At 42.7% G+C, this 247,317-nt stretch overlaps 9 protein-coding genes, 2 long non-coding RNA genes and 2 pseudogenes across 36 annotated transcripts in view; 10 read left to right on the forward strand and 3 right to left on the reverse strand.

Annotated features, from left to right (window-relative positions):
• klhl13 (kelch-like family member 13) overlaps positions 1–7,736 on the forward strand; it is a 59,276-nt gene extending 51,540 nt beyond the window's left edge. For all 7 annotated transcript variants that reach the window (XM_028983450.1, XM_028983454.1, XM_028983452.1 and 4 more), the window contains 2 exons: positions 1,363–1,476; positions 6,453–7,736. In XM_028983450.1, coding sequence (XP_028839283.1) covers positions 1,363–1,476; positions 6,453–6,943 — 605 coding nt within the window. In that variant the 3' untranslated portion in view covers positions 6,944–7,736. The remainder of the gene's footprint in view (positions 1–1,362; positions 1,477–6,452) is intronic.
• Positions 7,737–35,152: 27,416 nt separating this feature from the next.
• LOC114792842 (uncharacterized) lies at positions 35,153–38,299 on the forward strand. The gene is made up of 2 exons (XM_028984318.1): positions 35,153–35,293; positions 36,608–38,299. Exon 2 carries the CDS (start codon positions 36,613–36,615, stop codon positions 37,297–37,299), a length of 687 nt encoding a protein of 228 aa, XP_028840151.1. The 5' UTR covers positions 35,153–35,293; positions 36,608–36,612; the 3' UTR covers positions 37,300–38,299.
• A 2,242-nt stretch (positions 38,300–40,541) lies between these two features.
• On the forward strand, positions 40,542–44,611 carry LOC114792658 (zinc finger protein 497). The gene is made up of 2 exons (XM_028983987.1): positions 40,542–41,378; positions 41,773–44,611. The coding sequence occupies exons 1-2, from the start codon at positions 40,718–40,720 to the stop codon at positions 42,807–42,809; spliced, it is 1,698 nt and encodes a 565-aa protein (XP_028839820.1). The 5' UTR covers positions 40,542–40,717; the 3' UTR covers positions 42,810–44,611.
• Positions 44,612–46,254: 1,643 nt separating this feature from the next.
• LOC114793227 (uncharacterized) lies at positions 46,255–46,407 on the forward strand (annotated as a pseudogene).
• A 4,112-nt stretch (positions 46,408–50,519) lies between these two features.
• ltbp3 (latent transforming growth factor beta binding protein 3) lies at positions 50,520–92,197 on the forward strand. Of its 5 annotated transcripts, none has more exons than XM_028984157.1 (29): positions 50,520–51,089; positions 72,496–72,777; positions 72,879–73,039; positions 73,410–73,512; positions 75,558–75,644; positions 77,389–77,505; positions 78,017–78,169; positions 79,068–79,166; positions 79,262–79,275; positions 80,082–80,145; positions 80,246–80,326; positions 80,658–80,777; positions 81,506–81,637; positions 82,176–82,304; positions 82,425–82,544; positions 83,380–83,502; positions 83,662–83,784; positions 83,965–84,081; positions 84,785–84,913; positions 85,215–85,385; positions 85,574–85,657; positions 85,783–85,911; positions 85,995–86,132; positions 86,342–86,482; positions 87,472–87,630; positions 89,218–89,379; positions 90,101–90,190; positions 90,294–90,422; positions 90,522–92,197. In XM_028984157.1, exons 1-29 carry the CDS (start codon positions 50,843–50,845, stop codon positions 90,671–90,673), a joined length of 3,756 nt encoding a protein of 1,251 aa, XP_028839990.1. In that variant the 5' UTR covers positions 50,520–50,842; the 3' UTR covers positions 90,674–92,197. The 5 variants fall into 5 exon arrangements, with proteins under 5 accessions (XP_028839990.1, XP_028839992.1, XP_028839991.1 ...); XM_028984159.1 differs by having other exon boundaries at positions 87,502–87,630; XM_028984158.1 differs by having other exon boundaries at positions 50,522–51,089; positions 87,502–87,630; positions 90,291–90,422.
• Positions 92,198–94,083: 1,886 nt separating this feature from the next.
• On the reverse strand, positions 94,084–100,001 carry LOC114793067 (uncharacterized). Of its 2 annotated transcripts, none has more exons than XR_003750191.1 (5): positions 99,732–100,001; positions 98,762–98,862; positions 98,339–98,551; positions 94,687–94,715; positions 94,084–94,111 (listed from the first exon to the last, which is right to left on the reverse strand). It is a non-coding gene; the product is annotated as an uncharacterized LOC114793067 (long non-coding RNA). The 2 variants fall into 2 exon arrangements; XR_003750190.1 differs by lacking the exon at positions 99,732–100,001 and adding an exon at positions 99,680–99,722.
• Positions 100,002–100,073: 72 nt separating this feature from the next.
• LOC114793065 (spectrin beta chain, non-erythrocytic 1-like) lies at positions 100,074–161,616 on the forward strand. 11 transcript variants are annotated; one of them, XM_028984689.1, is made up of 43 exons: positions 100,074–100,418; positions 120,104–120,286; positions 138,644–138,795; positions 139,525–139,698; positions 140,914–141,005; positions 141,379–141,459; positions 142,450–142,565; positions 142,739–142,851; positions 143,170–143,357; positions 143,440–143,557; positions 144,439–144,597; positions 145,450–145,752; positions 146,008–146,161; positions 146,463–146,857; positions 147,078–147,182; positions 147,412–147,570; positions 148,248–148,459; positions 148,562–148,699; positions 148,813–149,032; positions 149,313–149,849; positions 150,049–150,251; positions 150,561–150,651; positions 150,818–150,964; positions 151,128–151,391; positions 151,509–151,733; positions 151,932–152,021; positions 152,149–152,442; positions 152,523–152,653; positions 152,857–153,061; positions 153,157–153,531; positions 153,670–153,914; positions 153,999–154,137; positions 154,220–154,304; positions 154,394–154,590; positions 154,695–154,822; positions 154,917–154,992; positions 155,338–155,424; positions 155,618–155,659; positions 156,935–156,976; positions 157,189–157,370; positions 157,478–157,651; positions 157,969–158,011; positions 158,158–161,616. In XM_028984689.1, exons 2-43 carry the CDS (start codon positions 120,130–120,132, stop codon positions 158,371–158,373), a joined length of 7,254 nt encoding a protein of 2,417 aa, XP_028840522.1. In that variant the 5' UTR covers positions 100,074–100,418; positions 120,104–120,129; the 3' UTR covers positions 158,374–161,616. The 11 variants fall into 11 exon arrangements, with proteins under 11 accessions (XP_028840522.1, XP_028840523.1, XP_028840524.1 ...); XM_028984690.1 differs by lacking the exon at positions 100,074–100,418 and adding an exon at positions 100,509–100,641; XM_028984691.1 differs by lacking the exon at positions 100,074–100,418 and adding an exon at positions 113,263–113,317.
• Positions 161,617–166,755: 5,139 nt separating this feature from the next.
• Positions 166,756–174,755, forward strand: LOC114793066 (cdc42 effector protein 2-like). Of its 3 annotated transcripts, none has more exons than XM_028984701.1 (2): positions 166,756–167,091; positions 171,610–174,755. In XM_028984701.1, exon 2 carries the CDS (start codon positions 171,930–171,932, stop codon positions 172,683–172,685), a length of 756 nt encoding a protein of 251 aa, XP_028840534.1. In that variant the 5' UTR covers positions 166,756–167,091; positions 171,610–171,929; the 3' UTR covers positions 172,686–174,755. The 3 variants fall into 3 exon arrangements, with proteins under 3 accessions (XP_028840534.1, XP_028840536.1, XP_028840535.1); XM_028984703.1 differs by lacking the exon at positions 166,756–167,091 and adding an exon at positions 167,706–167,980; XM_028984702.1 differs by lacking the exon at positions 166,756–167,091 and adding an exon at positions 168,015–170,003.
• A 2,451-nt stretch (positions 174,756–177,206) lies between these two features.
• LOC114792726 (zinc finger protein ubi-d4-like) lies at positions 177,207–188,946 on the forward strand. Its single transcript, XM_028984090.1, is given in 13 exon segments — positions 177,207–177,264; positions 179,045–179,205; positions 181,287–181,397; positions 181,484–181,665; positions 181,894–181,929; positions 181,931–181,987; positions 182,424–182,505; positions 183,153–183,194; positions 185,632–185,769; positions 186,069–186,200; positions 186,307–186,419; positions 186,684–186,765; positions 186,939–188,946. Coding segments are annotated over 13 exon segments (1,251 nt in total). The 5' UTR covers positions 177,207–177,232; the 3' UTR covers positions 187,022–188,946.
• A 1,252-nt stretch (positions 188,947–190,198) lies between these two features.
• On the reverse strand, positions 190,199–191,688 carry LOC114792725 (muscarinic acetylcholine receptor M1-like; annotated as a pseudogene).
• Positions 191,689–200,320: 8,632 nt separating this feature from the next.
• Positions 200,321–231,060, forward strand: LOC114792620 (unconventional myosin-Ic-like). 3 transcript variants are annotated; one of them, XM_028983934.1, is made up of 32 exons: positions 200,321–200,446; positions 213,030–213,188; positions 213,464–213,579; positions 214,145–214,343; positions 215,237–215,317; positions 215,723–215,902; positions 216,251–216,349; positions 216,458–216,571; positions 216,681–216,752; positions 218,267–218,386; positions 219,049–219,131; positions 219,226–219,331; positions 219,641–219,721; positions 219,978–220,069; positions 220,403–220,497; positions 220,683–220,729; positions 220,915–220,995; positions 221,099–221,204; positions 221,451–221,568; positions 222,649–222,762; positions 224,658–224,734; positions 225,276–225,344; positions 225,614–225,698; positions 225,799–225,958; positions 226,481–226,564; positions 226,725–226,818; positions 226,902–226,957; positions 228,296–228,431; positions 228,741–228,811; positions 228,894–228,991; positions 229,460–229,559; positions 230,337–231,060. In XM_028983934.1, the coding sequence occupies exons 2-32, from the start codon at positions 213,063–213,065 to the stop codon at positions 230,364–230,366; spliced, it is 3,090 nt and encodes a 1,029-aa protein (XP_028839767.1). In that variant the 5' UTR covers positions 200,321–200,446; positions 213,030–213,062; the 3' UTR covers positions 230,367–231,060. The 3 variants fall into 3 exon arrangements, with proteins under 3 accessions (XP_028839767.1, XP_028839765.1, XP_028839764.1); XM_028983932.1 differs by lacking the exon at positions 200,321–200,446 and adding an exon at positions 201,376–201,394; XM_028983931.1 differs by lacking the exon at positions 200,321–200,446 and adding an exon at positions 206,007–206,436.
• A 1,363-nt stretch (positions 231,061–232,423) lies between these two features.
• On the reverse strand, positions 232,424–233,330 carry LOC114793194 (uncharacterized). Its single transcript, XR_003750212.1, has 3 exons — positions 233,280–233,330; positions 232,919–233,107; positions 232,424–232,793 (listed from the first exon to the last, which is right to left on the reverse strand). It is a non-coding gene; the product is annotated as an uncharacterized LOC114793194 (long non-coding RNA).
• Positions 233,331–243,746: 10,416 nt separating this feature from the next.
• On the forward strand, positions 243,747–245,737 carry epd (ependymin). The gene is made up of 6 exons (XM_028984325.1): positions 243,747–243,843; positions 243,952–243,986; positions 244,132–244,257; positions 244,372–244,558; positions 244,683–244,770; positions 245,465–245,737. The coding sequence occupies exons 1-6, from the start codon at positions 243,765–243,767 to the stop codon at positions 245,586–245,588; spliced, it is 639 nt and encodes a 212-aa protein (XP_028840158.1). The 5' UTR covers positions 243,747–243,764; the 3' UTR covers positions 245,589–245,737.
• The last annotated feature ends 1,580 nt before the right edge of the window (positions 245,738–247,317 follow it).

Genomic DNA, 247,317 nt, shown 5'->3' on the forward strand with positions numbered 1-247,317 from the left:
ATGGAGGAGTTACTTCCTCCATGTTGAATGGAGCATGTGATATTGATAAGCTGTTTATTACTGAAAATATCATTTTTTTGTGTGTGTAATTTTTTGAACTTGTTTCTCCGCAGCAAGAGCTTTGCATGACCAGTGTTTTATAGTTATATAGAGTTGTGGTTGCGCAGCGTCGGGCTGGCAGTGTAGTCACATGGGCTCATACTGCAGAATTGGTTTGTGGGAAGAGGGAAACGGGAAAGAGTGCTGACGACGACAACAAAAAGAAACCACGTGAAGTACAGCACGATTTCACCGTGTGATCTCCAGAAGACAGAGACAAAAAAGCTCGACTGCGTTGTCTTTTGACATTTTCATATAATTGAAGTAGCCTGGAAAGATGAGTGCTGAAATGCGTTCGGCCCCGCAGCTCTCAGGCAGCTTTTGGTCAGCGGGCTGAAAATTGAACACCTGCAACTACACCTGCCCTCATCTTCTGAGGCAACGGAGCTGCGGTCACACGACACCGCATCACGACAGCGCTGCCGCTTTACGTATCTGGTGTAAATCCTATTTTAATTCACGGTTTACCTGCTGCCCCGTTTATACATGTTACTGGCCATTCTCACACACACACACACACACACACACACACACGAAACCCCCCAGCTGTCCCTGCTGAATAATACATGTGCGAGAGTGTGCTTGTGTTCCTGCTCCGAGTTTATGTATTAATTTTGAGCCAGACACAGATGAGTCAGAAGATGTCTGCATCTTAAATGAAGACAGAATTCTTTAGATTCTTTAAGTGTGTTTGATGACTTTGAGTTGCTCTCTTTTGATTTTGTTGTTGCTAATGCCTAATTAGTGGTGTGTAACCCTCTCTGTGCTGAGAGGAAGTCAGTCTTCATTACGCCGTCCATCACTTTAATGTCTGGTCTGGCCCTGATTTTTTTGTGTGTTCTGTATAGTAAACTCACGTTATTCGCAGCTTCTTATCTTATATGTTTCATGGCACCAATAATGACCATTCTTTCCCGACACATTGACCTTCACTTTCAGAGTGTGTGTGAGAAGAAGAGGCAGATGAATGTGTAATGCAGGAAGCAAACACGGGCATCGTTTATGTCAACATGGCATGCTGACATAAGTGCATCAGCTTGCGCAAACCAATGCAGAATTCAAATTTCACAACCGTGTGTGTGTGTGTGTGTGTGTGTGTGTGTGAGATCATGCACATACTCCAGAAGAAGCTGCATGTCTGTAGAAGTCAAGTTGGCTTTCAACTGACTTTCATTCAGCTTTCATCACCTCATTGGCTTCTTGTGCAGAGGTTCAGAATTTATAATGGTGATTTTTTTTTTCTCTTTCTCTCTTTCTGTACAGCCACGGTGGAGTGTTACAACCCCAGGACGAACGAGTGGACTTATGTGGCCAAAATGAACGAACCTCATTATGGCCATGCAGGCACAGTCTACGGAGGCTTCATGTACATTTCAGGTGTGTTCCTGGGTCTGTGTGAGTGAAAAGAGGCAGACAGCAAACTGAAGTTCCCCACACTGCAAATCAAATTAAAAGTTAAAGTGAGTGGGTTGAGTGTAGGTGGTGTTGCTGTCTATAGGAACAACCTGGATCGGTGTGAAAACCTGCCAGTTTCTGTAATGGAAGTGAAGTGAGAACATGTTATACTGCGTTATATCTGCGCCAGTGAAAGTGTGTTAATTATTGAGTTTGTGTGCACATGCATGTGTGTGCGAGCACGCCCATCTTTTCACCAGTGTGAATCTGTTTTTGTGAAAGTGCTCGGTCTTCCAAATATAGACTGAATGCATCACTTCCTCAAACTGTGTGTGTGTGTGTGTGTGTGTGTGTGTGTGTGTGTGTGTGTGTGCGCAGTAGCTTAGGGGGGTTTACATGACTAAAATGCCTCAGACATATGACGAAATCTGTGAGAAATATTGAAGTGTGTCTGACATCCTTAACAGCATATCGTGAAATATACAGAAGTGCAGATGGGTTTACATACGTGTTGAGTATGTACAGGGTTCATTGTGAACAGGGAGGTGATATTGTTTTATTCTCCAGTCTCACTACTCTCACTCCACCAGCCTCACTCCTCTAACGCCCTGATTAACTGTCTTCTCTCTGTCCAGCTCACTCCCACTCCTTCTGCTCACCCCTCTCTCTTACTCACCCCATCTCTCTTACTCGCCCCTCTCTCTTACTCACCCCATCTCTCTTACTCACCCCATCTCTCTTACTCACCCCTCTCTCTTACTCACCCCATCTCTCTTACTCACCCATCTCTCTTACTCACCCCTCTCTCTTACTCACCCCTCTCTCTTACTCACCCCTCTCTCTTACTCACCCATCTCTCTTACTCACCCCATCTCTCTTACTCGCCCCTCTCTCTTACTCACCCCATCTCTCTTCTCACCCATCTCTCTTACTCACCCCTCTCTCTTACTCACCCCTCTCTCTTACTCACCCCTCTCTCTTACTCACCCCATCTCTCTTACTCGCCCCATCTCTCTTACTCGCCCCTCTCTCTTACTCACCCCATCTCTCTTACTCACCCCTCTCTCTTACTCACCCCTCTCTCTTACTCACCCCTCTCTCTTACTCACCCCCTCTCTCTTACTCACCCCCTCTCTCTTACTCACCCCCTCTCTCTTACTCACCCCATCTCTCTTACTCGCCCCATCTCTCTTACTCGCCCCATCTCTCTTACTCGCCCCTCTCTCTTACTCGCCCCTCTCTCTTACTCACCCCATCTCTCTTGCTCACCCATCTCTCTTGCTCACCCCTTCTCTCTTGCTCACCCCTTCTCTCTTGCTCACCCCTTCTCTCTTGCTCACCCCTTTTTCACCTTTTACTCATCCATCTCTCTTACTCACCTCTTACTCACCTTTTACTCACCCCTCTCTCTTACTCGCCTCCCTCTTACTCACTCTCATCCACCCTCATTCACCCTTCATAATTTCTTTACTATCTCACCCTCTTTCACTCGATCGCTCTCTTCACTCGTGTGGGTGCAGATACAGTAATCCTCTACGTCTGATTCCAGTCACTTGTTCACGTTGCAGGATTGCAAGTGAAATCCTGCTTTTTGGAGATGAGTCTTCGCTCTCGCTCAATGTGACTAATGGGGACAGAGAGAGAGAGGGAGAGAAGAAGGGAGAGGAAAAGAGCGGGTGGAGGAATTAACAGGGTGGAAAAGGCGATTGTGTGAGGTGAGGTGTGTAGAGGGCAAAACAGAAAAAGAAAGGTACTTTTATTTCCAGTCTTACAGGGAAAGAATAAAAGATTAATAATCTTGAACATGCATGCACCTCTAAATGATACCCACATTTAGATTAATTAATGCCATTCTGTTGTTCCTATGGTAACAGAGTGGCTTTTAATATTAGTTCATTTCCATTCAGATTTTTCATGATGTCGTTTAGTATAAAATGGGTTTCATTCATAGTTGGTGAACTGTAGAAAGATATGTTTTTGTAACTAATCCCTAGCAACCATGGTCTGGGTCATATTTGAAGAGAATGTCATGTTCTAGAAAATTAATATAAAACTTTTTAATACATTTTCACTTTATAGCTAATGGTTTATATAGACCTTGTCCTTCAAGTAGTCTTTAGCCTAATCCCTCCATCTGCATCAGAATAGTTTTAATATTTGATTACTTCTTGTCTGAACCTTTTCTCTCTGTTTGCCTAATGGCCAAGTTCCCCATTATGCAGCTGATCCAAAGAATTTCTTATTCTTATTGTGTCAAAGAAATTCTTATTGTGTGTAGATTTAAGAACTATTAGTTGGTATTCTCCAGCATATGTAGTAGTGCATTACTTTCCTTCTGTGTGCAGAATAAAACATCAAGCACATGTCTCCAAAGACAGGCTTTCCTGCCACCTGCTCAGTGCTAGTGATGAACTAGAATAGCATCAGAATTGTTCCACTGAGATCTTAATCTTATAAGCCCCAAAATTTATTTGAAAGTAATTCTTTGTTCTGTTATATTAATGAATTGATATGTTTTAATGTTTGGTGCCCCTGACTGTGTGTTCAGATGTCACACTTTGATTGGCTGTCTGGTCTTGAAATATCAAAAAAGAATTATAGAAATAAGGCAAGAGGTTGGGGCCGTTTTTTTTTTTTTTTTTTTTAATTATTATTATTATTATTAAATGGAGAGGCCCCTTTTGTGTAAACCAGCCGCATTCAATGCCATCAAAAGCCTAAAACTGATCCTGGATCTGTCTCCAAAATCCCTTCTTTTGGATTTGGGATCAGAGTATACAGCTGTCCTGATTCATGAACCACTTTTAGATTTGTAGTTCTAGTTTTGGATTAGTTGGGGACTAAGTTTTGGAGCATATAACACTTTCTGCGGCAACTCTGCACTCAGAATGCAATCTGTCCCCGTCCTGTCCGGCCGCCGAATGAGATTTTTCCTTTTAGCGAACCTCCAGCGGCTGCAGCCCTGCTAATTGAACAGAAGCGTACTCTGGACTCCCTGGTTCCTTGCACATTCCAGCCCTTGTTTTTTGTGCTTTTGCACACCCCTACGTGTGTGTTTATCATACACACCTTCAGAGGTGACTTTGGTCTCCCCCAATCCACACACACACACACACACACACACACACACACACACCTGGCTGACTCTGGCTGCTGAGTATTTTTGGAACTTGCTGACCCTCTAGTTTTCATCTGAGGCCTTGTTCTCCCACCCTCCTCCCTGGCAAGTTTTTCCGTTTGCTCTCTTTTTATCCCTTCCACTGGTCTATCCTTGTTTTTCTTCGATTTTTTTTCTTTTCTCCTCTCTTCTCTGTTCTGAAGCTGCTCTAGCCTGTAAAATGACTTATGTGCCTTTTCCTTTTTTGTAAAATTGATGTAAAACTTCCAGATTCCCCCCTTTCCTGCCTCTGAGCTGTTATCAAGCCTATGGTCTCTCTCGCTTTCACAGTGCATTACTCAACATGCAGTAAGCACTGAATAATGTAGAAGAATCAATGTCTAGACACACACGCAGGACAGAACCGCATGTCTGTTCAGCCATCTTTTTATTTCTGTTTTTAATATAATATGTGTTACATACACTAGACACTGCTCTCCTTCCTCATTAAGTACATGATGAGTTGAGCGGTTGTGGACAGAGTAATCCTTTACAGAGGGATCAAGAGCAATAAAGAAAAAATGACAGGAACTGGCGGGGAGGATCTCCGCTTCTGTTACCCCTGTCACCTGAGAGGTCCGGGTGCATGTTCTCCCAGTGTTTGCTCTCTGGGCTCTCTGGCCTTCTCTTGTCACCAAGTGTCAGTGGATGTTGCGCCAGACTGCCTGTCATACACCCCCGATTCTTTTATTCCTCCGCATGTATTCTTACTTTTTTATTCATTCATGTCTCACCTTTCTCTTGTAGAGTTATATTATATATTGCTTATATATTATAACAGCCTTTCTTCTGAAAATATATTTTCTTCTGAAGTTTCTTGCGAATGGTGTGTGTGCCCTGTGGTGGCCCGGCACCCAATATCCTGGGATGGTTTCTGGCATCTGGGACCCTGCTTTGAATTCAGCAATTAGTGAAAGTGAAATGATTGTCATTGTGAAGCACAGCAAGCCCAGTACACAGTGACACAATGAATCGTGTCCTCTGCTTTTAACCATCACCCTTGTTGGGGACGGTGCTTTGCTCAGTAGCACCTTGCCGATTCCGGTTTTGTTTCCGTAACCACTAGGCCCGGTAGGAATTCTTTCACTGGTCATATCAGAGGTAAAACTGTGTCGACTGGCTTGGTTAACTGTTAGATTTGTGTAGCGCCTTTCATTGGACCATTGTTGAAATGATCCAGTTCAGGCTCTGGTAACTGGTGTGAAAACACTATCTGTGTTCACCAAACTGACACTCTTCACACACTGCCTCTCAGCAAGGGGAGCACAGAGAAGGGGGGAGTGTCTGGCTCTCACCCAGATGCATGCTGGGATTGTGCTCCTCTGTATTTTCAGCCCTCCCAGTAGACATGTCCTGTTTTATTTTTTCCTCTCCCTTCCCTCTTTGCCTCTCAAATCAGTCCTTTCTCACTGAGCATCATAAAAGTTATTATGATTTTTTTTTTTTTTTTACTTTATTCTTTCAAGTGATCCACTGTGGCTCTGTGCATTTGTGTGCAGCTATGAGACACAGTGGGGGATGGGAAGCTATGGTAACATGAATATGAACACATCTGTGTGCCTGCAGTGTGTGTGATTACACACACACAAATCTGAGCTAATCATTCAGGGGCTATGTGCGCAGCCTTTACCTAATTTTTAATACAGATGGAGAGAAACCTGTGTCTGCTGGGGCCTTAATGGTTAATGCTTTTGATTTGTTGTTCTGTGCTCATGTGTTCATGCCAGAGAGTTTTTGGGTGGGTGGTTGTCCGTACGTGCACGCTAATTCTTTTTTTTTTTGTATCTTCTTGGTGTTCTAGGTGGCATCACTCATGACACTTTCCAGAAGGAGCTGATGTGTTTTGATCCAGACTCAGACAAGTGGACGCAGAAGGCTCCCATGACGACGGTGCGTGGGCTGCACTGCATGTGCACGGTGGCGGATCGGCTCTATGTCATCGGCGGTAACCACTTCCGTGGCACGAGCGACTACGACGATGTGCTGAGCTGCGAGTACTATAGCCCCGCCCTGGACCTGTGGACTCCAATCGCAGCTATGTTACGTGGCCAGAGCGATGTGGGCGTGGCCGTCTTTGAGAACAAGATCTATGTGGTGGGTGGGTACTCATGGAACAACCGCTGCATGGTGGAGATTGTGCAAAAGTACGACCCTGAAAAGGACGAGTGGCAAAAGGTGTTTGATCTGCCTGAATCACTGGGGGGCATCAGGGCCTGCACCCTTACTGTCTTCCCCCCAGAGGACCTGTCTGTCGGCTCACCCACGCGGGAGTCGCCCCTGTCTGCGCCTTGAGGATGGAGGGAGGGGGGTGGAGAGAGCGAGAGAGTTAGCCTACAGACTGCGGATTGGGTGGATGACCAGTTGGACAGACGGACTGATGGGACTGTTTCAGTTTCCTTCCTTTGACACCCAGCCCCCTCCCCTCAAGCCCTCAGGCAGCGGCATTGCACCAACACACACACTCCCATGCACACACACACTCTCACAGTCTAGTTTTAAGCCTTGTTTGCACTCCCCTGTGATGGAATGACTTGACGTGATGCGTCTGCCATGACGTCCCCCTCCCGACCCCAAAAATGCTTAATAGCTGTGCAGAAGATTTTCCCCTTTTAGCAATGGAAGCATTTCTTTTGGTTTGGTTTTGTTTTGGGGGGGTCCACCTTAATGCTATTATTGTTTTAAAGGTTTTAATTTCCCCCTTCAATCTCTTTGTGGCAGGAAATACACACACTGACTTGAAAAAGAAAAAAACCAGTGACTCCACAATTCAACTTTTCTACCTGATGTCTGAGTTTTGTTACCATGATGAATATGATGTCATCACCTTTTTCTGAAGGCGTTTTTGTGTATGAGAGGGACAGGCGCCACGCCCCTCCTCTTGTCCCGTGTACCTGCAGCAGGTGAGGTGGAGGGGTGGAGGTTTGAAACTCAGGGTTTGGCCTGCACCCCTCTGCTGCTCACCCCACCCTCAATTTCCTTGGTTTCTGTCAGTTCTTCTTCCTGTTATTGTTACGAACTGTTGAGAGGAATATTGTGTTTTCTAAATTTAATAAACCAGGTTTTGAAGAAAACAAATCAAATAACACTGCTGTCTCCTCTCTGAATTTTGTGACCCGTTAAGCTATCTGTCGAAAACATGATGCAATACATTTTATTTACATTTTTATTGTTTCCATCTCTGATTCTCTTGTCTTTTGCTTTCGCTCTCTTTTTGAGTGTCCTCCTCCTCTGTCTCCCCTTCATGTCCTCCTGTCCCAGAAACAGAATCATCACTAAGGTGACCTCCCTGCCTCCCGTGTGTGAGGGTGTGAGAGGACAGAGGGACCCTGCAGCAGTTCACTGCAACCATATGGTCGGGGCTCTGTGTTAATCTACCTCATGCCTGGTCCAGAGTGTGAGCAGCTGCCCCAGTCACACACCTTCTGTCTGTGTCTGCTGGAGTGGGAAGGAGACCAGGAGGCCTATTGAGTGGCTGTCTGTAGGAAAGCAACTCTCATTGTGTCTTTAATCAGGTGAAATCAGATCACAGTGGGCAGCAAAGTTTATACCAGTAGTCTAAAAAAACATGTTTTTGGCCTCCGTAAAGTAGCGTTCGCGAACCTGAACTTCACAAATTCCCACATCTTTGTGAAGTTCAGGTGCACTATTTCTTGTGTGATAACCTGGAGGGTTTTTTAATTGAGCAGGAGAAAGTAGAGTCGTGGCCAGAGTTTTTTTTAGAATGACACAAATACTGGTTTTCACAAAATTTGCTGCTTTTCTCCGAGCCACTTAGTTCTCACTTTTGCCTTATCATCATGGAAAAGACATTGTTCTTCACCAAACTGTTCTTGGATGGTTAGAAGAAGTTGCTGTTGGAAGATGTTTTGGTATCATTCTGTATTCGTGGCTGTGTTCTTAGGCAAAATTGTGAGTGAGCCCACTATCTTGGATGAGAAGCAGCCTGGCGTTCACCTTTTCTTCTCTGGACAATCATTTTTTCAGATGCCACAAACAATCAGAAAAGGGGCTTAATCAGAGAATATGACTTTATCCCAGTCCTCAGTGGTCCAATCCTTGTAATTTTTGCAGAATATCAGTGTGTCCTTGATGTTTTTCTTGGAGAGAAGTGGCTTCTTTGCTGCCCTTCTAGACACCAGGCCATCCTCCAAAAGTCTTCACCTCACTGTGCGTGCAGATGCCCTCACACCTGCTCTGCACTGGTGGCACCCCGATTCTTCAGATGAATCATCTTTAGGAGAAGGTCCTGGCGCTTGCTAGACTTTCTTGGGCACCCTGAAGCCTTCTTCACAACACTTGAACCTCTGTCTTTGAAGTTTTGGATTTTCTGATAAATGGTTGATTTTGGGACAATCTTAGTAGCAGCAATATCCGTGCCTGTGAAGCCCTTTTTATGCAACACGATGATGACTGCATGTGTTTCTTTGCAGGTAACCATGGTTAACAGAGGAAGAACAAAGATTTCACGCATCACCCTCCTTTTAAAGCATCCAGTCTGTGCTCCTCAACACTCTCTCTTGTGTTAATGAGAGGATCACTGAAATGATCTCAGCAGGTTCTTTTGTGGCAGGGCTGAAATGTTATTTTTGGGATTATGTTCATTTTCATGTCAAAGTGGGACTTTGCAATTCATCTGATCATTCTGGATGCAAACTAATAAAACTGCCATAATAAAAAAAAAAAAAAAAAACTAACTTTGTAAAAATCAGCATTTGTGTGTTTGTGCATATGAGTTGTTGTTTTAAACTCACCATTTAAAGTTTTAAATTCATGGATTTAAAAAAAAAAAAAAAAAGGACTTAGTCTAGGACTAGGCTTAATCCATGAATGGAAAACTGGCCCTAGAAATGTAGAAAAACATTTGTTTGTCTTCTGGTTGACCAGATGGGCTTGGTGGGTAGTTAGTTCCTCCTCTACAAGATACAGATGACTTGCAGTCCAAGTGTTGCATTTACTGAGGAAGAAACCATGCCATTAGCATAGAAAAGGCAACCAGCCTTGGTAAGTGCAGTGCTCTTTACTGAGTATGTGGGGTATACGTCCTCTGTTGTCCCCTTCAGCTGATGGTCAGTGATGTAACCTGTACCAAGCATGGAAAGTGGCAAACAGCAGTCATTACGGAGTTACACAACATTAATCAATATAGACCTCCAAGGCCTGTCCTTAAAAGTCCTCATTCAAAGAGACCTCTAATTTGGACCCTGGACATCAAAACAAATGTTCAGATGCTTTAAGGGCATTTTTATTATTTCTGTAAACTAAATATTACAAGCCTTGTCACTTAAGGCAGTTCTCATTCAAACCTTAAGGGTCCTATAAACTAAAATATATTAATTTCTTAATGTGTATAGTTGATGATCCAGGTGACTTTAAACACACCCAAGGAACATTTCATGCCTTTTCATATTATTCTTGTAAAAGGTAGGTCCGTGCTGTGTCAAGCTGTAAAAGCAATAAACACTCCCTGTTCATATTCAGCAGGCCCTGGTGATATAGGGATATATGGCTGACACCAAAACAAAGCAAGCTGGGAAAGGGTTCTGTTGGTGTAAGGCAAATTCACTCCACCGTGTTAGAAAGCGAGCTCTGCATTCACAAATTTGGCCTGAAGCGAACACCAGTCTTTCTGGTGGGTTTCAGAATAGATTTTTTAACTAAATCTTCCACCCACCAGTACTGATTGTTAGGCCGTCAATATATGAATGTAAGCAAGAGGGCATAATCCAAAATGCTCTGTAATCATCACAGGCGTGGTCTCGTTGAAGGCACCTTAGATGACTGGACAAAACCCCCGTGAGAAGTTTTCTCATTCCAACCCAGGAACCTGTTTACAACCTGCCACACCGATTATTAGGCTGTTAAACATCTAAGTCTCATTAAGGGCTGGTCAGGCAGAAACCTTTCTGGCCGAGGCTCCTCTAGGACCAGGATTGAGAACCACAGAAACTCAATCAGCCAATAGGGCACTTTGGCTAGTCCACCCCCTCCCATTCCACTAAAAAGAGCCTAATTATCATTAATGCTCGACGGTCTTGAGTTATTATTTTCTTTCTAATGTCGGGCCCGGTCCCCAGTAGGATGAAGACTATTTAAAGCCTGGGTCCGCCGCTGTCAGCGCCGGTGGGTTGTTATCCTCACAGAGAGGGAAGTTTGGCAGTGAGCCTTTGTTTCCCTTGATGCCCCTGATCTCGCCTGTTTTTAATTCATGCGTGTGCCTCTAGTGTTAAATCGGGCCAAGGTGACTGAGCCCAGAGCAGTGGCTCGTGAAAGGCATTAGTATTCCTAATGGGCGGTGTGCTGGTATGCAATTGATTATTACTGTCTGTGCTCGAGTGAGGGAGGGGCACACGTTGCGTCTTTAAATAATAGTATTTACAAACAAATGCGTTGAGTTGTTTGATTCATTTAGTTTGACTCTTTGAATCATTGATTTTCTTCAATCACACAGTAAATCCCTGTGTGCATTAAATGCTGCCCTGTAACAGAAATATTTTTCCTGCTCGTCTAACTCTTCAGATTCCTGTACTTATCGCTGACCTTCATCCATGACTGTTTCTTATCAACACTAAAAGCTTGTTTGTGTGTGTGTGTTCATTCTGCCAAAGGAGGGTTACGTAGAATGCAAATACCCCATGACCCAAATATGCCTTCAACAAATAGCCTTCAACTCTGCATTCTTTTTTTCAAAATGATTTGTGCGTGTGTGCGTGCATGCATGAGTGCGGCTGTGTGTGAAATAAAGAGCCATGTCCATGACTTTGTGTGTGTATTGAGGTGTACTGTCCTCAGGAACCCAGTGATATCTACTGAAATAACCCTGGATCAGCCCCAGCTGTGAGCTGAGCAAATACAGCAGCATTACACACACTCATTATTTTACAGCACGTTCAGCGCATACCTGGGTGTTTCAAAAACCAACTTTCGCTCTGTCTCTCTGAAGTGTGTTTGATTAGAGTGTCTGAGTGTGTGTGTGTGTGTGTGTGTGTGTGTTCAGGTTGGGTATTGGTTTTATTTTTAATGAGTTGCTCTCTGCCTTTGCAGCAGGAAAGGGAGACATGTAATACCAAAGCTTTGTTCATCTCTCTCTCTCTCACACACACACACAGTCTCGTTGTTCAGACATAGAGAAATAGAGGAATAAAGAGACGTTCAAACTCACTCTCAGACACCTCTCTCAAAGGTACTAGTACTAGTCTTAAGTAGCAGGTGGAATTTAGTTTAATGAACACACACTATGTCCAGTTGTGGTTCAGTCTAACAGCAGGATACTTCCAGGCCACACTTATGTCATTATTGTGTAATATAATTAATAATTATTCAGTAATTATTATAATAATTCTGTAATTAACACAATTATTACAATAATATAAAAATAATTATTATAATAATTACACTGTAATTATTCTTCACCCATCCTATACTTTTTATGTTTTTTTTTGTGTGACTTTAATCACCTTAGTGGGCAGACATGAAAGGTGCCCAGGGAGCAGTTTGCTCAGTGACACCTTGGTGGTTCTGGACTCGAACGGGTAACCTTCTGATTACAAGTCCGCTTCCTTACCCGCTAGGCCACCACTGCCCCTTACGAATAAAGTAGTTGAGGATTTGGGTAATGAAGGCCTCTGAAACTCCGGTGTCCGTCCGGTGACTGTCTCCACCCATCAGACAGCTTGTTTAGTCTGAGTGGGTAACGGTGGCTTATTGTTTTTTTTTTTGTTTTTTTTTCCCCAAGTTCATTATTCATTGCTCTTTTCACATGACACACTTTAATATCATTTTTCATTCTTGTAGTACAGGAAACGAGGACCTTGCGCTTTATGATTGTCCAATCAGAATGATCATATCAGTGTTAAGCAAATAATGTTTTAATTCATGAGAAAGTGAGCATGCTCACAGTTAAATTTCATTAATGGAAAATATGTAAATTCTGTTGACAGAATTAAAGAGCAATCATACGGTCCCCTCAGTCATGGCATTAGTTATTGCACACTCCTATTGATCTGTAATTGGCTCATTTCTAAAATACACATTCATTAGGTGTTTATTGTGTGCTTCATGCACACAACTTAATTATCACAACTAATTAACTGTTGCTACTAATTCATGCATTTAATCACAGTGCATAAGGGCACCTCCACTCACTCGCCTTTTGAAGCTTTTGTTAATTACTGAGGCATTCAAAATCACTTTGACAGTGTCACAATCTAGACCAGTACCTCAAGCCCTCAGACACAAACTTGACCTTTAGTTTAACCTAAATACATAATTTCCTGTTTGCTGTGTGTGTACGTGTGTACCCACAAACCTCACTAACCCATAATGAGGAGGGGGTGAAATCAAAAATGGGAAGAAAAAAAAAAAGAGCCACCGTCACCCACTCAGACTAAACACGCTGGCTGATGGGTGGAGAACCGTCACCAGACTGATACCGGAGATTCAGAGGCCTTCATTACCCAGGTTTCATTGCCCAAATCCTCTGTCTCTTAAAGCCTGTTCCTCTGGGTTCTTCTCCATTCCCGTTCCCATTCCCCACAGACCACAGATGTTAATCCACAGATAAAACAGCACAGCACACCAACTCCACTCTGTGTCTGTATCTATGTGCACCATAGTCTCAAAAAAGGCTTTGTGTTCAGTTTGCTATTTTATAAAATTGTCCAATGTTATTTTGTGCAACTGTAAATGTTCTCCCAAGACAACAATTAGTAGACAGAAATGAACAAAGGCAACATGCAGAAGGAGACTAGGCCAGTGCATGCTCCACAACTGTGCAAGATCTGCAAGACAAGTAGAACACGGCTCATTACACAGATAAACAACCCGGCTCGCTTAATGGTACATTTTGAATAGTATGAATGGGATTTGTTCGCTCTCTAGATTTCAATATATTTTTCACTGCTCTCCTGTGCGTGACAAGAGCGTGTGCAGAGTTCAGCCTCCACCCCCGGGCATTGGTAAGATGGCACAGTCCACTGCACTCTCCCTTTTTAATGCAGCACAAAGCCTGCGGGCCGGTCGGGCTACAACAGAGGATGGATAATAACGAGGGGAGGGGGGGAGATGACACATCCGCATGCACTTTAATGCACTGATGCTGCAATGGCATAGGTTGGTGGTGTCAGACTAACTTGCTGTGTTTATCTGCAAGTGGATTCTTTGTCAGGAAATAATTTTATTATGATAATTCACTGTATTGTTGAGTATTATTTTAACTTATTATTATCAACATTATTATTTGGAGTGTTGAAGGCACCTGATGTAAAGCAGGAAGAAAATAGGAATAATCCAGTAGGCATGTTCTGTTTGACCCCACCACTTTAGCGGCATGTAGCTGCTGGTAAGAACCTGTGCTTGAGAAAGATGTGAGGTTTTAAACTTGACAAACCCTGTCTCTGGTGTTAATGCACTTCTCTTGTTCCAGGGCAGGAGCAGTGGAGCGGCAGGTTGTTAAGAGAACGCCTCCTGAGGCAGGAAGAAAAAGGAATGGATGTCAAATTGAATATTTCTGGATCTGTAGTGAAGTGTGTCCAACAGTGGACCTGTTTCAATAGGATCAAGTAAATAATATTGAAATGCATAGAGCTAATTATTGACTGCTTAAATCAAATAAATGATTTACAATTAATATACACATCCGTAACTTAATGATCATTGAGGTGAAATGAAGAATCACGATGATAATCTTCAAACGGGGCACCTGGCAGTCGGGTGGGATATATTGGAATGTACGCAGCAAGGGAACATTTCGTCTTTGAGGTTTATGTGTGATGGCATGGCGGTTGAGACATAGCACCTCCCAAACGCTACAACTCTTTCTGGTCTGCAAAAAAGGTGAAGCTGGGTTACTGTCAGACCTCAGCTTCTTCATGGGTCAAAAGCAGCTGTGCTGTTTCACAATGACAAATAAGAAATCAGGTTTTCACATGATCAGGCTACGTGAGCATCCATCTTTCAGTTAGATGTAATGCCTTAATGTGCAGTGTAGTTAATATTAGTAATGTTCTAGTCTTACAGTTCAAGAATTTTTTTTTTATTTAGAAATAGGAAATTGATAAATTAAACCATCTTCTTAAGCCCCTCAACATTTTTAATCACTTGCTGCTTCTCTGATAATGACAGGTCAACATTCTATTCTAATCACTTGATCAGTGTTCCATGATATGAACAGCCTAAATAAATAAATATTAAACTGGTCCGGTTTGGAAACTTCAAAAATATTCTTAAGTGAAGTGTGACTGTCACCTCTGTGGAAAAAGTTGCCACCGGCAGGAGTTTAATTTTAATTAAATTTTTTGTTTATGAATGCATTAGATCTTCATGGCTCCTTGCTAGCCTACTATCTATAATGAGACCTGGATTTGGACCTGTTTTCATTTGAATGAAAACCTTAATTCCGAGTCAGTGACTGTCGGTCCTCCTCCCCATTTAATGATGCATTTTTGGATGAAAATGTATTTATTTATTTGTTTTATATCCCACCTGCCTATAATTTAATATGTAAAGTAAAATGTTTCTGACTGACATGTTATTCTTAAAACCATTTGGCACTGGCCAGAATTACGCCACAAACCATAACATATGATGTGACATTGTCAGGATACAGCAAACCTACATCAGTGACTAATCTGGCTCTCTGTCACTCGTTTGAGGGGCGTTAAGATAACCTCGCTGTCATCTTGCACTGAGAGCCGTATGTCATTGAACGGTAGGCTTGCTTTTGATGCAGGCAGCCATTAACAGCGGTGACGACTGTCTCTTGATGGCTTCTCACAGCTCAATGGTTTATGACCACCGTTGTGGATGAAAAGATAATACCGGAGCCAGATGTCATGAAAGTACACCTCCAAGCTGTCATATCACCATCGGCACTTTATTCTCCAAACCCAGCTGCATAGACGTCTGTACAGCTAGGGCTGTCAATTGATGGAAAAATTATTCACACAAGATTAAAATGAATTGTGATTTAATTCTTAAGACTAAAAGGGAGTGACAGGCAGAAGACCTGGTCGATCATTTTTTAAGAAAAAATTCCCTGCACTCAATTTAAAATTTCCCACCTAAGGGCTGATTCAAATAATGCAGCCAAAAAAATGTGAACCAATGCATTTTATTGCCAAGTGTTTCCATGTGAAAATGATTCTTGAATACTGAATCGGCTGCTCATTCCCTAGACAATTCTCGAATCTCTCCTTCTGTCACTGAGGTAACGAAGGACAATTCCCTCTCTTACTCACTCACATTTCCAATCTCTCTTGCTCATGTTGCTCCTACTCTACAACATTAGGTCATCTACAAATGAAACTACTTTAACTCACTCCTGTAACTTGAAAGCACAAATGCCTTAAATGTAAATGTAAACTGCTGGCCAGCTGTCCTCTTAGTGCTACTCAACCTCTCCAGCTAATCCAGAACGCTGCAGCATGACTTGTTTTCAACCCTCTCAAATTCTTAAAATCTTGATGCTTGCCTACAAAGCCAAAGGTCAGACCCCCATACCTGCAGCTCGATCTCTCCAATCCTCCAGCACTGCTCGACTGGTACCACCATCTCTTAAGGTACTAGGTAAGCATTCATCTAAACTCTTCTGTCTTGTCTTATGGACGGTGGAATGAACTTCCACTAGATGTTCAAACAGCCGAGTTATTAAAGATCTTCAAACACAAGTTAAAAACCTTAGTTTTTAAGAGCTTAATAGAAACAAAAAAAGGTGGTTGAGTTCTGAGTTGTTAGGCGAGTGGTTTGTAAAAACTGGGTCCTTCTGAAACAAAGGAGGGATTTTAATGACTGATACTTTAAAGCAATTATGTAAGTTGGATAAGAGCGTCTGCCAAATACTGTAAATGTAAATGTCTAAAAGTCCTTCACAGTCGATCCCCAACTTGTTTCTGGCTAGGTTGAATTTCACATTCAATGTCAGACCCCATATCACAGCAATTAACGTGATAATTATGACAGTGGTATTATAAATATTAAATGCAATGTCTGCACTATTACTGCGCAATTAATGCACATTAACTCCATGCAAAGCATTTTATGCTCTGCTGACCCAAACACTTTCCCCCCCTTCCAAACAGATTTGTGCTCTGCAATTTGCATCAACTTAAAATGTGCCATCAGAAGAGCAGAGTGATTGGCGTAAGGAGTGGGGCTAAGCATATCTATAACCATATTTCTGGCAGTCCAGCGAGACTGAGCACGATAGATTGGCAGCAGTAAGAAGACAATACTCCGTACTCGAAGGCTTTGTGTCTGGGTGCCTAATCTGTCTGGAAGATTCCCCTTCTATCAAGCCCATCTGCCTCCATCTCTCAATCGCTGACTTTTCTGTGCCGGTTCCTGGTGCTTGATTCCATAGTTAACCTTGAAATCTCACCATATCATTTTATCTCTCTTCATCTCTCTCTAACAGACACACCACTCTCCGATTCTCTTTCATCTGTGTCTTTTGCTTCTCCTCTCACTTTCAGCTGGTCTTTCTCCTGCTCTTTCTTCTTTTCCTTTGCCAACAGTATTAAATCAGCCCATTCAGTGGCACCGAAGTACATACAGGTGGAGATTTACGGCATCGGTACCATGGAGGTCAGCAGCTAGAAAGTGGAGCTTTCAACAAAAGCCTTTTACCCTGTCTGCCACCCAGTCCTTATGTTGGGTGGCAGATCAGATACAACATTAAATTCCCCTGTCTAATCCCCTGCGTACGTCTTCCTCATCCTGACCGCAAATCAATCCTTACCACTCAAGGCATGGACTGTGAAATGGGACAACCATGGGTTTGGGGGTACAATGTCCTGATGAAAGAGGCTGCAGCATTGTCCCAGGGATCTACATTGTCAGCAGCCAGGCAGAACATCACAACAGGCTTGCTTTCTTCCCACCGTGCATCCTAATGCCATTTCTGAGAGAAATGAGCTCTTCTGTGTGTTTTAATAAAGGTTTTAATAAAAGCCGTGCAAAGTCGTTACTCATGCACATTATTCCTGCTTCAAGAACAGCTTCAAAAACGTCAGAAACTGACAGTTCCCTGACTGTTCTTACCCCTTGACAGGTGCGATTGTGTCATAAAAATGATAAAAGTTGTTTCCTTCACCTGTCAGTGGTTTTCATGCTGTGGCTGATTGGTTCACATGTAAATATATGATAATATATGCACAGCATCAGATTTATTACAATCTGTTCTGGTATTTACCCCACCCATGAGTTCTGTTATTTCAGTTCTTCAAAAACAGGCCATGTGGCAACACCCCACCGTTTCCAAAATGAGGTTCCCGGTGAGGTTAATATTAAACAGTAATTGCCTAAATAAATAATTGAAAATTACTCTGATATATGACATCAATATGTCTGTCTACATTTGAGTGGAGCAGACGGGAGACCACTTCTGTCAGATAGAGGAAAAGAAACATGCAAAAGCAGACAGATGTGTGAAGGCAGTCATTGAGTGTTATTTCACCCTGAACTGCTATATGCGCATAAAAAATACACAAGATTAAAAACAAGGCTTTGTACATTCAGAGATCCCCTATCCACACAATATTTGTTGTATATTCTTAAAGTCGTTCATTATTTTGGCTACACATCAGAATAAATTCATATACTGGCCCAGATACATGAGTAGACAAACAGCTATGTTCATCTTGAGGCATATGTTACATATATTTCTTCTTTATTTGATCACACTGGCCACAATTTTAGACCCAGCACTAAGAGAAACTAACTACCCCTTTTTTGATATGTAATTATTTCTTTAATGTTGGAGGAGCCTCTCATACATGCTACTTCTTCTTTCTAGCTTATTTAATCTCATCACATGCTTTTTTCTTCTTGTTTTACCTATTTACTTCTGTAAATCATGAGGATTCGTTTGACTTTATATAAGTGCATAGCAATGCACTGAGCCACAGGTTGAAAGTAGTGCCCACTATCTTGGTTTTAAGGTTAAAAAGCTGATTATTTTGAATATTTTAATATTCCACATTACTAGACAGCTGCACCACGCAGCCATATTCATGGGAATCTAATGTGATGTTGACCTCTCATGCAGCAGGAGATCTGGAGAAATTCCATCCAATCAGATCATAGCAAAGGATCATAATCAACTTTTGGTTTAATTTCATTTCATTCCAGCTTTAATGGAATTGCCCAGTGAAAGCCAGCATCGTTATTGTTGTGGGGCTGGTGCACTGCGGTGCTTGGGTAAAAAAAGTCCTAATGGGCAATTTTCCCTCCTGTGGTTCGGAGGGCCTGCAGCTGATGATGTCATAATTATTCAGCTTGCAGCTCAGTTGAGATTTGGAAGGCTGCACTCGCTCTTTCCGTAAACACACTGAGGCGCTGTGGACTTACTGTCTTTGTAATATGCTAAAACAATGTCATATATGAGAAAAAATACCCCTTATATTTGCTGTTGCGAAGAGCTCAGTAAGTGAGAGATGTCAATCATCAAGGGTCCTTGCATTTTAAACATTTAGAAAAGCATCATCTTCTGGTTGTCAGAAATAATTACTCACCGACACAGAATCGAGCCGCACAGGTACTTCCTCCACACTAAGATTATATGTATTGAAAAACAAAAGTACCAAACATGTAAAAGTAATATATTTTATATAAATTTATAACATGACAATTGCTGTAAGTGTGTACATGTTGTGTTTTCATTATGTTACGTTCTATGGCTGTCTTGGTATTATTGTTATTACCCTCCTCAGCATTATACTTAAAGCATCTGGAACTGGGACAGCTCCTCTGATTGGCCGAAAGACCCGTTGTCATGGCACCTGCCACAAGCCTAATAGTCTGATGAGATGGTGGCAGCTGCCACTTGCCTTCACCCCTCATCACAAAACTGTGCTTAATTTATGGGATGGCTGACTACACCGGGGTGGAATACGTTTAGCGAAAAAAAAACCATCTGTGTCCATTTACAGACAAACTCTTGACACACTTAATACCTAAAGAAAGTAAACAGAGGAAACTGAAGGCAATTATTACCAGAGAGCAAAATATGCCCAGATATGTGATAAAGTGGAATGTCTTCTGTCTTATTGTATCAGACACAACTGTCCTGCAATGTCAAATCAACAGTATTGTGATTTCATCTTAATCGTGGATAACATATCACATATCAAACTGTGTGTTATACTGCTCAACCTTCATATGTCTCTCCAACCAGTATACGATAGAATGTTCTGCTAATTCAAGAACGACCAGCTTGCCTTGTAACAAATTAAAGGTCCCTTGACATTAACGTGGTTTTGTTTTATATAGGTCTCAGTGGTCCTCTAATACCGTATATGAAGTCTCTCCGAAAGCCAGTCCCACAATGATATTTCCCCATGACGCACCATTTCGGCGTGTGTAGCTTTAAATGCTAATGAGGAGGAGAGAGGCGGGATGATGAGGAAAGGGGCCTATAGTGAAGTGAAAGTGAAGTGATTGTCATTGTGAAACACTGCAGCACAGCACACGGTGACACAATGAAATGTGTCCTCTGCTTTTAACCATCACCCTTGGGGAGCAGTGGGCAGCCATGACAGGCTCTCGGGGAGCAGTGTGTGGGCATTCGTGGTGAGCGGGCATTAGTGGAAATGACGCCATTGACCAAACACATTGTATGGCGCAGACGTGATGTCGTGTAACATTACTCCTTATGAGGACATAAGGGGAGAAATCTGTCTGTCTGAGCTGCAGCTCTGTAAAAAAGCCAAAGCACGCTTTACACATTTCTAGCTGCTGCAGGACCACAAACAGTCTAGGGGAACCAGTATTAATGTTACATAATCTCACAAAGTGAAATTTTCAGTTCAGGGAACCTATACTGAATGTAAAGACTGTAACGGCTTTTGTATATATATGTTTTTAATGTACAGCTGGATTTTGTATGTCACTCATGGTAGTAAAACCACATTTTGAATCCACTGATTTGTTTGTGTGGAATCAATCGGGTCCAGTTTCAACTGACAGCCTCTTCACCATAGCTGACCATGGCTTTATGTCCCGCCTCAACAGGAAACACATGTAGCGGCCAGAAATGCGAATTATAAGAAATGTACAATTCTGCATTTTACAACAGATTACATTTGACACATTTTACATATTTTTCTGCCAGCAATCACAGACATGATGCTCCTGGCCCACCTAGGTGGCACTAGCTCACAGTTGGGTGCTACAGATCACCCACAAGTGTTTTGAATCACAGGGACTGGATCCGATAAATGCTGGTGTACTCCCCTGTCGTTTGTTGACCTAATGAATACCAAATTCTGAGATTTTTCAGTTTTCAGCCCACAAGCCATGTTTACTTTTGTTTATTAAATAGCCACTTCGCACCATGCTTTTTTTTAAATTCCCCCGCTTGTCAGTAACACAATTGACACATAAAAGTGTGCTGTGCGCTCATCATTCTTGGCCTTTTTTTCTTCTTAATTAATTGTAATATTTTAATTTTTATTATTGAACTTGCTACCGTCATGACAGACATAACCAGGGGACAGAGGAAAAGAGAGAGAAGGCAGGGGGGAAGTGGGGCTGTTGGTTGGTGAAGGATAGAAAAAATGAACACAGAGCATCTGCTTCTGTTCCTGCTTAAACAGACAAAAAAGAAACAGCAACATGCAACTTCTGTATAAATCACATTAAATAATGAATGTTAAACATTATTTATCAGCGCATAGTACCAATGGTTTGGGCTGAAAGCTACAGGAAGGAAACTCAGGGTGCTTGCCGGGTCCGGAAGAAAAAAATGGAGCAGTGGTGGCCAAGCAGTTAAGGAAGTGGCCCTGTAATCAGAAGGTTGCTGGTTCTAATCCCGATCCGCCAAGGTGCCACTGAGCCATAGCACCGTCCCCACACACTGCTCCCCGGGCGCCTGTCATGGCTGCACACTGCTCTCTAAGGGTGATGGGTTAAATGCAGAGGTCACATTTCACTGTGTGCACCATGTGCTGTGCTGCTGTGTTTATCACAATAAAAATCACTTCACTTTAAATAATACAAGACATGCTAAGTGAGTATGTGTTTGTGGGCCTGTGTGTGAATGTGTCCACATGAAAGTGGTTAACAGTGTTTGTATGGAGCCACAGTCCTGCTCAGGACATGAGGCAAACATGTAGGAGGCCCAAGCCATAGACATCCTGAGATCCCCACAGGACATGAGAGGCCCAAGGAACCACAGGAGCAATTGCGGCCCCCACCTAGAAAAGGGCAGAGGAGAACCCTGGAGGTGGAAGCTACAATACTGAAGCCCCACAGGGCCGCGGCAGCCGGACGCACCCGGGTAGACCAGGTAATGGGCCCAGAGATCCACCCCCTACCAGGGACCAAACAGAACCAAGAGGACCAGGACCCTCCAAGCAGTCCCCCGGAGTGAGCCAGACTACCACTTGGTAGCCGGCCCCAGATGCTGGGAACCACCAATGCACTAGCAGTCAGGGGCATCATCCACCGGCAGGAAGTGTTGAGGGAGGGGAATTGTCTCCCACCACAGGTGGAGTCCAGGACCTGCCACATAGTCATAGACAAGCAGGCACCCACAAACATAACGCTCCCACCCTCATACCCACATATGCAGATACTCACATGGAGACACACAAATATAAACTCTGTATAAACATTCACACTCCCAGCAGCAGCAACGAAGCCCACCTGCACCTTAAGGTCCTATGTGTTTCTTGGTATGACTGAGGGGGAGTGGGAGGAATTTAGGTATTAGCTTAGGCCTATCTAAACTGGGGGCGCTACCACTAGGCCCCGCTGGGCCCAACCACAGGGGGAAAAACTACACCCACCCCAAAATTCAGCCAACTCCCAGACTACATAACAACACCCAGGTAGGGTCCATCCTCCATTTTGCAGATGTTGTGCACATGTGCCTCATGTACTGCCTCAGGAAGACCTTTTACCAACATTCTCCTATGCATTATCCTGACTCCTCCAAAGCTACTGCTATTTTGTGCAGATAATCCACATTCCACATCACAAACATCCATGTATTTGCATTTTTGAAGATTTATTTTGATGTTACACTGTTAAATGTTAATTGTTACATTGAAACAAGAATTTAATTGTATCTTGTACACTACTGTGTACATATGACAATAAAGTTTTGAACATGGGCAACTAGTTAACATCCCACAAAGTAATTCATGTGGTATAAATACAGAGCAAACAGGTAAAGTCTGTTTTACTTCTTTACTTCTGTTTTTTTTTTTTTCGAGAGATCTGCTGAGATGTTTGATTGTTGATTTTTCCTTTTGTGTCGACACAAATGCATATTTTACAAAAGTAAAGGTTGGGGTGAGCGTGAGAACCTGCAGCGATGGTTCTTTTTTCCACCTCAAATGGGATGGAAGATGATTAGGTGGCAGATGTCATCTTAAAAAAAAGGCACGTAATTGTGAACCCAACTGGCGAAGAGCTCTTCAGCTGGAGGGTATTTCTGTACCTGCTGACTCTGTGGGACTTTAGTGATGGAATAAAGTGCACGGCAGCACTTTGCAGGACACCAGTGCTCCCCTCATCAGCAGCAGTGATTAAGGGCCAGCCGTTGCTTTAACCTTTAGATCATGAGATAAGCTCTGAAGGGCACTGGATGCACACCTTTGCTTTATTGTTCACAAGGGAGAAAAACTGTTTATGTGTGTGTTGGGTATTTATATCCTTCTGAGGACAGGAAATGTGATCAAATGGGGACATTTTACTGTCCACACACAGATTTGTTTGTCATTGTTGTTTGCTATGACAATATCATAATAAACTATTTGCCTATGTTACTGAGGTAAAACCTATTGATTCTGTATCATATAATGTAATGTGGTCTGAACACAGACTCTCTCTCACATTACAGTTTACAAGGCTGTATTTAGAATTCTGCTACTAAAATATTGTATTATAAAAGTACAGAATGAATACATTTATGCCATTGATTTCAGTATAAGACTTTGAATGAATGAATGAATGAATGAATGAATGGACTGTTGGAAAAATCCTCAAGACACAAATAGGAGTGGAGTGATTTATATTTATTTCCTAACATTGGTCCCACTACATAATCACAATGTAGGCTAGGTCTGGAGTTGCCATGGCTACGGAAGTCCTCGATTAATAGGGGAAAAGGGAAACCTTATTCTTTCTCCTGTTTTATCATCTTTTTATTGCTCTGTTCGATTCACTTTTTCATGTCTCGTCATTTTTTTCCTCATCTCTCATTACTAACTTACCTGACTGAATTATCAGAAGGTGATGAGAAGGAGCATGACCTATCGCATGTCCTGCACTGGGCGAGATATGAATATATCATCATGAGACTAGACATATACTTGATTACAGTCAGGAGTAAAAAGTAGTAATTTATCATAAACTATTTGTCATAAAAACATTATATATAAATATCTTATGAAGGGACATTGAATTACTTCTGAACTGGTGAGCATAAAACAATAATGCTTAAAAAATTCATATGTATTACATACTTGTATATGTATCACATTCTACATCTCTGAAACAAAATGATGCACTTAACTACTAAGCCAGTCCTCCACACTCCAACATTCAACCCAAGTCCTTGAATCAGAATGTGGAGATGACCTCTGTCCCTGAAGCATGGATAATATGTGAGTCAATCGCTTGTCTGATTTGACTATTTTATTTTTTTGGCAGGCAACTCCATATGTCATTCACATGTGCATTTTTTCCCTTCAAACATTCTATAAGATTGCTGCAGGATTTCAACAAAAAAAAGGTGCACATTTTAGACTAGTGTGCTATTTATATTATAGTACTATTTATAAGCAATTCTTGAATGTGTATTAAAATCATCATGCATCATATAAGGAACAATTCATTAGTATTGCTTATAGGTTGACCTTCAGAAGCTATTTCCAGTAGAAGTGGAAGAATGCTCAACTGGCAAAAGTACAGGCTTTACCCGCCTCAGCCTGTCTTTTATTTCTGTTACGGTGCCCTCCAGTGGTTTTTGCTCTTCATGCAGGCTGTCACATTCTTCAAAAGTTTTAAAATCCTTTTTTTTTTTAACCAAACCATAACACGGTCTGTTAAATTGTCTGGAGGAATTGAAACCCGAGTCTGTGTTACTATTTGACTGCAAATTTTAAGACCTCTGAAGGGATCATGGTCTACAGTCCTGAGTCGCTAAACACAAAAAATCTATATTGGTGCACTGAATTGAGTAGCATACATGAAACTATCACCATTTCAATAAAATCCTGATACATTTTTCAAAGTCATCCTCTGCCATGAATGCAGTGAGAAGCTCCAGCTGACCTCTACCTTCACCTGCAGACGTGTGGCAGAGCGCTGTGCAGGAGTGGTGATAACGGTGATAATGATTCTGGGCTCCTTGATTAATTATAGGCCTACTATCAGTCGAAGTAAATGTAACTTGGGCCCAACTTATCAGATGACTTTACCAGGTCCAGGACAAGTCTGGTTTAGGTACATATATATAAAAACTTGGAACACTTTTGCTTTTGTTTTCTTGAATTCTTTAAAGGTGTGGACATTGTTGGCTTTTTATCCATTTTTAAAGCTGCCTGTGTCCAAAGGGCCTCTGACGACACGGATCCTCTGATGTGAAGTTGATTAATGTGGTCGTAAAAAAGCAGACTTCCTCCCACTCATCCCGTCTCCATGGCAACGTGAGCAGAGAGTGGCCAGCTTTGGTGATTGGAAGCTCAAACACCTTTGGTTTCTCTGATTTCCAGAAAGGTTGTCATCACCAGCCAAAAAAGCATGAAGCATTCATGGAGCACCAATGGAGATGATAAAGGTTTTTTTTATAGAAAAATCAACAAATCTGTACACATACATGTCAGTCTGTGATGGCTTTATTCACACCTTTCTCTGTTCCCAGTAACTGCTGCCAGTCAGAAAACCTACCCGCTAATGACCAAACATAGCATCATAATTCACATAGCATCATAAGACCCATTAACAATGTATGACCATGTATGATTGTAAAATGTTCAGTGACCGCTAATAAATGTCAGCGGCATAAAATAAACCAGAGTAAACAAGTAGATAAAGCCCTATCACATATTCATATAAGGAAGCACCGCTAGATGGAGCCTGTCTGATGGTGAATGTGCAAATAAGGGCACTGCATTAAGTGAAAGAAACTAGCAAGCATTAATTGTATCTAAATTGTCTTAATGTAGCACAATAATGAATGTTAAAACATGTTCAAAAAACTGTATAGGTCTAAGATGACCCTGGTCCTAATTCCTAAGTCCAAATTCTATTTATGGTAGGTTGTGGGTTATGAATTAGGCCACTACCATTGTGTCCCTACATGACACAGAGTACATGAAATACAACTAATAGGTTACATTATTGAATACAACCATTTACTTACAACCATTAACAGCTCAACGGTTTCTAGTTTAAAATAACTTGCATTTCAGTTGATTTAATTTCCATTCAACATAGCCTGGAGATTTAACATTGTGGTTTAAATGTAAACCTTAATTAACCCAATATTGGGTATTTCTCTTTCAGAATTTGTTTCATTGTCTTATATTTGATTGGATGTAAAACACGCAAAGCAGGTAAGCAAGCATATATGCGGCTTTTAGGAAACAGAGGAAGATGTTGGTAATGTGACATTTATACGTTCATCCAGTGGGACTGGTGAAAGTGTCACAGAAAAATGTCACATCACAGAGAGTGTGTGCGCACAAATCGAATCTTTTCCCCAAAGTCCTCTTCGTTCCCTTTGCGTGGCTTTGATGTGTGTATTTCTAGAGTACTCATAATTAGTTGAGCTAATAACTAATTAACCACTGAGGGTTTTTTCATCCGTACATTTCATTAGAGAATGGGGGGTTTTTAGAGCCCCCTGCTGGACATCTCACCTCGTCTTACTGCACATGAACATTGCGTGAATATTTTTGGAGTCTGACCTTCACAAAACAAAAACTCTTCACAAAAAGACTAATTAATTAAACTTCTGTCTGAAACTTTTCCACGAGGATCTGGACACTAATGTCTGACATCTCGGATCAGTATGGGCAGTATGGGTTTTCCATCTCATGTCTGACCCTTAACTCAAATATCCTTAGACACGGTCAGTGTAAAAGGACTACGGTCTAGTTTCACACATAAATTTAAATAGGATTAAATATCAGCAATGATGATATACAACAACAGTAAAAAATATATTTTTGTTTATTTAATGCTAGCTATACTGTTGGGTTTCAGTTTTGCTGTCGCTCTGACATCCTGTGGCTCTCTGATGTCCAATGCAAGGTGATGGCAGCTGCTGAGAACGTACCCTGGAGTTCGCTGTCAAGGACCTGACTAGACATTAAGACGCTAGCGCTGCAGTTTCTGCAGGCCAGTGCAAGTCAGGAGTCACTGAGAATACATCCCTGAGCGGAAATGTTGTCATTCAAGCCAGACAGTTGTTCCTGTGACACAATAACATCTGCCGTCTGCCCCAAGTTTACCAAAAATGGAGACAAATATGTCTCATCACACAGCTCCGTGGTGATACTTGTCACATCCCAGGTTTTTACGAAAGCACTCTGCTGCGTCACTGTCAGTCATTCAACTTGTTCTGCTTTCAGAGGACAATGTCAAATGGCAGGGAGGATGGGGATGACATCAGACAAGCTGGACATCAGCATTAAACGTCAGCAGTCACTCACTCCATGTCGATCTGTCAGACACATAATGTCACCTCAGTAACTGACCTTTGCCCCATGATGGCTAAAGGGCGAGACTTGATCCTTGGACCATTGCCCATTTTCATAATTATTATAATTAATCATAATATTATGATTTAACATTATTTGTTATTGTAAAAGGGCTAATGTGTCAGCAATAAAAAAAAACATGGGTCCTTTGTTATAAGATTCATTCTGTATTTCTCATCATTATTACCAAAACATGAATTTCTTCATCGTTGTATATAAAGAATTTCACTGCAATGAGATGCTACTGTTCCTGAAACCCCGGCCACTTCATCCTCCTGTACCTGCCACAGCCTGACAAAAAAGAAAATATAAAGGGATCCGAACTAGAAATGCTCTCCATGACTGAGGTGACACTCTCAGAAGCACATGAACAGAAATAGGCTTTTTACGAGACAAGTATGCAGAAGCATTTCAGTTACTACATTTTTTTTTATCATGTAAGAGATTGAGATAATAGAAATAATAATATGAACCAATCCCACTTACTACCATTGTGTCCCTGAGCATGACACTTAACCCTAAGTTGCTCCAGGGGGGGACTGTCCCTGTAACTACTGATTGTAAGTCGCTCTGGATAAGCCCGCCTGATAAATGTCAAAAAAGTAAATGCAGAAAAAATCTTGAAGAGGTCAGGATGTAGACTAGCACTGGCCTTATCTATTCTACCTAAATAATTATTATCAATGATAATAATAATTACACAGTCCTGTCCAACTGACATTTTAGGCTATTTGTATTTCTAGCTTTGCTCCTAATGAAACAGTAGAAGAATGTTTTCACTGACAAATTTAAAAACACTTCTGTTAGTTGATCTGGAATGGGTGTCTGCCAAATGCAGTAAATGTAAATGGACAACCATGTAGGCCTCTTCAAAACAAGATAAAAAAGACTCGCATGTCTCCTCTGACTGATATTCAGACACCAAAAAGAATTCTTTAGTACTCTTCAGTGTTCTTCAAGCCAATTGTAAGCATCACACAGCTAAGAGGGAGAGGGATGGACAGCAGATACAAAGATTTCAACTTTTTGAGGATCATTATGATTGAGGATCAGTCATTAGTGTTATGCAAATAATTTTGGTCCAACCCGAACCAATAACTTTATTATAAATGTACTTTTCACAAAAACGTATTCACAAAAAAAGTGTATTGGTAATAATTTAATCAAACTCAATATGTTTGTTTTTCATTTTGAAATCCTGAGCAAAAAAAAGACAAAAAAAGTCCAAAACTGAATAGAGATTCCAAGATAAGCATCAGCGTAGGGACATCAGATCCACCAGCATGCCATTCCTGATTCCAAATCTCCCCTGAATGACAACATCCCTCATTTCCGGAATCACGTGCTGATGAGCACACTGAGTCTCATTCCTGCTGACCCTCACCCAGGGTCAATTGTTTGCTCAGACTGAGCCCGGGTTGAGCTGTCAAAGAACGACACCACATCTACCCTTCAGGTGGTGTAGAAACCGGAGGATTTCGTTACTCATTTTGCTTCCCGGTGGGGTGTGTGAAGCTCTTCCCTGAGCCCTGACTCAGCGGGCGCCTGTGACGAGAGATCAGGGACTGAGTAATTCAGGCTGACTGAACTGGGACAAGCCGGACAGGAACTTGTCTGCACATCCACCTTCGCACCGCTCGAAAATGCCGCAGCTCCCCAACGCCCTCTGACCCGCCGCGGTGTCCGCCGCTGAGCTGTTCTGACACACGACTGTCTAAATGACTGTCACACCACAGCCCCATGTCACCTGCTAATAATACTGTCCAGCGAAACCCACCCGAGGTCACAACTGGAGTTCATTTCCGTGTGATGATGCCTGTTTCCCCTGTCCCTTTATGAATACTAGTATTTAACCTGGTAACCTGTTTATTATGGGGCATAAACTGCAGGACAGTTTTCACTACTTAGACAAAATTGGACCATTTGTAATTAAAATAAATATAAATACAGAATATGAGAATAATTTGTTATATGTTTATAAATGGATGTAACTAATTGTTGACATTTAATTAAAAAAATTAGTAGTGTCATTGTGATACACAGCAAGCACAGCACATGGTGACACAACAAAATGTGTCCTCTGCTTTTACCCTTGGTGAGCCGTGAGCAGCCATGACAGGAGCACGGGATTTGAACCGGCAACTTTTGGTTACGAATCCGCTGCATTACACTCCAAGACACCACTGCCCCACATTGTGGAATTGTCACGCCTCCTGGTCCGACGCGGACCAGCCGGCATCTTGATTCCTCGCTCAGCCTTCACCGTGAACACACGACCCTGTTACTGCCTGGCTACTTCTGTGGGTTTGCCCTTGTCTGCCTGGCGTTACCAAACTCTGGCCCGCCTGCTGACTCCGCCTCTGCTCAATCGCTCTGTACCTCTGACCTCGCCGTTACCAACACTTGCCTGGAGATGCCTCCCTCGCCCCCGTCTCCAATGTACAGACACGATAAAGAGTGATTTAATTATTCCACCGTGAGATCCTCCAGCGTCCTGCCCCCCTTACGCCAATCCAAGCGCCCTCGTCCCATATCTCCTAGTCCTCTTCAGACATGTCTTCGAATTAACCCCCAACTGACCCCCAATTGACTCAACATGTCAATTATGAACTTTTTATGAAACCTGTGCTTTTTATGCGTATGTGTCACGGTTCTGGCGCTGGCAAAGGACACATTCGCACGACTTGTTCATAAAGTGGAATTTATTATAAAACATAGAACACAACACGCATTATAACAAATGACAAGACATACCGCATTCAACGACCTGACAATGACGTGATGCAAACAGTGCAGTTTAATACAAGCGGTGAAGATAGTCTCCTGTACGTGGATCCGGAGTACCCCGCAAGGTCCATCCATGACAGTATATCTTCCTCTTTTCATGTTTTAGTCTTCTGATTTGGTTCTGGATTCTTCTTTAGTCATTTATTTAGTGCTTTGTAAGTTTCTTGATTATTATTACCCATGTTCTAATTGCACATTGTAATGACGTTTCCGTGCAGCTGTCCCACCCAGAGCACCAAACTCCACTTTAACAGATGGGTTTATTGCTCTTCATCCATTTTAGGAGATCAGCATAAACATTAATTAATCCAGCTTTATAAACACATTGAGGCAGATGCTCATGGTGATTCTCAGACATACACAAACTCAGATACACACATAAACAAAACGCCTGCGGACGCAAATCCGGCAAAACCGAAAATCACTTGCAGACGTAGACATGGACTCTTGCAGATCTAGACAGTTTATAGTGATTCAAGTGTGGCAGTAATGAGAGTTACATCGATATATATATACACCCAGACTAACACACACACACACACACACACACACACACACACAAATAGAGAGGTTTCTGACAGGAAGGCATTGCTGCTTCCAACAAAATGCACTCATAGTCACATGACTCCCATCCAAAAACACGCCACACCCTGCACATACGCAGAGGCTGAAACACGTGGACTCCTCCGCGGCAGCTGCCCTATAACCACGAATCTAACAGCTACCAGATGTGCAGATGCCCTGGGGGTGAGGAGGAGGGGCGGAGATGGGGAGAGGAAAGCCAGATGAGGAAAAGGAAGGAAGGAGTCTGCGAGAGACAGATAGAAGAGGTGAAACAGGAGACAGGCGGCGGGGATGGACGGACGGGTAGATGGCTGAAGAACGTCCATGCAGATGGAATAACAAGGTTTGAAACAAAGATGGGACCACGGAGAGTGCGAGTGGTGGTAGCAAAAACAAAAATTGGCAGGAGGGGAATTTGTTCTGACATATTTTTTCCATCCCGTTCCTATAAACCCAAGTGCCACCCACAAAACAACCCTAATGGCCCCAGAGACCCAGTCTGTAAAAAGATTAAAATATCTTGCCGACTTCTGTTGTTCTGTACTGTGAGCGGAGATCGTTCAAGAAATCAAGATTCATACAGCAGCAGCAGTATTCCTGAAATTCTTGTACTTTTCTGGCTTTTAATAGATGAACCATCTTCACAGGGGAATCGTTTCTGTGGGAGAAAGTGGAGCATATGGGCACCAGGGGACAACAGATGGGACCGGGAGATTTCTGCAGGGCTTCAAATGTTGTCTAAAACACAAACCAAAAAAATGGAAAGCACCAAAAATTCATTCTTCATCCTGGTTTTATTTTCACAATACGAAGTCTGCTAAAATTAATTAAATGGTTCACTAATGTCACATCAAGAGAACACACTGCAAAAATCTTAACAATCCAAAAAAAATCTATTTTTTGTCCAATTGAGGTTTTCATGTTCACATAAATAATCAGATGTTATGGGTGAGATGGCTTTGATTTGCATGCATTATAGTTCCATGTTATTCAATTTATCTGGTGCTCATAAGCAGGAAATAAAAATGAACATAACTGTAACTGTTAGTAGCCTAGTGGGTAACTCACTCACCTATGAACCAGAAGACCACAAAGTCCAAGGTTCAAACCCCACTTACTACCATTGTGTCCCTGAGCAAGACACTTGTCTCCAGGGGGACTGTCCCTGTAACTACTGATTGTAAATCACTCTGGATAAGGGTGTCTGATAAATGCTGTAAATGTGATCAGACAAGTATTAATTTCCAGTAATACAGAATATGGCTCAGTGCTCACTTGACATGATGGTATGGTAAGAGTTATGTGCAATAATAATTCCACAGAATTGTAGTGCAGATGTGGTCAGAGGAGAGCAAGTTAGAGTGGGTGACGAGTGAGTCACAGAAAAAAAATGATCAGATATGCAGTTATGTTTAATGAGCCCAAAACACAAATACAACAAAACTTCTCATCCACATTTATCATCATACAAAATTCACATGAAAATAAATCAATCAAAGTAGGCAACCAGACAAGAGGGACAATGCACCACCCGACTCAAAAAGAGTATTTATAAATATTTATCTCCAAGTCGGGGTTGTAGGGAAGCTGAAGCTCATTTCTCTTTCCAGGCTCAAGAGATGAACACCAGTACATCACACAGTACAACACAAAAGGGGCAATTTACCCTCAAACAACTCACAAAGAATGGCAATAAAAAACTCATAAGTTAACCTCATGAGGATTCTTTCACAATCTCAAGGTTCTTCAGTCACAGACATGCATTTAGGAGGAAATATTGACTGGACACCACAGACTGAGAGGCCAGAGGACAAAAAGACATGATACATATATAAGACATCGTAGTCTTGGAATGGAGAAAAAATGACCAGAAGACCTGAGGGTATGTGAAGGAATGTGGGGGCTTAGAAGAGGGGATCCGGAAATCCAGCAGGAGTCCTGAGGCCTGTAGGAGTCCAGGACAGAAAACAACATTAGTTTATTTTGCCACCATGATACTACATGATGTAGAAAAAAAAAAGTCATAAACCTTTAAAGGTCTGGCACCCCTGCTGGCTTATAAAATGCACAGCCGTGATGACAGCTTCGTCTCTGCGCTCTGCCTTCATGCAGGCTTCTGATGAGAATATAATTAATTGTTATATATTGTCCTCATATCACATAGTTGCAGTTTTGATACATCATGAAAGTATGATTTAGCAGAAAGACCGCAAATTAATAATGCTACATATAATACATATACATACATATACATTGTATTCAACTTATTGTGAGACAGAGTGATACACAAGGACATGCCAGAAAAATGTGGTGACATTTAGATGTAATGTAGAGGTGGTGAAACGTTGAAGTTTGCTGATGTTTTCTCCCAAGACTGATAGAAAGAAGGGGTCAATGGTAGGAAGGGTTGGGTCCTAGCAGAGCTTAGCTGAACCTTCAACACCGGACATTTTCGGACAGGCACATCCTGGCCACCTGCCCAGGCCTGCCTCAGCATGACCCAGCTACGATAAACACGCCGAGCGCACCAACTGTACTTCACCTTTTGCATTTGCCCTCATGCATTTGCGAAATATGATGGGTGTTTTTTCCATACCCCCCGTATGACCCGTATGGGTGTGTAGTCCATTTGAAAACGTGAAACTGTGCTTTTAAAACATTTATTGACAAATTTGCCTTTGCTTCAGAAAGGTCTTGAATTGTTCTTTTACCTATCTTTGTCCTATCTTGTCATCTTTGGACAACTTTGCCTCAGTAATTTAATATGACCAAACACAAAACAAGTGGTGGAGAGTGCGTATATTATTGTTCTACTGTGTGGTTTTGGGGGCTTTGTACTTTCCTTGTATGCTGTGACTGAATGCATTTACTCTACCACTCAAACGTTTGGACACATCTTGCCTTTTTTACATTGTAGAACAAATCTGAAGACACTGGACACTATGCAACAACACACGCAAGGTCATGTAGTCAACAAAAAATAGCAAATCGGGCAAAAAGTTGAACATTTAACTTACGTAAGACAATGAGGATGGTTGTCCTGAAGGTTTATGATGAACACTTTTTATCATTCAATCATGCGAATGAGCATCTCATGAAGCAACTTTTAATGATGACAACAGTAAACAACAATAGAAAGCAGACATGAAGGTTAAAAGAGGCGACTCTGAATAAACTGATTCATCAAACATACTTCACCTTCTTCTGCTCCAAAATAGTATATATCTTTCTTGCATTGGATTCTTCAAACTTGCTCCATCTTAGTCTCCATAACCGCCACAGATTAGGTAACTCTGTTAATATATATTTACTTCTATTTAAAAATCCACTTTTATTTCTGGTAGCTAATTAACAATAATGTTTCATGCATTATGTTCGCCCTGTAATGGGCTGGCCTAATATCTCAGGATGGGCACCAAAAGCTATGGATCCAATCAAATGAGTTCTCATGACCACCACTTAATTTGTGTATGTAGTCAGTGACCATATTGGCCTCGCCCTTCTCAGGCTCTAAACTGAACATTTATGAGGCCTCAACTTTCTTCATGATTGCGGGTATTGCCTTATATGGCCATCACCTCTACCACACCTAGAGGGTAAACAGGCCAGGCAAGGTGCCCTGTGGAATGAGCACAGATGGGGTTCCTACATATCCCACCAAGGTGAGGATATCACCACCATCCTTATTCTGACAACACAGGCTGAGCAGAGTAAGTCCATGCCTGTCAATTTAGGCCGACTTTTCCGGCGTAGTGCCTGTCGTGTTCCTCCATTAACAAATGGGTTTTCTACAGGTCTGCACTACCCAGTCTAATATGATTGGGAGGAAAGTGGGATTGACCCAAATACCAGGAACACAAGGTATGGGAATGATGCCAGAAGCAAACACACAACACAATTCCCAGCGGTCATTTGTGAAGTTGTTTTATACCTGAATATGATAATACTATTCCTAATTACTTAGTGTCAGGATTATTGTTCAGCACAAGGTCAAATATTGTGCTTCCTGTCTATACATTCATGTTGGAAAATGGCAAATTTGTTGGTGTAATGGAATTCAGGGTTATTTCACTGTGGAGGTAAGAGAATTGACAAGTTAACATTTCTTTAGCTGATAAGAGTTACAAAACCCAAATCTACAACTGTACGTGTGTATGTGCAAGTATGAGTATGATTTTATGAGGTTTGCACTTTCGGCCAGACACACTCATGCACGCTCTCCTTTCAGCAGCAGAAGCAGGTTGCTATGGGGGTGTAAACCCATGTGCACACATGCGCGCACACACACACACACACACACACACACACACAGGCTGAGTTATTGAGTACTGAAAGGTGGAGCAGAGCGTGAAAGAGAGCGTCAGAAGGGGAAAAAGAATAGTGCAAAACACAGGGGGTGGGAGAGCAGGAGGGAGTTTTGGGGGAGGGTTAGAAGAAGGAGGTGATTGTTTGGGATTTGGGGGAGAGTTTATAAAAGAAAGAGGACGAGAGAGAACGCATGAGAGAAAACCGGAGAGAAACAAGGATCCGAAAAGGGGGAATATCGAGAGGAAGATTCCAAGGCAGTGCCATCGAAACTCAGGTAAAATAGGACTCGCGTACCTTCACAGATTGGAATGAAGATTTTATTTCACATCACATGAGAGATTTTTTTTGGTGAGACACACAAAAGAGCCTTTGTGGTTCCATTCCGGGCCAAGTTCTGCTGACACTGAGTCACTGAGCTCGACCGCATTAGCTGACAGGACATTCGGATTGAAGCTGAAGCTTCATCACTGGCTGTGACACTAGATTTTTAATTCCATGAAAAACTTGTTTATGTGGGACATCTGCTCTGTTAGTACTTACTGAGTCCAGCGAGGAGAACTGGGGTAGAACAGAGTAGCTGAGGGCACACACACACACACACACACACACACACACAAAATCCCACAAAGAGGCTCATATGAATGCGAACGCTTTTTGCTGTTGCGCAACCCAGACTGGGGTTTAGACTTCTGCTTTTGCCTGTAATGAGAATCCTATTCTGCTAAAAAGCCACAGAAATGTGTGTGTATTGAAACTTGAAGTTTTACTGGCTTATTACGCGAATTAGAGGAGCAGTAACGGCATGCGCCTCTTCACAGATAAGATTATCTCAGGATTGTTGGCACAAAAGTTGAATTTTTAATCCAAGTATGAGTTTTCACACACACACACACACACACACACACACACACACACACACACACACACACAAATATTTGTTTAAATACATTCTAGGGTACATATAATAATAAAATGAATGACCATGTCCATCCATCGATTCCACCCGCATCACCTTTAATAGTTACCGATCCGTAGAATAAGGACATGATGATTACGGGCAATGACGAAGCACGATTTGGCACTGGTAACCAGTTACATATGAAATCTTCTCTTGTGCACTGCCCATGAAATGGGAATCCACCTGAATACAGTGGGGTGTCACTTTTAAAAAGTGCAACCCAGCAGCGTCTATCATGCAGCAACATTACACCACTTTCCAGTGGAGAAGAAAAATCACTCGGAGCTTTGAGTTCCATTTAACAAAACTTCATTTTGTTTATTTATATGACTGTTAAAAAAAATATTTGTAACAAAATACTTTGTTCTGTTTCGAGGATATTAATAATTGCTTGTTATGGTTTAATACGTAAGTGAAAATTATTAACATTATTAACAAATGTTAAATATTGGATTCATTTTTTAGATATTAAAGATCACTTTTTTATGTTTTAACTGAGGTTTTTATTTGTTTTAGCCATATGTAGTACGATAGTATATCGTTTTATTTCAAATTAGATTACTCTGTTATGATTTTAGGTTGAAATAAAAAAGAACATCTGTTGATCTTCACATTGTTTGGTCTCCACAGGACAAATGCGAGCGTGCAGGCTGTACATGAGGCTCGGCTTCCTTCTCTTTCTACTCGTCTTCGGCTCCAAGTCGTCAAGTGCAATGAGCTCTGAGGACCTGGGCCCCACTGAAGACTACTCCAACCTGTTCGACACCACCACCGCACGCTCAACCTCAAACCCACAGCTCACCGCAGAGACGGCGCCGCCCAAGCGGTGCTACCAGGACATCTGCCAGGACCTTCCGGGGCCTTGCGCTCAACTGGCCCACTCGACCGGCTGCCTCTGTCCGGGGATTGTGCTGGGTGATCGGCCGGACGCCCCGCAGTTGAGAAAGCTGTGGACAAAGGGGTCGTGGGTGGAAGTGCAGTGGTGTGCAGGCCACTCTACAGCCACACAATATCGGGTGCTGGTGGACGGCACAGAGGTCAGCTTGGTGGGGGAACTGAAGAGGATGACATTGGTCCAGGGTGTCCAGGAGGGACAGAAGGTGTGCGTCCAGGCTGTGAATGGGGCAGGGGCCAGTGCCTTGGAGGAGGGAGCTTGCAGGGTATACCAATCCCAGGAGGGGGACTCTGGCCTCGCCTTGAAGGCTGGACTTATTGGTGGGGCGGTGGGCTTCCTGCTGCTGCTCTGCCTCCTTATACTCCTGTGGTGGCGCCACGTCCGAAAGAAGTCATCGTCAAGGCGGACCACTGGGAGCCCCCTTTAAAAAGCACGAGGGAGGAAACTGACTGGTCTATGATAGCAAGGACAAATCAGAGGAACAATTCAAACTGATGCCGGAAGACACTAGACCTAAAAATATTGTGAGTTGTGTCAGTACACGGATTGTACATGTTTTTATAGTGTGTGTGTGTGTTTACGAGTGCAGCGATGCCCCAACAATTATGCCGAATAGAGAGCACTTTATTACTCGGTAAACAATTTTTTGTGTACGTCAGTGTGTTTTTTTTTTTTTCATTTTAAGAAATACCTACCCGTGTGGAGGCAATTACGGGTGAAATTTAATTTCAACAGCGGACTTCCTCTCATACTAAAATGGCCCTGAATGCGATGCATACTACACAAACAAAAGTGTTGTTGAATGGCGACTGAATTGAAAGGATGAAAGGATGAATGAATGAATGGAGGAACACCTTTAGAAATGGTTAACGAGGGTGGTAATTGGGGAGCTTGTGTCTCAGAGTCTGAGAATGTGATTTGGCAAGGTTTCTCAGGCAAACTTACTTACTTCCAGGCAGCACTTTACTCAGAAAGGGCTGAGTAAAGGGTCGTTACGATAATGCGCAGCACTGCATGGTGCTGAATGACTGATGGAAACATCTGGTGTGTGTGTAAGGCTCGCAAGTCCCATCCCACCCCACCACCCCTTCATTTTTAAAAAAAATGATGTGCTGACTGGGTTTGGGAAGTGTTTGCAAATGTGAAACATTTCAGCAGAAGCATTGTGAAATAACATTCCTTCCGAGCTCTGTTAACATTTCAGTGGTGCGCTTGCATGTTAGTCATGCATGACATCTACTTAATTTTACACATCACGCCTCTTTAAAGCTGACTTTGCTAATGATTGACATACAGAGAAAAATGAATTGTCACCTCTATATTTCTTACTTTTTTTGTCACATTTAAATGTTTCAGGGGATCAATCACTTTGTCACACAGAACCATGTAGGTTTATCCCTTAATAATAAAAATATATATGCTGTTTACTTGTGTTGTCTTTGACGAATATTTATTTAAAGAGGGGTCAAACACGTTTTCCCACCACTGTATTACGCATCTGTAATTGAAGGGTATGGGCAGCGTTGCTACATACCTGTTCATTTCAGGGAACATTTTCATGCAAAAACATTCAAACTAAATCTGGGATCCTCGATCAATTTTTCCCCAAAATATCACAAGCAAAACCACCAAACTTGGCAACACTACACATGGCCTATGACAACAACATAGTACATGGATTTAACGCAATTGAGAGACATTCATGAACATATTCAAGCTGCATTGGTTCATCACTCTGAAGTTTAATGCAGAACATAAGGAAATATTTTTACTTTTATCATTAAAACAAACCTTTAGCTCCCATTGAAAAATTTGTCATACATTTGTTCATGCCCTGCCTTTGATTTATACTCAATTTGTCATCAGATATATCAAAGGAAATCTAATCCTAGTTCAGCACCAGAATCTCCTGACATGCTTATTTTAGCGCCACCCTGTGGTCGCTGGTGGGACTGATCTTTTATACAGCGTGCCCTGTCCACCCAATCCTACATGTTCTTCAAACTCTGACATCTGTTGATTGTTATAACCCATACAATTGAGCAGTATACAATACTGTTTCAAAAGCTTAGGATAATTTAGAAATGTCCTCGTTTTTTATTGAATTAACTGTTTTGACCATTATACTAACATCAATTTGCTAGAAAAAATGGTGGTTAATTATGGAATATCTGCATACATGTAGAAAGGAAACGCTAACTTCACTAATGTAAGTCAATCGCTTGACTGATTATTCGAGATTATAGCAATGAAACTGACCTATTTCTGACCAGTTGAGTTTCTGGTGCATCAGCAAATGAGGGTTTCACATTATTAATTCAACTAATTTTATCAATGACTATTCCTTAATAAATTTGTAATTTTTACAATTCAATTTCATGGAAAACTTGTGAAGTGATTGTCATTGTGAAACACTGCAGCACAGCACACGGCGACACAACAAAATGTGTCCTCTGCTTTTAACCATCACCCTTAGTGAGCAGTGGCCAGCCATGACAGGCGCCTGGGGAGCAGTGTGTACCAGTGGCACCTTGGTGACTCAAGATTCGAACCGGCAACCTTCTGATTACGGGGCCACTTCCGTACCTGCTAGGCCACCACTTAATAATTAAATCATTCTTAAAATTATAAAATTCAAATGTAATATAAAAATCTCCATTTTATATCCTGCTTGTTTTATTGTGATTACAACGACTCAGTGAACTTTGACCTTACTTTTCACTTTCAACAGGCGTTATCTGTGTAGGAGAGACCCTTCTGCTGGGAGTGAGAGGATGCAGAGGATCTTTCTTGGCTTCACATGCCATTACATGATTTAATTCCCAGCAATTTATGTTTAAGTCCAGAATGAGTTCAGGGGAGGATGCGGTGAAATGAGGGATAAGGCACATGCTGACATGCTGAGTGGGTGTCATTTTCACCATAAAATGTGGAAAGTGTGAACACCATTAAAATAAAGTCCCTGTGTGCATCTGTGTCGGGTGTTGCTCTTGGTTTGAAAAACTTCCTGCAAAGTCCCTGTTTTTGGACATAGCAGTTACCATAGTCACACTGATGGAATACACTCTTTTACTGTTACTGAAAATGAACAGGTATTTCAGAAATGAAATGGGTCAAGAGACACAACAAAGCAACAGATGTACAAGCTCACATTATGCTTTAATGTTGTATGTTTAACAACCATAAAACAAACAGCTTATAAATATAACATCATCAGTAGGTATATACTTTAAAATGCACTAATTTTCAATAACTGAAAATAATTGCTAAACAGTAGGTTGCCGGTTCGAATCCCGATCCACCAAGGTGCCACTGAGGTGCCACTGAGCAAAGCTCCGTCCCCACACACTGCTCCCCGGGCGCCTGTCATGGTGCCCACTGCTCACTCAGGGTGATGGGATAAATGCAGAGGACAAATTTCACTGTGTGCACCGTGTGCTGTGCTGCTGTGACAATCACTTCACTTTATCACTTATCACTTAATTTAATTTGGTGGTCTATAATCTGTCATTTGTTATAAATCTGGAGTATGAGAATGATCAAAAACAAAAGTGGGGTAAAGTAACGCTAAAGACTACTTGCACTTTATAATTTTATACGAAGCTTCTTTCTCTTCTTTTCTGGTTCTAAAGAGGAACTTTGTAACGTCACTTTGCGCCCGGTGACGTCACAAAAGCGCGCCGCGCTTCAGCCCAACTAAAAGTCCGGACTTGGGGCGTCGTGCCCGCTCCCAGGTAGGGAATGTCGTTTTAAATGGAGATTCGGCCGCGGCCCGACGGGAATGAGCGCTCTTGTTCCTGCCTGGGCCGCAGACAAGTGAAATAAAGCGGCCTGTCTGGGTGAAAATGACCACAAAGCGGATCAGCTGCGATTCGGCGTCGCCGTCCAACCCCCCGAGCACGGCGCACTCCGGCATGCAGACCCACGACGGCCTCTTCTTCGAGCCGAAGGGCGAGAAGCCGACGTGCGACGCCGGCCTGTCCGTCTCGTCCCTCAAGTCCCGCCTGGCCCCGACCATCCGGACCGCGCTGGCCGCCGCGGTGGACGCCCTGCTGGGCGAGATGGCGCTGGTGCTGTCGGAGACGCAGCAGGAGCTGCTGAGCAAGGAGCAGGAGAACCAGAGTCTGAAGCTGCGGCTCCAGATGTCGGAGCGGGAGACCAAGACGCTGCAGGACTGCCTGTGCAGCGCGCAGAAGCTGATCGACCAGCTCCAGGGACCCTTCGCCGCCGCCACCGCCGGCTTCGGCCAGCAGTTCTTCGCCGCCGGCCCCGCGGCCAGCCCGGGCGTGGAGCGCCTGCGGCTCGCCCACCGCGGCCCGCACGGGGCCGACGGCAGGTGCTTCGCGGGGGTCGATCCGGAGTTCGCCGGGCCGCTCGGCGACGCGCCGCTGGGCTACGATCCCCGCGACGAGTTCAAGAGCTGCCACCTCTCCATCCAGGCCGACGGCACCGTCACCAACCACCTGTACGAGCCCGTCCAGGTCGGCACGGAGCTCCACAGGCCAGGTACTAACATCGATCATCCATAATAAATCTTCTAACGTTCCAGCTCATCATTAATGGATCATTTTCATTGTTTTCATACGTGTACACAAAGATTATCAATCAAAAGAGCAAAAATTCTGATTTTACATTTACAACATTTATCAGACGCCCTTATCCAGAGTGACTTACAATCAGTAGTTACAGGGACAGTCCCCCCCCTGGAGACACTCAGGGTTAAATGTCTTGCTCAGGGACACAATGGTAGTAAGTGGGGTTTGAACCTGGGTCTTCTGGTTCATAGGCGAGTGTGTTACCCACTAGGCTACTACCGCCCCTACACAGCATACGTACCACACAGGCTACTGGGTGGGGCATTTTTTTATTCTGTTTTGAAATGAAAAATAATGTTTCTTAGATGTCTGCGCTGACGGTCGGAGAGCGCCGGACGGCCGCTGTTTGGGACTGCCGGCTCAGGCGGGGCAGAGGACGGCCGCGAAAGACGTGCAAGGCGGGCGGACGGGCCTGCAGTGCCGCCGAGACCTACGAGAGGCAGTGGGAGGCGGTGCTGGAGGACGACGGGGCGCGCCTGAAAACGAGCAGTCCGCTCAGGACGTCGGCGAACTCGGCTGCATCCACGTCGTGGAAGAAGAAGGCGGCCGGTCTGTCCAGCCGAGCCCGTCTCCCGGCCACGCCCTGCCCCCGGGCGCTCACAACGGCTCCTCCGGCAGCCCCGCCCCGCAGGGACCCTCTGCGCTCGGCGCGCCCGGGAAGACGCCGCCTGACGCGACCTCGGGCCCCGGCCCGCCCGACCAGCCGGAGGAGTCCAGGCGGCCCCCGCCCGACCTGCCCGGGGAGCGTCCCCACCTCTGCCTGGAGTGCGGCAAGACCTTCCGCCTGATCTCCAGCCTGAAGAAGCACGTGCGCATCCACACCGGCGAGAAGCCGTACCCCTGCGGCGTGTGCGGCCGCCGCTTCCGCGAGTCGGGCGCGCTCAAGACGCACCTGCGCATCCACACCGGCGAGAAGCCCTACGCCTGCTCCGAGTGCGGCACGCGCTTCCGCCACCTGGACAGCCTGCGCAAGCACCGGCACACGCACACCGGCGAGAAGCCCTACGTCTGCGCCGTCTGCGGCAAGCGCCTCAGCCGCCTGCAGCACCTGAAGCACCACCAGCGCATCCACACCGGCGAGAGGCCGTGCGTCTGCCCCTGCTGCCACTGCAGCTACAAGGACCCCGCCAGCCTGCGCAAGCACCTCCGCGCCAGCCACCCCGGGGACCCCGCCGCGCTCGCCGGCGCCTTCAAGGACAACCCCGGCACCCCGGAGGAGGAGGAGGAGGAGGAGGAGACCTCGGCGTCCCCTGCGGCCGCCATCAGGTTCGGCATGTGGGGAGGCGGCGAGGACGAGGGGGACGAGGGGGAACAGGAGCAGGCGGCGGCCAACTGCGTGTAACGTCACGCCGCCTGTCTGTATTTATCCTGCAAAGAGCACCTTCGTTTACCGACTTTACCGACGTCCACGTTTAGCTCCGTCACGGACGTTCAGGCACTAAACCATTCTAATTAACAGAGGCTCGTTTTCCGTATCCTGGTAGACGAGCAGCTCTCCACCCATCCAGCCCCGCCCGTTATTCCTGCCCGTCAGGCCGCCTCAAGATCGGTTAACGCTTCACTCGCGGGACTTTTGGCCATGACGGCCGCCGTCGTGTACAGTAACTTTCCAAAACCGGCTGTACGTGGATCTACAGAGGCAAATCGGGATGATCCGGTTTATGGCACAGCAGTTCATGACTGTTTTATTTGCATTAAAACACCTGCTTTGGATGTTTCTGCTCGCCGTGGACCTCCTAGTTCGCGCGAGTTAAACTCTGTGGGGGGGGGACTGACCTTCCACAAAAACTATTGGACCGGGGACTGTTCCACGAATGGACTGATGCTCTGAAAGATTCATTTCTGAGATCTCTCATGTACACCTGGCTCTGAAAGTTGAACATTTTTTTATTTATCCCACCATCCGTAACATTAGTTATGAGCATTTCTCTCTTGTTAATTGTGTTTGGAGAAAGTGTACATGCCTTAAATACACACAGGGCACTATTTTCAAACCGGCAATAAGTGTGTGGCGCTTGTTCACTAGCGTAAGGTCGAAGGGGGCCTCCCAGGATTTGCCAGAAAGAGAAGATATTATCTAACCTTTTTGTTTGTGTTTGCAGTACTGCGCTTGACGTCATCTTGAATATAGTGCCCACTAAAACACGTTGGGCCAAGTGCTGGTTTACGGATTAAGCCTATTCCTATGCAAAAAGAGAAGGTCAATGAAGTTTGCCTTTATGAAGCACTTCTTGCAGGGCTACGCTTAATCTGTAGATGGGAATCTGACTCATTAATGGCAATATTAGACAGAATCTCTCTGTGTGGGTTTTAATCTTGCTAATATCCATCGAAACCCAGGTACTAGTTGATCTCAAATGTCAAAAGGAGAATTTGGTCACAAGTTAGACTATCTGTGTTCTAAAATCCCCCGTGGTGTTTTACATGGTTTTATAGTGACATGTATTTTATATATTTTTACATTCTCTATGAATGGTCTGTCAGGTTTCAAATGTTTTTCCATTGTTGACATGCAACATTAGGCCACGTGTGTGTGATTGTATATAATCACACATTCTTTTTTTGAGTTGTAACTAAAGTGTTTGAATGAAATCATATGAATTCTCCCGAAATCAAATGTAATATTAATTAAACAAAATGAAGGGGAGTGAACTGCCATTTAATTTCCTGGCTTGAATGGAGAATTGAAAATAATGTACACGTTGGAAACATATCTATAAAAGTGCCCTCTGATTGCTTTTGTTCTTATCCAAATGTGTTCTTGTCCTCAAAGTTGGGAAGGATCCACCTGGAGAACAGATTTTATTTTTTCCTGCTCTCTATGTAGCAAAATGTTGTACAGGGTAAGTCAACAGACCAAACGTGTTCTTCATGAGTCCATATTCGATCATGGTTAGTTATAGCTGTACATGCTAGTTCAGAGCTGCTTTGTGTGTGTGTGTGTGTGTGTGTGTGTGTGTGTGAGCGTCGCTGCATGAAACGGGGAAATATGAGCTTGATGTTGGTTTCTCTGGTATCCTGGTTTTGTTGGCTTTTAGGAGCTTAATGTTTACTATGTGGGAAGATTTTGTACATTTCAGAATGCCTTTTGTTTAATGTACATACATTTATGCACTAACATTAAAAAGGCCAAAGTTGGACTTATCCATAAGATGTTTTTTTTTTTTTTTTTTTTTTTTCTGTATACAGAATCAAACATAAAAATGATGACAGGCAGAAGCTTTGGATACAGCAGAAGAAAATCACCTTGTAGACCATGTAATGATTTCATTGTTAATACTCTTTATTAGGGCTGCACAATTAATCTAATTTTAATCACGATCTGTTGTGGCTGCCACGATTAAATTAAGATGGTCGTCGGCGATACTAACATTTGAATTGCGGGCTCTGCTGCTTATCGAATCGTTAAGGAGGCGGCCCCATAATCAGAAGGTTGCTGGATCGAATCCCGAAAGCAGAGGACACATTTCATTGTGTCACCGTGTACTGTGCTGCAGTGTATCACAATGACAATCACTTCACTTTCACTTTCTCAATCCATAGTCAGCCAACCACCAGGGGGCAAACAATGGCGAAGACTGAAGGTATGTGCGGATCGATCCTAAATATCAATACTGGTATCAGGTTTGTATCAGTATTGGACCGATACTAACACAATGGTATTGATTAGGGGTGTGTATTGGCAAGGATCTCACGATATGTGAGATATGTCACACAGGTCACGATGTGATTATATCATAATATATTGTGATACTGTCGCGATATTCTATAGTTTACTGAACATGTAAAAAAAAAAAAGCTGAAATACAAGATGCTGTGCTCGGTCTATCGTGCTTTGTGATTTCACTCTGCCTGTAATGCCAAGCAGTAATTCAAAGTACCCAGCTGTACAGCGCCATCTACAGGAGTGAAGGTTGTAGTCTCACACTGATTCTCATCTCTGCTGACTATACGCTATAAAGATATTGATATTTAATGTCTGCATTGATTCAATATCACCATGTGAAATTTCGCAATATTGGTATTGATAGTTTCGCCCTCTTCGCTCCACGTTCTAACAAAGTAAATGTGCCGGTAGAACACATTTACGACTTGGTGACGTCACAGAAAGGGTAGTGGCCTGTATCCAGCCACTCCTTAGTCTCAGACCATGGCAAACTAAATTCTCTGGCCTGATGAGACAAAGATTGAACTCTTGGTGTGAATACCAGGCATCATGTTTGGAGAAAACCAGCCACCGCTCATCACCAGGCCTATACCATCCCCACAGTGAAGCATGGTGGTGGCACGGTTCATCTTTCAGCACGACAACGAATGTAAGCACACAGCCAAGATATCAAAGGAGTGGTTTCAGGACAATACTGTGAATGTCTTTGAGTGGCCCAGCCAGAGCCCAGACTTGAATCCGATTGAATGTCTCTGGAGGGACCTTAAAATGGCTGTGCACCGATGCTTCTCATCCAACCTCATGGAGCTTGAGTGGTGCTGCAAAGAGGAATGGACAAATCTGGCCATGGATAGGTGTTCCAAGTTGTGGCATCATATTCAAAAGAACTTAGGCTGTGAATAGTGATGTACATGTGAATTCTGAGGGAAAATTATTTTAATTCATTTTGAAATGAGGCTATAACAGCAAAATGTGGAAAAAAGTGATGTGCTGTGAATACTCTCTGGATGCACTTTATGGGGCATGTTCACTGACTACATTTATGGCTTCTTGATTTAGATGAAGAGAAAGGAAGATGAGGGTCTGGGCCACCCAGTAGCATATGGTCAAAAGACATTCAATAGCTTCTCTACCTTTTTGCTAAGATCAAGTGTAGCATCTGTTCTTAACAGTTTAAAATCTCATACACCCCACTGGGGCTCCAAATGTAGCGAGGGGGCTTGATTCTTCTTCTTGTGGGTTCAAATCCCAAACATTGAGCAAGGTACCGTCCCCACACACTGCTCCCCGGGCGCCTCTCATGGGTGCCCACTGCTCACCAGGGGTGATGGTTAAAAGCAGAGGATACATTTTGTTGTGTCTCCTTGTGCTGTGTATCACAATGACACTGGCATTGTCATCTTTAGGACATGCCCAAAGTCACCTCGGCTGTCTGGTACACATAATATACTAATCAGATCCATATGAATTAATACAGGATTTATACAGAAATGGTGGAGACGAAATAACGGCCACCACTAGGTGGCAGAAAAGTTTCATTTTACTGTTTTTAAAACGATCGCACCAGATATTTCTGGACAAACACTGGTTTACATTATGAAGTGGTTATAACACACCAAGATGTTGATATAAGTTAGTATAAAGTTACAAATGGATTCACTTCTGCATGAAATATTATTATGGTATATGACATTGTTTTTATAGTGTAGAATGGTCAACAAACTGTTAAAAGACTGCGTTAAGTTGGCCTGTTTGCAGTTCGCAGCCCATGTTACCGGTCAGCAGACATTCGCACACATTTACAGAGACAACTGAACGGCTGCCTGGACGCATCCTGTGAGATTCACACACTCAGCTGGAAGCCCATGTATTCATTATGGACTGACGGCACAGAGAGGTTTTCGGAGAGGTGAGACTGCCTGTGAGTCACAGGAAGTGACATCAGAGACTGCTTCCCTCATGGCCCTCACCAGCACTATGGAAAAACAAAGCAAAGACGGTGGCAGTCAGAAGTTAAAGAAATAAAGAAATCAAAAAGACCACAAAACCAGAGACAGACAGACACACTCATACACAAACACTTCTCTTGGCCTCCCTGCTCAGACGCTTCACCCGCTCCAGCCCTTCCCTGAGACGACTGTGCCCACATATCCAGCCAGGCCTAATTACAGAGTGGGTGACGTCAGCCATGGCTCCTACACATCTCCGCCCTAACCCCCATGCCAAATCGCACGCTGTTCTTCCACCTTTCCTATTGAATCAGCATTCAAAACGAACTTTTCTGCTGCCGGCTGTCTTCGGTTAGTGGTCCACACGTCCGCTGTTGTTTAAAGGGCTTCTGAATCCCTCAGCAAGTAAGATGCGACCCAGCACCGTGGCCCGAAGTTCTGTCTGTACTGGCTACTGCACGTTAGAAGTCTAGAAGATCAGAACTGCAACGAAGACTGATGTTCCTGCAGTTTACATTGAATTACATTAAATACAGGGTCACCATCTGTCTAGTACCACTGTTATCCTGACATAATATCCAGTTTTCTCTCACGGTGGTTAAGGTTGAGGAGTAGTCCAGCTTTCCTCTACGTGAAACTTCTGTGGCCAAGCAAAATCGGTGGGAGAGTTGAAAACCACATCTGCATTTGGATTTAAGGTCCAGCGTTGATAAAACACTGTTCTAGCTATTAAGAAGAGGGTAGTGTTTCATAGGTATCATCAATCCGGATTTAAAACCCAGTTGGTTCCACGGAGCTGGTACTTAGTCTTGGCAGCACATGCAGCAGGTCCTACTGAGATCCTGTTATTGGATCATCTTCGCGCAAACATGCAAAATTCAGACGTCCTCTCAATGTTTGAATTGAGGCTTCAGCGTTTACTTTTGGTTACATAAAACTGTTTCCATGCATCTTCTGTCATCTTTCTGCTGTTGCCCTTCATGTCACAGGCACACTGTCTGAATCTCACAGCATGGAGCAGAATCAGTACGTTATAGTCCTGTTTTCAAATGCTTTAATAGATGTTTAATGAGTGTTGGCTAAGACAGTGTGTCCTATGTCCTCATCCTTGAGGATCCGACCAATCTAGGAATGCTGAGCACAAGGCCCCGTCCCCTTCCTTCCATTTCAATGTTTTTCTTGATTTATAATAGATCTTAACCATGGTGCCATCAGCAGACAGACAGTTCAACCTCTGTTATCAACATCTTGACACCACGTCCAGTACCAAATGAGACATGCAGATGGATTATCATTGACCCAGACACTGCGGATGCATGGTCCCGAGCCCACGTAAATGTGAGCGACCAGGAGGATGAAGACATAATCATAGAGCGTCCTTGTACGGTCCGTACATGTGGGCGTGAGCGTTGATGTTTTCTGCCAATGCTGTCTTCAGCGGCCCCTCACACACAAACGCACTCATACACTACGCCGAGGCCTTCAGAACAGGGAACGTATTGAACGCAGCAAACCAGTGGGACTGTGGGCAGATATCTGTGTGTGTGTGTGATTGTTTTTGCACGCATAAGTTCGCTTGCATTTTCTGTGTGTGCATTTGTGTGAAAATGTGTTTATAACAGTATTTAATGTGTTTATAACAGATTTTTACAGCTTGTATGTGTGGACATTTGTTGAACTGAGGAAATCATTTTCTGCTCTGCTTTTTTTAATGGTACCTCTGTGTTCTCCATATCTTTCTCTATTCCTTTCTCCTTTCTTTTTTGGGGTTTTTCTGTAACATTGGCACCTTTTTCACATACAATATTTACATGTAACTGCAATAGTAATCTACTGGTATTAATAAATTAGAAACAGTTCATTCTTTTAACCTCTTTCTGCCAGGTAACATCAGATGGGGATGAGCTTTGTGCAGAGTTTTATTTCTTTTACAACAGTGTCTTCTTCAGTGTCACTTATTAATGCTATAATATATTTATGTTGTGCTCAGTGAGTGTGCTGCGCATATTTTGTATTTTGGTGTAAATTGAATGGTTGTGTATTTGAGCATATGACATATAGCATAACTCTCTTTCAGTGTGAGCCTTAATGAACATTGAGATGATTGTGTGTTTGTGTATGTTGGACAAACAGCGAACAAACATTAGCTTCCTAGAAGTGAAGGTATGTGTGTGTGAATCTTTTTGCTGGCACGGGATAGTACCATGATGTAGAAATGTGAGTTGTCTGTGAATTCTTGCTCATGCAGGTATTTCTCAGAGCAAACATTCCCCCCCTTTCATGTAGAAAGTCCCTCTTTTCTTACCCGCTAGGCAGTGGTGAAAGTGGCCCCGTAATCAGAAGGTTCCCGTTTTGAATCCTGAACCACCAAGGTGCCACTGAGCAAAGCACCGTCCCCCCACGCTGCTCCCTGGGCGCCTGTCATGGCTGCCCACTGCTCACCAAGGGTGATGGTTAAAAGAGGACACATTTTCAGTGGGGCAGTGGTGGCCTAGTGGTTAAGGAAGCAGCCCCGTAATTACTTCACTTTCACATCTTTACTCCCTAGCTATAAAACACTCTGCACAACTTACATCTATACAATCTACATTGTGGTCTACATAGGTGAGAGTGCTACCTGCTAGGCTACTGCCACCAAGTCCAGGCGTCTTCTGGTATTCGGTGTTGCTTGTTTCGATCGGTTGCGTACGCAGTCACACACGTGCAATCCAAGCACATTACTGTACTGGAAGATGGTGAGATGCCTCCATGATGCCTCCTAACAACCACCAAGTGATTGATGAAAATAAAGACCAATACTTTTGCAAGTTTAAATAAACGTATGTATCCACTAAGTAACATTAATGAACAAACTCTTCCTGCTATGCATGGTTGCATACTCCTGACCAGTGGATCTGAAAATCTTGACCCCCCCCCCTCAAGTGAAATATTGTTACTGGCATTAAGAATGGTAATTTAATGCTATTTATCTAGTTTTCACAGAAAGCATTTTTAATCCTAGTATGAATATGTCAAAGTGATTCACAACAAGCACAGCACATGGTGAATGTGTCCTCATTACCCATTCCGGGAAGCAGTCTGTGGGGACGGACCTGCGGGATTTGAACCCAAAACCCTCCGCTTCCTTACCACCACTGCCCATGTAAAAATAAACTTTATTACTGACTGTCAATACTACAGGCAAACGTGCAGAAAGTAAGAACGAGGGTGTCAAGAATCATGGATTCACCGCACACCGATAACAAGAAAACCAGAGAACCACCAGGGGGAGCCCGAGCACCACAGTTTGAGAACCACGGCACATGGCAGAAAGTGCTTCAGGGACTCCATCACCACGAACTCGCCTGTAATTTAGCCCTGAAATCGCTCAGAATCCACGCAGTGTGCGTTTTCAGGCAGGATTCAGTCGTGTTTGGTCTGGGACTGGAAAACAACGAGGCCGCTTTCAGGCCGCCTCGCCTCGCCTCGCCTCGGCTCCGCGCTGGGTGGCGCACCGCCAGCTCCCCCCGGTCCTCCTCCTCCTCTTCCTCCTCCTCCCTCCTTTCCCAAACTGCGATACGCACTCGTCCGAGCCGAGCCGAGCGGAGGGGAGGAACAGACACCGAGCGGCTCCCCGACCTCTCCAAAATGCGCCGCGTGCTTTCCTTCTGGATTATCCAGTTTTCTCCCGCGTAATCTTCTCCTGCGCACTTTGATGCGACGCAGCCGGACGCGCGTCTCGGGCGCTCCGTTCGCGTGACCCGCCCGCGGGATGCCAGCATGGCCCCGCTGATCCTCCCCCGGCTGCTCGTCGCCTGGATCGCGCTCCACAGACTGGCGCCGCTGGGCGCGGAGCGCGCGTCCGCGGCGCGGGAGCGCTTCAAGGTCGTGATCGCGCCGCTCATCTGCAAGCGCACGTGCGTGAAGGGACAGTGCCAGGACACCTGCGAGCAGGGCAACAACACCACGCTGATCGGCGAGAACGGCCAGGCCGCCGACACCCTCACCGGGCCGGGCTTCAGAGTGGGTCAGTGCGCCCGGCGACGGTAGTGGATCGGGGTGACTCCGGGTTCCACACTCTCTGGCTCGGGGACCTTTAAGGTCCTTCATGAAAAACTGTGCCTATAAGTCATGTGCACATTCATTATCTGGAATAATCAGACAACATCCAACACACAGTATCTAGTATGTTTAGAGACAATGTGCAGTCAATTCTCTCCAGATGCACGTAAGATGTCATTTTGAACGCTTGAAAGGTCTCGATGGTGGAACATTTCATCACTTACTGACTTCTGAAAAGGGTGTCGACCTCCTAAAGAGATAGAGTTGTGAATTCGGGGTTAGGATGGTGGCACTAATGGCGGTGCACATACACAGTAAGTGGAAAGTTTGGACGCCCCAACTCTCTGGTGGTTATGGAGACTAAAATGGGGCCATTTTGAAGAACGCAAGAAACATTTCATATTTTGTGTAGCAGGGGAAAGTGAAGTGTGTTTGATGACTCTGTTTTTGCTTCCTGAATGTTTAGTTCAGTATTGTCATCGTGAAACGTCGCTCCGTGAGATGCTCATCAAGACGAGTGAATAGTAAGATCAGCATCAGGACCTTTGGAAACTTGAGAAAATGGCGAATGAGTTAAACAGAAGTGTGAAGAGTGTACAGATCAGGGAAAGAAGTGAATAGTGCTGGGCTGTGGCCCCGCAGAGTTTGAGCTTGACACCCCGTAATTGCAGTAATCATATTTTAACAAGGTGCTTCAATGAGCTGCCATGGTTTCTAGCTCGAGCCCAGGCAGTAGGGTTTTTTTTTTTTTTTTCAAAACTACATCAACGCTGTCAGATTGTGATTTGGGGTGATTTAAAGGCTGTGCCATTTATCTCAGCCAATTTGAACGCGCAGCTCTGCCCCACACACCCTCCCTGCCAAAGAAAGTTTTCATTAGTCACAATGGTGGGGATTCCAGTCGCTTGGTTATTTTTGTGCCTCCTATCCGCAGCCCTGCCTGTGTCATCCCTGATTCATGGTGTGTGGCAGCCAGGTTCTGGGGGGTCAGGCTCTGCTGTATCAGGTTGGTTGTGGGAATGTATGGTGCCACGCAGTCTGCTAGGGGGGGGGTCTCAGTGCAGAGCAGTATTACACTCTTACTTCCTCTCTCTAATGCCCACACACACACACACACACGCTTTTATTTAAACACGTTCAGTCCATCTTGGTTAAACAGTCAGACGAACACACAATCACATTGCTCATTATATATCAAACACACATGAATATACACACTCGTGTAATGGGTTGTGAAGGATACTGGGCTCATGTAAAGTGTAAATGGCGAAGGACGGCTGCTTGCATCACCCCGAGGGTTGTGGCAGATGGAGCGGTTGCAGGTTTCATTAGCCATGCACACATAAACTTCACACGTGTTCAAGGGGAGCCCAATTTTGGTTTGTCGTTTTGCCACCATTTATTCCTCCTCTCTCCATCCCCCCCTCTCTCTGTCGCGTCCTTCATAAAAGCCCCTAATTATGTTGCGTGGGCGAAGATTTGCTTTTGACTATGAACCAGACCCAAAAATAATTGCCAGTGGATAAAAATAAATCAGGAAACTAAATCAGCGGCTGTGAAAGCTACTTTTATGGCGATGCGTGCACCGCCGGGCCTCGAGGACTTTGGGCTGGGGGGCCAGACTGGCGCTGCCACGAGCGCCCCTCCCTCCTGTTTTATTCCAAACAACTTGTCATTCGGCCGGAATCCATGTTTCAGATGAGTTTCAAGTAGTTCCAAAGGAACACAGAGGAGTTCACATTGACATCTATTGGCATTTATCAGACGCCCTCATCCGGGGCGACTTCCAGTCGGTAGGTACAGGGACAGTCCCCCCCCCTTGGAGACACTCAGGGTTTAGTGTCTTGCTCAGGGGCACAATGGTAGTAAGTTAGGATGGAACCTGTGACTGTGGGGTTTTCCGAATGTGTTACCCACAAGGCTATTGCGTGGTGTTCGCACTCTTTGTGTCTACATTTCTGATGGTAGCCCAGAACCAAACACTGACGGGCCTTTACTTAAACCTTCTACATTCCATGTCCAAGCGACCTTAAATAGTAAAGGTCGCTTGGACCTTTAAATAGTAAATACATGTAAATGATAGTAAATACATGTAAATACATGTAAATAGTTAATACATGTAAGTGATGTATGCCATGAGAAAATAAACTGGCCAAATACACCATTGAGCTTTCTAATATACAATATTTTAATGTACAGGGTGGGCCATTTGTATGGATACACCTTAATAAAATGGGAATGGTTGGTGATATTAACGTCCTGTTCGTGGCACATTAGTATATGGGAGGGGGCAAACTTTTCAAGATGGGTGGTGACCATAGTGGCCATTTTGAAGTCGGCCATCTTGGATCCAACTTTAGTTTTTTCAATAGGAAGAGGGTCACATCGGATTTATTGGTAATTTCACTAGAAAAACAATGGTGTGCTCGGTTTTAACGTAACTTTATTCTTTCATGAGTTATTTACAAGTTTCTGACCACTCATAAAATGTGTTCAATGTCACCAACCATTCCCATTTTATTAAGGTGTATCCATATAAATGACCCACCCTGTACTAAACACAAAAAACATACTTCGGAAAACCACTCAAAGTCTTCCCCATCTACCCATGAAACCCGTCAAGTGCAGACATGCATACACCAAACGTACTGATCGGTGTTGATCTTTTGTACTGTTTAAATCCCGTCCAGACGGCTTTTGTGAGGAGTCTGGTGTGAACAGTATACTCTCCCCACCCGTTCAGCACTGAGCCATCTTGGAAAATATTCGGAAGGGCGTCAGTTCTGCTAGATGCGTTTTTCTCTGCCTGCTATCGTAGCTCCGCTCGGTGTCATGTTTAAACAGGCCGTTGTCCAGTTCTGTGGGTTTGCTTGGCAGCAGCTCCACGTTGCGGTATGAGCCAGGATTCGACTCTGGCAGGCTACACATCTGTGTGTGTGTCATTGTGCGTGAGTCTGAGTCAGTTTGTGTGACGGCGTCCATATCCGTTTGTGATTGACAGAGAGATCTTCTTGGAACGGTGATGGGAAAATTCTAATAGCAACCAGATCTAACGTCCTAGATCAGAGCATAGCAAATGTTGAGGGTTTCCTTGAGACTTTTCCTTCAGCCCAAACGTCATGTGTCATTATTATTAATTATTCTGTTAACAAAAATAGAAATAAAACTGTTGAGGAGAATGTGGGGGAGGAATCTGGGTCTTAAAGTAAATTAGACTGGGCACTTGTCACACGTCCATATACGAGGCAGGGTTATATACGTCAGGAAGCAGGCGTTTTCTGCCGTTTGTGGCATCAGGTGAGCACGGAGTGAACGTCGACCATACGGGCATTCAGTGTTCGGATGGCATCAAATAAACGCTGCATGGAACATTTTCCTGGTGTCAATTTCAAAATCCCAGCGAACATGAGGAAACCGTCGCTTTTGCGTTTACGTGCTGTTTACAAGCATTTGGATGACGTCCTCCAGGACCAAATATGTCCCATGGTTTTATACGGAAAGTACCTCATGGTGTGAAAACCCCAACCCTGCAGAACTGTATCAGGGGGATTTTTAAAGCAACACTGTAGATTGTGCGTTTTAAGAAAGAATAGCGATCCATGTTTCCAATTCAAACCAAGATGATCCATGTTATCAGAAGGTTGCCGGTTCGAATCCCGAGGCGCCAAGGTGCCACTAAGGTGCCACTGAGCAAATCACCGTCCCCACACACTGCTCCCCGGGCGTCTAATCTGCAAGGACAATGCAAGAAGCAGGTGATCACAATCAGAGTCAAAATGTTCATGGTGCGGGAGATCCAGCCCAACAGGGCGTGTCCAGGCTGCCTAGCCATGTGGCTGGAACTCCCATCAGGATTGGGTGTGACACATCGTGTATGTGTATTTCTTGTAGGTCATGTGCTTGGGTTTTCAACTTCAAGCTCACTAGCCCTGGCTATTTCATAGAGAACCAAGGACGTATACTTTATAGATGTCAAAAATCAAACAAAGAGACTTGAGACAGAAAGATAGGATAAGACGATCCTTTATTAAAAAAGGGAGAAAGTGAGTGAGGCGATTGAGCTCTCGGGCAGCTCGGGGTCAGGATCTTGGAAGCATGTTTTTCTTGTTTTTTTTCTCACTCTCCGCTGGCAGACCGCTGCACTCTCGGAGCCTGTGGAATTTTTCTTCCATTTCCACGCAGGTTAAACTGGCCATATCTCCTGGCCTGCCAAAGCAGTTTTCCGGGTTGGTGCCAGTGTGGCGCTGAGGAAGGAACAGACATTAAACAGGCCGCCGCATCACTTTGTTCTTACCTAAATAATCGGCTAGTCTTCAAAGAGAAAAGTCTGTGATTCAGAAGCCATTACAGCTTAACTGACTATTGGCATTGGTACATGTTCAGCCTCATTTAGGCTTATTCAGCCTCCTCTGTACTCCAGTTGTATCTCTAAACCATTTAGCATTATTTTGCTTACCTTCATCTGTCTTGTCATTAGTCCTCCCTCACTAAAAAGATATGCAAGTTGGTGAACTGGAGGCCTGATATTGTCCTGGTGTATATGTTTGTTGTGTGTTTACTGTGTGATGGATCTTGTGTAGCACTGGAATTACAGACAGGCTACATTCTATGAACATGAGTTAATGAATGAATGAATGAAACGAGTTCTGTGCAAGAAACCTCGTTTCTGAGTCGGTTTGGGCCTGAGCAGACATATCAGCACACATGTATATACGGCTGCTTATGAAGGTTGTCCAGAGGCATCTATCTCTGATTAAAAGATCCCATTTATAACTGGGATCTGACTTCAGCTGTCAGGTTGCCAGGAATTCCTCTCTGTCTCCTGGGACTTTTGTGTCTGTTCCCACACTGTTTTTACTCTCTCAGTGAGATGTGCCACTGTGTCAGTATGTGGATAATGTTGACCCACAGAGCAGAAATATGATATGCGGCCCTGTGGTATTGATGGTAATGGGACTGAATTATTTTCTCAGAATGGTGATGAGAGAGCTGGTTGTATGCAGAGAGAGGTGCTTTAAAGAGACTGTGTAGACATGTCCATAGGGGATGTCTTAGATTTCATTCAGGACTCTAGTGTCACAATTTTTGAGGAAAACCTGAGCTTTTCAGAGCTAAGCATGCTCCTGTGTGGGATATTAGGCTGTACAATGTGACTTTACGCTTTCATGTGCCGTACTTCCTCATTCAGCACAGCAGTGGGCCAGTGGTGGCCTAGCGGGTACCGAAGCGGACGAGTAATCGAAAGGTTGCCAGTTCCAATCCTGTGCTGGCATGGTGCCACCGAGGTGCCGCTCCCCGGGCGTCTGTCATGGCTGCCTACTGCTCACCAAGGGGGATGGGTTAAATGCAGAGACCAGATTTCACTGTGCTCCTTTTTTCTAGCCAGTCATCCAACAATATGGCAAAATACACAAAAAAAATGTAGGGCCCTATGAAATCTGTTAGATTTTTTCCTTAATTCCATTTTAATTCTTCTGAATTATATGTTTTCCGATATAAACAAATTTATTCACCTAAAAACTATATGATTATGAAGTGGGTGGGGAAAAAATAACCTGCAATATTACAAATCACATTTAATCACATTTAATCAATGCTTGGGCATTTACTATTTGATTTTGTAAACCATTTACATGTAAATTATATGTGCATTTCATGCAAATAACTATTTCACAATATTATGCATTCTTCCTTTTGTAAAATAAAAGTGTTTCACGTTTGACCTCAACATCAAAAACGTGTCAAATAGATAAACATTATGTAGACTTGGAATGCAAAAAAAGTTGAGCCCACTTGCATAATGAACTGGAACCATGATAATAAAATCAGATTTTGAATCAGCTGATTTGTTGCATTTCTAATATGAGTTATTGACTGTAAGTGCTCATCACATAAAATCCGCTCTAAACTTTGCACTAAGAGTCAAATTCTGAAATTTTTGTATACGTTTCTTATGCAACCGATCGGACAAGTGGTCCGGATTCGGCACTGACATTGTTATTTGTTGGATTCCGCATCGCAGAATTCGTACGGCCCTATATAACTCGAAAACTTTAAATATAACTGGAAAATTTAAATAAGATGTGGGTTCCTCAATGCCTGTTCTCGACAACCAAATGTTAAAAAAATATCCAATTCAAAACCAATCAATCTGGCAACACTCAGGGCAGCGTCCTGTCTCCCTCCTCCACTGTTTACCTCCCGCTCCTGTCCTCGTAATGAAACTGTCCACTGTCAGCAGACATCACACCCACAGTCTCGGCTCTTTTTACATCTGACATCGCTGAACACATCCAGCATGCTACAGCTTCCAAAACATGTTAGCCGCCATTTTTAAATGTACATGCAAGAGAAGAAAGAGAACAAGATAGATGCTGTCGGTATAGATTAAAAGGAAGAGTGGTGGTGAGAAAGGCCATGAATGCTCCTGCCAGGCCTGACTTAGTGGGAAGATAAAGCGACATCCTGCACGATCCCACGAAAGTATTCACATTGCACAGCTGGGTCTGTGGGGATTGGCCTGGAGTCACTGACCTGATTCTCAGACCCACAGGGTTTCACTCACTCACAGACAATGACCCGGTGTTAGTTACACATGGACCTTCCGGCTTTAAGATGGAAACTTATTACAGAGGCAAATTAATATATTATTTATACAATGGATTCATAACAAATAGTATAATATAATAAAATGTTATAAATGTTAACAAAATGTAAATCGCAAATGAAGAAGAAAATAATTGTTTGTATTTTTTAATGTGAACTTGATAGAATGCTTGATTATTATGCCTTTAGTGCTGTACAAAATGTTTGCCAGAATAATATTTGTCTTTTCATTCTGGTCCATTGCTGTTTTAAACCTACAGCCTGATTATTTGCATTCCCTGAACGCTTGCAGATTTAATATCAGTGGGTTTCTCTAGATTGTTATACTTGTGACCAATGTAGTTATCTGCACTGTCATCAGTAAATGACCATGTGTGACTGCAGCCACTAAATGGACGTATTCAGAAATTCCGGCTGTAGAAGATGTACATAAATCAGGGCCATAAACCTTGCTGCCAAGTCCATAAAAGGTGCTTAAATAACAAAAGTGGCTTTGTAACTGGATTGGGCAAATTGGAATCTTGAGATTGCCACAGGAGAGGTGTGCTGCATTTGTCCGTGTGAGGTTAGCATTGTAAAAAAGTTGTATAGTATTAATTATTAATAGAATGTATCCAAAACATAATTCTCAAAATTTGATCTCATAAAAGGTAATTATGTCTCATTGAAGCCGATAAGCCCAATGTTTTGATGCAGTAAGGCATGTAGGTGGGTGCGAGATGGAAAAGATTGTGGGGGTAATTGCGGGGTTATGAAAATACACCAGGCTCTGGCCTCAGGGTGGATTTTGGTGGTGCCCCCCCACCCCCCGACAAAGCGTCTATTTTCCTTCTCCTCTTCTCCTCCTCCTCCAGCTTCCTCCCACCCTGCCAAGTCATGGGCATTGCGGTTGTGCTCGGGCAACCTGAAAAACCGGATGCCACTCCGGAGTAGGCCACAGTTGTGGCAGTGTCCAGAAGCGTGCCAGCTCGGCCGGTTTACGCTTCCCCGTGCTCCCAGAACTGACCCCAGGTGTTCGGGTGCCGTATCTGTACCATGCACTTTTTTTACATTTTATAGGCTTTTAGAATTAGCTTTATTCTCAGATCATACCATGCTTATGCCTTTAAAATGCCAGCACCATGTTTGCATGGTGGCTTGGGCTGTTTACTCCAGAAGGAGTCCCATTTGCAGACAGCAGGACCAAAGTTTGAGTGCAATTTTGCCGTTTAATGGGCCTGTGTTGGACCTGAATAGCCCCTTTTCCACGTGGCTATAATAGACATAGTGCATGTGAAGTGTTCATTATTGTCCCATCAAGTACGTCTTCAGGACTGGCAGTAATCAGAATCAGAATCGTGCTTATTGACCAAGCATGTGAACACATACAGGGAATTTGATTTCGGACGACGGTGCCTCTCAAGCACAATGGCATAAAGTCCCCCCTGGAACAACTCAGGGTTGAGTGTCTCGCTCAGGGACACAATGGTAGTAAGTGGGGTTTGAACCTGTGACTTTGTGGTCTTCTGGTTCATAGGCGAGTGTGTTGTCTGTTTAATATGTACATATTAATATGTACATTGTGTTTTTTTGTATGAAGAGTTTTTGTGGATTTAGGCAGTGTATAGGTTTGTATGTGTATATACATGTTTACGTTTGTGTGTGTGTGTGTGTGTGTGTGTGTGTGTGTGTGTGTGTGTGCAGCGTCTGCTGCAGTCTGTGTTTAGGCTTTTATGATCTCTAACTGGCTCTTTGCCGTTGAGATTTTATCATTGACTTTCTTATCGAGAGCCTGAACCCAAACCAGGGTTAATTCAGGTCACACTACCCTCCTTCCTCAGCCCTTCCCTCTCACCCTTTCTTTTTTCTGTACTTTACTGTGACTCTCCACTCGTCTGTTTTTCTCTGTTTTTCCCCCTCTCTGCCTCTCTTACCCTCCTTCTTGTCTGCCGCAGTATGGGATCTGTGTTTTTTTGATCTCCCTCTGGGCTTTTAACTGCAGCAGAAGACATTGTGGTCGTGCACATATAAAACCTTTCCTGGCTGGGATGAATTCCTGCTCCTGCGTCGCAGGTTCACGCCTGCGTGTGTGTGGGTGTGGGATAAGTGTCGTCCGGATTGTTCCTGGCAACCCGAGCCTTGAAAAACAAAAGGCAATTAGAGGCCTTTGAAAGGCATGTGGAAACTCTTTAGAAAAAAAAAGGGGGTAATACTGCGACTCGCACTCCAACAAACAGCCTCGTTTGCTCAGACGAAAGCCCTTTTTGGCCAGAGGTGGGAGTGCAGGAGCGAGGGAGGGAGGTAGAGAGAGGGAAGAAAGAGAAGTTATTTAAAGCCGGGTGGAGGAATGTGTTTGCTGCCCTCTGAGTGGCTGTATGGAGGCGCGATTAACTGCGGCTAAATGCTAAAAAACAATACGGCTGATCGGGTCCTGAAGGCCTCGCGGCCCCGCCCAGTCATACCATCGAAACGTGTGCCCAGCAGCATCCAAAAAATAGAGCTCCACTCTTTCTTTATTGATGGTTTATTGATTTGGCAAAACCCTGGTGGTCATAGAAAAACATGAAGACATTTTAATATAGTGCTACAATTTTACTAAACATTGTAATAAGACCCCCACACGGACAAGAAAATTATTTATTAAATTCCAAGGGAGATTCTTTTGTGTTTTTGTGTAAACAGTATAGAAAAACTACAGATTTCTGAAATTGGCCTAGTCATTTATTCATCCTAACATTTAATATAACTAAACCTAAATTGTAGTTTTTCATCTCTTATTGAAAAGTAATTGAACGACACATTCAGATGTGACTTTTCTGCAGAAATGGAAATCTCTGGAGAAATCTTAGCCAAATGGAAATCATGGCATGAAGAAACTTGGTTGGAGAAGACAACAGCACCTGACCTGGTTCTATCTGACCTAGCACACATATGAATATTTTCTATTATAATAAAATAGGACCTTCTGATCCTGGTGATTGAAATAGACCAGTTGTTACTGTGCTCAAACGTTCCTGTGGGGGAAAAAGTTCTTAAGGCTGTCACAGACATTGAAGTTTATTGCCACATAAAGGTTCTGGGTATACTGTGAACTGGTTTGTGTTTCATTAAAAGACATAGATCTTATACTGTACCTCGGTAAAGCCATCAATATGTTCAATTTCTTGGAGGAAACATCAGACGTTGACAGCAAAGCAGGTGTACAAGTTGCTTTATCATTTTTGGCATCTTAAAAGCTATTAATCTTCAACCCCAACTTGCATTAGCTTGGTGTTTTGTGAGCTCTGTGTGGGAATTCATCCCGCCAGGGCACTTAATGAGCTAGAAAGGAAAGTGGGTGCTTTGACGGGGCCAACGTTTTTGCTGACTTTGCAGTCATGCCAGCTGCCCCATAACAGCTTTCCAGTGTGGAATCTGAGGCCGGCATTCTGTTTGTTCCCTATGCCAGCAGGTGACATTCGCAAAGATGCAGCATAAACTCAGCAAGAGTGTGTTGCATCCATTCATCCAGTTCCTACAGAAACTTTACCACCTCAGGCTCATGGGTGGAGGGGTATTGCAATAGTTTAACCTCAACATCCATTTTAATTAATAGCTTTAACTATATCCCAAATTATAAACAGTTTATGGTGACGTACTGAGCCTAGATCAATCTCTGTATGCATTATGGGGTCTCATACCACCATAGATTTCTACAATAGAAATACATTTATGCATCGCCTTATATATAAGTATGTAATATAAGTATGTCATGATATATTAGATTGTAGCCCTTGTATCTTGGTATGTATTGTGCACATACCTGAACTAAAGAGGTCTCACATTAAATATCTTTTCAATTAGCATACACCGTTCTAATGTGTGAAATGCAAAAGGGAATGTATTTTCAAATAATAGTGATACAAATGTAATGAGGAGTGGTTTGGGGAGAGGAGGTGCTTTGATGGTGGTTGATCATCCCACCACCATGGTACACTGCTACCTTAGCTTTTAGATGCTTCGTTGTTTTTTTCGAAAGTGACGTCACTTTTTGTGCATAGCTGTGAAATGTCCCTTGAATGCACTACTATATGCATTTGTGTCATCAAAGTGTTGCATGTTAGGAATGCCTGTCCTCATAGGCCATATATCTTGTCCACTGGAAATCCTTTTCCTCAAGAAAAATATGCAAAAATCTAAACAGTAAGCGTCTGCTGTACATGTGCAGTTATTGAGGATCATCTCAGGTTTAGCACATTCGGGACATTGTCACGGGTCGGGGGTGCTCCTTTTCCCCGAGGTACTGACATCACAATGCACATGGCGGCCAACATTCCGGCTCCCGCTGCCAGAAATCCTTCATATGTCTGCAACACCAGGCTGTGAAGTGTTATGGGTGCCAGGGTTACGACGTGTCTGGGCCCACCGATAGGCAAAGACGACAAATGAGTAAGATGGGGAAGTGTGATGGTGTCACGGTCTCACAATGCAAGTAATTGCCAGTAGTTTTTTTCTTTTAATCGTCTGGGAGACGAGTAGCGACGGTTGCCGGGGATGGGCTCTGTCGTCAGGGCAGTGCAGCATTGGTTGTTTTGAAGACTTTAGAATGATTTCTCTTCTGTCTGTAATCTTCATAAAAGCTCAAGTTTTACAGTGTTTTGCCTTAGGCCATATAGTGACTGCATATTTATTCTGGGAATGTGTGTGTGTGTGTGTTTGGTGAGTCAGTGTGACAGAGAAAAAGAGATTTTTGGAACAGACTCTGTTTGTACAGCTTTGGTCCACACTTGGTTTCTTAACAGTTTCCGTTGGTTCGGGGAGATTTCGAGGGCATCCATGCCCAGTGGGAAGTGTGTATATTTGTATTAGGATGTTCTGTGTAGGCCCAGGAGCATGTTTGCATAATTTGTATTTCTCTGCGTGCTTGTGTCTGTTTAATACTCACTAGTAGGTGCAGCAAACTCTTACAACTCATGGCACTGTCCTGCTTGATCTCCATACAGCTGAGGCTTGAGGCGTAACAGTGAGGGAGTAAAGGATTGTGGGAAGGAACATGCCACGTCATTAACCTGCAACAGGAACCTGTGCTTATTACCCTATGGGGTTTAGAACAACATTGAGACAAGAATTTCATGGTCGTTGTGTTTTATGTGCTTGATAAGGTTTAGCATCAGTAGTGTCATTAGCAGAGTTGACATATTAATTAATATATGTATAAAGATAAACAATTAATCAGATGGATCTGATAGAACTCTGATAAGTCATGAGCATAATTTTGTGGGTACTTTTCGTCCCCTGTCTCTGACTGGATCATTAGAGACACATCTGTGTTGTTCCCTGCAGCCAAAATGAATCAAAATGTTCTCGCCTTCGATGCAAGGATAATTGACACTGTCATTTTCAATCTGTAGCCCTACCCCATCCCACGTGGGGTACTGTATGCATAGTTTGCTAATGTTGGTGCTGACCCTGATGACATAATTTGCAAAAAAAAGGTTAATTGGGTCAATGTGCCTTTGAATTTATTCTTGGATGTGACTCGACCATTTGGTTCGCTCAGGAAAAAGCCTTGAATGAATTTTCAGAACAAGTGGCTTCATAACACCCACACCATGCAGCAGGATATTAATTTTAGGATCCCTTTAAGGCTTATCAGGTTACCAGAGCCCTTGGCAGAGCTTAAATACCAAAAGCTGATCTTCAAGGTTTAAGTGGAGGCAACACACATCAGCACAGTATGAGAACAACCAAGCAATGTGTTAAAAAGACATACACACAAAAAAAACTAACCCTGTAGATGTACAGTGGGGCAAAAAAGTATTTAGGAGCTACCAATTGAGCAAGTTTGTCCCACTTAAAAAGATGAAAGAGGTCTGTAATTTTCATCATACACTTCAACTGTGTCAGATAACCTGTGTGAGGCACAGATTCTCAGTTGGATTGAGGTCTGGAGACTGGCCAGACCAGTACAGAATCTTGTAATATTTTTACGTAGCCACTTATTCGTTGTCCGGGCGGTGTGTTTGGGATCATTGTCATGCTGAAGATTTTTTGCCCAAAATCTTACAATATATGGCCCCATTTATCCTTTCCTAAATGCGGATCAGTCGTCTTGTCTCCTTTGCAGAAAAGTAGCGCCAAACCTCACCAAGCTGCTTGCCTATTGTAGATTGTACAGCTCCACAATGCTGGGTTTAGCCAATCTTGTGAAAGTGAGGTGATTGTCATTGTGAAACACTGCAGCACAGCACATGGTAACACAAAGAAACGTGTCCTCTGCATTTATCCATCACCCTTGGTGAGCAGTGGGCAGCTATGACAGGCGCCCAGGGACCAGTGTGTGGGGGTGGTGCTTTGCCCAGTGACACCTTGGCAGCTCGGGATATGAACCAGCAAATTTACAATTACGGGTTCACTACCTTACTCGCTAGGCTGCTGCTGCCTTTGTCACATTAAATCAAGTAATGAGAAGAAGTAACAGGTCTGCAAGGGCCATAATTTCTCTTGTTTGTAGGTGCTAAATACTTACTTTAAAGAAATAAATTATTTCCTGGATTTTTTTACATTCTGTCTCACACAGTTGAAGTGTACCTTTTTAAGTGGGACAACTTGCAAAAACTTTCTTTGCTCCACTGCATGTATGAGAGGAAACAGTGAGAAATGAGCGAAAGAACATAAGAGAACCCCAAGGATGCAGGATTCATGATGCTGTCTGTCAAAGGAAACACACTTGTGGGGCAGCGATGGCCTAGCGGGTAAGGAAGCGGACCCATTATCAGAAAGTTGCCGGTTTGAATCGCCAAGGTGCCACTGAGGTCCTCTTAATCAAGGTACTGTCCCACACACTGCTCCCCAGGGGCCTGTCATGGCTGCCCACTGCTCACTAAGGGTGTTGGTTAAAAGAAGAGGACACATTTCATTGTGTCATCATGTGCTGTGCTGTGTTTGACAGTGACAATAAAAAAAAAAAATAATAACTTTGCATAATGCTTAACAAACGCTATGAAAGTGTGAGGCATTATTGTCTTGTGGCATCTGTGAGTTCACACCAAACTGACCAATATACATTACAGACTGGATTTTGTTCAAAATTGCCACAAATGAAAGACCATGTGGTGTTGCTGCGGTTAGTGTCTGGCTTTGAGTTTGCATGGACTCCCACCATACAAAGGCATGCACACTAGTTATGTGTGTGTGTGTGTCCCGTGGTGACCCCGCCCATCCCGGGCCCTTCGACGTGAACTCTGTCTCTGTGGCTGACGTGCACCATATTGAGTTTCTGTCCTGCACCCAATGTCACAGGATTGGCTCTGGCACATTCGACTAAGTGGTTATGAAGAACCATGAATGACAGTTAAATGACACCTCTTTGTCGAAAATCTGGGGTGTAAAGCTTCTCAGTAGCAATCTGAAGTCCAAAGAGTTCAAAGGTGCCCCTGGCTGGCAGGGGAGTGTGGACAGGGAGTAAGCAGAGTCATGGCTGAGGAGGCAAGGCTTTGAAGATTCTTTGCCAGGTGCTACAGCTGAGCAGCTTCAGTGGAATAGTTAGGAAAAATACTTGGGCAAGATATGATAAAAAGATCCTCTGGTTCAACACTGAGAAACCAATATAGTTAGTGTGTGGGATGTAACCCCCAGTTATCCAACATGGGGAAAGGCCAAAAAGTTAAGGTCCTCGGGTACTGAACCCTGGGTGTTAGTTTTTTTGGGTCTAGTTGTAGGGCACTGACAGTAGAGAAGTCTAGAGAAGGACTCTCCCTCACTCATTATCCACAGGGATTCGGCTATGGTGGGGCCCACCACATGGTGCGGTTAAGGAAGTGGCCCCTTAATCAGAAGCTTGCCTGTTTGAATCCTGGTCCGCCAAGGTGCCACTGAGATGCCACTGAGCAAAGCACTGTCCCAACACACTGCTCCCAGAGTGCCTGTCATGGCTGCCCACTGCTCACCAAGGGTGATGGTTAAAAGCAGGGATGAGCCAATCTGGACACATTTCGTTGTGGCACCGTGTGCTGTGCTGCAGTGTTTCACAATGACAATCACTTCACTTTCTTCTCACACCATACAATCGCAAAAAAACTAGTCTGCATGCCTTTGGGTCTCCATGATGGTGTCTGTAGATAATGTAAATGTAAATGTGCTCAGAGACACAATGGTAGTAAGTGGGGTCTGAACCTTTGATCTTCTGTTTCATAGGCGAGTGTTTTATTCACTAGGTTACAACCACCCTGGTAGATTCAAATTAAATTAAAGCCTTCTCTAGTGAGCATGAATGGAAGGTGCCATTACAAGAGATGGAAAGTAAGAGAAACGAGAGAAAGGATCTATCTGGTGTCATTACTGTAACGCTTTATTTAATTTTCTTTTGTCCGTCCCTCTCTGTCTCAGACACATTTTTCCCCACTCTCCTCTAGATCAGGAATCCAGTGGCTATTAAAGCAACCTGGCAGCACTTTGAGTGCACACATACATTCACATAGAGTCTGAAAGACACACACACAAAACACAAATCCATATGGTACAGTCATGATCACCAAAAGACTAAATAACATTATAAATACCCATACACCGATCAACCTCGCCTTCTACACTCTACAGGTTCTTAGAGATCTGCCCGCAGACATTCTTTATGGCGCTACACTACTGTGTGCGTCTTTGTACACACGTGGGCTTGTAAACACGGTTATTACAGGAATAGTTGTTATGTCCCTGCTGCAGTCAAAATCAGATACCTGCAGTGAGTCTGAGTATGTGTGTCTGTGCAAGTGAGCACATTAACACTGCGAGCATCTTTCTCTGTGCTTTTTACACTGTGAGACAGATAGCTGTAAAAGAATGTATGTGTTTGTGTGTGTGTGTGTGTGTGTGTGTGTGTGTGTGTGTGTGTGTGAATGAGCCTCTTCTTGCTGACACAGCAGATGAGGAATGAGAAGTATGTGTAAGTTTTGTGTTTGTGTGTGTGTGTGTGTGTTTGCATATGGGAAGCACTAACACCTTCCAGGCCCTCTGACAGATTTAAGGCCTCTCATTGGGCTCTTCCACTCGGTTTCATCTCCTGCAGAGATGTCCTCTCTGCTCTCCTCTCCTCCTCCACTCCTCCCTCAGCGCCGCTCTCTTTCATTCCTGCCTGAACTAAATCATCCCTGTGTGAGAGAGAGCACACCCTCTTCGTCCACATGAAAAACTGGTCTCAGACACACACGTCTTTCTTTCTTTCATTCTTTGGTCTCATTTTACCTCTCTTCTCCTTTGCGTTTCTTCTGAAAAAGAGATTAGACAGGCTCAGAGTTTTGGGATACCTTTTCCTGCTGATACTGGAGTTGAATTCAGTTTCAAAAGGAGCATCATTAAAATAATGGTCCGGTGTCAGGCGCAACCCGGGGTGCGACCCTAAACTTGTTTCCAGATGAACGTTTTATTTTGGGCTCAGATCGCCCCCGCATGAAGGACACGTGCAGTTATGATATTTACATGTGCTGGACGGGCACCGTAACAAAAAAACTTCATTTGCTCCTGAACACGCACACTTATATAGCTTCACACAGTAAAACCGATGCTCATACATACACACAGACAAAGATAGTCTGCAAAATCCATCAACACAGACTGAGCGTAGAGACTGTCACGTCTCGCCAGAGATGGAGTCAGATTCGCTTGCACCTCTTGACTCCATATTTCTATAAATATATTTGTTATTTTATTTGAATATGTCTCTCTGTACATGACTGGAAGATAATGATAACAGTAAATTATTGTTTTACAAAATATTACTGATGAAAATGATGAATCTCACTGTTATCATGAAGTTGCTTCATATGTTACTATATAATGATAAATTGCGAATCTGTGCTAAAATCCTGATATGAGAAGAAACAAACAAATATTCCAAAAAGATCTGATAAGTAATCATTTACCCTGACTCAAAATGGTTCCTTAATACATGTTTCCTGTACCTCCTCCATATATCCTGTGTATCCTTCCTTTTCTTTACTCACCATGAAACTTGTTTTTGGCACCATCAGTGGACATCGCAAGCTCTGTTATAGTCATCTTGTGTCCACTACCAGCCCAAGCAGGGAATCTTACATTTACGAACGTCCCCAATGCGCCTCACATTGTTGTTTTGCCTTGAGCATTAAGATGGTAAGTCAGGGCCGTGGACGGTCACATGACTGGCAGAGCCAAAGAAACGTGATTAGCCAGAATCCTCTGGAACTCTCTCTGGCACAAGCCCTCCACTCACTGGTCTTCGGCTGCCTTGTTCCTTCAGACTGCTGACGTTGGACCGACATAAAAGAGCTCCGCAGAGCGCTTCTCTGTTGGCGCCGCCTGCATTAGCTTTCCCAGTTCTGCTTGACGGTGCCCCTTTCCATTAAAATTTGATGTATTTGTGTGTTTATTCAGAGCCAATGAGTGTTCCTGGACCAAATGGGGATATCAGTGTAATAGCAGTATGTGTGTTTTATTTATATAAATGCAAATCAAATTTTATCTAAAAACATATTAGGCAATGATGAAATATTTAGGTGAATCTCTTATTATTATTATTATTAATATTATTATGTGTATTCTCTGTTGTATGTGTCTCCCTCTCTCTCACTCACACAGGATACACAGCCACTTACCTGAATCTTTTCCATAGACACAGTCTGGTATGTGGTGAGATAGTTTCAAGCTGAACATATAATTTTGGAACCTCTAGTTCCTTGAGGGAGTTTTTTTTTGTAATAAGAGGCTGCTCAACTGGTACACACAAACACAAAATACAGTACTGTAACTTGCAAATACAGTGCACATTTTACTGTACATTATATACACACACCTTCTTTTCCAGTTTATGGATGGTTTTGTAAGGATTTTGTTCTTTCTGTGTTTTTTTTATTTTTATTTTGTCTGTCTGTCGATTCTTTTGCTTTCATTTCTCCTTCTTTCTGTGATATTTATCTTTTTCCCATGACTTCCATTCCCCCTCTCTATTGTTATCCCTCCCTCTCTTTTTCCCATCCATCCCTCAATCTATCCTCTCTCTCTCGCTGCGCTTTCTCAGCATGTCCTCTGTTTCCAGTGCAAATACTCCACGGTGAGGAGCACCACCCAGCTGGGAGACAGTTCTGGCGGCCTGTATGCGTGTGTGTGTGTGAGAGAGAGAGAGAGAGAGAGAGAGATCTCTTCACCGTATGTCACATGTCTGTAATATGTGTCTTTAAGCTTACCGTAATTGGCCGGGCTTTGCACTGGTGAGTGCTCCATGACGGCCATCCTGTCAGGCCCACTTGGTCTGCGATGCTGTCAGATGCGGTGACATCACTGTTGCGGAATGCCGGCTGGGCTGGAGCTCAGTCCAGACCTGCTGTGTTCTCATGTCAACATTAGCGACTTGATTCACTCGGGCCATTTTGCTACCAGATGCTGTTGATCTGTGATGTCTGTGGCCAGGGTTGAATCGAGCCTGAGACCCACTACCTCCAGTTCACTCATACAGTACCAGAGAAAACGGTACAGCTCTGCCGTTCCAGCCCTCAGGGTCAGAGTTGTAATTTGGAGTAAACTACTCTTACATCAGCCCCAGACAGCTGCTCAACTCCACTTTCCTGTCTTTCCTGTGAGGGAAAACCAAATTATACATGACCTCCGCTCTGGTGCAGGATTTCTTAAAAATTATTCTTTATTGTCTCTTCCACCCTGTCTCTCGCTCTTTGATGCTGTGTTTCAGCACTGCTTTCCATTGTAGGTGACCCACATTATGACGCAGGGTCGTGCAGTCAGGCCAGCAGTAATTGTTTCCGTGTGTCCTCCTCGCAGGGCTCAGCGCTGAGGCTCCTTCTGTGGCCGTAGCCACTGGGTGGATCGCTGGAACTGGGAGCTCTCCCATTTTCCTGCTTTCCATTGTCACTGTAATCAAACTGCTTGACAGAGTACGTAGGGTAGAACCGAAAACCGCTATGTCTAAAAACTACAACTATAGAACCATCCAACTGTCTGCATTTTTATGGAAAACAACAGAATGGAGAACACACTGTACTCATGCATGTTATTATTTTTACAAACTATATGTAATAAAGGACCTATAAATCGACACAAATTTGAACCATGCAGGATGATGTCTTTAAACATCAAAGCATAAACTAATCTGCATAATATTTATAGTTGTCTTTTATTGCCAGTTTGGAATGAAACCAGCCCAATCTGGCAACAACTGTGAACTAGACCATTCAGATGGAGATAGGCCTGCTCTGCATGCGCTTAATCAGGCAACACAGCCGACTACCCGAACACCTTAAGCTTCAGGCCAGTTTCACCTACAGCCCACATTCTCGCAAGCTACCTGGATAAGTTCAAAATATTTGGGCTAGAAGAACGCTTCTAGTCCAGCCAAGTGTGTGTAGTGTGTAGTAACAAACCACCCTTTATGGTTGGATCAGCAATGTCAAATTATACTTCAGCATGAGTTTACTCATAAAATGAATCATGAAAAGCATAAAATGAATAAGCCCTGGGATTTGTGTCAACTTCTTCTGTACTGCAGGATTCTAATCACAGAGGCCTTTCCTTAGGAAACAGAGGAAAGGAACAAAGTGATGATTTTTTGGCAAGAATAGGACCATGTGTGTTGTCATGGGGTGCTTAAATCAATTTGATTTAAACTCTGCAAAGTTGCATCAGTAGTGATAAGGACCAGACATTAAATTTGTACAAAAGTGCATTTACATCTTTGTTTTTCTAACATGTTATGTGTGAAATCGATCTTGGCGGCAAAATCAAAGATTCCCGACTGGAGCAAACAGGCTCAGTAAAACAGTGTTATTAGTCGCCACTCTGCTTTATTACGGCATTATCCCCATTAAACATGCAGTATCCTGCCAGGGAACCTGTCTGTCGTCAGCGCCTGCCCAATTCCTGTGACGTATCTGTGACTCCAATCCCTTCCAAACCACAGTGTTATGTTCTCTGGTGTACTAACACAGTTATATTGTACTTGCTTATTACTGAACTTGTTTATTAAAATATTTCCAAAACAACAAAATTATATGTATCACAACTCATCTGAATAGCTACGCTATGGTTCTAGGCATGATAGGGGCTAAAAATAACAGAACCGCAGAATTATTGTAAAAGACTGTAGTGCAAAGTAACTGAGCAGAACAGCCGGAACGTTGTTTTTCTGTTTCCAGTTCGGGCACCATTTCCAATCTGCCGCTGAGCGCAGTTATACACTAGTAAATGGTCTCAGGATTTAAAAAATTAAATAAGAATGAAACACAATATTTAATGTTGCTTGTGCGTGTGATATACGGACAGTCGTGGTTTAAAATGATTCAGAATGAGGAAGTCTAGAGCTGCATGAGAAGTGTCAATCTACAGGCTCCATTAATGCTTTAAACATCATTTAATATTGTGCTTTGGGTGAGAAAAAAAGTGACACCTCGACAAAAACCAACTGGTTCTTTCTTGTTTTGTGTGAATCCTGGGGATGCTTCAAAAGGGAAGTGATTGTGATACACAGCACACAGAGTGAAATGTGTGCTCTACATTTAAACATCACCCTTGGTGAGCAGTGGGCAGCCATGAAAGGCGTTTGGGGAGCAGCGTGTGGGGACGGTGCTTTGCGCAGTGGCACCTTGGCGGATCGGGATTTGAACCGCCAACCTTCTGATTACGGGGCCGCTTCCTTAACCGCTAGGCCACCACTGCCCCGCTAGCGAATTGAAAACACTGCTCTTTGTGTTTCAGAATAAACCTAATCTTTTTTGACTGACTCAGTGCTAGGAAAATACCTGAATTAGTAAAGGCCTTGGTTTGCCCTGGGTGTGGCAGCCTGTGTAACTGACCTTAACCAGACAGTGGAAAAACGTCACGCGCATGATGGCGAAAGTCGCATGTTGCCACATCTCATGCTTTTTAGCTACATTTTTGTTCATTAGACTGTGGCCGCAGTTGGGCCACTTGTCTTTTTTGGGGTGGGGAGACTGCAGGGTGAAGTCTAAAATCATCGGTGAGGTTTTTTTGCAAACAGGACAGACTGGATCTGGTGTCGCTTCATTTGCCCAGTTTTTTTTTCCTGGCGCCATGGCTGTTAGTTGGTGGTTGGTTTGAGGCTGGCGTAAACTGAAACTGATGGCTGAATCTTGTGAGTCGAGACAGGACTGGGCTTTTTTACACCCCCTCAGTGAGAATGACTTGAGAAAATGGTTTCACTAACTCCATCATTACACTTCTTACCTTTAAATAGTCCAAAGTATAGTTCAGAGTATCGGAAAATTACTGATGGGCCTAAACTCCAATCCCTTCCAAACCACAGTGCTGTACTAACACAGTTATATTGTACTTGCTTATTACTTATAACTTGTTTGTTAAAATAGTTCTAAAATAACAAAATTATATTTATTACAATAAGTACTCCTAGTGTTAAATTTTGTATTAAAATCTTTTTAATGGCTTAAATCACTGTACATTGTTTAATATCAACTATGCCATGAAACTAAAAAGTCACTCCTCAGCACCTTTTCACTTTTCACGCACAAAGTAGCATATCCTCAAAATTCATATTGTCATCGGTTTTAATACTGTAGTATAATATAGAAAAAGACTACAGTGGCACTTGGACTATTACAATATGTTTGATGCTGTTCCTTGTTTAGATCTTATGCATGTTGAGTTAGTTTATAGTTTGCCTGTTGCATGTTCCTGATATCTTATTAACTGATAGATCTGTTGTTCTGCTCCATGAACAGTTTATGACAGACGGGCAAAATAAATAAAAAGACTAATTCATATTTTAAAACTGAAACGCCTTTCTCATTTTGCAGTGGTGTGCCCACTGACATGTATGAACGGGGGAATGTGCGGTTCTCGGACGCACTGCCAGTGCCCACCAGGCTTCACTGGTCGGCTATGTCAGTACCCCATTCGGAACATGCCAGAAGCACAGTCGGCCCGAGGCAACCAGCAGCCAGCTGTTTATCTGCCCGTAGGCCAGGATGGGCAGGCGTTGGCAGAGCAGGTGGGTGCCGGGCACCAGCATATGGCACAGACCCACTCAGTCTTCACGCTGCCGCTGTCACAGGGCAACGGTCACCACTCATCTGAAGGTAAACCAGCATAGATAGATGGATAAATCCTCTGCCCACTCATCTATTGCACAGCAGCAGTCTCTCTGTCTGTGTCTCTCTCTCAATCTGTCTCTTTTCAGTGCAGGTGAATGTGCGAGTCCACCACCCGTCCGATACGTCGGTCATCATCCAGCCTCTGGACCAGTCGGATGGTAAACCTCCCAAAGCGGTGACCCGCCTTCCCCCACAGACGCACAAACCCAGGGGACGGTGTTTCCAGGAGACCACACCCAAACAAGCTGTAAGTCACCATCTGATCTCCATGTTATCAGAGCATTAACACCTACCTATGATCAGCCTTCTTGCTTGTAACAGTAATCAAAATATATCTGAGATTATATCTGGTGGCCTAGCGGTTGGACACATTTCGTTGTTCACTTCACTTTCACTTAAACTTAACTTGTGTTTCCATCCCACATCCCAGTATAATAATGTTCAAAAACAATGATGTATATAATATAAATATGAAGTTTGTAAGGATCAGATTTGTAGCTGTCGCTGGCTCAATGGGGTTATGGGGTTAACTGAAACTGAACAAAACTAATTAGTTATAATTCCTATGCAAATGAACGTGATTACATCCCATCTTACATCTGCACTGCTTCCTCCAGTGTAGCAGTAACCCCCTGCCTGTGTTGACCAATCAAGAGGACTGCTGCGGCAGCGTGGGTAACTCGTGGGGACAGAACAAATGCTACCAGTGCCCTAAACTATGTAAGTACACACCTGCAGCTGGAGTAGAAACTCAGCTGGGATTCCAGGGCTTTCCAGGGATTTGAAAGCACATTGTTTGTCAAGCAGGTGATATGTTATCTGTATGTTGTTGTTATGTTTTTGTGGATAATGTTGTTGTTATGTGGATTATGGCAATATTGTATTCCTTATGGGGATGTACAACTGGGTTTAGTTGTATATATAAGTATATATTTAAAATATAAATGACACTGGCTTTGTTGCACATGGCTGCTTTGATTAGTACAATTAGTGTCATGCTAGGAGCCTATGCTATAGGCCTAAGAACCAATATAACCAATTATATAAAAAAATGTTTGATTTCATGGCAAAATTTAGATTTTTGCCATGATCGTGGCATGAGGAGGATTTGCAAAAAGATACAAACTAAACAAAATCACAAATCCTTCACAGGTGAAGATAGACCAAGGTAGAAAAATAACCGAGAAAAGGCAGGCATCACAAGGCAGGTGTACATACACGCAAACACAGGTAAATTATGCTAATCGGCGAGGACAGAAACAAGCAATATGTGATGAGAGTCGGGTAAGCAATCAAGACACATGGGTCAAAATGTCATGGGGCAGGAGTAGCAGACTCCCCAGTGGCTTGGCTGGAGCACCCACCAGTCTTGGGCATGACAGTTATTAGTGTATAGGTATACACTGATAGGAATACAACTATAACAATTTAGGATGGGTGTTCGTTTTAATTAAGACAATTCACGCACCCATTAACAATGGCAGATGATATTTCAAATGAAGCATTTAAGAGAAAAAAATGGGAATAATTGAAATTCATGTTTTGTTGCTGGCATACTGATCCTCTGTTGATAATGCATCAGTAACCCCTTTTTAAAATAACGTGTACATATTTCACATGGATCACACTTTCAGATAATGATTAGATAAGCTCTTAAAATCCGTGAATATGTAGATATTCTAATTTCACCCATTCCTAACGCTTTTCCTCTGTTCAGGTTTAGTCAGTGAGATTCCATGTGTGTTTCAGTGCTTTCCGGGTTTTTTTTACTAGCCGGTCATTTTTCCGCCCAGCTCCTCCGCAGTTTTTCCAATGTCTTGTAAGTTTCTCTCAGCAATGAAACTGGCAGCTGAATTGCACTGCAGCTCCACAGATCGAATTTCAGGCTGAAGGGAAAATCTTTCTACCCTCCTTCCATTTTTCTCCTCGCCAATCCTTCCTTCAAAGGTCTAAAAACAATAGCATCACTGTTAGACGACTAATGTATATGAGCATTAACACTGTATATAAAGATGTATTTATGCATATATATATACACACACACACACACACACACACACACACATATATATATATATATATATATATGTTTGTCTCATGGCAACGTCATTGTTTTTGGATGACACACCCACTCCCCGCAGGAGAAGAGAATGGAAAAATGTTCTTTTTGGCAAAGCAGTCTGGAAATGCATTTAGAAGGGTGAACATTCACAAATGTGGTGTCCAGCATTTGGTTCCAAACCCAATCTATTTCTCATGAATGTTCTGCATTCTTAATGTTTAGCATGAATTATTATTATTATTTTAAATTTTTAGTTTTGTCTCTAAAATATTAGTTTTTTCTCTGGAACTATGGCCAATTGTGAGAATCTTGACCTCTGTTTTTCTGTCTGTTTTGTTTTTTGTCACCACATACTCAAACTCTTTGAGACAGGGTGGAGTTTGGCTCCTTTTTCATATCTCTCGTGTTTTTTTGTTCCTTTTCCAGTCGCCTTTCCTCTTTGGCCGAACTGGAAGGTTCTGTCATGATCTATGTACTCAGCCACCAGGCTCCAAAATGCCGCTGTCTGAACGTTCCGCTCACGTTTGTTCTAGCATGTGCTCCATTATGTAACACCAGAAATAGTACAAATTCTCTTTTTTTCCCCTGAGAACAGTTTCCTGCTGCCATAAACAGTTATATGATAATTTTAGTATGTTTTTCATGTGCTTCATTTCCCTAACCATCCATCCCTCTTCTTGTTTTTTTTTTTTTTTTGTGTCAGACCCTGGACTCAAACTCCAGTCCATCATAGAAGAATATGGCTCCTGCCCACAGGGTTATAAAAGACTCAACAGCACACACTGTCAAGGTAATAATGGGTATTTACTGGAAAGTTAGCAGCACTAATGTGAGAAGAAAGTTTGAAAATTTCAGATGACTAATTATATATGGGTATAAATAGTTCAAGGGAATATTTCATTTCTTCTTGTGAGTTTGTGTTAATTTCCAGAATCATCTTTGAACAGACTTTTTTTCAGGGATTTTTTGCAATGTGTAGTGAACATTCCTGGATGCTGTTTAACAACAATTAAATGACATCAGGGCTCAGGACAAAAAAAAACAACGAATGAATTAACTTACGATGAATGAAAGCCACAAGGTAGCTTTCCAATCCGGGCGATAGGAGACCTACACCCCCACCCCATCAATTTTTATTACTAAAGGAAATAGGAGTTAACACTGACTCACCGATCTGCAGGAAAGCTCATCAGCAGAGCGTCGGCTGCCAACGCCAGTCCATAAATCTCCAAATCACCGACTAAAACCATTCCAGACATTTTCTCACAAGATTACCGATGTCTGTTTTAACCTGTTTCTCTGTTATGTCCTTCATGTTCCTTCCCTCAAAAATGTCTGAATGTTGTAATTGTTTTTTTTACAGACTGGCCTGAGGTGTAAGAACAGCAGAACATTTTTAGAATCTACTTTTATTAGTTAAGCAGATGTGTTTGTGAGATGATGTAGAAGTACAGCGAGCATCTGAGCAGGACTGATGCCATAAGCTGTAAAATGATGTGTAGAAGAAGGCCAGAATTGAGTATTTTGTGGGTGAGGGATAAGCGCCAGAAGTCATATTTTTACGGATTTTCCCTGAAATCGGTAATTAAGTGTAATGACACTTTAAGTTGCGAGGGTGAATCACTGACGTGTGGGACCAGAGGAGTGCCGCTCTCAGAAGGCCGGGTCTTACCGAGGATTTTGTTTGTTTGCTGAGCTGTCTAGACCCAGCCCTGCTAACCACCTCTGGGTTGTCATTAGAACATACCTTCAGAACCACACGTTATGATTGTGCATGTGTTTGAATGGTGGCGAGCTGATCTCCAGCCTTTTTACATATCGCTCTCTACCCCACCCTAAAGGTAAAAAAAAAGGTACTTTATATATTATCAATATACACAGCATCAGTACAGCACATAATAAAACTGCCCTTGGAAATTTCACCCAAAATGTAAAACTTCTCTCTGTTTGAACTCTATTATTACTGAAATACCTTTTTACTTAATGCAGAGGAAGTTTTTGGTTTAACTTTCGTAAACCTGGCCTCTGTGGCCAAAAAGACTTATTTGTTCATTTAAATTTGTTCTCTATTGGTGGAAGTGGCACAGTGGGTACACTGTGGCATCCCACCTCTAATCTGGGTCTTTTTCATGCTCTCCCCATGTTGGCATGAGCATTAGATAGGCACCCCAATTTCTTCCCTCCATTTGAAGGCATTCACATCAGGTGAATGAACGTTGTTTAGATTGTTAGAGTGAATGTAAAGTCAGCGAGTCGTGAAAAAAAACAGTTATAGACGGGAAATTTTATAGCACAGGAGGGTATAAAGTGACATGATCCCTCACCATGTCACTTTATACCCTCCTGTGCTATAAAGTGTTGAGGGACGTCTCCTAAAGTCATCTCACTGTCATCTCTACAGTCTTCAGCTACAGTCGTCAGCGTGTTCAGCTCCAGGTTGTGTCAGAGATTACCCTTTTTTCTGCAGCAGACACTCATACTTCTCTCCATCATATTTCCTTTGCGTCTCTTTGTTTCTCCTGTTCTCTCTGCAGACATAAATGAGTGCACCATGCAGGGCGTGTGTCAGAACGGCGAATGCCTGAACACTCAGGGCTCTTTCCGCTGCACCTGCAAAGCTGGATACAAGCTGGAGCGAACGCGCTGTGTCGGTGAGTGGAGAACGTTCCTTCTAATGTTCCTCCTCTAAACTGGCTGTGAAAGTTGCCATTTCGAATCCTGAACCACCAAGGTGCCATATACATGGCTGCCTACTGCTCACTAAGGTCAGGGGTGAAAAGCAGAGAACACATTTGTGTGCACAGCGTGTGCTGTGCTGCAGTGTTTCACACTGACAATCACTTCACTTTCACTTTAAATTAATAAGTATGATTGAGGGAGTGTGTGTAGGGAGTAGTGATTGTATGTGTTCCGGAGGTTTAGCACTAGTGAGCAATTTAGTGCTTTGAACTCACAGATTCAGCATGTGTGTAATTACTATGGATTAGGGTTATCTCTAAATTAGTAAGAACATGTTATGCATGTATGTTTTTTTTATGCGTCTTCCATCTTAATGACCTGCCGTGTTTATCTCATCCTTTTTGTTTTTGTTTCATCCCCTCTTACCCCTCGCCTCTTTCTCTTGGTTTCGCTGAACTCCATCTCCATCTTTCTCTCTCTCAGAGGTGGTGGAGCAGGGCCTGTGTTTCCGCGTGGTGACCGAGTCGGGGAAGTGTGAACACGCTCTCTCCAAGCGTCTGTCACAGGAGATCTGCTGCTGCACTGTGGGTAAGGCCTGGGGCAGCAGCTGCCAGAGGTGCCCTCAGGTTGGAACAGGTGAGTTTGTTTGTGTGTGTGTGTGTGTGTGTGTATGTGTTCTTTTTCACTAGTGAAAGTGAAGTGATTGTCATTGTGATACACAACACAGCTCACAGTGACACAACCAAATGTGACCTCTGCTTTTAACCCATCACCCTTGGTGAGCAGTGGGCAGCCATGACAGGTGCCCAGGGAGCAGTGAGTGGGGACGGTGCTTTGCTCAGTGGCACCTCAGTGGCACTTTGGCAGATCGGGATTCGAACCGGCAACCTTCTGATTACGGGGCCACGCTGGGCCACCACTGCCCCAAAAGAAGACCAGTGAAGACCAAAATTCCTTACAAAACATTTAATTTGAAAATTGAGGAAATAGTTCTCTGGTGCATAGATACAAAATATTACAATGGTTAGTGATGTGACCTCACACCTCCAAAAAGCTCTGGCTTTTAATGTTGTTCGTGAGGTTTGCTCCTCCTGTGTTGGCACGTGTTTCCTCTGCATGCACACTGGGTGAACTGCCAACTTAACATTGTCCGTTGGGTGAGTGTGTGAGTGAACCAGCCACGTCCCTGCTTAGAAATAAGGATAGTGAGTGAGCGAGTAATACTTGAGATTCATTCATTCATTTATTAGATTCTTTTTATTCAATTCTGAACCACAGAGGTGCCACTTAGGTGCCACTGAGCAAAGGAAAGTCCCCACACAATGCTCCCGCCAGTCATGGCTGCCCACTGCTCACCAAGGGTGATGGGTTAAAAGCAGAGGACACATGTTGTGTGCACCATGTGCTGTGCTGCAGTGTTTCACAATGACAATCACTTCACTTTTCAGTTTCAGGTGTGTGTGTGTGAGTTTCATTATGGGTGATGGTTGTTTAATGATGAGAAGTAACTCCATGTCTCCGTCTGACTCTTAAGCCTCCTTCAATAAGATATGCCCAGCTGGTAAAGGCATGTCTTATGTCACCAATCAGGACACAGTGGTGTTTCCACCCCACTTTACCCTTGAACACCCAGGTGTGTATACACACACTCACACTTACAACAGAAAATACATATAATTCTCACACTGACATTAAACATGTGCTCTTTCTGTTTCTGTCTCGTTTCAGAAATGATTGTTCCTGTAAGTGTGTGATATTCTTTTTTTTGTTTATGTGTGTATGTATAAATGTATGTTGCGTTAAATGTGTGTGTAGTGTAGCGTGTGCAGAAATCTCTCATTAGAATTCTAGATATTGTAAATAAACATGCTATTCTCAAAATACACCATTAAAAATATAATATTTTGTCTCTTCTTTTAAAACTGGATTGACTGAAATATGGTGCATATTTGGAAATGTATTTACTTTTTTCTCATATAGCTTATTAGCTTCCTTATGGTGGAAGACATGACATTCATATTTGTCTACAATGAGAGTTTCACACAAATGTCATATTAGCAATAGAAATCTCTTACAGAGGTAGCTACACAGTTGTGAAGGTGAAGTGATTGTCATTGTGATACACTGCAGCACAGCACACGAGGACCCATCAAAATGTGTCCTCTGCTTTTAACTATCACCTTGGTGAACAGAGGGCAGCCATGACAGACGCCTGAGGAGCAGTGTGTGGGGACGGTGAAACCTTCTGATTATGGGGCCGCTTCCTTTTTTTTACCCTAGATTATAGCAAAGTGCAAAGCAATCAACTGTGTATGTGTCTGAGTTTATCTTGAGTGTGTGGCCTAGTGGTTAAGACACTCGCCTATGAACCAGAAGACCCAGGTTCAAATCCCACTTGCTACCATTGTGTCCCTGAGCAAGACACTTAACCCTAAGTTGCTCCAGGGGGGGACTGTCCCTGTAACTACTGATTGTAAGTTGCTCTGGATAAGGGTGTCTGGTAAATGCTGTAAATGTAAATGTAACTCACCCCTGGGTGTTTTCACAGGAGTCTCCTATTCAGATGACTGTGCCCATGCAGCCAGTCAGCACCCATGTCCCTAGGGTCCCCGGTAAGACATCCCACCGTTCACTACACTCCACACTGCATTCACCCTCTCTGTTTCACTGATTAGTTCATCCCCCTTTTCGTAAATGTGTTATCTTTTGCAGTCAGCAAGCCCACGCTACCCTCCATCGTAAAGGTGAATCCGGACAGTGACTCCCTTGAAGTGGCTCATACGCAAGTCTCACGTGAGTTTCACAGCCAGAGTTGCGTAACTGCTTCTGTGATCTTGTTGTGGCGACGGCCGCGCGTTTCGGAACGGCTCTTGTGATGCCTCGGTGCTGGTGTTTGTGGGCTGTGTGTTTGGGTTGGCGGTATACAAGTTATTTACATATGCATGCTAACTTGGAAAAATGAGACTGCTGGCAAACTCACACACACGTGCAAACACACACACATAGTGGCATTGCCATGAGTAATGGAGTTGTTGACTTTCAGTGCTTCATATGTACTTACCCTAGTACATAATTGACTTGTGTGTGTGTGTGTGTGTGTGTGTGTTTTTTATGTGTGGTACAGAGATGGATATGTGTAGGCTCATGAGAAATATCTGTGGGCATGGAGACTGTATACCGTTGGGTAACGACTTTGTGTGCCAGTGCCACGCTGGCTTCCAACCGCATAGGAAGAGCTGCGTGGGTAAGGACATGCACACGCATGCACACACTAGAGTTACACACAGGCACACACAGATTCTTTAGCAGCAGTGTTACTCGCACACCTCATTGTGAGATCCCTGAGAAATATCTGAATAGCAGTCAGGTTGATGGATGAGAGAATGGGACACAGTGGATTAGATACAGATGAAAAAACCTTTCCCCCCATGATTCATCATATGCATAGCTGGACTGTAACTCCTCCTCTTCAGTGAAACACTGGCCTCAAAAATACCTTTTTAGACCCAAACCACAATTTTACGAAAAGTAATCTCTACAGTTCTATTCAATTCTATTATACTCATAGAGATTAAACAGGTTAAAGTAATATAGCAATCATAACCATATATAATAGTGAAAAATAAGAGGTAATACATTGTTAAATACTTTATTTTAGTAAATAGAATTTTTGTGAGCCAAAAGGCCTTGCTGAAAGTGACCAGTTTAAATTATAAGCGCCCTATGTGGCTTTTGGCCAAAGTGATGCTACAAAAAGAAACTGGAATGGAATCTGCTTTTGGAATAGCTTTTTCATAAAAAGGTCTTTTGAGGAGAGTCATGAATTTAGAATGAATTGAATATCAGTTGAGCATAAATTTAAAAAAAAAAACTGAAGTAGAACTGAGTTTCTCAGCTGGAATTTCATCCATCACTTCCATATATACCGAGTCAACCATATTTTCCCCTTATTGCTCTCTCTTCCCCTCTCAGATGTGAATGAGTGTGATTCTGACCCCTGTGGTCACAACAGAGGGACATGCATCAACACTATTGGCTCATACCGTTGTCGCTGTCTGCCAGGCTACAATCACATGGTGCATCAAGGGAAACTCAGATGTGTAGGTGAGCATCCTGCCAGTGTGATGCTTGGGTTAAATGCATAGGCCACATTTCGTCATGTGTGCACTGTGCTCTGTATCCAAATATGACAAATAATTACCTACACTGTCACTTTGTAATGTAACTTACTGTAACTCTACTTAACGTCTGATGCTGGGCTTTCTGGTTCTGAATACTTGTGCTGCTGCCTAGCTGTATTTATGTCAGTGGTTTAAAAGTCGATCCTTTTATAGCTCAGCTAGTAGAGCGAAGGACTGTAGTTATACTGCTGGTAATCCTTAGGTTGCTGGTTCAATTCCGTCTCGAAAGACTTATTTTCTATGTTAAAGTTTCTATGTAAAATTTTCTATGTCCCTGAGCAAGACACTTAGGAGGGACTGTCCCTGTAACAACTGATTGTAAGTCGCTCTGGATAATGGCATCTTGTAAATGCTGTAAATGTAAAAAGTGAATTACCAGTAGGACCAGTAGGAGGAGTCCTTTCTACTTTCAACAGGGCCTCATCATTAAGTTCAAATGTGTTTCATGTTTGTTTCTGCAGATATTAATGAGTGCTCTAAGCAGGACATTTGCGGCTTCGGGGGTCAGTGTGTAAACCTGCAGGGATCATATAAGTGCGAGTGCCTTCCAGGCTTCACCTTAAAGAGCCGTCGGCAGCCCATATGTGAAGGTGAGCAAACTGTGTATGTGCACCAGATGTGGGTGGATGATTGCATGTATTTGTGTACATGTATTAAGTGTGTGTTTTGCCAATATGAATATAATTGAGTGTGGCTGTCTCTGCTTGTAGACATTAATGAGTGTCTGGACCCCAGCACCTGTCCAAATGAGCAGTGTGAGAACACAGTAGGGTCATACGAATGTGTGCCCTGTCAGCCAGGACACCAGGTCCAGGGAGGAGTCTGCCAAGGTACACACACACCATATTCAAAATATATTTGTGAGTGTAAGGGACTGAACCTGTAATATATGAATGGAATCGGCCTGAATAAGGGTCTCAGCTAAACTAACAGAGATTATTGTGAATGTAAAGTGGTCTTTGCTGGTACCTGTAGTGATTTGCTGCCCTCTAGTGGGATTAATGGAGACTGCAGAATCCAAACAGGAATGCATTGCATATTGAGAGATGACAGAGGGGTGTGACATGAAGCCTCCAATTCATCCAAAATGATAATTGTCTGGTGAGAATAGTGTCACTGCCTTTTAGCTCAGGAAAGGCAACTGAGCAGTTGAGAATAATTGCCATATAAAGCTACAAGTCACTATTGGTGGAAGAAAATCATTAAAAATGACAATTTGGAGTGAACAAACAAGCCATTTTGATAGCAGCATGACTACATGCCGTAAAATCCAGAATCTTGCCCTGTGTTAGTATAGGCAAAGCTGAAAATGAAAAGCATTTGGCCTGGAATTTTCAGGTACCTGGACTGAATCAGTTCAGCTCCATAAATCACTCATATCGCCATGTCCACATACACACACACACACACACACACACACACACACACACACACACACACACACCTCCAACTTGAAATAAAATGAGTGAAGGAGCTGAAGCAAATAAACTAAGAAAATAATTCAAGTAGAAAGCAAACACATTTCACAAGTACATACATTTCTCATATTGTACTTACTTTAAGTTTTTCATTACTTCATTAACTTCATGTAACCACTGCTTCCTCCCACTGTTATGTATAAGCTAAATTTATCTTTTACACACAAATTCACTCTGACACCCTTAGATGTGAATGAGTGCCAGAGGAGGGGTGTGTGTTTGAACGGACGTTGTGAGAACCTTCAGGGAACGTATCGTTGCTTCTGTAACGAGGGCTTCCTACCCGAAGCTGACAGCAAGAGCTGCCGTGGTGAGCATCGCATCTCTCACACCCACACAGGCCTCTCTTTTTACACATTCCGTATGTCCCCATGAGGAAAAAAGAAATCCTATCAAACAAAGTCTATCAAGCTTTTATGCATCAGTGAAAAAAAAGCATCTGAAGCATGGATGGATTGTGTGTCTTCAGACATAAACGAGTGTGAAGACAGCCGACTCTGTGCAAACGGGCGCTGTGAGAACACAGACGGATCCTTCCAGTGCCAGTGTTACCCAGGATTCCAGCCTACCCAGGAGGGCAGTCATTGTGAGGGTGAGCATTAACACCAGAAACTCACCAGAATTATTCACGGTGGTTCGTTTCCTGCATGTTCCAGGGATTAGTCTAATTAGTCTAATTCAAATCTTCTTTTTCCGGCTTCCTTGTGTTCCCAAGGAGAGCATGTGGTGAGGCTGTCTGCACGTCATATTTAACTTTGTTGTCTCATGTCAGATGTAAATGAATGTGAGAGGCCTGCAAATTGCCAGAGAGGGAGCTGCATCAACACCATGGGATCTTTCCGCTGCGAATGTGAGAAGGGCTTCATGCTTCGCGGGCGCAGATGTGAAGGTCAGCGGTGCCACGGTTACATACCGGTGCCCAGTTCATTCATTCAATTAGTTCAAACACATGGAAGACTCCATCAAACAATTAAAGGATACTGACACAGTGAATGGATTTAATGGGTAATATGGTAACTGATATATGGTATGGGTAATATGGTACACTGGTTTTAGAATGTATTCTACTGCAATACTGTCACGACTGCGAGCTGACGGGGGAGGGAAGCGTGGAGGCGGGACATATTGGGAACAAGGATTTATTAATAAACACAAATAAACAAGGCACAATGGCCAAAAAGGGAAATAAAGGGGAACAACGTAAACTAGCCCGCAGGTGTGTGGCGAGTGCCAGAACTCAAAAGACTAACACAAAGTTGCCAGGTCCAGTTCACAACAGAGTTCACTAAAATGTTGGAGCACCCGAGGGGCGGCATTCACTGGCTTTTTAAAATATGTCCTGATTGGCCACACCTGGCAACATCAGCTGTGGCCAATCCTGACACATACATTCAGTAATTACTTAAATAGAGCAATAAAGTTTGTGATTGGCCACCCATGTCATGGATGTTTGTGTCATCCGTGAATAAATGTTTTTCCTGATTGTATTCGTCAACTCGTCAACTTCATCTCCAATAATCTTTCTGCACCCAGTTTTCACTCAGCTTTTTTCTGACCTTATTATTGCACTTTTTTCCTTCATCTGGTCTCAGACATAAATGAGTGCGAAACAGACAGGAACCTGTGCCAGCCCTTTGGCGCGTGTGAGAACAGGCCGGGGAGCTACGTGTGCGTGTGCAACGAGGGCTACATGCTGTCCGAGGACAAACACAGCTGTGAAGGTATGTAACACTCTGTACTGTACCGTACTGTACTGTACCCCTGAGTATTCTGAATACTGACCTTACGGTTCTCTGTTGTTCTCTCCCATCCCGTGCGCTTGTACACTCGGCGCTCTGCTGGGATCTGTTTAACATGCTGCGCTGCGCTAAGCTCCGCCAAGCTGCAGAATACACAACCCCACCCACCCAGTTCCACATGTACATTATTGCATTATGTGTATTATTCACGAGTAGAGTGGCTTGCTGTGATATTCGAGCTGAATGTTAAGAACGGAGGAGGAGATAACTGTTCCCTGTGCAGCGGTCGCAGTGAGTCTGAACAACAAGAAGGAGTGTTACCTGAACCTGGACGACACCGTGTTCTGCGACAGCGTCCTCGCTACCAACGTCACCAAGCAGGAATGCTGCTGCTCCATTGGAGTGGGCTGGGGGGACCACTGTGAGATCTACCCCTGCCCCGTCTACCACTCAGGTAAAAGAAACGAACTATTGTAACTAATGTAAAACATTTAGAATTTAGACGTTATCCCCTAAATACAACTCTAGTAAAATCAAATATTTCTCCCGATTACTTGCTGGGGCCCACCAAACACACATATCGGACACAGCCCTGTTCTCACAGCCCTGTTCTCACTATATGGCTGTATTTCCCCGTCTCAGCTGAGTTCCACTCTCTGTGTCCTGTGGGTCGAGGCTTCTACCACGAGGAAGGCATGACCGAGTACGGCCTGGCTATGCACCGGGGTACGAGACACTAATGAGCACAACCACACAACATCTACATCTGTTACCTCCTGGCTGCTGCTTTGAGTGAATTATTAGGCACAAACTCAATGACTTACAACCAGGAATTGCCATTTTGCCTGCAGATATAGATGAGTGTGTGCTGTTTGCCAATGAGATCTGTAAGGAGGGGCGCTGCATGAACACTCAGCCTGGTTATGAGTGCTACTGTCAGCAGGGCTACTATTATGACAGCAACCTGCTGGAGTGCATCGGTAACGTGTGCACATACACACAGACACACATAAGCTTGCTGTGATATTCGAGCTGATGTTCTTGGTTTCCCTCCTTGCCTCAGACGTGGACGAGTGTCATGATGAGTCTCTTTGTGCAAATGGACAGTGTGTGAACACCCGCGGCTCATTTTACTGCATCTGTCATGCACCCTGGGCTCCTGATGTCACCAAAAAGAAGTGTGTTATTCCCACTGTGACAGGTGAGTGTGTTATTTTATTTTTTTTTACTTATTTCTTTTCGTTCCTGCCCTTTCTATTGCTAAAATTGGATTGTGTATATTATAGCTTGATGAGTCTTGTGTCAAATAGGCTGACTTCAGTTCGGGGTGTTTCGACTCCACTTGATCCGCCTGTTTCTGCCAAAGTTTCTCAGAGTAAACCGTTAAATTCTCATTCTCACATTCGCCAGGTGTGGACGAGTGCCAGGACCCCAACAACTGTAAGAATGGACAGTGTGTGGACACACAGGAATCGTACTACTGCATCTGCACCCCACCCTGGATCCTCGCCACTGACCGCAACAGCTGCGTCACACCAGAGGAGCAGGCGGGTGAGTGGGGTGAGAGAGAGAGAGAGAGAGAGAGAGAGAGAGAGAGAGAGAAATGAGGCTCAGGAAAAAGAAAAGCATCTGTGAAAAGCATCAAATATTTGTTATAGCCTTGTTTAAGCTTCACCATTCAAACAGTTTCATTTCTTAAGTATACCATACTGGCCTGAATATAAGGCACTTTCTATAAAATATTATATTTGGCGCAATCTACCGTTTTTTTGGCTGGGTAAAAAACTTTTATTTTCAGGCCAATGTGGGATCCGTAAAACCTTTATCTCAAGTAAAGCAGTTTGAAATCCACAAAAGCCAGTACATTTAACTGGTCAGTTGGCTTCCCATCTGTGTGTTATATTCTAAACATAAATAGCTACAGCATCAGTTCAATTTATTTTCATAGTGAATTTTATTAGAGCTTAGTGTAGTAGATCATCAGAATACATTATAAGTGAAACCTAGCCACTGTGATTAACAGAAATCATGAATTTACATCTTATAAATACATATCTTGGCTGCTTGGTTGGACTTTATTTGGCCATTAAAGGTGAAAAGTTGAACATTCCCACGTTCATTTTCTTTTCCCAAGTCAATCAGTCTCTAAATTAATCCTATTTGTTGTTTTTTCCACAAAAATAAACGTGAAAATTATGAGGCCTTAACTCTAATGCTGAGGTTTAACAGTAAGGAAGGAAGTTTTTATTCTTTTTTCATCTCAAGTATGGATCGGAACAATACATTTAGAAATGTCGTTACATAATATATTTTTTTCCTAATGTCTGGTGAAGTGATGCTGTTGCTATCAGCACAGAGATGGGAAACAGAACAGAAAAGAAAGAAACCGTGTCCATTATGCTTTATTATGAAGATGCTTTTAACCTGACTAGCTGAGGTGACAGATGTGACTGCCATGCTTTAAAACATGCTTCTGAAATGAATCCCTGGGCTTGCGTCTCTGATTGCCCTCTCTCTCTGTATCCGATTCCTCACTTTAGTAATGGGTGTGTCTGTGGTGCCCATTGCAGATGTGAACGAATGCCAGGACCCCTCATACTGCAAAAACGGAAAGTGTGTGAACACACCCGGCTCCTTTCACTGCATTTGCAGTCAGCCTCTCACCTTCAGTGCTGCACTCAGACAGTGTGTCTATGACGGTGGGTATCTGCACCTCACCGCGCTGTCATTGGCTAAGGTGCTTGGTCGATTTTCTTTATGTCTCTGCCTGCTGCAGTGCTATGTTTGGGTTAATCTAAAATCTCAACTAAAGATTTATTCTGCTGGCAACAGCAAAGCAATAGCGTGACCTCTGACCTTAGAAAGAGGATTATGTTTTATGAGCTTGTTAGCTCATTAAAATTGTCTGGCCAAAATTTGGACAGTCGCATCAATGTGTTTGTATGCAAGAGAATGTTTCTGCAAGTTTGGGCAAATTATTTATGGGATTAATTAAAACAGATTTCTTCTCCTACATCTCGTAATCCTTTAGTTAAGTTTATCCCTTACAGTAACATAACCAGTACTCACCCCCCCTGAAAAAAACAAATACCCCCCCCCATTCCATCCCATGTGCTTCTGTTTATCAGTGAATGCACAGGTCTATCGAGTAAATTACAGTGACGCAGCACGAAAAAAAAAAACATTGACCTGAGTAAGCAGCATAGCAGGTGACGGCAGGGTCATCCGTGGCATAGACAATATAGGCAAACACTAAGGGTGCCATCCATCCAGGCGGTATCACAAACGTAGGAAGATAAAAAGTGTTTCTAAAAACTTGTTTGTATTAATGTGTCTTAACAAATAGAACAAGCCTATTAACTAGTAGTAATAATAATAGGTTCCTATACATTTCCTATGAGACCACAACAACGCCCCCTCCCCATTCCCCCTCCACTACAGCAAGCAAACAGGGCCAAGAATTGGCAGGTTCGAGACACATTTTTCAATTTAAGTATCACGTAACATCCACACCATGCATGTTGTTATTGGATAGTAGAATATATTCATTATATTGTCGCTTAAGCAACAATAAAGATGGTACACAGTTGGTCTCCCACCATGTGCACTGTCATCAGCACAAAATGAGTCTGATAAACACAAAAATTCACCATCTGCCCTGATTTGTTTTTACAACTCGACTACTGAACATAACCCATCTTAGGCTTGGTGTGGGGTAAATAAATATACTGATGGCTAAATCAGAGCTCACACAGGCGTGAAATAAACTGAACAATCAGTTGCGCCTCACTGTCTCAGGAGTCATAACAGCAGCCATTATTGCTAATGGGAAAAAGCATGTGCACACACACACACACACACACAGAGTCACAGTCATTTGTTGGTGATGGTTTGTGTGTGTGCCCACTTGAAGCACTATTAATACCAACTGAAAGGAATAATTACTCCTCTGAGCACTTCATCTAAATGACAGGTTCCAGTTTAATAGCTGTGGTTTGGCCTTATTGCACAGTTGCCTCTGGAAACGAAATCACGACACGGTTGGGCTTTTGTTTTAGACAGGAGTTATCCATGCAAAGCTTTTCTTGCACTTAATTTTGCACTTCATTCTCCTGGTTTAGCTCTGCCTGTGGCCTTTTCTTTGCAATCTCGCCAGGGCCACTCAGTTGAAATTCTGTGCCCCTTTTTCTCTTTTGTTCTCTCTTTTGTCCAGTGATGCTTGTTTCTCACGATTAATTGACTGATCCCTCCTCATTTTCTCTGTTTATCTTTCTCTCCACCCCCAGATCGTACAGCAGCACATAAGGACGTGTGTTTCCAGGAAGTGGACGAGGGTTTAATCTGCAGTATGCCCCGCAATGTTCATGTGGTCACCTATTCTGAATGTTGCTGTCACTACGGTCGTGGCTGGGGCCCTGAGTGCCGTACATGTCCTCAAAGGAACTCAGGTCAGAGGTCAAAAGAGGGGTTGCCTTTTTTTTTTATTCTCAGGGAACAGTATATAGCACCATAAATATTCATATTCTCACATGAGAGGTTACAGGATCACATACATTTCATGGTTTTTGTGAAAAATATGTTTTAAAAAATATGCTAAAAATCTTGTTAAGTATTAACAAGATGTGGTCTCACACCTCTAAGGTTGCGGGACCTTGTGTACTTGCTGTCCCAGTGTATGCGTGGGTTTCCTCCGGGATCCTCCTGACATTAAAAGGGATGCACGCTACGTGAATTGGCAACTCTAAATTGAGCGTATGTGTAAGTGTGTGAGTGGGCCCTGTGATGGGTTGCCGTCCCACCCTGCATGAATTCCTGCTGTGTGCTTGAATTTTATTTCCATTTTATTAACTGACTAAATCTGCTGGGTGTTTTAGTTATAAATTTATCACATCCTCTCCCCTTCACTCCCTGCTTGAGCCTCTTTCCAGCATTAAATATTCACTATATCAAGCTCTAGTTTGAACCATGAACCAAGATTAAGGCATGATAAATGACACCTGTAATCACTATATGAGTATGATGTACTACATTACACTACTACACACTTTATAAAATATTTAACTAATATGCTGTGTATTATTGAACTAATATGTATTACGTTTTGAAAAAGATGCAAGTGCATTGCAGACAGTAAATCACATTCTGCATCATTGTCTCTTCCTTCCACAGTTCTCTTTAATCGACTGTGTGAGATGCATTTGGAGACAGACTCGGACGGGGAGTTTGAGTTCCAGGCCGTGTTTTCTAACTACAACCCAGGTACTTTTTGTGAAAGACACTCCATAATAATTTATTTATCCTCCTTGTATCATTTTCATTGTAATATGTGTCTTCTGCTCTCTGTCCGTCTGTGGCTCAGAAGGGGACAGCTCAGAAGAAGACTCAGATGAATGCAGTTGTGCTAACGGTCGTTGCGTTCCCTCCTACCTGGGCACCATGTGTGAGTGTAACCCTGGCTTTCAACTGGACCATTCTCGCACACGCTGCACTGGTATGTTATTTTTCTCTAACATGCACCTGCACAGAAACACATTCCTGTTTCTTGTTTCCTCTTTTTAATCTACTCTTTATCCACCCCCTCCGCCCATAGATACTGACGAATGTGCAGAGCGAGGTTTGCGCCTGAGTCCCTGTAAGAACGCCCGCTGCGTCAACACTACAGGCTCCTTCAAGTGCTATTGCAAACACGGCTTTGTTCCCGCACGCAGGCCCAATGTGTGTGTGCGGCCGAGGGCTCTATAACAGCACCTTGCACTCACTCGCACACACACACACACACACACACACACACACACTTATACATTACCACCTGTAAACAGAGACACAAACAGTGGGAGTTCACATGAACACACACACATACACACAGCCTCAGTACAGGCTGTCTCTGTGGTCTTAATCAGTTTTTTTTTTCCCTTTTTAACTGTATTTCTATATTGTTCCTTTTTTTACGTTTTATAAGATTTACAGCAATAATATATTACTGCATTTCCCAGCCTCAAGGACATTTGCACATGGAAGGAAATGTAAAATAATATCACAGAATGATCCATTGCAAAGAAATTTATTGTGATTTGTCTTGTTTCATGTTCATGTGTGTTGGTAAGGTTGTCATGATGCTAGAAGTACAAACCCAATACAGCTGCCAGGAAAATGCTCAGTACTCAATGCCATTTTTGATAGCAAAGGTGGAAAAAAATATGTTGAAGATGGCTGCTTAGCTCACATATTAATATTAGTATTTTATAATAAGCCATAAAATAAATGAATGTCCAATTTGCCTCCACACCTTACAGGTGCAGCCTGTTCTCATTGTGTTACACGCCAACAAAAGGGAATTAGTTTCTCAACTTGAAGATTTAGATAAATACCAAGCAGCTCTTTCTTGTTTTATAACATTTGTGTAAATCCTGAGTGTGGCGTATTGTCACAATGACAACATGGCCCATCAGAATTTTGAAATGAAAGCACTGATCATCTATCTGCATCTTTTGTTCTGTAGTGGCCATAACTGGGACCCTGGTCCAGTATTTGAGTTCAGATCAGGACATCACTAAACCAAATAGTTTAATATTCAGGTACAACCATACTTTGTACTTCTAACCAGATCGGTATCAGTTTGGAGTTTAGTATCGATCTTGGTTGTTGTGTTGTGTGTGTGTGTTTGTGTGAGAGTAACTTACCTATATCTTGACACAAAAGATTCTCATGATTGCCCAACACTATTTTTTCTTTAAAACCTTATCATTTTTAATTAGTATTACAAACGTGTGAAGGTTTTGAAGCAGTCAAAACTATTTCATTATATTTTTGTAATTAATTTTTTTAATGTATTGATTGTTTTTGTTCATCCCTGTAATTTTTGTTCCTGATTAGATATTTTTCTACAATGGTGTCACATTCACCAGACAACTTGTTCCCTTGATATTGCTGGAGCTCACTGTAAATATTTCGGTAATCAAAATTTCACTTATTTTAGGAAATGTAATCACTGACCTGGTTTGAGTCAATTTAATCTGTCACTCCTTTCCAGCCTGCGTGGATAATGTGGGATGTTTTTATTCTATCCATGCATTTTAAGGCTTAAAAGACTCTTAATGCAGCACTTCTATTCTGTTCACTGGGTCGATGCTCATCTTATGTGCCTTATGAATAGAGAGAACAGCTACAAATCCAGGCCAGTAAATTGTGGCTATATGAAAAAAATGCCCCTGTGTTGAGAAGAAAGAAAAAATAAAAATGAAATGAAGTAAAAGAATCTCTAACTGCTGTTTTTCTTTTCATTGTTTTTTTTATGCTCTAAAATATAATTGCATACAGTGTAATTAATGGCCTGACGTTGGGTCCGATACTTCCTGCAGGTTCTTTCCCCTTGAAAGGGAAATATACCCTTGGCTGAAATTGCCTTTGATTGCACAGTCGAGGGTTCTAAATCAATATCCTTCTGTCTGCTCTCATGCATTTACTTTGAATCTCTGGCCAGATCCAGGTCGGATGTTTTGAATGCAATAACATGCATCATCCATTGTGGGGCCAAACATCAGCAATGATGACTGAAACACAGCAGGAAAGCAGATTCCAGTGATGGAAAAAGAGAAACGGAGCAGAGACAGATGTATTTTTTCTATTGTACCAACATAGTTATGCATCTAACAAGTTATTTTTCTCACAACATGGTAAAATGATAGGGGCTGCTGTCAGTGATTCAGCTGCCTGTGTTATAAAACTGAGTTGATATGTAGGAGTTTGTTCGCTAGAGGGCGCTGTCTTATCTGCCAACCAGTAGTGAAACAAAGAGTTTCTAAAACTCTCCAGTTAACGAGAGAAGATTATTCTGTTGTGTTGAATTGAAAGCAACTTGCATAGAGAAAAACCCGGCACAGTACGATGATCACATGGGGACTGGTTGATACAACAGATTTTACAGGCATCCTTGTCCAAATTGCACCGAATTAAAGTAATCCGTGGACATAAGTGTGATGAGCAGATTCAAACAGAATGCTAGAACAGAATGCAAATTTTCGCCATGATGACAGAGCCATGGTTATATTGTAGAAGATGACTCACCAAGGGGCAGATAACAATAATCTGTTTCATGAGCATTTTTTTGATGTTTCCAACAAAAGGCATCCACAAATGGATGCCACAAATGAAATAAAATAAACCATGACTGATACTAATAAATGTTCAGCATAGGAATTTGTGCTTTCTTTAAATTCTGTGCTGCCAGGATGTATGTTTCTGAAAAAAATATCATATTTGAAGGACTCAAGTTTACTTTTGGATCAGCTCCCTTGGTTTGTGGCTTGTAATTAGACTGTTTATGCCCCCTTTTTCATGTCAATTAGTTAAGATGTAAAGCATCCCCTTCACTGGACGTGTTACACAAACCTAAAACACAAATGCTCCATGCAGTTGCATAGCAACAAGATCCATGTCATCTTCAACCAGGCCGAGCTGGTTCTCATTCAGACAGCAGAGACAGAAATAATGAGAGAAAGAAAGCGGGTGGGTGGAGGCAGGGGGGCGAAGAGAGAATATTTCAATGAGCTGAAAATAAATCAGCTGGTGTTTTGTTAGCAAGTTGTCTTGTCTTACAGTTTTCCTGCGCTTATTAGATGACTAAAGGTATGGAGGGAGCGGATTTTTTGCTTCTTGAAATTCAGTAGGTTCCCACAGGCTCAGCACCTCGTTATGGTATAATTAGCAAGCCAAGCTAACAAGGTGGAAGGCCAGTTCCCAGCCGACTGGCCCAGAGGTGCCAGTGATGTGGAGCAGTGCTGCAACTCGCCAGCTATTAATCAACACACAGAAACTATTTGCAGACACGTATGCATATACACACATGCATATATGGACACATACAATACAGACACCTATGGACAGCCAAGTTCGCCAAATTCAAGACGAGACACCACAAAGGGAAATTGATTGTTTATTTGACATCACACAGTGCACATAAAGATATATGTTCTCTGCATTTAACCCATCACTCTTAGTAGGCAGTAGGCAGCCATAAAAAAAAAACACAACAAAATGTACTTTTAACCCAACACCCTTGGTGAGCAGTGGACAGCCATGACAAGCGACTGGGGAGCAGTGTGTGAGGACATTGCTTTGCTCAGTGGCACCTCAGAGCTTGGTGGGTCCCTGTTACCAGTAATCTCCATCTTTTGGCTGCTCCTGTTGAGATGACAAAAGCTTTAAAATGTCAATTCTCTTTTAGCCAGGCCTGGACCACCACACAGAAATACATTTTCACATGCATCCTCAGTGACTATTTCATTTTATTTATATTTAATAGAAATTAATATACTAATAGGTACCAAAGAATCATAGTAAATCTGTGGTGGTACATATAACATTGCAGTGGATACTGTATACTGAACTCTAACCCAGTCACCAAAAACAACCGCTTTTAATGTCAGCAGAACAAAATTATATCCCTGAGATTAGTGTTGACAAGCACTCCAGACAGGTCATACCCAATGATGATGATAACTGTGTCACCACCTTGAGGTCTGAAACCCAGCATCTCTCAGCTCTTAAAACTCCAGTATGCTGCTAGGATTCCTGGGGGCTTACACAGCATAAACTGTTTTGGGGACGATGGTCTTATTTATGTCAAGAGGGTGTCCTGGTTCAGGGGACTATTTTAGGAACATGATTGATGACTACCTTTCATGGCCAAATTTTGAGGGTAGAAACATTTGTCTCGGGACATCTGGAGTGTTTCATAAAAAAAAAAAAACGCTCACCTTTTACCTCCTTGTGCCCCTCTTGACATCTGAAATAGCATGTGGGGAAAATAACAAATGTCTTCTATGTCACATATACAGTAATTTATCAGCAAAGACATGTTTGCAGTATGAATGTTGCTTTTTGGTTCTGGCCTGGAGCCTAATATAGGTAACAGGTAATGGAAGACATGAGGAATGCAATAGATATACATGCTAATTTTGCAAGTTCTTTCTCAAAACTGTATCCATCAATTCATAACCTCTTTTGCAATAGTGTAATTCCAGAAAGTCTGAGTTATAATTGCATTAATATACATTAAATTTGAGCCATTTGGCAACTAAGACTGACCACATGAAACAGTGTCAAGAAGAGCTGAATTTTCAAGCAATTTGTCAAACAAAAATTCTTTGTCCAGTGCTCAAGAATTAGTTTCCACTAAAGTTTCCAGGCATTTAGATTTAGATTGCACATATAGCTTTATATGTTGACAGAAAATGATTTGCCAGACACTGAAAATAATTCTCCTAAAACAATTACTTTAGCAAATGGAGAGACAAAATCAGATAATATAGATAGATAATGTACTTTAAAGTCTATATTTAGTGATACTTGTTTCTATGTCTTATATTGTCAGAGAAAAGGTATGACATCCAATCTCAGATGTTCCCAAACAATACAGAGGAGAAAACTTTCAAACAGAAAAGGCCACATTCCTCCATTTAACCGTGAAACTGGGCCTGAAGAAAATCATCTGACCCTAATAAAGGCTATTAAATGTGCAACATTTGGGTAGCATCACGTGTGAGAATGTGGTGTAATGCAAGTGGTCTTGCCCTTCTGCTGCTTCATCCTGCACGTTCTGCCATCAAGGCGAAATCAGGGCGTCGCCTGAAATCGATTAATAATTCACTGCAGATGGCTGCATGAGTACCTGACTCCAGCATGAGTTTCTACTAGATCTACTAGTGTACTATTTACTAATATATATATATTGGCAATATAGCTAACAGGTAATGGAAGTGAACACACACACACACACTCACATACACACACTCACGTTTGAGGTATGAATGTATTTTGCATATTATATAGGTATAATGTATATGATAGACTCTCACAAGATCAATTTTTGGGAGTCTAAACAAATAGGTGACTTGCTTGCAAATCACATACTAAATCTGCACCAGTTATTTCAAGTGTAATTTCAGATATGTGGCATAAGGAACTTTAATAGTAAGGAAGTTTGCATGTTCTCCAAATGTTGGCACAGGTTCTTCAGTTTCCTTCCGCTCCCCAAAAGGATTATGGATAGCAGTTATTGATAGTGAGTGGTGTCACCTACTAGTGGGTAAGGAAACAGACCCATAACAGGAAGGTTGCTGGTTCGAATCCCAAATCCCGAACAAAGTAAATTCCCCACACACTGCTCCGCGGGCACATTTCATTGCTGCACACTGCTTTCATTCAGGAGTGTTTCTTGCATTATGCCTCTTTGGACAGACAATGCTTTGATTTAATCTGTGATTTCAGCATAGCACCCATGTCTCTTTTTCTCCGGGTTTACCTCGAGCATGCTGCAAGTGAAATCTCGTCGCTCTGCTTTTGAAGTGAGTGATGTAGTCTGCAGCGCCAGAGCTTTAATGTTCTCCAGGCCAAATCATCCTTCTGCAGTATGTCAGTGTTAACATCAACAGCCATGGATCCAGTGATGAAAACAAAATATCCCGACTAACATCAGAAGGACAGGGAGTTGGGACGGGATGCACAGATGCAAAGGAGAAGGAAGTGACCTATTTATGTGTTTTCAAACACAGTCGTTTTAGAAACATTATGGTAATACTGGCAAATGATTTGAAGCATTAGTGTTGCAGATTCCCCAAAAATGTCTTGTAATATGTCTGAGTCATGTTGCCTTGTGACCCTTGCTTTTTCCTCCTTCATTCCCCCTTTAGTTCCTTTCTCCACGTCTCCTTCTGTTTCTGTCCCTCTCCACTGTCCTGATTTCCCTTGATCTAATTATTCTAAAGTTCAAATTGGAACAGGAAGATGACCTTCATAAACTTGTTAGGGGATGGAATGAGCAGCAGTGGGTGTAGGTGAGGTGGAGAAAAGGAGATGGTGAGAAAGAGAAAGAAGCCAGTACATACAAGACACCAGAAATAGGCCGGTATTCCTGCGAGACAACTCAAAACGGGGCTGTAGGAGGAATATAAATATCTTTTAGTAGGTCGTATCGACCAGAAAGGAATAACCCACTGGACCTGCACTGTCAGGTTGATTGAGAACGTGGAACATTAGAACTTAGCAATGCTAAGAACGGTGGCGTTCAGTCAGTAAGTCAGACCATGTGTTATGCAACATCAGTGCAACACTGAGGAAACGTTCTACTGCAGCAAAACCAGGCCAGTTAGAAGCAAGCGGTGTGAACCTATTGCACTGAAAGTCTATTACCCCAGTGAATTAGCATGATAAATGCTACATCAAAGTAGATCCCACCATTTACTCTTCTCAGCGTGAAGAATATCTCATTCATATCCATCCCATTCCCAGTTGCAACATAATCAGCACAATACGTTTTTGAAAATAGAAGAATTTCCTGATCCTTAAAGTGTTTTTTTTAGAAGGTTAGGAAGTATAGCTAGTGTTTGTGTGTGTGTGTGTGTGTGTGTGTGTGTGTGTGTAAATGTGCATGACCCCCAAAGAAACTGTTGAATTTATCTTCTTGTTGTTCTCTTCTAGCACTATTAGTAAAAGTGAAGTGATTGTCCTTGTGAAACACAGCAGCACAGCACACGGTGACACAACGAAATGTGTCCTCTGCTTTTAACATCACCCTTAGTGAGCAGTGGGCAGCCATGACAGGCGCCCGGGGAGCAGTGTGTGGGGACATTCCCTTCATCAAGGGGACTTTCATCGGGATTTGAACCTGCAACTTTCTGATTACGGGTCCGTTTCCTTAACCGCTAGACCACCACTGGCCCCTGTTCTCTCTTATCAAAGTAACTTAAATATGAATACATATTTTCGAAATGTTAAAACACTTTGATGATGTTGAAACATTGGATGATGTTCACCTGTATTTTAAAATGTCATATTTCAAAATGTAATTTCTTGCAAAAGGACATACAGTGTCATGAACCTGAAAATGTGAAAAAAAAAATTCACAATTTGAGGATTCATGGAAATGTATGTATGTAACAAAGCTACTGACCTTCTTGCTGAGAATACTGGTTATATAACACAAAATATAACATTTTACATTTCTGACGTGAAGATAAATTTAGATGTCTACATACAAAAATTATACCCTACGATCAAGAAATGGATAATTCATCCCATTTTAGATTTTATCTACCCCCCCATTTGACTGGCACTGGCCACACACAGACACTCACACTCTAAGCCCCATGTGCATCGCTTCACTTCACTAATCTCATTGGAAACCTGACTGTTGCCAGTGCTTTTAGTTGGCTAATCAGCGTGGGTGCCTGTCAGTGTTGGGTCACGGGTCTGAGAATTTCTATCAATGTCCTGGTGACCGCTCTCTTCTTTTTCTGTGATGGAGAGGTGGGCATCAGCAATTTAGTCACATGTGACAAGCACGTGTGCTCATGACAGGTATCCCTGGCCCTCATTTCAGGCAGTAGTTCCTCATCTCTCGCAACTTACCTGTCCGGTTTGTGATGTCCCTGACTCTGGCATTGGACCCCAAACCAAGCCCCCTCTTGTACGTGGACAGAGGGGGGTTTAGGCCAAACTGCTGCAGTGTGCAGAATGCACTCCTGTGTAAGCACTGATGCGGCCAGCGCTGGCCTGCCAGGGCCGCCTCATATCCCGCGTTCAGCTCTTTTCCTTTGTCAGGCAGGATTCTGTCTGGCCACCCTTTAAAAAAATAGAGGAGAGGGGGACCGCGATGGGGTGGGAATTGGGGACACAGGGGGGACAAAGGGATGGGGAATGGCGCGAGGGACAAAGCTTTATTGATCAGGATTTTGTAAACCAACCAATACGTCTGCCAGTGTAGAAGACCGGGTTTCTGTTTTTGTGTTCGCTCTAAGAAGCATGTGCATGTGTGTGAGTGTGAGTGCGTACCAAGTGTTGGTGTGATCCGAGAAGCCGTCTTGATCACACTCTCGGTCCACACTGCCCTGCCGAAGGGTGGACGTGTGATGTGATGTCATTAAGATGCCACTCTGTGGGGACGGACAGATGGTCACCATCGCTCCCTGGGGCAGGACAACACTCTTCCTGCTACCCTGTCCTCCCTGCCCTCTCGCTTAATCCTGTCCATGTTTCAGGAGACTTTAATAGCTGTAGCTACATCATAGCTGTAAACAGCGTTAAAAAAGGAAGTAGTAAAGAGCTGAACGTATAAACATACGCAAATCCTGAAATCATCATAACAATACATGAAGGTTTGACATCAAAAGCTCCTAAAACTTTCATTATTTAGCATTTTATTATGCACCCATTATTGAATTGCTGTGTGAATCGTGTCACTGTATATTGACATATTTACATGCAATAATTTTATCACATAATTGGAGAATTTCATTCCGTCACACCCTCCCACAGACACTCAGACGATCCCCCCCCCGTTTTAACCATCGCTCATCCCCTAATCAGCCACGTCTGCGACCTTAAGAAGCCTTAAGAATTAGCCGTGGGGGCGGGGATGAGGGTGTGCCAGCGGCAGAGTGTCCAATGTGACCAGCAGCGTTAATCAGGCCACATGCTTATCCAGTTACTGAAGCCCCATACCGGAAGGATTCAATAAACTGGACAGGCCATGACTACTGCTCTACCGTGACGGAACGTAGCACCTGCACGGTGGCCTCCGAAAACTTTGAAGCCAAGGATGGTGTCTCCATCTGTGAACCCTTATGAGTTATATCCATTTTAAATAGTCAAACGTGAACAACAACTAAAAAAATGTGGCAGCAACGTTTAGCGGCACATTCCATGCATCTTCCTCTAGCTGCATAAAGGCAGGATGGAGAAGAAGTCCACCTGTCAGAGCAGGCCTTAGACAGAACAGACGTCTACAGGCATGTTGACTCACAACTTTCCACCGAGAATCGTTTTATCCAACCTTTGCACACAGACAGAAGCACCAATTATAACGTTTTCAGATAAAAAAAAAAAAACAATAATCCAAGACTGCCGAGGTGCCTGTGGAATTCACTTCGCTGCATTACGTGACTCGAACAAAAAAAAAGCGTTTTTTAAAATTCTGGTGGAATTACGCAGCAGGTCCAACCAAACGTGCGCCCGAGGACGGGAAATCGGTTCGATCGCATCGTGGTACGAAGAGTGATGCCGTGCAGCCAGATTCCCCGCCGGCTGACAGAGAGGGTGTGTGTGTGTGTGTGTGTGTGTGTGTGCGTGTGGGGGGGGAACTACACAACCCACCCCTCCTCCCCCCCGCCATCAGTCATCCTTTCTTCCTCCCTTTCTGCCGTTCTTTCTGCGTGGCGGCCGGACGCGCGTCGGATCGGAGCCGGTTCGGTGCGGGTCCACCTGTTTTAACCCGGCAGGGCCGCTCCGTGTTTCGTGACGCGCCGCGCTGCGCTGCGCCGGCGGCGGCGTGGAAGGAGGACGGCGGCGAGGATGCGGACCTAGCCGGCGCCGTCGGGATTTTACACGAACACGCGCTTTTATTTCTTTTCCGAACCGGCCATTTTATAAGGACGCGGGTTGTTTTTGTTTTTATTCCGAGGAGAAAAGACGAGGCTCGATCTGAGGGGGGGTGAGTCGTTTTTCTTTTCTTCTTCTTCTCTGGTTAATAAATCGCCGGTGGGTCGTGTGGGCGAACCGCCACGCCATTATCCTGGAAGATGAGGATGGTGGCGGCGGGGGTCCGAACGCCACACCGGGCGCTCGGGATTACGGGGCTCTGGTGTCCCCCACCGCCACGCTGCTGCCTTTGTCTCCGCCAGCGCTGCCCTCCTGACGTCTGTGCCCCGATCGCGGCGCGTAATTCCTCCTCTTATTAATATTATTATTATTATTTTAAAATGCCCGATGATCGGAGGAAATGTGTGCGATTTATCTGGAATTGTGTGGGTTTTTTTTTTTGTAGCAGCAGGCAAGTTGCGCGCTGTGGCCCGGTGTTGCGCCCCGTCGAGCTGTTGCTCCGTCTGGACCGATGCGCGCAGGTTCATGGCTTAATGTCTGGCTCATTCGCGTTTAATTTCACATCCGTCAGTGTGTCTGGTCGGGGGCGAGGTTGAGGGGTGTTCGGGGTGGGGTGTCTCCCCCAGTCCCGTCTGTGGTGCCGCACGCCTGCTGATGCGGATCCACATGCGGAACCCCCCCCCGTACCAGCAATACCAGCAATACGCAATGGTCTTGTGGACCACGTGACACAGATTTTTCGCTCATGAACACTTTCATATAATAGTTGAGGCGGGTCTGTATGGTTTGGGGTTTGTTTGCATCTTTATAAGTTTCTGGTTCCCTTCTGGGGTGCGTTTGGTTGCCTGTTGTACTGCTATAACTATGCATGGTGACAAACAAAAATCTGTTCGAGGACGGTAATCCACCAGCCTGGAGGATACTGGACCATAAAGATTAATTTGTGGATTAAAACGATCATGTTGAGGGTTGGTGTAACCCCCCCCGCCCGGATTTTTTGCAGTCTGAGCTCCATTGAAACGTTTCTGTCGCTAACGGAGAGGGCCTGGAGGGCCTGGTGGGGAGATGGACACGGTGGAATGTGGACGTGGGCACCCCGTGGTGCTGACGCTCTTAATCTGACCCCGTCTCCCCAAAACAACACGCAGAGCCTAGAAGGATGTCAATGGACCGTGGCATTACCACAGATGTGGACAGAGTGTGTGTGTGTGTGTGTGTGTGTGTGTGTTTGAGAAGACAAGTGTGAAAAATGAGAAAAGAGCAGTAATTGCTGTCAAAATTTCAAACGTTATATCCCAACACACTTAATTTGACATTTACAGCATTTATCAGACGCCCTTATCCAGAGCGACTTACAATCAGTAGTTACAGGGACAATCCCCCTCCAGGAGACACTTAGGGTTAAGTGTCTTGCTCAGGGACACAATGGTAGTAAGTGGTATTTGAACCTGGGTCTTCTGTTACCCACTAGGCTACTACCACCCTGCGTTATCATGCATTATCATTGCACATATGCAACGTAAATGTGCATTTTGCTGATGTTTATAATATTAAAAAGTGTCCGTCACGGGTCAGCATGGCTCTCTGGTGATGAGTGGTCAGAAAAAGTCTCTAGATTCCTGTCTCCCTCCCCTCCCCCAGGTTGACGTGAACCATGTTAGTGTGGGCTTCGGCAACTGCATGTGTCCCCATGGCAACAGTCAAGGTTTTTTTTTGATTTTGGTGAATGTCCCATACTGGCTGACATTAATTTGCTCGTGTTCTGTATATTTAGCTGAGGCCACATCTGTGCTGGCTGTTATCAGCCTTCCTCTTGCCACCTACAGGAACGTGTTTTGATCCGTTGCTGCTTAGATACGCCGGATGCCAAAATTCTCCATCTTTTATTCTGCATTTACTTTACGGCATTTATCAGACGCCCTTATCCAGAGCGACTTACAATCAGTAGTTAGAGGGACAGTCCCCCCTGGAGACACTCTGGGTTAAGTGTCTTGCTCTGGGATTGGGGTTTGAATCTGTGGTCTTCTGGCTACGACCAGCTCACGTTCTCTATGTCAGCTTTTTTTTGTTTTTTTTTTGTGAGTAAAATACAGCATAGTTTGGTTTGAGAGGTTCGTGGGTGGTTCTGATGCATGCTTAGTGTGGGCTACTCTTAACCGGCTGACCGTTCTCTGTCACACGCTCAATCCTCGCACATATTACCATTTGGCACTTGAGCAAGACGCCCAGCCTACAGTTTGAATCACTCTGTACTGGAGTGTATGTGGTATAAATGTATGTATGTGAAGGTGTTCTGCTTTGACTGTGTGTCGTGTGAAGAGGAGACTTCTTGGCCCCTGAGATGGGAGTGTGTGTGTGTGTGTGTGTGTGTGTGTGTGTGTGTGTGTGTGTGTGTTTTTCGCACATGGATGTGAATGAGTGCGGGCGGGTTGGGTCGATGCCCAGTTTGTGTGTGCAGATACATCTGTGTTCTGTGTGTGAGTGGGTGGGTGCGTGTGTTTACTGTGTAATTGGTGGGAAGTCCTAATTAGTGTGTAAAGAGGGTGGTGCAATGGAAGCCCCACTGCTGTGAATTTTAGGGCCATGCCTGGGCTCAGTAGTTCTTTGAGAGATGATGCCGCCACGCTGGTGCTTTCTTTAGGACCATAGAATCAGAATTTGTATTTGTATTTGTATTGATTCTCCTATTTTTGGAAACATCGTGATTGGTTCTTTTTGTGCATGGTTGGGGCAACTGGCCGAAAAAACATTTTAAAAGCTCTTGATACCTTTCTGTCCTGATGAATTTATCCAGTTAATAATTTACTACAAAAACAGTCACGAAAGTTCATGTTCCGCATTCATTCTGGTAGATTGCTCCTGTTCCTGCTCATTGGGAATTCGTCTCTCAAATTCTTTCTTGTGTAGTGGTCGAAACTCAACTTTTTTTTTTTTTTTTTTTTTTACCTTGAAGAGCAACAAAAGAGCGTTTCTCCTGACATCCGTCATCCTCCTCAGTGTATTGGATGAGAAGAGGCAGATATTAGAGGTGCCTTTTCCCCATCTTGAACTTTTCTGATCCAATCTTATGCTTTATAACAAAGTGAATGCTATATTGCCAGACCTCTCTGAAACCCAGGGTGTGGTTATGGAATTGGTTAAATGAGTGAAAATGGAAATGGAAAGCTAGACTCCTTTAACCCCTGTCGACAGGGTGGCTGAACTTCACCAACACTGAATGAACCATGCAGAAAGTGAAGAAAGTGAAGTGATTGTCACTTGTGATACACAGCAGCACAGCACACAGTGAAATTTGTCCTCTGCATTTAAAGCATCACCCTGAGTGAGCAGTGGGCAGCCATGACAGGCGCCCGGGGAGCAGTGTGTGTTGACTGTGCTTTGCTCAATGGCACCTCAGTGGCACCTTGGCAGATCGGGATTCGAACTGGCAACCTTCTGGGGCCGCTTCCTTAACCACTAGGCCACCACTGCAGGACCGTGTGCTCACATGAGATTACTTGTCGGGCATGCATGTACGTTACAAAATACCGCTCAAAATGAATATTAGGAACATTTCAGAAAACTCAAATACCAACTGGCAACAATGACAACAATATTTTTTTGGTTGTCTAGCGGTTGTCTACATGTAATCAGAAGGTTGCCAGTTCAAATCCCGAGTCGCCAACGTGCCACTGAGCAAAGCACCGTCCCCACACACTGCTCCCCGGGCGCCTGTCATGGCTGCCCACTGCTCACTCAGGGTGATGGTTAAAAGCAGAGGACACATTTCGTTGTGTCACCACGTGCTGTTCTGCAGTGTTTCACAATGACAATCACTTCACTTCACTTGAATAAAAAAAAAGTCAGGTTTCTGGGGTCAGGGATCCGGTGAAACTTTTGTTAGCCTGTTAATTTAACATACTCTATTAAGATTATAGATGAGCGGAAGAGATAACATTTGCTGCCTCACTTCTCTACATTAACATCATTTCTTTAGTAGCCGTAGATAACTTAACACAGTTCTCCCCAACTACCGGGGGAAAAAAAAGAGAAAATCTGTGTGAGCCTCACTTGTCTCTGTCACAGTTTTGATGCCAAAGCTAACACAAGCCACAAGCTAACCTGAGCTGAAGCCGATCGTGGTGTTTATGGTGAGATATGGAAACTTAGCAATTGCTAATAGCTAAGTGGCTAATGTTATCGAGTGTGCTAGTCAGGCTGGTTTTAAAAATGTCATGTTGAAACAGGAGCTTTACTGTCAACTAGTGTTCACATCAAATAGCATCTCTGTGTTCAGCTTCTATTAAAAGTTATTAAAAATTTATCACAATACGGAATTTAATGAAATAAAATGACCTCTTCATTTCCTAGTCATTTGTTATTTTTCTATATATCTGTATTGCAGTCATTCCATCGTGATAAGCGTGATTGCTACTGTGGAGGTATATTTATCCGTGTTTCTGTGTCTAGGATTTTTGCAGAAGTTCAGTCAGTGTTGGCCACAGTTTTGTTTGCATTGAGTCCAAATGGGAAATGCCGTGTGAAAATAGAAACGTCGGTCTTCGGGAGGTGCTCTCCGAACGGCACTATGCAGTTTTGTTGTGCAGTTAGGTGAGACTTCTAAGTTAGGGGAATGGGGTCACAGTGTGTGTGTGTGTGTGTGTGTGTGTAAATTGAGGGAATTTAGCCTGGTAGACTAATCCTATAAACACAGGTCTGGCTGGATGAAGAGATTTAAGTGTTTTATGCAGACAGTGGATCCTGACCAAACTAATTTGCTTCTGTCGTGGAAAATAAAGATTCCAATGACCAACTCGGTGAGAAAAGTGTTCACCGAGAGCCTCTGCTGTGCATCAGGAAAACTCTTGTGTGACTAAGGCACACACGCGTGTATTTATATTTCACCCCCGACCCTCCTTCTGTGGCCAGCTTGCAGAGCTGGGACGAAGCCCCGATAAGCATGTTCTTCCATCCTGTTGGAAGATTAAGATGACCTTCCAAAAGAACAAACTGATTCCTGCCAATACTGAGTCAAAACACACCGCTGTACGTGCGTAGAAGAAACGCAGAAAAATAATGCAATTTGTTGTTATGCTCTAATAAAATCCTGCAAGCATAGTTGGCAGTGGTGGCCTAGCGGTTAAGGAAGCGGCCCCGTAATCAGAAGGTTGCCGGTTCGAGTCCTGATCTGCCAAGGTGCCACTGAGCAAAGCACCGTCCCCACACACTTCGACCCGGGCACCTGTCATGGCTGCCCACTGCTCACCAAGGGTGATGGTTAAACATTTTGTTGTGTCACCGTGTGCTGTGCTGCAGTGTTTCACAATGACAATCTCATCACTTTCATCATTATAATTTACACTAAAGCGACTCGTGAGATTAAGCACGAGAAAGCACCCATTAGCATTAACACATTATGACTCTGCCATTGTGGACACACATCAACAACCACACACAACGCCACGTCCTAAGACTCTAATCGGAGTCTCCTCTGTAGGAGATGCATGGTGGGGGGGTTGATTTTTATCGATTCAATCGATTCGTTGTTGCAGCCCTACTCATTTCTTTGTGTCACTGTGTGCTGTGCTGCAGTGTATCATGACGACATCACTTTTACTAAATCCTTACATGGTCGAGCCATGTCCTACATTACCAAGTTACTTTAATTCCTCTTTCCTTCTAGTTTACTGCGTTTGGAAGTTCTTAGATCAAGACAGATTTCTGAGGCCCGTCCACACAAAAATGTTTTTCTCTAAAACAGGTTTTAGGTTTCTAAAAACTGCGTCCACGCAGAGATGCAGAGAACGGCCTGAATTCTGTTGTATGTAATGACCAGCCATCGTTGTACATAATGACCAGTTCAGGGTTATAGGTCAGGTTGTAGGTTGGGCTGATATGATGCGGAAATAAAGCCACTTTCAGACCGAACATGGCAGGCACTTTGTTGATGTTGATGTGAACTTGATGACTGAGCGCCGCATCTTCGGCTGGTGCTGGTTTAAAGTTTCCGCCTTCCCAGGGCGTCCATACATGACACTAATACGTCAGTGTCTTCCCATAAAAAGCCTCTCTGCCGTCCACACTGAGACGGAGGAAGGAGAAATTCACTCTGGAACTCCTCAGAAAGTGGCTTATGGCGGCCGCCGAAACGGCGTCTTTGTGTCAACGCAAGTCCAGATTTGTCAGGAAAGTTCTCGTGGGCGGGGCCTGAGATGAGCCCCTAGGCTACTATTATTAACACAACTGTTTACTGTTTATTTTAATAATTTTTTTTATTAATAAAATAATTTAAACGTAGCTTTTAATTACACCAAGGCTGCTGGATACTGTCTTCTGGTTGATTCAAGTGCGTCTTTCGGTTGCACTTTGAGGTGCTTGTCGAGTGTCTCCGTTCCAGTTTGGAGCTGAGCGACAGAACTCTTGTTGCGCGAATGTTACTGGCTGCCGATCAGAATTATCGATTTTTCTGTTGTCTCATTCACCGGGTTTCCAGAATCTGTTATGTAACAACAGGCGCTTCACACTGAACCACAAGTGAACCTCTGGCGCTTGTTAATAATATGCAGCATGTGGGGCGTATGGACTGATGCTGTGGGTGAGTGTGGTTCTTGATGGGTGGGCACGTGGGTGTTACGTACTTGAACACGGTAGTAGGCACATGATTCCTGTTCCACCAGCGCTTCACACAGGTCACTGACTCCGCAGAGGGCCCTCCATACGTGACGGTACATCGTGTGGCTGCGGGTGTGATTTATCTGAATTCCTTGCTTTGCAGTTTTGGACCCGACAACCAAACCAGTTTCTGGCATCAGCAATCCATATTCGCATAACCAGCATTCCTTTAAATTTCACTTTGTAGGAGCAGAGAGCAGTTGCACACACAACTTGTGTCTGGGTTGTTGCATTGCCATGTTTAACAGAGGTTAGAAACAGAGGTTAAAATTGTGTGTTTAGCTTGTGTTTCATGCACAGACTGGCAAGATGTATAATTACTTTTTAGAACAAAGGCAGAGAGTGATGGTCATTAGATATGTTTACTATGAGAAATAACAAAATGGATGTGTGCTAAGAGTTTAACTTAAAATATGGGGAAAACCAGAGGTTTGTCGTGTAGTCCTGTGATTTCACGAACAGGTTTTGAAGAAGAGATGCATGTTGTATAGCACAGGTCGATTTATGCCTGTACTGTAATTGTCATCTTCTCTGTCCAACAGTGTCGGGTCATTTGTGGAATATCAAATAAGATCACTTGTCAGTAATACACAGGCACAGTGTATTTGTGTGTTAAGTCCCTCATGCAATAGCAGTATAACAAAGGACGTGGCTTCTAATGGATGGAGAGAAATTAATGATCCTGAACTGGCATGGCCTTCTGCGGGTCATGATCGTTATTACTGAGGAGGTTCCAGACTACTTCAGTCTGACCTATACAGACGGATGGATGGATGGATGGATAGAACGTTGAACTAAACATATTAAAAATGCATCACACAGGGTCAACTAAGCTTGCACAACAAATTATTACAATCACCTCTTCTTCTGTTGTGTAGGCTTTATACCAACTGCCTTGTTCTCCTTATGCGGATGAAGAATGAGGCGACTGAATTGTTATATTACCGTAAAATGGCTGCCTGAATAGGCTTCTTAGCAGCTTAGGTTGTGTGGAATCATTCTAAAGCAAGGACTATTCTGAAGAACTCTGGACCTGGAGCTTAGCTGTGCAGGATGAGGAGAGCTCTTCTTATGATTTTAATGACTATCAATTTTTCATTTGTAGTACCGTACAATAGCTCTTCAGAGGGTATCGACTGGAGATGTTGACTCAGGTCTGAGAGCAAGTAAAGATGCTGAATCCCCTTGAAAAACACAAGCAAGCATCTTTTGTTTAATATTCACTCCTCATTATATCAAAGAGTAATTATAAGCTAAATCATATTTCATATTTAATCACAAAATATGAAATAAGATTTTTTTTTACTGGATTCTGAAACATATTACAAGAAAAAATGCATTGAAATACTTATTTACTATAACGCTGATATTTTTGATTTGGAGAGTAAGGGTATGAATGAGGACCATCCCAGGGGTGCAGGTAGTATTATGTACATGTGTGTTGTCGTGGGGGTTGTGTGTGTCTGTTTAGTAGTGATGATCTCCCAGGCACACAATTATTCCTGGAGAAATTGCCTGGGGCAGCTGGCACTACTGGTCTTTGTTATAAACACACACACTAGCTTCTGCTACACATATATTGAAAGGCTGGGATCAGATGTGGACTTAACACACACGTATTTGTCTCCGGCCTGATTAACTGGTGTAGTAAAAAATGAGACGGGCCAGACAAGAGGAAATCGGGTCAGAGAGGGAGAACGGAGAAAAGGTGCAGATGCCACAGTTCCCGTGTCCTCCTGCTTTTTCCTCCTGATATAACCACCTGAATTTCTGAACAAAGACCACCTTTGTTTGTGAAGGAGTCATGTGAACATGTCAGCGGATGTGAGTTAACTAGATCATGTATGTATCACTTTTATATGAAGTGGAAAGCACGTTCATGTGACGTGACAGTGAATGCACGCCCCTCATAAGCATCCCTCATACCCATCTAAAGTGCATGTTTGGGTATTATTTTAAATAGTTATATATGCTATAGTATAGTTAAAATAGTCACAATAGTTATATGTGCATTTTGTCAGTTCATTCTGTTAGCCTTTTCAAGGCCAGATATAAAATCTATAGTTTACCTCGCTAACCCGACAGCTTATTTGCCTTTTCAAAACCAGCCAACTCCATCTAGAGGTGCTTCCTTAGAGAGTAGTTTGAAACTGGGATAACATATGAATAGATTATCTCAATAACGCTGTTGCGTAGATAAAACTGGAACCAATTTGATTAGGGAATGACAAGTATGACATGCTGCTGACATTTTATCTTTTCTGTGTTACTGCATTCCGGTTGGGATGGGACTTTAGATGAGATTCTTTTTCAAGAATTAGGACACTTCACGTGTGTGTGTGTGTGTGTGTGTGTGTGTGTGTGTGTTAAGCAGTATGTTAACAGGGACATGGCCTACATTGGGGTTGGACAGTCTTATCCCTGGAGGGTCTGTGTGTGTGTGTGTGTGTGTGTTTAGCTTCTACATGTGAGAGGACTAAATCAGTACGGTGAAGTAGGTGTCTGTAACCCGGCTGAACTTTCTGCTTCAAGGCTTCTGCAGACTTCTTAATAAACAACATCAATAGAAACGCTCCTGTTTGTGTAAAGTGCATCTGATGTAATCTTGGTGTTGGTCTTCTTCTCAAAGTCTAAAAATCTAGTGAAGTGCATTTGAGCCAAGACTTGGATTTGGATGACTACATTTATTGATTAACATTTTATTTTTGAAGTTTGACATTTTGAGATACACTGATCACACATACTCTCTCTCTCTCTCTCTCTCACACACACACACACACACACACACACACACACACACACACAGTAAATACATCTATAAAGCTAAAATAGTGTTGAGAACTCTCTGGTGCATGCTGTAAATTGGGTTTGACATGTAAGGTTACATTTGTACTGTGTGTGTGTGTGTGTGTGTGTGTGTGTGTGTGTTTGAGAGAGATACAGAGTGTCTGTCCACTTGATTCCATTCAGACGGCTGTGTGGATCAATCGCTGCCCTCTAATGGAGTCAGGAGAGCCAGGCGTTACCTCAGGCACACACACACACACACACACACACACACACACAGCATTTAATCAGCCAAACTAAAACATATTACCAGTTAAAGAAGAAAACTCCTGTTTATTAAATTAGGCAGACTAGCACAGCACACACATACCCACATAGAGCCAGTCTCAGGACTTTAATCTGTCTCGTCGTAACACCTTTTCAGAGGAGAGGGACCAGAATAATTAACAAATCCTCCCATTAGGCCGGAGAGCTGTAGACAGGCCGTGTCGGCCGGCATGTGTTTTGCCTTGTGTGTGATCGGATTTGTGTGGTTTTTGGCCTTCTACAGTTGTATAGTGTGTATTATGAGTGATTTGTGTGTATTGTAATATATGAGATACAAGTTGCCTTGTGGCTCATTAATTTTGTGGAATGCTGATTTTTTATTTTTTTTTTCATTCTCTCCTTTTCTCATTCTCAATGTTCCTCCCTGTTTCACTTTTCTACTTCCGATTTTCTGTTTTTCTTTTACGTAAGATTGGTAGTCCTAGTAATACACGCACACACAAAGAAAAATCCGTGCTTTTGTCCTCAGATGTCAGCATTTATTCAGAGGACATCTGAAGGAGAAATATGGGTGTCATTGGTTGTGCTTCTTTTTTGGGGCTGAGGGTTTTGGCTGTAATTATCATTGTTTAGTGAGATCTCCTGGGAGGGGCGCTGTCAGGTTTTGGGGGGAGGATTCCCATCTGGGTCCTGGCCCCATGTGTTAAGTTATCATAGTCAAGAATAAAAGGGGAAGACTTGACACAATCATATGCAATTGCCCACACCCACAACCATTCACGCATCCCCCAGTGTGCCTCTGGGGACAGGAAGTCATTGTCACCATGGCTACCTCCTCCAGCCTTTTGAGCACCCTTAGCTTCCTTAAGCATCCAGGCCACGCCATCTTTGTCCCACTGACACAAAGGCATAGAAAACCATCAACCAATCTGGGTTTTAGGCTCTTCCATTACTGATGAAATGATGCCCTCCGGACAACCCGTTCAGTACAATGCAGTCCATCAAGTTGGACTCCATTTGGATTACATGGAACGCTTTTGCAAAGGACGCTCATCCATCTGTGTATTTTCCATTGTCTAATTCCTACATTGTGTTTTCTGCATCCTGAGAGCGTTTTGACTTCATAGTATTGATCGTGTTTTTCTAAGATTTTTGGTTTGAGTAATAACTCCACATGACATTGTGCAAGTGTGCTTTAGTGTGCCTTTCAGTGACTGGAAATGTGACCATTCCAATTCTAAAGCTGTCACAACAACAACAACAGTCTTTTAAGAAATGTCTACTTCAGTTCTTACTCTGGCATGCTTTACTCCTGAAAGCTGTTGGCATTCTAAATGTGTGAATCTTTTTCATTTCCATGTCTCATTGTCTTTTACCATTACAACTGGTAATGTGGTGTTAGTGGACTTTAAATGATCAATTGAACAATTGTCAAAAATTAATGAATAGTGTGGGTACTAGTTGTACTAGTTGTGTTCATTTTAAAACCAGTGATCTCTTTGTGTCATGCTCTCCTGATGCCCTGAGAAAGTTGTTGCATTAATGCATATCACATAGGTTTGTTAAATTTTTTTTTTTCAAGAGTATAAGTATTGAAAATAAATACAAGGGGAATAGCATCATTATAGACCATTGCAGCTATTTCTTCCCTGAAATTTACATTTCAAATTCCAAATTTACAGCATATATCAGACGCCCTTATTCAGAGCGACTTACAATCAGTAGTTACAGGGACAGTCCCCCCTGGAGCAACTTAGGGTCAAGTGTCTTGCTTAGGTCTTACCACACAATGGTAGTAAGTGGGTCTTCTGGTTCATAAGTGAGTGTGTTACGCACTAGGCTACTACCACCCTCTATACTGCATATTGCAAGACACCATCCCTTGACTTCATTCTGACAAATGTAATTCCTTTAGCCACTGGGTTGCTGTGTGGATAATGAATATTGATAAGTGAACACTGATTTATATGCCTAGTGGGTCCTCAGGGTTTCTCTATATGATCCATTAGGTTTAATTTAGGCTTAACTGGTCACCATTTTTTCTCTGTATTTTATGATTGCTGTGGAGAGCTGAGAAAATCTTTCTGCCCTTAGCCATATTTGTTATCTGCTTTTCATTTAAATATGATCAATTCTAACTAACCAATTTAAAATGCCTCAATGTACATACTGTATGAATGTATGTAAGTGAATGTATGTACTCAGATGTCTCAATTCTCTAAACCCTAAAACTGATGTGACTGGACATTCTGTTGACAGAATGGTGTAAGTATAGCTTATTTATTATTAAAATATCTCAAATATTATTCTAAGGTTACACCAAACTTTTTTGGGGTAATTTGCGGTTTATGAACACAAACAAGCTACTGTCTTAGATGCTATCATTTGAGACGAACCTTTTGCTCAGCTTTTGTCTATCGTATGCTGCACCTATTTTTAATATGAATTAATTAATTTTAAAAATCTGTGAATTAAATTGTCAGTATTCAGGTGGCTCCCCCACAAAATGGCCAAACATACACACTTGCTGTGAGACTTGACATTATTGGGAACTGAAACAGACCCACATCTGTATCTTGGTGTTTTAACCCCTCTGTTGGTGAAAGGGGGTGGTGCGACTGCATCTGCGTCTGTTCGTGTTGCCGTTCAGAAAGTGAGACCCCACCCGCCTGGTATTAATCCCAGTATGGCAGCCACAGCCATGCTCTTCCCGTCCCATTCCTTATCCCACTCTAATGGGATTGCGATTGCTCTTTCTCTGAGATTTGTTTATGGCATTTATCAGATGCTCTTATCCAGAGCGACTTACAATCAGTAGTTACAGGGACAGTCCCCCATGGAGCAATTTAGGGTTAAGTGTCTTGCTCAGGGACACGATGGTAGGAAGTGGGATTTGATCCTGTGACTCTGTAGTCTTCTTTTTCATAGGCAAGTGTGTTACCCACTAGGCTACTACCATCCCGATGTTAAACACGATTTTATTGGGTGGGTTTTTTTTTGTGTTTCTGTTCCATGCGAGTTGGTAGGGGTAGGATTTTTGGGCCAAGAAACAGTCCTACACAACACACGTACACTCTAGATCAGTGATTATTATGTGTAATTTTGCTTTACTCACACACGCTGATTTACAAATAAACAGCACGTCACAGGATTACATGCATTATGGCAGAATTAATCTTCCTTCAGCGTGACTCATAGCTTCTTTGTTCAGTTGTTTTTCAGCCGCGCGTGTGCGTGCGTGAGTGTGTGTGAAGATTCCTGTGCTCTGTGACCTCATGTCCACAGCAATGGAGAGTGAACACGCAGGTAAATGCTGTGGTATCCTTGGCAACATATTGGGAAAATGTGGAAGATTGCTCAGGCTGGTGTATAAATAGGAGTTCGGACCCTCCTTGTGCTGTTGTGGGTGTTTTTAAAATCAGCTGCAAACTTCATTACGCTCCTGCGTACGATGCTGTCTGATGCAAGCTTGTTTACGGTGTTATTCTTGGAACCACAGATGTCTTTTCTGTAATGTCCGAATTATGGTGGAAACTGAAAGCAGAGAGGGGACTCAGGGGAGAGAGACAGAAATAGACTAAGAGATTTGCATAAATTAAAGATGCTGCTGCTGTTAGAGGTAGGAGAAGTGAAGATGTGATCGAGGATTCCCTCATCTCTTTCTATGACTGATTTAAGGGACCTGTCCTATATAATATATACAATAAAAGTGTGTGCTTGTGTGTCCAATCAGCCATAACATAGTACTTCATAGTAGAGCTTAGACTAACAGTAAATCCTCCTCGAAGTAGAGGTCTGTACAGGAACGACTATGTGTAGAAATGGTAATGGAGTTAAAATTAACCCCATGGTAACAGCGGAGATGATCTTTACATTTACAGCATTTATCAGATGCCCTTATACAGAGTGACTTACAATAAGTAGTTAGAGGGACAGTTCCCCCCCTGTAGACACTTAGGGTTAAGTGTCTTGCTCAGGGACACAATGGTAGTAAGTGGGATTTGAACCTGGGTCTTCTGGTTCATAGGCGAGTGTGTTACCCACTAGGCTACTACCACCCTTTACGGTATTCCAACTGTGTTTTATTGATACTTTTTTGAGACACTATCAATAATGAGTACACCACTTACATTTTTGTAAAGATTTTATCGTATATTTTTGTTGGACAAAACTGTTTGTTTTTTTGTTTGATTCAATGTGACGTAGTCAGTGTACAGCTTGTATATCACTTTAAATGTACTGTCCCTTCCAAATAGCACACACAGCAATTAATGTCTCAACGGCTGGCAACGAAAGTAAGCACATTGCTAAGTGAAAATGTCAAAATTATATAGAGCACATGGTTGCCAAGCTTCCTTTTATCTGCATTCTGCTAGTGGGAGAGCCTCTGGTTAAAATGGTCTAGTTAGCGATCATTGCTGACTAAATTTCTTATTCTCCTTCAGCCACAGGTTCTCAGTTCTTCTCTCTGCCGTTTCTGCCCCTTCCGTTTCTTGTGTTTACATTTATATTTTTCTACATGGCAAGTCACTGCAGAAAACACAATCAGATGTTACAGGACAGTCCCCCTGGAGAAATGTCTTGTTAATGGTAATAAGTGGGGTTTGAGTTTGAGTTTGTGGTCTTCTGGGTTAGTGTTGCCTACTAGGCTACTACGACACTGGACCCTGTTGGTCGGCCTGTTTATATGCTCTGTTTGTTCATCCTGGTCACTGTGCTTATTGGCATGTTTCTTACAGGAGACTTCAATAACATCATAGGATTAAGAAGTTGTCTGTTTGTTTAGTAGATTACGGTCTAATTCGTTCAAATTCATTTGTTTGGTGTATATTCAGAGGTAAACTAAGCTTTACACATTTCATTTTTATTATGTTTGTGTTTTTTTTGTGTTTCATAGTGCATAACAACAGAAAGTGTGGTCACCATGAGTATAAATACATTGATGTTTTTCATTTATCCAAAAAATCCTCAAAATTTCTCAATTATTGTTTCCACAATTTAGGATATACTAAGTTTGTAAAAAAAAAACAACCACTGGAGGGGTGGAGATACACTAGACCAGGCCAATCACTATGACATGTGCATGTATATTTGGTTCTGTCATGCTTTGCTGCTTTGTTTACATTTATTAAATTAGCTTTTTAAAGTTAAAAAGTTAATTTAATAATTATATTTAGCTTACCTTTCTTGCTCACTATTGAACAATTCATTATTGAACTAATTTAACAATTCTTTATTTATTCATATTCCTCCCATTATTTGAATAAAAATGTTTTTCATTTGTTGCTGATTGAATTTTTCTGGAAAAGTTAAAATAATGTTATTTTCAACTGCAATCTTAATGTTATTTCTAACATGCTTAAAAGCAAGGACTGGGCAGACACTGGGTCATTTACCCTTCAGTCTTATGATTTTATTTTTTTTTTTTTTAACCCAAATGAAAACCCTGACATTTTGCTGAAATAGTAATCTAAATAGGGAACTTTGAAATATGTTTTATTCACCTAAAACTGTATGATTGGGCAGTGGGAGGGGAAAACAACAATTGCAATATGACAAATCACATTTAATCACTGTTCAAAAAAGTGCTTAGGCATGTACTCTTTTCTTTTGTAATCCATTTACAACCACAAATCAGAAAAAAAATGCTTTTTCTTGTCAACATCATTTGATTTGTAAATAAATATCCATTCTTGCAACACATTCCAAAAGTTGGAACAGTACAGCATTTTCCACTTAATACAGTTCCCCTGTCTGTTAACAACGCTTAAAAGACGTTTAGGCATTAAAGAAATCAGGTGTCCCTTTTTTCCTAAAACAATGTTATAGGTGCGCAACAATACGTTGACTCATTTTTCATTTCAAAATGCGACAAACATTCTCTATAGGAGACAAACCCGGCCTGGAGGCGGGCCAGTCAAGCATCCACACCCTCTTCTTTGGCATAGTCTTGTTGAAATTAGCATGGGCGTCCATGGAAAAGACGTCGTCTTGAAGGCAGCATTTGTTTGTCCAAAACTGAGACACTTCTCAGCATTGATCGCAGAAATGCAAGTTACCGTTTCCAAAGGCACTGACACCCTGGCTTTTGGACTTGTATCTGGTAACAGTCTGGATGGTCCGCAGCACACGGCGTCCATTTCTTCCAAAAAAGCTCATTCGTTTGACCACAATACACATTTCCACTGCACAATGGACCATCCCAGATGTCTTTGAGCCCGGAGAAGTTGACGGCACTTCTAGACTAATTTATATAGGGCTTCCTTTTGGCACAGTACAGTTTTATATGCCATTTCCTAATGTAACTTCATTCTAGAGTGACTTCCTGAAGTAGTCCTAAGCCCACACAGTTAAATCACTTATTGATGATCATGGCCTTTCAGTTTAGGCTTCTGCCCTTGGCCTTTGCCCACACGGTAATTTCTCCAGATTCCCTGATTCTTTTCACTATGTTATGCACTGTAGAGGGAGGAATTCCCAGATCTCTTCCTATCTTTCTTTGAGAAACAGTTTCTTCATTTCAAAGATTTTTGCCCACACTTGGTGGCAAATTGGTGATCCTCTGCCCATCTTTGCTCATAAAGGAGTAGACCTTTCCTCGATGCTGCTTTTGTACCGAATCATCATTGCAATCACCTGGTGGGGCAGTGGAGGTCTAGCGGTTAAGGAAGTGGCCGGTTCAAATCCCGGTCAGCCAAGGTGCCACTGAGCAAAGCACCGTCCCCACACACTGCTCCCCGGGCGCCTGTCATGGCTGCCCACTGCTCACTCAGGGTGATGGGTTAAATGCAGAGGACAAATTTCACTGTGTGCATCGTGTGCTGTGCTGCTGATTGTCAGCATGCGATGTATCACATGTGACAATCATCACTTTACACTTTTGTTAGCATCACCAGTTTCAAATCACATCATTATTTAGTTATTATACCTCATTACTACCCCTGAATTGCCCCCAACCCAACTTTTTTTGGAATGTGTTCCTTGCCTGAATGGCAAGAATGGATATTTACAAATCAAATGATGTTGACCAAAAAAACATGAATTTTCTTGTGTTCATACTGTCGCCAATGAAATATATTTGTGAATTACTGCTTTATTTTTTTATTTACATTTTCCACCCTGTCCCAACTTTTTCTGATTTGGGGTTGTACATGTAAATAATGTCCATTTCACGCGAAGAACCATTTCACAATATTACACATTCTTCCTTTTGTAAAATTTGACCAACATAAAATTCATCAAATAAATTGGGGAGACCTAGAAGACAAAAAAAAAGGTTTTGCCCACTTGCATAATGAATGGAACCATGATAATAAAATTGCATTTTGAGTCAGCTGATCAGTTTGCATGAACAAGCGTTTGCTGAACTTTGTGGAGTTTGCAAAGTTTGCCAAGTTTGCACGGAACTGATAGGGTAAGGGATATGGATTTGACATGGTCAGGCTCTTCACCACAGCTGACCACGCGTATAAATTGTATTGGTGTGTGCGAACGTCCCGCCTCAACAGGAAACCTGTGTAGTGTAGTGGGCGGCAGTGGCCAGAAACACGAATTATTTGCAATTCGTGCAACGAATACGTAGAACGGATTGCATTTTATTTCTTGAACTCTGTGATTCAGTCCGCATTTTCCACGTCGTGGAAATCATAGGACCCTATCTAAATTCTTAATGACAAGCAATTGATACACCTTAGATTTTTTTTTTTTTTATTAGAAGAACTTTTTCTTTTTTTTCCTTTCATGCTTAAAAAGTCCTCACAGTAAGTTCATACATACATAAATGCATTTGAGCCATAGTCTGAGGATGCTCAGCTCAGGGTGATGGTCCCATTCAAGTTAGATTTCTGTTTCTTTTGTTGAGATCTGCAGAAACACATTTTGTAAGGGGGGTAAAGTCTGAAATATCACAGTTATCCAAAATAAAGATGTAATTGTGTTTTGCTTTGTGTTTCCGCCTCATTTAGAATTGAGTTCAGACAATTCTTAGGCCTCCAAACATGCAATCCTTGCTTAAAATAGTGTTGCCTGCTTAATCTCTCATGGCCTTGTTTACACTTTATTTACTCTGCCTTTAGGCAGATTAGTGGATTTACAGTACATTTAGTTTAGGAGACTCTCACATCCACAGCAGCACCCAGTCACTAATTGCAGCCTGCACAACATAGGGTTAAGTATCTTGCAGAGGAACACAATGGCAGCCGATGACATTTTAATCTTGTGATCTTGCTGGCTGAGGTTGCGGTCCACTAGATAGGCGCATGCCCTATCTGGTCAGTGGTTTGAGCATTTGGGTTGTTGTAGCCTAGTAGGTAACACACGTGCCCATGAACCAGAAGACGACAGAGTCACAGGTTCAAACCCCACTTACTACCATTGTGAGTTGCTCCACGGTGACTGTAACTCCTGTAATGACTGTTCATGTTGCTGTGGACAAGGGCATCTGCTAAATGCAGTAAATGTGAATATTTGTGTGCATGACCTGAGCACCAATCTTTACTTGCTGAGGACTCACAAAAAACTGAGCAATATATTTATGTGAATGTTTCTTACACACCCATGAAACCATCTTTAGTTGAAATATCAGTCGAAGTTGCAGTAGACATACCCATTAACACTGAGTGCCATAAACTGGTGCTAATTAATCATTTAACTATTAATGGAACTGAACGACAAATATGCTCAATGAAATGTCATGAATTAGATGTTATATGGAATGGAAATTAGATTGTTGAGTGTTGAAGTGTTTTTCAGGGAGCAACAAGCATTCATTATTAAGGGTGGTTGTAGCCAAGTGGGTAACACACTCGCATATTAACCAGAAAACCCAGGTTCAAATCCCACTTACTATCATTGTGTGATAGTAAATTGCTCCGGGGGGGGACTGTCCCTGTAACTACTGATTGTAAGTCGCTCTGGATAAGGGCATCTGAAAGAAAGTGAAGTGATTGTCATTGTGATACACAGCACAGCACATGGTGACACAACAAAATGTGTCCTCTGCATTTAACCCATCAGTATGTAGGGACGGTGCTTTTGCTCAGTGGCACCTTGGCTTGACTGACTATCCAAAAGGGATTCGAACCGGCAATCTTCTGATTACGGGGCTTCTTCCTTAACTGTTACACCACCACTGCCACGAATAATAAAAGCCCTGTATGATAAATGCTGTAAATGTAAACATTACGTCACTTACTTAATGCTGACCAATATGTGGTGCAATTTTGTATAAATATTTTTTTTTTTTTTTTTTGGAAAGTCAGGTTTTTTTTTGCTGATTTATGTCCTCTGACTTCCCAAGTTGGAATACGTTGCTAGTTTGGTAAAACATTTTACTAAATGTGTGGTTCCAGGCACACTTGCATTTTGTTTTGTAAGGAAAAAATGTGACACAATTGGTTCCAACTTTTGCATTATAATGTCTACATCATCTCATGTAGACTTTATGTATCCAAAATATCTATCTGTAGGGCATAGTTCTAAATTGTGTTTCCTTTAACTGGGTTTGATCATGTCTGCTGGTCTCAGGTCAGTTGGTCACTGAAGCATCGACTGAGCAAGCTGTTAAATTAGTCTAGCCACAGAGAGTCCATTGGCAGTCTGAATAAACATGGCATTTTAGGTTTGACCTCAACCTAAAATGTAAAATTATAATAGTGTAAAATATTACATACTACATCATAAATAACTTAAAATGTCATTAGTCGATTTTTTTCCCGCAGAGAGCATTTGGATTGTTTGGTTCGTGTGAATTAATTATTTATTTTCTTTCTACTTTCTACCTGTTTACTTGCAAAAAAATCTTACATTTTATACATAATGTGTTTTTTTTATGTGTTTAAAACTTTTTGAATTTCTTTTGTTGAGATCTGCAGAAACACATTTTGTAAGGGGGGTATTGCCTGAAATATCACTGTTATCAAAATAAAGATGTAATTGTAAAATAGTCTAATGCTGTTTTTAAAGCTTCATTATTTCTCTATTTTCTATTTTAGGACCTTTGACCTGGGGGCCTGAACAAAAAAACTAATCTTTAGCTGAGAGGTTCTGAAATGCTTCCTAATTGTCTGTCTCTCCTGCTCATTGCCATTACAGGTTGACCACTCGTTGCTGCGGTAACCATGAGCACCATCTCTCCCACCGACTTTGACAGCCTGGAGATCCAGCAGCAGTACAATGACATCAACAACCGCTGGGACCTGGCATCCGAGACAGACTGGGACAACGAGAACAGTTCGGCCAGACTCTTTGAGCGCTCACGCATCAAAGCCCTTGCTGGTATGGTGTGTGTGTGGTACAAGAAGCATTAACTGAACTCACCAGTATGCATTGTGTGTGAATGTGTGGTGTGTGTAATATCAGTCATTAACTATATAGCAACTGCCTAAGAAGCGGTTCTCTTTAACAGGCTGCAGTTTTATTACTTGCCAGCAGGGGGAACTAGGTGGCAGTACTGTATAGACACCCACCATAGTTTATTTCATAGTACCTACAGGCGTGTGGGCACAAGAAAGATCCCACTTTAGAGAATCAGTTTACATTATGAATACCCATTTGATGGAGAAAATGAAATAAAAAAATACACAAGTTTTTTCAAAAATACACAAATAAATGTTAGGGTGTTCACAAATGTATACGGTGGTTTGTAAATGCAGATTTATCAGTCTGTGAATAAATGTAACTCCACTGACATTTGTGCTTCGCGTAAGTTTTTTTGAGTCGAGAAATGCATTTGTGAATGGTGTTAGGTTCATTAATGCATTTGTGAATCTTGTTACAATTTTGAAATGAAACTATCTTCATAGGGGTTTGAGTGTGTAACTTAATATGCTCTAATCTAGATGCTTCTTTTTGTGGTTATAGTTTTGCATAACTGTAAAGTTAGTGTGTGTGTGTGTGTGTGTGTGAGAGACATGCAGCTCATGCTGGCGAGCAGGGACCTGGTGTACATTCTTTAACACGCTGCAGCAGGTAGACCCCCCCACCACCACCACCACCACCACCACCCCTGCTTTCTGCCTCCTTTTACTCTTCCCACTTGTGCAACGTCTGTTTCCCTGTGTCAGCAGGAGACTCTCACACTTATTCCCTCACCCTTCCTTTCACTCGTTTATGCTTTCTCTCTTTTACATTTAGCCACTCCCTCTATCTCAATTCAGTCCGCTCTATCAACACGATTGCTTAACATGCAACGTTGCCAAAAAAGTTGATCAAATAAGTGTATATACACAAAACTGCATTAACACTAGAAATCATTTAATAAAGTAAATACATGAAAAATTAATTATTGGACTAAATTTTTGAGTTATTTAAAATAGTTTCCCCCGCTCTCATTTCCTGTCATCATGACAAGAAGTTAAGTTAAAGTTACTTAGTTACATTTGTGCTTCACGTGAATTTTTAATTTTTTTTTTGGCAGTTCGGTGCTTGACTTGTCAATTCAAAACGTATGTGTTGCCAAAGCAACTGCCACCACGGATAATACAATAACATTACAGAAAATAGAAGAAGACAACTTATTTCATCACTTCTCTCTCATTTCTCTCTGTTAACCTTTGTGTTCATACTTGACTGGTTGACAGATCAAGAAATCTTTCCTCCTCTTCTGCAGTTTCTCATTAGTTGCTAGATGCACCGCGCGCACTAGTATTTATTATTCGGGCACGTTTTTGTGATCATTGTGTCTCTTAGTGTCACATGTCTTCTTGCTTTTCATCGTGTAGCGATATCACATCCTTTTGTGTGCTGATTTGGACAGTTGGGTCCTGTTATGCTAAACCACACTTGGTGTGTGTGTGAGGGGGGGAGCGTTTGTCTTATGTAATTTCCATGTCTTATTCCCGTATAATCCCATGCCATACTGCAATTTTCAGATATGTCTGTGTGAAATTGTGCCTGGTGGTTCAAAGAAGGAAAAAAGGGTAACCTCATCAGAACCATATTCCCAGAGTTACTCGTGGATCTCCTAGTGTTGAACTCTGACAGGCATTCCTAAAGGCTGTGTGTGTGTGTGTGTGTGTGTGTGTGTGTGTGTGTGTGTGTGTGTGTGTGTGTGTACGTGAGGCCTGGGGGAGGAATTCTACTTTGGGAGTGGTGTGGGTCAGTAAAATCCTCAAAATGTTTGCAAGGAATGTGGAACCCTGCAAACTTGTGTAAAAGTTCATTGGTCAGTCGTTGTCATTGTTGTTATTGGTATCAGTGATATCAGGTTCTCTGTCTGTCCTGCTGCTGAAGTCACCGTAGGGAAGCCCATTCCTCTGAGGCCAGGAAATGACTGATATTTGTTCTGAGATTTTCAAAGAATCTCTGTGTCTGATTACCTTTTAAAGCGCAGCAGGCTGGCATGTGGTCTCTACACAAGGTCTTCATTTATCAACGTGTCAGGATGCAAGCATAGAACAGGGCTGAAGAATCCTGGTTTCCTGTGGTACTAATTCATTTTTATGACCACGTCAATACAAAATATATGTCCAAAATATAGTCCTGCTAATTGATTATCTTAAATATTATCTTACACTTTTAGTAAAGCTTTATATTTATTATGCGTTTAGGGTGTCTTTCCCCTGGATGTTCATGAATAGGAGCACAATTAAGTGTGGAAGAGGACCTATTAGAGGACCTTTTTCTCTGTTGATCATATTTGGAAGGATCTTTTACCTTAAAAGGAGTTATTCATCATGACCTGGTCGTTGTCATGGGGGCGACCAGGGGATGCATTTGCAGACATGTCTTTTGGTGCTGGAGCAGCTGGGAGAGCACATGGGCTGCAGGAGGCGGTACACTGGCGCTTGGGGGCTCGTGTAGAGACGAGGAGCGGCGCGGGGGAGATAGACGGCAGCCCGGTAGTGTACGAAAGTCTTTACCGTGGCTGGGCCAAACAGGAAGCGGGCTGGCGTGAGAATAGTCATAGGCGTAATTTCGGCAACAGAAAGGGTCAAGTCAGATGAGGGGCAGCAACAGAGGAATAAACCCACAACTGAAGAGCGAGAAATCCGGAAGAAGACCGGATGTTTATAGTGGAGATCGTCTTCATGCTGGCGCGCCGGCGTGCTGTGTGCCATGACAGTCATCTTAATCTGGCTTCTAGGATTTTGTGCAATCTGTGAATTATGTTTTATTATACAACATTTTGTTTTTGACCAGGCATTTTGATTTCATTTTCTGCAATGCAATCTCCAACCGAATTACACATCTTAGAACAATGAGAACATTTCCGCTTTTTAAATTGTTAAATCGTTCACAGAAAGGCTCTCATTGCCTTTATTGTTGCTACTGTCACTTCAGGATGACGTTTTAAGGGGTAAACTGTTTATTTACTATGAAGGTGGTGTTGTAGCAAGGCCAATATGTCAGGGTACAGCCCCACCCCAAGTGTATCGTTGCTTAATTCTTTTAATATGATTTGCAAAATGCAGCTTGGAGTCATTCGAAATGTGTTTGTTCTAAAACATCAGACCTTATTCTAATCGGCAGAGGGTGTTGCCGTGCTCTATTTGGCAAAAATGGTGGTAAAATGGTGAAGGGCGTGTGTAACAGTGTCATTTTTTCCCCTCTGACTTCTATCTTTCTCAATTCTACTGCTTGCTGTCTTCATGGCCCTCGCAGAACTTTTGACCTTCCTCTTTGTAACAAGCTGCCTCCTGCGAATGGACCTTCTTTCTAGGGAGCGTGTGTTGGTGAGACTATAAGCAAAACCGACAAAGGTTCCCTGCCATTGTTTCCCTTCATTCCTCTATCCAGAGATGTTCTAGCCAGTGAGTATTTTCCGTGTGCTTTCCTGCTGTTAAGATGCACAGCATGGAGTAACAGGGTGGTAGGAGCCTAGTGTGTAACACACTCACCTATGAACTGGTAGACCACAAAGTCACAGGTTGAAGCCCCACTTACTACCATCGTGTCCTTGTGTAAGACACTTAACCCTGAGTGTCTCCTGTCCCTGTAACTACTGATTGTAAGTCGCTCTGGATAAGAATGTCTTCTAAATTCCATAGATAGATGAATAACTGTTTACACTTCCTCTGCTGCAAACACACTCACACAGACATACATACATTTAAAAAAAATGTTTTTTTTTTACTTCCTTAACTAGTTTTTCTCTTTGCCCTTCGGTGTCTGCTCCTTCCGGGACACTGTTCCCATCTGCATTTCCGTAGTCACCCCACTGTGATGAGTACCCCACTGACAGTTGCCTCGGGCGGCAGGCAGCAGGAGGTGTGTGTGTCTTCTGTGCTTCATTAGTCCACTTCCCCTAATAAAACCTGAAACATGCGCTCCCTGTAGCCGCTGTCTCTTTCTGCTGGTCACCCTCTGACCCCATCTCTAATGTGAGTGAGTGGGCCTGAGATCTCACACACATACACAGACACACACAGTTTAAATAAATAAAAGTTTAACGTATACAAATGTATTGCAACTTGTGGAACTGTAAGACTTAAAAAGATCTGAGATATATTTTTCCAAAATTTTTCCTCCGTTTATCTGTATGTCTAGCAAAATGTCAACACTAGTACTTGCCCCTTATCCACACTCACACACACACACACACACACACACACACACTGCCTACCATGTACTAATGTAATCCTTAAATAAGATTAAAAAGGTTTGCAGCCGTACAGCTTGGGCGAAGTATTTACTTTCACACGAGAACCCTCCCAACACACTCACCGTCCCCATCTGTCACCTACAGACACACAAGGTTCCTCAGTTCCACCATTGCTAAATCAAGTAGGTTGGATGAGGCAAAGACGGTTGAAACCCACCCAGCACACGGAATAAAAAAAAAAAAAGCTGCTGCATCTTTCTCAAGTACTTCCTTCCTGACCTAACGCCTCTCTTCACTCGCATCTCTCCCACTCTCTCCTGTCTCTTTCTTGGCTTGTCTCCAACCTTTACTTAACACTAAAGATAGTAATGTCAGTTTTGACAAAGCAAGTTTATAATAGCCCAGTATTAATTAATAGCAGATAACTAAAATACTACTAAACTGGTACTAGCTATAAATAGTCTGTTCTCGCTGTTCCTCACCCTTTAATGCGGCTAGATTGGTTTGATCCCCTGCTGTCTGCCGTTGCACCTTGGCAAATGGTTCATCCCGGCCCCACCCCCCCGTCCTCCGTCTCTTTCTCGCTCTGCTGCCTGGCTCCGCCCACCTCCACCCCTCCCCATACACACCTTATGCAAATGCTCCCCACTCAGAGAGCAGAGGGAGAGCAGCAGGCCGTGTTTACTAAGCCGTCTGACCGGGACCTCTTTAGCCGCACAACTCAAACAAGGTGTGTGGGGGTGTGCACTAACACACACACACACACACACACGCACGCACACACACCACAGGAACGGTTCAGCCTCTGTGTGCGTGGGATCGAGGGAGCGGCAGGACACGCGCTTCCACTTCCCCGTGGAGACCTGGGAGAACGAGTGAAGGAAGAAGAGGTCCGAATCAAGATTTAACAAGAAAAAAGAAAAAGAGAGGGAAAAAGTGCTGAGAAGAAAGAAGACTTTTTTTTTTTTTTTTTTTTTTTCCCTCGTTTTTTGTCTTTTCATCAACTTCTGACTGCCTTTTTTGGCTGAGAAGAACAAGAGAGAGGAGCTGCTACGTGGAGCTACTGGGGCTAAAAAAAAAAAAAAAAAAAAGGAGGGAGTTTGGTTTTGCCTTAGGTGTAGGAGAGGACATCATGACTGGAGTCGGTGAATGCTGAAGAAAGGAGGGAGTCGGGATTTGGAAGAACTTCTTTTACCTCTCTGCCTTTTCCCCCCACCTCCGTGAGCGAGCCTGCGTTTCAAGCATCGTCCCTCTGACTGAACGCTGTGGTGGGGGGGCGCGGGTGTGTGTGAATGAGCGGGTTTCCTGGCCCACCTCAACGTTGGTTTTTTGCGTTGGGACCCGTAGAGCTTGAAGGATGGACTTCGAGCAGAGGGTGGGCGAGCCCTGCCTCTCCCCCGCCGCCTTCGTCAACCAGGTGCAATACTCCAACATACTGGAGGGCCGCTTCAAACAGCTGCAAGGTGAGACACACACACACACACACACACACACATACATAACCTCAGGGGCTTTCGTCATTCCTTTGTAAAAAGGGCAGTGTGGTGAAAGTACGCCACCCAGCACTCCACCAAAGAGAAAGAGAAACTCCCTCCACCTGTGTCAGTGCTCCACAGCGCCATGCGCTCGGAACTGGCAACGCCCGGCGAGGGTCCCGGGCCGCGGCCGTACTTTCCGGGCACCAGCCTCGGCGGCCCAGTTTGCCAGACACCTGCACGCCGCCACCACGCTTCAGGGAGTAGCGCAGGCAGACGGCGCTCCGCCAGCGTCTTCACTCTCTTCCCCTCGCTGCAGCTCTGCTCGCTCTCTCTGGGCGGAAGGAAAGGAGGCCTAGAACAATTTATTTTTACTCGTCCTGGAGTGTGTGTGTGTGTGTGTGTGTGTGTGTGTCACCTTTTAGCGCTCTCCTGGAGAGTGGCCCCGATTCAGCTCTGTGTATTTTGGCTTTAGGAGCATCTGCAGCAGGGCCTGTGCCCCAGATCTCAGAATGGAGGGAGGGTTTGTCTGTGGTTTTGCCGTGCAGGGGCAGACCGTCAGCGTGGCAGCTGATGACAGGATTATATCTAGTTACCTACCCCCCACCTCACACGTGCGCGCACACACACACACACACACACACATACACACACACACACACACGGCTTCTTATACACAGGTCAAACACACAATGTACGCACATGCTCATATCTAGCATACACTCACTGAGGAGGATATACAATTGTTTAGCATAGCATGCAGTGCATTCTCTCTAACACACACACACACACACACACACACACACACTCACAAGAGAGCATCAATACAGGTGCTCTTCTTTCATCCTGTTCGCAAATAGACAATGTCTTCATGCTGTTTGATGTTTAGCAGCTTTTAGATAAATAGGAATAAGTGCAGATTAAGTCGATGAGTCAAGATTCCTTTTGTGTGTGTGTATGTGTGTGTGTGTGTGTGTGTGTTTTACTCTCTTCCTGTCTTCCAGGCTAGGCTTCAGTTATGATTACTCAAGCGCACATTGTGCGATCTTCGCTGTACTTGCTGTAAGTACGCGTATCTGGTGTTTATCTGCTCTTCTGAGGGAGGAGTCACGCCGCAGATCTTCACACCCCTGCATGTTTTACATTCTTCAGCGAACAAACTATGTGCCACAAAAACTTGCAGATTGAGCAATTCTGTTACTTCATGGAAAAATGTGTGTGTGCAGGTAGATAGATAAAATAGATAGATAGAATAGGCCTTTTTGAACAGGGTATGTGTGTTTGTGTTTAAATCCTCCATTTTGTCTGTAGCCCTTGTGGCACCACGCCCTTACAACAATGTTGGTGTTAATATGACAAACCTCCTGTGTGGGTGGGTGGGTGTGAAAGATCTGCAGTGCTCACATCAGCATCGTTCCTGTTTCATCTTCAGCCAGCTGCTCTTATATAATACATGAAATCATATATTGCTTTAATGCTACCAGAAAAAAATGTCATTGTTTTAGATGTCACGACCTGCGGTATTTCAACTTGTACGGCTTTAACCCATGCCAGGTTGAAAAAGGGTTTTACCTTTGTCCTTTTAAAAAAACAAAACCAAAAAAAAAACACGACTTTAACTGATTGCGGCAAATGTGACGTTCGAAAGGCAGCTCCTCAGATCCAGCCATTAGTTTGTTGTCCTTCAGGCTAGATGGTGCAAGGCTAACTGATAAGACAGTTCTGACTGTCTCTAACTCATGGACACACTCACTTTTTCACCTCTGTGTTGAACAAAACTCAGTGTTCCCAGACAGAATAACTTACATTCCACTCATGACCTGCAACACGACACGTAACGCGTTCACACCGCGCTGGTGTTTCTCATACACAAGTTTACATACGTGCACACACACAAACACACTGTGAGCACATCTCATCAGCTCATCTGACCTATATCTCACTGAAATAATCTCATGCGGGGATTGTATGTCACACACCCATACACACCCATTCGTATATCTTTCCCCTTTGCGTGAACTGAGACTTCTGGACTCTTCACTTCCTTTCCCCTCCCTAACACACACACACACACACACACACACTGGAAAGTCTGGTCAGGCTGCCTTGCAGGCTACTTTTTTGTCTCTTTTCAAAGGTGCAAAGTGGTGTATTCCAGCTCTCTGTGTGCACATGCCATTAACCATTAGCATGTTTGAATTTTTTTTTTAAAAAATGCTTTCTAGTACCCTCCCACGTCATGCTGATTGAAGCCTCGCTGATGACACGAGCTGAGCATGCTAACTACGGCAATTCCTTAAAAAATGGTTGCTAGTTTCAAGCACAGCTTCCTGAACCGAGGCAGTTTGATTTAAGGCCTTTGAGTGAGCGGGACAGAGAAAGTGAGGTGAAAAAAAAAACCACAACACAAATCTGCCTTATCACTATTAGAGAGACTAGAGCCAGGTTAGTGAGCTGCTTGTAACTGCTGCCTGTTGGAAAAATCCCTGTTGTCCACAATAGGATGTTTTAAGTGTGTTAAGTTGAAATAGAGCTGAAGTCATTGTGTGAGACCACAAGTCTCAGATCTTGGATTCTAATTCTGTTGATGACTGTCGAAAATACTTACAAAGTTTCAGACAGGATGCACGTCACAGTGACACTTTCCACAGAGAGACGGTTTTCACTATAGGCTCCATCACTGGCGGCAGTGCATGGTATTCCCAGTACTGTACAGTACCATCTAGCCAGTACCGCTGACATGGCAGCTTTCGTGTTGTCTGTAGCCTTTTCATGCAGTTGCAAGCTAAATACACAGTATTTGCCCTTCCTTCCACCATGTTAACGCTGGCCGATGAAGACTATCTTGAGGCTAGTTAATGTCACAGGATGGACTCGAGGATTATACAAGTCTAGTTCATGTAATTGCAGGAGAATGAGGTTTCTCCAGAAATATGAGGCCTATAACAAGACAAGAGCACAGGCCTATTTAAAGTTTATGTTGGAGGAAGGAAAGCAACGCAAGACTAGTTAATGCTAATACTGTAGGCTTTTGACACACTCGCAGACTGACTACACATAAATGCTTAATCCCAATCAGGAGTGGTGGCTGTCGTCACGGGGTCAGGGGTCAGGGAGCACATACCATTCACTTGCACTCCCACACCTATAGCCAATTTCGAGTCACCGGCCGCCTTCTGTTCATGACTTTGGGCAGTGGGAGGAAACAAGGCCGGAGCACTGATTTCAGACTCTCGACCTTGGAGATATGAGGCCTCAACACAAACTGCCCTTGCATTGGACCTAGTTTATCAAAATTCTGCTAGAATGTATGTTAGGACTAGTTAATGTTGAGATTTAGGACGAGGACTAGTTTAGAACTCCCCCAATCCTCTCTAGTTCAACTGAATGCAAGTTTTCACCTATGAATCTCGAATGTCGCTGAAGGAATGTAAGACGTCAGAGCAATCTCTGGTTCCCACAACTTCACCTGAGACTCTAAAGAAATGATTTGGATAACCCCCTCCCCCCCGGGGCTCCTATACACTCAGGACACAAGACAGTTATTCTCCTACAGGATCCCACAGAGAACCAGCTGCAATTTTCTCTTACGTAGCTGAGAGCTGTACGAGAGATGAGCTACACCAAACTCACTCTCCAACAAGGATCTGCACCCTGCAACTTATCAACCTTTCTTATTCGTGATGAGTAGGAAACTGTGAAACAGGAGTTTAATGCAAATATTAGATATAAACCAACAAGGCCTCCAATGTTCATACTGCTCCGTGGTAAACCATACTTATTTGTGAAGGTGTGTGAGGTCAGTTCAAAATGACTCCTAAAGAAGAATGTCAAATTAGGTAGGCAGGAATGGGAAAAGTGGTTTATGACCTTGATCTAAATGGGAGTGAATGGGAGTGAAGTACATTAGCCAAACACACATACATACGCAGGCAGTTTTTTAGCTTTAAGATGACCGTCTGTGATTTCTTCCACCTGGTAGAAATCGGCTGGTTGCTGATTGGCTGACAGGCTCAGTAATTTGTGCACATTCTCCCTCCTGTTTGATCGCATTGCTCTAATTCTCTACATTAGTTTCTGTATCTGTGTAAATTTGGCTGGATTGTGAGGATGTCAGTCATGCTCACTCTCCCAGACATACTGTTTATGCATGAAATCTTCATCATGGAGCACAAGGTGTTGACATTTTTTCAGATTTATTCGCAGTCCGGGTTCACACCCCCCATCTCTGTACAGATATGTGTGTGTGATCTGGCCTTGAAGCCCTGTGGTCATCCTGCCTGGTATAATTTCTGGGGTATAATTTCTTGGGAGGCCTCCAGCTCTCTGTAAAGGGATGAGTGTGGTGCGGTGCTGAGCTCTAGCTGGGAACACCACCCATGGTATCCAATCCCTTTTTGTATTCAGTTTCTGACAAAAGCAGGTCAGGTAGGTCACAAATCCGTATGGGCTGGAAAAAAGTAAACCAAACAAGTGGCTGAAAGACAAAAGTGGCTGGTGTTGAAAATATCTCTTCACATCTGTTGCCGGGATATCTGGTGTCTTTAATGATTTCTCAGTACAGTGAGAAATAATTGTAGTCTTGGCATAGAACATGACTACTTTTGCAGCTGCTGTCTTTGGAACTTATTGGAAAAGTTAACAGAATGGTCAAACTCCTTCTGAATGTAAAAGTACAAAACCTGACTTCCCTACTTTAAAAATGCTTAGAATTATTGGAGTATGCTGTCATAGGTCTGAAAGTGTGTGTTGTGTAAGGAAACCTGGCGGCAGTATTGCAGACAGACCCCACTGGATGGTATGTTTGTCACGAACTGTAAAAAATAAATGGGGGGAGAAAAACAGCTGTCTGGACAGAATGAATGATCGAGCGACTTATGGTATATTTTTATTTCAGGTGCGTGTGACGCACGTGATAAATAAATAAATAATAAATTTTGTTTTCCGTTATCGTCTCCTTTTTATTTATTAATTTTACATGCCATGTGAGGTCGCACACGCACAGTGCGAACCTTGTTACCCGCCTTATTCGACATGATGTTTACCATGGTATTTAATAACGTTGAAATTTAAAATATTGGGCCCTTGGTTTACGTAGAAAACTGTGGACCCAACTAAAGAATTTTGTGTTTATTGCACACCCCTCTTCCTCCCAGTAGCCGGCTGCCATACTTGTCTCTACGTGGTGCTCAGTGGTGTTATCAGTCAGCCTCAGCGAGTTCTTCTGGGCGAGTCTGTTTCAGGGCCGCTCAGCATTCCTGACCTGCTCCGCTGCGTAATATGGGTCCGGGCGCCGAACAATAACAGTACTTACTGTGCAGGAAGGCCGTCATCACCGTGAAGTCACGCGCACAGATGACAGGCTGCAAGGGTTTCCGTTTCAGGTGGCATTCTTCTTATAGCACAGACCAAGACGTTGCGTGTCTGTAGCAAGTTGTCATCATTCCATTACTTTTGATTTAGTAATGCTACAAAGTATGTGCCGTGGTCTGTATTTGTCTTCATATTTTCTACGTGTTTGCGTGTGTGTGTTTGTGAGTCCCATGGGGCATGCATGTGGGAATTGTCATCCGTGTGTGTGTGTGTGTGTGTGTGTGTGTGTGATTACTAACCTGGCTCTCTCAGGCTGGTTGAAGTTTCATCCTGGCTGCAGAGTTCACACGCTCACGTGGTTGTTCAACCATTGATTTTGGAATTGCATCCAAACACAAACATACAGACACACCTTAATCTTTTCATTTTAAAGCAATTTCAGAGATTTCAATATATTATTATTGGATGATTATTAAATGGTCCTCATGAGCAAGAGCCGAAAAACATTCGAGTGGGGGGAGACGCATAGGTCCATATCTGGTTTATTTCTATTTATTCACGACCGGGCAAGACCATTAGAAGAGAATAGCTGCTCTTTTAGCAATCATCGTGTCAGACATTCCTGTGCTCCAAAGAGAAAGCTTGATGGTTTGTTTACCCCATTCAAAATACTGTAGTAAATATGAATGTTCATGAATATAGATGAGGCCCAGTGGTAATTGCTGTACCATTTTCAGGAAGGGTGTCGTTTGGAAAGCGCTGATATAATGATATGCAAGTGGTCTAATTAGTACAAAAATAAACTGAAACATCAGTGTCATCATTTGGTTTTGCCTTTTTAGCCTCAGCTCCTGTGATCTTTTATTATGTTGGTGGTCTGTGGTTACCGTGGTGATAGTTATTGGCTTTGTTTCAGTTTTTGAAACATAGAGAGAAGAAAACGGCAGATTCTTTAAAAAGGAGGAAGATTGAGGCTTCCAGGTGGAGGAGGTGGGTGTTCCGGGAGAGGAACGGGTTAAATTAGACGTCAGGAGCGAGAGATGAAAGAGGGGAATGTCCAGCTCCATCTCCACGGAAGGGAGTAATTAAAATCCTCCAGTGGCCAGATGCCTCGCTTCAGCCCTGACAGTGGGGTGTGTGGGTGTGTGTGTGTGTGTGTGTGTGTGTGTGTGTGTGTGTGTGTGTGTGTGTGTGTGTGTGTGATGGAGTCCAAAGAGGGTAAAAGAATCAGGATAAGGTGGAAGAATGTGTCTGTGTAAGTGATCTGTGTTATCGGCTTATTTATGAGATGCTGACTGCTCTGTGGGTGTGCAGCCTTTACATGCGCATGCTAAACAGGTGCTACACTTCAGACACACACACACACACAAAAAAAAAATACCCCCCCGTTTTAGCAAAGTCTTAAATTAGGATTGAAAAACAGAAGCGAGACTTAGCTTGACAGCAACTTCTCTAAAGTGAGTGTAAATCCTGAGAAGAACACACATCCTCCTTCAGACCACCACCACAGTACACACTCCCCCACTAGTGCATCAGTTACACTGTCACTGCGGACTAGAGTTGCACAATGCTGCCAGGATACACTTTTATCATGTGTGTGCGTGTCTTCCTACTTGAAGAGCAACAATAAAGCGTAAAACCAACATGTAAATAATGAAAATATAATTAAGTAAACCTATTATTACATTTAATTGCAATGCTTATAAAATGTCTGATTTAATGTGCATGTGGTGAAAGTCAGATTGGATTCTGGCTGCAGTTTAAAGAAATGAACTTGTCGGCAATAAGAGGTGACCGCATATTTCAGAATACAAAACACACACACACAGATACGTATTAAGATGTTTTTAATATAACACACATACCTATTATCTGTGGATTTATATTGCATACAGCCACACACACACACACACACACACACACAAAGCAGGATTAGAGTTAGCTGACGTGCTTGTGCTGATTACAGTACTGATGCATCAACATCACACTCGTCTTTGTGCAGACAGATATTGATGCTATCAGCGTTTTGATCCTTTTTAAGCCGGCAGCTATGTGGCTTTTGAACGTCTGTCTCTGCTTTTATTTATTTTATTTTTTTTTCCATGACTTGTTTTTCCATATACACGTGTATGCCTTTCCATTGAGATTAAACACGCCTGTTTTGGAGACACAGGTTTACTGAAGTGGGTTTAAATTGGGGACCCCAGGGGAAAAAAAACCCAGAATACACATTTGGAGTGTTACCCTTTATCAATGATGTGCACGCATACACACATTGTAATTGTGTTCGCACTACTTTCTAAGACTGACATTCTCGATGGCTGCTGTATGGCACGCTAAAATGACATTGCCATACTATGTTAGTTTTCTTGTCCTTGTGTGTGTGTATTGGTAGTAAATGAGGTAGAACATTTGGCATAGAGAATCTAGAGCCTGTTTTCCTGCCTGCTGTTCAAGAGTTCTGTACAGTAGCAGAGAGTTTAGAGACACATGAAGCATGAAGGTCACGAGGCGCACAAGCACAAATGTTTGGTTTTATGTATTTGTGGGTCCTTATGATGAGAAGTATGAAACACACGTATTATAAATGTCATCTGTGAACCTTATCTACTCCCCATTTTCACCCCAGTAACACTTAAGGACATATATTTATGTCCTGACCCCCCCGAATACTAGTTTTTCTGGTTTAAGACATGGATATGTCCTCACTTAGATATAAGATCAAGTAAACTCATAAACAGCATGTTTCTTCATTCTAATAATCTGGAATGTAGAAGGTCTTCTTTCACCCTGTCTTAAACACACGCAAACACACACACATTATGCTGTTTCCTTTTTTTCCCCCTCCATGTTTCTCTCTTTCATTAGTCCTTCTGTTGCTCTTTTAGTTTGTCCTGCCCTTGGATAAGTATTCTGTCTCATTTATTAATCTTTTTAAGGTCGCTCTTAACTTTTGGGTGTGGTCCACCTCTACCAGTAGTGTAGTGTGTTTATGACCTTGCTGCTAAGCCATGGGTGAGCTGGGATCATTTCTACTGGTCACTGTTGACCAGTAGAAACCATGAACTGGTCTGCCTATTTTACCGGGACTGGGTTTTAAGCTTTGGTCAATCAGGAATCTGCATTGGCGGAGGATCGTAAAACTCGACCTTCAGGCTGCAAATAAACAAGCAGGCTGAGACATGACACCTTAACCACATGACCTCCTCAGTACCTGGCAATTCAGGATCCTCTGCGCATCATGTGACTGATTAAACAAAGGAGGCACCGTCTCTCGCTCGCCAAAACACAACAGACGCACTCTGCTGCACGCTCGCATATTAACACAAAATGTACATCACACACCGTTGATTGCGCAGAAGCTAGCACACACACATTGTCGTGTGTGGTTTATTTTGTACCCTCCTAATATGATGCTCTTTTATGCATTTGAGGAGGAGAATTGGTATAGCGTGTGTGTGTGTGTGTGTGTGTGTGTGTGTGTGTGTGTGTATATATATATATCTCCTATGGGCGAAGTCTGGCTGGCCAACTTTATTACACATTTATTAATTTTATTTAAATATTCACAGATCTCTGATCGGTTGCAATAGCACAAACCTTTCTTGTTTGAGGTTGGGCAGTCAGAGGCTGTGGTGTGTGTGTGTGTGTGCGTGTGTGCGTGTGTTTCCTAATCTCACAGCTGTTTGTCTTTTCAGGTTAATCTCTAATTGGCAGGATTAAGGATTCCAGATCAGTTTTCCTCAGTCACAGGGAAACCTGTCATTATTCACACACATACACACACGCAAACACACACTCACACACTGTTGCTTCTGCCCTCTTTTTAATAAGTATTATTAATCTACCTCCTCAGCAGTAAGGGCAGCAGCCAAATTGATATAAGTTCTTAAAAGTCCATTTAAAAGTGCAATTCATAAGATTTTTTAGTTTTGAAAATGTTACGTTGTGTTGAGAATATATTTGCTGATGTTTGCATGCTTGACAGCTTGATGTGGCCAATCCTTAATACCACTGTGTACCTCAAGATGAGTTATTAAGATGAGTGTATTTATTTATTATTTATTATATCTTATTTTTGTTTGATGTCTTGGATCAGAATAAAGCACATCATTGATTTATTCTAAATTCTAACAATAGAATATTTGTGATATCTTGACCAAGTCTAAGAAAATTAGATAAAACACACATTTTAGGTATTAAACTATAGATTAAAAACAGTTCAATGACCAAATCAAAAACTAATTTTGGGAGAAATATGCCCCTTATTCATTTAAAATAATGGTTAATAAGTGGTAATTAAATGAACTTTTTTTTTAATCCCAGCATTACTCACCACCCTATCAGATGTGTAATTCTCAGTGACGTGTTGGTGTTAGAGGTTGGATTTGTGTTTTAGAAACGTAGAGGATTGTTTCAGCCCCTGTGTTAATGTGTTATCGGGGTGCCTAACTTGTGGACTTCAACCCTTTTGGCTTTGAGAAATTTGCATTGTAAAGCACTTTAGTTTCACTGCTGATATGAAGTGTGTGTGCATGTGTGTAACCCTTTAACTGTGTGTGCATGTCTATTTGATGCCGTTTTTCCTAAATAAATCTTTAGTGCAAGTTTCTTGCACTTATGTTCAGATTTCGTGCGACTAGGGGTCCGAGTCTGTGTGCGTATTCCTGTCTTTGCAGGGTGGTGACATTTTGCTGATGCCCACATTTACTCCTAAAAATATTTTAAAAGGTTCAGTAATTACGATCCTATAGAGGTAACACATGCATGGTGGGTATGTTTGGTATTATCCTTATCTCCCTAAGTAAGGAATGCTCAAGGCCTCTCACCTCCAAACACAGAGCAAGGGGAGGTGTATGGGATGGTTGCACACACACTTACACAGACAGAAACACACACAACACACAGAATATATAACTAGTGAAAACTTTTCAGATTCTATACACTACCAAAGGTGGATGCCTACACTGACATACAGTGATAACCTGCATGTGTATACCTATGTTTAAGAACTTGATCATCCTACCAAACCACCAGCATGTTAAAATGGTATTTCTACAAAGCCTCTGTCCTCCAGTCAGTGCGTATAACCCAAAAAATCACACAGTGACTGCAAACTGTCTAGATGTACTGTTTGTAGTGTTTGTGTGCGTCTCATCGACATTGATATGACAGGAAACTGAATGCCTTTGTCATTATCTGCGCCCGTGGGGCATAAAAGCCACACAAAACGGCAGAATGTGGTTTTGTGGGCACATTGTGTAGCGGCTTCCTCCCAACCTGCAGGCTGGATGAGGGCTGTGCAGTTTCTTTCAGTGACATGAGCTGATGTGGCTGCCCCGCCGGCCCCCCTGGACTTTGTCACATTTTGATTGGCTCGCTCTTTGTCTGGCATCATGGAGACATTCATCAGCTGGTGCCAGTAGGTGAGGATCTAGATGGTATTAGACTGGTGGAGATTTTATATGCTAGACTGTGTTGCGCCGTTGAATTAAAGGAGTACAGATATTGTTTGCCTTGTCAGGTTGGGATTTATGAAGGCTGCGAATCTAGGTTATTGCACCTTTGGGATAAGGTGCAGATCCTTAAGTTACTGTGGTCCAGTGCTAAGGCCATAAAGAGTCTTAAAGTTCAATTAATGTTACATTTATTTATTTATTTTATAAAATTTGGGTTTCACCTTAAAATAACTATGTTTATTCCCTTGATTCTGATTATTTGTGTTCCTTTTTAATAATTTTTCTTATTAGAAGGCTAATTGAGGCTAGATAAGACAATACATAAAATCTGTGAACATTCACCTGAAAGAAGTTAATGTGCCGGGCCTGTGGAGGGTAGGTGGGAGAGGATGCAGGGGATAGATTGGGAGGAAGCTTCTCTCCTCTTCCTCTACAGAAGGGTCCTCCTCCATAAACCTTCTAAAGTGCCTCTTAATCCCGCTGTCCCAACCGGAGATCACATCAGGATTACTGCCATTCTGCTATCCAGCATACCAGATGCCGCTCCCTCTTTTTGCCTTCGTGTGTGTTTTGGATTTTAGTTTTGTATTCCAATTTTCATTTTGGCTCCTGGACTTTGTGCCAACTTTGAAATATTCATGTAGCCATTTTCTCTGTGAACCCTTCCTTTTATTTACTTCTAGGAACCGATCATGACATTTCATGACGTTATGTATGTATAAAGTATTACAGAATTATTGACCCTCACAAAGATCTGTGTGTGTGTGTGTGTGTGTGTGTGTGTGTGTGTGTGTGTGTGTGTTAAAGTGACTCTAGAAGTCAAGCCTTTACGTTGTACGGAGAAAGCACACGAACACAAGCTTTGATCTGGAGTCGTTGGAGCTCGTAGGCAAAGCCCAGACTTCATGATGGGATTGTGTTGATCTTCTTATCGGAAATTCAATTAGCTCAGTCAGTTCCGTATCGCTCCGTCAGAACACCATTTCCATAATGATGGCACAGTGTTCCTGAAATGTTTTTAATGTCTGTCTGAGTGACACCACCGTAATGAACCGGCTCAGATTTTTCCATTTTTGTGGTATCGCCTGAACACTTTGCTACTGGGGGGGAGACGGATGGAGACACGTCCTGTTCTGGCCACCTATCATCTTGCACCTCAGTCTATAATAGCTGATCATGTAATAGCTGTTTTCATGGATGGTCTTGAGAGATTAATATTATAATATTTTTCATTCTCATTCTTTTTATTTCCTACATGTTCTTTAAGCCTCCCTGTCTCACTCTGTCAGTTGTAATTCTTGACACTCTTCTTGCAAACCTGATTAAGCAAAAAAAAAGTACATTATTTCAGTTCTGCATGTACTGGATTTCCCCTGCTGTCACTTCTTCATGTCATCGGATCAGCCAGTGGATGTGCATCATCCAGCGACTGCACAAGCTCTTACACACAGTTGTCCAGTCCTTCAGCTGGACTCCCACTTGGAAAACTGCACAGAATCCTTTGGCTGGACTACAGAGCTCTGCTCTGGGGGAAAGGGGCGTCGATGTTGTAATGAGGTGGCTGGCAGGTAGTTGCGGGCTGCTAATGTGTTGCTGTGTTCCTGGTGTGTTTGCAGTGTTCTCGTGATGTTAGCAGAGTGTTTGTCTAATAATGAATGCTAGGGGGTAGCTGTACATTAGGGGATGAGTGTTTGGACTCCATACCTCCTCCCTGCTGCTCTGAGGACAGGAAGTTTGTGACGCTGCCAGAAGTTTACAGAAGATTTTTATTGTATTTATTTTTTGTGCGCTTTTGCACAGTCAAGAATTATTTGTCTAATGTTGTCCATATGTTTTGTTGTAGACGAGCGAGAGGCAGTGCAAAAGAAGACCTTCACTAAATGGGTGAACTCTCATTTGGGCCGCGTGACCTGCCGCATCGGCGACCTCTACACTGACCTGCGTGATGGACGCATGCTCATCCGCCTGCTGGAGGTCCTGTCCGGGGAGCAGCTGGTCCGTAAAACCTCTTTCTTTCTTTCCTCCTCGCTTCCTTGTGTTTTTCTCGCTTACTTGCTTAATGAACAGAGACCATGTGGCCTGGAGATATTTCTTCCTGAGTCAGGCCTTGGTGAGCCAGGCAAAAGTAATAGAATATGCTGTTCTGGTCAGGGTTATGGTGGAGGCGAGGAAATTTTGCCATTTAATCAAGAAATGTGAAAGTTTGAGGAGAGTCCCCATTAACTGTTTGGTCAAGCTTGTGCTTCGTTGGTGACGTGAGCTTTTCTTTTTCTGACAAGTTAGGCCTTATCAGGGCTCTTAGATTTGTAAACTCAAAATCTATAGAAACCGAATGAGAACTGCTGGTGTCTTCCTCTTGTAAGTCGCTTTGGATAAAAGCGTCTGCTAAGTAAAGTAAAATAAAGTAAAATGACTTGTTTTTTTTTTTTGTCTTTCATACATGCCATGTGAGATTTTGCCCGCTTTTCCTCTTTTCCTTCCCTTATACCTTCTGATCCATCTGTTGCAAAGTAAACTTTCATCCCCACTTTCTCTTTCATCAAACTGTTTCATCCCTCACAACAGAACTTCTTTCTTACTGTACCTCACATTTTTTCCATCTGACATTGCTTTGCTTACATTTATGTTTTTCTTTCTTGTCCTCTCACTCTTCCACTTTTTCCTTCCAAGTAGATGCACAGTTTTAATAGCATTTCTGATATAGTCATTTTAATTTCCCATCAGCCCAAACCCACGAAGGGCCGCATGCGGATTCACTGCCTGGAGAACGTGGATAAAGCTCTGCAGTTCCTGAAGGAGCAGAAGGTCCATCTAGAGAACATGGGCTCTCACGACATAGTTGACGGCAATCACCGCCTGACACTGGGCCTCATCTGGACCATTATTCTCCGATTCCAGGTACCAGGGAATTTTTTTGCCTGTTTTGTCAGGTTGTTTAAAGAGATTTGCTTTGTAAAATGTATTTGTTTGTCTGCAGTTCCTGTACTTGTTGTACCATTTGATGTATAATGCATTAAAACACCTTTACTTTTGGCACCACCAGTGATGATGAAATACCTTCCCCCATCAAACCAATTTCTGATTCTGTGACATCTGTCAAAGAAATGTGGATGCTCATGTGGAATTCATAAATCTCCTCCCCTACTGTTAACTCACTCACACTTTAAATTTTGCTTTATTAATGGCCCTGTCTGCACTGTCTGTGATCACTGTCTGTGACTAGTTTTAGGATTATATGTTATGGATTATTGCCACTCAGTCCAGATTACATGAAGTAGCGGTTTCGCCTTGTCCCTGTAGTTTGCTTTTTTTTTTAATGTTTTGCTCCACATCACCACAGATACAGCAGGGATTTTGCTGCATGGCTTCACTGTCAGGGATCCCAGTTATCTCTGCATTTCCCCTAAAGTGGAGAAAGATCTAATTATAGTGATGTGCGATATTGTGTGATTGTGTTTATGTTGATATTACATGAACATTGAGATTAGAATTGCCTTTTGCAATTTTGTCATCTTATCGCGAGGGACGTAATTACAGTTTGTGTTAGAGATGGCCTGCTTTTGACTTTGCTCAAAAGTCAAATTTGATTGCAAATAGCTTGGATATTATAATCACAATGAGAAGAAAGGAATGTAATTTTGGGTGAATGACTGTAGTGTTGAGGGCATGTTTTATCAAAAATCATTAAGTATTATTCTCATGTTATATTTTGTGACATCTGCTGTCATGTTGACAGGTACTATTGGAGATTAATCCTAGCATGGCAATTTCAGTGGAAGGTTTGGAAAGTGTAATATTATTGGAAAGTATTGAGTGTTATATCATATAGTAGGTGTAATATAAAACAATCTCATATGCCTGCGTAAAAAAAATCAAAATCTCCAAATCCAATTGTTTTGTTCTCCCTCTGGGTGAATTGAAGTGATGGAGATGGAAAAGAAGGTGGTAGGATAGGAGCAATGCCAGGACCTTTAAAACACCACCTGTGTATAGAGTGGATCAGTGTGGTTCTTGTGTTGACCTATTCATGATATTAGAGGAGTGACTGTAGGGCATGTTATGATTCAAGCCTCCTCTCTGGGTGGTTAATAGTCCTGCCGGTGTTCTCCTCAGATCCAGGACATCAGTGTGGAGACAGAGGACAACAAGGAGAAGAAGTCAGCCAAAGATGCCCTGCTGCTTTGGTGTCAGATGAAGACTGCTGGGTAGTTTTTTTTTAATAATGAATGAATTAAGAATATATATGATCGTTTTTGAACCCAGATTACCTCTGCACATTCCTATTGAGGACATTTGGTGTTTCCTATAGACACACACACCATTTTAAATTAATACCTGCTCTTTAATATTAGCCTTCTTTCAAGAATCGTCTATGGCAAAAACCAATTATACTCAAAAACAAAACAAAGGCCTATATATCTCTTTTATATAATAAAGTAAAATATCCTTATTTTTGTAATTAAGACCAGAAAGATGTCCTCTTATTCATTGAAAATCTCTTTTTTTTGTGGATATTTGATATTTGAACAAGGACACACATTCTGAGTTAATGGTTAATCGCCTGACTTGTTCCTGCAGATATCAGAATGTCAATGTGCACAATTTCACCACAAGCTGGAGGGATGGCCTAGCGTTCAACGCCATCGTGCACAAACACAGGTAAAGCGATCAATACCACAGGCACGCAGACACACACACACATTGAGCTACCTTACTGGTTTGTACTGCACCAAACAAGGAAATATCTAGTTATCACTTCAGGCCAGAGACTGAAGTGTCACAAACACACATACATACACTCCTGGGACCTACACACACACACACACACACACACACACACACACACACACACACACACCTACTTAAGCACCCATTTGCTGGCATGTTAATACATGTGCACACACACACACACACACACACACACTTGTGGACGCATAGAGCCAAAGGGGCTCTCAGAAAGCAGGTGTGTGTCATAAAACCCAAAATTATCAGGGCCTTTAAACTATAGGAAACACAGTTTGTAGACACATTGTTATTCCAAGCCATAACAATTATTTCGAGCTGCTTGAGATTTTGGTTCATTTTGAGCTAGTGGCCAGGAAAAGTCCTTCATTTTTGGCTATAATTGGTCTATACATGTTGTGTGCAGCATTCTCACACCCCTCTCTTATCTCATTCTTTTCTCCATTCAATCTCAATGCAGTCCTACCCTAAATGGATAAAAAAAGGCAAAAAAAAATAGGTTGACCTACATAGAATAGTATCACACCCCCCCCCTCCTCATAGTCACACACTTTCTCTCTGCAGTCAGCTTAGTATTGACTTACTGCCCTCTGGTGTTCGACCTTGAGTTCACCATTTAGGATCCAGCATAGAAGAACCATAATTTCCTTTAGTTGACAGCAGAGGGAAACACTGAAAGGGAGTCAAAATTCTGAATCTTTACTTAGTGTTAACAGCAGTTTTGGGTCCTAAAACATACTGCCTGTGGCATGACTGAGCCACATTATTCTTGCCTTGCTTCGAACAGCATTACATTTAATGAAAAAACAGTGACAGTACTTTTTATGTGTACATTCTGGTTCTTATTGTTTCTAATGTGTATTAAATGCTCTGTGTACTCCCTCCCCCTCTCTCCATCTCCTTCAGGCCAGACGTGATAGAGTTTGACAATCTGAAACGCTCCAATGCTCACTATAACCTGCAAAACGCTTTCAATGTGGCAGAAAAGGAACTAGGACTCACCAAACTGCTCGACCCAGAAGGTGGGCCTACAGACCTAGCTAGAGCACATAAATTGGACCTAATCTTGTGACTAGTGGCCTATTTTTCACTTTTAAATCAATTGCAGGTATATGTAGGCCTGTGTGCATGGTTTGAGGTGTCTAGTGTGTGTGTGTCAGTTTGGTGTGTTAATGTCTGTTCTCCTTCTGTGCAGATGTTAATGTGGACCAGCCTGATGAGAAATCAATCATCACATATGTGGCTACATACTACCACTACTTCTCCAAGATGAAGGCTCTGGCTGTAGAGGGCAAGAGGATTGGCAAGGTGTGTGTGATTGATTGTGTGTATGTGTGTGTATATGGTATGGCCCTTTCAGTCCTCCTGTGACTCACAGATAACTGGTTAAATTAACAGTCATTCCAGATCATTCAAGAGGTCTACAAGACTTCGACAGATATTTTAATATGACTGGTGGCAAAACAAAATGCAAGACCCAGTGAAAGAAAATTTAAGGCCATTAGAATTTACAATGACAGATCCTTTATGTGATGAACTGATAAAGGAAACAGGAACCCAGTCTTACTCTGAATTCTTACTTTCCTGGTAATAAACCGTCATAATCAGGCAATTTTCCTCCTGTAGGTGTTGGACTATGCCATTGAGGCAGACCAGCTTATAGAGAAATACGAGACCCTGGCGTCAGAGCTGCTGCATTGGATTGAACAGACCATTGTTACGCTGAATGACCGGCAGTTGGCCAACTCCCTCAGCGCTGTGCAAAACCAGCTGCAGGCCTTCAACACCTACCGCACAGTGGAGAAACCCCCCAAGTGAGTGCTATAGACACACAAAATATGAATAAAAATAGCATGGTATTTGTGTGATTTATTCAACTTGCGTTTTGCATTGCAGGTTCACAGAGAAAGGCAACTTGGAGGTTCTGCTTTTCACCATTCAGAGCAAGATGAGGGCCAACAACCAGAAGGTGTACATGCCCAGAGAGGGAAAACTAATCTCTGACATCAACAAGGTACGATGAAGAGAACACACCACACATGCAAAAACACACACACTTTTAAACATATGCAAAAACATGCAAATGGAGATTCTCCACTGCCCCAACCCTGGTTGTGACATTTTTCACCATTGTCCATATATTTCCCCATATGCAGAGACAGCCTATGGAATATTGATTTGTCACACTCTCCAGTGACTGCCACAGGAATCCTGACAAATCGATAGAACAGGCGGTCGTACATACTGTAACAGCACCATCAGAATAAAAAGACATGCTGAGGTTTTCTTAAAGTGTGGTCCTTTCGTTTTTAATCTTTCTGTTTCCTTTGGGTTATTCTTACCATGTACGTTTCATGCTTCAAAAGGGAAAAGGTCAAATTCTATGTCAAATTCGTATTTTTCTATGTAACGCTAATATCATAAGATTTTTTCATTGGCTAATGCCCACACGTTCTCTGCCTTTTGCAAACATGCAAAGCAATTGCTGGGCATGCAAGATCCACTTAGACAAAGCATTTACATTTACAGCATTTGTCAGACGCCCTTATCCAGAGCAACTTACAATCAGTAGTTACAGGGACAGTCTCCCTGGAGCAATTTAGGGTTAAGTGTCTTGCTCAGGGACACAATGGTAGTAAGTGGGATTCGAACCCGGGTCTTCTGGTTCATAGGCGAGTGTGTTACCCACTAGGCTACTACCACCCAAGCAGTCAAGTCTGAAGACTAAATAACTTGAGTGCTCTTCATATTCCTCTGTGGTTTTATGACCCGTCTGGCCCAACGGCAATCCCTGTCATCCTAAGTGTGTTCATCTCATCAGCTGCAGAGCATGACCGGTTGTTATTCTTGGATTTCATTTGGATTTGCTTCTCTGTGCTGTGATTGGCTGAGCAGGCATGGGAGCGGCTGGAGAAGGCGGAGCATGAGCGTGAGCTGGCCCTGAGGAATGAGCTCATTCGCCAGGAGAAGCTTGAGATGCTGGCAGCGAGGTTCGACCGCAAAGCTGCCATGAGAGAGACATGGCTGAGTGAGAACCAGCGCCTTGTCTCCCAGGTAACGCACCCAGCTGCCACTGTGAATGCAATGAATATTTCTGGTTATGAAAATTTTAACAAATATACAAAAAAAGGCTATCCTTGTTGATTTCTTAATTTTTTTCAGCCATCTTAAATTAGACAATGGTGATTGGTCTTGAAAGAAATCCTGTGTTTGAGCACTGTTCAGGTGCCTGTTCGGGTGCCTTTTTTGAAGCTGTTGAATCAGTAGAAGCTGTTTATTCTATTTGGATTAGATTCTTAAAATTTTCATTCATCACACACTCCATAGCCTACATAGATTATTAGTCTCCATAATAATAACAACAACACTGAAGGTCATTTTGAGGATTTATATGTTCATTGACTGACCTTCAGTTTTCACTGTCGCAAAGTCTCATCGTGTATCTTGCATTTAAGCAGTGTGATAGAAAGATTAAAACCCAGCAGCCATCTGTATATACAGCATCAATATTCATTCATGCCCATCATGGTGTCCCCTCTAGTGCTGATGCCGAGTAATATCAAAAACCAGACACCGACGTGACAAAAACATAAAGCCTGTCTCCAAATGAACACTGTCTTACCGCCATTAGTCATGTAATTGTCAGTGCTGGCAGGTTCACAGGAGGTTAGAAGTGAAGGGAACACATTTACCTGTGTTTACAACACCGTTGTTCATCTCTGTTTCAGTTTAAAGGCATTTATATTGCGATTGAACTGGAAGATTGAACTGACTTGAATAACACTTTGCCCAAAATAATATATGAATGTGATAATTAGCAGGTCTGTTACACGGTAAACAGTTTGTTCAAGCTCCTTTGCCAGAAGTCCATGATCTGCTGAACCCTGTTTTCCCTCTTACTCTCAGGACAACTTTGGCCTGGACCTAGGAGCAGTGGAGGCAGCAACTCGTAAGCACGAGGCCATTGAAACGGACATCGTGGCGTATGGCGGACGAGTGACAGCCGTTGAAGCTGTGGCGCGGGAGTTGGAGGCAGAGAGTTACCACGACGTCAGGCGCGTTCTGGCTAGACGGGACAACGTCCTCAGACTCTGGGAGTATCTGAAGGAGCTGCTGGCTGCCCGCAGGGAGAGGCTTCAGGCCCACAGAGATCTGCAGAGGCTGCTCCAGGAAATGCGATACATCATGGACTGGATGGGAGACATGAAGGTAACAGTTATAAACAGGTGTTTTCATGTCTGTATTTTAATTTTAAGATTTCTTCTGCCATTGAAGTAGTGTTGACTGTTGCGTTGTTACCGAGTTGAGAGGTCAGTAGTTTCATCCCATTTTGTTCACTCTGTTCTGTGATTGAAAAATGTGTTTGTGTGTGTGTGCCCTGCCCTGCAAGTGTTCCTAGGATGCGACCCTGAGTGGTAGAAGGAAACTGTTGTTCGGAGAATAAGTATGCCTGTCCCCCTGCAGGGCCGACTGCAGTCTCAGGACAGTGGGAAACACCTGCATGACGTGGAGGACCTGTTGCAGACACACACTCTGGTGGAGGCTGACATCTCAGCCCAGGCAGAAAGAGTGAGGGCCGTACAAGCTTCTGCTCAGCGCTTCACCTCTGAGGATCAGCGTGAGTTTGCTCGCTCACACACACTCTCACACTTCAAGTGCCATAACACACAACTTTACATTTAACATAATATCTAACTTTGTGAAGTGTTGGCCCAGAATTAAGCTTTGCTTTTTATGTGAAAGAATTTTAAGGTAGAAGTTGTTAATAATAATTGCATGCAAGATATCGCCATCTGCTGTTAAAGCATTATTTTTACCCAAATAAAGTGAGTAAACATAAATAACAGAAAATAATTTATGAACACTTTCACTTTTTTTTTTTTCTCCAAACCATTTATCAATGTCTCCTTCCTCTGTAGCATATAAACCATGTGAGCCGGCTCTGGTAAATGAGAAGGTATCGTTGCTTGGCCATGCATACGAGGAACTGGGACGCCTGGCTTCATCACGACGCGTCCGTCTGGAGGACTCGCGGCGGCTCTGGCAGTTCCTCTGGGAGATGGGGGAGGAGTCTGCGTGGATTCGGGAGCAAGAGCAGATCCTGGCCAATGCCGACTGTGGTCGTGACCTGTCGTCTGCCCTGCACCTCCTCAGTAAGCACGAGGCATTCCGTGATGAAATGGCAGCCCGCTATGGTCCACTTGGAAACAGCATCGCCGCTGGCGAGCAGCTTGTTAATGAGGGACATTTTGGAACGCAAGAAGTGACGGAGAGGATCACTGACGTCCGATCACAGTGGTCTCACCTGGAGGAGGTGAGGATGGTGGGATATGCTGAATGGGTGAAAATTTTATTAAAGAAGGAAGGGACAGGAAGGCAGATAAAGAAATGATGCCTTCATAATTGAAATTAGGAATCATGTTGGATTCGGAAGAAGTGGAGGATGAGAAAGGACTGGATTGGTTAGGAATTGGCCTATGTTGGTAAAGCCTGTGCTTTAAAATCTGGCACGGTTTCTCTTTATTCACCTCCAGGCATCCAAACTTCGAGAGCAGCACCTGAAGGAGTCTGTTGCCTTACATCAGTTTCAGACAGACGCCAACGACATGGAGGCCTGGATACTGGAGACTCTCAGACAGGTAAAACTACAGCAATCATGGTGTTCAGTTTTTCAGAACAACAAACAACACTGTCCTTAAAATTAAAGGACAGAAATAAAGTGCCATCCTGTGCCAGCATTATAGTCTATACATGTATATAGTCTGTATATGATTTTGAAAAGAAAAATGTTCATACCTGACATTGTTATAACCGACAGCTCTGAAATGGTGTGTGTTGTTTTGTGTGTGTGTCTGTGTGTGGCTACAGGTGTCAAGTCAAGAGGTCGGTCATGATGAGTTCTCTACTCAGACACTGGCACGTAAGCAGAGGGAAGTTGAAGAGGAAATCCAGAGTCATCGATCGCTCATCGACTCCCTTCATGAACAGGCCCTGACTCTGCCTGAGGCCTACACACATTCCCCACAGGTACACACACTTACACACATCGTCAGGCTCATGCATAATTACACTCTTGTCACTGACACATGCAGATGTATATGTTCCTATTAGGACTTTAACTTAAATTTTTTCAGATAGACTTTATTGATAAGTCGAAATCCCAGTCATAAACTTTGCATTTGACATCTGTCATTTTCTGTCCCTTCAAAAATATATGTATAAAAACAATGCTGTATGTTAATGCTGTAACATACACACTGGCAGTAGTAGTACACACTGTGTGTCATTGTTATTACCCCAGGAGACCATACTCCAGTCATGCTTACTGAAACACGTTATAATACTATGAAGTACACCAGTGTCTCTGTCGTTTCCTTCTATTTAGTCCCCTCTGGTAGAAATAATACAAGCTGGGCAGATCCCTGTAGCAGACTGAGGAAATGGAAGAAGTGTTTACCCTCCGTACTCCCCGTATTATCCACCATTTCCTTCTCCCAGCGCACCTCACATGGTTAATAATGATCCTGAATGACAAAGAGCGGCATGCGTCATATTCGGTTCCATGCGGGACAGGGTTTAGCTGCGCATTCCACTGGGAGGGGTTTTCACACTGCTACATCTTTAGGTGTTTAGCAAGATGTCCGACCACCTTCCGTCGTGGAGCCAAGAAGAAAAAAAATGCTAACACATGACCTCTGTCTCAGGTGGAGGGTCGTCTGCCTGCGATAGAGCAGCGTTATGAAGAGCTGGAGTCTTTGTCTTCGACACGCAGACAGGCGCTAGAAGGAGCTCTGGCCCTGTACCGCATGTACAGTGAGGCCGGGGCCTGCCAGCTGTGGGTGGAGGAGAAGGAGCAGTGGCTCCATGGTATGGAGATCCCCACCAAACTGGAGGACCTGGAGGTGGTGCAGCAGAGGTGAGGGAAGGATGGATGGTGTGACAAGTTCATGCCGAGGAAAGAAAAAAAGTCCTGGTCCTTTGCCACTTGGTTGGTGTTTCAAGTTCTTGTTTTCTCCAGGTTTGAGACTCTAGAGCCTGAGATGAACAATTTGGCCACTCGCGTCTCAGACGTCAACCAGGTGGCTGAGCAGCTTCTATCTTCGGACAACCGCAACAAAGAGCAGATCAATGAGACGCAGAATCAGCTTAATAACAGGTCTGTGTACCCACATACTCACCAAATAATATGTCATATACTCTTAGAAAAACTATGCACTCTGCCCCCACAATACTGCTACTACTGCTCTGATACCACCCACATCTTTTCAGGTGGGTGGAGTTCCAGCAACTGGCTGGCCAGAAGAAGCAGGCCCTGGAGTCGGCCCTCAACATCCAGAACTACCACCTGGAATGCAATGAGATCCAGACATGGATGAAGGAGAAGACGAAAGTGATAGAGTCCACACAGGGCCTGGGCAATGACTTGGCTGGGGTGATGGCACTACAACGGAAACTGACTGGCATGGAGAGAGACCTGGAGGCCATACAGGTACTAGGCATGCACTTAGACTTGGATGCAATGGATAATTTACAAAAATGCACAAAAAAGGATAAACAGTGGATGGAAATGCCAGGATGAAAATTCATATTTGACAAAGCTAGTAAATAAACAGGGCATAGAACTGAAGAGTTTAAAGTGAGTTTATGGTTTTTGTACTGGCCACATGCCACTTAAACATTAGAATGTGCCGACTTTATATTTTCCATTGTCTGGTTTCTGTTAACTGTGACAGAAATGTGTCACTGCTAACGCCTTGAACTTTTTACAGGGTAAGCTGGATGACCTGAAGAAAGAGGCTAAGAAGCTGGCAGAGGAGCACCCTGACCAGGCACAAGAGATCCAGGCTCGCCTTGGGGAGATCCAGGAGGTCTGGGAGGAGCTCTATGCTACCATGAAGAAGCGTGAGGAGTCTTTGGGAGAGGCATCAAAACTGCAGGGCTTCCTGCGAGACCTTGACGATTTCCAGTCCTGGTTGTCACGCACACAGACAGCAGTTGCATCAGAGGATATCCCAACATCACTGGCGGAGGCAGAGCGGCTGCTTACCCAGCATGAAGGTATCAAGAACGAGGTGGACAACTACCGCGAGGATTACGAGAAGATGAGGGCCACTGGTGCAGAGGTCACCCAGGGCCAGACCGATGCCCAACACATGTTCCTTGCCCAGAGGCTTCAGGCATTGGACACAGGCTGGCATGAACTGCGTCGTATGTGGGAGAACCGCCACAGCCTGCTGGCCCAGGCATTTGACTTCCAGACGTTCCTCAGAGATGCCAAGCAGGCTGAGGGCTTCCTCAACAGCCAGGTAAGGGGCTGGAAGAGAGCCATAGATAAAAGCACAGAAATAGTTCTATGTTTGTCTGGGATATTTTATTTGATCCTTTATTTTCTCAAAAATATTTTTACTGTACCTTTCTCTCTATATTTTATCATTACTCACTTTATTCATTACCTTTATGCATTTATTCTTTTCTGAACAGCTATTTGTTGTGTTCTCTCTGTAGGAGTATGTACTCTCCCATACTGAAATGCCATCCAGTCTGCAGGGAGCAGTGGAGGCCATCAAAAAACATGAGGACTTCATGACTACCATGGAGGCCAGTGAGGAGAAGATCAGTGGTGTGGTGGAAGCAGGGCGACGCCTTGTTTCAGATGGAAATGCCAATGCTGACAAGATCCTGGAGAAGGCTGACTCCATTCAGGAGAGGTGAGGAGCCAATGATTTATTGAAAAAGTGGAAATTGCTCCCCAGTCTTAAGTAAATTAGAAAAACAATAGCAACACTCTCTGACTCCATCACTTGCCATAATCACTTAGTCCTATAACTCTGTGTCATGGCTACTGGAGCCCACCCCAGGACACTGGGTGCAGTTTACCCAGGGTTGGGTTAAAAAAACATTAGACTAATTGTCATAATTGATTAACTTAGTAGAAATATTGGTAAATTGTTCTTACATTGTTGACATATGGTCCTATTAGTACTGCAGGGTTTAAACCCGGGCTCTTTGTTTTTTAGGCATCAGAAAAATAAGGAGACGGCCAGTGAGCTCTTATCCAAACTGAAGGACAACAGAGAGCTCCAGCACTTCCTGCAGGATGGCCAGGAGGTAAGACATTATATGCAGATATGGAGATTAGAACACAGCATAACATCCCAGATGATCTAGCACTGTGTTGATATTGAGACAATTACATGTTATGACATTATTTGTACAGTAAACTACATAATAATTTCTGTCTTAATTTTTTTGCCCTGCTCCTCTTTCTTGACAGCTTACTCTATGGATCAATGAAAAGATGTTGACAGCCCAAGACATGTCTTATGATGAGGCCAGGAACCTGCATAGCAAGTGGCAGAAGCACCAAGCCTTCATGGCTGAGCTGGGCTCCAACAAGGACTGGCTGGACAAGATTGATAAGGTACCTTATGCCTCACTGTAGGATCTTTTGAGAGGAGTGAGTTTTTTAAGCATTTGTGAATGCAATTAGCATGCATATTATCATAAGTCTTTTGCCATATTTTTTGTGAATTTAAACCAGTTTCTTCTAACTCAATCCTTCAATGTGACTTTATCTTTCTCAGGAGGGACAGGCACTGGTGAGTGAGAAACCGGAACTGGAGCCAGTTGTGAAACAGACACGGGAAGGTCTGCAGAAACAGTGGGAAGAGTTAGAGAACACCACGCGTACCAAGGCCCAGTGCTTGTTTGATGCCAACCGGGCTGAGCTCTTCACCCAGAGCTGCTCTGCCCTCGACACCTGGCTCCAGAACCTCTCCTCCCAGCTCCAGAGTGATGACTTTGGCAAGGACCTCACAAGTGTCAATATACTACTGAAGAAGCACCAGGTGTGTGAATTTAGTAGACCACAGTGGAGTTGGACAAAGTGGAATCATAATATGATGTGCCCTTCTTTTTCTCACTTCTTAATTATCTAAAATGTCTGGTTTTCATGCATATTGCAGTTGCTTGAGCACCAAATGGACGTACGTGAGAAGGAGGTCCAGTCATTGCAGTCACAGGCACTGGCCCTGTCCCAGGAAGATGCTGGGATTATGGAGGTAGATGGGCAGCAGCAACGTGTATCAGAGAGTTTCTCTCAGCTCCAGGAACCCCTGCGCCTGAGGCGGCAACAGCTGCTTGCATCAAAAGAGGCACACCAATTTAACAGAGACTTGGAGGATGAAATCGTGAGTTTCTGTTCTGATGTGCTAATTTATCACTTTAAACAAGTCATTTCTTGTTAAATGCCATTTTTGTCATTTCAATGCCATTTGAAATATAAGAGTTTATATAATTCTTATTTTATTATTCTTTTGCAAATTGAGATCACTTGAAATTCATTGTCTGAAATAGTCTTTTTTTGGTATTTTCTGTTTCTCTGTCAGTTGTGGGTGAAAGAAAGAATGCCTTTGGCTACTTCTACAGACCATGGCAAAGACCTACCTTGTGTGCAGCTTCTCATTAAGAAGAACCAGGTAAAGGAGAAGCTGCCAGAAGAGAACCTTCCCTTTTAAGGACTTGATTCCTTCTTCTGTCCTGTTCCCTTGTACTTTCCGTTTGCTTTTTTCATCCTTGACATCCTTTTCCTCTCTTTCTCATCAGACTCTGCAGAAGGAGATCCAGGGCCACCAGCCTCGCATTGATGATATTCAGGCCCATGGGCAGAGCATGGCTCCCAGTCAGGAAGGGGAGGTTGATGGGGAGAGGTCTGCTGCACTAGACGGACGCTTAGCAGAACTCAGGGAGCTCTGGGCGCAGCTGATCTCTGAGACGGACCAGCGGCATACGCGATTGGCCGAAGCACACCGTGCACAGCAGTTTTATGCAGATGCAGCAGAGGCTGAAGCCTGGATGGGTGAACAGGAGTTACACATGATGTCAGAAGAAAAAGCCAAGGTGTGTTTTCGAAAGTTTAAGAAGTTCCAACTATCCATTATGAATAAGAATAATTTTGTGTGCCTGTTTGTCCGCTTCAGGATGAGCAAAGCGCAGTGGTGATGGTGAAGAAGCACCAGATCCTAGAACAGGCGCTTGAGGACTACGCCCAGACTGTCTACCAACTTGCCAACAGCAGCCGTCTAATGGTTACCAGTGAGCACCCAGAGAGGTAAGAGCTACAACTACAAAATATCTACCTCCATCTGCAGCATCATGTATGGTTCTCACAATTGTCCCAGTAGAAGTTGGACAATCGATGACTACAAACTCATTGTTACTGACACCCATTGCATGTGTTTACTCTGTCGTTACTACATGAATAATATGCAGTTACTCCATAATAAAAATGACCTCTGCACCGCTCTCTTTTAGTGAGAGGATAACCCTGAGGCAGGCACAAGTGGATAAGCTATACGCAGGGCTGAAAGACCTAGCTGAGGAGAGGAGAGGACGGCTGCAGGAGCGGCTCAGACTTACTCAGCTAAAGAGGGAGGTGGATGACCTGGAACAGTGGATTGCGGAGCGGGAGGTGGTGGCGGGGTCTCACGAGCTCGGACAGGACTATGAACACGTCACTGTACGTTGTCTACAAAGCGTCTATATTTTGCAAGTGAAAATCAAATATGTGTGTGTATATATTATAAAAACATTACTTTCCACTGAATATTCCAGATGTTAAGGGATAAATTTAGAGAATTTGCCCGCGACACAAGCACCATCGGGCAGGAACGTGTGGATGCAGTGAATGGCCAAGCTGATGACCTGATCGAGTCAGGCCACCCAGAGAACGCCAGCGTGGCAGAATGGAAGGACGGGCTGAATGAGGCATGGGCAGACCTGCTGGAGCTGATCGACACCCGCACACAGATGCTGGCAGCATCATACGAACTTCACCGGTTCCACCAGGATGCAAGGGAGGCGCTGGGTCGTGTACGCGAGAAACGCGAAGCGCTCAGCTCTGACCTCGGCCGTGACCTGAATACTGTCCAGCACCTACACCGGCAGCACAACACCTATGAGCATGACATTCAAGCACTCAGTGGACAGGTGAGGGGTTTCAGACGGATATGATATTTGTTCAGTGTTCTATGTGGGAATTTGTTTCAGTATTCTATTCAAAGCTATACTAAATCAGTAATATTCTTCTGAAAAGGTATTTGCACTTTTCTCTCTCTGTCATCTCAGGTGACACAGGTGCAGGACGATGCGGCACGCCTTCAGAAAGCATATGCCGGTGAGAAGGCCGACGACATCCATCGACACGAGCGGGCCGTCACCGAGGCCTGGGAGGAGCTTCTGGCGGCAGGCCAATCCAGGCGGCTCCTGCTGCTGGACACGGTGGAGAAGTTCCGCTTCTTCAACATGGTCCGTGACCTCATGCTGTGGATGGATGGGGTCAACCTGCAAATCCAGTCACACGACAGCCCCAGGTGAGGGGAAAATACAGATTTGCCATGAGCCTGACAAAATTATTCAGAGGTTCACTGTAACACTCGTGTCTGTTTTCATCGCAGGGACGTGTCTTCAGCTGGCTTGGTCATTGCCAATCATCAGGACATCAAGTCAGAAATTGAAGCCAGAGCAGACAGCTTCAATGTCTGTACTGAGATGGGCAATACCTTGATAAAGAACAACCACTATGCTGCAGATGAGGTATTTTAATTTCCTTATGGTTTTTTCCTTGATTTCACGCTCAATTTGTTTTCTAAGGAAGGTTCTTGTTTTTCCTTTGTAGATCAGAGAAAAACTGGATCAGCTGCAGGCCAAGAGGGATGAGATCAATCAGAAATGGCAGGACAAAATGGACCACTTACAGATCGGTAAGAGTGTATATATTTATTCTTTTTGCGGTTGCTTTTGCTGCCTGAGCATGTGTAACCGTGCACGTCTGCCCCCTGGTTTCTCTCAGTATTGGAGGTGCTGCAGTTCGGCAGGGATGCGTCCGTGGCGGAGTCCTGGCTTGCGGGCCAGGAGCCGCTGGTCCGAGCAGCTGAGCTTGGCGCCAACGTTGACGAGGTGGAAAGCCTCATCAAACGTCACGAGGCCTTCGAGAAACTCGCTGCCGGATGGGAGGAGCGCTTCGTACAGCTGGAGAAGCTCACCACGGTGAGGCGCAACACACAAGCGACATGAAGAGATTGTGTTCCTGTGATTGACTTATCTGTTGTTTATACACATTTTGCTTAACACCAGTCTTTCCCTGCTCTCAGCTGGAGGCACAGGAGATCCAGAGGAGGAGGGAGGAGGAGGAGAGAGCGCGACGACCCCCAACACCTCCACCTGCAGAGTTGATGGAGGAGTCAGAGCGTGAAAGCATGGTTAATGAATCTGCTGCCAGGTAATCTCCCACAGACTATACCTCACATTGCCAGAGCTTTATTGCCTTCAGTATATTCCTTCAAATTATTTACTCCCTTGCTGTCATTTCACAGAACAAGTTTGGACCAAACTACACTGAACCAGTCAGTGTCTGTAAACGGAGTTCACAGCGATCAGGACACATCACAGGTGAGATACATAAAGATGCTTCTTTCAACAAACACAAGAAGGGATCAGAGACCTTTCTATCTTGAAGTGTTTCATGGTAGAAATGTTTTAATTTCTTGTTCTTCTATATGTTGTCTTTGGTCTGTTCAGTCAATGAGTAATGTGTCCAAACTAAATGGTCCCTGGTTATAAAAATATTTTCATGTTGTAATCGCATTGTGTGTGTGTATGTGTATGGCTGACAATATCCGTCTTCTAGTTGTCAAAATCAGTAATTTTGTATAACACTTTGAAAGCTAACGTCACATGTGCACACACTGACGCGCCAATTAACAAACTCTTGTTGCATTTCTGCTCCCCCCCCAGTCATTATCAGTGTCAGTATCAGAGCCCAAGAAGCCTGATCCTAAACCAGTTTCTAAGCCTGTGTCTAAACCTGTGGCACAGGAGCGTGTGAGTACCTTAGCCTGAGCGTTTAGCATTAGTGTAGCACCCATCGCTGCCTGTGCTTAGCAACCTGTGGGCTGCAGTACCCTCCCTGGCCTGCCAAAGGATGCCAGTCTGTCCCGGTCAGCTTTTGTTACACCATTGCTTGTCACTGTATTGTTTTTTTGAATGGCTTTAAATGAGTCTGTGTGGTTTTTAGCTGACTGTGGATCGCCGCATCACAGCCGCCATGCCAGCGCTGGTGAGTGCTGGTTAGCTGGTTTCAGTGGTGATGTGTCTAAAGTGTAAATAACAAAAATGAATGCTTGAGGAGAGTGAAATTTGACATGTTGTCAGATGAACAATGTTCGTTATTGGTAATAGATTAGTAAAGACTGCATGTTTGTATAATATTTGGCTGTGCAGATAGTAGGGGAGTAGTGTTTTTGTCAAGAAAGACCCCTGACGAAAAACAAAGAGCTTGCAAATAAATGAATAATGGGATGTGGCCTGATGTTGTCCAGCCCAATAAATGTAAAAATGGCACTTTATATAAAAAATATTGTTCACTATTTAACAAGGTGAAAAGCGGGACTGGGATCAACTTATGTTAATTATCACTTGTGATCATTTAAAAGCATCCTATTCCTCCTTGCAGCAAATTGCTTGTCATCCTTCTTTTCAGAGATCTTTTTCATTCATGGGTCTTTGATGGTGGAATGTTTTGTCAGTTTTGTCCATTAGTGATTGATTGGTGTTTAGGAACTCAGTTTAAACTTGTGTTTGTCGATTCTTTTATGGTTGGTTCTTTGTATATGTGTTATTTGTAAATTTTATATTCAAAAAAGGTGAAATAGTGTTGCTGCATATGTCAAAAATGTCAAACTGATCTGGCTACACTGATACTGCATACATATTACTTTATGTATGCAAACACCCTACTTTAAATCGCCTTTTATTAATCATTATTTGTTTTACTGTAGTTCTCTGTAATGAAAATGTAAATGATCATATCCACCAGCATATGTATTTAAAGCAAAGATGAGTGTGACCATTGTTGTGTTGGTGAGTGAGTGTGTTGTATTTGAGCTATTGTTTTTAGTAGATTGGTAAAATAGTCCATCGGTCCAAAGGCTTTTAGGGGTGTGAGAAATCTCAACTTCAGAATTTTTGACCTACCATCATTACCTGAAATGCAATATTGATCTCTTCTGTGGGGGCGCTTTGTAATTCTGCTGAAATTCCATGCGTATCCCGGTTTCTGTATCTGTCCCTGTGTTATCTGTGTGTGTTTCTATCTCATGTCTGTCTTATCCTCCATGTATTCCATGTCTGTCCCAGTATACCACGGCTGTCTTGCATCTTTGCTTATGTATTCCATAACACTCCCTGTTTTTTTGGTATGCCACCCACTTACACCTGCAAGGAGGTTATTGTGTGTATCTGTGTTGGTGTATGTTTTCTTGTCTGTGATTTTTTTTTTTTTTTTCTGAGCATTTTATGCTTAAGTCTCTTTGTCTTTCACCAATCCGGACAGTCTCACCAAATTAACGCAACTCTTCGGAATAAGTTGCACCGGGTAATTATCACTTATTTTGTTTTGGTGCTCTGCTTTCAGAGACCAACAGCGAAGTGTGTCTGTGTGTCTGAAGACCTAGCCAAATGTTGGTCAATTATTTAAGCAATTCATTGGTTTAAACTATCTACAGGCTTGCATTAGACTTTGGTGTTAGTTCCTTTTGAGGGCTTGGTGTGTGTGTGACGATGTCTGTTGGCCATTTTCCTGGGCAGGGTTCGGAGTCGGAGTCTGTGAACGGGCCAGGCAGAGATAGCGGACTGCCATCATCATCTCGACAGGATCCATCAGCCACATTGCCTATGAAAATAGGACAAGAGGGTGGCACTGATGCCACGGAGGGCCTGCTGTATCGCAAGCAGGAGATGGAGTCACACAACAAGAAGGCTGCCAGCAGGTGAGAGGGGACAGAGAGTGGGGAAAAAATATTTTATGAACATTAAATATACCTGATTTGTGTGGTAAAAAACTAAAAAAAACCTTTGTGTGTATGTGTGTGTGTAGATCTTGGCAGAATGTGTACTGTGTCCTTCGAAAGGGCAGTCTGGGCTTCTACAAGGACCAAAAGAGCGCCAGCAACGGCATACCCTATCATGGAGAAGTTCCCATCAGCCTCAGCGAGGCTGTCTGTGAGGTTGCCCACGATTACAAGAAGAGGAAACACGTTTTTAAGCTTCGGTAGGTGCAGGGCTGGAGCATGGAAATGATTGTGAAGGACGTGAAAAAAGAGACAAGAAGTGCAATTCTATTTCTGTGGCCGCAATTGCATGTATACTCCATGTATACTATTTGTTAGTTGAATTTCAACATACGTTCTTCAACACGAGCTGCTTAGATGATCACCTCAACCAACTTTTACCAAACAGGATTTAGTACCACTGCTGTTAACTTAACCTTCCTATTTGACTGTTAGTCTTATTATCGCATTGTTCAGCAGTTGAAATGTTTGTGTTTAGTTATAGATTTTTTAAATTCTTATACTGCTCTTTTCCCAGCCTTGGAGATGGGAAGGAGTATCTGTTCCAATCCAAGGATGAGGTGAGTAAAACTGGCCGGCTAACTCAACAGTTGGAAATGTAGTATAATATTTTTTACTTTGTGCTCCTGATAAGTGGGTGTGGCTTTAGGAGAGGTGAGAAACATGGTCTCTGTACTTATTTCCTGTGGTCATCTCTGTTTCTCAGGCTGAGATGAGCTCGTGGATTCGGGCCATCCACATCTCCATGCCGTCAAGCGGGCCTGCTGAAGGCTCCTCCCCTGCCCGTGGGCTGAGCCGGGCAATGACCATGCCTCCGATCTCACCCAGCTCAGCTGAGGGCGGCGGCGTCACAATGCGCAACAAAGATGGCAAGGAAAAGGACCGCGAGAAACGTTTCAGCTTCTTCGGCAAGAAGAAGTAAACAAGCCACGCCCTTAACAGCAACAGTGATCTACTACCGTTACTGGATGAAGAATAAACCAACTATTTGCAAATATGTGTCAATTCTTGCCACAAACTAGAATAAACAGCCCAGGGGGAGAAATGCACACTCTTGTGATGGTTCAGTGCATTCACTCTTTTTCTTTTTCTCTTTATTAGTCCTGGTCATATAGTGTATTTGAAGTGTGTGATTTTCAGATGATCTTTCTCTCAGCTTCTCTTCATTTTTTCCCTTTTCTTTTGAAACACAATGGCTGCAGCGGCATTCTAGGGCCAAACAGAGAGGACAGTTCTATCTAGTCATGCTGTTGGGTGGTTCGAGGAGGGCTCACAGCAAGTGAGAAGAGCGCAGACGTGTGTTTATTTTGCCCTGCAGGGGTTGTATTGGTTCACTACTGCTGTCAGCTACTAAAATACACCTGCATGAAAGGTGCTAATCCCATCAGTATCTCATTCTAATCTTTCCTTTCACCCATCCTTTACTCATGGTGAAGGACCATATTCAGCATTTTTGTTTTGTTAATTTCTTTTTGGTTTTGGTGTTTTTTATGAATTATAACTGTTATTATTTATCTTTATTTTTTTGCTGTTGCAGTTTTTTTTTATTAAAACATATTTAATGAAATTGTAAGTATAGATAGTACTGTTATATATATATAGACAAAAAGCAACAGTGGAGCCATGTTGGCCACAGTTTCTCTTGTTTTCTGTTTGTATTTTTCCCCCTATAGATTTAAGCAAGAGGTGTTTTTAACAAGGGAAATAAACACAGTTTTGTTTTGCAGTGAGCTTTGGGTAAATCCTTTATATTTAAAATGGTTTTATCATTTGATTTTTTTTAAATCTCATTATTTCTTTACTGTAGTGTTTTTTTTTTTTTTTTGGTGTTTTCCCTGATTTGAAGCAGAGGAGAGATTTGGTTGTGAGGGCGAGATGTGATGCTGTGGTTTGTGCTCTTATTTTGCTTGAATAGCAACAGCCATCAATGCTAAAGCTCTCAACACACATATGTGACATGTGAGAGAGTTGTGTGCTTAATGGTTATATTGTCTTTTTTCAGATATATTTTGGTTGGATATATAGTTGATGCCTGAGTTTCTAATTAAACATTCCTCTTAGCTTTTAGACTGGTTTACTATTCACTCACACACATGCTTTGCTTTCCCCTCCTGCTCATTCTTTTTCACTCTCTCTCTCTCTCTCTCCCGTATTTTATTTTCCATCTGAACCTGCAGAAGTTTTTGAAGATGGTGGCAGGGGCTGGTCTGGGTGTAAAGAGTGGCCTGCCTGAGAGATGGCACTAATAAACTTAATTTTTAAGCAGCAGGGAGGGTCTGATGATATATATGAGACTCCCATCCCTCATCCCCATACTTTGGTTTTAAAAGTATTTTGGGGGTTGTAAGTGCAAACCCCAAACTGTTATAATTTGTAGGTAAATTCAGCACCTATGGGACAAGGTGTCGTAAACCAATATTCACAGGAAGTGGCATCCAAGGTTGGGTGGCAGTCCAAAACCGGAAGAGGCGTGGCCAGTGCGGAATGAGAAAAGGAATGTTTTTGTAGAGGAGCATGCTGTTAGTTTCTACTGTATCAGGTGTGGCATGTTATAGTATTTTTGTAGGCTGATGTGAATTAATATATTTTTGCTCTTGTATTTGATGCTCTTAGGTGGGGTGGGAGGGTTGTAAGCCCTTGTACAGTGAAACCCCTTTTTCAGGAGGGAGTGGAGTATGGGACCGAGCCCCTGGTTGTTTAGTGCAAGTCACAGGATTCTCCTTTGCTTAAGTGAACAACAACTGGTAATACGAATGATACATTTATGTCCCCTTACATGAAGGTTATTCTCTATGTAGAATTCTCTATTATCTCTGGGCAATGGTCCAGATTATCTATTGCTCCAGACATCACTTCACAAAACAGAAGAAGAAGGGCCATGGTGTCTCGCAATTACCTTTGCTGACCTCGCTGATTGTACGGAGTCGTTCCCCTGCAGCATTTACATTCTATCATCTTGAGCTCAGACTGCAGAAAAACCGGGTTGGTTTGGTATCCTTCCCACCACTGCCAGACAGCAACAGTGAACAGCTCAAGGAACTTAACGTGGTGTGTCTAGCCTTGGACTATATTCATCCACACATTCACCTCTGGTAGTTTGAGGGATGGCTGCTAAGGGGGCATTTGCTGCCCCCTGCCGGTGGGTCCTGAACATTTTCCCGTTTTGTTAGGCCCAGTGAAACAAAGATTTGGCGAATGGGGAAAAAAATGGTATGAATCTGTGTGGCAATAGACAGAATCCTAGTTAAGGTTCATCAGTTGGATGAAGTCACTGACCAGCCAATCATCAGTGCTCCCCATTTCCTTCCTGTTCTTTTCTTTTCTGTTGAGCTCTTTGTGTGTTTCTCACCATCTTGTCTGTGCTCCTCTGTCTCTTTTGTATGTGACCCACCTGCCACATGCGAACGCATCTACATTTTGTCTACACAGAAGAGTGATATCGCATAATGGTGTCCCAGTCTGGGTTTGTTCATCTAGCTTTTGCAGATGAGGGGGTAAAGGAACAGGGCCAGACTGTTTTTACTCATGAAGGACACACAGTTAAAGACTGAAAGCAGTGTGTGTGTGTATGTGTGTGTCATGAGTGAGTGAGTATATATTTTTGAATGTACACATTCATTTAGGGCACCCAGGAAAAAAAAAAAAAAGACATCAAGAACATAGTTTTTTTTAATGCAATACAATTTTGGATAAGACATGGACATTATGCATACAATAAATATAGATGGACAAAAAGAAAGAAAACAATGTAGCTTCCTATTTTGAGTGTTGGACAGATATGGTAAGCTGTCTCGTGGGGACTATTTTCTCATTTTTGAAGCATTTGGTCAGGCTTTGGGCCCACCCAACTCATACTGCATTATTTTTAAAGAATGTCACTTCCTTCTTCTGTGGCCAAACTAATTCAGAGTTGTTAATGCCACTACTATAACTAATTATTATGATTATTATTGCTACTGTTATTAATACTACTGTTATTACTGCTACTTATTACTACAAACTATTACTGCTGTCCATTTTCAGGTACTTGTCTGTAATACCAGGCCTCTCCACACGAGGTCAGTGTGCAGTGTAACATTTTCATGACTGAGTCAGAACAGAAATTGTTTGTTGACTTGTGTATCTACATCTAATATTAGGAATAATAAAACATGGTTTAAAATCATTTTTACACTGTCAAACTGTTTTTATTATTATTATTTACTCTTTATAAAACATCCTTTGTACACAGAGGGTATTGGAAGGGCTGTGGGTGCTTTAGGTCACAGACCTTGACCCTGCAGATGCATGGGACTGGGAACTGCCTTGACTGATCAATCTTGTCCAATGAATGGGCTCCATTTTTTTTTATCTAATCCCTAATCTCAGCGCCTCCCCACTAAACCCCTCTGCTCTTAATCCAATAGGGAGACCTGGATGCAAATGATGCATATTAATGGCTCTGTCCGTTAAATTGGTCTGTCTGGCTGTCTGGGGCTTTGTCCTACTTTGCATATTGAATTTAGGGTACAGAGCCTTTTTATCTGTTAAATTGTTTCTCTGTTTGTCTTTTATTTCTCTGCTTTTTTTAACCTTGCTGGCTGTGTGATTTCCTTTTTGTTCTGGGGAAAGGTCCAAAACAACCAATAAAACAGGTTTAGTTACAGGTCATTGTCTAGGTCAACAAAGCCTGACTCTGCACCTTCTGCAGGGGCATCAGTTTAAACCACAACAATTCTCAATGATCTGTTTTATTATTGTTATTAGTTTAATTACATTGTATTAAATCAGTTTTTTTATTAATGTAATGACATGTATGGGTACTTAATGCCTCTGCCTAATAAACTTTGTGCTTTCAAATAATAATAGAAATATAACCCATGTGAAAAACTAACGGTCGACGTTTACCTCTTTATTCCACCTCTTTATAAATGTCAATAGCGCGTTCACGGCTGTAATGAAACCCGTTCATCAAGAGGCCCGTATCTTGGCAACCCGGGGCTGTAATACACTGCGGTGATTCCGAGACCCCCGAGCTCTGCTTTATTCCCCCCAACAAAGGCGCGGTTACCCGGCGACCGTTAAAACCCGCACCCACCAGCTCCGGCAGGACATCAGCCAGGACATGAGAAGGCTGGAGGTCAACATCTGAGCGGTGAGTTTTTAAACACATCCCTGGAAAACACGAATGTAGTTCAGCTGAACCTTACAATACTTATTTAAAATGTTTTACATTTTAAAATGTACATTTACAGCATTTATGGCATTATGGGTGATTATTATGACACACACACACACACACATAGACCATTTATCAGATGCCCTTATCCAGAGTGACTTACAATCAGTAGTTATAGGGACAGTCCCCCTGGAGCAACTCGGGGTTAAGTGTCTTGCTCAGGGACACAATGGTAGTGAGTGGGATTTGAACCTGGGGCTTCTGATTCATAGGCGCGTGTGTTACCCACTAGGCTACACACACACAATGATTTATTCACAGCCGAAGTTCCAACAATGACGTACTGTAATTGTATTTATTGTAAATTATTTGGTAGCTACAGTGTAGCCGGTGGGTTCATGTGGGGGGTTCATCGTGTCAAAGTGGGCGTGTTCACTTCCATTCTGAGCTGTTTCTGGTTTCCTCCCGTTTTGGTGTCAGTATTGAGAATGCAGAGTTAATAGAACAGAACAGCCTCACAATATTTCCGACACCTATTTCACTGTATTTCATTTTCCAGGGGTCATGGTGCAGATCAATGAGACCCGAGTCTAATTAATTCAGTGTTGTGAGGTATTTATCGCGCTTTGTGTAAAGTTGCGCTTTTGTGTTTAGTAGTTACTTCTAAATGCCCACTAAGACTATTTCTCCTTTTTGTGGGTTTCATGGGTTGTAATGGATGTAGTGCCTGGGGCGCCATCAGGATATACGGAAACAAAGAGCTACGAACAAGAAAGGTTTGCTTACTCGTTATGTTTGTCTTAGTGACAGAGACCTAATTACCCACCAAAATCTAGTTTTTGCTGTGTCATTATTTCAGGCACGAAAACACTTAAAAGTACAATCAATACGTATTCTCTGCAAGCAAATCTTCTCCAAACTTGAAACAGTCCAATCTGGCGACAAGGAGCGCAAGCTCCTAATCCTTTCTGCCCTTCCTGCGGTGTTCCCTTCATTCTTTTTTACCCGTAATACAAACGTAATCACTGTTATACTCATGCCGGGACCTTGTCCCCTACCAAACTGAACATGAAAGATAGATTATATCATCACTTATATTCAGAGAGTCTGACTGGTGAATAGCTGCAATGAAAGTATCCTTCAAAACTTGTACATGTTTACCCTTAAAGGTACAAACAGACACCATTGCCAAAAATCCAAGAATTTGCGGAACAATACCCTTATTTCTGAGAGTTTATATTGTTCACTTCTCCACTGAGGGGGGGTGGTGGCCTAGTGGGTAAGGAAGTGGATTTGTAATGGAAGGGTTGTGGGTTCGAATACCAAACCGCCAAGGTGCCCCACACACTGCTCCCCGGGTGCCTGTCATGGCTCCCCACTGCTCACCAAGGGTGATGGTTAAAAAGCAGAGGACACGTTTTGTTGCAGTGTTTCACAATGACAATCACTTCACAACGACAAAAACAATTACTTATTAATTTTTTTAACTGGGTCATGTGACTCATTGAATAAAATGAATAGTGTCCCAGCCTCAGTCACTGAATAGGACAAATGAAATAGATTTTGTGACAATGTTTACTATATTGTATCTATTTATTGTCCAAAAAGGCCATTTCAGGCCGTGTTGATGAGTGTTTTTCTCCTACATTAGAGTGCAGATCATTTTAAACTGTCACAGACATCTGGAATGTTTGTGGAGGGGGAAGGAAGAGGTAAAAACTACAATAACAGTTGGCGACAGTCCCAAGCGGCCCCTCCTAAAACAGACTCTCACACACACATCCCTGACTTCAACCAAATATGTACACACACACTGAACTGCAGGTCTCTTTCCATTGATCCTGGATTATTTGAGTGTTAATTGAATCTCTGGCTGGACGTCCTTTAAAGGGAGAGCAGCTCAGCATTTTCGGAATCTCTTTTTTTTTTTTTTTTTTTTAGCAGAACAACTCTGCGCTCCAGGTGTTGCGGATCGTGCGCCCGAACGACGAAGCGCTCCTTCATAAACCTCCTGGACATAGAGCGAGCTTTCACAATGGCCGGTCAATGTTGCTTGCCTGTGGCCCTTTGGCGACCTGCCGTGGAACAGTCCTGCCTCTGCTCTAGGTGTTCCAGATGTAACGTGAAGAGCGTATGAGATCAGGTCCTGGTCACATAATGTTATCCAACGGTGATGCAGACGTTTAGCAGATAAACACATTCGTTTCCCTTTTTTTCACAAAATCTAACTCGCCAAAGCGATTCGCAAGGGTTTCTGGATCATCACCGGTAATGTTTCAGCTTAGTTATTTGAAGGAATGAGTGTGAGATGGCCATCAGTCAACCCCCATTCCTGCTGTAAAATCTATGCAGGTTTTATGAGAAAGTGAAAGTGAAGTGATTGTCATTGTGAAACACTGCAGCACATGGTGACGCAACGAAATGTGTCCTCTGCTTTTTAACCATCACCCTTGGTGAGCAGTGGACAGCCATGACAGGCGCCCGGGGAGGATGGTAGATTGGGTGTGGGGATGGTACAGGGCCCAAGGGGACCTCAGTGGCATTTGGGATTCGAACCTTCTGATTACGGGTCCACTTACTTACCCGCTAGGTCACCACAATTGGCTGGAAAGAAATAAAAAAAAAAAAAAGTGAAGTGATTGTCACATGTGATACACAGCACATGGTGCACACAGTGAAATTTGTCCTCTGCATTTAACCCATCACCCTGAGTCAGCAGTGTGCAACCATGACAGGCGCCCGGGGAGCAGTGTGTGGGGACGGTACTTTGCTCAGTGGCACCTCAGTGCCACCTTGGCGGATCGGGATGCGAACCGGCAACCTTCTGATTACGGGGCCGATTCCTTAACCGCTAGGTCACCACTGCCCCAGTCTTTTTTTTTTTAATTGTCTTTTTTTTTTACCGTTACTAGCTGGCTAGCCGGTGAACCATTCTGCAGCATATGTTCATTCAAAGAATCTTGAATTGACTTAATGTCTTTGTAATGTTTTTGATTCATGCATGCAGTATAGACGCATTGCATTTGGCTGAAGCCCTTCTCCAGAGTTACGTTCACGGGTTAAACTCACCCAGAGCAAGTTAGCGGATGTCAGTGACCGTTTTCTGTACAACATGTATACACAACAGATTGGGCTTTAGAGGGTTAAGGACAAACTGATGCTCAGCAGTATCAGTTGGTGATAGTACCCCTTAGCAAGAGCTGGACGTTAAACTGACAAAGCGGAATAAATGAGTGGACTGGGTTATTAGCAGTATGTGTTATTCCGCTGACGTGTGTCGGAAACATGGAAAGCGGCTCTGATTTCCTGCCCTGTTGCCCATGGGGGGAAGCCTTGCGCCTATTTATTTATTCAGCAGTGGAATTCCCATGGGCCAATCGGCTTTCCTCTAACAGATGGAGGGAGATTCTCTGACAGGGGGAGATAACGGACGCTGGTAATGGAGAACATTATGAAAGATGAGAGGATGAAAGCCTGAATTGATTTATAGGTCAGACCTGCTTTTACCTGGACAGAAGAGACAGAAGGCTGAAGGAAGTCTGTAGGAGTCTGGCAGTGGAAATTGGATTTGGGGCTGAAGAGGTGTGAGCAGAGGGTCTGTATGCGAATTTGGGGCGCATGTGGATTCGAACACGGAGGGGGGAACAAAGTATTCTGAGCATGAATGGGTGATAAGTGATCGGGTAATGAGATTGGAATTCAAGGGATTCTGGTAGGCTGCCATATGTGTGAACTGGGATCTGGACTCTTTGATCTTCTGAAGATGCTGTTCTGCAGACATGGAGAGATGACTGCACCACCCCCTTTTGCTCTCAGCACCCCTCATTCCTGACTTTTTTTTTTATGGGTTTTAATGAACGCTTGCATGCACTGATTTCCACGCATGTCCGGTGAGGTGGTGTCTGGGTAGGACAGCAGGAACCCAGCAGCTTTTGCCCAGGCTCCAGATGAATTGTGGCCCAATCTTCGCTTCCCCTGTCCCCGGCCCCCCGGTTCCTTTCTCATGGGCCGGGGGGAGTGGACAGTGTCCAGCAGGCAGAGGTCAAACTGTGGGAGAGAACTGCTGCTCCTGTCCTCTCAGAGAGAGAGAGAGAGAGAGAGAGAGAGAGAGACGCCGCATTTCGGGGACGCTGCGTTGAGTGCGTGTGACGTCATCGTCGGGAACAGCGGGGCGTGGCGCGTCCCATTTAAAGCTCCGCGGAGCGGCGTGCGTCAGCGCGTCCCCAGCGCGTCTCCAGCGCCCCGCGTACCCGCCCCGGAGAGGAAGAAGGCGCATGGCAGAGTTTTACATCGGAGAGGTGGTTTTCGGCCGTCCGCATCAGCGCGTATACAGCCCGCCACCGGAACCCGTGACACGGCGGCAGGACGCGTCCGGAGGGGGAGGAGGAGGAAGAGCAGGAGGAAGGGTGTTCCTGCATCTGCATCTGGAAAACGTTTACTGCGACCCAGGAGCTGTCAGAAGCGAGGTCGGAGATTTTAAAGGTAACGCGGACCAAACCGAAGAACAAAAATGTCGAAATCAGAAAAATCGAAACCATTGCGGTGATAAAAAGTTAACATTCATTCATAGTCTATCATATTTGGGTTGGCGGTAAATGTAGGACTGTGCGCACTACAGAAAAGCCTAATTTCGACAGTTTTTTAGTGTGAAACGAATAGTAGCTTAGGTAGAGCAGCATTTTGTTCGCTTAATTCAAAATAATAGAAACTATAACTCCTACTCATTGATGAGTCTATTAACTTATTTTGGTAAAGGGTTATTTAGGGTCCAGATCGTAATTATGTCTTCTTCTGATGGAGGTTAATTGTATGAAGACATCTTTCCGACTTTTTGTAGTCTTTTCGTTCAGCGACAGGGCTGCCAGGACAAGACTTTCAAACTGCATTATTGTGTTTTAGAAAAGGCTGAAAAGGATGGACCACTGAATGCTTTTCGGTTGTGTTCGAAACGTGTGCGCATGTTTACGATGAAACGCCATTATACTGTCCGTGGTTTCAGCGGCAGTCCTGTGCGGGGAGGAGGGGTGTCGGCCGCGATCTGGCAACCTCGCTGCGCGCCGCCGCGGACAGCGGTGACAGCGCGCGCATTGTGTCCCACAATGCGGCTCTGGAAACGCGGTGACAGTGTCGTTCCGCGCATTGTCCGCCTCCCGAGCCTGCCGTGGGCTCCATTGTGGAGCCCGTTCAGCTTCGGCAGCAACATTTCGGCCCGCGGCCCCGCCCCGGGCCGGGGGGAGCGGTTCTTCGCGCGGTTACGGTTCCCACGTTAACTCTCCGCAGTTGTTTTGAAATAACTTTGCCGTGATGTCACGACCGGGCCCTTCAGCAAGTCGAGGCGCTCTCTGCCGGTGCTGAAAACAAGCCCTTACAGGTTTGGTTGGTTTACATGGAAGTGATCTTAGAAGATTCTGTGATTGGCCATTGTGTTGGGTGGTTTCACTGTAAAATACACCGAAACCTGATAACAGGCGTTGATCTGTCAGGCGGTGCGACATTTTACAGCTTTAACACTCTTTGTTTCATTTTGTTTGATTATGATCAACTGGCCGGGTCCTGACTGGAGAGTTATCAGTTCTCTGTAGCCTGACTATTAATGTGCCAGTAGGCTTGTGAATCCCAAACCAGGACCACAGGGCTGATGATGATGATGAGGGTGTGAGCGTTGGTAAAATACTGATCTGAAATGTGTATTTTGCCGTTGTGTAACAACATTAGTAGAATTTTGTGAAATGAGGACAGCATTAATGTTTCGTAATTGTGTGATTAACGTTTGCCTTCGTTTTTTTAGAGAATTGTGCTGTAGGGATTGTGTGTAGTCAATTCCCATGTTTTCTTACTTCGGCCTGTAAAGTACACATTGTTACAGGGCCTGGATTTTTTTGACCTTTGCAGCGACGCCCACCTCTGTAATGGAACGACAGAGTGAACTTATCCTCCATTTGGCCGTGGAGCGGCCGCGGTTCAGATACAACTACTAGAGTGGAGAAAACTGCATGCTTGTGAAACACGGTTAATTCAGAATCCCCAGAACTGGGCCTCAAATCCTAAACCCGTCCTGGTTTCCTAATTTTCTACTACAAAGAAGGGGATATGAGCAGTTAATTATAGAGCTGATGATACACACACACACACACACACACACACACACACACACCTCAGGTAGAGACCAGAGACCAGGATAGGATTTGGGTCTTTTGATGGGATCGGATGAATAGACTGGATTCTGTCTCTGACATTTTCATGCTCTATAATTTACTGCTGTAATGTGGTATTTTGTAATAACCACATAGTTTCTTCTGGGTAAGCCAGTGCTTAACAGTGTTTCTATTCTGCTTTAGACCCTTGGAACTCTTTTGCACTACATGAGCTGTCTTGGATGGGAATGTTAAAAGAGAGAAGGAAAAGATGGGAATTAGAGAGTGAAAGAGATGCATTCCTGACTAATGGCCCCCCTGCCCCCCCACTTCAAGCCCCGGTTCATTCCACTGTTGACCGGATGATTATTACATTTATTATCTGCATGGCTCAGTGAATCAGCACACACCGTCATTCCCCTAAAGGCAGCCATGCTGAGCTATCAGAGAAAGCCATTCCTCAACGGACACACACACACACACACACACAGCGCTTATCCAGCACAAAACTGCTCTATGCTGCATCTTCTCATCGTTGCACACACACACATCCTCACAGATCCAGTGTCTGTTATCAGTAAGAGTCATCCCTCAAAGGACCCGCACACACGAGCTCTTGCTCACTGCGTAGCCTAAACAAGCCACACAGCTCAGCACTCGGACACACACAATCACACGGTTCCTGTCCAAATCACGCAGAGGAAGTGAGGTATGTGATCCGATCACACAGACGCACACTCTCAACTTACTCCTCTGAGTCAGCGATGTTCCGACGCGCTGATTGGTAGGTGGAGTCATCAGAAATCTCTCTGTTGCGTGCACACACACACACACACACACACACACACACACACACACACAGTGTCCTTACAGAACCTGGTGCTAATTAGTCACTGTCAAGAACTGCTTACAAGCACATCACCAGTGATAAAAACAGCCCAGCTTGACGCCTCTCGCTCTGTGACGGAACATTTGACGGACTGGCGTGTTTTGGGGCCTGTTTATTTTTCCGGCTGTCCCACCCCCCGCCCAGCAGCAGCGTGCAGGGGCGTGGTCTTTTGCCTCATATGCGGGGAGGACAAAACGAATGCCACACGGCTGAGTATTGAAAAGCGTGTTTCCTTCTGAACTCCCGTTATGTGTTCAGAATCAGCGAAGCACATAGCCCGCGGGATTTACGTTGTGGCTGATATATGAACCTTGTTGAGCGCATTTTGCGCTGTTCTTCAGTTTGCGGCATGTTGTCAAGGGACTTCACTGGTGGGTTCTGCTGTTCACTGGTATATTTTCTGATGCATACAAGACTGTAAGTATTATGCAAATGTTGGGTTGGGCGCTTTCCTCGCAGGGACAATGGGAAGGTATTATTTTGTTGATCTGCATGCGAAGTACCCTTAATCCCTGAATGAACCTCTCCCTCTCTCTCTCTCTCTCTCTCTCTCTCTCTCTCTCTTTCACCACTTTAAATGTGCAATATGTGCTGGCGAGGCTGTCAATTGCCCTCCATTTTCTTAGTATGTATTCAGACCTATGGTTCCATGGGGTACTGGTGTCGCTTTTCAGCCACACCCTGCCCCCTACTGTTCTGTCCATTCTGGGCTGAAGTAGAAACATAGTCATAGTCATTGCGACCTGTGAAACTGACAAGAGTCTGCTTTATATTTGGCTTTGACATATAATCAACAATGTCATATTGTCCAGTGTGATATGCTTTCTTCCTTATGGTCCTATCCCTATTCTAGATGTTTTTATGCACTAGTACTCAATAATAACAAATCAGCAGTACTTCATGGTTGAGCGTGGTCCAAATCTGGGGCATTGGTGGCCTGGCGAGTAAGGAACCGCACCCGTAATCAGAAGGTTGTCGATTCGAATCCCCAACTGCCAAAGTGCCACTGAGCTTCCCCACACAATGCTCCTTTTATGGCTGCCCACTGCTGATGGGTTAGAAGAAGAGGACACATTTCGTTGTATGCACCATGTGCTGTACTTCACAAGGACGATCACTTCAATTTCACTTGACGTTCAAAATAACCCATGAAGAAAGAGTATCCAGTCTCACAATCTTCACCATTTCACTAGTGCATCTGTAGGTCAGGTATAGGTGTCCCAGGACCATGGCCAGCTACCAAGCCCAACATGCATGTCTAAGCATTCCAACCCTACTTTATAAATAAACAGACATTCATGGTTCTTCCAAGGATACTTATTAAGTGAAAGTGAAGTGATTGTCATTGTGTCCTCTGCTTTTACCCATCACCCTTGGTGAGCAGTGGGCAGCCATGACAGGCAACCTTCCGGGTCCGTTTCCTTACCCACCAGGTCACCACTGGCCCATAAAGGTCTATTCAACATCATTTAGATGGTTTTTTAATGTTCAAGACAAATGGGAATTTTCACTGATTTTCTTGATAAGTTCTGAATTTGCCAACGATTGCAGTTTATACGAATTAAAAACCAGAGACAAGGCTCTGTAGGGGCGGCACAGTTTGCCAGAGGAGCATTTTTCCCATGCTGTCCGGCCAATGACAATACCCTGTGATTGTTTTAGTTCCTGTCAACTAATTATACACTTGAAATGTTGGATTTATTTGTCTTCATTTTTTCTGCCTGGAACCCTGTTTATGTGCTTATTGCTTATGTAAGCAGTCCTTTTTACAAAAAGCTGATCTTTTTCTAGACCCTTTTTGTGTAAAGTCTCTGAGATGTTTCCTGCAGCAGCTCAGCAGTTGTGATTTGTGCATTTTTCATTACCTGGTAATCAAAGGCAGTAAATGTGTTCTTTGCATTTATTTTACACTTACTTTAGGACAGAGCTCAGGCTTCCTTAATCATCTCTGCCTTTCTGTCCTCTGTTTCGTTGAAGGTCCTGAGAGAACGGGCAGGAATTGCTGATTCTGGAGAGGAAAACAGAAGGGAGATGCACGAACCAGTCTCTGCCTCACTTTGAAGTTGTTCTCCACGAACGAGAAGTGCCACAGCCTTTACTGTCCCTTTTTTATTCCTTCTTTGTTATTGTTTCATTCCACCTTCCATTTGCCTTCCTTGAAGCATTATCTTCCTCTGTTCTTTACTCTTATCTTCCTTTCTCTGTTTCACACTATCTTATTTCTCTTTTCCACTCAACCAAAACTCAACCTGTGGCAAGTTTTCACACTCTGTTGTCCCGGAGGGAAAATTCCGGAAATGTCTGCCAAAGCTCCCATTTACCTGAAGCGGCGCAGCCGGAAAGGGAAGAAGGAGAAACTTCGGGATCTGCTGTCGTCTGACATGATAAGCCCGCCCCTGGGCGACTTCCGACACACCATCCACATTGGCAGCGGAGGTGGAGCGGACGACCTCTTTGGCGACCTCTCCTTCCTGCAGGGAAAGTTCCACCTGTTGCCCGGGCAACAGGGTCTCCAAGCCCTGTCCCAGTATGGAGGTGGGGATGGGTTCCAGTTTAGTCGGACATCGAGCGTGAGCACCCACGTGCCCTCGTCAGAAAGCTCGCCACTTCTTAAGAACGCCATGTCACTTCCTGTCATTGGTGGCGTCCAGGCGCTCACTCTACCCAACACCTCCACCAGCCAGCCCGCCCCGCCTGTCATCCAATCAAAACCCAGCTCCCCGCCTCCTCCCCAACAAGCCCCGCCTCCAAAGCCTCCCAGACTACACCTGGAGGATCGCTCCCTATCCTCATCCCCGCCTCCTCCTGTCCTCGCGTCTCCTGAGCGGCCGACTCGTCTCATCCCATCATGGCCCGTGGAGGACAGTATCACTCCAGAGGAGGACGGTGTTCAAGAGAGTCCCTACCTGTCCCATGCTGGCTCCCTGCTCTCACTGCACCTGGACCTTGGGCCATCGATTCTGGACGAAGTGCTGCAGATCATGGACAGCCAGAGAATGGGGGGCCTGAATGGTGGCTGCCTCTCAGGGGGGAGACAAGAGATCTACACCTGAAGTGCCTGTCCCCTTCCCAAACAACACTACCCCCTCAGTGAACCTGTGGTACGCCCTTTACTCCAGATTCCTTCACCTCTGCTTTTTTTGTTGACAAGTAAGAGTCCTTTTGCCTCAAGTTGGTGCTTCCAACCAGTAATAGACTAAAAGAGAGCATTTCATTCTCCATATTTTACTTAGACATTTTAACGACTCGTTTTTGTGAATGCGTGAGATGTGGACCGAAAAAAAGAGCCACTGCACTAAGTTCTGCTTTGCTGTTACCTACCCTTCTGACCATAAGCACTGGACCTCCGGTTACGCTGAAACTCTACACCCCTTACAGGGAGCTGCAGAGAGCCTCTAACGTCCTTCACTTTCGTTGGCAGAGCACCTGCCTCTGCTGTGTACACCAGGGCCTGTAACCTTGGCCTGGATTCATCTGTGCAAGTCTTGTATGCAAAAAAAAACATTCTGTTCCTTCATCTCTTTAGTTCTCTCTGAAATAGTACCCAAAAATGTTTGGTGGTTGGGAACAAAGTGCATATTCACTGCTGCCTTAATTATTACTGGAATAAAGAACAAAACAACTGCAGCTGTGCAGCTGGGAAGGCGGAGTCCCCGTCCAAGGAGCTGTGACGTAATTTTCTGGCACGTTTATTCTTTTGCAGAGACTTGAAAGTGTGGCTCCATGGATCATGTCTGTCCCCTCTGGGTGCTGCTGACATTTGAGAACGCGGTGGCCCTCTTCTCACCCCGCCACATCCCTTTCAGGGGTAGTGAGTTTCCGTGGCTGTACCCACCTGGTCCTGCAGTCCAGGATCGGGTGGCTTCATATTTCACTGGAGCAAAAAAACAGAATCAGTCACTTTGTCACTGCGGATGAACAAGCAATAAACTTTATATTAGCAAATGTGAATGATGCACAAAGCCGATGCTACTTCTGTATTTGCTTTTATCTTCTGTTCATTCAGACTAAAGTTTATTTGTGTTCTTATAACAACTTTTGTAAGAAACATGGACCTTTTGGCATTTCATTTTTCAGTGACGCAGTTCCTCTGAAAGTGCTGAAACCAGGCACAGAAAGCACAAGATAGTTGAGTTTAACGAGGACCAATCATGTAAACATTTTGCAATATTGTTATGAAAATTTGTTCATGAAATCTCAGTGCTGGTAATTCACTGGTTAATGTTTTATTAATTACCCTAAATCATATATCCACCCTATAGCAGGAGAGATCGGAGCTACATTTAACCACTAATGCTGTCATGTATCACTGCAACAAATAGGACTGTGTGACAAATTAAGCATGTGTAACATATATTAAAGCCAAGAGTTTTTGAACAATTATTAATTACATGGCAGACTGCAAAAAGTGGTGAGGAGTTGCAAAACTCTACTAAGAAGAGGCCCAGATAAGAGCAGCGGATGTGTATTAATAGTTGCCTATCAAGTTAACAGCGTATTTCTCCGTGATTAGATGTTCCAGAGCGGTTTTGGAGCTTCTGAGTGTAGTTTAAGCTGTTTCCTTTGTCTGTTTGCTGTTATTTAAGTGAACAGTGAACTCTGCTCTCACACCCCTCTGAAGCCGGTTAGGACCTGGGAAGGGGAGAGCTGCCCCATAACCTGGTTCTCTATTCTTCACTCTCCTCTGGGAGTAAAGAATATGTGTGAAATCATTTATGACTTATGGTTTTAAAAGAAAACAATCGGGGATCGGACTGCATCCGTTCCTCAACATTCCATGAAATAAACATCTACTCATGTTCATAATGTGTACATTTCCTTATCATGTGACCTTCCTCTTAAGAAAGTGATGTGTTGGGCAAAATGTTAGCTTGTACACATCTTATCACTGTTGAACCACTGTGAGCTTCACTCCCCACCTCGGATTTGTACACGTGCAGAAACAAAACATCTTTTCCCAGCTGCTGTGACAGTTCTGTACATAAACTAATGTTTGATCTTGCTGCTACTGTATCAGTTAGCTACAATCTTACATGCTGGGATTATTTGTGCACTTTGAATATGTGTGAAATGTAGTTCTGGCTGTAAGACATTATGAATTAAAGTTTTTCTTGTTGTTTAGACACGCTGTGTCGTGTGTGATGTTTTTGCAGTTTGTACGCCGTGTGTGTGTGTGTGTGTGTGTGTGCTCAGATCTTGCTCACTGTCACCCATCTACTCTGCTGAATAGCCCTGGGAATCGTTCCAACGGGCTTTATTAACGTAGGCCCTGACCCCACCACTCCTGCCCCCATGGGAACGCCGCAGGCAAATAAAGGGGAATTTGTAAGAGGAACGCTTAGATGGAAGTAGACAGAGTGCAGATTGACAGATTGATTGATTTGATTGATTAAAACAGGAGCTTTTCCCCTGTGCTACTGATTTCCTTTACGCTGATCTCTTGGTACACCATATCAGTCATTTATCAAGCATCTTAACAAGTACCATTAAAAAAAAAATGTTCAATACAGATGGTTTTTCCTACTTTTGTAAATCATTTGGTTGAGTTTATTGCTGACAAGGGCACAATGGAATTAACTGGATTTGTGATGGTGGGGGCTCACACATATGACTCTGCGGATTAACTTGATAACCAAGTTTGTTGATCACTAGGCTACCTTCTGGATGAATAAATGTGAAGCGTGAGGACATTTTGAACAAATAAAAGCCGCTTTTGGTTCACTGGCCTTTAAACTGTTGGGGTAAATCGGGTAAGAAGTTCTGCCAGAGCCTTCGAGCCAACAACCTAAGATAAATTGTTGAAATTAGCAGAAGAGGGCCATGGCCTTTGTGTATTGACCTTTAAGTAATCCCAACATTGCCTGGTTTATAGCTTCATTGTGTGTGTATATGTCTGTGTGTCTGTGTGTGAGAGAGAGAGAGAAATAGACAGTCATATTGCCCAGATATTCAGACCACACTTAACAGAAAGTTTAGTGTTCATTGTTTCAGATGTTAATTACGTAACCTCAACAATCAAATACTAGCAACTCACGAAAAATAGCCCTGCTAAGTATTTTCCAACCAAACAAGTGTGTTTTGTTCACTGTCTCTCTTCGATCGCCCTCAAGCAGTTGGGGGGTATGAAGAGATCCACGCCAGCAGCAGCCTGTCCCATGCCTTTTGCGTGCATGCTTGTACAGATTGAACACAGAAACAAACCCTGTTTGTCTGTGTTTTCTCTATATGGAAAAACTGTTCAGTCCCACAGGCTGTTAAACACACAACCCTTTAGACTTCAGAGTGTGTGTGCATGTTGCTGAAAAAGGCACAGAACAAGAGAAGCCTTCGCCCGTTAAGCACAACGCTTTGTGTGTGGGCTGCATTCACAACCTGTCAGCGGCCTTTGAACGAGGAAAAGCAGTAGGGAGCCGAGAGATTTGGAGGGAGGAGTGGGAGACGACTAAAGAGCATTATCTTCCAGACAACGTTTGTTTATGTCTGTCTAGTTTTAAATCTGTTCACAGAATAAAACATAATTAATTGTAATAGCACCCATCTGGGTCCTTGGTTCGGTGGTAATCTTTATTAAATACATAATTAACACTCATTAGATCCACATAAATCCCATGAGGGCTATGTGTTGAGAAAGCCATAAAAATGTTCAATAATGAATTCTTTTAGTAAACACAAGGCCTGCCATCTTGAATTTTTGAAATTCTATCCTTTTTTCTACATTCTTTTGAGTGATGGAATTCTGGTATTCTGGCTGTAGGGTGTTTCAGGAAAAATAACACCTGTGCTGTAAACCATGGGTGTGTATGGTGGGTCATCGCTAGTGGGGGTCTTTCTGGGTGGGGAATTCTGTGCATTGTACTTAGATCTAGTTGGCTGAGCTGTAATGCTATTATTCCTGACTGACTGGGTAAATCTTAAAAGCCAAAAACCCATACGGACCTCTTTGTCCAAAAGTCCCACCCATAAATCTGAGCACATTTAGGAAACCAGGGCTTACTCTGAAATTTGAAGACATCTCAATTTTATGGGAAATGGTTACCATGCTGTTGTAATACAGAGAGGAAGTGTCTGCCTGTGATAATTCCAAAAGATGTAAAGAGGTTGCAGGGTCACAAAGGCCTCACTAAGTTAACACAATCATCTAATCTCAGACAGGATCCTCACGTTATGTCCACTTCACTAAAACAGCATTATAACGCCCCCTGGTGGAAAAAGTGAGTAACGAGATAAAATGCTTTCTGCATTCTTGTGGTGCAACGCTTCATTGCACTAGCTAACTCAGGGAGGAAAATAAACTTCTGCTCGCCATTATGAACTGTCAAACATTATTTCGCGTGACTTGTTCTAAGCTTCTAAACATCATCAACAGAAAACATTTCATCGAGGTGAAAAACACAAGCTCGTTCGTAAAAAAACGATTCTGAAGTAAAATGGGATTTAAAGGAAAGCTACACTGAGGGGAAAAAAAAAACATTTGTGCACATAATCGTTCCCATCCTGCTCCATCCTAGTGCTCTTCCTTTGACCAACATGACCTTTCTCCGCCAGCCTTTCCAGCTGCGCATGCGCAAAGGTGTCCACAGTGTAGCGCAGGCGGACCAAGATGGCTGCGGTCGTGGAGAATGTTGTCAAACTGTGAGTGTTTTTCACGCACTATGCTTGTCAAACGTGATTTTTTTGCTCGAGTCCCAGCCCTCGGTTTACACGGTAGGCGGGAGCCGTGCTGTCGGCAGTTACTGTCAAGGCCTCGAAGTTTAAATCGGCGCGTTTTTTCTTCGAGTGGTGGCAGCCGCGAGCTGCGCTACGAGTAGTTAGCTTAGCTGAAGCCCACACTGGCAGCGAGAGTCCCGCAGCGGTCCTGTCCGAACCCGGCCGTCGGTGGACTGCATGCCCCTTTGGTGGTGGAGGACGGTACACGCGAGAGAAACCTGTGCGTGGCGTGGTTCCTTTTTTGCGTGTTTTTCGTGTCTGTGTAAGTGGCGAGGAGCAGGGGACACGCCAGCAGGAACTCCGCTATCGAACGAGTTGTCAAACGCGGCTTTACGTCTCCTTCTCGGGCGTGTGCGTGTGTGTTTAAGTCGTGGAACTGCTTCTGTTAGTCCTATCGCTGTTTTTTTGTATAGGTCGCTGTCTTGAGCTCGATTGCTCTGCCCCGTGGTTCTGCGGAATGATTAATTCCGTGTATAGTTATGCTTTTTTTTTTTTTTAGTTATTTTTATGAATTTGTCAGGTTGCGCTTGGGGTCCTGATGACGTCACCCTCTGGTCGCATTTCACCACACGTGGAATATTTTTTTATTCCGCCTGTTCCTGAATACTCCAGGACCGGAGACCAGATATTCGTTCGGTCCCAGATGGAAGCGAACGAGCGCGTAAAGGGCGTTTTTTTAACAGGAAGTGAGCGCTTCCGTCTGGCCTTTCCGCACTGAAACTCGCCCTCGTGGGTACAATGTGGGGAACGCTTTGTACTCACGGGTGACGTTCACACAGACAGGAAGCCACGCGCCTGCCCTTGTGATGACAGTGTTTGAAATCACTCAGGAGTGACGCTTTCAAGGTCAATTTGGTGGGCTTTTAAAATCGAAAATCAAATTTAACGTCAGTAATGTGTGCAGCATTGATTTTTTTTGGGGGCACTGAGTAATCATTCCATCTATTCAGTGTGAGCTCCTTTTACACCTAAAGTAATCGTGTGTGTGTGTGTGTGTGTGTATGGGATATATATAAAATTTGGCCTGCAACTACATTAAACTGTAACTTTTTTTAAAAATCTCCCACAGCCTTGTAACATCTGCCCATCATGGCTTTTTTTTTTTTTTTTTTTTGAGTGCTGACTTAGCCAAAGTGTGAAGGCCCCCGATGGCAGAGCTGTTGTGAAATGACGGCCCTGTTCCCTTCCAGCCAGTTGGCTGTTGCCAGGCCAACAAAAGAGCACCTGCTGATGCATTCTGCGCTCCGCCTGAGTCCCTGGCCACAATGACACAGTCTGGCTCCCCGCTGGACGGGGCTTGCGCGCACACACGCTCACAAAAGCCTTTGAAAGGCGTCCTGTGGAGCGCCGGCCAGGCACGCCAGCGAAGCTTTGAAGTTTAATTATCTTAAGCTGATTTTGGGATAGAGATGGGTAGAACCTGCAGACAGGATGGCGCTGCTAGAACAAAGATGGACATAGCTCCACTGCAACGTTCCTTCAAGCTGGGCTGGCATAGTTGGTTAGCGTTGGTGACTGGGGAGAGTTTGGGTTCGTCTTGGCAATTAGTGTTGACTCTGAGACATTTGGATTTCTAAATGTCTTGTCCTTGGATGACCCTCCTGTCTGGTTTGCTGGCTATACATCTATTTATTTATACGCACATATTTTGCCTGCATATTGTTTGTGTATCAGTGTGTATCGTTCATTGTGTGTGTGTACGCAGGCTCGGTGAGCAGTACTACAGAGATGCCATGGAGCAGTGTCATAACTACAACGCCCGATTGTGTGCCGAACGCAGTGTCCGGATGCCCTTCCTGGACTCTCAGACCGGAGTCGCCCAGAGCAACTGCTACATCTGGATGGAGAAGAGACACAGAGGACCAGGTGCGGGAAGTACACACACACACACACACACACACACACACACACACACACGTACCCACATTCAGAGCCTCTTGCACAGATGGATAGGAACAGGAAGGTCTGTGAACAGCTCCACTTTTTTTTCTTCTCGCACACATATTGTAGCATTTATACAGCCATGATTGTAATGGAACAGGAATACACACACACACACACACACACACACACACACACACACACACATATTTGATTATGCGTTCAGGTGATTCTCTGGAAAATGAAACCAAAATGCTAAAAACAAATTCTGTAATATTTTCACTTAGTACTCAGATACTGTGGATCAACATTTAATTTAATTGTATAAAAAACTGTAGCTTTAGCAGACATTTGAAACACGGCTGACTCTCTTTTTACTAATTTCAATAAAATTCAAGGCAAATGATCATAACCCAGACATTTAAAGTTCAGTTCATATATGCTATATTAAAAATGCATCAGAAAATTGTAATACAATGCACCATATTTTAACTCTCAGTTCTAGCTATCATATGTTAAACTTGATCTTTTTTAGCTTTAAGCATCACACCATCTTGGTCATTTTAGTTGTGTACATTAGTATTGCATAAACATTGTGTTGCACAATTTTGACATCCATTATGCATTGAAATATTTGGTGCAATAGATTTGTCTGAATTCTGAATACAGAATTTTATTGAGTAAGTAAATTTTTCTGTGTTCTGTGCATGACATGGCAAGTTTTCAAACTGCTGGTATGGCTTTTGTCATAACTTATATACTGAACTACCCAGTAGTAAGGCACGACAGGTACTACATACATGTCACACTTGTTCATAGTTCTGACCACTAGTTATGGGGATAAAGAAACCACTGCATGTGGTGGTATGTGTACATGCAGTGTACTTCTTGAAAGCAGTGAAGTGTGTCTTCACAATAAGCCAGGAAGGACCGTTTCATACATTTAAAAATGAGCCGTGAACCTGGCTACAAGTTGACCACCCCTCCTTCCCTGCATAATTTCTAATATCCACGTTCTGTTGCTTCATGCACCCTCACAGTGAATGTCTGTCATTTACATTTGACATTTACATTGCTACTCCCAGTTGTTGTCTGTCTGTCAGCATTTCAACCTCGAAAGTGCAGTTTTACTGAATAGATTTAGCACATTTCCCTTTCCATGGTCTTCTGCTGTCCAGAAACTTGAATGTTATTTCCCACGTCTATAGATGACCTAGGTGGCAATGTGTTTGTCTTTGGACATTAGGTTACACAATTAAGCTGAGTGAAACGGAAAAATCGGGTAAAACTGCTCCTGCGATCATGGCAAGTGTAATCAGTTTGCAGTTATTCAATGACCCGGCTGAAAAGAATTTCAAGGTTATGACACTGAACATATGATTTGTTCTCAGTTACATCATATCTATTACGTTAATATACAAAATTTTTTGCTGGAACATTTTCTGTTTGGTTCAGTCAGTTTCTTCTGAATCCTGCCAGGGCTTTCCTCAGTTTTTCTTAATTATTATAGTCCCATGGCGTTGTTGGTTTTAGGCGCTGTCTGTTTAATTCAGATCTCCGGCCATCAGTAGGAGACAGTGAGGACTTTTTTTTCTATTTTGTCCTCCACTGAATTTAATTTTAAAACCCATCCAGTTCTGGCCTGGTGATGTAATGATTACATTTTTTTCCCTTTAAAGAAAACTTAATCCTGGAATTAGTCTTAGGCTACATAAAATTATAATAAGAGCTGTAATTTGAAGCTATTTGTCATTATGAAACAGTGCACCCCAGCACACGCTGCACACAATGAAGTGTGTCCTCTGCTTATAACCATCACCCTTGGTGAGCAGTAGGCAGCCATTACAGGCGCTCGGGGAGCAGTGTGTGGGGACGGTGCTTTGCTCAGTGGCACCTTGACAGATTGGGATATAAAACGGCAACCTTAAATATGATCGCAGTGACACAAACACACAGTTTGTCATTCTTTTTTTTTTTTTTTTTAAATGTAAAAATGAACAAAAGTTTTTTTTTTTTTTTTTTTTTTTTCCTCTTTCTTTCTTTTTGTTTTGTCATTCCTTTTATAGGCATGGCTCCTGGGGCAGCTGTTATACGTACCCTGCCCGACGGTGCGCGGAAGAAGAGGCGAGCCCATCCTCCAGAGGACCCCAGACTGGCCTTCCCTTCACTAAAGTCAGGTACGATTTTGTGTTGCACTGCTGGTGTAAATTTGAGTAAATGTGTGTGTATGTGTGTGACCCTCTGCTTGATACCCTGTATGCAGAGCTGGATCTGGGCCTGAAGAAAGACATTCTCACCTCTTCTGACGGCAGCAGTCTTGAGGCCTTGCTGAAAGCTGAGCCTCTGGATAAGCGAGCTGGGCTGGATCTCCGAGGTCCCGAGGATGATCCCAGTGGAGCCGATTACTCCTCAGGTGGCCTCAACCCTGCTGCACGAATTCGCAAGGTACCTCAGCATGATAGCTTGTGTAGGAATTGATATACTTTTATACTTTTTAGGCTTCCGACGCATACTAAAAAGAAAGTAATTACAACCTACAATCATCCAATTAAGTTTGAAATAACTTTTTCTTTTTTGTTGCTTTGTTTGGGCTTCAGAATGCCGTTAATTGAGTTTTGCTTATGGGCCATTTCCTGTTGTGTAATATTTGACCTGCTTTACTCTTATCTGCAGAAAATTCTGGAGCCTGATGACTTCTTGGATGACTTGGGATGATGAAGACTATGAGGAAGATACTCCCAAGAGACGAGGGAAAGGAAAAGGAAAGGTGAGGACTGTTATGGGGATGAGACAACATATCTGATGCTTATTTGGTTGCTGATATAGGTATACAGTACCCTATAGGTTTCCGCTATGAGGTGCTGTAGTGACCGGGATTGTGTAGTGATTGTGGTGCTGATTGACAAAATTCAAAACAGAAATATATTGTGATGTATCCATCACCAGTATCCATTTAGCAGCTTATTACCAGTGATTACAGGATGCATGCCTATACATCAAAGATGATGAGATTTATGCAATTTGGCACAGAAAGATTTTTCTGTTTGATTGCATCTTGGTCGGTACCACTAAAGTTGTGAAGTTCAGTGTCCAACCCAATACACACATATCATAATCGTATAATCAATTCTCTGCTGTTCCCACCCCTAGTGCTAGCTGACTGCAGCGATGTCAGTGGTAAAAATGGACTTGCTTTTTGCCAGGGTCGTGGTGTCAGCAGTACCCGGAAAAAGCTGGATGCCGCAGCTGCCTTGGAAGACCGAGACAAACCCTACGCCTGTGACAGTGAGTCCTCACACTCAAAGAACACAGGCAGATGGAGTCCATTTAGGGGAGGGACTTCTGGAGTTCTGGGCCTTGGTCTTATTGATCATTCTGTGTCTTGCCTTTATTCCCTAATATATGATGCACTCCCCAAACACTGCCAAAATAACACCTCAAAGATCTCTCGCTTACTCTCTCTCTCTCTCAGTCTGTATGTCTGTCTGTCTCTCTCTCTCTCCCCCCTGTTCATGTAGCTGTCTGATCTCATTAAGCATACAACCACTGCACTGAGTTAGACAGCTTTGCAGCTTGGAGACATTTCATGCCTCTTTTGGTAATTTGCACTTTACTTGAAAGTGCATATCTTTAATCATGCACATCCATCCTGGTTCAGTCAGTCAGCATAATAGGTTTCGTTTTGAACTGGTCCAAGGCTTTGCTCGTGTTAATTTTTTATTTTTATTTTTGTCCCCTCAGGCAGCTTTAGGGCATACAAGTCAACGTCATTCTGTGTCTATGTTTGCTCCACATTGTTGAATTCGTCCCATGTGCCATGAAAGTGTGCAGCCCCCCCACTTAATTTTGCACTCTGTGGGTGTTTAAGACTCTGAGTCCCTCTGTCTGTGCTCTCTCTTTTTTTTCTCTTGTTTCTCTGTTCTCTCTTTCAGACACTTTCAAACAAAAGCATATTTCAAAACCTTCTGAACGAGGTATATTTCTCTCACTGCTTTTTCTACTTTCTTGCCTTGTGTCTGCTCATTTGCTTGTTTTGTCTCCTTCAGCCCCCTATTTTTTAAGTTGAGTGTGTGTGTGTGTGTGTGTGTGTGTGTGTGTAGAGGATAGTGTCGAGCACATGCTTAGTGTGTAGCCTGTAAAGATCCAGAGACCCCCCCCTCCTTCTTCCCCAGAGTTCCACTGAATTTCTGCCTCAAGTCACATTAGCAAACAGCATCTTGATTTACTGCTGATTATATGGAAGATAGGGTTGCTCTTCCAGTCAAAGTTACTTAAAACTATGCCATTAGCCCATTGGTATGATGTCAAACCAAATGGCAACATTTTCAGACAAGTGTCTGCCTGTGTGGCTCAACTGTGGGATGCCACACACCCTCATCACACACCCTAATGACGCGACTATTTCCCGGAACGCTGGCCTATGAATAAATTCTGCTCTCAGCAGCTGATCCCTCCCTTTTCCTCAGCTTTTTAGCCCAGATGGTACTGACTTGGCAGAAACCAGTAAGGCTGGTTTGTCTATAAAAGCAAGGTGCTGCATTTCCAAGTAAAGCGTTTGGCATGTTATTGCATGATCCGAGTGCAGCCAGAGGCTTTCTGAAGTCATGCTTAAGACTTTCCGTCCTGTTTCTGTTCGACATATGTTATTTCTAACACTATCTTCATTTCCTAACTGGAAATGATCACGTCAGTGTAATTCAAAATTTAAGATGACGATGACATTGAATGATTTGTTTAGTCTAACTCCTCACTTTTCCATTTAAATCAATAAAAAAGTAGGAAAATACGTTATATAAATACGGTTGCAGTGGTTATGCTGCTCGGAAAAATTAGTAAAATGCCCTGATTTGTTTTCTCCCAACTTCACGTTTTTAAATGTCTTTCTTTAAGAACATTTGCATCCCAAAGTTTTTGCCTTTTATCTTTCCTGTTCTCATCTTCTTTCCTCGTTTGCCTCTTTAGAGTGAAATAGTGCCTCTGCTTTTGTTTTGAGCTTGCTTGAGATGGGTCTCCCTCTTACTGTTTGATTTGGGGTGGGGTTGCCTGGGTGGACGCGTGTCTGCTTGTAAACCACTAACATGAAATGATGCTGTGTGTAACTGGCTCTCGCTAACGTCTGCATCGTTCTGAAATGCCGTTACTGCCATTTTCTCTGCAGGATATTCATTCGCTAAAAATGGTCAGGGCTTGCATCTCTGCAAGTATGTTCCTTTTAAGACCAGTGATCAGACTAAGCAGATCTAAAGAGACACCCCTCCCCCATCACTTACCACTTAACAAAGCAGCAGTTCCATCAAAAATCCATTTGGACAACACACTGATAAGATTGAAATCAGAAAATTTTATGCAGAATGACGAACCTTCGTCCACAATGTAATTTTGAGAATTGTGGAACAGGACTGTTTTGCTGTTCAATTTTGGTTATGTCTCCTGATAAATGGAGCAAGAATGAAGAAAGGGCCAGGAATAGAACAGTGTTGGCCATATTTCTGTTTTCTGGCTGCTTTAAACCCACTCCTGTCAGTACATTGGCAACCCAGCATCTTATCTCATTTGTGACTATGGCTCACATTGCTGAGTCTCAGTGCCAGTAATATCCAGCCCTGTGACCCATTACTGATGCTTTTCCTGTTTCTTGTGACTCACTGCAGTCTGTTGAACTCTTACCACATTGCTACTGATAGTCGGAAAAAATACAACATAAGCAAAATATAATGTGAAAGTGAAGTGGTTGTCATTGTGAAACACACAGTGAAAGGCATAGCACACAGTCCGCACAACAAAATCACCCTTAGTGACCCAGCCATGAAAGACGCTACCTTGGAATTTGAACCCACACCTTCCGATTGTGAGTCTGCTTCCTTACCCGCTAGGCTGCCACTGTACTCTTCCGACAAACTATATAGGTCTGAAAGCACAACAGTTTCAGGATATTTTGAAAGTGTTTCAAAGATTAGGTCGCTATCTCAATAATTATATTTAACTTTATTCTGGCATCTTACAATATCAATTATGCAGTTCAGTAATGACAAATATAAGTAATCAAGTGTTGAATGCGTCTAACTTAAAAACATATACACGTACTATATATAAACATATAACGGACTATATATACACACACTAGTATGTGTATATACTACTGTATATATAAAAAGTTACTTTTTTAATGGCAGATTATGTGATATAAAAATGTAATACTTTGAATAATAGTTGAATTTCCCAACTTTAATGCGACCCGTATAATTTAGTTTAAGCGTAGATATTTTTCTGAGACTAAACTGTGTACTTCTGTGCTACTGACTCTTGTATCTCTGAGCGTTTGGCATGAATACTACATTGGTCAGTACTGCTACTAGATAAATTATCTCCTGGAGAGGCGTGTAACAAGTCTGCCTGTGTTTCTCTCAACAGTCTGTGGGAAGCGCTATAAGAACCGACCAGGGCTCAGCTACCATTACGCCCACTCCCACCTTGCAGATGAGGAGGGTGAGGATAAAGATGAAGCAGATCTTCACACACCGACTCCACCCCAACAGGAAGAGCCAAAAAGTGAGTGTCCTGAAGATGAATCTGTAATTGGGAAAATTATTGGGGTCACATCTAGGCCACATCCTTTATTTTAAATGCATAAATAAATCAAATAATGAACATTGCTCCTCTGTTCAATACAATGTTACTTCAAGATGACAGAACATGTAGTTAGTCACACTGGTTAAGAGCCTCTTTTAATGTTTCTGTTGTGTTTTGTGAGTCTTTATTTAAAGCTTAATGGTTCACGACTGTAATGCTTCTTTGGGGGTTCATAGATGAGTATAAGAATTAGGGTTTTTTTTCCCCACACCTTTCAGCACCTAAAAAAGGACCAGATGGTCTGGCCCTGCCTAACAACTACTGTGACTTCTGCCTCGGTGACTCGGCCCTGAACCAGAAGACTGGCCAATCAGAGGAGCTAGTGTCCTGCTCTGACTGTGGACGCTCAGGTAAGTGACAGTATTGTCCTCAAATTCACGCCATGGTCAAATCAGTGCTTGTCATTTGTTTGTGACAATAGTGGCCCATTGACCCTACTTGAACGCATTTCTCCAGGCCATCCTTCATGTCTCCAGTTCACTCCGGTCATGATGGCTGCAGTGAAGACGTATCGCTGGCAGTGTATCGAGTGCAAGTGCTGCAACATGTGTGGCACGTCGGAGAATGATGTGAGTGATTCTTGCACAACATCATTTATTCTGTTTTATGCACCAGATGACCTCTGTCACATTGGTCATTTCATTGATGGTCTTTCCCTGTTATCCACAATCGCGTACATAAATACGGCCTTTTAGAAACCCTACCAACACTCACTTTTTATGAAATGAAAGTGTAAACAAACTGTCCCTGTTCATTCCATTTAGGACTGTGTTAGTTGATGCCCCAGTCCATGGGGATTGCGAATAATGTAGTGTTTGTCTTTTTGTCTACAGGACCAGCTGCTGTTCTGTGATGACTGTGACAGAGGCTACCACATGTACTGCCTCACTCCTCCCATGTCCGAACCCCCCGAAGGTGAGACACTGATTCTCTCTGCACAGCACATTTTACTGTAATATAAAAAATTAATTAATTAATCATGACCCTTGCTTCTGGGTTGGTGTGTATCGAGCGGTTACACAATGTTTACAGGATTTTTTTTTTTTTTTTTTTTTTTAAACCACAACTTATGTGCTTTGCTGTTACAGGAAGCTGGAGTTGTCACTTGTGCTTGGACCTGTTGAAGGAGAAGGCATCCATATACCAGAACCAGAATGCGCCCCCATCGTGATAGTTTAGTTGGGGGTCTGAAAAGGGAAGCCTACTTTACCTAACAATACAGAAGATGGAGAGAGAGAGAACAGATCCTCCCACTTTTCCCTTATTCCCTTTTTGTCTTGCAGGTTTGATCCCAGTATGACTGTTACACAGTTCAAAGTTCAAACTACACTTCGCTTTTTGTTTTTAACTATAAGTCTAAAAGACCATATTAAAACATGAATACGTAATATTTGATACTTGACTACACTAGGTTATTTTTCTTCAGTATTTTTCAACTGTGGTCATTTTTTAGCTTTGCAGACACCCAGTTGAGTTGACCTTTCACTCTGTTAGCAAAACAAACACTCAACAAAACACAACACTCACTCGCCAAAATGCCAGAAAACAAGCAAGAGACTCATTCACGCCAGTGGTCTGACTCCATTCTGTGAGGGGCCCATTAGTGTAGTGTAGAATAAATAATTCAGGACTTGATTTGTAGATTTTTTTTTTTTAATATGCAGTTGAAAGAGAAGCTTGACCGAATCTGCCATCTTGGACTGTGGGATCAGGATGACAAAAATATTAGGCCATAATGACCCTCAAGGAATGGAGTCCTGTTTTCTACAGACAACTCTTATTTCTGCCACTACTGCATCAACACATCAACAGTTGAAATCATAATAAGAAAAATGGTAAATGTGTTTTTGTATATTTATATATTTGTATAGCTTATAAAGGTTTGATGTATTTAAAAATCTCGAATTATAGAAATGGTTGATTTTTATCCTAACAATGTCTGATGACTGGTTATCTATGATGAGGAACGAAGGAGTTTAGTGTGTGTTTGTCCACGGCCCAAATAGTTTTAATAGTTTACAGCAGATCAATTGTGTATAGAAAGGTTGCACATTTTAAAGCTGTCCTGACCTGTATGAAGACTTGAAAGTCTGTCAGTTCTTTGCTATCTAGAATTTAGAAGAGAAAGAGGTGGGATATCCAGTTAGTTTAATAAAATGGCTAAAGTGCCCCCCTGAGGTTTGTATTGGTTAACAATCAAACTTAGTCTATGGAATCTGTCCACTTTTATATATTCAGCACAGACATCTTGGCCCATGTTACTGGTCATATCTAATCATAATTAATAACTGAGCAGTGTGGTATTAGCCAGAAAATCTGCTGTGCAGTATTTCATGTTTAATGAGCTCAGAATTTATTTTGGTTAGTAATGACGCAAATATTAATATTTGGATTATGTTTGAAGAAGAAAATGCTTTACTGGACTCCTGAAAGACACCATTACCCATAATTCCCAGGGTAATGTAGTATACAAGCTTAAATGTTTTTGTCTCGTGTTGAAAATGAGTTTCCTCTTAGGAAATGTGACATTGGATAAATAGTAAATAAAGAATTATTTAGAATACGAGCCAATCCTATCCCAGTTTTTTTTTCTCCTTGCTCTTGGCATTGACAGCCTGCTAGGGGGCAGCAGCAGTATTTTTGAATGCTGTGTAAATCTTGGTTCAGTTCAAAATCCCCCCTCAGCATGTGACTGTGTTCAGATCGGTTTGTAGAGGCTATGGCTGGAATAGTCATTGGAAATCCTGTTTGGGCTTGTAATTTAATATGCGTCTTTTGCACTTTTGCTCCATTCAGGGACTCCTGTAGGTGTCTGATTAATGTTGATGTGGTGTTCACACGCTTAAATTTGCATAGGGTGGTTCAAATTGAACCATTGCCCTTTATTGTAGTGGCTGAAGGCCAGGAATAGCAACCCATCCACACACTTAAATTACTGTTAGTCAATCAAAAATGGGAGTGAAACTAGGCAATTCAAACTAGGCAAATTAGAATACATAGAATTTTTTTTTTATTACAATTAAGTGCACCAGAGAATAATTGAGAATCATTGTTTTGGTGTATTTGATTATTAAATAGCAACTGTTTACAAATGAATTCCTACTGTTTGAGTTGATTAAACCCCAACAGCTTTCTGCCTGGTTTGAGGACGCGCATCATGTCATAAAGAGTATGATGCAGTAGATGTGCAGTAGATCTGCTTTTTCTGCAATCACTTCAGTGCATGCATGTAGAGACTTGGCTAACACACACAAGTACACACTTCACTATGTTTTATTATTTTTTTTAACTGGTCTAGTCACTGATTGGATAGTTGAGGTGGGTTTTGTAATATAATTTATCTTAAATCATGTTATCAATAGGCAACTAACAATTCTTAAAGCATTAATAAAGTAAAACTTTCTTTCTGCTGTCATTTTGTCTGTTTTAGAAACAAAGTGGCCATTGGTTATAAAGGTTTACCCATATTATGTCAATTTCATTTTGTTTGATTTAAATTTTTTTAGGTTTACTTTGTTTCATTATGGAATGTTTTACGGTACAGTTTTTTTTTTTTTTTTTTTTTTTTTTTTTTTGCTTCTCCCTCAAGGAAAATAAAATTCTTGGCACTGAAAAGCTGCTCATTAGTATTGCTTTCTCTAGGACAGTGAATGTTTAATTTGGTGTTCAGAAGTGTTAATCTGTGTGTAACTTTTTGTTGTGTGTGTGGTGTGTGTGTGTTGTGTGTGTGTGTGGTGTGTGTGTGTGTGGTGTGTGTAGTCCCCATTTTAACAATTTGCAAAGCTGTCTTATTGTCATCACAGGAAAAAGAGCTGCTCCACAGACACTTTACAGGCACATGTTCAGAGGAGACTCCCGCTGCTCCAGATTTTTAAAAGACGTGTACACAATAAAACAAGCTCCACAGACGTACGGCCTGAGCATTAAGTGAGAGGTTTTATATATGAGACGGGTGGACATGTCTAGTTCATGCAAATGTAAAAGCATACAACCACAGAGTTTCAATAAACATCATAAAGTGGGCTTTTACTTTGACTTTTACTGATGTGAAGTTGAGAGAAGGCATAAGAGAAAGATCATGGCCAGCAGGAAAGGGGTGGGGGGAACTGCTGTTGCTATGAAGCAGGCTAGTTTGTTGTAAGGCACCAGGGGAAGATGAATTTACTTCAAGTCTTATATTGGATTTGAAACCCTCACAACCCTCACCCGTGGAGTGAGTACTTGAACGGGTGTCTGCTGGCTCTTTCAGAAATAAACCCGTTTCCCCCCTAGTGGATGTGTTTAAAAGCTTCAGGTACAGTGGCATTATGCTTACATTTGCATAAGAGGATGCATTCATCAGAGGAGTTCAGACGGTGCTGCAGGTCTTCTGCACCCTAACGGAGGCGTGATAGCTGCACCTGCTGTTCTCCAACCTCCTGCAGTCGCCTGGACGGCAGAGCAGCAGCATCTTGAAGGTGACCCGGAAGGATTTGTTGCAGAGGGCATAGCATACAGGGTTGACCGTGCTGTTGATGTAGCACAGCCAGTAGCCTATCTGCCACAGCTTCTCCGGCACGCAGTAGGAGACGGATGCCAGCACCATGATGTTGTACGGTGTCCAGGTCAGAATGAAGGCCAGCAAGATGGCACTCAACGTCCGAGCCGCTTTCTTCTCCCTGATGATCATGTTCCTCCGTCGCTTGCCTTTGTGATTTTTGAAAGGGCTTTGATCCAGCATCCTGCATCTTTTTGGTGACGACTGGTTGGATGACACTTCTGTCATGTGGACAGCTGCTCTAGGCGAGATCTTGATCCTGCGACACTGGCTTGCTGGATCCTGCAGTTCTTCCAGCTTCAGTGCGCAGGCAGGATGTCTGACCTCTTGCTCCATTTCATCCTCTGTGGATGATGAGGCCATTGCATTATCATCCTCCTCTTCATGGTCATTACACACTGTTGGGATACTCCCGTCACACCTTTGAGCTGCCAGGGCCAGCACCCCTTGCACCTTATCAGTTTGAGGGGTCCCCTGCATTCCTGGGATACAGTCCCTAGGACCCTCCCACCTTCTCTCCAACTGCAACTCTATGGGGTCTCTGATGCTGCTTTGAGTGCTGCTTGGATATGTGGATCTCCTGTCGGATCCTTCTGGAGTCCCTCCGCTGTTCACAGAGCCCAGAAGTACTGCAAGGCCTTTGGCACGATTCTCAATCTCCCAGTATATCCTCCAGTACAGGATGATCATGATGCTTACCGGAAGATAAAAAGCAGCAATGGCAGTGCCATAAGCAAGCACTGGAACCTTAAGGAAAGGGATGGAGCAGTCATGGTCCTCCCTCACCTGCTTTCGTCCAACAACATAAGGCCAGAACAGGATAGCTGGTCCCCACAGGATGAAGGACACCATCCATGCCAGTGCGATAAGGAGTGCTGCTCGTTTTGGTGTCCGCTTGGCCCGATATGTCAAGGGACGAGTCACAGAGAAGTACCGGTCGAAGCTGATCACCAGGAGGTTCATGACTGAGGCGTTACTGGCTACGTAGTCCACAGCCAACCATAAGTCGCACGCCAGATGTCCCAAGGTCCAGCGGCCAGTGATCATGTAGGAGGAGTAGAGGTTCATGGACACTGTACCCAAAATCAGATCTGCCACAGCAAGACTCAGCAGGTAGTAGTTGCTGGTGGTACGTAGTTCTGCATTGACCCGGAAGGAGATGACTACAAGGAGGTTAGCCACGATGGTAATAATGGAGAGAGGACCAGTTACTAGAACAATTAGGACAACTTCCCAAACCTGGTGTCCCCAAGTGGATCTGTGGTTGTGTTGGACATTTGAGAAGAGCATGTGGTGTTCATTTTCCTGACTGATCAAAGGTATCGCAGAGCCGGAACCATCACCTGAGAAGTTTGATGCACGATTCTCCACGTTTCTCCAGGTTGACATTTGGAGTCTTTAGACATTGTCCTCCAGGTACTGTTAGACAGACGGAAGAAAATATTGTAATGTTACTGGAAACAGTCTGTACAAGGAAGCACGCCACTGCGGGTGAAATGCTTGGATTCTCCAAGGTGAGAACTTGATTGGTGTTTGGTTTATTCAATTGGGATAAAATCCCTTTGAAGATTAAACCTGGACTGTACCAGGAGTCTGCTGCTATGCAAACAGGCTGCCAAACGAACGTTCATCCTTCATAGCTGCTGCTTCAGAGGAGCACCATAAAAGTCATTCCCACCCGCCCTTTTTACTCCTGCCAGATGTTTAAATGCAGCATCCAGGCCATTATTGCCTGGCCAGGATGAAAGTCCATCAAAGGAGCAATTAACATTTGTCTCTCTAATTCTGATTTAGAGGGAAACGTAGCCAATCAGAGTGGCGGCTGTAAACCCACAGAACTCATTAAGAGAAGGAGGCCGACTGGTTTGCTCACATTGTTTGATGTACTGCCTATATTTATCAGAGGGTGTGGTCCTTCAGATAAGTCCATTTTTTTTTTATCACAGCGCATGGAGGAAATTCAATAAGAATTTTGCTTCCTGTGAAAATATGATCAGTTTCTTTCTTCCTTTCTTTCTTGTAAAATTGCATTGATGTGTTTCGACATGTCACTGCAGTAAAACGTGACATAATTCAATGTGCAAAGAAAAAAATTCTAATTTGCTGTTACAGTTGTTAATTTCTGCCTTTCGTTAAATATAAAATAAATATCAACCTGCTGAATATAAAGTTAAGTGAACTTGATCCTAATTAAGCAATGGTTAGAATAAAAACTTATTTAGTCATCAGTGAACATGCTGTCAATCTTAAAGCAGTAACCTTTCAGATTTTTTTGCAGTCTGTGTTAAAAAAAGAAAAAATACCTTCTGTCTCAGAGATAAAAAATGGAAAGTGGTGGGTTATCATACATGCTGACAAACAGACTGACGTGAATAATTTGTACTGTTGCTTAATTCAGGAATAGGCCTACGCTCTCGAGTGTCTTTAATTATTCATATCTCACACTTACCTATTTGCAAGAGCGTCAGTTCATCTGGATCCTTTAAAAAGAACAAAATTCTATATCCAGAACAGACAGACAGTTTTCCTTTTTTGCTGCTGCATCCATCGCCTGGTCCGGCCGCCCTCCTCACAAGGCTCTCATATTTGAAGGCAAAGTGCGGGAAAACAGACGGGTCCCTGGGGGCGAGTCAGCTGGATGCTCTCCACCACAAGTGTCCACGACCCTCATAATCCTGTCTCCGGTGCTATATGCCCGTCCTGTAAGGTTTCGACCCTATAAATTAAACAATTATTGTTCGTGCTCGGGCCTGATCTGTCTGCGTCGCCTAATGTGGAGACAGTTGGTACTCGGAGGGAACAGCGGTTCTGCTCCTAGACGAATGAAAGCGAAGACGCCTGTCATAACACATGTAAATAGATTGTGTCAGGCGACCAACTGTACAAACTCAAGAGCCTCTGACAACCCACAGCCTCCTCACACACCTACTGACCACGGCTCGGTCTTCATCATGAGCCTCCTAAACATGATGGCTCTATTTACAGTTTGTCCATACCGTCGGTGAAATAGACCTGTAATTTGTACAGCCAAAGCAGCGAGTGCAAAGCTCATGGTCACAAACCCCGGATAGATTTATGCATTCTTCTGTCTATTCGGGAATATGCAATATGCAACAAGGACATCTAGAAGGATATTTCAATCAAAAAGAGCACTGGATGAATAAGAAAATCTAATGCAAATGTATCAAATACACTTGGATGAAGTGTATGTTTTTGCATAACTTAGTTGACAGGTAAGAGAGCTGCCACAGTGTGTGTGTGTGTGTATTCTTGAGTGACTATTTGCCAAAAAGCCTTTTTTTCAAATGGATAACATACAAAAATGTAGATAATTAGTATAATTATTCAATGACATTTTTAAAGCATTAGTGCTATAAACTATTGTGAAACATACAGCTCCATTAAATGAACACACATAATTAAAACCGTGCTGCGTGCTTTATGCGTGTTCTGCTCTGGCAGATATAAGATAATGATGTAACAACAGAGAGGTGAGGTGCCGTTTTAAGGGTTTGCTTTGCACACAGAAAATGCGGCGCGGAAGGGGCTGTAAACTGCTGGGTCGTGGCTGAACATATGAAGCTGGCTGTAAAACATCTGCGCCCCGGCGATGTTAATTAAAACCATTCTCTTCAATTTCCTCGGAGTTCCCCCGCTCTTGCTAATTATCAGTAAATGGATGAAGACAAATGATGTCACAGAGTTCAAGTACAGTGCAGTGCATGTGTGTGTGTGTATTGGGAAGGACACATGGTAAGTGTCCAGGTGTGTGAGATGCTCTCCCAGGGTCTTATCTGTGTGCGATATTTGAAATGGGAGACTAACAAGCTGCCTGACGCTCTGGTGTAGTTAATGAATAATCAGCTGTTCTGTGCACAGCTGCCTTTAAAAGCCCAGAAGCCAGATTCATATGAACAGGCATCATTTTGAAAACCAAACAGGAAATGACTACGAGGACAGAGAGAGATGTTGAAATGGGTCCTGAGGCCTTATTGCAATTATTCATTCTGTGTGACTGACAAATTTGACAAATTTGGCTGGTCATAGTTTGTTTACTATGTAACCAAAGCACATGTTGAAAGGTCAGGATGGAATGGATATTTGATAGCGAAGTCATTCGTACTGAATTCTTCTGACTCACTCTTTATTCATTCATTTATTTATTTATTTATTTATCTATCTATTTATTTATTTATTTATTTATTTATTTATTTATTTATTTATTTATAATTTATCTGTCTTCCCTCCATCCCATTAAGAGCAACAAACTGCCTGTGCAATGTTTGATCTATTTCTTTCTGTTTGTGCATGTTCTTAATAATCACATTTTGTCTTAATTTTTATGTTTTTTATTCATATAGTTTCTGTTTAGTATGACAATTTTCATTCTAATTTGCAGTATATTCTGTACATATACAGAACAGGCCACAAGTTCAGACACACCTTCTCATTCAATATGTTTTCTTTATTTTCATGACCTTTTACATTGATAGATTCTCACTGAAGGCATCAAACTATGAATGAACACATGTGGAGTTATGTACTTAACAAAAAAAGGTGAAATAACTGAAAACATGTTTTATATTCTAGTTTCTTCAAAATATCCGCCCTTTGCTCTGATTACTGCTTTGCACACTCTTGGCATTCTCTCAATGAGCTTCAAGAGGTCGTCACCTGAAATGGTTTTCCAACAGTCTTGAAGGAGTTCGGTGACTTTGGAGTCCAGGTCTCCACTTTTTGTTAAGTACATAACTCCACATGTGTTCATTCATAGTTTTGATGCCTTTGGTGAGAATCTACCAATGTGAAAGGTCATGAAAATAAAGAAAACACATTAAAGGAGAAGCTTTTGGCCTGTACTGTATGTAAATTTAATGTACTAATAATAATCATAATACAAGTAAACTAAACATATGCATCAGAATGTAGACTGAAAGCACTAGGACTGGGAGCAGTGGCCTAGTGGGTAAGGAAGTGGACCTGTAATCTGAAGGTTGCCAAGGTGCCACTGAGCAAAGCACTGTCCCCACACACTGCTCCCCGGGTGCCTGTCATGGCTGCCCACTGCTCACTAAGGTTATTGCTTGTGTGCGCTGTGTACCACAATGACAATCACTTCATAAGCAAGGGACATTCAGGTACATTCTGTGTTTTAAGATATATGACTTAAGTCTTGGTCGTTGTATTTCTGTAACTGTAAAGATGTATCTACATATTTATCTATTACTGAGTCTGACTGAAGTACTCAGTGACTCTGTCAGTGACATTGAATAATAATAAAAATAATGATATTAGGCAAAAAATGGCCCTTGTGTACACTATTGTTTTTCTAATGCCAGTCATGAGGGTGGCTTAAGAGAGTCAACTATTTACAGAGGTGGCATCATTAAAAAAATATATAAGCACCACTGAATCTAAAGATTTATTTTGTGACTCTATAGACTTGCACACAAAAACACTGATATTTTATGGGGCCATGTGTGACAGTGCTACCTTACCAATAAAACTTGAGATCCATTTTAGCTATGTCTGGTAAACCAGCCTAAGACAATTTGATATATTGTTATTCCTTGTGCCTGTTAGAGATCTAGATCTGTTGTAGTGTAGTGTAGTGTGATGATGTGGAATCCTGCACAAAGACTCAGAGTATCTGGGTACCGTCAAAATGTTTGTTCCACACAGTGACACAAGCATAGGGCATACACTGCCAGCCGTGAACTGTGGGAGCCCCTCCCACGGAAAATGTCGAAACAACTCTGGCGACAGTTCATCCGTCAGCGAATAAGGCCCTGTGATTTGTCTTCTTGACTTCACGTGAATCCTGGGTAGGAGTACAGGGGCGTGTATTTACATTCTCTTCCACTGTCTCTTCATATCTATATTGTACAGAATGAATCGCTCCAATGTTGTTGAGCATCACTGAAGTGTCCAGGAACATCTCCTCAGCCTCCACTCCGGCTTCATGTCACGAGTAAACCTTATTGAAATATGGATCAACTCACCTGCCTTGTTTGGACATCAATGAAAAAAGACAGATAAAGAAAAGTGGAGTGCTTTTGCCTGTCATTTTCTTCTGTCAATTTTAATAAAGACTGTGAGATCTGTTACTTGTTTATGTTAATACAATTAATAATGAAAAAGATCCCCATCAATTGCTTAATTACCGAAAATACATAGGTCTTCAGAACCACATTCTGTCAAGACAGAATGTTTTTTTTTTGGTTAAAGCTTTTGTCGTAACATCTAGACTCCAGTAGATGGCGCTGTTATCCCTGTTGTCGCTGTCTTGGGGGGTCACAGGAGGTCGCCGCGGACCTGGGCGTTCAGCAGCGCCATCTGGTGGTAGATCATGCTCTCCAATTAAATTATTATACGAACAGTTCCATATTCACATTCACACGTACAGCATTATTTTTTAAGCAAGAGAAAGTCAACAACAAAATCAATTCTGTAAGAGTTACATACAAAGATCGGGTAACATTGCAGTAGAGTATTATAGGAAAAATGACGATGAACATATAATGATAATAACGTGTTCAACAATATTCAAAAGACAATAATGATAATAACGTGTGCACTTCTAAACCCAACAACATAAGACTGCATGTCTGGCTAAAAGGGAAGAAAAAGATACTGTCCGGCATTTTACCGGGGTCAGAAGTGCATCATCACTGATGCCAAAAAGCACAATCAAAGGATTAGGTTGTATACGCTGTTTGAGGACAGAAGAAAGGGTTTCAAATATCTCCCCCCAATATTTTTCAAGGCTAGGACACAACCAATACATATGGATAAGTGCAGCATCCTCACTTCCACATTTATCACAGCAGGGATCCACATTAGGGTAAATATGCGATAGTTTGACTTTGGATATATGAACTCTGTGTACAATTTTACACTGTAAAAGACATTGACGGGCATATAAAGCACATGAATTCACCAGTTTAAATATTGAGTCCCATGTGTCCTCACATTATGACTTCCCCAAGCAGTTTTGATTCTATTAATAAAGGGACATTTCATACCAGCCAGTTTGTCATAAATAAAGGATATTAACCCTTTAGGCGTTGGTTGCGAAGTAAAAAAATCAGCTGTATTCATAGCTGGTGTCTCAGAGAAATTCTGCATTTGAGATTGAAGAAAGTGTCTAATCTGCAGATATCTAAAAAAAATGTGTATGTGGGAGATTAAATTTATCAGAAAGTTGAGTAAAAGATGCAAAGATATTGTCAAAAAACAAGTAATTAAAACACACAATTCCCTTCCTATACCAGTCATAATATACAGGGTTGGATAAAGTTGATTGAAAGAGATGATTTTATATAATTTAATATAATTGAAGAGAGAAATTAGTTAGATCGAAGTGTTTTCTCATATGAGCCCATACTCTCACAGTATGCCAAACAACTATATTATCAATTGACTTGTTTTGGCCTACAGGAAGTGGAGATCCAAGAAGTGCCAAAACAGAAATCTCTTTAACTGAATTCAATTCCAATGGCACCCAGGATGGACAATTATCTTTGTTTTGGGAATAGAATCAAAATGCAATACAGCGTATATTAGCTACCCAATAGTAATAACGGAAATTAGGCAAAGCCAGACCTCCATAATTCCTAGATTTCTGGAGATGAGCTTTATTCAAACGAGGGTGTTTTCCTCTCCATATATAAGATGATATATCTGAATCTAAAGAATCAAAAAAAGATTTGTGGATAAAGGTAGGTATTGACTGGAACAAAAACGTTCATTTTAACTGAATTAATTCTTCCCACTAAAGACTTAGAAAGAGGGGACCATTGTGTTAAGGACTGTTTTGTATTATTTAATAGTGTAAGAGCATTTTCTTTTAAGAGTCATTTGTGTTTCCTTGTAACTGTTATACCTAGGTAAGTAAATTGATCTTGTGCTATTTTAAATGGGAAATTAGAATATTCAGAAGCTGGTGCCCCATCAACAGGGAACAACTCACTTTTGTGCATCTTTTTTTAATTTGTATCCTGAAAAATGGGTTTTTGGGTTTGACACAAAAATCAGCAGGTCGTCTGCGTACAGGGACACTTTATGCTGAACTCCTCTCCTCCATATACCTGAAACGGCCTCAAAACTTCGGAGTGCGATAGCAAGTGGTTCTATAGCCAGATCAAAAAGTAATGGACTTAACGGGCACCCTTGACGTGTTCCCCGTTGAAGGTTGAAGGGTTGTGACTGTTGTAAATTAGTAAGAATAGAAGCATAAGGGCACAGATATAATAGTTTTATCCATGAAATAAATTTGTATCCAAAATTGAATTTTTCTAAAGTTGCAAATAAATATTTCCATTCCACTTGATCAAATTTCTGCATCTAGACAGAGGATACATTCAGGAGTCTGACTGGAGACATGTACAGCATTAGGCAGAGTGACTTACACAAGTGCTTTAAAATGTCCATCATTTGGTTCAGTAGAACCCAATCTGTAAATACTATCATCTCAATATCTCAGAGCCCACTCATCCCCTGTTTTGGTAAATATACGTATCTCTTTTTAGTCTAAGTACTTCCTTAAAAAATTAAGTTCATTAGCTTGCGTCTGAGGATCTTTAATGACTCGGCTGTTCGAACACATAGTGGAAGTTCATTCCACCACCTAGAAGAAAAAGAGTCTAAATGAATGCTTTCCTTGAACCTTAAGAGATGTTGGTTCCATAATATGTTGGTACTATTGTTTTTTTCAGTATTGTTGCAGTTTACGATAGACAGGACGACGAGGATTGCTAAGATTTGTATACATTTATTGTTTAATGAAAAAAGTTGAATAAAAACATAGTGAGCTGCCATCCAAGAGGGCTACCGCAAGAGGGCGACACGCCCCGAAGAGAATACAGTGTGCTCAGTTTTAATTTAAAAATTGAGGTTTTATCTGAGAAAATATTAATCCAGGGGAAAACAATGTCTTTAAGGATGGGTTAATTTGTTGTTTTATAAATTCCGTATGAATTATAAGGTTTTTTTCCGTATGAATTATAAGGTTTTTCGTAGATATTTTCAAATATATATATATAAGGTTTTCTACGAAATTAACCCATCCTTAAAGACACTGTTTTCCCCTGGATTAATATTTTCTAAGATAAAACCTCAATTTTTAAATATATATATATACCCCTCTAAGGTTTTTCTATGAAAAATTCTGTATGAAAATATAAAACAACAAATTAACCCATCCTTAAAGACATTGTTGTTTAGCACTTTAAACCCCTCTGAGGTTTTTCTATGAAAAAAAAAATATATATAAGTGCTAAACAACTCTGGGAACTCCTTCAAGACTGTTGGAAAAGCATTTCAGGTGACGACCTCTTGAAGCTCATCGAGAGAATACCAAGCGTGTGCAAAGCAGTAATCAGAGCAAAGGGTGGCTATTTTGAAGAAACTAGAATATAAAACATGTTTTCAGTTATTTCACCTTTTTTTGTTGAGTACATAACTCCACATGTGTTCATTCATAGTTTTGATGCCTTCAGTGAGAATCTACCAACGTAAATGGTCATGAAAATAAAGAAATTGAATGAGAAGGTGTGTCCAAACTTTTGGCCTGTACTGTATATATATGTGTGTGCGTGTGTGTGTGTAGAAGCCTATGAACCAGAAGACCACAAAGTCACAGTCACAAAGTCACAAAGTCAAACCCCACTTACTACCATTGTGTCTACTGAGTGTAACTACTGACTGTAAGTAAAATGTAAAATGTATAAAGATATGCATAAAGTCAGTCTAGACTTTCTTCTCAGTATGAAACTTGATGATCGTGGTGCCAGGCCAGGCTGCTTAATATTTAAAAAGCTCGGCATCTGCTCGTTGAGCTGGACATGACGCAGGCGCCCTGGCCAGAGGACGCGGAGGAGGAGGGTGTTATCCGTAGCGCATCCTGACCGCACGGTGTGTGTGTGTGTGTGTGTGTGTGTGAAGTTGTTGGCCGTCCTCTGACCAACATCTGCAGGAAACCCGCACAGTCTTCGCGCATTTCGAGACTCTGCGGCGGGGACACGCGGGGACGAGCACCGAGACGCGCCCTTCCTGCAGGTAGGACGTTTATAACAAGGGCTCGTTGTTATAAAGTTCTTTTTTTGTTCTCGTTGTTGTTCAGACCGCGTCGGGTCCCGCGTTCACGCTCGGCCGGTTCGGTTCTAATTACCAGCGGGTCTTTGGTGACTAATTACTGTCGATTGTGTTACTACGCGCCTTGTATGGCGGCCAATTAGGGGCCCAAGTTCATTATTTCGGCGGGAAAGTGTTCATTTCGTGTACGTGTAAGTACTCTGCGCGTTAAAATGTTCCAGAACGTTGTAATGAAGGCCTACTGTGTTTCTCTCCAGGGGAAAGGTGTGTTATAGCCTGTTATAGCGTGTGCTTGTGTTAAATTCCCGCCATATTGGTGAAACATGCTGTATGAGCAGGATGAGGAGTCGTACACGGGTGGTCTCTGGTGAGTGAGGATGGTGAAGAAGGTAAGCACACTGGCTGCCCACTGCTCACCAAGGGTGACGGGTTAAACCGTACACCGTATGCTCATCACGTGAAGATGAAGTCTAGCCACCCGACACTTTCATCAAAATGCATTATCATTTAAAACCATAACGCTATGCAGTAGGATGCCAAAGTTTCCCTGAGTGGTGAGAATTGCGGCGCTGGTTGAATGGCTGCCATAGCTCATCGATCTCAGCTTCGTGAACAGGCTTTGGTACGTGTTTGTGTAGACGTATGTGGTGTGTGCCGCAGCTGCAGTGTTCGGATGAATTTGGCCTCTCGTGTGTGGGAATCGTTTAGCCGCGAGTCATTTTGGAAGAATGAGTTGGGCCCTTTCTCTCCACCCTACAGCTGAAGTGTTTGGTTATTCACCAGCATTTTGGATTCGATCTGGTTTCCTTTTTCATTTTTTTCATCTGCCCACGTGACTGTGGTTTGAGCTGCACTTAACACACGTCTTTCATTTATCCCAAACACACCACCAGCACCATGGAGACTGAGACGGTAGGTATGGCAACCGTGCGTTGCACCATCCCTTAGTCTGGATCATTTTGTGTGTACCCAGCTTGGCCTCGCAAAGTCCCCCTCCACACATTCCACAGATAAGTAAAGTAGTAAGAAACACCAAGGAACTTAACCTTAAACCTCAAAAAGTTTGTGAGCTGTTCCCGGTCATGTTTGTAAGTCAACCCTGGCTTTGCTGCAGGGCATGCAGGGAACCATTAATGACTGGCTCGCCATGTTTCTACTGACGTTTATTCTGTTAATGGGTTCTGGAGGGGGAACTGAATGAACTGGTGAAAAGCGATTGATGTCATCAAATTGTCCTGCTAAATTAAACTGCCTAAGCCATCAATGCTGACAATTTGAAATGGATTTTGCATCCATCTTGCCACAATTGAGGGATAATATACAATTCCAGGATTGTCCAGAACCGTTGGTTATGTTCTGTTGTTAGCTGTCGCTTATTCGTTTAAACGTATACAAACTGGATTAATGAAGCTGCAAAATGTTACTTACAAGGCATAGATGTATGAATGTAAAGAGATGCATCAGATTCTAGAATGTTGCCTGTAGCATGATAAACGATGCTGCCGATGCTGGTCATTTTAATTCTACCTGCATTATTCATAATATAAAGTTAGTAATAATACAAATGTATTGTATTGTAATAATACAAAGACCTTTTTTTTGCCAGATGTGATTATTTGCCACTGGCTTCATTTGAGGGAAGGGATCATTAAGAGTGATGTTTTTAACTCAGGAATTTAACATATCACAGTCAATTTCAACTCTGTGGCCTTTGTCCCCTACTTTTTTTGCCTTTTTGGTGACCCTTGGCATTCATAGGTCACACTAACCCATCAGCCGGTTCCATATGCACGGTGTGAGGCGCGTGTTAACACTTTCTATCTAAACAGATGTGGGAGGCGGTTGCATGAGGCACAAAGGACCTGATAAACAGCAAGCAGCATTTTGGGGTAGGAAGGTGGGGAAACCGTATGCTTCTGAAATCGCGAAGCGTCTTTAACGCTGTTCACATCCCTCCCAGTTCATAAATAATAGAAATGACCCCTGCCCTGACAGGGACTACGGTAATACGAGGCCAAGCTGTTTTACACACTACTCATGTGTATAAAGAGTGCAGTGGGGTGTCTCTGCTGTGTGTGTGTGTGAGTGTGTGTGTGTGTGTGTGTATGTGCGTGTGTGTCAGTGCATGCTTGGTGGCTCGGCACTATTGCGCATGTAACTCGTTGAAATATGAATGATGTTTGATGTTCCCGTATTCATACCGTGAATTGGCCGCTTCTGAGACGCCGTTACGTGCAAAACTTAGCGGTGTGGTGATCTGTGTTTGTGAAGAGTGACGGCGCCACTTTTCCGGATGTCCACGTGCTTCTGAGACTCAAAAGGTCCATCTGGAACACACACACACACACACACACACACAGACAGACTAGTTAGATTTACTGCGACAGATACCATGGATTAGATAAGAGGTGAGTGAGTGTATGTTTCAAGTAGGATAAGGGAGAACGTATAGGCTTAATCTTAGGTACAAATGACGTTTGGCATGGGTGAGGGAAGACGAGCTTGAAGCCGCGTGCCAGGCGTAATACCTGATACGCACCGGTACGTAGCCCCTCTGTTGACCTGTCAGTGGCCATGTGTACCGTGTGTGTGAGTGATCAGCAGATGCGGTCCCGGTTACTGTCCCATTGATCCTGATGTGACATGTGTCCGCTGGCGATGAATTTTTTAGGACCAGTGCATTACACGCGTGCATCACAACGTGGTCCGTGATGCAGCTGCCTGGGAATTGCGGCCTCTCTCCGGCATTCAGGCGGCGCCAGAGGGAAAGAATGGGAAGAATGTTTGACCCCGTGCATCCATCCGTGGGTCAGACAGTGTAAGAATTTATTTTATGCAGTGTTACAAAAGAGTTGCAAAATGCTTGCATGACCACAGCCAGTGAAATAACGTGTCTGAAAAGTTTTTATGAAACAGGCCGCCGCCCATTAGCTGGCGTGTTGTGTTGCTCCTGTTATTTCCTGTTATGTCATAAATGATGATGGTCAGGCGCTCAGGCGCTGACTGTTGATCCAAATTTAGCGAAGGGGGCTGGTCTGGGGGGGAAAGAAATAATAAAGTCTATAAGGGCAGAGCATGAAAGGCGGATTAAGGCAGAGGGAGAACGCAGCACAGAAATAGGAAGATGGAGGGACTGCAGTGTCCTTTGGGATGAATGAAGGCTGGGCGCGGCACATTTCTACCATTCTTTCTGTCTGGGTGGAATGATGGAGGCCGGTTGGGAAAGTGAGAATTTAGAGACAAGACTGCAGCTTCTGGGGTGAAAGTGCAAAAGAATGGAATGTAAAGAAAAGAGGGGAGAGCCTTTCCATATCACGGCAACACAAAAACACATCACAATATATTGTTTTTAAGTGCACTAACAGTCAAACTTTTGGACACACGTCCTTATATATAGGTCTTGCATTTTTTACATTAAAGGACAAAATTGAAGTGAAAGTGATTGGTTTGAAGACACTGGATTATGAAATAACACAACATCTTGGCTTCTCTCCACCAGTCAGACAACGGGGAGGTTTTTCCGACAGTCCTGAAGGTTTATGCTGAACACTTTCTTATCATTCGCTGTCAGGGCCGAGGACAAGGCGCACCAACAGGACCCCTTGGGCATGGAAGAGTAGCAGGAACGCGATGGGCAGCCAGACACAGGCGCTTGGGGAAGTGCTGGGTGGCCACGAGGGTCGGGGAGTGAGTGGCTCGCTGGCTGGGCTCAGTTTGTGTAACCGCTGGGCGGCGGTGGGAGTTGCACAGTGTAATAGCACAGTTCATGGTTACCATGGTGGATTCAGGGCACAGGGGAGAAGGCGGTAGAGTAGTCAGAAGACGTGGGTCAACAACATCGATGGCGGATGGACCAGAGGGCGAAGGATGGGTGCTCGGTCGGCAACATTGGGTTCAGAACAAGAGGCAGGTAAGGGTAGTCCAGAAAAATAGTGGCGGTCAATGTGAGGATTGGTCAGGCTGGAAAAACGGCTTGCATCAAAGGAGGGTTTCCAATGATGAGCTTGCAGGGAACAAGATGGCCGTCGGATGTTTATAGGCCATGTTGACTAGAGCTGATTCCGTTTTCGGGTCAGCGGCCCCGTGGCATTCACTCACGTTAATGAGCATCTCATGAAGCGGCTTTTGATGATGACAATATTGAACACATCAGACATGAAGGTAAAAAGAGGTGACCCTCAAAAAAACTCCCCTGCTCCCATCTCCCCAGCTACAAAAATACTGAATATGTTTATTGTATTGGATCCTTCAAAATGGCTCCATCTTAGTCTCCATAACCACCACAGAGTTGTTGAATCCAAACCTTTGACTGATACTGTATATCATATATTGAAGTAGATGACTCCTCAGGATGAAATGCAGATTTTAATAGAAACCAGGTGCTGTAATATATGGATTATATCACATCATGATATATATATGTAGGTGTGGATGTTTCAGAATCAGACAGATCAAGACCGGGAATTTGATTTATCATGGAATTATCACAAAAAAGCCATCTTTATATAGATCATATATTAGCATCCCCAACCTCTGCCATTTATTTCGGTTGTACTGGAGTCTGTATTGGAGTCTGCAGGGTCTTTTACTTTAAATTATAACCAGATCATCCATGTGCTGTGGTTTTGATGGTCTATAAATTAAGCCCATGTGCTAACCCAAGCTAAAAAAAAATTCAGGCATCTCCTGATAACTTCTACCACTCAGGACGTCATCTAATTCAGTTTTATGGTTTGCTGAGGTTATAATGCACTTTTTCTGCACAATGAATGTTTGTTAAAAGAATAACATTTTGTGATATATTCTTTTCATGACTTTTTCCCTTTTTTTTTTACACGCGGTAAGAGTGAAGAGTAGAGAATGAGCACCGCAGTGTAAACTCCTGTCACTGCGATGCCAATTGGCTCCACCTTCCGTCTACGCCACCAAACACACCCCTTTACTCAGACACAATCTCTTTCTCACACTCACAGCCACACACATACGAACACACAACAACTGCGAGTAGTCTGTTTTACTTGCTCACACTTCGTAGAATTGAAAGTCCTGTATTTTATTCTGCAATGAGGTTCATCTTGTCTCTCCGACAGCTCCGTGGCTATCGTTTACTGCAAATCTGTTCCAGCTTGAGAAGGAGGGAGGGAGAAAAAGAGGGAGGGACGAGTAATGGAACAGAAAGAATGCTCTCAGAGGCAGTCATGTGATTTCTGTTTGTGTTTTTTTATAGTTCTCATAGTGATTAGATGCTAGCAGTTTTTTCCAGACTTTTTTTCCCCCCTTTCTCGTCCTTTCCAAACTTTCGCCGTCCTTTCATGGAGCTGGTCTGGCGAGCTGACGTTATTCTATTCTTCTTTCTCAAAACTCCCACCCAGTTACAGCTATATGAAATGTGATTTTATGTGAATGGTGTTAGTCAGAACGAGACGAAGAGAGACAGACAGCCAGACATTGGCAAATACAGAAGAAAGAAAGAAAAGTGGAAAAGGGGAAAAGGGGAAGGGAGGAGACGGGGCGGGTAGGGAAAGTTTATTTAACCTGCATCATGGAGAGGAAGAAAAAAGGTGCATGTCAGCGAGTCTGCTGTAAACTTGCATATAACAGAGAGAGAGAAATAGAAAGCAAGTGAGAGAGAAGAGAAAAGGGAGGGAGAGGTTAAAAAAAGAAGCAGAAGAGGACACAGACATGAGGGCATGGAAAGGAGGGATCAAACGATAGGGGGATCGAAAGAAAAACTGGAATAGAGTGGTTTAGGAAGGAACCAAGGGTTAGAGAATGTACCAGAGAAAGTGAGAGAGCGGGATCAGAGGAATAATAACGGACACATGAACTTACAGAGGGAGAACTTTCCCTAGACTAACCTCAGCAGACGCTAATGGAAAAACCCCGGAGGTACTGAGACGTGTTGGATACCGAGGGAGAAGGAGCGAGGGATAAAGATGAGGTATCAGGGCAGGGTAAGACATCATGCTACTTCTGGTCTCTCTCTTAAATCATTTATACACGTTTGAGTTAAACAGAAATCGCATTTGGCCTGTTTCACAACCAGAATTAATTCACACGATGGTGGTAGCCTTGTGGGTCAGGTCACAGGTTCAAACCCCAGTTACCACTGTCCCTTTAACTACTGAATGTAAGTTGCTCTGGATAAGGTTGTCTGATATATGCTGTAAATGTAAATGACATTTAATATTGCGTAAAACAGAGCGGTGTGGTTAATTTAGCAGCTATAATTACAGACTAACAATGTGACAGAAAATTAGCTATTGTTGCCCTTATTTAGCGAGGATGCAATGTGCTGTTGTACAGATGATGGCAGTGATCAAGTGTTGTGTAGAGTTTACTGAAGAGGCTGTGGCACAACTGGTGAGTGTCCAGCCAGGAGTGCACCCATTTGGGGTTCAGAGCTGAGACGGCGACCTTATAAGGAGCGGCAGGCTTTGTTTAAACTTAGCGGGCTGACGGCCCTCTGCCAAATCCCACAGAAAAGCTTTATCTTGGGGGTTCTAGGGACTCTATTACCCACAATTCTCTAAACTCTGACTTCCAGGTCCTACAAACCTGAAGGCGGTACTAGCAGTAGCTGAATTGTAAAAACAAAGGAATTTTATTCTTTCTTGGACATATTTTGTGCTGATGACCCTCACATTGTGGGAGACCAACGGTGTACCCTTTTTATTGTTGTTTTTGCAAAAACATAATTAATATATTCTACTACCCTAAAGCAACATGTATAGTTTGGATGTTATGTGTAAGTTTAGAATTTTCACTGAAATCCCGGTGTGTGTGCTGCACTCTACAGCCTACAAACTCTTCAAAAACGTGTCGTGAACTTGCCATTTATTGGCCCTGTTGGCTTGCCATAGTTGAAGGGGAAGGTGTGCCACAGTGGCCTCTCAGCAAATGTATGTATCATTTCTATTACTGCTACTGCCTAATAGGCTCTGCTTATTTTTTCCTGACTTTAGTTATTTTCTTTTGAATTCCATGTTTTTCGTTATAAGCGTATTTATTTACCTAAAAACTGTGATTATGAAGTAGATGTGAAAAAAAACAAAGGCAATATGACAAATCATATTTAATCACTCTTCAACAAAGTGCGAGTTTGCATGTAACTGATCGTGCAAGTGGTCTGGATTCGACACTGACAGCCTTTTCACCGTAGCTGACCACGCGTTTTCATTGTGTTGGTGTGTCCGAACATCACGGAAACATGTGTACTGGGCTTCAGAAGCCAGAAACACAACAGATTCCATTTTATTTGTTGGATTTCGTGATTCCGTCATCATTTTCCTATACTTATACATTCCTTGACTGCTTTTGACTGTTGGTATTTCAGGGGGGTGACATCCCCCTCAACTCGAGCACTGGGTAGTAGCCTAGTGGATAACACACTCACTTATGAACCAGATGACCATAACGATGCAAGGCACTTAACCCTGAGTAGCTAGAGGGGGAGTGTCCCTGTTGAAACTACTGGGTAAGTATGGGGTAACTAGATAACTATTGTAACCTACAATGTAAAAGCTGTATTTCCCTCTCATTAGCTAAACACTACATTATCTTCTCTTCTCAAAAATGTCACATGTTGTTTCAGAACTACATTACCTGTGACTTTCATGCTATAGAGCTACAATACACTGCTAATTCCATTTGCCTTGTAAGATGAGTCTGTGGGGAATGACATCATGCCTGAGGTGATTTGTATTTCAGTACAAGTTGGAAAATCATGGCCATACCAAGTCATAACAACATCCACAACAAAGCAATGCATGGCAACATGTTCACAGAAACGTTCTTAGAGGCTGATCTAATGACATAAGCGCTAGTAGTATGTTACTACGGTTTTCAGCCACTAGCTATGGCAGCAACCGTCTTGGATTCTCAGTGTCTGAGAGACTCATTCAACATTTTGAGTACTAATAGATTGCTGCATTAACCGACGATCAACAGTCAAGCAGACATTATTAAGACTCTTGTGTTTGTAGACAACCAGTGGCCAGTGGCTACTGCTTAATGGTGATAAAGCCTTAAAACTATACAGTGCTTCTGAGTCTCAGCTAAACACCACGGTGCTCACTGTGTTCGTAGATCTTTTTCAGAACAGATGGTCAGAACAGGTCTTTATCAGCCATCTAGTAGCAAAAATCTAGTTTTAGTTATTTTATGACTCATAAGTTTGTTGTTGGCAGTCAGTGGCGTGTGTGGCCAAACACCTCCAAGGTTGTGAGTCTGACTCCTGATTTGGACCTTGTGTGTGGAGTTTGCATGCTCTCCCTGTGTTGGTGCAAGTTTCCTCCGGGTTCTCTGGTTTATTTTAACCATCTGCTGCACACTATGGGAAATACTGACTTATGTACATCCTGTCTTGGGCTTGCAGAGCTCAATGTTCCGGGATGGGCTCCGTCTGCCACGACTGTATGAATAAGCGGTTATTGAAAGTGAGTGAGTTTGTTGTTTAATTAGAATTTTTGATTAAGGTGAACTGAAATTAGGTTGAAAAGACCTGGAATGAAGTGGTGAACTTCATTCAATTGTAAAAAATCAGGATTTGAATGCCAATGTTGGTGTGTACATGAGATCTTACCGACCCCTTTCAACAGAGCAGTTATCCCAAACATGTATGCCAGTTGCAACAGTACTATTGCAAATCAAGCAGAATAGGAAAGCTGCACTACTGAAAGCTCAACGGCAAATTAAGATTTTTAGAATTTCAAATATGCATAATGGCACTGAGAGACTGACTGCATGCTTAGTACAGTTTACAAAATCTACAAAATTTAATTTAGTTCATTAACACACACTGTTCTTTGAAAGCCTGAAAACTCATGACTATGAGCATAACAACAGCTGCACCTTGTGACAACATTTTTTGAGCCAACTGTGTCTATGTCTTGCCTGCCGTTTCTGTCTGAATGTTGTAATAAGAGTTAGGCACATGCATGAACCACTTATGCATATGCACCTTGACTATGCAGGATTTGTTAGTATTAGTATTGTTATAATAATGGTAATATTTTCTGTTGTGGAATGAACGTGGATTGCCAGTAGCCTAGTGGGTAAGACACTCGCCTATGAAGAAGACCACAAAGTCACAGGTTCAAACCCCACTTACTACCATTGTGACCCTGAGCAAGACACTTAACCCTCCACTTAACCCTCCAGGGGCACTGGACTTTAATGGTGTCTGCTTAATACCTTAAATGTTAATGTAGCATGCTTTAGGGGCAGTGGTGGCCTAGCGGTTAAGGAAGCGGCCCTGTAATCAGAAGGTTGCTGGTTTGAATCCCGATCTGCCAAGGTACCACTGAGGTGCCACTGAGCAAAGCACCGTCCCCACACACTGCTCCCCGGGCTCCTGTCATGGCTGCCCACTGCTCACTCAGGGTGATGGGTTAAATGCAGAGGACAAATTTCACTGTGTGCACTGTTTGCTGTGCTGCTGGGTATCACGTGTGACAATCACTTCACTTTCACTTTATGTTTTAAGTCTTTTGCTGAAATATGTACAGTTGAGATAGTTCCTCAAGGGACATTAGCTATGATTGGCTCCTAAATAATATGTTTGTCTCAACTAATGCTGCTTTCTCTATTTATTTCCATTTGAAAAAAATATGTCATTTGTACCAGCTGTTTGTTCCATAATAACATCAATCTGTTATGCAATCACCCGCAATGATTCTTTAAAATGCAGAAAGTAAATATTCTTTCCATGAGGACATGCATCGTAGTGGATCCAACTGTACAATGCATACTACAGATATACTTATTCCTGCATGGACTTGTCCTACCATTCTGCAGAGTCATGAAGGAATCAGAGGCACACTATTAAAAGGATATTAATGGAAAATTGAACCCTCTGGCGTTCCCCTTTGTGAGGCCTGATCAGCCACACCCCAGAGGCTGAAGCTTTGGCTTGAAAAGCGCTCTTCCACTGCACCTGTTTCGCCACATCTGTCTTAACCCCTGAGGCCCCCTGGGAAATATGCTAATTAGATGAATATGTCAGTGTGGTACAGGGGAAGGTATTTCACCTTGGGGGAGTACATGGACTGAGTTTCAGTTTGTCTTTGCAAAGGGGTGTTAGAAAGGCAAGAGAGAATGAATGAAGAGCAGATGACTGATTAGAGAAATAATATATTGATGGCCAGTATAATACATGTTTAAGTGTTTGCTATTATAATATTACAGAGCTACTTGTGCATGACATCATCATCACAGCTGATAAAAGTTGAGTAAATTGCAGACAGGGTACTAGGATGGATTAAAAATGCATCTGTTCTGTCATCATAAAGTTTAATGTTTAACCAGAGATGGAGGCGTTAGTGAAGTGCAGGAGGGTGCTCTGGTGTAGATCTGGTGTATCATCTGCTTAACATATAAATAATGCAGTCTGGGAACTGCATAGACAGGCCTTGCGGAACTTGGGCAATGTATGATTTGACTGTATTATTGCTCATAAATCGTTGCCTATGAGAGAAACATGAGCAATACAGGAAATTACGGTATCAATAATACCATATTATACAATGTGAAATGATGTGTTGTCACAAGCAGAACTTCTATCAAGTGGAAGAATTAAACAGGTAGCCTCTGTGTTTGCTGGCAGAAGGTCAACCCTGAGGACTGCAGTCTCAGTACATTGCAGTGAACAGAAACCAGATTGGAATGTTTCAGAGAGATTGTAAGATGCCTCCTTCTAGTATATTTAAGGTGAAATCTTTGGGTCCACAGATGTTTTCTAACACATGATCGAGTGTCTCTGTGCGTGTGTGTTTGTGTGAAAGGAGAGAGAGCGAGGGAGTATTGTATTCTCTGTTGGCACTCAGGGGGTGATATTTATTTGCAGAGGTGGAACTTCTAAAGCACGCTCTTGTATCCTGCCTTCAGAATAACAACTATTAACCCCATCCGTTGTGCATCGGAAGATCTGATTGTGCCTGAGCTGTTAAGGAAGGCCTGTGGGTTTCTGTGAACTTGTGTGTGTTTATTTGTGAATGTGGGGACAGGAAGGCCACCTGCAGAAACCTGAGGTTGAACAATGCCCTAATGGGATTCTCAGATTGGGTGGGGGTTGCAAACAACATGGATGGGGCGTGTTTATGGAGTGTGCAAGATTGTGGTGTGCGTGCACATTTGGGGATTAGCGTTCCAGTACCGGATGGTTGTATATCTGTTTGTTGAGTGGGTTTTTTTGTATGTTATGAGTACATGAGTGTGTAAATGTGCAGTTCTATATTGGTTTATTGAATCTGTTTGTTTGTGTGTGTGTGTTTTGTGTGATATGATCTTCCCTTGGCTTGGGTCCACTGTTGTTCTTTTTTTTTTTTCTTTGCCATATAACCCCCGTAACGATCTTAACAAGCATCGGTCTGCAGGAAAGCCCAGTGTTACTCTTATTGGTGCCCAAAGCTGATTTTACACGTGGGAGTGTAGTATAACATTTGATATATGGTTAAATAATATGTTTGGTAATAGAGACTGAAAGTTGACTCTGTACTTTGTTGCTGTGTGTTTGTGGTGAAGCTGTAGTTTATTATGTGTCTGTCTCCGAGTTTATCGAGTTTATATATACACAGACAGTCTAGACTGTATGCACGTGCCCCTCCATGCATGCGTGCGTGTGATAAGGATGTATACATGTACACACACACCAGTGACAGTGTGTGTGTGTGTGTGTGTGTGTGTGTGATGAATACATGCACCTCTGTGTGTGATAACGTGCTCTGTGGAGTGGAGAGGCAGGAGGTTCGGCTTATGAAAGGAGTGTTCAGCGTATTAGCGTATGGGGCAGTGGTGGCCTAGCGGTTAAGGAAGCGGCCCCGTAATCAGAAGGTTGCCGGTTCGAATCCCGATCCGCCAAGGTGCCACTGAGGTGCCACTGAGCAAAGCACCGTCCCCACACACTGCTCCCCGGGCGCTTGTCTTGGCTGCCCACTGCTCACTCAGGGTGATGGGTTAAATGCAGAGGACAAATTTCACTGTGTGCACCGTGTGCTGTGCTGCTTTGTATCACATGTGACAATCACTTCACTTTATTTATTTTATTACCTTTACTTTACTTTACTTTATTTTGCAGACGCTTTTATCCAAAGCGACTTACAGGAGGAAGACACCAGCAATTCTCGTTCGATTTCTATAGATTTTGAGTTTACAAAAACTAAGATCCCTGATAGGGCCTAACTTGTCAGCAAAGAGCATGCCCGGAGATTGTTAAGTGCTAGACGAAGAAAAATTATTTTTTTATATATATATATAAATAAAAAAATGTATGTATGTATATATATTTTATATACATACATACACACATACATACATACATATATATATGTATGTATGTATGTGTGTGTGTGTGTGTGTGTGTGTGTGTGTGTATATATATATATATATATATATATTTGTATTGTTTTGTGCAGTGTGTCTGCATTAAGACGGTCTTACAAGCCTATAAACAAGATGCAACGAGAACACGGAACATTCTGCTGTCTTCTGTTCTCTTCTTCCCTCCCTCTGCACCTACTCTTACTTTGCTTTCTCCATTTCTGCCTAGGAGGTGGAGGTGGAGGGTGCTGTGAGGTTGGTCATGGAGAGTGCACTGACTGCAAGGGATAGGGTGGGGGTACAGGACTTCCTGCTACTGGAGAACTACACCAGTGAGGCAGCGTTCATCGAGAACCTGCGTCGCCGTTTCCGTGAGAACCTCATCTATGTGAGAAACTCACACACACACACACACACACACACACACACACACACACTCTCTTTCAACAGTGTTAATAGATGTTTGGATGAATGGAATTATCATGAACATTCATGAACAACAGTCAAAAAGAAACAATCTTCTGATTAATGGCACAATATTGTGTCACCAGTTGAAAACTAACCTCTATTTAAAGAAGATGAGAAAGAACATTTCCAAAAAAAAACTGTTGTTCTTCCTAACCTTGCTGTGTATGCTGCTCGGTTTACTCGTGTGTGTTTCAGACTTACATTGGCTCGGTGTTGGTGTCAATGAATCCATATAAGGAGTTGGAGATTTACTCCAAGCCGCAAATGGAACGATACCGAGGGGTCAACTTTTACGAGATATCCCCTCATATGTGAGTTTTTATATAAATGTGTGTGTATGTAAGTCTGTGAACATATTTGTGCATGGGAATCCCGGAGTGCATTCCGCCCATTCACGCAACATGAGTCATATTTCCTGGAGATCCCAGAGCAGTGAGGACAAACACCCCTTTCCCACCCCTGGTGTTCTCTGCCAGAGCTTCCTGAGTGGGCTCCAAGCTGTCCACGGCCTGTGTCTAGCTGCCTTCTGCCCAGAGCTCTTCCTCTGCATCAGGGTTCAAACAGCCTTTTCCTGAGTCTCTACAAAACATCTGCTGCTGTGGGTGGATCATTGCTGAAAGCCTTCTTTCACATCCTTGCATGTAACTGAGAAGCTTCATTTACGAACCACTATTACTCCAATACACTTACAGGGCTTATCATGAAATAAAAGCTTACTATGCCTGCGAGAGGCCAGTATGAGATCTTTTATAGGACAGACCGCTGTTCTGATTTCCCTGTTAGTTCTACATCATGATGCCTGATGCCTGTTTTACTGTTAAATTGTCAAAAATGTCTTGCCTTGTTGTATTTTTGTAAGTTTTTCCTGTGCCTTAGTTTTGCCCTAGCAGATAACACCTATCGGGCATTGCGGACAGAGCGCAGAGACCAATGCATCCTGATCTCGGGAGAAAGTGGAGCGGGAAAGACAGAGGCTTCCAAAAAGATCCTGCTGTACTACTCCGCCACTTGCCCTGTTCGGGAGAACAGCGCCTCCATCAAGGAGAAGCTCCTTCAGTCCACACCAGTGCTGGAGGTACATTAAAAATGGCAGGCACAAATTGAAAAAGAGTTTTAAAAAATTCCAGCACTTTGGAGAGGATTGCTCACAGAAATGAAAGAAATTAGGCATCTCAGGCATCTAAATAAAATTCATAAAATGAATGTGAAGTATAACACCTTCTGATCTGTCCAGCAAGCACATGAAATTATTGGAAAAAGATCTTAAGAACATCTGTAAAAATATTGTTTCTTGTACTTGATATCCAATGGTCTCTTTGTTCGCTTGTGACCCCTGTTGGGAATATTAAACAGCATTTTCATCAGGTCAAGGGAGTGAAAAGGACACATTTGTTAGAAACACAACTCTTAATGTATTACTACTTGTTTCATTTGAAGCAAGAAAGCACTCTGTCAGCTGCTTTATAAAAGCATCTTTGATGAATAAGTGGATAGTGAAAGGAACTCAACATTCAGAAATAATTTCAGAAACAATCACCACACCACCCACCCACACGAGGAGGTGGTAGTGACTGTTCAAGGCTGTGCACGTTTTATTGGGGCACTGCAGAACATTAGCAACGGACTCGGCCTCACATCAGAGGGCATGAACAAGGCGTCCGTCAGCTAAACTAGCGCCCTGTCCTCCTTTTCTTGTTCGCACGTTTTCTTGCTGGGTTTATAAACAGACTCAACACTCTCAGTCTTGTACTCTGACTTGTATTTTAAAGGCACTATGCACTGCACAAGTAAGTGTTAGTGTCAGGGACACTTGTCACCTCTGGCACAGCCTGTAATGTTGGGTTGCAGTAGCCTCTTCATCCACCTCGGCTACTGCAAGTTAGCATATGGTGCCCCCCCTCCCAGCTTGTATGCATTCTTTATGATATCGGGATGTGCTGAATGTCTGAATTTCATCTTTATACACAGGCCTTTGGAAATGCCAAAACGCTACGTAACGACAATTCCAGTCGCTTTGGCAAATACATGGACATCCAGTTTGATTATGAGGTAAACTTTTAACAAAGCCTACTATTTAAATAACCCCATCTAGTGTTGTGCTGCAGCAATATTCCATGACATTGTTTGACTTTACTATAACCTTTTCCAAACAACACATGAAACAATGATGCATATGGGTTACCAATGTATTTAGAAATGGGAGCTAACAATAAATTTAATATATTACAATTTTATTATATATAATTTTGGACAATGAGCCAAAGTATTATAATATTGTAATTGGGCTGTGGGTTTTTGGTGTTCACTAAACGAACATACAGAAAGATTTGCTGCAGTAATGTAATTTGCAATCTGGGCTTCTCTCTGCGTATCGTCTGCATAATCTGGACAGAAAAGACCTCACTTGAACTGTTGCTGTACTTGTCATCCTAATCTTGAGCTCCGTCTCTTCAGGGTGCTCCAATCGGGGGCCATATCCTGAACTACTTGCTGGAGAAGTCTCGGGTTGTGCACCAGAACCATGGGGAGAGAAACTTCCACATCTTCTACCAGTTGCTGGAAGGAGGGGAGGAGCACTTGCTGAAGAGATTGGCACTGGAGAGGAACGCCCAGCACTATCACTATCTGTTTAAGGTGTGTGTAGTATATGTGTGTATGTGTATGATTATGTATGTGTGTGCAAGAATTGAAGACTGTTATGGATTATGTTCATTGTTGTTCCACGCTTTCAGGAGATGTCAGAAGCTCACAGCACACCAGTAATTAATGACGAGTGTGTGTACGAGAGTGTGTGTACATTTGTTACTACCTGATGCATGCACGTGTATGTGTTCTGTGGGAAATAATTACAGATTATTAAGGATTAAGAGTTTTCTTGTGTGTGTGTTTTGTCCTATTGGCAAATTGATTAAGGATTAATTGTGTTTGTATTTGTTTTATCTGTGTCTGTGCATATGTGTGTGCATACATCTCTGCTCACAGGGGAACTGTGTGAGGGTGAGCTCTGTGAATGATCGTAACGACTGGAAGGTTGTGAGAAAAGCTCTGACTGTGGTTGGCTTTAGTGAAGAGGAAATAACAGTTAGTCAAACACACACACACACACACACACACACACACACACACACACACACACATTGGAGCATGCCTAAAAGTGCTCTTACCAATATCTAATATCTCTCTGATTAGGAGCTGCTGGAAACTGTTGCCAGTGTTCTGCACATGGGGAACACACAGTTTGGGGAAGATGAGTTCGGAGAGACTCACATCACATCGGATGCGCAGCTCAAATCTGCAGCCAGTGTGAGTCTCGCTTCTCTGTATTTGTATTTAAATCAGGAATCTTAATGCAAGCAAAGCTAAGCCAGACACACACTCTGTGTGTGAATAACACGCTGTGTTGTTTTGACAGTTGCTGGGAGTGGATGGGGCCGAGCTGAGTCAAGCGCTAACACACAGGAAAATCACTGCCAAAGGCGAGGAGGTATGGTGTGCTCCCCTCTGCTCACATTCCCTCTGCCCACCTAATGCCTTGGCCCAGGCTTTTTGATATTACAGCTTGAAAGACACTCACTGAGTGGGCTATCATACCTGTTCTTGACAATATCAACAGAAACCATAAGATTGTGTTTATTCACTGCTATTAACCTGACTTTTAATTAATCAATTGGTGTTAGAAATAGCTCATATGAAAAGCTAAAACCTACCAAATGAAGTTTAATGCATTGAAATGAGTTATTTTCACTGAAAAAAAGATTTATCATTTAATCGAGACAGAAAGGTCAAATTTTGGCAAAACAAAAGTTTTGTCGCCTATACAGAAATTGAACAAATTTACTGCAAATATAAAAATATGCCAGCAAATTAAGTAGAATGGTGCAGTGAGATCCAAATTTAATATCTTGTATGACTTCCATGAGCTTGAAGGATGGCATTCATACAATTGGCAAGGATTCACACAATTTATTGATGAAGTCATCAGGAATAGCAAAGAAAGCAGTCTTGCATGACTTCCAGAGTTCATCAATATTCTTTGGTTTCGTCTTCCATGCTTCCTCTTTCATCCTACCCCACACATGCTCAATGATGTTCATGTCTGGTGACTGGTCTGGCCAATCCTGGAGCATCTTGCTCTTCTTCGCCTTGAGGAACTTTGATGTGGAGATGAAAGTATGTGATGGAGCACAATCCTGCTGCAGAATTTGGTCTCTTTTATGGTTGGGAATATAAAAGTTAGAATATAAATCTGAAGCTTTCTTGGAATTTCAGACTATTGATTGATGTTGCCTTCCACTGTGGAGATCTCTTGCACACCCCCCATACTACATGTAACCCCAGACCATGATTTTTCCACCACCAAACATCACTGTTTTCTGGGTGAATCCACGCAGGCTCCAGTAGGTCTCCTGCAATATTTGCGGCAACTGTGGTGTACTTCAACAGAAGATTAATCTGAAAAATCCACCTTCTGCCACTTTTCCAGCGTCCATGCTTTTAGCAGGCTGTGGGCCTTGGCAAATGCCACACGGTTTTTTATTTGTCTTTTGTGCTTTAGTGCTGGCTTCTGGGCACTGATTTGACCATGTAGGCCATTTCGAGACAGAATCCGACAAACTGTTCTGCTTGACCAGGTGGAGCTCTTCTGCAGTGGAACATGGGCTGACCTTGGATTTTCGAGCCAACAAACGGTCCTCTTGAGCAGTTTTCTTGTGGGGTCTGCCTGACCTGGGCTTGTCAAAAACGTCTCCAGTCTCTTCAAATCTTTTATCCTCTATACTTGACGCAATGGGCTTTACTAAGCTTTGAATATTACAATACTTTTTGACAGTTTCAGTTTGCACTGAAACGTTATTACAAAAGCTGTTGGGAATAAAATGAGCCATTTCTTGTAAAAAAATATCTTGATTAGAAATATATTTCAGTGGCATTTCAGGTCAATTTGTACACAAGTGACAAGACTTTTGTCAGGGACTGTATGTTGTCTGTGGTTTTCTTCAGATGATCAGTCCCCTGAACCTAGAGCAGGCACTGGCAGCTCGTGATGCCCTGGCGAAAGCGGTATATGGCCGCATGTTCACCTGGCTGGTGGAGAAAATCAACCAGTCGCTGGCGTTTAAGGTAATTGCATTTGTCTCTGAACTCATAGTGTGATGTGCCCTATACGTAATTTGTTACACTCAATTTTCTTTTTGGACCCACTGCATTTCCTCATATCTGTAGCTGTATTATTTCATATACAACACACATATTTTTTGTTATATTTTATATTATATTTTTTACATTACAGAACAAAACTGAAGACACAGGACAATGAAATAACAAATGTGAGGTTGTGTAAAAAACAACAAAATTTGACCGTTTGAGTCTCTCCAAAGCTAAATTTAACAGGGATGTTTTCCTTCAGTTCTGAAGGTTTATGCTGTTCACTGTAATCATTCACTCATGTTAATGAGCATCTCATGACGTGGTTTTTGATTATTACAAAGCAGCCATGAAGGTAAAAAGAGGCGACTGAAAAAAAACAGATTAAGCAAATATACTTCACTTTCTCCTGCTACAAAAAAAATCTTCAAAATGGCTCAATCTTAGTCTCCATAACTGCCGCAGAGTAGGTGCGTCCAAACCTTTGATTCCTAGTGTATATTATTTTATCTCATATTTGCGTCTATCTATCTAATAGTCAATGTAACTGTAGCACCATCTAGTGGTTAAAATAGTGTCTTGCACATATAGTATGCTTTAATTCTGATACTGTGTCTTAATTTAACATATATTTTCAGAATGATATGTACTATTCTGACAAGAGCGCCTCTGTTATTGGACTTCTGGACATCTATGGCTTTGAGGTTTTTCAGCACAACAGGTGTGTGATGTCTAATTTTTCTTCAGAATATTTGTCAGTTCTGTACTCCTGAGATTGTTGAGTTGTATTTCTCTCTATTCCCTTTTTTATTCAGTTTTGAGCAGTTTTGCATTAACTACTGTAACGAGAAACTTCAGCAGCTTTTCATCGAGCTTACGCTGAAGAGTGAGCAGGAGGAGTACGAGGCTGAGGGCATTGCGGTGAGAGAGAATGGCAGAGTGTGATGAAACTATAGGGTTGTGAATGTAGTTTAGAGGTCTGATAAGGACCGGTGATCAGGGAACACAGGATAACGGAGTGAAAGTTTTTTAATCCTGAACTCAGTGCGTTCTGTCTCCACCTAGTCCACCTAGATCCATAGGGATGGTCTTAAATTAATATGCTGGAAGTGGTTCACTGTTAGGGCTCAGATCTAGTTTTTATGCTTAGAAATAAGGGCTTATGGTAAATTGCTTTGGGTGTATGGGATGTATTATGTTGTAGATTTTGTTCTCATTTGTATGCCTCAGTGGGAGCCGGTGAATTATTTCAACAACAAGATCATCTGTGACCTCATTGAGGAGAAGCACAAAGGCATCATCTCCATTCTGGTGGGTATCTGTGTGAATGTAGAGTTGATAGACGTCTGAGGATGCATGAACTCCAACCATGCATTAACTTTATCATGAACTTGGATCTGATTTTGCAAATGGAGTTATTGTTGTCTGTGCAGTTCCTTGTATAGGGTCTTTTTTTCTTTTGCTTACTTATTACTTAATACATTATATTGTCCCTCTTCACTTTGCTGTGATGGGTCCGTATGATCTGTAAAAAAAAAAAATTGCTTTTGCTTGTTCCTTTGATTAGGACGAAGAGTGTCTCAGACCAGGAGATGCCAGTGACCTTACCTTCTTGGAGAAAATGGAGGACAGCCTTGGCGGACATGCACATTTTGTCACGTCAGTCTCTCTCACCCAAACATTTTATTTTAAGCCCCTTCCTTGTACCTTGGGCACTTTATTAGGTAAATATTAGGTATATATATAACAGAAGTTAAACAATAATGAAGCTTGTGTGGTAGTGTGAGGTTTTGATGGTTGGAGGGTAGAGGAGAGAGGAGTGCTGGGATTTTTGCACTTTTGTATGTGGGTACTCCACAAGCCAAGAATATCCTCCCAGTAACCATCAGGTGGTTAGAAGCTTTACAAAACATATATAAGCAATCATTTCATTAGAAGTGTTCTGTAGGCTCACTAAAACATTTAATTAATCTGACTGGGTGTTATATTTAGACACAAGCTGGCCAACGGGAAGATTCGTAAGGCAGTGGGGAGAGAGGAGTTTAGACTGCTGCATTACGCAGGAGAAGTCAATTACAACGTCCATGGTGAGTCCATCCGTCCATACATACAAACATATTACATCTTGGTATTTCTTGTTCTGTGTTTTTTTTGGGGGGAAATCACACTCTGTACTGTACCCTGTGCAGATGTGAATCTACTTGAGGGAACAGCCCTTAGTGTTATATTTACATAAGGAAATCTCCTCAGCTCTTTCTGTTTCCATTTTCAGGATTTTTGGATAAAAATAACGATCTTCTGTATAGAAACCTTAAGAAGGTGAGGGAGTTGCGAGAGAGAGAGAGAGCACAACCCACACACTGTATTATTAATGTGTTTAATGAGTCTCAACAACTCAACACCAAGTGAGAACATGTGCAGATTATTTGTAATATTAGTTATATTAGCTTTATTATATATAATGAGCTGCTTATAGCCAGTAATGATGCTGCTTTTGTCTCAAGGTCATGTGCCAGTCATCAAACCGCCTCATGAGTCAGTGCTTTCACAGGGAGGAGATAACTGACCAGAAACGCCCAGAGACTGTAAGACACTCGCACTTGTATTCACAGATACAATATCCTTGTGTGCAGTCCTCTCTTCTGAAAACATATCTACACAGGAGTGACTGTGCCTCTGTGTCATCAGGCTGCCACTCAGTTTAAACTCAGTCTGGCCAAGCTGATGGAGATTCTGATGTCGAAGGAGCCGTCATACATGCGCTGTATCAAACCTAATGATGGCAAACAACCAGGTGCACACACACACACTCACCATCACACACAGACAGCCAGCATATAGGCAATCACAAAGAGCAGTAGTGCCGTCTGTGGAATCAGGCAAAAGACTCGCTGTCAGCGAACCTCATTCAACCACAGACACACGAGCTGCTGCTGCTGCTGAGCTGTGTGATGTGTTACTGTCTTTCTCTTCCCTACACGAGTAGTAAATAATGACTACCTGCTCTGTACCTGTCTCTCGCACACATACATGCCCCCAGGCCGCTTCGATGAGGTGCTGGTGAGGCACCAGGTGAAATATTTGGGCCTTCTGGAGAGCCTGCGGGTCAGGAGGGCCGGTTTTGCTTACCGACGGCATTACCAGGCGTTCTTACAGAGGTCAGTTTTTGAAAGTTTTTAAATGCATACATTAATATTCATTAGAGCCTAAACAAGTTCGCGTTGAACCAAAAAAACAAGGGTTCAAAATCATGAACGCGACTGCATGAAAGTGAAGCAAATGGTGTGATCACTAAAAAAAAACACAACAAAACAACAGCAATCTGGAAGACCCACCTTCTCACGTGCAAGTTTCTGTTCTTTCTTTCCGCACTCCGTAGTCCATTTACTGTAAATCCCTGTACTGACCCTGCATTCACACAGGAAGTGGTGTCTTAGTGGAAAAATTGTTTTTCTACATGAATGCAAAAAACCTTAGCGGAAATCAGTGGCATGACTCTAACAGACCACTCACGAAGTAGACGGGTAGCACTTCTGGTAAGAACGTACAGGAACACCTGCTGCGCTGTGTCGGGTACGAAAGAGCTTCAGACTGCAGGGCTTTCCTCTGTTTTCTGCCTACAGCAGAAGTGAGAGAACCGTCTCACTGAGCATACCGCGAACACTCTACAGTGCCCTGCTGTGAATTTTGAGGAATACACGTTCAAAATATGTGGGAGTGTTCAAATATAAATTTGCACAACTGAATTTGCTTGTACATGTATACATATTTCCTGTATGTGTGTGCATGTACATGTATGTATGTTTTTGTGCATAAGTGGGTCCATCCCAGAAAATGTAGGTGCGTTGTGCTACATCCAGCTGCGTGTCCTGGATGGATCTGTTTATTCTTTTACTAACATTACCTACTTACACTATAAACACTAACATTAGTAACGCTAAGTTCTATTTTCCGCATGACTATACACTTTCTACCATTTTGTCCACTTTACCCTTAACACTAAACATAACTCTTAGACAAAAGTTACATTTTTCACCAGCAAAATGTCCTTGTATTCAGTCCTCTCTTGTGAAAATCAATAAAAAACAATAATACAGTGACTGTGCCCCTGTCATCAGGCTGCCACTAAATGTTGCATAAAAATGTTTAGCCAATGATTGTAATGTCCGGTAATGTAATGCATTGAATTTAAAAGGCCTTGCATCTGTACACTCCTGTTTTTATGCTCTGATTGGCAGGTATAAATCTCTGTGTCCTGAAACATGGCCAAGCTGGCAGGGCCAACTGTCTGATGGAGTTGCCACGCTGGTGAAACACCTCGGCTACAAACCAGAGGAGTACAAACTGGGAAGGTGAGGAAAATCGTGGAATAAGGAACTGGTAACGGTCTCTGGCATATGCAACATACGCAAGCACTGCAGAAACATATTTAAGCAGACGGTGCCATGCCATCAAAGTGAGAGCTTTTATATTATGTGCTTTACCAAACTACAGGGAGTGCAGAATTATTAGGAAAGTTGTATTTTTGAGGAATAATTTTATTATTGAACAACAACCATGTTCTCAATGAACCAGAAAAAACTCATTAATATCAAAGCTGAATGTTTTTGGAAGTAGTTTTTAGTTTGTTTTTATTTTTAGCTATTTTAGGGGGATATCTGTGTGTGCAGGTGACTATTACTGTGCATAATTATTAGGCAACTTAACAAAAAACAAATATATACCCATTTCAATGATTTATTTTTACCAGTGAAACCAATATAACATCTCCACATTCACAAATATACATTTCTGACATTCGAAAACAAAACAAAAACAAATCAGCGACCAATATAGCCACCTTTCTTTGCAAGGACACTCAAAAGCCTGCCATTCATGGATTCTGTCAGTGTTTTGATCTGTTCACCATCAACATTGCGTGCAGCAGCAACCACAGCCTCCCAGACACTGTTCAGAGAGGTGTACTGTTTTCCCTCCTTGTAAATCTCACATTTGATGATGGACCACAGGTTCTCAATGGGGTTCAAATCAGGTGAACAAGGAGGCCATGTCATTAGTTTTTCTTCTTTTATACCCTTTCTTGCCAGCCACGCTGTGGTCGCGTGTGATGGAGCATTGTCCTGCATGAAAATCATGTTTTTCTTGAAGGATGCAGACTTCTTCCTGTACCAGAAACTGGCAGTAGGACTGGGAGTTGAGCTTGACTCCATCCTCAACCCGAAAAGGCCCCACAAGCTCATCTTTGATGATACCAGCCCAAACCAGTACTCCACCGCCACCTTGCTGGCGTCTGAGTCAGACTGGAGCTCTCTGCCCTTTACCAATCCAGCCACGGGTCCATCCATCTGGCCCATCAAGACTCACTCTCATTTCATCAGTCCATAAAACCTTAGAAAAATCAGTCTTGAGATATTTCTTGGCCCAGTCTTGACGTTTCAGCTTGTGTGTCTTGTTCAGTGGTGGTCGTCTTTTAGCCTTTCTTACCTTGGCCATGTCTCTGAGTATTGCACACCTTGTGCTTTTGGACACTCCAGTGATGTTGCAGCTCTAAAATATGGCCAAACTGGTGGCAAGTGGCATCTTGGCAGCTGCACGCTTGACTTTTCTCAGTTCATGGGCAGTTATTTTGCGCCTTGGTTTTTCCACACGCTTCTTGCGACCCTGTTTACTATTTTGAATGAAACGCTTGATTGTTCGATGATCACGCTTCAGAAGCTTTGCAATTTTAAGAGTTCTGCATCCCTCTGCAAGATCTCACTATTTTTTACTTTTCTGAGCCTGTCAAGTCCTTCTTTTGACCCATTTTGCCAAAGGAAAGGAAGTTGCCTAATAATTATGCACACCTGATATAGGGTGTTGACGTCATTAGACCACACCCCTTCTCATTACAGAGATGCACATCACCTAATATGCTTAATTGGTAGTAGGCTTTCCAGCCTATACAGCTTGGAGTAAGACAACATGCATGAAGAGGATGATGTGGACAAAATACTCATTTGCCTAATAATTCTGCACTCCCTGTAGTATCAGCCAGACAATAGAGCAGTAATGAATGCTACAATCTACCTTATTTACTTGCTTATATTTGTGGTGTGTGAATGTGGTTGACTCTTCATTATATCTTTATAAATACTCAAAGTTAGTAAAAGAGAGATATTATACTGTATCGGATGTGGATGAAAGAAAGGACAAAATAAAATTCTTTCATGATTAGCCGATTATGTTGTGTTTTTCTGCATATCTGCAGGTCTAAAATCTTCATCCGCTTCCCAAAAACACTTTTCATCACAGAGGATGCTCTGGAGGCCCAAAGACCCACTGTGGGTAAGTTGTATTTCTAAATATTACGTTGCTTACTTGTGTTCACTACTAAACCAGCATGTCGCTGTGCCGAGGGAGTTTAATAAGTTAATGAGCTGTCACTGAGAGGCCTTTTGTCATTCTTGAGAGTTTAATGAGGTGCATCAATTATTAAGTGGTCATGAGACAACATTTCACTGTATCAACAATATTCTGTTAATCTCAGAATAACAAGACTGTGTAATTATGAGATTAAATGGATTTTATAAACTTTTATAGAACTTTCAGTTTTACCACTGTTTTGTAGTATATCATAGATAAGTGTCTTTGGGTTTGGGGGTAAAAGCTATTGAGGGTTCCAATGTTCATGCATCTTTCAATTTTTTTGACATTTTATTTTTGTTTAATTTTATGCAGACACGTTGACACATTATGCCAATATCAGGAAATACATCATTAGAATAAGATTATTATATCTACCATGAAAGCAAACACTGTAGACATGAAATGTTTTGTTCTTTTTTCACTTATATGAACACTCTTCCTTTTGACCCACCATCTACAGCCACCATACTGCAGACCTCCTGGAGGGGCTACAGAGAGTGGGCCAAATACCACCGCATCAGACGTGCAGGTAACACACCGGCCAATGTTATCCTGGGATAACTACCCAATCTGATATGAGCACACAATACATCAGTTAACAAGTTTATCACTCCTGCAAGACAACAAACACCAGGCATTTAGGGACACAAGGCACTGGTGATTACGTTTCACAGCCTGGCATAGCAAAGTGTTTAAAGTGACCAACAAATTATTCATAAAGTAATGAAATTTAACCACCCCCCCTTTATATAGTAAGACACTGGACGCAGGCAGACTCGTACTTTTTCTTTTCTTTAGTCATCACAATTCAGTCTTGGTGGAGGGGAGTTAAAGGAAGGAGGAAGGCCAGACGCCGCAGACAAGCATCTGATACCATACGCAGGTGTGTGTGTCTGTGAGGGCCTATGCTAACTTGAATATTATTTTACTTTTAAAAACATGCATTCCATTATCACTCTTTGCTTCCCTTTATTCTCTATCAGCTTTATTAAAGGCTTCATCCTCCGCCATGAGCCACGTTGTCATAGCAACAATTTCTTCCTGGATCATGTGCGCTTCTCCTTCCTTATGACAATAAAGAGAAACCTGCCCAAAAAGGTGTTGGACAAGAGTTGGCCAAAGCCTCCACCCAGCCTCATGGAGGTACTTGTTTATTTCAGAACTTAATGTGCGGTTTTTCATAGTCTTGTTTGTTCAGTTTTGTTCTATAATGTAAAAAATCAATCATAAATGAGAAGGTATGTGTAATCTTCAGCTTTTATCAGACGCCCTTATCCACAGCGACTTACAATCAGTAGTTACAGGGACAGTCACCCCCTGGAGCAAGTGTTAAGTGTCTTGCTTAGGGACACAATGGTAGTAAATGGGATTTGAAGCTGGGTCTTCTGGTTCATAGGCGAGTTTGTTACCCGCTAGGCTACTACCACCGTTTAGTACTTATTTATACACACACACACACAAACCAATTTACACTTAAACATTCACTACAACACACACACACACCTACACACCATCAACATTACATGTACCTTGTAGTAACACATTCTCCAGCTACACTAACAGGGTTGTATACGAGTATATTCAAAACTGCACATACATACATCTACTTACATCTAGTTACATGAACCTACAAGTCTATGGACTAATCCTTATCGCCTCAAACAGGCGTCCGAACACCTGCGCAGACTCCGCATGAGGAACATGGTGCGTGCATACGTCAGGACGATCCAGCCAGAGTGGAAAAATCAGGTGTTTACATGAAGCCAGTTTACCTGCATACGTCCTTATAAAATATTTAATCACAACAAACCAATAATTTTTTACTTTTTGGCCGTATTAAATAATTAAATTAGTATTACATTTTTTCATTTTTTTTCTCTTTTGATTTTGTCTTCCATGGCTTTGGCAGCTGGAGCACAAGGTGGTAGCCAGTGAGATCTTTAAGAATGTCAAAGACAGCTACCCTCTGAGTGTCCCCAAGCTGTTTGTCGGCACTCGACTGGGTAAGTCAGTCAGTCGCATGAAGGAGGGGCTTATCGAGCAAATACTCCATGTGATATGAACATTTCACATTTTTTTGATGCAGATCCGGAAGAAATCAACCTGAAAGTTCTTCAAACCCTCGGCAATGACAAAGTGAAGGTGGGTTTTTTGTGGTGGCTGCCCCCCAGCTGTGTGTCTGTTTCTGAAAAGACATTTTTAACCCTCGGCCTCAACTTACGTTAATTTTAATGACTTATTCCAAATACAGTTGTGACTTTGTCATCACTGTGTCTGGACATGTCTGAAACTTGCATCTGTATCAGAGTTTTCCTTCAGGACTAGAGTTTTAAATACAGTGGAGGAAATAATTATTTGACCCCTCGCTGATTTTGTAAGTTTGTCCAATGACAAAGAAATGAAAAGTCTCAGAACAGTATCATTTTAATGGTAGTTTTATTTTAACAGTGACAGATAGCACATCAAAAGGAAAATTGAGTGAAATAAATATTTGAACCCTCTAACAAAAAAAGACTTAATACTTTGTCTTAATACTTAATTTTGACATCCTTGGACAGCTGTTTGGTCTTTCCCGTGTTGGAGAGTTTGGAGTCTGCCTGATTGATTGATTCTGTGGACAGGTGTCTTTTATACAGGTGACAAGTTAAGACAGGTGTCATTAATGAAGGTGACTAGTTGAGTAGGTGTGCCTAACCACTCTGTGGGAGCCAGAACTCTTAATGGTTGGTAGGGGTTCAAATGCTTATTTCACTCAATGAAATGCAAATCAGTCTCTATCTTTTATTTAAAGTTATGTTTTCAATTTTTCTTTTGATGTGCTATCTGTCACTGTTTAAATAAACCTACCATTAAAATGACACTGTTCTGAGACTTTTCATTTTTTTGTCATTGGACAAACAAAATCAGCAAGGGGTCAAATAATTATTTCCTCCACTGTTTACCAGGAAATCTTTATTTTATGAATCTACCATATCAATTAGAAGCATGTTATTAGTATTGTAATCATGGGAATTTTTTTCTACTTAAACAGATTTTGTTATTCTAAGTGACATCCATTCCTTGATAACAGGTTACAACCATCATCAAACTCATTCCTCAAAATATCATGTCCTACTTTAAAATTCCTATAGGAATTCAGTGTCAATGGAACCTTTTCTCAAAATATTGTTACATTTGTCAGTCACACCAGGCTGAATTCTTAAAATTACCCTTTACCGGCACAATCAGTGGTGTTGAACAAAATGACATTAATCATCCTTTTTTACCGGCAAGGGTTTAACCCACAATATTTCACACTTCTCTTATATTTCTGTGGTAATAAATGGCTGGCGATGATACTAACATTCTAGGTAAAATACAAGTGTGCCATATTTAGTACTGTGTTTAGGGAAGTGCTGCTGAGTTTCGATGTGTCACTGAGTCACTTGATGGGAAAAAATGGAGTGATTTTTTTTTCCCTTTGTTTTGATTTTGCCTCAGTATGGCATTGCAGTCACAAAGTATGATCGGCATGGCTTTCGCCCACGCCCTCGCCAGCTCTTGCTGACTTCATCTGCAACAGTTCTGGTCCAGGAGTCTAAAGTGAAGCAGCGAATTGAATACAGCACTCTACTTGGTAAGATCATGCTTTAGGATCTGTTTGTAGTCACACTGCACATAGTAGAATGCAGTTGCAGTTACAAAAAATGGTTTAATTCTGTTGCTGTACTTCATTGGACTTTTAGAATATAGATCATTTTAGGCCTATGAATGAGCAGAACCAGCAGGTGGAACACATTGGGTGCTGACAGGTCCCCTTCAAAATAACATATAGCTATCATCTAGCATCATCTAGTCCATTAGATCTTTCGATTGTTGCTTGTTTAAGTATAAAGTGTACAAATGTGAACTCATTGTTCTCAATATCATTATTCTATATGAGCAGGTATCTCTGTGAGTAGCCTTAGCGATGGCTTCTTTGTTCTACATGTGCCTACAGCAGACAGAAAGCAGAAGGTAAGGGACGTCTTAGTCAAGTTTCTGCAGAAATTCTGGTCCAACACAGTTTGCATAGTTTGACCTTTGAATTTCTCTCTAGGGGGACCTGGTGTTGCAGTGTGATCATGTGATCGAGACTGTGACTAAACTGGCTGTCATGGCTGACAAAATCCATAGTGTCAATGTTAGTGAAGACAGGTTGGTCAAGCAGTGCTGAGCAACTCAACACTACTTCAGAGCTACAACAGAGGCTCTCATTAAAACATGCCAGCATGTTTTCAATCAAGCTACTGCATTATAGCACACGGAAACCTTGAACAGGACTTTATGCTTCTTTATGATACATTATGGGGTATTTTAATGCTAATGAAATTCAATGGCTCAGAACCACCTGATATGAAACTATAATTTTTTAAATCACAATTTGGTAAAATGTAAGCAATGTCTGATGGCTGCACTGTGCATCACAAGCATGCATGTCTGCAGCCTGTTTGATTCACAGGAGCATGAAGAAAGCTATTATGAGTCTTAAAAATTTATTTATTATCCCTTGTTGAATAGATTTGTGATTAACTTGCTATGTTTGGCAAACATAAACCTGTTAATAAAGACTTTTGTTAATAAAGACTTTTGTTAACCTTTTTTTGTCTTTCTTTCCATGTCTAGTATTAAGTTTGCCGTGGCACGAGGAAAGGTGGGAGTGATTGACTTTACTTATGGTGCAGAGCTGAGAGCAGTGAAGTCAAAGGGAGGACACCTATCTGTGGTGAGTGCAGGAGGACCAAGAAAAAGTATGATGTCAATGTGTTGAGGAATTATGATAATGACCTGGATTACTTTTCAATAAGGTTGAATGAAAAAACCAACACCTTGTTGATAATTAAGGACCATACTTTCCTATTTCTCAATAATAGGGACATGCACATATGACATGCATGTTCATCAATGTTGTTTCAACTATGGCTTCTGGACTTGCATAGGGAGGAACCTGCTGAGATGAATGACAGCGCTCATGCACCCTACTTCTGCATTCTAGATATAAACCCCCTCCTGTCAACGTGTCACATGCTCAGGCTATGCTCAGTTTCCCAGCTCCTCTCTTTATGTTCCGTTCCCCTCCAGTCTTGCAACTTTACCTTCAAATACATTTAGTCAGTGGAGGGTGCCAGCAAACATTATGCATGTCATCATGTCATCTGGACCAAACATTTTCCTCGTTATAAAAAAGCAAGAATTCAGGAGAATTCTGTGTGCTTGTGACACTCTCATTTGATTATGACTCATTAGCTTCGTAATGGTGGTTCTTTCATCCCCTCATCAGGAGATTTCGTTGTGATTTTTCAGCCATCATGCAGTCCATGATAGTATTTCAGGAAAAATACACAGCAAAATATTTTGGAACTGCATGGAAATAAACTGAAATTTAAAATGATATTTCTGGTAATTGTAATTCAGATTATAGATCAAATGTGTAATACTAAAAATGTACACTAATCATTGCTCTGTATAACATTTTGTACATAACATTTTGTTTACATTACAGACAACCCCTCAGCTCAACACAAGACCATGAGATGTGATGGAGAAAGTGATGAAAGTCAGTGACAATGGACCAATTACTTTACAGGATGATAACCCGCTTTAGCCAATCACAACACAGCCACTTTTTTATATATGAAACACAGCCATTCACACTACATTGCCTTTGTGAGCAATAGCATTCAAATGTCTGTTTCATAGTTTCTTTTGTAAGAGGAAAAAAGCCCTCTGATGTGTTGCTGTGACTCATACTGCTGTTATGTCTTGCAAAAAAAAAAATGTATCATATGTTTTTGAATTACTTTTTTCATCATATGACCAATACAGCGCTTTTGGTTAGACTTAGGCATTGTTAGACCAGAGATTGACTGCTTGCTGCTCTACTTGCTGAAATATGAAATTACAGGCCAGCTCTGCTCTAGCTCAGCATCCAATCCTCACAGCAGACCAGCCATAACACTAACAAAAAATGAAAACTTTTTTTAATAAGTGATACAAAGCATAACCTGCTCCTACTATTAGATTTTTTTAGAACTGTTATTGACACCTACAAATGTTTTGGTTCTGATGGTGTGCAGGAACCACATTCTGTTTCTAAAAACTCTTTGAAATTAGGAATGTAAATGTAAAGATATGGTGCTGGAGGATGCTGTCATTTCTCCATGATTTGTGGTTTTCAGTGGAAGACACAGAATTGAATAAAGCCTCTTATTATTTGGTTCATTTAATTTTATTTCTAAATAGTGTGTAGACGACTGTGTATTTTCTGGTTCATTTGAATAAGGGCAAAAAAGTGCATTTCCAAAAAATGCCATTTGTTATGTCATTAAGATGCTACGAGACTGTAAACATATGAAAATTAATACCAGTAATACTGGTTTAGATATATTACACACTAGTTCGGTTCTATTTAGTCACTGAGAACCAAAATGTCTGCTTGAACATTCCCCTGAAAGCAATAACTTCTCCAATAAGATCTAAAAATGTTCAATCACATTGGTTTTTGATGCAGTATTCATAATGGAATAATTTGTGAAGTAATAATTGTAATTGGCTTTTGAATTATATTTACCTGGTTAGTTATATTACATACATGAAAGTTGGACTAATGTTTATGGATTTTCTTAGAAGCTATTTTAGTGTTCTTGAAAGTAATGAGTAATAAGTCTCAGCAATAAACAAGCATTCTGTCCAGAGCAACTTTCTTCCTGAACTCTGTTTCTGCAAATCATATACATTTCTTGAAATTCTGGGTATTGTTGTTCCACAAAAACATCAGCGGATTTTCAGTTGCAAACTGTTTCCACAATGAAGCAGATTGAGAGATTTAATGGAGGGGAAATATAAAACCAAATGAAGACAGGGAGATGGAGATCGGTTTGCACAAACAACACTGCATTGGTGTGAAAAAATAAATAAAAGTTATATTAACTGCACTCTCATAATAGTGCATTCAAAACAAGTAAAGATATTGAAATAAATTCTAATAAAAGTGGAAAGTTCGGCAGCAGGTTGTTGTGGGGAACTTTTGCTAATTTGCCAGTCCTCTTGACTATTGGCTGTTTAGACGCATTAACAGGAAGTGGGGAGTCTGGGAAATACCAAGGTCTACCAGCAGTTAATTGCAGTGTACCATGAGATCCCAAAGATGTACGGTTTAAAGCAGAAAAATAAGAAACTTTTTGGAGAATGTAAATAGTTTTAGAATAATTTTTATTTTGGTGCTGAATAAAAATAAATAACGCTTAAAACACTTGGAATGTAAACACTTTGCACACATCTTTTCACATTGCAAGGTTGCACTCTGCAACAACATTACAGTACTTTTTGTAAAGAACACATTTAACCACAGCAATATCTGGTGAACTTTGGTGACTTTTGTCAAATAAAAAGCAGGGCCCTTGCTCCACGAGTAGCCCTGATGCCGGGTTCCACATGTTTCACACTTTAAACAAATGTGTGAAGGTGGCCAATACCGCCTGTTCACATACATATTAGCTGCCTCATAAATAGTCCCTGGAGTCCTTATAATATATATACGTATAAAATCCAAACAGGTAAAAAAATATGTATAATAATAATAATTAACTAGAGCTCTCTGTAAAAAAAAGGTTTCTGAAATTTGCAGGTTTGGAGTAATAAATAAATAAATAAATAATCCTCAAAGTGCATTTTGAATACTGTTGCTGAATAATACGGGCTTTTCACTGCAGTCTCACACGCCTTTATTCTGCTGTTTGGCCTTGAGAAAGATGAGATCTCTGGCCAGTCGAACCAAGAACCGGTCCAGGTCGCGAAGGATGATGTATCCCTTCAGCCGACGAGCCCAGAGCGAGGAGGGCAGCGTCTCTGCTATCTGCACGGGCTTGGTGGTGGCCCTGTGTGTTTGACCTTCGCTGGGCTCACAGCTGGGGCATGGGGCTGATTCAGATGAGCCGACCTCCAGTTTGGCCCTATTCAGCTGAGCCAACGAGACACACAGTTATGATCAATGAGTAGTATACCCCCGCCCCCCTGGGATGTATCAAAAGATAGGAAATTCTGAAAGGAACTCTGGCACTAGTACTTGTAGCAGAAGGAGCATACCTGAACATCGACTTGCTTTACAAGGTCCCGTATGTCAATCTGAATGTTCCAGAAAGACTGGGACAAAGACTGGTCTTCCACACTTCTTCTCCCCCGGTTTGTGTCTTCATTCAGAAGTTTTCTGTGGGACTCCAGATGAGTCCAGAAGGTCTGAAGACCTTCAGACGCCACGTTCAGACGCTCAGTGTCCTGTTACAGGCACACACACACACACACACACATCAAAATGAGTGCAGTGGATGGAAACATTTCCCACCCCGCCATGCGTACTTCATATATTCAGTAGGATATGTACAGAGACCAAATAAAATATATTGGGGCGGAGCCTGTTGGTGTCACGTGACCCACACTCTGTACATACCTGAATATATAGCCAGCTGTCGTAGTTAGTGTTGATGGAGGGTAATGTTTCCAGCACCAAACTCCTGTCTTCGAAATGCTTGTCACCCAGCTGCTGCTCTTTCTGGCAAATGACATCATGTCAGTGTGTGACAATGACAACAAGGACCGTTCAGGTGAACTGTGATATGTGCCAGTGTCTGTGGGCCTCACATATCTGCTGAGCAGCTTCTTGACGTCGGTCCTGACGCTTCGCGTGAAGCGCACGGAGTTGGTGAGGGACAGCTGCTGGCGGGCCAGGGACGCACAGCTGGCCACGAGGTGCACCAGCAGGACAGCAAGCCACCACCACGCCGACATCTGTGACAGGGGACAGGACGAGTCTTTTTTTTTTCATTTCATACGCAGCAGTTGTACATGTTAGAATCCTCCGAGGAAGGTTTTAGCCACCTTTACTTGTTATGCGCAGCTCCGTGGGATTCTGAGCTGGGTTTGCTGACGGGAAGAAAGGGAGAGAAAACGGGGTGAATGGATTTATGCCTCCAGCGATGAACAAACGGAGTAATAACTGCAGGAGCAGGCCGGACAAGACATTCTTCTTCAATTGCTGGGACAGCGAGGGGATTTTCTTTTGCACCCCATGGACCAACTTTCACAACTGCTTAAATAAGCTATACAATTGGTGGCATTAATTACATGATTCAAATTTAGTTTCATGTAAATTAGAAAGAAATGTAGAGAGCACTTTTGTGAAATGTGGCGAGCACTTTTAAACTAGGCTTTATCCAGCTTCACATGTCTACAACAACAATAATATTAATTGAACACATTTATTATATTAACATGCTTGTGTTTATGTAATCTTAACACTGGTACATTTAATATGAGCTCGAGTATGAAAAGAACATGAAGTAAATACACTGAATGCATGAAAGGGTCTTAATGTCATTGTCACTCCAGCAGCTGAGTGCAAAAAGTAAATGTGTGTGGACATGAAGAAATTCGGCAGCCCCCCGCGAGGTCTGACTGATTTCTGACTGTCGCACCACATTCGCCTTGAGACGCGGAATTCACCCGACATTCAGAGAGTCGCGAACGGGCAGAACCCGTTAATATGCGACACGGGAGCGCGGGAACCAGGTACCAGTGAGGCGAGGCCGGTCCAAAACTCCGGAACCGGAGCGCGGCCGGTCCAAAACTCCGGAACCGGAGCGCGGCCGGCACAAAACTCCGGAACCGGAGCGCGGCCGGTACAACACTAAGGATCCGGAGCGCTGTAAACAGGTACCGGGGAGGCGCGGCCGGTTCAAAACTCCGGAACCGGAGCGCGGCCGGTCCAAAACTCCGGAACCGGAGCGCGGCCGGCACAAAACTCCGGAACCGGAGCGCGGCCGGTACAACACTAAGGATCCGGAGCGCTGTAAACAGGTACCGGGGAGGCGCGGCCGGTTCAAAACTCCGGAACCGGAGCGCGGCCGGTCCAAAACTCCGGAACCGGAGCGCGGCCGGCACAAAACTCCGGAACCGGAGCGCGGCCGGTACAACACTAAGGATCCGGAGCGCTGTAAACAGGTACCGGGGAGGCGCGGCCGGTTCAAAACTCCGGAACCGGAGCGCGGCCGGCACAAAACTCCGGAACCGGAGCGCGGCCGGTTCAAAACTCCGGAACCGGAGCACGGCCAGCACAAAGTGGCACACTGCCACCTGCACTCTACACAATTCATTAGTCGAAATCTTTTATAATAAACATAATTTACGTATTAGATATAGACTCACAAATACCATTCCAAATACAAATCCACCATAAACAACAATTTAACAACATAAAGAACAAATCGTTTTTTAAAGGCTATATAGAAAGATGAAATCAGAAACAGGGACTCAGGCACAGGCCAAGAGGGACTGCTTACCTCTCACAGTTCTTGAGAGTTGTGGTTTTAAAATGCGAGGAAGCGTTTCTTTTTATATTCCTCTGAGTCTCGTTTCAGTTTCCATCTTTTTTTTTTTACGAATAGTTTGCTCGTGGATTGGGTGAATTAGTGAAACCTGATTTTTAAGCAACACATTAGTTGACACACTACTTTTATTGGGCATTACATGGTTGTTCAATGTCAGCCAATCATAATAATCAGACAAAGACAGCAGTTTTCTTGATGCCTTTATTATTATCTAGTTTATATTACCATCTGCCGCTACATTTATATTTTACATTTACATCATTTATCAGACGCCCTTATCCAGAGCGACTTACAATCAGTAGTTAAAAAAAAAAAAAAAAGTGAAGTGATTGTCACATGTGATACACAGCAGCACAGCACACGGTGCACACAGTGAAATTTGTCCTCTGCATTTAACCGATCACCCTGAGTGAGCAGTGGGCAGCCATGACAGGCGCCCGGGGAGCAGTGTGTGGGGACGGTGCTTTGCTCAGTGGCACCTCAGTGGCACCTTGGCGGATCGGGATTCGAACCGGCAACCTTCTGATTACGGGGCCGGTTCCTTAACCGCTAGGCCACCACTGCCCCAGAATTTCTCAATTTTAGTTACAGAGACAGTCCCCCCTGGAGCAACTTAGGGTTAAGTGTCTTGCTCAGGGACACAAGGGTAGTAAGTGGGATTTGAACCCGAGGCTTCTGGTTCAAACAACAACAACAACATTTATTTCTTATAAAGCCCCTAATTACATACAGTATGTCTCAATAGGCTTTGACAGGGCTACAGTTGACATCCCTCACACTTGACCCTTCTGCACACAAGGAAAAACTCAACACAAAAAAACCTCTAGGAGAGAGAAAAAAAGAAAGGAAGAAACCTTGGGAACTTTATGGATGATGAGAAATCTTGCCAGTCCATGCAGTCCCAGGCATGTTTCTGCAGAGATAATGTGTTCCTGGGACACTCATCTGTATTTCCCAAATTTTTACAAATCAGCACATGCTCTTTTTGCCACAAACACATACACAAATGTACTTCTGCCGCATGTGTTGTAAATTATTATTAGTGTTTTCACTAAAATGCAAGTTAAAGTTCCTTATTAATTAAATTTTAATGATGAACCATCAACAGTGCATTATATATAAAACCTGGTTTTGCAGTTAAGATTTTCCGGTTTACGCTCAGGTTTCTGCTTAGGACTAGTTTCATTTCACTTCTTCACTTAAAATGTGCCTGACATGTCATATCTCCTAACTTCTCCTAATACATACATGCATACTAATATCACACAATGCATATGCTTTATTAAAATACAGCATAGATGGGGTGCATTTACTACAATAACACCTCACTGCACTTTTATCTGTATTTATATCTACCTTAACCATTCACGCTGCATATAATGTTTAATGTGTGTATGTGTAAATTGTATTGTAGTGTTTTTGGTTAGAGACTAACTGTATATTAATACTTGTGATGTGTGTACTGACAATAGAAGACCATATCTACAATGTGGCAATGGCATTGTGTGATTGTACAGGCCTGATCCACAGACTTTAATTAAAGGGCTTAAAGGATCTGCTGCTAATGTCTTGATTTCTCAGTTGACGGGTATTTTTCTATGTCAGGTGGACTTTTTGAGACTTGAGAAAAGAAAGATCTGCAGCACTAGTATGCAATAAATGGGAAAGCCCAAGAATGAAACATGGGCTTTTTATTAAGAACTCATTACATTACATGAGCCTAAATTGTTTCAAGATCTTCATTGTCTTCTTCATCAGTGCAAAGCTTCTCAAAAAATGTTTCTGTGTTATTTTGGTCTAAATTCACAAATTTGAATGATTTTTTTATGTGATCCCATCCCATTCTTACAAATATGGAGTTGGTGGAAAAAAACTTGGATATGGGGAAACATGGGAATGTCCCTTTTTCCACCTTGATTCACGGAAGGTTCAATTCCCCACAAGTCCACACCCCAAAGACTTGTAGAAGCAGAGGACGCAAAATATGTCTTGCATGTGACCTGTAAAGGTAACTCATGCAAAATAAAATGAAACTGTAGTTACGATAAGACGAAACCACAATACTGTCATAAATCATTAGGGCATGCAACAAGTCATATCCAAACCTAAAAACAGCTGTAGGTGAAAGTGAAGTGATTGTCACTGTGAAACACTTCAGCACAGCACACGGTGACACAACGAAACGTGTCCTCTGTATTTAACAATCACCCTTGTTGAGCAGTGGGCAGCAATGACAGGCGCCCGGGGAGCAGTGTGTGGGGACGGTGCTTTGCTAAAGGGGACCTCATTGGCACAACCTTCCCATTACGGTTCCACTTTGTTACCACTGCAACCCTAGTCTCACATATTTCTTATATAATATCGTCTGGAAAACAACTCAGGTCATATTGTGTTGTAAATGTATCTCTATGAGACAGAATTTTAAAAAAGATTACAAACCAGTGTAACTTCTAAATTGGATGAGCAATGCCAAACCAATTTTGTATTTCATTTCTTTTTTATATTGGCTCTGAGGCCAGAAAAATTCCACAAATTCTGAGATGGCTGAGCATGGACCATTTGTTTAGATGAACAAGAATGACCCAAATTTATGCAACTGTAAATATATTGTAGATGTTTTTTTTTACTGTGTTTTATTGCATGATATTGCTTGTTTCCCACTCAGTGTTAAAAAGAAAGTGAACAAATTCTGTACCAGTGTAGCACTGACATGTGTGTGTAAGAAACTACATTGATTTAAACGGAAGAACCAGATGTACACTGAGGAAATTGCCAGTTTGCTGCAACTCTCTACCAGTGAACAATTCACATGCAAGACCATCTACAAGGTTTCATCTGTATGGCTACCAGAGTTGTAAGGTTACAGCTTAATTCTGGAAACATCACAGCTTCAACTCTCGACATTGTGTGAATTTTTGGGGCCTTCTATTACCTCACACATTAGTTGAATCGTACTTACTATACCTCACCTACTGCTGAGATCGATTTGGATTTTCAGCCTTCTGTTGAATGCTCAGATGTGCAATCACACATATATCTAAGAAGATAAGATAAGATGATCCTTTATTAATACCACAAGTGGGAAATTTACAATTTGACAAATTTAAAATGTTCCAACCATTTGGTTATACTTGGTCATAGGTGTATCATTTGTTATGAGTGTGCACTCATGAGACAAATAATGAGTTTCAACAGCAGTAAATCCATAATGTAGTTCTGAAGCTACACTGGATAATTAATCAGTCAATAATTTGATTTATCAAGGGCAATGCTAATAAGCTAATAATTGCACTTGAAATTAATAACTCTTGCTGATAATGCCTTCATTCCAGAGAAGGTTAAACATATTCCATTACACACTCAGATTTACTAACTAAGTGAAACTATGTTCTTCTCTCACTTCACCCCATTTGTTTCTTTGTCACCATTTGTGTCAGATTTTAGAAAAAGATGACATTTTTTGCAACAGTAATAGTAGCTCTTCCTGTGACGCAACATGTTGCAATGTAAGATGGGCACGCAGACCATTGCGTGCCAGTTCGAAATTAGCACAGCAGCTTATTTCCCCGCGTTTTCCTGGTGAAAAGAAACTCATGGTGTCACAGTTTTGAGTGTAAAAAAAAAAGGGCAAATATGCCCTGTCTTCCACTTCTCTGGTATCTCCCCAAGAATCCACGAGTGAGGGGGCGAAGTCATACTGCAAAACATGCAGTTGCGCATTACTTCCTGTACATCAGAGAAAGGAAGTTAAAGTCTTGAGGGGAGATCCTGAGATTTTTTTTGTGAATGAAACACAGTTGCGCTCTCACTGCCGCTTTCCATGTACACACCTCCCTCTTCTTAAAGGGATTCCCTCTTTCACGTGATTAGTGAAGACGGATTTTCTCCTGCCCTCAGTTCCCCTTCACCTTGTTTCTGTATCATTCTGTCTGTATCTCACTATGTGTTTCTGTTCCTTTCTCTGTGTTTGTGTCATTCCTGTCGACACTCTCTTGCACGTAGCTGAACTAAACTGCAACAACATTAGAATACCCTGGCGGGGTGGCGCAGGGGTTGGTGCTGTGCTGGTGACGTCACTGTGGGTCCCAGTGTGGGTGCTCTCTGTGTGAAGGTACGATGACACATTTTTACCATCCCCTGGCCAGCAGTAGCTGCTTTATAATATATTGTCAACACAGAGTGCAGTTACAGTCATTGGAATCTGGGCTCCAAGCTGTTTGTGTGTTGAGTTTGCTCTTCCTCCGGCTGCCTACAGGTGGTTCGGTGACAATGGACCAAACACAATTCAGTACTTCACTGTTCAGTGTTTGTATTAACAGTTGATTGTTGAAAATTTAGAAATATTAGTCCCTCAAACTTTAAACCCCTTTACAAAAAAGTGGGAAAAAAAGAACATAAAGTCATTTCATTTGTATGGATTGTTGTGTCTGCAGTTTTCATATGTCATCACTTAAATGTCCCAATCAGTATTTTTTCCACTGATCTGCTGAGGGAAATGTGGTCAACTTTCGCTTCACGATGAGTCATTCTCCAAATTGTAGAAATTACTCTTGCTTATCGATATTATTATTATTATTATCAATAAGGTTACAGCTTCTACAGACAACATGGTACACACCAAAAAAGACGATAAACATGATAATGAATTCCAGAACCAAACAGTTGATAGACTGACATGGATTTCTAAAATTCCTGTACTACTGGCATTCTGAATATTTCAGATGATCAACCTGATACGTTTCTTTTTGGCAGTTTTTGTCAGGTTAAATAGTTAATAGTTAATATCTATCTGATGGATGAATCAGATGATGTATCCAAAAATGCTGTTAAACATGGTAAAATCATGGCAATGTGCGTACTGTGTGCATATTTTCATCTGGTTGTGTCTGATTTCCACACACATGCATTCAGACGCAAGGAAATCAGGGGCACATTGTGATTTAGCACCACGGCAGGTGATGTATCATATGAACGATGCTAAAACTCCTTCAGTTTATTTAGCAATTCAATCAGAAAAGAGGACAGAGATTCATCAGTTGCTTTCTTTTTTCTGTAATGATTCACAGTGACCACATGGGGGGAGTGCTGAGTCTGTCACCTCAGGCGGGTCACTTTAGGACGCTGAACCCTACTGAGAAGCATCTCTCAGCTGTGTTATTCATATATATAAAATAAGAACACACCACATGCTTCCTCCTGTAACAATATCACAAATAGTCCTGCTTTTCTTTTTTAAATCAAAGCAAATATACTTGACTAATTCAAATCACAAATCAGGCTGATATTGTACAGTTGAGGCCAAAATTATTACCTCCACTTGTGAAATTAGACAGCACTCTTGATTTCTCCAAGAAAATTAACAAGTGTTAACACACACTCTACAAATAACATCCAAAATTATTAGTCCTCTGAGCCCCAGTGGCCTAATGGAAAAGGCATTCTGGTGTGATGAGTAGCAGAGTGGCACAGCGGAAGCGTGCTGGGCCATAACCTAGAGGTTGATGGATCGAAACCATTTACATTTTACATTTACAGCATTTATCAGACGCCCTTATCCAGAGCGACTTACAATCAGTAGTTACAGGGACAGTCTCCCTGGAGCAACTTAGGGTTAAGTGTCTTGCTCAGGGACACAATGGTAGTAAGTGGGATTCGAACCCGGGTCTTCTGGTTCATAGGCGAGTGTGTTACCCACTAGGCTACTACCACCCTACATCCTCTGCCCACTGCTCACCAAGGGTGATGGTTAAAAGCAGAGGACACATTTCATGTGTCACATTTCAGAGCATCACAATGACAATCACTTCACTTTCACTTTCATTAATAGTCAACAGTGTACCACAGCTGAAACCAATCTCACCAAGAGTAGTTCTTTACTCGGTTGGCACAGGTCTCCTGAGGGACTTTAGCCCATTCTTTCATTGCAAATTGTTCTAGCTGGTCACAATTGCATTGTTTCTGAGCATGGACATTCAGTGTGAGCACCTGCCACAGATTCTCAATTGGATTGAGGTCTGTGCGGTCTACTCCAAGATTCAGTTTGAGTCTTGAGGACTCTATCCTTGAGGAACCGTTGGAAACTGTTTCTTGTTGAAAGACCCAGCAATGACCGATGCTTAGACTTCGACCAGATGCCTGAGGCTGCAAAACTTCATCATGCTCCCGCCACCATGTTTAACTATGGGAACTGTGTTTATAGTGTTCAAGGTTGATCCCTTTCTTCATCAAACATAAGCAACACCCATAAGCACAGTTCAGGAAAGCCCAGATTTCCAAAACTCATCTTCACTTTTCAAATATTCACGGGCCAACCTCAGTCAGGCTCTAAAGTTCGGCTCTTTGGCCCTGAATCCCACCATGATGAAGTGCCCTTTCCTTGTTAATTATGCAACTTACAGCAGCTCTAGACACTTTGAATTGCTACTGGTTAGCCAGTAGTTGAGCTGTAAAAAACAAATCGGGGGATAGTGAACTTTATTGTTTATCAGACATATTTTGTGCACATGGTGGGAGAACAACTGTGTACAAAGTGTCTCTGCTACAGTAGACTATCTGATTGCTCCTCAATATGATTTAACGGTAATGATGTTAGCTTTAGCCTACCTGCTATCGTAAGCATCATCGTAGGCTTGACTCTGAACAGACATCATTAGCTGTGATGTTATTGCTATGTCCACAGATAACACCGTTGGTAGCATAATGGTAGGCTTATAAAATGTGTGACCTGACATTTCTGACTTATCACTTACCTGAAATGTTACTTTTTGCCTTTTTAAATCCGAAGTCCCTCAGATTGAGCTGTCCATGCTGTTTGGCCATGATGTTAAAATCACATCAACACAGTCATCCTAGCAAATTTATAGATTATAGAAAATGTTTTTACCTGTAATATATACTCATCTGTATAATACTATAAAAAGCATTGTTTGAATGAACTACCAGCATTAATGATTCATGTTACAGACTGGGAATTTTAATTTGTACATTTAATTTGCTAGCCATGCACAAAACGTTGCAAAAGCTTGGGACATGAAGTTAGAATTTTCAGTTACTTCTATGTGTTGCTATTATTCCAATGAGGATAATTCTGACTGTGCCTTACCATAGCATTGATATCATTGTTACCTTTCTCAGGCTTGAGCTTGTGGACTTCTGGCATTAAAGTCATTGATAAGATGTCCTGATTCTCCCCCAAAGGCTGAAAAGGATTCAAGTCCTGAGGTATCAAAGCAGCCCAGAACCTCAATTCTCCCTCTACTATGCTTCACTGTTTTAATCCAAGTCTACAATTGTGCTTTTTGCTGAAAATTCAACTCATCTGCTTGTGGTCGCTAATTTGCTTTATCCATTTGTAGAACCAATTTGAGAAAGAAACCACCATTAATCTGCTAATCGATTTCAGGGGTTGTGGCACTTTTTCAGTTCATCTACAGGGAAAACAGATGGACTCAGTGGTGAGGTCAACACGGCAGGGTGTAGGTGAAACATGTGGTTTGATTTGCTGGGGGCTTTGGTCCTCTTTGCAGCTCTGGACACCTGCAATCTTTCTGGCACTTGGAATTACAGTTGGATTGAGGCTTATGAAAGACCAAAATGCTGTTTGGAAAACAGCACAAGGCCTCAAGCAGCTATCAAAGCAAACCTTCCAGCACCATGTCTCTGATTCTGATGACGCTGTAATGTCTTCCGAGCTTATCGAAATAAATAAAATGTGCGCTGGCCTTTTTCTCCTCTTACCCAAAATGTAACAGATGGCCACAGCAAGCTCATTCACAGCCTTAATGAAATGAATTTTTATGAGATTCATGCAATGATTATCGATGCACTAATTATTGTGGTTTAGTACATGCAATTTCTTATTTTTTTCTTTTGCTAACATTCTAAAAGAATTCATCCTACAATAATCCTTTCTAATTCTTTAAGTGACATTATTAATTTTTCCAGAGGAAAATTCCTTATTGACTACTTTAGTACCATGAGGAATTGCACTTACTGCAACGTAGTGCAATTAAGCAATTTTGGCTGAATGTGAAGTTTATGGTAATGTATGGTAATGGTTAAATGTACAAAATTATAAATAAATGTGAATTTTTACTGTCTATTGCAAACTTCTGATTTCCAGGCATATTTCAAGCCATACCCTACTATTGATTTAGTATTTTTAATAGATGACTTATTGCACAGAACGATGTTTGCCATTTTGCAATGTGTCTGGTCTACTTTATTCTTATAAAATGTAAATCTTCTAGCTTACACCTGCATATCTCTTTCTTATGGTCATGTGTTCTATGGGCTTCTGATGTATATTTCATTGTTGTATTTTATCAAGATTATATTGATGTTTTAAAAAATGTACATTTGCCATATCGGCCATATTAAGAAAACCATCTGTAAAATAGTCTCTGCCCGGCTCTACACCACCTGAGGAGAATCTAGACCTTTCGCAACACATATCCTCATTGGTGAGAACACCGGGGGGCCAGGGATGGAGCATATAAAAGAGATTCAGCATCTCCGACCAGTGCAGTATTAATCTTTGTGTTGTAACCATGCACGTGATTGCTCTTGTCTCCATAGCGCTCTGCTCTCTCAGTGCCGTGGCTCCGACTGAGCACCGCGAACCGTGCCGTAAGTAGATTTACTTACTATACTCTTTGAGTATAAGTAACAAGTGACTAAATAAATACTTCATAAGTGAGATTGAAATCAAAGCAAAGTTGTCTTCTTTTTTATTAGGGCCACCACCGCTAACCCATGGGACTCTTCACGTGGTGAGTATTAGTATTACTAATATTATGAAGCAATGTATAGTGTGATCATTTTATAAAATTAATGTGCATCAGTTCTACTGCAGCACTTGTATACAGCAGGTGTATCCAGACCTTCTTTCTTCTTGTCTCTCTGAAATACACACAGACCGGCACTAAGGGTGTTTCTGCTGCCAGCGGGGAGTTCAGCTATGACTCTCATGGGAGGAAGCTTCACTTCACAGACAGCCATAACAAGACAGACATTATGGATGTTCTGATCCTTTTCGATGAGGTAATAGAAGCGACTATTTTATAAAAAAAAAAAAAAGGGAAATAGATTAAATGGGGAAGGAAACATTTGTGTATGGATATCAATTTAATGTTCTCCTTTTGAATGCTCTGTTAGAATGTCTTCTATGAAATAGACAGCCAAAACCAGAGTTGTAAAAAAAGACACCTCAGGTCGCACATCCACGCCATGGAGATCCCCCACAATGCAACGCACATTGATGAGAGTTACCTGGGCAGCGAGTACATCGGAGACCAGGGTGTCAGAATGAGGACCTGGCAGAAAACAATGACTGAGCTGAAAGGTGAGAGAACTCAGTAGTTCTTCTAAGTCTGACTATAAGAATTGAAAGACTTAATTCTAAGTCTGACATGGAGATTTAAAATGAATTTGAGAAACAGAGTTATTCCTTTTGCCCTCAAATCCAGGCATCCTCACTGTGAGTACCACTTCCTGTGGCTGCATGACTCTGACTGCATCCGTGTTTTTCGAGTCAGGTGACGTCCTGCTCTTCAGGTAGGAGTACCCACAATTCATCTTCACAACTCACAGAGAAAGATTAAATCCTAGGAGCCTGTTATCAGTAGTGGAAAAAAGGAGACTGCAGTGAAGACCTCTCTTTAAATGTGAGCTGTAAATACCTACCTTGGCTTTCAAAAACTGTCATCTGTGGGTGTTCCAAACCCCAGCAGTGTGAACATTAATGGGCAAATTGCAAGTGCTGATCTGATCAATTTTTAGTGCACTCAGCCGGCGTGCCGTTCGTTCCGCTTTGAATGAAAGAACCTTGGATACCACTACTGCTGTCAGATACAGACGTGGGCAAACTAATGCTTTTAAAATGTCATCGTTCACGAAAACAAAAAAGGACCGTTGTCCATGTAAATAAATGTAGCGACAGCACTACATTACATTACTATCAAGTTTTATCGACAAAAGCTTGCAGTGTGATTATCAAATAAATCTCAGAAGAAATGGGTCTTCAGTTGATTATTGCAGATGGAGAACATGTCCCTGTTCTGGTAGTGGTTAGCAACTGCAGATTAAAACAGTCCATGGGCTGGAATAGCATGAATACATTTGAAGTCATTCATTCAAACCGGCCCAGAGCCCCTGTAGGTGACATTTGCAGGAAGGCAGATCACAAGCACAGGGCACCAACGATCTGGGAGAGGTGCTTTAGCCACTGCATTCCTCTTTCTCTCCACAGTTTTATGGACGTCGAAACGGAAGTGAAGGACCCACATGTGTTCGAGCCACCGTCGTTCTGTGAAGAGCTTCAGTTTGAGGAGACTGACGAGAACCATTTCTTTGAGATTTTTGACCATCACTAAGATGGCGTGACTCTGCCACCAATAAAGATTCCACACTCGGAAACAATGTCAGAAGATATTGTAGTTTCTTTACGATGGTCACATAGCCTCTGTAGTTCATAGATCTACTGTTCTCTGAAACAAAATAAATTTCTTCCTTGAATTATTAATCATGGCTTGTGTAGTTTTTTACTATCAAAACTGGTGCTAGGAATGTTTTATAATGGAATAAACAGTTGAACTTGCATTTGGAAAGTCTTCTCTGTATCAATACCATATAAATTGCCAGGCATCCAGTTCTAACATGGAACATTTGTAGAAATCATAACATAAGACATAAAAAACAAAAGATAATTATGCTCACGCCAACTCTGTGTCTCTACTTACTGCCCCAATCCAGCAGGTCTGGCTAGTATCGGACATAGCAGCTTAAAAAAAAAGTAATTCAACTGTGAATCTTGGTCTGAGTCCAATCTACAAAACACAACCCAACAGTATTCCCCGATGTCAGTGGCCTGTTTCCGTAGGATAATGTGTTCCGCCACACTGCAAGCACTTTTCAGGAATGGCTTCAGTTCACGTTATTGATTTGGCCTTTGGATTCCCCAGATCTCGGTAGCTTCAGGATGCGCAAGAGGAATAAGTTCGATCCACAGAGGCCACACTGGACAACTTACAGGACTCAAAGAATCGTCTGCCGTCCATACAGCCGCGATTCAGATGTTTTTTTGACCCATTGTTTTATTATTATAAATACATGCAGTCCACATATATACACATATATACTCCATAAATCCATACCTCTAAATTATTCATCAAGAAGTGATGTGCCAGTTTCATGTAAATTATATATATATATATATATATATATATATATATATATATATATAGATATATATATATATATATATATATATATATATATATATATATATATATATATATATATATATATATATATATATATATATATATATATATATATATATATATATATAAACAACAGAAGCCAATACATAAAATAAAAAAAATATTATTGGTATTAGGGCTACGGTTGCAAACCTTTTCAGTCTAAAATCATTGTTACATCAATTTAAATTCAAAATGCACTAAAAAACTTTTTTTTTTTTTTTTGCAGACAGCCTCTGAGCTTATGCCCCTTTATTTAAAGCTCACTCTCTCATATTTGTGTCCTGCTTTACAGCTTATGACCAAGCTCATTTAAACAAGACACAAACTGTTCATCTGACTATATAGCCCTAACTCTCTCAGGCCCTACATTCAAAGATCCTGTCTCGTTATCCTTCATGACAGCAAAGACGAGCATTTGGAAAAATAACAACCTTGGCTGTGGCAGAGAACCACATGGAGTAAATAACAAGAAGATGTCCCCATTTTTGGCAGCACCTGGCAAATGGCAGTTTCTGCAAATTTTTAATGAGAACACTGCCGGAGCAAATTGCTTCGTAAAACTCCTCCTCTGTGGCAGGGCTCACAATGGACCGTTTGTCCCAGTTTCCGGGTACTTAAGTCCTGGCTGTGGTCCAGATGCACACTCAAGCAAATGAGTCCAGAACCGAGAACCTATTACTCGCGGTAGAGAGACAGAGAGAAAACAGAGACAGAGAGGTTCTGAACTGGATTGCAAAGGGAATCGAGATATCCTTTAATATCTTATACATAACAGTGGTAGTGGCCTGGTGGGCAACACACTCGTCCACGAACCAGACGACCCCAAAGGTTCACAGGT

The sequence above is a fragment of the Denticeps clupeoides genome, chromosome 6 (assembly GCF_900700375.1).
Source record: "Denticeps clupeoides chromosome 6, fDenClu1.1, whole genome shotgun sequence".
Classification (NCBI taxonomy): Eukaryota; Metazoa; Chordata; class Actinopteri; order Clupeiformes; family Denticipitidae; genus Denticeps; species Denticeps clupeoides.

Coding starts and splice junctions, on each gene's coding strand:
- LOC114792842 (XM_028984318.1), top strand. CDS start 36,613: ATGCGAGCGTGCAGGCTGTACATGAGGCTCGGCTTCCTTCTCTTTCTA.
- LOC114792658 (XM_028983987.1), top strand. CDS start 40,718: ATGACCACAAAGCGGATCAGCTGCGATTCGGCGTCGCCGTCCAACCCC. Junction 41,379..41,772: donor CACGGAGCTCCACAGGCCAG/GTACTAACATCG, acceptor AATGTTTCTTAG/ATGTCTGCGCTGACGGTCGG.
- ltbp3 (XM_028984156.1), top strand. CDS start 50,843: ATGGCCCCGCTGATCCTCCCCCGGCTGCTCGTCGCCTGGATCGCGCTC. Junction 75,645..77,388: donor CAACAGCACACACTGTCAAG/GTAATAATGGGT, acceptor TTCTCTCTGCAG/ACATAAATGAGTGCACCATG. Junction 80,146..80,245: donor CCATGTCCCTAGGGTCCCCG/GTAAGACATCCC, acceptor TATCTTTTGCAG/TCAGCAAGCCCACGCTACCC.
- LOC114793065 (XM_028984689.1), top strand. CDS start 120,130: ATGAGCACCATCTCTCCCACCGACTTTGACAGCCTGGAGATCCAGCAG. Junction 146,858..147,077: donor AGTGGTCTCACCTGGAGGAG/GTGAGGATGGTG, acceptor ATTCACCTCCAG/GCATCCAAACTTCGAGAGCA. Junction 156,977..157,188: donor TTCGGAATAAGTTGCACCGG/GTAATTATCACT, acceptor TTTCCTGGGCAG/GGTTCGGAGTCGGAGTCTGT.
- LOC114793066 (XM_028984701.1), top strand. CDS start 171,930: ATGTCTGCCAAAGCTCCCATTTACCTGAAGCGGCGCAGCCGGAAAGGG.
- LOC114792620 (XM_028983931.1), top strand. Junction 216,753..218,266: donor TCACTGCCAAAGGCGAGGAG/GTATGGTGTGCT, acceptor GGTTTTCTTCAG/ATGATCAGTCCCCTGAACCT. Junction 229,560..230,336: donor AGGGAGGACACCTATCTGTG/GTGAGTGCAGGA, acceptor TTTACATTACAG/ACAACCCCTCAGCTCAACAC.
- epd (XM_028984325.1), top strand. CDS start 243,765: ATGCACGTGATTGCTCTTGTCTCCATAGCGCTCTGCTCTCTCAGTGCC. Junction 244,258..244,371: donor TTCTGATCCTTTTCGATGAG/GTAATAGAAGCG, acceptor ATGCTCTGTTAG/AATGTCTTCTATGAAATAGA. Junction 244,559..244,682: donor AACAATGACTGAGCTGAAAG/GTGAGAGAACTC, acceptor CCTCAAATCCAG/GCATCCTCACTGTGAGTACC.